General features: G+C 41.3%; 3 protein-coding genes across 10 annotated transcripts; 1 reads left to right on the top strand and 2 right to left on the bottom strand.

The window, feature by feature from the left end:
* Positions 1–26,418: 26,418 nt before the first annotated feature.
* On the top strand, positions 26,419–139,881 carry POU2F1 (POU class 2 homeobox 1). 7 transcript variants are annotated; one of them, XM_075713415.1, is made up of 17 exons: positions 26,419–26,497; positions 89,668–89,733; positions 95,868–95,962; positions 98,905–98,958; positions 100,632–100,751; positions 102,480–102,659; positions 109,162–109,288; positions 117,813–117,907; positions 120,221–120,394; positions 124,134–124,275; positions 126,441–126,586; positions 127,361–127,540; positions 130,209–130,314; positions 130,759–131,104; positions 131,999–132,087; positions 133,822–133,950; positions 139,602–139,881. In XM_075713415.1, the coding sequence occupies exons 1-16, from the start codon at positions 26,434–26,436 to the stop codon at positions 133,905–133,907; spliced, it is 2,070 nt and encodes a 689-aa protein (XP_075569530.1). In that variant the 5' UTR covers positions 26,419–26,433; the 3' UTR covers positions 133,908–133,950; positions 139,602–139,881. The 7 variants fall into 7 exon arrangements, with proteins under 7 accessions (XP_075569530.1, XP_075569526.1, XP_075569500.1 ...); XM_075713411.1 differs by lacking the exon at positions 139,602–139,881 and having other exon boundaries at positions 133,822–134,159; XM_075713385.1 differs by lacking the exon at positions 139,602–139,881 and having other exon boundaries at positions 109,171–109,288; positions 133,296–133,864.
* An 8,448-nt stretch (positions 139,882–148,329) lies between these two features.
* Positions 148,330–204,468, bottom strand: CD247 (CD247 molecule). 2 transcript variants are annotated; one of them, XM_075705846.1, is made up of 8 exons: positions 204,362–204,468; positions 158,041–158,147; positions 156,229–156,282; positions 154,699–154,782; positions 153,942–153,977; positions 152,904–152,960; positions 150,917–150,958; positions 148,330–149,469 (listed from the first exon to the last, which is right to left on the bottom strand). In XM_075705846.1, the coding sequence occupies exons 1-8, from the start codon at positions 204,417–204,419 to the stop codon at positions 149,404–149,406; spliced, it is 504 nt and encodes a 167-aa protein (XP_075561961.1). In that variant the 5' UTR covers positions 204,420–204,468; the 3' UTR covers positions 148,330–149,403. The 2 variants fall into 2 exon arrangements, with proteins under 2 accessions (XP_075561961.1, XP_075561957.1); XM_075705842.1 differs by having other exon boundaries at positions 150,917–150,955.
* Positions 204,469–217,277: 12,809 nt separating this feature from the next.
* Positions 217,278–221,312, bottom strand: CREG1 (cellular repressor of E1A stimulated genes 1). The gene is made up of 3 exons (XM_075705833.1): positions 221,037–221,312; positions 218,842–218,961; positions 217,278–217,463 (listed from the first exon to the last, which is right to left on the bottom strand). The coding sequence occupies exons 1-3, from the start codon at positions 221,310–221,312 to the stop codon at positions 217,278–217,280; spliced, it is 582 nt and encodes a 193-aa protein (XP_075561948.1).
* Between the last annotated feature and the right edge of the window lie 8,013 nt (positions 221,313–229,325).

The raw sequence follows: 229,325 nt of genomic DNA, 5'->3' as shown, positions 1-229,325 counted from the left end.
AAGCACCCAGCTCTTTGTCACCAGTCAACATCCTCCACCTCTCTCTTATAAACACCTAGGCCAGTTTCTCCTGAATTCTACTCTGGAATTATCTGTTCCCTCTTCTGTACAGACTGTATTTTGAAACAACAAAACCCTCTGGCAGAGCTGAGTATAAAACAACAACGGAGGGATGATGCAGTATTTCTCTCTCACAGGAAGTTTTGTCTGTCTTTTTCTTGTCATCTCTTCTCCCTCCCACTGCGATGCTTAGAGCTCACTATTACTATTATGCTGATACCTCTCCCTCTTTTAATTGTGTAATACAGACAGTAAGCTCCGCAGGGCGAGGGTCGGGTCTTTGTCCTTGTCTGTATGATGCCATGCACATCAGCAATGCTATCTAAATAATGGTTACTGATAAGAAAATGCAGCTGCCAATTTTCCTAAACTTAGAATCATTTCTCTCAACTATAACTCACTGATTAGACATTATCCCTGCTTCTCTGAAGATAAAGATGATTCTTTCTGACAGCCAGGACTAGGATAAATGATAGCTACTTATTGTCAGGTGAATGGAGTCTCAAAATCAGGTGATTGAACAATAACAGGGGTAGAAAAATAAGAGAAAGAACATATTTTACTTGTATGGGGTTTTTGTGGTTTTTTTTTTTTTTTTTTGAGTAAACTCAGATTAGATTTTTGAAGTATATAAGGAACATGGTCTTGTTAATGTTTCAGGTATCCAGAGATGCCATAAGGCTTATAATGCACTTCTACTACAATATGATATATAATACAATGCATCCCTTATTTCTGCATATTTCTGTGAGTTGTATTTTTTTCAAGTAGTGGAATTCCAGGCTTTGATCCACATTTTGAGATTTCATATTGAATTTCTGCGATGCGTGTTAGGATAGGCATTTTCCTCCTTTCTTCATCCCTGGTAAAGTTGCTCTGTGGAAAACAACTCTGCACATGGAGCTTGCTTTAATTTCGGTCTAGAAAAGGTCTTAAGTTTCGACGGATCAAAGTGGAAGTGTGCAATACCTTCTGGCACTGAATTTACTTAGGCTGGTTCCCTCTGAAAAGTCTCTCTCCCGCTTCCTATGGCTGGCTGCTGTTCTCAACAGAAATGTCTGTCCTCTGCAGTACTGTAGGGGGCATCTTACACTGTAAAAGATGAGCATTATATGATGTAGTAATTGGTTTCATTTTGCACTGTACAGCACAGCCTTTGTTTGGGTAGCATTTTGATTTAAACAGTAATCTAGGTCTGCCGCACAAATAAATTATTCAAGACTGAGGGGCAGAATACGGTTCTGTAACAAACGTGAGCCAAGCCATCCTGATAGCGAGTTGTGACCCTTCTGGGAAAGGGTTAAGTGGGTTCTGCTGACTCACTGAGGTAGGTGGCTTATTAGTTCACTTGTGTAAAAGGGAGATAAAAATGGTTTGCTGGGGACAGGCCATCTAAGATGCTGGCTGAGCAATCATGAGGGACAAGCCTTAGAAACAGCTGAACTTTATTTTCTTATTGCTTATATCCTTGTTAATAAAGCCAAACCCCCAAAGCAATAAGGGGGTGGGGAGCATTTTGGACTCCATTCAGTGTACGGCCTGTGCTTGAAAGCGAGATGGGAAAGGCTCCAGCTCACAGGTATAAATTACATGAAACAGTGACATAAAGACCTTGCATGGTGAAAATATTAAAGCATTCAGTCATAAGACCAATAACCAGGAGAGACAGAAATGGAGAGGTTGAAGGCAGGCTAGAAAGTCAGGTTTTAAGATGAGAATTTAGAAGGAGATAGGGAATCGGTGAAAGGGGAGAGGTCTGCACAGATTGTTTCAGGTGACCAGAGCTGCAGAGCGAATGGTTTTTCAGCAATGACACTGTTCTGACACTAGATTAAAAGAGTAGGCAAGTACCCAAATTTATCTAGGGAGGATTTTTCAGCAAAGATGCGCTAGGACTGATATTTTTGCTCAGCCTCAGTTTGCTGCAGTAGGCAGGAGGGTTCTTCTGGCATTGTATAGTGGAAGGTGAAAGTGCAAGGAGCATCCGTACAGTCAGTTAAGAATATAAACACAGGAACATCAGAAAGGCTCTATGGGGTCAGACCAAAGGTCCATCTGGCTCCATATCCTGTCTCTGACAGAGAACAACAGTGAATACCTAGGGAAGAATATAAGAGTGGTGATATAAGTGATATTTCCCCAGCATGATCTTCCAGCTTCTAATCATTTGCAGCTCAAGGAATTCCTGAGCCAGATGTGATATTTTTGTATTTAATAGCCCAGGTAGATTTTCCTTCTATGGAGGTGCCTAGTCATTTTTGAGTTCTAGCCATTACAGCCTTGTACCCACTAGCCTCCGTGATCTCTTGTGGCAAAAAGTCCCACAACTTACCCTACACTGAATGCTATGCTTTTTGTCTCTTCTGAACCTGCTGCCCACTAACCTCCTTTGATGCCAAAATAATGTCTAGTTAGTATCTGCACGCCACACAAGATTTTACCCACCTGTATTGTTATGCCCCATCCTTAGCTCTCTATTTTTCACCCCGAGTTACTCATTCCTTGTACGGGAGCTGCTCCATGTCTCTGATTATCCTGGCCGTTCTCCAAACCCTTTCCAGTTCTACTTTGTCACATTTGAGACGAGGGACCAAATCCTCACACAGTGTTCAGGGTGCAGGTGTGGCAGGGATTTATCCTGTGGCATAGCGACCTTCTTTTTTCTGTTCTCTCTTCCTTCCCTATTAACTCCTGGCAGTATGCATGCTTTTTTGGCTGTTGCTGAGCACCAAGGTGAAATTTCCATGGAACTACTTATTATATCCACAAAATTTTGTGGCTGGATGGCAATGGTCATCATTTTATATGTTAAGTTTTCTTATGTGTAATGCTCGACATTTTTTAGCCTTGAATTTCATCTGCTGTCTTAATGCTCAGTCTCTCAGTCTCATTAAGCCCTTATGCATTTTTTCACAGCCAGCCTCTCATTTCTACTACTGTTTCCTTAATGTCCTTTGAACAATGTATAGAAACGCAGGGTATGTGGGAAGCAAAGAAATTAAGGAGGGATACATGAGAGACAAAACCATTTGATGTTGGTCTGAGTGAAGTAAGAAGTAAGAAAGTGATGAAAGCTGGAGAGCTAGCAGATAAGTGTTCAAAAAGAGATCTGAAGACAATAGGCAAATTAAGAAGGCGACCTACGTTGGATGGAGACAGTAAGATACATATATAAGCCAAAGAGGATAGTGCAAAGTATTAATTTGTTTAGATGTATAAAAATCTAGGGAAAGGTTATGGGGCAACCTCTGTGGGAAGGAAGGAGATGGTGGGATTTACAGAAATTACAGGTTTGTGAGAAATGTGAAGGGGACTGTGAGAAATGGAAACGGTGAGAGACATTAGTGGGACATAGATGATAAAATGACATCTGTGCTAGACTGGGAATTCAATGTGGTAGAAGAAAGTATGGAAGGAAGCAAAAATGTGCCAGAAATAAGTTATTCCTACTATAACAGCTGCATTCTGCGTCGTAATACTGATAGGTGTGGGGCCATGGTCCATTTCCCCCCATCTAGGATTTTCAGGGCAATTTGATTTATTGCATGCAGCAGTGGTTTAGACTGGATAATTTTAAAAGGAGTTTAGCACCATTTCCTTCTTTTAGAGCTCCTTGAGAAATGCTTACACATTAGCTGTAGTGGAGAGCTAGGTGAATTATGAGACAAAAAGTTCTACTTGGGGATGGTTATGTTGCATTACCTGCCTTTCCTTAAAGGGTTTAGCTGGAATACATTCAATATAGACATTATAGCATGAAAACACAGTATCTGTGACCTTCCTAAATTTATAGACAATCCAACAGAGATGCAGAAAGCATGTGATTAATATAGTCTAGGGCTTGGAAACAGACACTGCATGCTCATGCACTCCAGCAAAATCTCTCTGAGAGCTACCTACCTATTCTCTGGAATTTCACGTGTCATTTAGAAAAATGAAAGTGGGTGAAATCTCTCTCTGTTCTAATTGTGAAGAAAACTTCCAAAATTGGAGCTATGTGTAACAAATAAACAGCTCTCTAGAGACGTGGGAGCATACCTCTAAATGGTGTGTGAATCACCCCAGTCATCTCAGCAAGGTGCTAACTTATTTGCCCAGGAGTAATAATTTAAATGCCAATACGATTTGTTACATTGTTCTTCACATAAAAAATGGAGAGAGGTTCAAAGTAGGTGTATTTAGGTTGTGTATTGCCAATACCAGCATAACATACTTAAATGAACACCCTGTCATTTTGGCTACCCCTAGGAACAGAAATTTTTTTGACATGGAAGAATCCTATCCTTTTTCTTTTTCTAGACTGCCTTTTGTTCTTTGGTACATTTCAATGTATTCAGGAGCTGATTTCATGTTGCTTCCATCTATCCCTCTGTTACAACCATTCAGTAGATTCTGAGCTTAGTGTTTTCCTGTGACTGCTGTTCCCCTGCCACAGGGTGTACACGCACATATGCACAAGCACACACATACACACATACACACACAGATGTAAAGGGAAAACATTATTTGTGACTTATAAAAGCAGGCAACAATATGAATTCAGTTCTTCCCAGGACCAACAGGTTAAAGTAAATGTTGGGATGTCTATGACAAGCTATCCAGGTATGGCGATGTGAAAACTGTCTTAGAGAGCAGGAGAAGGGACATCCCATCTGTGCTTTGAACCTTCCCCTCTAAATTGCGTTTCAAAGATTTTTATTTACATGTATCTCTAAAATAGACAAATTTAATCCTTACACAAGAGTGTAACTGCTTCCACAAATGATTCATACTTGCAGGCAGATTGGTTTACTTTTATTTAAGTTATGTATGCCCTGGAAGACATAAATGGGTATAACAGAAAACTGGCTTCCTTGTTAACTGTGGAGAGAACATAATCAATCAATCAATCAATCAACCAACCACTTTTTTTTTTCCAGTGCACCCTTCATGCCAACATGCCTGAATGCTTACGGCCATTAAATTAAATCAAAGAACACACCACAGAATGGACAAGGCCAGATCAATAAATCTTAAAACCTGATTCAAACTTACCAAGGACTCCGCACAAGTAACCACAAAAGGGAGGATGACTCTAGTCAGAAGGGCATGTGTGAGGGCAGAAAACTGAACCAAGACGTAGGTGATGCTAGTTAGAAGACAGAAACATTTAATGGAACTGATCACTTTTATAGCATCACCCAACTACCAACAGTATCTACCTGGAGCTCAATGTCTTTTGGACTCAGTCATTGGACTCCAATGACTTTTGGAGCTCAGAGTCTTTTTGGGCTTCTGAGTGATATTAGAAAATAACCATAGTGGCAAGAACTGTTTACAACTGGCCAGACAGCTGTATGCTTCAGGTCACGTCCTGCCAGGAACATACCTAATTTTAGAGATTTGCCTATTTGTGATCTCTCTATTTGATTATTACAGGGCACCATATCAAAGAAAGATGCAGCACACGCCAGCTGGTATTAAACATTGTGTGACTGGTCCGCCTTCATGGACCATGCCAGCAATTTGATCTTTGCAATGACTCCGTACTGAACTCAGATCCAGTCGAAAGCCATCCGCTAGTTTGGCAGAACATCTCTCCCTCCTTGCTTGAGAGGAGAGCTTTATGAAACCACAATAGCCTTTATGAAACTACCAATTAATGGGGAGCTTTGTACATTTTGCTCATAGAAATTTCCCGGTAGCTGTCATAACCTATGAAGGTTCATTCCCAGAGCAGATAAAATGACCACAAGGCCTAACTACATTCAGAACTAAATGCAAACCCCAGTTCTTCAACTTAAACTTCCCTCCCTTAATAATTTTCCAAGGCATGTGCTCCTTAGTCTGTGAATTGGATCAAAAGTATTGCCTAGAGGCAAAGGGTCAGAGGAGATTCCACATATAAAAAGCAGGAGGCCCTCAAAAGGGTGCAACCTCAGTTGCTGAACAGACACCACAAATAGGATGGATAAAAGCCCACATGAGACTCTGGTATGTGAGCAAGCAGAAGCTGAGAGTTGCCCCTCAGGAATATATAAAGCTTTCGGTTCTGCAGGAGATGTGATCTGAAAGTCTGCTTCCTGGGAGCAATCGCACCTGAACTGTTGCATGGTGCTGCAGTTGCATAATTTAATAGTTGTCGTGCTTCATCCCAAGGTGAGTGTTCTTGGTGGTAGTGTACATATGAAATTTGTAAGTCATTAGGGGTAAAAGGGTCTATGCAAGAAAAGGTCAGACATTATCCTCATGACTGGCAGAAGGGGTCCATATTAAAACAAAGAAGGTGTTTTTCTTTTGAACATGGGCTGATGATTCAGACCCACATGCCCTTCATATGCTGTCTCTCCCCTTCCCATCTCCTCTCTTTTGAAACAGATTTAAGTCCATCTACTTTTATATTTTCAAACAAAACCCATAAAGGGGCCATAAATATCATGACTCGCTAAAATGAAAGCTGTTTCCTTCTCCTCCCAGGAGACTCCTGCCTGAGAGAGACACAGAAAGAGTTCACCTCTTTGAAAATTCCCTCCTCTGTTGAAGTAAAGCTGGCATCTAAGAGCAGTCTTCAAGGCTTTGTTCTTATCATCTTGACCTGGCTTTGTACCGGCTTCTCTCTGTATTGCTTGTGGAAGTGTGAAGGACGGGGCTAGGGGAAGGAGTTTTGGCTATCACTGGCAGAGCAAGGGTCATGCTTGGAAAGGGATTTCATTGTGGTTTCAGAAGATGTTATAAACTCAGTGCACCTGCAAAAAGAATGGAGAAACTCATTCCCCTCCTGGATCAGACCAGTGATGACCCCTTCTGTCTCTGATGTTGGCCAGAACCAGATGCATCTCAGAAGGTATAAAGAAAGTTTAAGTGGGTAATTATGGAATAACCTGCCCTGAGTAAAATTTTCTCCCCACCTGGCCCAAAGCCCTCCTTCATCTCTCTTCCTTGGTTAGAGTTCAAGTCTATGCCCTGAAGCATGATGGCTTCTCTCCCTTCCAAACTGCTTTTCATCCTGGCCTGTCTAATGTAGCTGCCTATGACAGTGTTGTGATGGGATGTATAGGTCTTGTCCATTGAGAGTCTGTGACAGATCATAGCCTTATTGGAAAGAGAGGCAGAGAGGTGAAGAGAAGGTGAGGGAGGAGAGCATAAACTCAGACGAAATATCCATCAGGAAGATGGAAAGAAGAGTGAGTGGCTGAGAAACTAATTGCTGCCTGCTGACCTGGGCTGTGGAGATAGCTTGCAAGTGAGCATTTTTGCTTTTCAGAGATTTCAGCCTGGAGCATGCTAGGAAAGTCAGCTCTTGGTTGAAACTACTGTTCATCAATACTTTCCCTTTTTTTTTTTTTTTTAAAGCTGTAGAAGTATGAGAGTAGCCCTGAGAAAACTATTCTATTATATTCTGAGTGAGCTTTTTCTTCCACTGAAGTTCACTACTCATTTCTGAAAAGGTATTGGAGTAATCTGGAGCTACTAGACATTGAACACCGATGAAAATCAGGCTATTTTTCTACTGCCTGAAAAAGATTTAGGAACCCAAAGTCAGATATTCCTGTCTAGGTCCTCGTCCCTATCTTATAAATGGATGTGTTTATAAGATACTCCTGAATATAGCAAAGGGTGTGTCTGAAAGTGTCACAGGGGTTTCCAGCTTCTGTGGGTTTGTTTGATCATTGCATAGTGCATCAACATTTATGTGACAGAATGCCAGATGTCCCGATGCAAGGGTTAGAATTGTCCAACATACAAAGGCTCTTGACTTTTTAGATGTTGTCAACATTATCTGGTGATAGCACTTTACCACAGAAAGTATTAACAAAGTTCCAGGGAATGCTTAGTGTACTTTCTAGTTGGATACTTTCCATAGTATGCAGGTTGAATGACAGCTTTCACTTATTTGTCCAGGAGTTCAACAGTTCCTAGGGAGAGGGAAAGAAGACCTAGGTCTCGGATCATATCCAAGCCTCAGTAATGATTAATTTCACTCCCACAGTATCCACAGTTTCCCATATTCCTTTCCCTCAAAAGTGTTGCAAATTGACCCAGTGTTTTCCGAGTGATGGGTGTTGAAATCTCACCCAATCTCCTGGTTGCCACACTGAGGTGTTCAAAGCATCCTGCTGGTGTTGGTTCAGCACAGGGGATTGTTCATTAAGAAAACTGACTATATCATTTATACTGGCAACAGCTGCAGTGAGCAGTTCAGTGGCAGTCTTCAAGGAACTGTAATCTACTGTTAGTCACCACTTGCCATTAGGTTTCTTTACTGGCCATAAAGGAGAATTGTAGGGGAACTAAGATGTAACAATGATTCCCTGTTCTTCTAGCTCCTTTATCAATTCAGTAACAGGACAAATAGCATTAGAACCTAATTGCTATGGGGTAAAGGAGCAGCTGTTTGCAATAGATTAACAGTCAGGGATGCAAAGAGGGTGGTGTCCTATTCCCATTTTCCCCACAAGTCTACCCACAGCTGACCCTTCAATACATCCATACTCAATACATTATGGGAACCTAAAAGTAAGGTCAGGTGGATTGTCTGTCCATTAGACAGAATTAGTTTAGCCCTGACCAGTGGGTGGTTAGTGATTTTCCCATTAACACCTACAATAGAAACTAACTAACAGAGGTTGTCCTTTGTAAGTGTCCTTACCTACCATCAATATTTGGGCCACTGTGTCAATGAGGAAAGTTGTAAGGTAGCAGTCATTAACTGCGACCACCATCTTGGGACTGGGGTCCTCAGCAGTGGGAGTAGTGGCAGCCAGTACTGCCACTGAACCAAGCCCCGACCCTAGTTTCCCGCATATTCACAGTCTGGGTTAGTGCTGATAGATTTGGCTATATCCCCAAGCTCACATCCCTTGCATCCTCTGGCTCCTTAGTCATTATCCTTTCAAACCATACGGTGTCACCCCCATCTCCTCACACAGGTCCCGGAGGGCTACCATGAGAAGTGAATGAGGGAAACCAGGCCAGTTGCTGCAGAAGGGGAGTTGGCAGCCCATTGAGCTGACTAGGAGAGAGCCCCTTCTCTAAACACATCTTCCATCATCTCTTACGCTGAGGACGTTTCCCAATTTGCTCTTTTTGCTTTTGTCTTTTGCATGGAGACAGGCTGGCTCTTTTCTTTTACATTTACTTTAGCTAAGATTCTCCCCTGGTTTTTATCCTGTGGGCCGTACAGTGGTGAATCTGCTAGCACACATTGAAGGACCTCTTGGAAAGTAATACCGTTTAAGCCTGTCTTAATGGCTAAAGATTTCAACACCCTTCAGCTCCCTCTATTACAGGTCAGAAGTGTACAGGCTCCCAAATCACCTCCCAGGGATGCAGCTCTGTGGGAGGGGGTTGTCTGGCACCCAGGGCAACAGGTGCCGATCCTTCTAATTCACAGTTTTCAGCAGGACCATTTGCAGGCTGGCTGCCAAGGCCCAGGGCCACTCACTTTATCCCACACAGTGGGATGCATAGTACGTCCCCGGCGCAAAGTGCAAATCCATAAGGTAATGGTAATTTGGCCCCACAGTATCTAACAATATTCCTGGACCTAATGCCGATGACTGAGTTTCAGCTGGGGTAAGGTGGAGCTGGTTGGCTCTGGCTGTCTAGATGCATGCTAGCCAGTCAGTCCATGGATGTTTTCCCTGGGTTACCTTGGTATCTCTCCTACAGACCTCCTAACTCTTGGGCAGTAAACCCTGTCATGGAGGGAGGCAGGTTTTGTGCCCCCACAGGTGTGCTCTGTTGTTCAGTCTTGATTACTGGTGCCAAGAGAGCAGGGGGCAGGGAATCATCCTCACTATCACCTCGCCCTGAGGGGACGGCTTGTGGGTCTGGGGTCTGCTTGTTTCCAGACAGCCCCATCCCAATCATCATCCTACATGGCACAATAAACTTTAACCAGGTCTACCGTAGTAGCTTCCAACAGCCTCCTCCTGTGCTCTTCAGCTTCTGCAATGATCTGGGGCTGAAGTTTTGATTCAAGAAGCATATTTTGCATTTCTAACTGCTTACGCTTTATTTCCCAAGTATTCTTTCCATTTTCCTTTTCCTCTTTTTCCTTTTTCAACCATACATTTTCCCCTTTCAACTCATCAGTCCTATCTGTTGCTGCCCTATGACAGCTGCCTAGTAGCCAGCACATAGCATCTTTCCCTTTTCCCTTCTTTAACTTACAAGAAACCTGCATCTGGCAAACTCCTGCCAAATACGATCAGCACCTCTGCAGTGGCTCTCAACCCAGGACAAATCCCATTTGGGATTTCACCATTCCTCTTTCTCAAATTTTTCTGCCAGTTGTTGCCACTCAGTGTCTAGCTTTTCATGGCACAAACAGACACACAGACACACAGACAATATCCCACCAAACTGACTGCCTCAACAGGAATGACAAAGCACCTTGTGCTTGCCAACACAGTGTGTCCAAGAGAGATCCCACTTCTGACACCAATAAAATGTCACGGTCTGTTTGGATCTCTCAAATTTACAGGAAACAGCCAGACAAAAGACGATGGCTGCAAGAGACAGCAGTGTGCAGGTGATCGTGGCTGAAAAATGGACCTTTAGCTCTTCCTGGCCACCAGTCCTGCCTACCTGGTGCTCTGGCTTTGACCTAAAGGCGCTGCTCCCAGCACATATCAGGCCCTAGCATGAGCTGGGTTAGCCAAAATGTAAGCAGGAGTTGAATGAGCAGTCACAGAAAGGCCAGGGTCTCAAACAAAAAAAAAAAGAAGCAAGCAAGGGGTTATTATTATTTATCAGAAAGTGTAGTGATAGGACAAGGGGTAACCATCTTAAACTGAAAGAGTGTAGATTTAGAGTAGATATTAGGAAGAAATTCTTTACTGTGAGGGTGGTGAGGCACTGGAACAGGTTGCCCAGAGAAGTTGTGGATGCCCCATCCCTGGAAATGTTCAAGGCCAGGTTGGATGGGGCTTTGAGCAACCTGGTCTAGTGGAAAGTGTCCCTGGTCATGGCAGGGGGGTTGGAACTAAATGATCTTTAAGGTCCGTTCCAACCCAAACCATTCTGTGATTCTATGAAGATAAAGTAAACTGATACGTAATGTCTCATTTAAGCTCATTTCTCCTTCACAACAAAAAGGAATCACAATTGTGAGATAGTATCATACTGTAAAGAACAGAAAACACACGGCTGTCTGTTTGAAAGCGTCTCCTTTGCTAAATCTTGTAGATCAGCTTAGTAAACCATCCTTTTGATCTGCATGCATCTGTCTTAGCACTGGGGAGCAATACTGTTTCCCCCACAGGCTCACTGGAGTGGCTAGCTGGGACATTGCTTTCCAGCAGTAGATCTCTGGCAGAACTTTGTGTTTCTGCTTTCTCAGGTGACCAATGCCCGGGCCTTCTCAGTGCCGGCTAGCAGACTTCAACCCCCCACTGGCTACAAGAGATGCTAGAAAGCCAGGGGTTTAGTGCTGGCTAATTCTTACACCAGACTTTCTCTGGTGAGCAGATACTTGGGTGAGGCTTTTGCTCGAACAATCTAACAGGCGACCTGTAACACGGCAGAGCTGTTACCCCTTTAAGCTGCCATTTACAAGTTCAGACAACTGAGTGTTTTCTTCTAGTCCCATAACAGTGCCACTGTCTGGTATGGATGGGGTGATAAGAATATTTCACTGAACTGTTCTCATATGTGTGTCCACAGCTTGGTCTGATGACAGTCACACACTGTAAAATAATCCCTCACCTCATCGTCAAATCTCTATTCTGTCCACAATTAAGTCCCCTGTGTAATTCAATTTTTTGCCATGTTGACAACAGTATAGCTACTGTAAGTGTATAGAAATTGTAAATAACTTGCCTATTATTTTTCCTACTCACCTTTCTCCTTGTCTCTCCTTCAGTTATGAATGCCTTGGAGAAGAGATCATCCTTGCTTAGTGCCTGGAAATTCCTTAGATTTTAGGGGGAGCTACAGTAAATAAAAAAATGATGCTATATTCTATTTTCACAAAAAAAAAAAAAAAAAAAAAAGCCATGTTATGACCTGATTTGGTGTGATTATACTGTAAATAGGCCATAAACAGTCAAAGGGAAAATAAGCCACAGTACTCACACCATTGAGAGACTGTGTAGTGGTAATCATTATTCTTCCCTGCTGTTGAAAATATTCTCCAAGTGTCCCTGAAACTGCATTGGCAGCAGAATGTGGCCCAATTCAAGGGCTTTAATACTACTTCTAAGTAGAAATTATTTTTTTCCCAGAAATTTTCAGTTAAATAGTCTCTATTTTGCAAAAAAATCATAGCTGTTCACTGCAAAAGCACTAGAAAAAGGCAGAGACCATCAAAAGTATTTCTGAGAGTTAGTTCTGTGTTTTAAAAAATTTAGTCCAATTAAGGAAAAAGTACAAACGTTGAATTTCAAAAATAGGCATTTTCTATGTGAAAATACCAAAGAATTTTTTCAGTGTTGGTTGCCGAAGTTAATAGGGAACATAACCCCCACTTTATTCATGGGGAAACAGAAATTTGTTTGCCTTCAGCTCATTTTTTTCCCTTTTCCCCAAGAATTGTTACACTTTCCTTGCCACACAGAGAACCAGCATTTTAAACTGGTGGTTTAGTTTACCTTTAAGACCACAAATCTTCACAGAGAGCAGGGCCACCTCTGCCTCTTACAATGCTATGGAAGAGCTCTGCCTGAGATCCGTTTCTGACCTTGATACAGGGAGATGCTGTGCTTTTCCTGCCCTTCATGGAGAGGGTCTTTTTCATCTGATATCCATGCTCAACATTTCCAGGTATTTCCCATTTATGACCTTTTGTTTCTCAGCATCCTTTTGGGCTTAGTAACAGCTAAGGATTTAGTTACTTACGGTTGCTCCATTAGTATTCAGAGGTCTTAACTAGGACCAGGACCCCATTGCAGTATGTACTGCACGCAGCACAATTCAAGATGTTCTCCCCCTAAAAGACTTACAAATTAAATGAACGACACAGACCCAGGCTGGGAGAAAGAGATTGCATCTGCCTGTGTATTTGAGACACAGAAACTGAGCCCAGCATCGTACAAGAATACTGCAGCATAGAAGTCTGCGGAAAATTTCAAAAGATCAGGCTAAATTCGTGTTGCTAACAAAGTTATTCTCCCTGAGCAATCACTCAGCTCTATGTGGCACAATTACATGCTCTCTGGCCTCCAGAGAGCACAAGCACGACTCTCTAAACTGGTGATTAAGGCGTTCACCTGCGAGGGGCAGACCTATGTTTCAGGCCTTTTCCCAGAGAATATGCAATGTGAAAGAGTTAAGCGTTCATCAATGCAGACTTTTCCCCTCCCAAGTCACTGTTCCTGAGTGCTAATCTACAAAGCTGTGCTTCGTCTTTCTAGTCCAAAGAATACTTAAATAATCAATTCAAAAGGATATAGTCGATGTGACACTCTTCCACTACAGAATAACCAACAGCACAGGGAAAGAGCCTGCTGCTTCCTCAGATACAGATTCAGGTTCTCTCAGTGAGTTAAAGCGCTATCTCCCATCTTCCGAGATGGCCTGAACACAGCATTGAGAAAGGCCACTCTCTGCTTTTTGTCATCTGTAGCTTACGGGCTATGTCTTGTCTCTGGATAAGGGTTGGTGTAAGAACCAAAGATAAAGTTCAGCCCAGGCTAGAAAGAAGTCCTTCGTTGTAGTTTCATGTTTATGACTAATCCAGTATGACTGCAGACTGCTGCCAGAAGTGGTGGTCCCATCTCCCTCACCTTGCCTTCCCCAGCCTCCAGGCAGCACCCTGACATCACATTGCTTACGTCAGATCTAACAATGCCCTGAGTATGGGGCTTGTCAGTCAGATCAACTTGTTGATTTGACAGAAAATTAATCTTTTTTTTAGAGGTGGGGGCATGGTGTTAATGACTACCCTGTGGCCACTCAAATTGCTACCTCCATGATAAAGGCATCAGCAGGACTCTACCTCAGTGGGAATCCTCAAATATACCAGTGTAAAACTCCACCTTAAGACTGGAGCACACCCAGTCTTTGGCTTTTCTTATTTATTTTATGAAGAGATTCCCCATTCGTTGTGGTGGTGTTAGGACAGTTAAATAAGGAAGCCAGGCACCTAACAGAGAACGGCAGGATCGGTAGGCAGGCCAGTCCCTAAAAGGTAGAGATGCTGCACTGAATTTTACAGTGCCTAGATCATCTTTTGGATCTGGGTCACACTGTGATGGTGCAGGTGGTTTAAAATGTAAATGCAGGTCATCGCATGGATGGGGCATAAATTCCTGGCAAAACTGGCAGCTTTACCTATGTTTTTCTGTTTGAGAAATGATTCATAAACAACCAGATTGTTCTGGCTCTCTGTGGCAGATTGCACTTGAGCATGCGGCAGCCTTCTAGCCGACAGCTAGGCTAAATCACCCACTGAAAGTACAAGCCTTCTTTAGCATTTAACACTTCCTTAGCATTTAACAGCGAAACACAGAAAAGCGCCAGCTTTTATTTTTGCTTTGTCCTACTCACTCTCCCAAGGCTCAAAAGATTGCAAATGCCTCTGGAGCATCAAAGCTTCAAATCCAATGTAGACTGGCTATTATTCCCTTCAGCTGTGAGCATGGCTGTCACAGAGATGGGATGAATGCTCTGAATGAATCTAGGTGGGCCTAGATAATTTAAAACCAGAGTTTAGTATTAATTCTGTCACTCTTTAACCTGACTTTTAGTTTGGAAAGTAGTTGGCTGACGACACAGGGCAATGCAATCCCCTATGCCTCTGCTGGACTTGCGCATAAGAGATCATCTTGTAACCTCAGGTGCTTGCTCGAATGGGAGGGCCATCATGATCTTAGGTGAGATTAGGCAACTGGCAGAAGAACCTGGTCTGGGGGAAATGCCTTGCCAAGATTTATGCAGGCAGTGACAGGATTAGAAAGATACTGCATGTGGCACATTACGGTGGACACACACTGAGTCTCCTATTCCCTTACTAGTCTCCTATTCCCTTATTCTACCACACGGACTGAGTTACACGCTCTAAAACCCATGGTCCTTGTACGAAGGAGCAGAATAAAATACTGTTTGGCTTAAATCTATTCCTGCTTGTGAATGTAAATTAGATCTGTTCTCTTTCATATTTCTTTTGTTCTGCTGCTTTTATCTTTGTGAAAATTTTCCTTGGTGACTCCTCTGCCGTCAGTCTGGCCCTGACAGGTGAAAATCATAAACTCTTCTAATGTCACAAGCTCTAGGAACACGCCCTTGGTACCTTCCTATCTTGGCTGGGGGCAACGTGGAGTTACAGAACCCCAACTAGAGTGCACTGGTACATTGGCTTTTCCTGCCCTCCCCTGCGCAATTATTTTGGGGAAAGCTATGAATCTAGGCCAGAGAAACTGTTTTCCTAACATCCGCTATTTAAGCCTCTCACTAAGGTTCTTTCCTTGGAGCGGGAACTGACATACTGTCAAAGGTGACAGCACTATGCCAGTTTATTGCACTAGAAGACCTGGCCTTTTCCTTCGTCCCATCTCCTGAGCTCGGCTGCTCCCATTATATGAACCCTGGCTCACTCCTGTCCTTAATAAAATCTCCATGCTCCATATGCTCCCTCAGCCTCACTTTGATTAGTGCTCCCAGAGTCTTCCTCACTGCTGACGTTGGGCGCGTGCACAGCTCTGTAATTTCCCGACAGCCCTTTTCAAGCACTGGCTTTTAATCAAGTGCTCTGTTTTACCAGCACTTCCTTCTCTCACAGGGTGCCTTTGAAGCGTGGCTGCCGATAGTGGTGGGGTTCCTTCTCTGCTGCCCTTTTTTGTTGTTTCCATACAGGATTCTAGGACAGAATTTCATAGCTTTTCAGATGGTCTGATTTTTTTTTTTTCCCTGTGTCATGATCCTAATTTTCTTCAGGATTTCTTCTTCCTCTCCTGGGAAATTTGTCTCTATTTCTGGCATCTGTCCTTCCTAACCCTTCCCACTTTTTTCCCCTTCCAAAGACAGGGGAAAAGAATCCATTTAATATTTTTCTGTAGTAACGTCTATCTCATCTGTCAATAAATTACCCTTTGCCATCTCCGGGAGACCCCTTTGTCTCCCTTCACTGACCTTATTCTGTACCTTGCCTGGTTTTTTTTAAGGGAGGATGCAATATCCCTGGGCTGTCATTCCATGAAGAACAGCTGTCATTCCTCCCATAGTGTACGCGTATGTGTTTGAAGGAGGGAGGGGAAAGGGAGGGAGGAATTAGGGGAAGACAGGGAGCTGCCATTGGGAAATATGATGGTCCTATTCACAGGGGTGAATGTTTTTTCATTCATGATATTCAGCTGCAATTCTGCCTCTTCCTTGCAGTGGTTTTAGACATTCATTTTCCGATTAACAGAAATCTAGCAGTCATATATCTGAAATATAACTACAAGAATATTTATTAAAGTAAACACATTTTAAAAAGTCATTATGCATTTTATAAATTTCTAATTTCTTCACAGTCTCTGCAACTGTGAATGCTATCTCACTGTCAGAGCTGCAGTCTGATGCCACAGGAGTAGGATTCAGGAAGCATATCTGTGGCTAAAAAACACACTACTTTTCCATATATTTTCAATGTTACAAACTGAAACGCTCACTGAGAGGGTTAAAGAGCATGGTATAGTCCTGCATGCTGTGCAGACCTGCACAAGGAAGAGACAGACCCATGAATCCAGCAATTTCTGCCCTTTCCTTACTCCTCATTGCGCTGTTTGAAGCACTGCAGACTCCCAGGGAAGTCATCATGGAGCATTCCCTGTGTATCTCGTGGCCCAAGGGCTGCTTTGTGCTGGTCACACGTAGCACAGATACAAGTTCCCTTCTTCCTGCCCCCGCCCCCCCGTGCAATCTAACCATAATTTAGTACAGTTTGGAAAAGCAAATTCTGGCTGTGATCAAATTTTACCACTATCTTTTAAGAAATAAAAGAACTAAAATAAATCCATTGAAGTTGCCCTCACCTCTGTAGCATCTGGTAATTACACTTCCTAATGCATTTTTTCTCACAATATGGACATGAAATAAGGACATGCAGTTATTATCTATGATGCAAGTGTGCATTAGAGACACACCAAAGTGACCTGAAGGTACAAGACATAGCACATGCCAGGGCCCTCATTCTCCAAATATCTGAGTCAAAAACCTGGTGGAACACACCATGGCTCTTGTTTGATCCATCTTCTTTGTTTGGAAACCAGCAACAGGTGCTCTGTGTGTGTGTCACAGACCAGGTCCAGGCATGGCCAAACCCAGGGCATCCTTCTGGACCTGCGAGCTCGGAGGTGTTCCAAGGCCCCAGACTAGCCAATGCTAGAGCGAGAGACTGAAGAGCTCATACCAAATCAAAAGGGATGTCTAGGTGTGATGTACACATCAACCTCGTCACTTCCTTGTCCTGTGCTAGTAGGACATCAGCAGAACATCTTTTCTCTTAAAAGCACTACACTACTTATTTTACAACTGCTTTGTGACTGATGTCCACTCTGGCCCTGTCTCATCTGACAGGTCTGACTCACGCTCTCTGTTGGATTTAGCTGCCCTAACTGAAAAGGTAACCCATCTCCACAGCTAGAGGTAATAAATTCTTTAGCCACCACAGCAAAATACATTGATACCACCTTGAATTAAATCACTCATTTCTGCAGTTCTCAGTCCAGTATATCAGAGTAAATTGGTATCAGTTGAAATCAGATTTACATTAGTGCATCAGGCTACAAGCTGAAACAGTTGGCAGTGGACACACTATTCATGAGGCCACCTCTTCTTTGGGTTAACTACCTCCAGCACCTTAGTAATGCAGGCAGCTGAAGATGGTAATACCTCAAACTTCTCCAGGGTGAGTCACTAGGGCTTGGGAACCAGAGCCCTTACTTCCCTGGGGTGTGAGATCATGGTGCTGGAAACAGTCTCTTCAGTGCCTTCAGGGACAAAGGCTCTGTCTGCATATGGAAACAGAGTTTTCAAATGTGTCCTCCTACTGGTAACACCAACCCTGCTCCAGCACCAGGAACAATGCTGGGAGTCTACTGAAGAATGGCTCCTGGCTACTGCCATCTTCAGGACTATCCCATGTTAATTATTCAGGTCTTTTGTAAAAAGACACCTGTGGCAACTGGCAGAGTATCTGCACAAACATTACGAGCCTTGAGGCTGAGAAACTGTTAAATAACCTTAGTAATAGAATATTAAAACTTTGATGATGAGTGAGCGTGGGTGGAATAATTGTCTGCTGAGAAAGAGGCACCTTTTTCTCATTCTATTCCTGTAGTTGAATCTTTATCTCCTGGATAAATAAAAACAAACCTCCCCAGTTATTATTGTTCTTGTTCACCTTTTGACTCTTGATTAGATTTACCGCAGATACATCCCTTTGGCAATGAAAGTGGAATCAACACATCTCTGATGCACTCCAGTGGAATCCTCACCCTTGCTCCACCTCAGACTGTCAAGCTCCTCATTTTCTGAATGACTGTTAATTACCCGTCCTTCTAGCTCATGTCTGAGATACACCTTTCTGGGTGATCACTCGCTCTGATCAACAGACTGTTCTGTATCACTTTGAATCTTTATCTCGTTTTTAATCCTTGGTACTTGGAGCCGAACCTGATACCTCTCTGAAGAGAGAAACTCATGGTGATAGCTGCCTCACTCGGGCTGCTTCTCCTTTCTATGTTTTTCAGTGGTTTCCCAGATGAGGCCCCAGGATTATTGCAAACCAGTAACAGGAAGAAATGCTGCTCAATTAGGCGAAAAGAAACTCGAAGGAAAAAAGGAGTAGAGCCAGCAAATTGCTTGAGATAACAATCTCCCCCCACCCGTGTGTCTCTGTAACTAAGAGGATTAGCTGAACTTTCTGTGTCACACCAAAACTGACAATAAGCAACAGTGACTTCCCCCCGCTGGCACTTGTACCTTCACATGTTTCATTTTCTTGCCCATACTACTGCCTTGCCCCTTGCTGATTGTATGACAAACTTGGGGATGAACATGATGGCTCATTCCTTTCCTTTAAGATTTATGACTCAAAGCCAAACAAAACCCAACTCTAGTTATTACATGCTCTGTTTCCTCCTAACAACAACTCACTTTTAACAGTATAAGCTAACCAAGGAAACATGGAAATATGGTCTACTTGATCTCACCTGATCCATGTGCTGTTTGCCAGAGACGCAAACAGCAGCCTCAGGTCTGCTACCATGGGAGTAGGCATAAAGATGTCCCTTGGGAGCAGGACCAAATCTGCAGAATATATAAAGCAGAAGTCCCATCAAAATTCAGAGTGACTGAGGCTCCATGTAGATACAGCACTGCCAGCAAAGAGCTGGATATTTATTTCAGGTAGTTTTATCGTTGTGTGATAGGAGGACTATCCAGGGTACTTTTGCAGTGAAGGGAAATGAAGTTTGGTAAAGGACTCTGCTGCTGATTATGGAATCAGCCCCATGTACCTCTGAGAACGACGTACACATGGTGAAAAGAATGTGGCTTGTGGTTGAAGATGATCAAACATCAAAAAATTCCAGTTCTTACAGTAAACCAATTCCTTTTTGCTGAGCTCCGTAGAACATCACTTTAAACCAGGTAAGCAACTCCTTCCCATGAGCCTGCCACAGAACTTGTATGAAGAGAGGAAGTTTGTTCTAGAAGACAAGACAAGATGAAACAAGAGAATTCTCCCATCAACACATGCTTCCTGCCCTTCTCCATCCCGCGTTTCCACAAAAGACCACAGCAGAAGGTGGTGGAAATACGAAAGGTGAATGTCTCTGGTACCTGAAGGGCCGCACGCAGGCACACTGAGCAAGTAAGTAGCTGTGCTGCAGTAAGGAAGGAAGTGGAAAGCAAGAGGAGACAGGAGAAGCAGAAATATTTTCACATTGATGTAAAGTAGATACCAACACTTAAAAAAGGAATGCTGTGATAAAACAAATTGGGATGTGGGACTCAGGTGATTGTCACCAGGGTAGGGATTGAGGGAAAATGCTGGCAGAGCAAAGTCTGCAGGAATTATTGGGGTTGGGTCATAAAATGCATGGGATATGCCAGTTTTTGTAAAGCATTTTACTGAACTAGGCATCTGTGCTGCATACTCTCTCATTGCTACACAACTCCCTGAACCGAAATTAAATCACTATGGCATTTCTGCCATGTTAAATGGTGTGAGCAGGTACTCTCAGACCACATAAGTTCAGCAAAGTAGTGGTTTGGGGGTCCCTGTACAGCTTTATTTGCGATCAAAGGGTATGGTGTTGTGGGGGAGAAATACCTCCAGACAGATTTAGGCTTTTACTCCAGAAATCTGTTCAGACTGAGGCATTGTAAAAAATACCCAGTGTATTGCCATGGGATAAGACTGCCTTGTCACTCTATAGCAACCCCTGTCTCGCCTATATGGAGCAGCAGTTTTAGTTCAAAGGGATCTAGGTCCATTCTCTTTCCCCATTTACATGAAATGGGACTAAGGTGGAGCGTGGCAGCCTTTTAACAGTGCCCCACAGCACTGCAAAAGTTCAGTCTAGAGAGTGAAGGACACCGTGTCCAATTGAAATTACAGAGGAATTTAGGGTAGGCAGAATGTAATTACACAATTGGAATTTAAACTGTGAAATTAAAAGGAAATATTCAAGGATGAAGGGGCAGAGAGAATCCCTAATCTCAGCCAGGCTAGGATGTGTGCCAGAAAAGTCCCTTTCTGAAGAGGGAATAAGCAAAGAGCCTGTCCTGGAAGAAAGGGAGATAGAGAATAAAGACGATGTTTTCAAAAGCACCCTAACTCCAGCTGTGTGTTTGTTTCATAGGCTATGTCTATTCTACGGAAAACCTTGCGGTTGCTAAAAGGTGTCAGATGTGTCCCTCTTGGCCCCCTCTTCACTGAGGTCAAAACCAATTTGGTTCCTCATGTAAGCAGCACTAAAGCATTCCCAAGGTCTACAGCAGAAAGCGTGCTGTACGTCTGGTCGAAAAAAGGACTTCAGCCCTCTTTTTCATAGAGCTGCAAAACAGAGTTTATCCTTCTATATGTGGTCTGCCAGACTGCAGCCACTCTCACTGTAATATCTGAGCATTTCCCAAGTCTTAGTTAATAATCTTCAGAACAAAAAATACTATGTATTTTTAGGGTTCCCTTGTAGTAAGGAGAGGCAGAGAAAACCACTGAAAACAGATCTGTGGCAGTTTTGAGTGGCAACTTGAATCAGGCTATGGCAAATCCCACTCCCCAGGAGATCCGAATCAAGTTGTAGGACCCCATTGTTGTCCTTCTCAGAGTAGAGACACAGGTAAAGATGGAGCCAGGCTTGTGGATCTCCGGGAGAGGAATGACGACAACCTGAACAGGGTCTTTCAATCAAGGCACAATAGAGAGAATAGGGGGCTCCTCTTCTTGGGCTGCCCAGCCACACATGCATCTGAAGACAAGTTACTTAATTTCTCTGCCTTAGTTTACTATTGCTAAAAAAGCACAGTGATAATTTCCTGAATCTTCCAAGTTGGTGATTTGTAAGGCATATTTGATTATAATTGGAAGGCGCTCAGATGCTGCATTGATGACAACCACTGAAATGCATACAAAAATTTGAGCTAGAAATAGTGCAGCCAAAGCAGCAGAGAGTGAGAAACAGACTGAAAAACCCACCTGAAGAAGTAAGTGTCCTCTTAGTTATTACCTCTTCCTTTCCTGAGGATGTGTGAAGGTTCTGAATTACAGAGCTTTTTTAAAATACGAAAAGGAAAACCACGTTTATTTTCGTCTGCGCTCCATTTCTTATCTTCCAAAAAGTAGTTAGCTGCACCTGGAAGGGGCAGAGTATGATGAGATGGCACAACTTTCCTACTACAGTTTCATTAGCTGGGAGACTCAGAGGATAGGTGACAACTCTCACAAATAGGAGATTTGAGGTCATCCCTTCTCCAACCCAGAGACAAAAAAAGAGGGACAGAAACAGACCTAGAAAGCAATCTGGTCAAAGGCAGCCAGAGGAGTGTGCAGGGGAAAGTAACAGCCTATATATGCAATGGACAGTCTCCATTCCTCTTCTGCTGTTTGTGCTCAGCACTCACAAGGCACTGTAGGAAGGAGCTCTGAAGAGGGGGCAGAGCATAATGCTGGAAAGAGAAGGTACTGGTGAGTCCCAAACCTTGGGACTGTCTCCTCCACACTCAGGAACAGGAAGAGGGCAGGGAGCAACACAGGAGAGAAAGCTTTGTGGTTAAAGTACTGAACTGCACAGCCTCAGAGCACCTAGGCCCAGGTCTGAGCCCCGCTAATGTCTCTGCTGTGACACTGGAGGAACTATGCATGGCCTTTATATTGCTTTTCTTCACTTCTCTTCCTCAATCAAGGAGCTACCAATCCTATTTTCCCCTCGTTCTTGTCCTGCCATCTCTCTAAATTGCAAGCTTTTTGAGACATGGACTATCTTTTGCTGTTCATATCTGTAGCACGTTAAAAAAAGAGACTGTAATCTCTTAACTGTTACAGAGACTGTAACAGAGAGACTGCTGGTCTCTCTGTAAGGGTGTGCATTACACATGAAAAATGGTAAACAGAGAGAGACATAAAGGTAAGTTTAATTAAAGGTGAGACAATCAGAGGAGCCTGAAAGTGAAAGGAATGGAGAGGTTTTGGGGAGGTAGGCATGAAAGCGTAAGGGGCAAAAAAAGATTGTTTTGAGGCAGAAGCCTCCGTTGCAGTTACCTGGAGGAGAAGACAAAAGGGAAAGCTGAAGCAGACGACTCTAAAAACAGGACCTCCTTGAGGAGAGAAATCTGATGGGAAGAAAACATGATAGAGAGAAGGGACATGGTGCGAGAAAAGCAGCACCTGGGATTCACATCTGAGCGGCACAGTGGAATTGGAGCAGAGCAGATAAGTTTGCTCTTAATTTCTCTACATGCTAGAGCTGTGTGGGGAGAAGGATAATTTCCTTCCCGATGTGCTTTTTGCTTAAATACTGTGATTTGTGTTTCTTTTGCCCCTTGCCTCCCCACCTTAAAAAAATCGTCTCTGGAACACTACTGAATTAATTCTAGCAGGAGATAGAAAAATCAGAAGGTAATATAGCCATCATAGAAAATTGGGGGTTACAGGCACAAGCAGAGCAGGCGAAGAAGGTCTAGGAATTAGAAGGTATCTGGATCAAAATCAAAACAATAGACACAGATATACTGCAGAGCTTTAAAAGATCCTGAAATACCATTTCTTTCCTCTACAGGTGTGTTGATGTTGAACACTGTACTGTTTTTCACTGCCAGAAAATATTTTAAAAGCAAAATCCCTGAGAGGTGATTCTACGAGGCTGACAAGCCCAGTCAGAGAACAGAAACACAACGTCCTGCAAGGCACTTGCTGCTCTGGGCTCTGTTTCAGCAGAGGATGTAAGCGTGTTCTTAACCACCAGTGTGAGCCCAGTCTTGCTGACTGCAGCCGATCTCAGCTTCTCACTTAAGTCTTTTTGTGAAATGAATCTAGAGTGCTCAGCTTCTCATAGGACTAAGCTTTGTATCATCTTTGTGTCCAACTATCACAAATTTCCAGTATTTCCAGCAAGTTGCTCACGAGTTAAGACACCAGTCAGGCACTATGTGGCAAGTAACATCAAATAGTAAATTTGCAGAAATCACAAGCTGTTTGCAGACAACTCGCAACTGAAATAGAGGTAAAATTTATCTGATAAATTATTCATCACTAATGATTTGGCCAGCTTTCCTGGATATATAGCCACAGGGATGTATGACACCTTGGGGAAGGCATCAGATAAAGATGACTCAAACTGAACTAGAGAAGAGGATGCAGACATAGGTCCAGAGCAATCTTTAAAGAGAGAAGGAGAGCAGCTATATGTGGCCAAACAGAATGAACTTCTCTTTATAGCCGGTCAATTAGAAAACACAGAGCAGGTTAGTAACTACCAGAAAAAACCCGAGTAACTATTTGTTTTCAGACAGCTTTTCTTCAGCAGCTGTGGGTTCCAGCTAACTGTGCAGAAGCTGAGCAAGAGCAAAGGCTAAATCAGGTGTGGTAATGGGAGCAAATTCTCCCTGGCGAGAAGCTGCTACTGTCAGGGAGGAGGTTACTGGGAAGTAGCATGCAGGACTGAGAAGAGTCTACGGGTGAGATGGGAAGATACGGGAGAGAATAGTCAGCGTAGGCAGGATTAGAGCTGTGCAGAGTCTTAATCTAGGCAGCCCTTTCTCTACACCTTTATCTGTCATGGTGCAGCCACTGTGTGCTGCAGTGCTGGTATAACCTGGCCATAAAACTGGATTAACTGGCCCGTGAGGATCATGGCTGAACAGAAGAGGAGCACGACAATATGCCTTTGTTTACATGTTCACTTCTGCGAGTTAAACACAGATCTTTGCGAGACAAAGTGCTTAATTACTGGCACAGAATATTATCAAATGAACGTGCAAGAGTAGAATTAGCATTAGGGGAAGGTTTTTGCTCTTTCATAGCACAGTCCATTTCTACTAATGCTTTCTGCAGTATCAAGAGGTTATTTTATAGTATAGGGGGGAAAAAAAATCCCATTACCAGAGGAACTTATTTTTACATAAAAATGTCAAAATTACCTTTCTGATTCAGCCCTTGGAGAGAAACCCTGCCGCCTCCCTCCTTCAGCCTTTCCTTCTTGGCTCTTCCCTACCAATGAAAAAAATCTAGCGACTGCCTCTGGTACGACTCATAATTTCTTCAGCAACAGCATGCAAGTACGGATCCTTGCCAGTTTCTCTTATTCCACAAGGTTTGAGCCCCAGAAAAAAATCCGGCTTGGACTCTGACCCACTGAAGTTAATGACTCTTGGAAAACGTTAAGGCTGAGTCCTTAACGAACAGTATTCTATACCACCTTCTGTTTCATTGTTTTCTTTTTATGGATGTACATTACAAAGCTCAGGGATAATGCGTATCTGTGCAATATTAAGGTTAAGAGTATAAGCAAGTTTTATTTTCACTCCACCAAATTTGTCAAGGATCAGCAAAGTTTTGCCATTCTGCCTGTTTGTAGCCGACTGCATGTCCTGATTTGGAAGTTTTGAATCTACAGCTAATTTTATCTGTTGGTCCCTCTAGTCTCTTATTATTTACCCTACTCCCGTTCCATGAGGGAGGCATGAAGTCCTTCTCCCTCCTCCTTCCAGGTTAGTCAAATTTGACGTGGGAAGCACAAGAGGATACAGTATTTGTTCGACGAAGACACCGCGGGAGCATTGCACTGCCCAGAACGAGGGGCACGTTACAGTGGGTTTCTTATCAGAGGAAAATCACTTCCTTGCAATTGCCCTTTTCCGAAGGCGAACTGGACCGCCACTCACACGCCCCCCCTCCACACACACGCGAGTGCTGTTGTTTCATTTTCTCTGCGCGCAATCCCTTTTTATTCATAGGGGGCTAATTTTGCGTGGAGTTTGGGGAGTACCTGTCGTGCAGGCGCAGTTACGAGGTTATCTTCCCACACCCGCAGGCAGATAGAGCTCTTTTCGAAATGCCCTTTCCCCCTAACGCCTGTATGGGAAGACGTGGTCAGGCAGCTGCCTGCCTTTTACTACCACGATGGACTCGGTCGCGATGCTCCCCGTCGGTCTGGCGGCTGAACAGTTAAGGCAGGCCGTAAGGCGGCGGGGCTGCAAATGCCCCCTTGCGCCGGCAGCGGCTCCTCCCTGCCGCCTGCGCCTGCCCCGCCGCCGTTAACCCGTAGCGGCCTTCGCTCCGTGAAGAAGCTCCCGGCGCCGCAGGGGGCTCGGCCAGCGGCGGGCAGCCCCGCACCGCGGCGGGGGGGGGGGGGGGGGGGGGGGGGCGGGCGGACACACAGACGCGCAGGACGCCCCGTCCCCCCGCCCTGCGCCGCTCGCCACCCCTCGGCCCCAGCCCGGGGGGCGCAGCCCGGCCCCGGCCCCGCTCCCACTGGGCGCCCCCAATGCGCAAGCGCCCGCGCCCCCTCCCCCCTTCTCCCCCCCCGCCAGCACAGCGGCGCGCGGGCCCGCGGGGTGGGGGGGGGAGCGCAACTGAAACGCTGGTGCGCGCGGGGCGACCGTTTACACGCGAACGAGCCCTCGGCCAGAGGTGAAGGGAAGGCGGCCACGCGCCTGCGCGGTGCCGCGCGCAAGCTGCCCGGCGTGGGGGGAGGGCGCGAGCGAGTCCGCGGGCTGGGCGCACGCGCGGCGGCGCAGCGCACGCTGGCCGGACCAGCGGCCGTGGGAAGGGGGGGGGGGGGGGGGGGAGGCCGCGCATGCGCAGAGCGGGGCCGCGGCGCGGTGGTTTGGCGGCTGCGCGGTGGGGCGGCGGGGGGAGGGGGGGGTGCGCGGCGGGGGGAGGGGAGGGGGAGGGGAGGAGGGAGGGGGGCCGGGAGCGAGGGAGGGTTTATCGGGCGGCCGATTTTGGTTAAAATATTCAAAATGGCGGACGGAGGAGCAGCGAGTCAAGATGAGAGTTCGGCGGCGGCGGTGGCGGCAGCGGCAGGTAATCATTACTGCATTTTACATATTCATATTCATACTCGCACACGCGGCCCCCCCGCCGCCCGCCCGCCCCGCTTAGCATAATTTATTAGTACTCAGGATTATTATAATTAACGGCACAGGAGGGAGCGGGGGGGGGTGGGGGGGAGAAGGAAAGCAGCCTCCCCGTGCGGGGAGACACACACACACACACGCTCCCTCCCTCGCCCGCCCGCTCCCTCACACGGAGCCGCACTCGCACCCGCCCGCACGCCGGGGCACCGGCGCCGGGGCAGGCAGCGGGGCGATGGGGGGCGGCGGCGCGGGCGGCGGCAGCGGCGCAACGGCGAGGCGGTGGGGTCGGGGTGGGGAGTCGGCGGGGGGTGGGGGGGAGCCGGGAGCGGGGGGGAGGCATCCCCGCACCCAAAAGCGGTCGGAGGTGGCTAGCCGCCACCCGGCCGGGCTTCCCCCCCCCCCCCCCCGCCCCGGCCCGCACGCCCACAATAAAAGCCGCTTTACATATTCATGGCGGGGGGGGGGGGGGGGGATGCTGCTGGAGCGGTCCCGGCGGGGGCCGCGGGAGGGGGCACGGCCCGCCGGGCTGGGGGTAGGCGGGCGGCCCCCCGAGTGGGGCAGGGTCCCCCCGCCGTCGCGGCGGCGGCAGGACGGAGGGGGACGGGGGTGCCGGCCCCTCAGTGGGGCCGGGTGCGGGAGAAGGAGTCGGCTTGCCCATCACTCCGCTCATTACCCCCCCCCCCCCCCCCCCCGCATCCCTCCCAGCCAGGGTTATTTCCCCAGAGCCTGGGGCCTGCAGGCATGGGGTGTATGGGTGCGGATGGCCTCGGGGAGGGGTAGGACCAGAGCGTGGTTTGGCTTTTTATTTAAAGCTACCCCCCCCACCCCCCCACCCCGTAAAGGGTGGGTTCAATGTGGGGTGACTTGGGGGGGTGCGCGGGCAGAGTTTCTCCGTGCCCCTCTCCGACGGCAGAGGCCGCGTGTTTGCGCCCCCGAAGGCTGGGGCTGCCCCGGCGGTGTTTGCCCTCCTCCTCCTCTGCCCTCCTGCTTCCGCAGCCCCGGGGGCTCGGGGGGAGCAGGGTGCCGCGGCCCCGGGGCAGGCCCCCTGGGTGCCGGGCAGCGGCCCCCGCCCTGGGTGCCGGGCAGGGGGGATGGCGGTTCCAGCAGCCCCGGTGGGCTGGCGCTGGGGGTGCGGGTCCCGTCCTTCTCCCTCGCTCTCTCTCTCTCCCTCTCCTTCTCATTTGAATAATGTCTAATTCGGGGAGGTTTATATTATTGAAATGGCCGCCTGGCTTTCCCCGCCTCTCATGTTTAGTAATTCAGACCTTTAATAACAGCCACTCAGAGCCCAACGCCGTGTTTATATTTTACATTCGCCCCATGTGCTTTTGTGGTTCAATATGATTCTTCTTTCTCGCTCTCTCGCTTTTTTTAAATTTTCTTGGCAACCCACAGGGCCCCGAGATCAAACCCAGGCTGTGTGAGGAGAGGAGGGGGGGAGAGCTAGGCCCTGGCTCCTCTGGCAGGCGCCTAGGCCTCACTCTCTGCTGCTTGATTTATTTACTAATAACCAAAATGACCCCCCCCATCTCCACTCCACCCCTGCCAGCAAAAACAAAACCCTCCTGGGGCTTGAGCAGCATCAGATCTGCTCATGGATTCTCAAACACTCATGTCTTTTAAATAAGGAGCTTATTTTTAATTTATAGCAACTCAAGACTGTAAAGCTGTTCCTTTCATATCTGCTTTTCAGAGGCTTGGGCATTTTTGGTCCCTTTGTCCTTGATTCTTTTCCTTAAAGGAGAGTTGCTTCTAATTTACGTTTCCTGGCACTGAGAGAGCTATAGAAGACACACTCAAAATCTGAACAGCTTTCCTCCTCCCTCTGAACACAAACAGAATTGAATACATTGAAGATAATCTTATTCACCTTCTTTTTGCTTAGTGTGGATGCAGTTTAACAGTGCAGTGTTTCAGATGCTTTTGTCGCTGCTTGTATCTTTCACTGTTCTGGGTTAGGGTGGTTTTATTTTTGCTTCCCTTTCATTTAGATTTGGCTTTCAAGACAGAAGATACTATTAGGCAGTACAGGGTCTAGAAAGGAAGATAAGTTTTCTGTGATTGTGTCATAAGAACACCAAGTGAAAATTGAAATTAATCCTCCTAAATTGTCTGGAGTAATTCAGTTTTAAACCAGGTATTAGTCTACTTAGAAAGAAAACAAATGGACTACTTTATTAGAAAGAGGCAGTAATTTAAAAAAAATATTTATGCAGGGATGGGTTTCAGATAAAACTGTAGGTTTTCATTAGTGACCATTGTTTTCACCCTGTGGAGAAAAAGGACCTAACAGCAGGGTACTTCAGAGTAGCTGTGCCAGATTAGCATGTAAACATCTTTGAAACATGGCTAGGAAGAGAGTTCACATACAAATGCAGGCAGTGTATTTTGTAGTTTGGTTCTAAATTTAATTTGTCACAAAATACTACCCTGCAGCTAATGAAAGGCATTTTGATTTCAAAAATAACGACTCGGATTATTTATCCTTTTTCTTCACCCTTGGTGAAGACAGGCCTTGAATACTAGAAGAAAAAAAAAAAAAAAACTGTAGAAGCAGTAATGAGACTGTTCAGGTGACTGACTGTTTCGCAGACCAACAGCACAAGACTGGCTGGACAAAAAGCAGTAATATGATTTCAAGCCTTAAATAGCATATGTTTTTGCACTCGCTTCACAAGATGTGGTCAAGCCGATGATGTCATTGGCCAGAGGACAAGGTGCAGTTAATTTGATTTATTGACCTGGGGTGAGGTGTAGCACTGAAACCTTCTCATAGGGAAACCATTTATCTGAGGACAATTTCCGTTATAGCAGCAATTTAACCACTGCTGAGACTGTAGATATTTTATCCAGCATGATAAAAATGTACATTGCATCTTGCAAACAAAATTTCTTTGTCACTGACATTTCAGTAATTTTTTGTAGAATGGAATACTGGACAGTGGCCTTGTGCAGTCTTATGGCCGAGCTGGGGTTTATAACTCTGAATTCAGGTATTTAGATGCTGAAATACAGATGTATTTCTCTCAAACATATATTTGTGTGCCTGTGTTGTAACTTAAAATTTTACTGGAACATGATGTGGATAGAAATGTGTCTTCCCAGTGAAGCACACAGGCCACATGTTTGTAGGGAGCCCCTTTTCCCAAACCCTGGTGTCATTTTCACTTATCGAAAGGTGCCGAGACTAGTGTGTAGGTATTACTCCTCGGTCTTAAGGACTTTTATGTTGGTTTATTACTGATGGGTGTCAGATTTTAAGCTTCTTCTTGGACCTTCTCTATCCGTGGTGGGTGGGAGAATTAAAGAAACTTTTTTTCTTCCCTATGGACTACCTGGCTGTGGTGAAGGTGGAGGGTTGCTGCTACTGTTCCAGTGCTGCTTAATTCTTACCAAGGGAATATGTTCTCCTATTTTGGCTATCCTTTCAGCTTTTGTTTTATTAGGGACAGAAGGAAGAAGGCTTGTCCTCCCTATGAAATAGTTCCCCTGCCTGATTACCTCTGCTCAGTTATCAAGGTGGCTCTGCCTTTTTCCTCTTTTTTTTTTTTTTTTTCCCCCCCCCCCCCAAACTGACCAAAACTTACCAGTCTAACAGCTGGTTGGAAAATAGGCTAAGCTGTGTCAGTAGCCATGCTGCCACATGTGGAGCAGAATTGGGAAGGTGTGCGTCAGTATGGTGATTTTGCAACTAGAGGAGCTAGATCTTACTCCTCACTTCCTAGAAGGAAGGGGGAAAAAAATCTGAGCTTCCCGCCCTGTCATTTTATGAGGAAAAAGATCTCAGGTTTGCTGTCACTAACAATTTCTCAGAGATTAGCCTGCAGTAATAATTCAAGCAAGTAAGTGTTAATACTGACATCCTGATGCTGAATGCGGATAGCTTCTGAATGCTTGTCTTAACAAATAATGGTGATGATGTCTGGAGGTGCCTCACTTGACGGAATTGGTGAGGTAGCCTTCATCTCGGACTGTCCATTAAACCTAGGAAGCACCAACATATTCTGTGTTCGGAGTCTCTTACACAGTGTGAAGAAGTGGTGTTCCTACTTCTGCTTGAATGTAATAATGTGTTCCCCAGAAAAATGAGATTTTGAACACCATGGTCGCTTAAATAATCTTTGTCAAATTTCAAGTGGTAAATTCCACATTTAGAGTAGCACGTTTTTGCTGTTTTCTGTATGTTCAGATGTGTGAAGATGCAAAAAAATTTTGGGGTAAATGTTTTGTCCATGCTGTCCAGAATGTTTTTGTTTGAATGATCTTTCATCCAGCTTATTCCTGTTAAATAGTGTTCATCTCCTCTGTAGATATGTTGGTTTTCTCTCCTGGTTCTGTGGCAAATTTGCAGTAGTTCTTTGTAGCATGCAAGTTTTCATTTGCTTTCTTCAAATTTTGGCTCCTGTGGAGTTCAAGACTTCAAAACAGATTACAGCATTTTTAATGTGCAAATCTAGTCAGTTAATCTTCTTACCTTTTTTCCCAGCATTGTTTTCTATTCCCTTCAAACTGTTGTTGCCCGTAGAACGGTAATCTTGATAGTGATATTTTATACAGCTGACAATTAGGCAGGCTCTGCTACTTGCACTTACAGCTTTATTATTTTTATCTTGATAGAATCAGTGATAGTCCTGGCAAGTGACTATCTCTTATGACATACGTATTTTCAGTCTCTGTGACAAAGCTGTTGTCAAAAGGTGTTGAACAAAATTAAGTATGACTTGAATGTCCCAAATGTGATACGCTTGGTTTGGGTGCTTAAGCTAGTATGCGAGTGAGAGACCATCTCATGTTGCTGGGTAGACTTACAGTGCTGGCTGTTTACTACTGCAGAGATTTGCTTCTGTGTCGACAATTTTTCCCACTCCTTTTCCTATTGTGCTACATTGTTATACAGGGCAAGTTAAGCCTGGGATTTGTTGGACTGAGTGCGGGAGATAAATTTAAGGAACGATACTGGTCTTGGTTAGTGAGTATTAAGTAATTGCTTGTATTTCACTTGAAACTGTTTGACAATTGCTAGTCTGAGGAAAAACCATGTAGAGAGATGTATTTTCCTTTCTATAGTTCTTTGCATTAAATTTCTTGAATTGTGTGAATAGGCCCTCATGCTGCTTCATGCACACTTATTTTTCTCCGTAGAAAAGGAAATAATTACATAAGATCTCAGTATTATTCCTTTCCCTACTTTCTTATTTCACAACTAGCTAGGAAATACCCGCATTTGTTAACATAACTGTATTATAAATTATGAGCTCTGTAGCGCATTACAAAGTCTTTGCAAAAGGAGGGTTTTTTTTATAGACTGCTATTAGCTACTGGCTAATTGAGTTAGTTTAGGGTTAATAAACAACACAGTTGAGCGATGAAGTGTTGGTTTGGTAGAGAGGATTTACTGGGTTCCAATCCTGACTTTGTCACCAATTTTGCTTGCTTTGCTGTTCTAGGCTAAATCGGTGTAATGGGAATTACAGAGAACATTTTCACAGGGGTGTTGCTGCAGGAATAATTAGCTAATGTTCTGTAGTATATCTGAAGGTAAGAATACTGTGATTCTTCTGCTTTTGCATGTAATCACCCAAGCTTGTGCCCAGGTTAAAGTTTGCTTAGGATGTTTCAGTGCTGGTACTGTTCCTGTACTCTCATCAGCGATGAAGGCCTCCTGTTGTAAAGGCACAGATTACTGTCAGTTCTAACTACAACGTGATGTAGATCTGCTGTAGGGTATGCAGTTCAATGACAGTTCAAATCAGCCTGAGCCTGTCCTCATCTCCCTGTGTGTTCCTGCCCCCTTCTCTGCACTGGTGCAGATGCTTGCCTGATTCCTTTGCTGAGCTAGTTCAGGGAATTAAATTGGCAGAAAACAAGCCTTGCCAAAAATAATGAATAGTTTTTTTGTTGGTTTAGCTCTCTGAACTGGCTTACAATGAGATTAGACAAACGGCAGTACCAATCAAAGAAGGGAACAAGAAGCACACGTGTTGACCCAAGTCTTCTCATAATTTCATTCTCTCTGATGGCTTTCCTGTTGGCATAAATGGGGAGTCATGTTCTCAGCCATGTGATCCTACCACTTACTTGGCACCCGTCCTAGCACTTACTGGCTTCCAGGATGCTCTAGCTTAACCTGCTAACCTGGTGGAAAACTAGCCCCTGATAATTTTAGATCTTTGGTTTGTGAATTGAAATTGGCTCAGCGAACATCTTCAAGTGCAGGAGAGAGGGTAGAACCATGTGAGTGAAAGTGGAGGAAGGGGAAAGAAGGAAGAGAAATGAAGCTTCCTCTTTTCAAAAGCAGCAGCACGCATTCTGGTTAGCTTAGTTGTGTTGTATAGCTTTGCTTTTAGATTGACATAAACCACTGTGAAACCACAGTTGATTGAGCTGATGAACACCAGTTGATCTAAAAGGGCTGGCCCAAGGGAAGTGATGGGAATATATAGCCATGGGCACTATGCTGGACCTCCTATTCTAGCAGCAGGCTGTACATAGATCACTGAAGCCAGTGATGAAACTGCGCCTAAGTAAAAGAGTAGCTTAGAAACCAGTAGATGCTGAAAATTTGGCATGGTTTGTGCTGCCATAAGTATGATTGCATTAACGGTAGCCATGGCAGAAACTCTTAAATAAAAATTGTGGATGAGACCTTTAAGTGGCTCCCATTATTTTAGTGCTGCTTACAGTGAGACACCTCTCTAAAAAGGACTGTGGCTTAAAAGGACATATTGGCAAAAGTACTTGGGAAATTATAGACACTGTTACTTCTGCTAAATTTTGGACTGATAGCCCTGCAAAGCAACCTTTAAAAAAAAAAAAAAAAACCCATGAAAAACCCAAGTGTAACTGCTTCAGTCATTTAACATGATCACTCTGAGACAGATTTATCTTTTCTATAAATCATGATATTGTGACAAGGAACCTTTTGCTCATCATTCCTTTTATTTTTTTCTTCCCAGAAATCAGATTTGGCTGTATAGAAATGAAGTAGCATATATAGCATGTTTGACACTGTACGACAGGGCATGAAGTTTTGGAAAAAGAAGATATGAACAGCTAAGTTACTAAAATAGTAAATACAGTTGAAGACTGAAAAATAAGTGTAGAAAAACCTGTTGAATCAGGCTAGAGATGTAGCTTGCTTCTTTTTTCTCCTCCTTTAAGAGCTGTTAGGAAGCCACCATCCTTTTTGCAGTGAGCTCCTTTGCTATTTGTTCTCTTTGTCCTTTTGATGATTCAGTTTTATTTGAAAAATACCATGTGACTTAGTAATTTGTGCCTGACCCTACCAGTGTGAAGTTGTAGCTTTATACTACTTGGATATAGCTGTGGGGGAGGAGTATACAGTGAATACAGGTAGAAATGACTCAGATGTTTGATGAATCACTCATTTCTACATTATTAGTTAATACAGTCTACTGAATGAGAAATGAGATTCGAGTTTCTACCAGTTTCTACCAGGAATCCTGTTGCAAAGATGCCTTTGTAATTACTCATAATTTTGTTTCTTACCTGCTGATCTTTAGTAGGTTATCACCTTTATGTGAATTTTCAAATGTAGGTTTAAATAGATATTTGAATTTGCTTATTTCTAAGGCTGCAGAGATATGGATATGCCAAGAAATGCTAGCAGCTCCTCTGGGAGTGTTTCCCACCCCATCCTCCAAATGCATGTACACACACCTGTGTGCACACATGCTTTGGAAAAAGTACCAGAAAGCTTGGACTGGGGTCAGTTTCTTCTAGCTCTGATTGTAGCAGTAGAAGACATTACTGCTTTTGACTGTTGGAGTTTCCTGTTCCCCTGCATCTATTGGTGGGTCTGCTCATTTGGGTACTAAGCCATTTCAGTTAAAATTAGCTGGGTTAGTAAAGACTGTGATCTAAGCTGCCTGAAGTAGCCCAGATAATTCTGACTGAAATCTATGAGTGAGGGATCCTCTGAGTTGCTTTGTCATCATACCTGAGGGTACAGTTCATGTTACACTTAATCCACGTTAAGGGTGGGCTGCTGCAAAAAAGAAGTAGGAGCATCAGCAGGAAGAGTATTGGGCTGTCACTTTCTGGACTGTTGTCTGTTTTGATAAAGCCTGTGTAAAACTGTGTCCTAGCTTCTGGCAGAAATGGGTTGAGATTGTGTGGAGAAATTGGAGGTAGGAGGGCAAAGAGGGCAGTAACTTTCCACTTGTAACGTTTGTTTGTGAATGAGGGTGTCTGTTCACAGTGTTAGAAAGACATGGTACTTTTCAGGCTTTATTGAACTTTCCAGTGGTACTTTTCTGTTTTTATTGAATTTATGTTGATCTGAACTACACAATGTAAATTGTTATGAGTATTTCCAGTATCTCAAGTGAAGCATGCAATTCACAAGTCATTTCCCTTAAATGGACTTTATCATAAGGTTATCTTTACTTGCTGTTCCATTTCAGTCAGAATATAGTTACTTTAGACAGCTTATGGCAACAAAGCTAGCTGAACTTGGGAACTTAGTATCTTTCAGAACAGTTAAGAGCTTACACTTCAGTATATTTATTTAGTCCGAGGTGTCCTAGCTTCTGACTTCCAATCAGTCACGCTGTCTCACATGGCAAGTTGTTTGAATGGCATCATTGCTAACCTTTATCCAACTATTATTTTACTGCCAGCATAGCTTCTCTTTGGTTAGGATGGGTGTACCAAAGTAAGGGAGAAGCCATCAGCTCCCAGGGTGCACCACTGCCTATCAAATTTTGCCAACCACTGCCCTAGAAAAACGTGTTGAAGTAGCAGCAGTTGTGGGGAAGACTTCTAGTCAAAGCTGTCAAATGAGGACACGTCAGGGGGAAAAGAGTAAACTAGAAACCTGATTGTTTTCCGAAGTTGATTTTACTCAGTTTTGCAAAAAACACGGATCTTCTAAAGTTGCAGAAATTTTTCAGGTATCTGGTTTTAAACTAACCTTTGCTGCTTACCCTTTTTTCAGTGTGTGCAAGTTTGTACAAAGAAGGGCTAAGCAGTCTGTTGCATGTTGTTCTTCACCTCCAGCTCAGGCAAGTGCTGAGCTGCAAAATCTTGGCATTGGGAATGTAATCAAAGGAACTGTCCCTCTGCTTGCCCTGTTTTTACACTCTTTCCTAGGTGTCTGCTGGTGACTGCTGTTAGAGGAGGGTCAGGTAGATCCTTGGTCTGAGCCAGTATGATGATTTTAGTATACTCTTTCAAACAATAAGAAAAAAACACCTTCCCACTTATTTCTTAGTCCATCTTAAGTTTTGTACGTGGTTCTTTTCCTATCCTAAAGTGCTCAGGAGCACCATCAAGGAGTTCAGGAACGATGATGTTCTTTGTCTGCTCTGCACATTTCTAGCTCTGGAGAACAACCAAGGGGTTGCTCCAAGGGCTTTCCTGCTAATTTGTAGTTCCCTACCAGGGAACTAGAGAACTGGAAGCTCCTTTTTCTCTCTTATCTTCCCCTTATCCTCACAAAGTAAGAGGGTGGGTGTTAAAAATTCAGCCTCTGTTACTAGAGAGTCAGGTGTGCAAGTGGAATGGGTACCTCTAAAGATCCTAGCAGAAAATTTTCAGTTGTTGCTTCTGCTATAATATTGATAAATGAGTAACACAAGAAAAAATACTGTGTACAAAGGTGGGCCAGCACTTATATCTTCTCATTCCCCTATCTAGTGTTAACATAAGCAAAAGTTAGACTTAACAGAAAGACTGTTGGGGGAAAACGTAATTCAACAAGTTCATTTTAAAGTTACATAAAAAGCTCTCTAAAGTCTTGAGACAATCCATAATTTTCTGTGTGCGCTTGGAGAAGACACATTAGTTGCTTAACGGATCAGTTAATCAGTCAATCTTTCAAAAAGCAAAGTATTTTTTTCATTACTTATTAAGTAGTGATTTCATATTGTGTGGGTTAGAGCTAGAAATGCTGTGTTTGCTAATGAGGAAGGGAATGTCATTGCTATTTGTCCTATATTTCCATCACAAATAGGTCTGTGAATTGTATAATACAGACACTTCAAGAATTTTGTACTCAGAATTGCAGAGAAGTTGAGAACTCTGCATTTCTGATGTAACTTGCTTGAGGTTTTATCAACTTGCCTCTTTCAGTTTTCTGAGTTTGTGGCAGCTGTATTAACTGTATTTGGTGTATTAGGACGTATGCTTGTATACACAAGTTGTTATCATCAAAGGCAGCATCTGTTCCTAAGGTTTTTAAAAACATGTGGAAGATTGTTCATTTCTTTACTTCTCAGTGTCAGGGAGTAGATTGACACACTCAACAATTTCCTTAGAATGTATTGTCAACTTATAGTCCTTTCCTGACTATACTTCATATTGCAGAAGGTTAGTTAAACTGGGGATTTTCGTGGCATCATCATTCAGGTAGTGATCATCATTCTTGGTTGTGTGAAATAATATTAGGAGAACACTGAAGACAGAAACATATGGGATACAGCTGTCTACTAATAATCTGTATCTGAAAACCCTCATTTTATTCTCTACTTTGTCTAATGCTTGTTTGTTGCGACAGTCTTCATAAAGAGAGCGGGGACTGGAGGGGCAGGTTACTTCAGTACTTCTGTCCTTTGGTTTTGGTGTAATCGGTGTACTTGATAGCAGTAGAGAAAGTGCCCAACAAAGGCACCAAGCCAATACAGAAATGCGGTGCTGTTGTTTAACTGGTAACTAGGACAGTTTTGTTTTCTTAGAAGCTGAGAAAAAACCATCAATGCATCCTGAAACTGTTTAGACACATTGACTAATTACATATGGTTTGTGTGGCAGTGTTCTCTGGTCCAGCAATAATTTCTGGATTGCTCTTTAAGAACCATTGACGTAGCAAATAAGTATACTTTATACGTTACTATATAGTGTGGTCTGTTTGTTAAAATTTGTTTTGAAACAATTTCTTTGGTGCTAATCAGCTCTTAAGGTTGAACTGTGAAACATTATCTGGTATTACTGACCTACAGCTCTGACTTTTTTATTCAGCAATTTAATATGGGGAAGTTAATTTTCAGGTGTGTTTTCCTTAATGGGCCTTTGTAATACTGAGTGATTTATTTCAACAAATATTTGAGATTGCAACATCAAATATGGCATTTGTGCATTTAATACTTAACTGTTAGTCACAAACCTAATTGTGACCCGATAAATTGTCAACTGCTTAGCTGCTTTTTTTTTCTTTTTAAAAAAGATTTAATTTCTGAAGCTTTTATATTTGTGAATGGTGAGGAGCTGGGAATAGCAGATATTCCTCATGTAAAAGAGGACTGTTAGAGGAAAAGGGATGCCATTTTTATTTACAAGCAAGCTACTCTCGGGCTGTTCTCAGAGCCCTGCAGACTTAAAGCATTGCATTTAGTGAGTGCATGAAAAATGCAGGACTGGTGTTTGAAGGCCCTGCTGGGACAGTCCTTAAATAAAAGGAGTTGCGGGCTCTAAATGTGGAATATGTTCTTTATTAATTACTTCTGCTGCTGTGTGACAGTTGCAATTTGACTATCTGTCTAGCTTGTTGAAATAAGAACTGGAAAATGTATTTTTATTTGGAGTTTTTGCCCTCTGTTTCGTGTCTGAACAGAGGTTTGTTTTATATGACTGCAGTCATAGGCACAAGAGAGGAAAGCGCAAAGAGAATTACTCTGTACTGGAAAAATTGAGAAACACTGGAAGAAAAACATCATTTTTTCAATTAGACTCTTTTTGTCACATGTATACTCTATCAGACTTCTTTATGTGTGCCTAAGTGTTTAAAAAGTCTCACACCAGGTGAACAAAATAAGAGGTATTGAAAAGGCAATTTACTTACAGTAATATCTTATTTCCTGTGTTGTTGACTAGATTTGTGTTTGAATAAGAACATTTCTTTTGTGGCAGCACAGGTGCTCCTTGATTCTGCAGTGAAGGCAGTATTCTGTGCTTGATACTAGGTAGTTGCCATGGCAACAATTATGATGTCATGAATTCAGTACAGTGACTTCACTGCAGTGTATTTTATCTTTATTCTCAGTTTTCTTCAGATCTTGCTAGCAAGCCAAAAAGCATCTATGCGTGATACTGTGACTTGTTTATTATGTGATAACGATGACTAATATGATCCAGATCTCTCTCTCAAAGTAAACCTAATTGCTGCTTACCTTTTAATTCACCCCTGGAGTCTGGGAAACTGAGACCTTGCATATTTATTTATCTGGACCTGTTTCAGCTATACTAGCCCAAAAAGTTTGCTGATAGGAATGAGGAGGAAGATACTTTTTTTTTTATCATTCAGATGTGATTCTCTTCAGCCGAGAGAAATTTATGTACTTATAAAACTGAAAATGTGCAAGCAGCGGTGTCCTGTTATGTCTCTTCTCCCAGAATAATTTGTTCAATTCTAGTTTGCCTTCCTTAGTCTTGTTCTTTTCCGAAGCAGGTGAAATGTTTTCTTAGTCTCTTTTCAAGGGTTTGTTGACCCGCAAATTGTACCAGGAAACTTCCTGCCCATCAGCCTTCGGAAATGGTCAGCTGTTTTCTGCTCTCTGAGCACTTCCATTTATCACTGGAATGTGCACCTCCATTTCACAGGTAGCAGAGCTGACTGTTCAGTGCATACTCTTACCCTGTCCTCCATTGCCTTCTGTTAGTCAAAGAGAAGTATTTAGCATTTTTCCTATATTTTTAAAGTGATATGACTTCCAAATTTAGCTTCAGTAAAAATGCCAATAAAAACATTGAGTTTAACTAGCCTGTGTTTCTTTCGTTGACGTAACGGTGTGTCTGTTTAGAGCTGGCTTATTGGCTTAACTCGAAGGTTGCCTGAGACTTCTGGGCCATCTGACTTTACATTATCAGCGAATAGTGCAAAGTGGTATGCTGGGTATTTTTTGTAAGGCTTTTTTTGGCCTTGGCGAGTAAAAGGTTCTTCACCTTTGGCTTAGTTTGACAAAGGTAGTCTCTATATGTAGGTTGGGCCTGAGTATGTTGTTGTAAGTGTGCTGAAAGCCTTTCTAATAACAGGAGAAAATGTAGGAGGTGCTGATTTCTTCCTGTGGCTTACTGCTGCAGTGATGATTTGCATTAAATTGTATTGAGCAAATATCCATTTAGGTGAGGTGAGAATTAAATGACCTCCTCATGTTTTTCTTCCTCTGAAGAAAGATGGAGACTTGAAAAGCACCCACTAGCAAGTGGGACAATGTCATGGACAGTGTGTAAGGAAGATGAAAACCATAACAGGAAAATCAAAGTTGCAGTTGTCTTTCTGCAAAAAAGAAAAAATATCCATGTAGCCTGTCATTTATGATAAGTGTATCATAGAAGTTAAATTCTGGCATGCTGCAACTGGAGTTAAGAATATGTGATAGATGTTTTTCTTAATGACCTACTAACAGGGAGCAAACTGCAAAATACTGTTGCAGGTACTGTTCCCATTACCTAGGTGCAGAGGTCCTGTGCTTGAACATTTACTGGTTTATGTTGGTAACAGCAGTGCTTAGAATTAGTAGCTTTTTTCTTTAATCAGCATAAATGTGCTATTGATGGGGTAGCTTGTGTTAAATTCTCTAAATACTTTTTCAAAACTGTAAATTTTTGTCTTACTATAATGCCTGTGCACATGGAGGGTTTTACTCATTTAGAGTACTGGTATAATCTGATTGCTAAAGCTTTTGGTCTTTAGACTAGGTTTATGTGATCCTCAGGGTAGCCTTTTGTAATTTAGGTGGGGTTTTTTTGTTTCTGTTAATTTCTAAACATGAATGTTTTTCTAAACTTGTAGGTTTTCAAGATGTGATTGGACAGGGTGCTAGAAAATCTCATCTAGGCTCCCTTTCCCACAAAAGGTTGGACCAGGTGATCTTTTGAGGTCTGTTCCAGCCTGGGCTAGTCCAGGATTCTAGTATTAAGCTGTTGGAAGGAATAACAGCTTTCTTAATGGCAAACTGACATAACTGTGCACGAAAAATTGCTAACTCAAAACTCTAACTTTTTAGTCACATGGAGTTTAGATCATTCAGTTCCCAGCAGTGTTTGTATGAATGAGTGTTGCATTTAGAAATAGTATTATGGCAGTTAATACCAGACTGAATATGTATGGAATTTAAAGCTCTGGACTGCAGGTGCCTTGGCAATGCAAATTCTCCTGAAGAAGTGAAAGGGGAGTGTAGAAGTTTTTTGAAATGCTTAGGAAAAGTGATCACCTCTACAAAACTTCAGTGTGTAGAAACAAAAGGAAACTTGGAATGGAAAAAGCAAAAATAAGTTTTGCTGCATGAGTCCCTTATTCTCTTCTATGAATAGATGGGCATATGGCTTATCTGCAGTATATAGATCAGAAAGGAACCTGCTGCACTTTCTTCAAACTTAACATTTAAGAGAATGGGATGGTGGCGGGGGGGAAGCGATAACAAAAAACCACTACTGCCCACAACAGTTTTCTTTTAGAATTGTTAAATGAAACACGCTGAACTTTCAGTGCTCTCTTTTATTCCACTCCACATTCCTCTATGAGAACCGGTTATGTTCTTGCCCACTGGGACTCGGAAAATAAATAAGCTAATTGGAATTGCCTCAGTGCTGTTGCTTCTACTTAAAAATATAGCATAAAACCAAGGTAGTATATTAGTGCCTCGTTCACATTACAGGCTTCTACATGCTTTGTTTATACAGAGAGTCTAGAACCTTTTGTGGTGTATGAAAGAATGGCAATATTGGTGGAAGTATGGCAAAGTAATTAGCTTGCATTTCAGGATACAGTGGCAGATAGTGGCTTGAGTTTGTGTTTGTTCAGGGGCCAGGACTAATGGTGGTGTTTTGGTAGCTTTTTTGGCTGCAGCTTTGAAGACTCTTTCTCCAGGTCAGGAGCTTCAACAGGATTTCAGAGCAAAGAGTTAAAATGCTTGGATGGGTCACTTTGCAGTGCCTATTTCACAGCCCAGAACCAAATTTGGTTCAGAATTGGAGTCTGTGAAAGAGGAGTTAACAGAAGAAAGTGGAGGCTTGAAGGGCTGCTTGCTACTGTAGAAAGGTTAGGAGGCTGGAAATGTCAGGGAGGTGTTTCAGGGACAGTACCTGGTGAAAAGCTGAGCTTCTAAACTTGGTCCTGCTCAGGGATCCCTTCTGACCTATGAATGGGTTCATCTGTCATAATGCTGAGTATCAGGTGACCTAACCCACCAGTCCTTTGCTGCTTCCAGTCTGCTGGGGAAGGCTATGAACAGCATCACAGGTAGAAACACACCTCTTTAGATGTGTCCTGTCCTCTAATAAAAATGCTGTCTTTAGAGGACAGCGTTTTATTGGCTTAATAAATTGCTATATCTGTTGCAAAGACCTATACAGGAAATTCTATATATCACCTTTCAAAGCAGTAAGGGTTTGAAATTTAATGTTTTGAAAGCAATCAGGAGAATTTTCATCAGTACAGGGGGGCTGGCCTTAACAAGCATATATTAAAAGCATTGTAGATGAGCTTTGGAGAAAACATACTGCATTAATTGGGAGTCATGTGAGAACCTCCATGACAAATTTGTAAATGGAGATGGGTGATTTCCCCCCCCCAACACCTAGGTCCACAGTTGGGAGTGCTGTGGGATGCTGGGGTGACATGGTTATCTTGGCCTCAGCAGGCTGCCTGGCTCCCTTTTTCTGCAGCTCTGATTCAGATTACCCAGCAGTCCTTGTGCTTTGCTATGATCAAACGATAGAGCCTTCACGGAAAAATGTGCTACTCAAAGCTCTGTGTGGCTCCTGTAGCCAACTTGATCTATACAATGGGAAATAGGAAAGCCTTCTTTATCTGATTAAACAGCCGACTTTGGCATGAAATCTCCTTTTTAATATCAGCTTGCTGGAAGTGCTATGACAATAAAAATGCCTTTTTTTTTTTTCTTCCTCTTGTTGGGAAAGCAAAAAAATCGACACTTCCTTGTTTCATGTATTACTGCCAGAGTGTTCTCTGACATTCTTTGAGTTTAATCATCAGATGCGATACCCTGGTTGTACTAAAGCCCATAACTTTTCAACTCACTATTAACTGCCAGCATCTGTGCTACATGAGGGTTTTTTCATGGTGACCTCAACTATTGTTTCTTCTTGCTTGCTATATTGGCCTTAAACGAATTGATAATAAAATGAATCGATAATAAAATAAATCATGCTTCAACAGGAATCATTAAATTACAGACATCAGATCATCAGTTTGGGAAATTACTGTGCCTGCTTTAATAGTGAAACATTACCGTGCACACAGAAATCTAGAAATACAGTATATTTTCTTTTAAAAATGGGGATTATTTTTCAGCAGTTCCTTGATAAAGAACTTCCCTGTCCTTCTTTTGGCACTAGGTTGTGATTTTACTGAAACAAAAACATACTATTAGCGGTTGAAGTACTGCCTTACCATGCATATCATTTTGTCTCAAAGCACAGTAGAAGGTACTGTACTTAAGGCACAAACGTGAAGAAACAAGCTGTCTTAATATCCCACTTGAACAGAAGGAAAAGGTGAAGGTTTTGCTGTAGCCTTTTGGAATTTTCAAGGCTGTTATGTAAATGGTGTTAGGATAAATGCCTTTCTGAGTCCTGAATTTATCTTTAAAAACAAATGTAAATGTTGGGAAATAACTTTCCCATTAACATACACGAATGATATTTTATAAGTAAAATATGTACATGGTTAACAAGAAAGAGTTTGATTGATTTGTCTGTATAAAGAAAAAACATAAAAGCAGGTTAACTGTCTCTTTGCCCCCCACGAAGTGCTTTTGAAAGTATCCCTAACTAATTTGAACCTACTCAGAATTACCTACTGAGGCTCCCTCTGTAGTCAGTGTAGGTGATGACTCAGATGGTCAAGTCTGACTTTCATTCCAAATAGTAGGCGTGAAGCAGTACTCCTTGTGTATCCAGATTATCATGCATAATAAGCACATCTTAATGAACTTTCAGAGATTAGTCTATATTCTCTATTACTGTACATGAAAACCACTGGTGATAGCTTTGCATAAGATGGCCCCATCTAATGTTGTTAGGTGATCCAGTGTTTTAAAACACTGCATTTGCAGCAAAATGTGGGCTGCCTCTGTAGTAAATTGAGAAAAGGAAAAGTTAATTTCAGTAGCATAACAACAGCTTTTATGATTAAACTGATTGGTTTCTGGTTTTGCTTTCTTGGATAATTTTGGTTTTGGGGGGCTTGGGAAAGGCGGTATTTTTATGCCCTTTTCTTTTTGATGTCTCGCTTAAGATTCTCCACTTGCTTACCAGACACACACATGCTTACTTCTGTTGCAGTACTATGGTGGAGGAAAGGTTTGGGGGAAAAGGAGGGGAAGCACAAAGGCGGGGGAATAAGCCATCAAAAAGAGTTTGGAGAAATATAGCAGGAAAAGAACAGCTCTGTAGGAAAAGAATACTCCGCATATTCTTTGCTCTTTATAAATAGTGCATCATGTGGGTGAATTTCACGTCTATGGTGTAGTAGATACAGAGAGATGCTTGCCTGGTTGTAAATGCAAAGTATAGTTGGAGTAAATGCTTCCTCAGATAAGAGTCACAAACCGTGAAGAAGAAATCTTAGGATCAGTGGACTTACTCTTTTGTCATTGTTATCTATTAATGCATGCAATTAAAAAAGAGCAGTTGGGGTAAGTGCAGTGTTCAAGTAATGAAACCTCAAGATTTTTAGGCAGAGATTGGCATTTCATCTGGCTCCCCGAATTTGTGGTGTTTGCATTGGCTTCTGCTTCTCAGCATTGATTGAGTAGAAAAAAATTATGTTGTTTACAATAAACACTGTCTTTCATATGTAGACAGCAACAATTAATTACAGGGTGGGGATAATAAACATAGAAGGTTGATATCTAGTCAGACTGGAGAAAAGTATCCTTGAAATGTTCTCTTTAAAACAGTTGTCCATAGCCCTTACAGCAGAGATGAACAGCATTTATTGGGCTCGGAGAGGATCGCAAGGTTCCATATGTGATTTCTAGGGATGATTTCAGTTCTGAGAGCATGTAGAGCATTGTGTGTGTGACACATCTTTTTCAAGATAAAGGAATTCCCTTTACCATTGTGTTTTACTAAATGCACATACATTATAATAGTTTTGTTCTTGGATCCAGAATTGAAAGTAAAATCTAGAGACTATACAGCTCAACTGGTTGAGCTCAGTTGGCGGGTTTGTATTTTAATTTGTGCAGTGTCTACAACAGGGAGAAGACATACAGACTTTGTAGAAAGAACATGGATGTCTGATATTTTCTCTTCCAGAACCTTTGCTTGAGAAGCCATATTGGATTTACTTCCTTTTTCTATTTAAAAAAGATATCCTGAACACTTGACTGTTTAAATACTAGTATGATGTGCCACTGCAGAGGCGTTTTCCTTTTATATTGCTTTCATTCAATAAGATGCGCATTTTTTTCTGTATAAATGAACTCATATTCAGTAGTGCAACTGATGAATTCTCCTCCTCTTTCTTCGTGCTGTACCACTGGCAAGCAGTTCAGTTCATCCAGGTGTCAGTGCTTTTAGTTGTGTGATCAGAATTTTCTAATGAGGGGAGGAAACTGTAAGAACTGGTTTGAAATCACTTTTCAAGTTCGAAAAAGAAAAAAGAAGGCAAAGCTGTCTTAAAATTAACAGCTGGAGTATTTTATTCTTTATGGCCTTTCAGAAGGGAAAGAATAGAGATGGATTTTTTTTTTTTTTGGCTTGTATGAGCGAAACCTTACAGAGCTTTCCTCCCTTTTTTTCCTCTCATGTCTGCCCCTCCTTTTTATCACAGAAATGTAATTCCTCTTCTGATGACTTTCCTCTGAAGTTTGCCCTCTGTGACGCAGACTTAGTTTGGTTGACACAATCTCTGATTCTGTTCAGTTGTGCCCACTCCACCTTATTTTTTGTTAATTAATTTTAATGATCTTTTTAGAGAGATACTCTCCATTTTTTTCTTTTTTCTATTCCTCCTCCTCCCCCCCCCCCGCCCCCAAGTAAATTGAATGCAAAAATAAAGCCATGCCCAGTGGTTGCAGGGTGCTTAGGACAGAGTAGTGCCTGCGCAAGGACACTCCAGTCCACCCTGTGAATAAAAAGCTTGAGAGAGATACATATTGCTAGGCTTCTATTATTGTTTTCTTTTGGCAGTTGGGGGGCTGGGGTTGATCATATTTAAATAATAATTTGAATATTTTGGTGGGGGCTCCTTTTTTTCTGTGCAAATGTTTCTACCAGGAGTGTCAGTAGATTTATTTTCTTCCCCCTCTTTCTCCTTCCTCAAACCCTCAAGACAGAAATGAGGAAATCCTTAGCCATCCAGGCTTGCGGGATCATAGATGAAAAGCTTTGTATCTGAAATGACTGGCTCCTGACCTTGCTCATTGATCGTAAGAGCCATTGACTCTTTCACCTGTGATCTTGAAGAGAGTGGAACAGTGCTAGATCAGAATATCTGGATAAATTCTTTGCTTGAAATACATTGTTTTCTCTAAAAAATACTAGGAGAGCTTGTTTCAAGCTACAGGATACTTGTATCCCCTTTGGAGTGACTTGACTTCGTAGGTTTTAATGGGGTCCACTTGGACAACACTGGGATATAGCACTTCTGCTAGGCAACTCTGATTTTTATGTAGTGAGTCATTGAGTGGTTAAGGCAGATGATGGCTTCGTGTATATAGTTTCTTTTCCTAAAAATGTTATTTTTGATGACTTTGAGGGGCAGCATTGATGTGTGCTCTACTTATAACTGAGTAAAAAGAGTTTTGAAATGAGAATTGGGACAGGAAGCTGCATAATACCTGGTGTCACTTCTAGACACACAAAAGTTCTCCAGACACAGGTTGGTCCATAAGGATAGATGGTACTGTTAGAGACCCAAGCACAGGGAAAAAACCGTGCTAGCCAGACTGCTTGTAGCATTGATGCTTCTAGTGAGCAGAAACAAATATTTGCCATACAAAGTCTTATGACTGTTTGACTTGAAAAGGTAGTCCAAGTTTACAGTAATAAAAGCCTATTTTGTATTTATAGTGTTCTAGCAAGGAAGTTTTTTGCCCTTAGAAATTCTCTGTAGGAACAGAGAGTCTGTAATTGCATTACAGGTTGGGATTGTAAACTGGCAGCACAGTGCAAAGCTGCTGTTGAGTGCAAGAACTTACATTTGTAGTAGAAACAGATTTTCATATGCCTTTGCTGCAAAATGGGGCATTCTGATATTTAAAACAGTAATTTCGAAATGCTCTTCCCTGGGTTTTCAGATAATGGCAGTTAGATCACCTTTCAACTGAGTAGCAATTCAAAGGTACTCTCTACCTTCCTGAAGTCTCGAATATGAAGCTGACACTGGAAGAATGCACTCTGCTTGTTAGAGGAGTCTTACCGGTATGACGCTTTAATTCAAGGTAAAACTGAATGGACAAATATTGAGATGATACAGCACTTCCTAACTTTCTTCTTGAGAACCCAGCTCTTGGTGCCTGCTGTTCTGTCTCAAGGCTACCATAATCAATAATCCTCATGTGCAAAGGAGAAGAAATGAGTACTCTTTCTGAACTCTTCTTCCATTTGATGGAGTGTCAGCTGTTCTGTGGGAAGACTGCTTGCCCTTATACAACAAATATCTTATTTAATGTGCTGTTTAACAGCAACTGAGAGGAAATTATATCACAAGGTGAAGAATTGTCCTTTTATGAAGTAGCCATAGCTGCAATTACTTTGTTTCATTTCAGAATGGGAAACTTGTCATTATAAAACTTAAAGACAGCTTTAGCTTCCTTCAGCACTATGAAATGAACAGGTCTTAATCCAGCAACAATATTAAGTACCCAGTTGCTCTTCACCAGAAAGGAGAACATATTTTTAGCTGTAGTATCTCAAATTAATTTAATGATTCCATGGCAGTAACAGAGGGTCTAGGAATGCTATAATTCATTCATAGTTAAAAACTTATTTTTGCATGTAGCTCTTGGGGAACAGCATGTGTGTGTTCATCAGGATTCTGGTGAAACTTAAAGATCTATGTGAATGAAAGAATAAAAGCTGGTATGGGGATGAATAGGGACAGTTCAAGGTTCCTTTGTAGCACTGTACAACAGTACTGGCCATGAAAAGAGGCTGGATGTTAGCTTTTCCAAATCAGAAGTTTGGTGTGCTTGTGGAAATTTGCTGAAAGCCAAAAAATTCAGTCTTTCAAAGGGGCATAATAAACCAATGGTCTTGGCATTGTCTTTCTGTTTACCAAGTCAGAGGCTTCCAGATCTCTGAGCTTTGATCTTGGAGCCAGCAACGGAGAGGCACTGCCTATTGCAGGAGCATTGCAACTCTTGGCATCTAGCCATCATCACCAAATTTTAATTTTATTGTTGTTTAGGGATTCTTTTGTCTCAACTGTAATTCCTTGAGGGGGTTTGTTTCATAAGTATTAGCAGATTTTCCCCATTTCCCTTGAAAAAAATTCCGCCCTGAGGTGTTGCTGTTTCTTCTCTACATTAAGGTTGCATGCGTTTATTTTATGCATATTCAGCTAAAGGTATTTCATATACATAATGTACTCACTATTTAAGGTTTTGGATATTGTAAGTGAGATAGAAAATAAGAAAAACAATTCAATGGAATAAATACCACGCTGTTGACTGGGGAGCAAAGAAATAAGACACGGAATAGGTATTAAAAGAAATGGTTTGTAATATTGTTTTGGCAACAAATTTGTGTGTTAACAGAACAAAGGAAACTGAGATACGAGGTTCTATAGCAAAGCAAAATATAATGAAATAAAATCCTTAAAAAAATGTTGATTACCAAGTAAAATATTAGCATGCTGCTTTAAAATAAGTTAATATAAGTAAATTCAGGGAACTGAGGTTAGGACTTCAGAGATTTTTCACTGGTTTATACTACCTCCAAATGTTATCTTAAACAAGTTTCCTAGCTTACATGTTCCTCAGTTTCTCAAGCTGTAGGGTGTTGATTTGCTTTCACTTCTTTCAAGTAAAAAACAACAACAACAACAAAAAACCCCAACAAAACACCCCAAAACCAAAACCCCAGATAATCAGAAACTTCCTTGCCTTGTTGGGTGCTTGAGGTTTTAATGTTTGGGATGTATTTGGCAATCATTACATAAAATATACTGAATAAATGTACAGTAATAGATAATTAATTTTTCCCTTCTTCCACTAGTATTTCAATTAAGTATTGCTTAGGTAAGTAATCCCTAATATTGTTCCACTGATAAAAGATATTTCTGACTGGCTATGGCTCAATACACAAAGGTATGTTCCTTTATTTTTCCTGCCCAAGAAATAGCAAGTGTCTTGAATGGAATTTTTAGATTCGGATTTCTTTTTTCTTGAATCCCCAGTCTGCTTTATATTATTCAATATTCAATTTGTAGTTTTCACACAGTGTTATTCAAGCTACAATAACCCTTTGCAGCCGTTGGCTTTTATTGCACTGTCTGTTCAGGCTTCGGTCTTCTGATTGCTGTCACATACCTGCATTGTGCTATTCGGTTAGCTTTGGATAGTTCTCTTGGATATTTTGGAGCTCACTAATATTAAAGATCACAGATGTAGTAATCCAGCACTTATGACAGGAATCTTTTTGTTTTGAATTCTCAAAAAATAAGAATTAGTAAGAATAGAAAAGCATGGCTACCAAGAAAGCTTTGGCTCTCTTAACATCAGCTTCCTGAAAAAGAAATGCCATACAGATAGAAAAGCTATTGTAACAGAATGCTTTTCTGACTGAATTAATAGTGAATGCTCTTAAAAGCATCCTTCATTATTAACCCAAATCAGTTACTAATACATGGGGACAGCTAAGTGAGGCGTCACCACTAGTGTGTTGCAGAAGGTAAGCAATTGTCAGAAGGACTTAAGGAATGCTCTTCCTAGGTGGCATTTGTAAACTGCCTTGTATGAACTGCTGCTTTTGTGAAGCAATAATCATGTATCTGTGATACCTTAATCTGTTACTATTAAAATGAAGGTGATGTCAAATGTTTGCTATTGCCGTTTCAGTATAGTGAAATAAGATTGAATAAATTGAGAGGAAATGACTCAGTCTTTGTTTAAATACCCATTGGTGCACGATGCACAAAGCCTTGTCATGAGGGAAGTTGTTGCCTCTACTCTAGTTTCCTTTATGAGTCTCCTGGCTTCCCTAAAATAAGCATGAAGGGTGTTTTTAGTTGCCATGGAAGTTGTGTCGTGCCAAGACAAGAGGTAGACTCTACTGGTAGGGTAATTTTAAAGGAGGTGTCAGGGAGATAGTGTTCTTCCAGTACAAAAAATAGAATGTGTTTTTATCAAGATGTGGTAAAACAATATATAGTTTTTATAGCACCATTTAACTGAAGCTTTTGGATTACACTGAAGCCATGGATGTCAAGGCTACTGTTTTCATAAGCTTCATCTGACTGTTTGGGATAAGGATGTGGTTCCTTGTTTTTCTGCCTTATCAGATTTGGGAAGCTTATGTAAACTCCTCAGCAGAGTTTGAGACTACTCAGCAAGTTGTACTCTATATGGACCAAACCCTACCTTATTTGGGGTACAGAAGTGCTATATAATCCTACGCTTGTGTAAGCGGTAGTGTATCTCTGTCATTCAAACAGTAGCTTCTCTTTTTCCAACAGCAGCAGCTGCTGTGAGAGAAGGATGGGGAGGCCAAAAAAAAACCAAGGGAGGGCTTACAGCTCGCAAAGGTGGAGGTGGGTGGCAGTGTGATACAGCAACTGCCCTCTGTACTTCTACTTCCTTAGTGTCAGTAGTAAGTCCATCTGGATAAGAATACGCATATAAGAAAAGCTGAGCTGCCTAGGGAGCATTTCCTTCTTGAAGAGACATTCTTACCTTACGGAAAAAGTTGCAAAGATGGGAGTAGCCATTGACCGCTTTTTCGACAACACTGGTTTTATATGGACTTTTGAACTGACAAATCTTGGAAGAAGAAAGAACTAAACTGGCTTAATATTGCTGCAGAATCTCATGATCATTCAGGACTTGCTAATTAACAAAGTACCAGAAAATGGAAGCAGGTAGAGCAAGTGTAAGTATGCTTCTGTTGAACTGCAAAAAAGGACAGATTATATCCCCCAAATCTGCCTCCATGGAACGTACTGTTTTATAAAAGTATCGTGAGAGTGGATGGAAAAGATATGCATATATGCCATCCGTCAGGTAAACTCAGTTTAACACAGGTATGTATATAAATATCTGGGGGTACTAAAGGTAAGCAGTGATAGAATTTGTCATGTTACAGGGTCTTGTACAAACCAAGTTGAGGGTTTTGTATTTTGGAATTTGATTAAGATATTCCCCCCCCCCCCCCGGTCTTTTTTTGAGGATGGGTTTTGTCTATACTATGGCTCCTATAAGCACACTGGCTTTTAGATCCTGCAGAAATGCTATCTCTAACACGGTTTCATGTTACAGTTATCTGATATCTGGCCCCTGCTGAAGGGGATCCCCTTGCCTTTGACTGTTAGTTTTTGTACCTTTCATCCCCAAGTGTTTTGATTTGTAATTAAACAATTAAAATATAGCTGGCTTAGTTTGCTGATTGAGTGGAAATCTATCCCTCTTTTCTTCTGTATCAGCTAGGGGAAACAATTCCCCTGATGCCACATAGTAACTGTCTGACAGAGGGAAGCGGTGGAAGCATTTGCTCTTTGGGGAGATCTTGTCCCTTCACATCATCTTTGTGCAGCTAACTCGCAGCCTGGCTTATCTGTTTTGGGGAACTGTGGCACCAGTATGATGGCCTTAGTTCTGTGGTGATTTTTTTTTTTTAAACTGACACATGTGTGGGTTGCTGCTGAACAGGGACTATCTCATGTTTCCATGCCATCTAGTATTCCTTTTATTTGTGCTGCCACCCACCCACCACTAAGCTTCTGCTAGATTGATTCTTGCTGCCACTTGCTAGGCAAGTGCAGTGGTAAGGTCAAGTGTACAGACATCAGGAGAGGATGGAAAGTCAAGAACTTTGTGTAATAACCCATATTTACTTCAGTTTATAACAGTGCTGTTTCTGATCTGCTTGAGGTTCTCTCTAAAGAGCAATCTGATAGTAACGTATCTTTGGAATGAAGAAATATTTTGCCTGATTGCTTCCAGTTCTGGTTTGATTCTGTAGTTTTGCTTTTTCTACAGACACCAGTAGAAAGCCTAGAGTTCATACTCATTCATCTTTTTGGGGCTGTGGTTTGATTAGGAAAGAATATCAGAAAAGTAAAAAGAGGAGGAGAATGTGGAGGGGGGATGATGATGATTATTAGGGTTTGGGGTTTTTATTTTTTTTTTTACTTCTTACCATGGGTGTAGTACAGCCCTGAAATCTGTATCTTAAAGTAAAACAAACAAACAAAAAAATCAGAGTAATTACCTGGTTTTGGTAGTGGGGGTGCATTTCTGGAGACATTCTCTGAAGTATTCCTAGTGGACATGCACAATTAAGGGGACTAAGTAGTTCAAGATAGAATATGTAATCTACATAGTGACTTCTAGAATAGAAAGCCTCTAAGTAGACAGGTGATTGCTGTGCACATCACAGGAGAATGAAGACTGTATGAAAGCTATTTATACAATATACATATTCCCTGTCTGAATGCTAAGTGAGCGTATGCCTGGAAGCTGCACTAACAAAACAAACAGATGAGACTTCTTTTTGACTTTAAAATAATACAACTGCTGCCTCCAGTCAGTGTCATGATGAATGATTTTTGTGATCGGTATGCTGGATTAATGCAGTAAATTTTATTTGGGTTGCTTTATAAACTATTTCTCGGTGACTGGTTCAAGTGTGGTACATGACTATACTCTGCTTCTTGCCCCAAATATTAAGCAATAGCTGCACTCTAGAAGTGTCTTTTCTTCTGAAGCTGTTCTTAACATCCTGTTTTCCAGTGTGCATGTGATAAAATGATTCAGGTCCAGTCTACTGAAGGAGTGGTTTGACTCTTCTGTCAGTCAATACCATCGTGATAGGGATTGGTTGTCTAGTATTAGGGATTTTCTATCCATATACTTGAAATGTTCTGCTGCATAAAGCTAGTTTTTCATCTTTCTTTTGGCTGAGAATTGTCAGAAGTTGGTTGTTGGAACTATTAGGCTTAAGCCAAAAGAAAGGTTTTGTACAAATTGAATCTCTTATTGCAGGAAAGAATTAATTTTTAATTTCATTAAGTAGTGGTGTGTCTTTGTTTCCAGTGCCCTGATTGACTTTCTAATCTTTTGGTTGATTTTGTGCAATTTGACAGAAAGGCAGATGGAATTTTTCTGCAAGTTCCATGAAACTGAGCCAGGGGAGGAGAGGGATCCTAGGAATGCTCAGAGAAGACAGTAAGATGGTCACGTTACAGGCATTGAAGAGTTAACATAAATAAACCCATCCTTAAAAATGTCCCAAACATAAGAAAAGCTTTGGTCAACCATAATATATGAAAACTTAGCAGATAAGCCAGTGTTCACAGAATGGCATGTTTAAGATGGTCAAAACTCTTGGTTTTGGTGGAATAAAAGTAATTTTAACATGTTCGTGTGTGGGTGGGTGGTTTGTTGTGGGTTTTGGGTTTGGTTTTTTTTTCTTTTTTTAATATGTGAGAATTCTCAGAGACAGGCAGAAGTCTTTGTAGTGATGAATATATTTGCTTTGCCAGCTGCAAGAACTTAAATGCTGTCCAGCATCACCAGATACTTGTGACTGCAGTTCTCTTCAGGTACATGTGAGATTTTTGGGTGGCAAAGGTAAACTTCATCTTGCAAAGAAACAAGTGTGGTGGCAAACAAGTACCGAGAGAAGGCAGCAGAATCTTTGGATTCAACTATTCTATTACCCAAAGTTCGGTTACTAACGGTCTCAAATATTTTACATTTCTATAATTAGTACATTAGAAGTATTCCAGTGCTGTCTGTTTTATATGGCTGTAACACTGTCAGTATTCAAAGTGTTTTATAAATTTAGTACTCAAAGACACTCCTGGTGCACAAAACAGATTGAATTTTTATCTTCAATTACTTAAATTGCTCTGTAAGCTCTTTACTTCTATCTTTTTTGCTTCTACTCAGTATCCATAATCTGAAATACATTCAGTCTAGCTTGTAAAGTTGACGTGATAGGTACAGGTTCTGTAATTCTCTCTGGTGGAATTCCCCCATTTAAAAAAACCCCAAACCATAATTACTTCAGAAGTCACAGTTCTTAATCATAGAAAACAAGCTTGTGATAAAGAAACATTTCTACCAATTTTATTTCATGGTGTTTCCCAGATTACCTTACAGATAGCATAATAGGTTATAAATATGCTGCCAATGTGAGACAGAAACCGCTCTATAAAAGCACAATGACAACTAAACTCTGCTTTGTCAATGGCTGGACTGGCAATCTGCTGGAGACTTATTTGCTTGTCAGTTTATAAGCATGCATAATTTGCAGAGTCTAATTGTGCCTTTGGAGTTTCAAATAAAATTAACCTTGTGCAGGCTCGTTAAAATACATATCCTTAAAAATGGGTGTACTTCATAGTCCTGCTTGAAAAAGGAAGAAAAATGTTTTAAGTTATGGAATGAATTTAAAACTTGATTTTGGGTACCTTTTTTTTTCAGATGAAGAAACGATCTGTTGTCAAATTAGAAGTCAAGTAATGAGAAGAGCATTATCAAGTAGGAGAGTTACATTATGGATTTACTGTTACTTTCTGCACTCTGGAAATAGGGTGCTATAGGTAGATGCTTATGTTGCCACAATATGTAAATCAGGAAGGAGACGGGTTAACTGTCGATAAGGGACAACTTCAGATCCTTATGCATTAAAAATCTTTCATTGAATTAACTTAAAACAATTATTAATAATTTATTGTGATATTGACATGTAAATCTCTCTACATTTTGCAATCTCATGTTTTATTACGAATACTATTGGCAAACACTTTCAGTATATACATCATGGATAAAAATCCACAAAGGAATATATAAATTACGTGTAAGTAGTTGATGCACAATATTGAGGGGAGGAGGTGGTCTAGCAGATGAAAAAAAATGCTTGAGAGAAGTGTGGTCTGCAGTTATGAATTATTTCATATAAATATTGCCTATGGCATGGATATTTCAAGAGGGTGAAAAGCCGAATATATTACGAGAGCTAATATTAACTGCCGTTAGCGAGCAATCGGAGCATGCTCAAGCGATGCAAAGAGGAGGGCACTGAACTTGGAAGCCTGTCTCAGATACACCCTAGTGTTTTTTCTTTAGGTAACCGTGTTCAAGGCACTTGGTCTTTTGAAGAATTAATAGGCGTTGATTCTTACTGTAAGCAACGGTAAAGGTTTTCTTCGTAAAACTGGGACTTTGGAGCAGTTTGCAGAGAGCAGCCCCACATTGCGCTCGAGAGGCGCGGTCAGTGTTCACCCGTGGGCTCGCCCCCCAGATGGCGCTGGCTGTTCTCATGCTCCCGCGCCGCTGTCCGAGCAGGCGTCGCTGTGCTGGGAATCCTGATGGGGCTCTATAGAAAATGTATGCCTTTCAGGTGACTACTCGAAACCAGATGGTTTTGATAAGGTTTTGATAAATGTATTGGGATCCCTTCAGAATAAGATTTAACATGAAGATAAATAAAAAGCATCCAGGGGAGTAATTCTATTTTATTTATATTCCTTAGCTCAGACAGATTTTTTTTTTTTTTTTAATTTTGTTCTGTTCCTTTCTTCTAGCTTTCTTAATAAGAGCATTGGACAATTTATCCCCATGATGAAATTATATAAAATGTTTTCTGCCCTTTTTTTGAATCTAAAACCTTCAGCAATGCATACAGCACAACTGAATTTTCAAAGGAAAACTCTTTGAAGTCCTTTTTTCTTTTTTCTTTCTTTGTGTCTCTGTCTCCCCCTTTCTCCATCTCTCCCCCCGCCTTCTCTCTGTCTGTCAAGTTCAAGAGCAGCTCAGATGCCATGAATTAAGTGAAGCACAAAAGGGGAAAAGGAGACCCTTTTGAAGAACAAAGGCCTCCCATTAGGCTGCCGTGTTCTTTCTCTGACCAAAATTGCTCCCTACATGGTTTTTATTGCTGTCCACATGCTTGGCACATAAGGTAAATACAGTAGGACCCTCGTTACCTCACACTCTCTCTTCCTCTTCCCTCTTCAATAAATGTTTTGTCTCTTTGATGTCCCTTGTAATTCTTACACTGATTGTTCCCACCCTCATAAAAGCCCCAGGGGTAGTCATGGTGGTGGATAGCATTAGATACTGTGTAAATGCTTCCAGAAGAGAAGACAAACTGCAGCCAAAGAATTTATTTCAGGTGGAAGAGAATGGGAAGGAAATACAGATGTTTTCTTTTCTTCTCAACATGTTGCCTCTGTGCCTAAGTGTAGCACTTACGTTATCTCAGGGAAGTTGATAATTTCTTCCTGTTTGTTTCAAAAACAAACAAGGAAATAGGGCTAAATCAGAGTTATGAGGAAATGCATGCCACAGGACTTTAAAGCTATAGAAATCTTCCCTTAAGCCTTCTTGATTATTGATCTTTCTTTGTTTTGGACAGCTATCTGTTCCACAGTTCTGGTGAAAAGTACCAGCTAAGGTTCAGACCTAGATACGTTTAAAATGTGAACTTTCTAGTGCGCACCTTTTAAAAAGAAGTCCATCAGGCCCTTCTTACTGAAGAGAAGTTTAAAAATAGCAATGAAATGTATGCATGCATATACAAAAACTTTAGCCAGTGTAAAACTCTGTATCTTAAACCTAAAATGGCAACTCAACTTTTTAGTGCTTAAATGACAAAATTTTCTAATAGTTTAAAAGGCATCTTTTGGGGAGTTGATTTGTATAGCAGAGTCTTGAAAGATGAAAATAATTCATGTGGGATAGCATAATTCCTCCTTAAATTGTGAAGCATACAAGTATTTCTTGGAATTTGGAATCTATGTTCTCACAACTTCTACTGCTTTCCAAATAAATTATTTTCAAGGATACCTATTTGGTTTGGTATTTGTGCTTGCTTTCATCTTCTAGTTCTGCATTTTCACTGACATGAAGTATTTTTATTAGCTTGTGTAACACAGTTAAATATGTAATGATTAACAGAAAATGCCCCACTGTTTTTATTTTTGGCACTGCTTCTTAATGCTACCACCTCACCTCCTGGAGTGTATGCTTTTATGAGTGTATACTGTTATGAACATAGTAATTCCAGAGAAAATGTCGACTTAAAGAAATAACAATGACTCTTATCAGTCTGTTTTGTAGATTATGAGGCAAGGAAAATCCACCTTGAAATCTGACTTTTCATGGCAAGTTTGATTATTTTTTTTTCCTCTCCCCCCCCCCCCCCTTGATCATGTTGCATAAGAAATTTTACAATAAATGTTATTGATTGTAATCAGTCAAATTTTTCTTCACTCTGTATGTGAGCAAGGTTTTACAGACCCCCTTCCCTGCAAAGGAATTAAACTCACTTCCCCATCCACTTGTAGTTGGCCTACTTAGCTTCCTGCTGTGTGGGGAGGGAGGTGATGCTGACATTTAATGAACTTTCAGTATATAATTGGCTTGTTTTGATCCATATTTTATGCAAGAATGGGTTGTCTAAAATGGAATCTGTAATTTCAGGTGTTCTGGTAGAATACAGGGTAGGTAGCAGTAGTACACCTACTGTTGTGGTAGATGTGGATGCTGTGATTAATGGCAGTGGCTACAGCTGCCTGAGTGTGGAAGATGACCCTTTGTTTTGTCTTCCCCCTCCCCCTTCCCATGCACCATTTGTCATGTAGCCTCTCCTGTTGTCGTTTAACCTATGTCCTCTTACTCCATCATGGAGCTGTTCCTGTAGTCGACTTCCCCAGCCTCACAAATCTGAGCCAAACTCTGCCTCCCCGTCTACCTGCGGGGATGTTCTGCTCACTGATTGGAGAGATCTTCAGCTGACACTGGGAGCAGATCTTCACCCTGGTCCTGGGCCGCAAATGCAGGTCTCGACTGTGCCAGGATGGTCACAGCAGCTGCCGGAAGTAGAACAGTGGGCAAGGAGGTACAGCTGCCGCATCCACGGTTTTACTTGGTAATTTCTGTGTAAGGACCAGTGACGTAGTAGAAGTAAAGACTTGTCGGCTTCCACTGAAGACTTCTTGAAATAAGTAATGAAAGAACATATTAGCAACAGGCTTAGTTTTCATTACTTGAAACTGTGTTCCTTACTTACATAGGAACTGCAAATTTTCAAAATAGTACCTAGTGCCTTGAGGCGGAGTCCTGCAGTGGAAAACACTTACATTGCTACTCTTGAAACAAGCTAAATGTTTTTAAGGAGTGGTGGTGTCTTCAGAATGATTTTGCACCACCATGTTGGCACTTGAAAAAACAGATTTCAGTTGAGATCCATGCCATAGCTTCAAAAAACACTGAATGTGACATGCAGAGATATGAATCTTTAAACTAGCCGAAGTACACCTAGATCTGCTCTTGTGAAGGGTTGTGGGCATGGGACTAGTGGAACTGCGGGTTTCTAGATAAAAATTTAAATGGCTTTATGAATCTTTACACTGTACTCCCAAGACTGTGGTGCATGGGAGACCCTGTTCTTCCTGTCTTCAGCTGTGTACTTCTGCCAGCTCCATTATCATTTGCCCCTGAGATGGTATGGCTGCAGTGTATCCCACAAGAAAAGAAAAATTCTATTCGGTTAAAGCAGCAAGGTGATCTTGCCCTCCTCATGACAGCACAGTCCCTCAAGTTGATTGAGAAATGTAGAGACAGAGGAGGGAAAGGGCCAACTGTTCAAATGGCAGCCCCCATTCCTGAGCCAAGTGAGGTCACAGGGTGCCATGAGCAGGTGGCTATGCTGTCACCAAATGCCCCTGTAGCCTCCATGCCAGTTTTTTTGACCTAAACTCCTGTGACTCTCTGGAAGAGACTTTTAAAAGAGGTTTTTGGTTTTCAAGTTCCTTAATTTCAGCACAGCTCTTGTGTTTGCCACTACGTTTTCAAGATCTCAGCATTCTTGTATGTCTGTGATATCCTGAATGCTCTTTAGTATGAGTGCTAAGCCACCATATGCGACTGAGCCCTACAGATTGAATATTTGCTACTTTGATTAAAAGGATTTTCTATATCTAAAACTTTCTCCTGTAGTGTGAAAATGGAATTTCTTTCTTTTGCACTGACACTGCCAGAAGTTTCTCAGGTTTGTCTTCATTTTGAACGCTTAGTCATTCAGGAAAGGTTTGCTTATCAGAGCTCTGAAATGCTAGGTTGGTTATCCTAGTCATTGAGATTCTCACAGGGTCGGTCCAGGATAAGTGGTCCATTACATCATCTGCTCCTTCCCAAAGGGCTAGTATTTCTTACTAGGTTCTTAGTACAGCTTTCAAGCTGTATAACTACTCTCATCATCATCATTGCACAAAATGTAAATTTTACTGCATTAAAACAAATACAATTTTTTTCTTTTTTATTCTTTGGTTTGCAGACAACACCACTTTGAACTGTAGCTAGCATTCTGAGTTCTCTGCCACTGGAATGGGTTCTTTTTCACTAGTTTGCTTTAGGTTATAATATGGAGATTATTCTTGTTATGTTTAACTTCCTTGCTTCTTGTATTTAGCATCTTTTCAGGCAGCAGCATAAAACGGAAACTTTTGCAAAAAGATTGCGTTGCATGTTGGATTTTGAACACTATGTAAAACTGTCAAAGTTTATTATGATCCTGCTGCGTATTAAATCAATCTCTTATCAGTCTTGTGAAGAGGAGGTTTTGTGTACTGACACTTGATGTTTTCCTTTCTAAGGGCAAACCAAAATGTTAAATTAATTAGAAATCGATGTAGCAAAATCCGTTCAACCACACTCAGTAAAGAGTCCTCTTTGGTGGGTGAATTTTTTTCAGGCTGTAGTGGTTTAGGAAAGGACTACCTGTCTGTTTTGCCATGACAGTGTGGTCTATCCTGACTGGGCATTAGAAAAGAGAAGACAAGACTTCACATAGAAACAGATTCCCTTATGGTAACTGCTTTGAAGGGCATACAGTAGCTATCCATGTATAGGAATGGGCAACACCTTTTTGTCTGTAATCTGCTTTTATTAAGGACAAAGCTAATCTGAATTAGTTTGTACAGCTGCAAGCACACAGCTATTTAACACCAGTTATTGACACACTGTAACTTGTGGTGCTGGAGACTTGTCTTTTTTTTTTTTTCCCCACATACAATCCCCCTGGATTAGAACAAAAGAATCAGTGTGTTTTCCATGTGTTTCTGTTTCTAGAGTCATTGGGAATAGGAAGACAGGTTCATCACCTTGACTGGGCATGGGAGTGCTGGCTTCTGCCCCCACCTCTGTTGTGGGTTTTGGGGGGGATGCAGCTTGTGTTTGTTGTTCCTCCACCCTCCCATGTGACCTTGGTCAAGCTGTTTCATTCTAGGATCCCTTCCTTGTTTTCATCCCCCCCATATTTTTATTGTTTGATATAGAGACAGTGCAATCAGTTCTGGAGCTTTTGGACGTAATTGATAAAATTAGTCTTGATTTATTCTTGTCTGTTTGGGTTCTTTAGTCACTTGACTATCTGATCTCAGTGGTACCTGGCCATGTTTTTCAGGTCTGAGTGGTCTCTAAAAATTACAGCAATGAACAATCAGCCATCCCAATGCAGTCTATTGGTGTCAAATCCAGGGAGCTGTTCTGAAGATTGCATACTTTGTTTTAAAGTGAAACATATAGTTGTTTCTTCCAAAAAAACCCCACCCCAACCTAATCCACAAACTGAATTAAAAAAAACCCAGCCAAACAACAACAGAAACAAACCCCCCTGCTATACCAGAAAACTCCGCCAACTCTAGTTCATCATTTTTGATGTTTATTTTCCTTATCAATTCTCACTGGCACAGTCTAGGTTATTCTCACTCATTACAACCTCCTTGGTTTCACCACCCTTCCAAGTTTTTTTGTGCTGCCCATCTGAATGTAGAGATTTTTAAAGACTTATCTTGCATTTGGAACTGTTCTAGCTGATCTTTGTTCTGGGACTGGAATCAAGCCACATGTGTCTGGTTTAGGTCACTGTCACTGCAGCTGCAGTATCTGAGAGCCTCATGATCTTTCCTCAATATCCTGTGAGGCAGGAAGGATTTTTACAGATAATAAACTGAGGCACTAAGCACAAATCTATAAAGATATTTAGATATGGCACTTCTGCCTTGTTGTGGAATTACCTTGTTAAAGGTACTATCAGGGTCAAACTGGTGCCTAATTCTCTCTTGTGCATTTTCTCATGACTTGCCCGTATGTTAGAAATGGGGAAGTCTGAAACCAGGTCTCCTATGCCCAAAGTTAATACAGTGAGCATTATAGATTTTTTTTTTTAATTATTCTTGATAGATCAGGATTTTCATCTTCTGGGAATATTAACCCTTCCAATTAGAATTTCTTGCTAAAAGCACCAGTAGTAGCAAAGAAAGCCATGAAGCCTATATTCTGATTAGATCGCTTCCTTTTTCTGCTTCCCATGACACAATAGTCTTTCCAGATAGGATGGGACTACTGCCATATTCTAAATTTCTTTAAGTTGGAGCCTTCCTTCTGTATGAATCTCCCTGCCTATACTTCATTTTCGGAGTCTATTACGTTGATTTTTGGATGTATGCGTAGTGTTAGAATAGATGTGGAACACTTCTTAAAACGTAACCCTAAGCTGTTACCTAGAGAGATGTAAGGTGTCTGTGCTTATCTGTTCTCTGTGATTTACGTTTAGGGAACATCCCCCTCCCCAATTTTTTCTAAATTACTTAAGACATATTTGTATGAGCATATATTGTAATGTGTTGAAGTAACTATTGGTATTCTTGGTGAGGTCTAGAGATTTGCGTAGGTGACTTTTGCACTTCGGAGCTGCTGCGTGGAACTCACTGTCTAGGATTAAGCACTGTGATCCTGGATTCTGTTTCTGGGCACAGTACCCACATTGGAGGAGAGTAGTCCTGCAGTATGCAATTTTACATTAAAGCCTCATGGATATCTTCCATGTCCATACTTGGAGAGCTTAATTAACAGAACTAATTACTGTTCCAGATAGATCTACATTTCCTGATGTGCATTAACATGCGGTTTAAGAAAGTAGAAAGGAAATGAAGCTGTCGTGTTTGTGGCTGCTTATCAGCTGTTAAGTCTAAATGCTCAGCTCTTCATGGGAGTTACAGGCATGGCCCAAACAGTTCTTTTCCCCAGAAGGCGTAATTTTCTCAGCTGAGAGAACACAGGTTTCCTAAACAGAGGACATTCACTGCTGACAATCTACTTAAAAAAATTACAGTTAGTGAGCAAAAAAACCCTGTCTTTTGGCTTACCAGCACGCACTGAATGCTGGTGTGATCCTAGGCAACTGAAAGTAGCATTCATGGTTGTTCTTGCCGTTAGGAGAAACATGTACGCTTTCTTCTTGCAGCCCTTTCTGAGAGGCCAGTCTGCTTTTTCTTTTGCTTGTCTCGTAGCCAGAGTGCGGCTTGCTTTGTCTTCTTCGGAAAATTGCTGCTGCTGTTGGCTGTGTGGGTTTGTTCTGCGAACACAGGCTGGAAGTCTCGGGAGGAGAGAGAGAGGCTTGCAGTTCTAATCTCTCCTTGCCTTGCCTCTGGTCAGGCAGCCGATTGTTTTTCTGGTTTTGTTCCTCCGGGTGGCATCTGTCTTCAGGAAAAATTTCCTTACAGCAGAGTGTACACTACTGAACTGTGGCTGCCTCAGTATTGCTGTTTGACTGCTATGCTGAATTAATTATTTGAGCAGTTATGATGTAGGTGCTTGAAATGTTTGTGGCTGTTCAAAATGGAAGGGTTGCTCTTAAATGAATTTCTTTCTCTTCCTCTACAGCCTTTTTTTGTTTGTTTTGCCTTTACTCATTTCTATTTTTTCCTGAATAATGAGATTTCATAGTTCAAATGCATAAAAACTGGTTTTGTGCCACTTGGGATGCCTTTCCTATTTGTTAATGTCTTTTGTGATCTTATTGTCAATATTGGAAGTGGTTCACATGCCTACACAGCATTTCACTCCCATCTTTTAAGCTTTACTTCACCGTAACTTTCTAGTTGTATATTCTTGTTTAATACTAATCAACTGTTTCTTTGTTGTGTGACATGTTATGTTTTAACTTGGTGTAATTGACTCAGTATTACTTGAAGGTTTCTCTTAAATTCCTGTTTTGAAGGGCTGGAAAACAGTGTTCTCTAAAAGATTGGGTTAAAATTACTTGATGTGCAAAATTAAAAATATGTGAACAATGTGGCTGTACACAGCCAGGTGTTGCAAGATCAGCATGAACCTGACAAAGCCTAGAAGGGATTCTGCTCTCACTAGGTAAAGACTTGAACAAATACATGAGACTTGCAGTGTTCCCCCAAAGGCTAAAAGAAATGAATTCTCTCAAATCAGAATGTGATTTCTCTGGAAAAGTTTACTCCACTGAGAACACCTTCTCAGCATCTCCTGGGACTTGAACCATAAAGGTCTTTGGTTCAAAGCAAGCTGGAGTTTGCACAGGGCAAGGGTAGAGAAATAATTAATCTAGCGAAGACTGTAGATCCCAGTTAGCTTGTGTTTCATGGAGGAAAAAGTGCATATGTGGTTGTATTCTGTGCTAGCTGAGTTATCTTACCGTTTTCTGTTGAAATATTCTGGTATTAATAAGGGGAGACCTTTAAATGTTCACTTTTTGGTCTCATTTTTAAGAAATTAAGGTTTTCTGGGCTGGGATGGTGATTTATGCCATTCATACCTGTAAAACTGAAGTTTTTCATAATATAAAAAGCAACTCATGTAATGGCAAACAATTTTCCAAATGCAAAACGAATGTGTATTAGACAGTGTTTGTATTGCTTTGCGTTCAGTAAGCTCCTGAGATGCCTCTGCCGCTCAACAGTTTTACTAGTCAGTGGCAGAACAGAGTTAATAGGACTTGCAGGTAGTCAGAAACTATTTAGGTATTAAGCAAAAAAGTAGCATTACTTTTATACTCTCTTCTTGTTCATAGGGAAACCATGACTAAAGACACAAGTTAAAAGTATGCTGTACACAAATGGGCAAAATGCTATTAAAATAACAGAAACATTTCTTAATGTTTACCCGTGTGTAAAATATACAGTGTAATGTATTGTAGTCTGCCTTCACAGGTAACAACTGTATTTTTTCAGGTGAAAATTGAACACAACTGAACTGTTGTGCAGCAGATACTTAAAGCATTACTGGGACAGCTTTGCCTACTCCACTCCTGCTAAATTTATGTAAAGAGTACCAAAATCCACATTTTGTGGAAATACATGTGTTGAAGTTTCCAATATTGTTTCTTCAGATATGTTTTGGACTTGTCTGTCTCATGTACGTAGAAGTTCCAAGTGCCAGTGCTGCTTTAAAATTAAAATGACTTTTTTTTTTTTTGCATTTCAGCATGTGCTATTTAAAAAGGTGTGTTACTTCAAATAAAGGAAGGGAACTCTCTTATTCCATTTGAGAGAAATTCTTAAGGAAGAAGCTGTAAAAATGCTGCTTGTGTAAATTTCTTCCTCTTCATGAGCAAGGTGGAGAAGTAGGGAGGAATGGAAGTTGGAACTTGAAAATGGGTATTTCTGTATAACTAATAAAATTACTCTTCAGGTCACCAGGGCTGTGGAGTCAGCTGTTGTGTCCAGTGGATTATGATTAAATTGGAGTGCAACATTTTCTTTTCCCTTTTGTGTGAATCTGGTTCTTTGAGGCATGCCCTCCTAAAGCATGTACTGTTTCAGCCCTTATTTCAAGCATTTCCATTCTTTGTACCTGCTTTGAGCCCTAGGAATTTTTTCCTTATACCTTGACCTTGGTGTACCATGCATTTGTGAAGCTAATAAGGTAGATTTAAGAGAATGGCCTGTCCCTCAAATTGAGGGTGAGAGGCTATGAAATAAACACACAGCGTTATTATAGAATGGAAGAGAACAGAAAGAGATATTTAAGAGGAGGATAAATATGCCTTTACATAGTTTCTAGATGGCAGGGAAAAAGATGATGTACTGACAAAAGGTCATATTTTCTTTCTTTGGGAATATATTTTTGTTGTTTGTTAACCTGTTTACAATCTTTAATTCATATTTTATACTAAAAGCCTATGAGCTTTATTAAACCTCATAGGTTGGCAGGATTTTTTGGGCTGGGGGATGTTTAAGCCTGGTTTTCAATGAACACTGAGATTATTTGATAATGCCGACTGTTAATCCCACCTCTTACAATTTTTTTTCCATCCAATGTCCAGTTGGTCACATTTGTCAGAGGAATGGAAGTCTCAAGGAGACTAGGTTCTTGCGCATTCCCCAGTAGATGGTCAAGTAGAAGAAACTCTGCTACCATTCTCATGAAAGGAAAGAATTCAGTAAGAATATGAGACTCATCAGTTATTGGAGAAGAGACCTTTATAAACACACTTATTACAGAATTTCAATAAATCAGAGAAACTAATTCTTAATCTAGTGTGTGTATATATAATATGCCCTTAAGGTAGACAAATCTTTTGTATGGTGAACAGTATAGTTACTTTTCACCTCTATCAATTCTTTAATCCCATTCCTGGGAGACTGTACAAATGATCATACTGGTAGAACGGAGGGAGTAGAGCAGGGGTGGAAGCAAGTACAGGGGCATAGAATTTGATTCAGAAGACATGATTGACAAAAGAAATGCTTGCCAAAAAGACGGCTTCTCTGCCACATGGATTCTTGTTCTGAGGTGATGCAGATTTTAAGCTTTTCTGGAAATGAGGACAAGCAGAACAGCTTTTTTGTAGGTGGAGTCTCTGATATATCAAAAGGGGAAACTCTTGCTTTAATCATAATCTGGTTAAAAAAACCCCAAAATACAGTAACTGCAAGATACAAACACTTTGGAAAAGAACCTTTGCTAGTTTTGTTGCCCATTGAATTACATTGCCACTGCCTGTGTTTTAATAACATTTCTATCTTGTGTTGTTTCAAGGGAAAAAAAGTTTTGGACAACTTTTTACCAAAATGTGAAAATAGTATTTATCTACCATGTTTTCTTGGAACCTTTTGTTCTGAGAAAGTAGTGTGTAAATAGATTGAGCTTAAAGGAAAACTCTGAAGTTGAGCAGTGCTGTGCCAGCTTTTTTTTTTCTACGAACTTCCTCTATTAGAATATTACACATATCAGATTCTAGTTCAACCCCAAATAAATGTATTGATACTATGATGGGCTCTGTCGTGTTCTTCACTACCATGGTAGGTAGTAGAACCATCCCAGAAAAAAGAAAAAGTTTATGGATGTCTCTTCATTCTCTGTTGTTGGTAAGAGAGTTTGATAGAACTCGTTCTTGTTTTATTTTGCAGTCAGAGCAGTATATCAACTAATTCTTAACACGCTTGTCTATCAGCTGTTGATCAATAAAACCTAACTAGTAATTCTAAGAGATGAGCATTGCTTCAGCTGTCTTGAGTCAGTATTGACAAAATATGTCTTGATACTGTGGCAGTGTCTTCTGTGGCTTTCTCTTGATGTTGTTTCATGCATTGGATTTTGCACGTTGTCTTGCATTTGAAGCAAGCTGAAAATGTTAGAATGCAAGTGTGTTTTGCAGTGTAAGACTTTTGGGTGGTCACAGTCCAATGCTTTTTTTAAGAAGAAAGCTAATGTTACAGTGTACAATAGCTAACATAGTGGAGAAGGTAGCAATTGGCTACCAATAGCAGTGATGGTGACTTGAGTGACTCCTACATATGTATATCTGATTACAGCATTATTTTTTAGGCACTTTAACAGTATAACCATACCCTGCTCTTTCTGAAAGGGAAGTGTATGTACTTAAGTTATGGTTCCAAGCATAGCGAAGCCGACATAACAGCTCTCTGAAGCTGAGATGGGACTACCCTTACTCCTTACTTTTCAGCCTTATCTTCTCGCCTTTACTCTTCTTCCCTTGGAAAGTCTTCTGCCATTTTGGCAAGTTATATACCCTTCTGGAAGGGGCTTACTAGTGAAAAAAACAGTACAACATAGCCAGTTACGGTGGGAAATCCAAGTGGGGAGTGTGGCGTCCTTTTAACAGTGGTAAGCCATCACATTGCTGTACCCTGTCTCTTCACCCTCATGCTGAAGTTGTAACACAAACCTTTCTAAGTTTCATGCCACTGGAATGACAGACCATTTCCCCTTTCTCTCCCACTCCTTCATGATTCAGCCTCTGTCCTTGTGTCTGTCTTCAGACCTTGAGTTCCACACATAGCTGATTTAACTTGAAAGAAAAATAATCTTCTGTTAGCTTTTTATCAAGTTAATTTTCTTCTGCATTGCCAAGTCAAATTGTCTGTCCCTCTAGTTAGGTGAGCACCAGGGCCAGTGTGAGGGAAGAGGTAGAGCCATCTTGTTGTGACGGGGGGAAGGAAAGAAAATGAGGCCTTTCTATTTCAGTTGTGGACAGTCATTAGATTGATTTGGTTATAAAATACAAATGTATTGTGAGGCTGTGGTTTAAACAATTTAAACCAAACTAGATTGATTCTGTTCAGTCCCACCCTCAGTGGCGTTTGTCCCATTGCACTTGTCTGACTCTGTAGTCATCCAGGTTGGGGAGCTGAGCTGCCGAAATTGTTTTTCAGAAGGGTTAACTTTCTGCTGCCCAGTTCTCTGAGTTTGCTAATCTCGCCAGCTGTGGGGTCAGTTGAGTGCTGGTATGACCATATGGGACGTGTGGCCAGGGAAAAAGGGGGTCAGCCTACAACTTTGTCAACTTCGGTTGTTTTCACTATCACATTAATAAAATGTTTCAACTACTTCTACATCCGTATAAATTATGTAGATTAAATAATTGACATATGTAATGCTAACATGGGTTAGATAATGTTTCTTCAGCCCTGAGGAGGCTTGAGTTACAGTGAGAATAATCAGGAGTTTGCAAAAAATGTGAATCAACAAAGGACATAAAGGAGGCTCTGATGGGTAGAAGGTACTTGACTGGGGCTTCTGGGAGTCAATATGAGATGTTGTTCTTGGTGTGTTCCTGGCAATCGTGTTCCCATGGTGATAGGAAAGCACTCAGTTATCTGCCTCTTGTGCTGGACTTGTATTGGACAGATGGAAATCAAAATACAGATCTTATACTTCTTGCATAATTAACATTTGCATCTCACTGCTGCGGGATGTAACTGAGGCCAAAAGATTAACAGGATCAGGAAAGAAAAGGGATTATTCATTTACAGTACATTATGTTAGGTTAAATGAAAGCTTTGTAAAGCCTTTGTAAAGAATTGAAAAACCATTATACAACAGGGAACAAATAAAGTGCTAACCAAAGGGGATTAGGAAGAAACTTCTCTGGTAAGCAGGCTATTCCATGGGTGTCCACTGTGAGGTTTCTTGTACCTAATATGAATCATAGGCGAGTCTTAGGTTAGGTGATTCATCTCTTTGCAACAATTCTTATGACCACTTAAACAGATGCTGTCTGTTGATTTGTATAGAAACGTGTAGCTGGGAAGACTGAGGGAAGCAAAGTTTAAATTCGGTTATGCACAAGATCTCCTTCCAGGAGAGCCTCTGGAGAAAGGATAGGGTCTACCATGATCAAAGTGTAACCAGAAACCTGATAAAGAAATAGCAAGGATGATTATTTGCAGTAGGGGTGTATGGTGAAAATTGTAAGTGAGGAGGAGCATTTGGAACATCAAATCTGTGCTGGGGAGGTATTAACATTACCAATTAGAGAATTTTAACAGCTAAAATAGTAGGTGCATTATTTAGAAGTGAACATACGTCTGATTTTGAGTGTGATAATATAATAAAAATCCATTAGTAAAAATTGGTATTAAAAACAAATAAGGTGAGCTCAGCAGCATAAAAAGGGCCCTTAATACGATACGTATGTTTCTGTAATTAGGCAGGACAAAAGTATAAGAAATTAATTATTAATTTGACTGTTAATTTAATAGTCAAACTGATGATTCATTGTGCAGGTAGGCTAGATTAGCTGTAAGCTGAAGTAATGCTGTAAGATTCCCAACTTGCACAGTGAAGTAAAATTTGAGAGGATTTGCGAGGAACAGTGTTTGAAAGGGCTTCCTGTTCTTGGAGTCTACCTGTTGACTACTGCAGCCAAGTAATCTCTGAGAGAACAGATCTCAGTGAAATGCACAAATACTGATGGCTGATATTTTAAAAAAATAATATAAAAATGAAGGAAATCAAAGAATAAACTCAGTGATGATGACTCATTTAAATTGTACCTCTGCTACCTGGTATCTACTTTCCATCAACAAAAGCTGCTTGACAGACAAGTAACTGCCCATACTTGGCTATTTAAAAGGATGCTATAGATGCTATAGATTAAAAAAAAAAAAAAAAAGGAGTTTCTTGAAAAATAAATGTAGTAAATACTTTACATGGCTTCCCTCCTCCTGATGAGGCAAAGAGGAGTCCAAATGGAGGTGTGGTCTTCAGTATGTTTCTGCTGGCTTAGGAGACCAGGAGTCCCAGCTACAGCTTCATCAGTTTGCTCACTGTACTCTCCTTCTGAAATAGCAGTCTCTGTTTTCTCCCCGAGATGGTTATGTCCTAGTTAGCAAATAAGGAGGACAGGCAGTAGCATGGTTTGGGAAGCATTGTCTGATGTAGTCATGTGGAATTACAATATCTACGTTTCTCAAGCTATTGGAATACAAGTATACAAATAATTGTTTGGAACAATGCCCTAATCTATTTTTCCTGATGCTATTTAGCAAGCTGAAAAAACTCAAGGAATGCCAATAAATGCCTCCATTGCAAAATTTACATATAACACTTGTTATATTATTATGATTGTATGATGAAGGATGAATATTTCTGCAGATAGGATTTCATGAGGCAAAGCGAATCACCATAGCAGCTTGCTGTTGAAAGAAGCAGCACCTCTGCCCCTGCTCCCCAACCACCCCTGGTTTCTCTCTTAGCAACTTCTTGTGCTAGCTAAACACCTCTGTGGTCTGATAAAGCAGTACCAAAAAACCACACCAACACCCAAACAAGAGGAAACAGTGAGATTTCCCCCCCACCCTATTTGGTAGGAGTCAGCTGTTAGGCTGACTGATCAGCCCGTGGAGCTGTAGTCCACAGGCACTTCTTGAAACATGCAAGTGTGAGAGCCTGCGTTCTGACACGGATCATTAGCACGTTTGCACCCTTCTTAACCTGTGTTAAGGGATCCTCCACCACCCCCACCCCACACAAGCTTACTGAGTTGAGCTGGCATGACTGAAAACTACTTTGTTTGCTGATCAGGAAAGGGTTGTACATGTTCTTAACTCTGTAACATCAGGGTCACAAGTGAGAATGCAGTCTTTGCACTTGGTTGGATGATTACCTGCTTTTGAGTGGCCTTAAGTGTTTCCTAAAAATGGAGAGAAAATGCCATTCTCAAAGTAAATGGGAATGGGGAGGGGGAGGAATGCTTGAGATTGTATGAGCTGGATTTCTAAAATCTGCAGGATGAGGCAGCTTGCATTTAGTAATTTACAATGACTGGAAAGGAATCTCTCTAATTTGTTGATGTTATGTGTTTGTTGATGTCAGTAAATCTTAAATGGCCAAGGAAGCTGCAGAGAGGGAGTGGAAAAATGAGCGAGTCAATAATGTGAAAAAATGGGGAGGTTTATTTCAAAAGCTAGAGGCCAGTTGCACTTACTTGAGTGGCTAGATAATTTTATTTGCTGATAGACAATTCTTGGTCAATAAAAATAATCTAATGTCAACTTACACAATCTTCTGGGGTAGGAGAGAAAGTCTTTTCAGATGAATTTGCTGTAAGCTTTTTCAGTTCTTGTTAAGATTAAAGCTTGGTTTTGTAATTGTATTGATAAAATGCACTCTTTCATAAGTAGCTGATTTAGAATGGCTTACTTCATTGATTACCAAATTAAAGTGATACAAAATCAATAGTAACACATACTAAAAGGATTAAGGACAGGATAACTGAAAAATCTCAATGTAGTTGTTAATGGAAAATCAAAATCTACTAGCTGTGTCTTTTTCTTCAGCAAGTACTCTTCTGTATCTGCCAGTGATCAGGAAGAAATATGGAAACTTTGGTAAAGTTTTCAGAGGATGCAAAGATTGGTGGAGTTGCAACTATCAGATCAGTTGCTACAAAGGGATCTAAGATTCACCAGTTTTTCTGGGGAACAAACCATGTATTTTAATTTAGCCAAATACAGTGTCTGCTAAACATCTAGCAAAAGAGATGTACATTCCACTTTTGGAAGAAGAGCCTGTGCTCTGAAACACATGGAATCTAAAAATGAATTGAATTGTGATTAATTACAATCTAGAAATGGCTTTTAGAGTCAGATTGTACCTATGATGACAGTTACAATACTTGTTGAGACTGTGGTGCTACTAGGAAATTTGTAACATCAGAAGAGTTGCTAACAAAGCCAAAGATGTTTGAGAAGAGTCATGATGGATTCAGGGTGTGAAAAGCCTGTCAAACTGAATTTAAAATTCATAATCTTTGGTTAAACCAAGTTGGACAGAGTGAATAGTGACTTGCTTACAGTACATAAGGGGACTTCTGTTTAAGGAAGTGTCTTTAACCAGCAAAGGTGCATAACAAGATGCAGTTGCTGGAAACTGATCCCAGGTGATTTCAGTCTTAAAGCATGCCTTATACTTATAAAAAGGGGACTTCAAGTTAACAGCTTAAGGTAAGAAAATGGTATAGCTCCATCTCTTGGAGCGCATTAATCAGAATACAGTGTTTTTAATCTAATCTATCACCTGGAGGTTGAGGCCTAAGTTACATAGGAGAGCTTAATGGCCTCCTTTTATTACAGAAATGCTATGCTTGTCTCCTAGTCTCTTCAGAAGTCAAAACCTTCACTCCTCCCTGTTACCTTCTCCCTTCCCCTCCACCCGCCATTTAAGTTGCTTATAAGCAAGTACCATGTGTAGTGTTAGTGCTGATCTGGCCAAATGACATTCTAATTACACACAGGCAATTTCATTGCAAGTTTGTCCTTAGTGTGCATCAACTGTCATGAACAGAAACCACAGCAGAGATAAGAGCTGTAGAGGACAGAATCAGTATGTGCTTAAATCTTCTGTATTTTTCAGATGTACAAAACCTGTCTCTTTGTTGGTATAAAAGATACATATGAGTGAGAGTGAGTGTGTGTGCGTGTGCATATTTGCATTTGGAGTGTCTCCTCCTTAACACCTGACATTCAATATTTATTTGTTATACTACTATCACCTGGTACTGCACTTGACATTCTTTCAAAATGACATGTTTGCTTCCAATGTAAAATCTCTTCATTTTTCAGCTTCTCAAATTCCAGACTGCCACCTGTATGTCCATTTCATTTCTTTCTGTAAATTGTGTAAACCTATTGCTTGCAATACAGACCAAGAGCCTTTTGGTTTTTAATTATTTGGCTTTTATTAACATACGATGGACTGTTAATGTTAATATGGTGTGGTTCTTAAAGTGCAAATTATGCCAGGCCTATAGGGGAATACTAATTTTTTTTTTTTCTTCTAATGAATTGTGAATTTTTTTTCAATTGAGTGGGCTTACAGTCATCATTTTTAACACTCAATGGCATGTTTCACTTGCTCAGTGGTTGTACCCTGTTAAAGCTTTGTGTGTTTCCCTGGTCATTTTAATGCCACCAGCTCAGCTGTTTCTTTGAAGTGCTGCTGATTAGTCTGAAAAGAAATTTGGAAGGGAGTGCAGAAAGGATAGAGAAGAAAACTAAAACTAAAACTACTTAAGCAAATGAGCAGCTTTCAAGTTAGTGATGGATTAAGGCTAGTTCCCACAGGTGTGCTAATGGATAAAGCTCACAGGTGTTCAGTGTCTTATATAGGTTGATGGATGGGTAAAATTTATAGCTAACTTCCACTATGCACATTAAACTGCTCCTGTTTGCTTATATGTATCCCCTTTCATACATAAATGTATGTTCTCATATGAGGCAGCTAGCATAATGGTGGCCTCTTGCGTAGTTAAAAGCTGAATGTTCCTGGGTAAGCTTGCCTTGCCCCCCTTGAAAAACAGGGATCACTTGCAGAGAGATGGTTAAGCCAGGTGCAAGGACAGGCATTTTGTAAAGTCAGCACAAACAGAACTGACTGATACTGAGTCTATTTCTTATCAACCGTCTGCTCTTTTGGGAACAGATAAGCATCATGTTATTTTTGTGTTAGCCAGATTTCATAAGGAAAGAGAGGTTTGTGTCATTTCTGTCTGACTTTTCCTTCCACTCTCCCTCATAAACGTTGGCCAATTTCAACCACATTGAACAAATTATGATATTTCAATGATACTAAGATCCTGTAGTGTTCCTGAAACTGGTGAATAAGTCAGAGATAATATCCTGACTTCATATGCAGTAGTACAGGCACTCTTAACACTCCAGGTATGAGATCCTTCATGTTATGATTTTTTCATGGAAATATCTACTGTATTTTCATGCTCAACAAGTAGTCAAAAAGCAAATCAAATGCTAGGACTTACCAGGAAAAGAACAGAGTGCAAAGCAATATAAGAAAAAATAGCATTGTGCCACAATCCATTACTGCTTCTTTCTCCTGGGTACTGTACTGTGCAGCTCTTCTCCCCCTACATGAAAAAGATGTAGAAAAGCAGCATTAGGAATCATTGTACAGAAGCAGTTCACACTTACTATGAACAATTGTGTAGGCTAGAGATTATCATCCTAGAAAAGATAGAGCTAAGGGGGTATGTGGCAGAAGTCAGTGAAGTGTCATGGAGGGGTGAACAGAGGCTTACAGTTCATGGTCTCTTTGTGCAAGAGGTAGGGGAAATTGAAGTACTGCTACAGAAGAAGATAGATTCAAAACAAAATAAAAATGAAAGTTCTTCAATGTATACTTAAGCCGTGGGAGTCCTTGCTTCGGGCTGGCTCCTAAAAGTTTACAGGGGTTCAACGGGATGTTGACGCGGATTCATGGAAGTCAAAAATCCATTGAGGGTTACTTAGCATTTATCAACATCCTCTGCCCCAAAAAGTCTTTGAGTTGTAATTTGGGGGGGAGTGTCTTACGTACCTTTTGTGTTCCTGCACTCTTGACTAAGCATCAGCTTTTGGTTCCTGCTTCCCAGCCTAGCCATAGGATATTTGCTGGGATCCACAGGCCCTAAGCCTGCAGGGCTGCTCTTACTTGAAGCCGCAGTCTGAGTAGAGGAGAGATGTCCTGTTCATGGCCACGCTAAAGGAAATACAGAGAAAGCATAGACCTTGTCTGTATTGCTTATCTGGTCAATTGACCTACAAGTACATACCTATGGCCAGTCAGTGCACCCGTGGTTCCAAATTAGCCCCAGTGCCTTCTCCCTGTTGTTTAGCCTGCAGATACGGAAGGGGACACAGTGAGAAGCCTGGGGTGAAGTGTAAGGGAGAAGAGTTGCAGGCTTGAATGTAGGCAAAAGCAGTGAGCTACGTGCGCAGAATGCAGAAAGGTGTGTAATGAATAGAAGGTGGGATACATGTTTGTAGGTAAGGAACAAAGGGTAGGGTTTGTACGTGATGAACAATTGTTTGTCAGTCGCAGGGTAACTTTAGATTTTTTAGAATGAGACTTAGAAAGCCGATACAGAAAGAGTACAATGAAAATTGGCAGTACTACAAAGCACTTAGCAGAACGGTACTGTCTTGTGGAAGTCTTATAACTTGACTAGAAGGATTTGTATTTGGGTTTCTGACTTTTCTTTCAGCTGTATATTCTTTATTGCAATTTACAGAATGACAGGCATTTTCTAAACGGTGTAGTGTTTCTTAAACTTCAGTACCTTGCAGCAGACGAGAGAAGCCATTTCCTTTGCAGGCATCACCTCCTGTAAATAACAGATATTCACTTTACATGCTGAGCAGTTGCTGAACTAGGAGCATATCCAGAGTTTTATTTTCCTGTATTAATCAAGGAAAAATGGATGTGCTTTTTAGATGTTTCCTTTACAAGATGCTGTAATTGGTGTTTCACTCGCTGAGTGTTTAAACTCTGTAGCCAATATGAAGCAGATACAACCTCTTTCTCATGGCCAGCTGTGCAAGTTGCTATGGGAACTCGGTGGGGACTATCTGCAGATTACTGCTCTGGGGACCACACCTGGCTTATTTGCATTCAATTTAAGTTGGGGAAAATTCAAAAGAAGAAAAGAGGAGTGTAGACTAGCTGGTAGGCAGGCAAAAAGGGCTTGTCATTTTGAGACTGTCACATTGGATGGAAAAGCTGCTTGTATTCATGGTTCTTGCAGACTCATGCAGGGTTCTGAATTTTGCAGCCTTTTTTTGTGCATTTTGCCAGTGTTGTGAGCCTTGATGGAAATGTAGTGTCACAGGATTTTTGGGGTATTATTGCCTCTAACATAGTTAAGTCCCAGAGAATTTGTTAACTTTCTCTGCATTTTTAATGAGTAATCTCTCTGATGGTGAGGGATTGTGAAGGCAGTTTGGTATACAGGTCATTCTTTTAAAACGGCATGTTAGTTCAACTCAGTGCGATATTAAAATGTTAGTGCAGTATTGAGTGTTGCTGGAGAGCTTAGCTTGTTTTTTTGGTTTTTTTTTTCCCCTCCTGAATACTGAATTGTTCGTCGTTCAGTGGTGACTGTGACTTCTTAAGAAGGCTGTAGAATGATATTCATTCAAGTCAACACCGGTGGTCAACAGGCCACTCTCAGGCTGTTTGTGGCTGGTTTTTTGGGGATGATGGTGTCCAGGCACTTAAGCGCTTTACTTCTTTCTTGCTTGTTTATTCTCACTACATCAACTTGCCTTTTGACCAAGACTGGACAAAAGTGATTAAAACAGCACTGTATGCCACCTTGCTCTTTATGCTATTTCTTCCACTGGGCTGACAAACTGCCTTGGTACCTTTCTGCAGGAATGTCTGACAAGAACATGTAAACTGTTTTCAGAACAGTAGGCATAGAAGCTTTGAGAAATCTGAGATCGCCACCTCAGTACTTCTAAAAATTTTATATATATATAAAAAACATTCCATATATGTTTTTATATAAAACACATGAAGTATGTATAAATATATATAAAGTATGTATGTTTATATATAAAATGTATAAAGTTCATATATATATTTAAAAAAAATAATTCTGAGGGTTAATGGGTGGTTGTCTACCTGTAAACATTTTCAGTTCTGATCTATCATAATGTCATCAGAACCTTGGTCTCCCTTGAAGATTCAAGTTTTCAGTCTGTCATGATGCTGTAGACCAACCTAATGGGCTTTTTATATAGATGCATCAGACATTTATAAGGTGTGCTTTTTGTTTATTTGCTATAGTTTGGTCTACTATGATATTACAGTGTTATTTAGTAGTTAGTTTTAAATTCTCTGTGAACAACTTCCTTGAATTTGGAGTTTAGTGCTTTAAGTCAGGCCTATGCTAAACTACTTACTGGTATAATTGGTAGCTGTTACTCTGCTGCTGCTTCTGTTAGCTTCTTGTCAGCACTCCCCCTTTACTTTCCAAACCTTGTAGTTCTAATGTCTTCAACACATCTGATGGAAGTAAGTGATTATATAGTTAAGTCTTACAGTGTAGGAGCCACATTTCCATTATTGAGCATGGAAGTGGTGTGTGTGAGGAGACCAGAAATACCCTTAATTGGTTTAGTGTGGACTTGGTAATGTTAAGTTAATGGCTGGGCTGGATGATCTTAAAGGTCTTTTCCAACCTAAATGATTCTATGAAATCAAAACGAGTATTCTCAAGGGTGGAATTGAAGGGGTATGTGCATATGTAAGTATACTACAAGTTGTCAACATTGGGGCTGAGAGTCAGTGTCCCAAAGAGGAAATAGCTGTTGTGAGATTTTAGTTTCTTCTATTTGCCACATAAGTTGTGTGATAGAGTTCATAAGATGAATATGTAACATACGAGTGGATTTAAGCTGTAGACAGTAAAAGTTTTAAGGTAATACTGCTGCTGAAGCAGTCTTGCACAGTTGTTTGTTCCTGCCTCCTTGCTGCCTTGTGCTTCAACAGGGTAAACATTTCTCCCCTTGGATTAAGAAACAGATTTGTGTTAGTATTTTCTCCTTGCGGCTGGAGTAGTTTTAACACAGATCAGTTCTCTTGTGTAGTTCTGTATGCGGCAGCGCAAGAGAGGAGGCAGTACAGCAGTGGGGATGAGGGGGGCTGCAGCTATGGGCACGCCTGCTGGCTTTTTGCTGACTCAGTGTTCATGGTCCGTGGCTGTAGTATTGGCACTTATTTAGGGTCCTAAATTAAGTGTCCTATTCTTAATTTTTGGTTTTTCTGTGAAAACAGTGAGATACACATATATGAAACTTGTGTTTTATTGAGGAATTGGCAACTAACAATTAGTGTTCTGCGTATTGCTTTTTAAAATTTTTTTGTTAGGCCTTTTGACCTAATTTTTTCAGTTGACTTCTTTTACCCTGTAATTTGCGGCTAGATCATGAATTTCTTTTGAGAGGATTCTGTATCTGTCAACCTAATGCTTCCAATCAAAATAAGTTACAGAAAGCGGGGCAGTGTGGAAAAGTTTACCTCTGTTCCAGTTTGTTGGAGGAATAAACAAGACAGGAATGTCTTCAGTGGTGTGTGTCCATGGGCCTGCAAATAAAATGTGCATGTCTTCCCAGCAAATCCTCTGCAAACACAGCCACAGGTGGTGGTCATACTGCATGCACTTCAGCATTGCTGCTAGTAAACCCGTTCTTGTGGTTATTTCCTGGAAAAACTAATCAATGCCTTTTCTGCTTTAGCACAGCATAGCTGCTAAAACGGGCAAAACTGTGCTTATGAACATTTCCTGGAAAAGCTCACGTAGGCAATACTTCATATGTGTAGTTACGCTGTGGTTTTCACTTTTTACTGTTCCTAAATTATCATAAATTAAAGACCCAGGTGCCTAGGAACTTTGTATTTTTTTTTTTTTTTCTGGCTGATAGCAAATGCAGTCTTACGTTAACTCTGACCATCCAAAATGATAGGTACTTGGATAGGTGTGCTGATGGAGTCAGTGTCTGCAGTGTGAGTAACTCTGGTTCTTTCTTCAGATCTTGCATCTGGCAATTTTTTGTTCAATTTGTAACATACAGAGCAGCTTGTGTGGAATTTGGCCTTTTCCTCTTTGAGATCAAATAATTTAAGCTTCAGAAAGAAGCATTCCCATGACATGTCCTGTGGTTCCTACAGGTGTTAATAGTGTCTGGATCAGTGTGCTGAGGGCATTAAAGCAATATCCTCCTTCAGATTTGAGATAGTTATTAAGGAAGAGAGAGCAAAAGCAGTTTCTGCAAAGGATGGTGCTAACAGCAGTGCAACTTCAATTCATACCATGAACTGTAGAGGTTTTGCATGTTCTTCTTCCTATTAATTTGTTTGTCAAACGCTCTAATGCTAACTAGAGCTAAATACCATCTCTGCTGTTGATCTTGATGTATCCAGTTGGCTCCAGCAGAAATCATAATAAACTTAAACCTGTGACTTTGATTTATGTATTTTGAGAGTGACCTGTAGTGTATTTAATGACAAGTGGCATGGAGACTTGGGGATTTGAATTGAACTGAATGGTATGGTTAAGTCAGGTACTGAATTAGTCTGTTCTTTGTAGAGCCCCTATTCATCAGGCTAGACTAGTAATTACTACTTTGGCAAAGTGGAGAACAGAGAAACAGCGTGTTTGCATAAGGCATTATGTTTTGATTTACAGGTGAGTTTAAAAATAATGTTTTTAAGCTCTGAGGGCTTGTCCCTGTTATGTGGGTGGCAAATCTAATGCTTTTGGAATGCACATATGGTGATATTTCCAAAATGTAATAGGTCATACAACTGCTAAACCAAATATTGCCATTCAGTATTTGAGCTTGGCATAAGTAGCCTTCATATGTTGTCAGATCAACTGTGTTGTGATTTACATATTGGAGAATATTTATTTTACTCAAATACTTGGGATTTTTAGTGTGTATTGTGTATTGCAATAACAATTTGAAACTAGCAATATTTATGCCATCTCCACTGTTTGGGGTTTTGGTAGTGTGAATGGCAGTTACCTTTTCCATTCAAATGTGTGTGCAATTTCAGTAGCCACTTGTATGTGTGGAAGACATGTTCCCATAAATGTCATCCCAGCATATGACTCATTAAGAGATGACCACTTTAGGTCTGGGGGATATGTGAGCACGGGCTTATGTTCCCTGCCAGGGGAAGTTTGGGATCACCCCTCTCTTCATGGTGGCTGGCACCTGGCAGTGCTCCAGGTTCTCTAACTGCCCCAAGCTGCAGCATCCCATAAAAGCTTGCAAGCTTTCAAGGTGGTGGGGGTTTTTTTTGTTGCTTGTTTGATTGGGTTTTTTTGTTTGTTTCAGTACTGCTGTTACGTAGACCTGTGCCCTTAGATTGCTTTTCAACAAAGTTCTGTAGGATGCAAAGTAGAGAAAGGCTGAAATGAAGACTATGTGAAGTTACATGAACAAAACACAAGGGAGGGCTGAAGAACACCATCAGTAAAACTTCAAAATTTATCAGAATAAGAAAAAAAAAAGCAATGTGAGGCATGCAGATCTTGTAGAGTAATAAAATTTGTTTATATATTTTTTATATTTATTTATATTTTTTATATTTATTACAAAAATGTTTTACTAATAAAACAATATACATCTGCTCCAGGTGTTCAATACTTGTCAGTGTGAAATATTTCAGATTTGACAAACTAGTAAGTTTAAAGGAAGATGAGACCCACATATATGTGGATAAAAGCTCAAACAGGTGTTTACATTATATTACATTATATTACATTAATATTTACATTTTTAAAATTTTGTGTGTTTTTTTTAAAAAACCTTGCTTAACTTTGGATACTACTTTTCATGTGCAAGTTTACTAGGGCAATGAATATGTAATGGTATAGAACCATACCTCAAGTGTGGTGGAATCAAAGCATGATTTGCTCATTTTCTATGCTAACTTCTAGTTAAATTGAAAGGAGGTGAGTGCCCTCCTGCAAATACTAAAAAGTGCTACTGTGCAACAGCTCTATAACAGGTACAACATGCTAGTTAAATAACACAAATTTGTTTTCTAATGTGTGACACTTTGGGTTGTGTTTTTGAACTGAGTTCCTGGAGTCAGTGCTTATGATGTAGTGTTTGGTGCCTGCAAATAAATAAATAAATAAATAAAAGGTCTTGATCCATTATGAGATAGCGATGAAAAACTTGAAAACGTAATATGAGTGCACATTGAGTGCTTATATCAGGAGATGTAAAGACTGTTTACTACTCTTCAAAATATTCCACGATTTCTGAGTGAATGTTATGATGGTTTCATGGATCAAAGCTGTGGTTTTGAACAAGGGTTGACTGCACTGAATTTATATCCTTTGCTTTTGAAAAGAAAACATTGAACAGAATGAAAGAAAAACTTGTATGTAAATATAATGTGATACTTTCTTATGTGCTGTGGCTTATAGGCAGTAAGGGGAGGGCAAAACTGTTCAGATGATGCAGCAGAATGTTAGAATTAGCCATGAGTTTCAAATAAGGCTCAGTTTGCTTGTGAAAGCTATAATGCTGTAATTTTTGAATGAGGGTATTTATTTTCTTTTCTCTCCTCCCTGTCTCCTGCCACTCCCCCCCCCCCCCCCCCCCCCCCCGCCCCTTTCCCCTCCTCATATGGTGGTACTGTACTATGAGTTTGTCATGACCACAGTTTTCTTACTATAAAAAAATTACTTAAACCATGATAGTTGCTACCTTCTTTGGACAAAAATAAGTGAGAGTTAAAAAAACCAAACCCCTGTATATTAATGTGTCAGGTGCTTATGAGTATCTGCTGTCCTTCACTGATAAGGTGAATTAACATTAATGCTTAGCTGTCTGCATACTTAATTTTCTTCAAAAAAGGTACACGAAAGAATTTTGAAAGACATTTTGTGTGGTGGAAAGTTTGAAAGGATAGTTATGATTTGAGTTTGTGAGAGAGAAGTAAAATTAGATGTAGACTAAAATTCCAATTCATAGCAATTGTGTAATGACCGGTAATTCTAAAACAGGCCAATTTTATTTGACTTTTCCAGACAACTGCTCTTTGGCTTTCAGAGCAAACTTAGCAATTTTCAGATAAAATCCATTTTGTTAGCCAAAGTCAAAGGTGGTGGCTAAAATTAGAGCTTGGTTTGGAGCCCTAACTATGAACAGGTGTCTGTCTGTCTGTTCATAATTACTCTAAGAGGATTGTGCCAACTTTAATAACAGTTTATTTTATTGAAGTACAAGATTTTCATAATTTTTTTATAGCACATTGGAGTTCTGTTTGAAATTTTTATTAGGTTTCATTTAGCTTGTGGAATGGAGACTTGGAAATGTCTTGAGTTAAAAAGTAGTAGCTCTGTGTAATGTCAGTTTAGGGCTAGCTGTATCTATAGTCTTGGCTGGTGTGGCATATAGAAAGCAGCCTTACTCTGAGCATTGCCAGTGTTCATTGACATTGTGCTTAGTCATGCACTATTTCAAAGCTTTGGTGACTAGTTGTCTTCAGCGGTATTTCAAGATAAAATATACTAGACACTGATACACTGATGAAGTTAGTATGCTAATGTGTTACAACTAATGCCACATTTCCTTTACTTGTAGTATTCCAAGTACATTGTTCAAAAGGGAATAATGAGGTTTTGGGTTATTGGGTAATCTTGCCATGTTGTATTGGAAAGCATGCCCGTGAAGTTTACAAAGGTCATGCTGGTCACAGAGCTGGCTAATGGCAGAAATTTCCTAGCTGTCGTTGAGGGCATGTAGTAAATGACATTTTTACTAATATATGGAAGCACATCTATGTAAAAATTAAGATTCTTTTTCCCCCATAAAGGTGTCGAATAGAATAATGTTGATAATAACTTTGCCCTTTATCCCTTTAATTCTGCCTCATTTGTAATGGTGTTTGTTTTTTTTTTAATAAAAAGAAAAAAAGAGACTGAAGATCTGAAGATAAAGGTTTAAACATCCTTTCCCCCTAGTTTCTAACAACTCTCACTATCTATAACACTTATTTACAATATATGGCATTGGGGAATAATTTTGTGGAGTTTACAGTCAGTCAATTAGGCATAATAAATGGAAAAAAAAACAGGAGGAGAAATAAAAGAGAAGATCCAAAAGAAGGTCTAACCAAGAGTTGCATAACCTGCAGGGGAAAATGAGGTTTCCCTTCCAAAAAGTAAGGTATTAAAGTATCAAGTATAATGATTAGAACTGAATAAATCAAGTGACATATTGGTGGGACAAACAGCAAAACAAAAGCATTCGTTTGAAATGAGAAGATATGGAAGATACATAAAGAGTGAAGAGAAGAGGAGAATAGGGTAGAAAGAATCTCCTGAAGCCTTATCTGCACTCTGAAGTGTTTGATTGAAGATCTGCCTTTGTCATACCTGGCTCCATGTTAGTGGCCTAGTTCCTTTGGTTTTAAGGAAAAGTGTGAATAGGATTATGTGGGAAAAATCATCAGTTTAAGAACTGTAGAACTTGAAGAGGAGAGAAACAATTTTTGAGATGGCTGTAGTTGTGTGGGATGTGGAGGGTTTTTTGCACTGATGAGCACAAGGTGCACCACTTTCTCTTGTTAGAGGTGCCTTTGGAGGAAAAATGAAACTTCATGTGCAAAGCCCAGAGTGGTATTTTGCTTAAACGTGAGTACCAGAAGTATGACACTGGTTCAGGGTGTTAAGTAACTTCTAACGTAAGAATCCAGAAAGAAAAGAACAGCCAATGACATGGCAGAAGCTAAACAGAAAGTCCAAAAACTAGCATATTCCGCCATTGGTTCTAAAGCAGGGTGGTATGCACTGTTCCTCCCCAAACCTTTTCCTACTTGAATCTTCAGGCCTCCTTCGGGAGCCTACCAGATAAACAGTTGCAGTAGTGTGGCCTACGTGAGACAATAAGGGGTTTTTTGGCCCAAAATTAAGGACTTGCATAAAAAGAAAGATAATAAAATTGTCAAAGAATGAAGTGGTCACTGGAAGAACATTTTTGTTTGTTTGCTTTCCAATTGTTAGTTTGAAAAGTCAATGTATAAGGTGTTATTTCAGTTATCAAGTTAGTAGAAGTTACAGTTCAAATGAACATTTTTATGGGGTTTGATGTTTGTAAGGCAGATTGGTTGGCACAGTTGGGAATGGGAAGAAAACTTCTGCCTTGTCCTTGTTAGCTGTCAGTGCAATGTTGATAGTATGGACAATGAGTAGCACTGTGGTACCATCAGCACGCTTGCTAACACTGCTTCAGGTACATCCTCCCCTGGCCTTTATTTGCTGTTTGCTTGTTCTGTTGTTTGATAGAAGTCATCCATCACTACACACGTGCCTGCTTTTAACGGTCACTTCCTGCGGTCGTGCGCTTTTGATGCTGCACCTGTGTTCAACCAGCTCAACACAGATTCTCATTTGAGGAGGATCCTAAAGATAACACTGCTGTCCTCTTACTATGCTACTGCCTCAGCTCGGCCACTGCTTAAACTGGCACTTGCTTTGTGAAGTGCTTGGCTTGTTTACACCATTTGTGTCCAGACTCTTCCGATGAAGCAAATGGATTATCTCCCAGTGCACTCCAAAAAGGATGTGAAGTTTACTGAAGGTCTGTGAACCATGGAGATGTGCCTCAGAGGTCTCAATGGGATGCGTGAATGAGTAGAAAACCAAGCTGGAAACAAGATATTAGGAAAACCTATTCAGTACACACAGTTGTTTCCCTGCAGTTGGGAGCGCCTTCCCTTCTTGCAATCTTTTTCAAGTGTAGATCATTGCTGTTAAATATATAGCAGGGAACATCTTGTGTTAAGTAGAGATATGAACCTGAACAGAAGAAGAGGTCAAGCGTGGAAATAAATTCCAGTCAGTACTGGATGATTGAGAAGTCCCTTTTCTCTCGCTCCCTCTTGTTTGGAGAGGTGGTGCTTGAATTCACTTCAGAAATGAGAAGAAAAGTACAGCTAGCTTTTTCTAAAGAAAAAAGACAGAAAAAAACAACTTATTAAATTCACATTAACATCTGGAAGTGGGTAGCTCAGCCCTGTAGTCACCTGCATCATCACAGTATGTTTTCCTGACCAGAATATGGAATATTAAGTGTTGTGATGTCCACATTGCACTTGAATTTTTAATATAAATGTTCGTGCTGTTTAGGACACTAGCATTTGAGTGGTAAACAAACTATTTGAAATGGTTTAATCTAGCCTCATAGTTCATCAGTACACTTAGTTCTGTGGACCACTTTTGGAAGAGAAGATTGATTCCTCCACAGACCAAAGGCTCTTCCCAGTTCTGCAGTCCTTCAGTGTACTTTGTGGTCACAGCAGCAAGTGTGTTCTGGTTATCATTGAGCGGTTCAAAGTTGCAACCCGGGTGTAAAGTGTCCCTTTCAAAAACCGCAGCTCTGCAGTAAGCTTTGTTTAGCTATATTGTGTATGCTTGTGGAGGGGATTAGTAATAGATTTTTGTTTTTTCTTGGAAGTCATTGGAAAGCAAAAGACTAAATCTATTTTGATTTCACTTGGGATAGATTAGTGGGTGTCAAATGTTACACAATACTTGACATATCCACTGCTGTTAAGTTGGCCGTGGCAAAGGGATTACCCGATAATGAATCACCAAGCTCTTTAGCCATTTAAAGGGAATCATGCCGCTTCCTTGTCCTGGTGGTGCTCTCTTTCCTACCCGGGACCTTCTTGTGACAGTTCGTGTTCGGATGTGGAAAACTCCACGCAGATGTGTAAGCACCAGTTTGACAGCTTTGTGTTCAGCTTCTACCTTGCTAATTGTTTTCGTGGGATTATTTGGATTGTGTAGAAAGCTTTTTCCAAATCCCCTTTATTACTGAAGTTATTGTTGCCAGCAGGAATAAGATTAAAGGTGCTTAAGTCTGTAGAGTTGTTTCTAATTTGTACGTGTCATTTCAGTGGCATTTGAACAGAACTCTGTCTCTTCCCCCTCCTGCTCCCCTGTGGTACTGTGCTTGAGTTAGGGCTGAGAAGCCAAGCTATTGGAAGAAAATTCATTTTGTTCCCTAATTATTATGCTGGCACTCGGGAGATAATTTTTCCCTTCATGCACTGCCAATTAATATGCAAATGAGCTGATAAATATTTATACCATGATTTAAATTATGCAGGGAGCGCTTTCAGTGTACTCTGCAAATGAATTGTTCATGGACTTCAAAGTGCTGGCTGCTGTGCTAACGAGGGGAGATTTGCATAAGGCCCTAATCAGGCGCATACTGATTAAGCTTCATTATGGAAACTGCCAGCTGCAATCTTTGTTTCTATTTTATTACAAAAAGGGGAACTTTTCACGCTTCAGTCGCCTTGACAATGTCAGACACAGCTAGTAGGAGAGACTAAAACTCCACAGAGCAACTGAAGTTTCCCTGTTCAGTTGAAGATTGCTATGGTGTAACTGAAGTTGTATTTCTTCCCCCACCTCCCCACTCCCTTTCTTGTCCGGTCGAGAGCAGTAGTGTAGGTTTGATAGAAATTGCCATTCTCCCTTTCCTTGGACTGTCTGAACCTGTAGAGGATACCACAGCAATGCTGGACTGCAGCGACTACGTTCTAGGTGGGTACCACCTCAGCTCTTTCTTATAAGCGTTTAATATGGAAATAGAGGCTGTGAGGTTGACTATGCATAGAGGCTTAATCACATATGCAGGGGCTAGGGAAGGTATTTGTAAGGCTGAAGCTCACCAGTGAATCGGCAGCAAGTAGCTGCCTGGTAGATAGATAGATAGATCTGTACCAGGGAAATACATGGTTTGTTTTTTTCCTTCTCTCCCTCGCTCCAGCAGAACTTGTTTCCCCTGCACTGGAGAGATTTGCTGCTAGGCTTGGAGATACTAATACAGACCTTTTGCTTTTAGGATTTCAATCTGAGAAGCATTTGGCTTCTAACAAACACTGGACTTGACCTGCATATCTGTGTGTTACGAATTTTAAAGCATTAAAATGAATGAAAGTCCCAGTCTCAAAGAATTTAGTAGCTGTATTGAGCCATTCCCCAACAGAATGTATATTATGCCTGTGTATTTTTAATGTAATAGCAAGGTTCTTCATGCGTAATAGAAAATAAGGTGGAGTCCACAGTGGTTGCCATTGATACCGTTGCAGGCTGTGCCTAAGGTTACTGGGATAATATATTTCCTGTGCTGAGATTCCATCAGAACTGCAGAACAGACATGCCGTAATTTCTTCATGTCTTTTAAAGTTATTTATAATAAAGATCATCCCAATTTTACAGTAGCTTTTATTCTTTTCAAGGCTCTTGCCCTAAAGCTCAACAGATAGATTTTTCTTCTTAATTATTCTTTTGATTCCATTATATAAGTTCATGTAAGAACTTATACGTCAAAGTAAGAGAATATATTTTTGGATGGTAAATTTTAAAGCAGACATCTGAATATTTGTTTCTGAATGTGAAGTGGTTTTTTGAAAATGAGTAGTGAATTCTTGGCATGTTTTCACTCGCACTGAACTTTGTTTTTTCCGTACACATCAATGAATCATTTTTTCTGGTACTGGTGGAGTATTAGGCAGTTTCACTTTAATGGGTGAAAGGGAGTAGTTAATGATATATTCCATGGTAAGATTTTCTGGGTTTTGCTAGCTATGTACAGTCCCTAATACTCCAGGTTGGTCCAGTGTGCGCTGCTTTTTTTTTCTGAATACCTTTTGAAAATGTTACGGAGGGTGTGTGAAAGCCTGGCACAGCACTGCCTTGCGACACCCTCAGCCCTGCTCATGCAGTAGCAGTACCGAATGTATTCACTCCTGAGAGTTTGATTTCAGTCATGCACCTGCTGCTTTCGATCCTTCCTTCTGTGGAGTTTGTTTTTAGAAAATGTTGGCAGAAGTTGTAGCCCAGGGCCTTTATTTAAAACCCGAGTAAGATCTAAAGGAAAAAGAAAAGGTGAGGGCATTATGTTTTGGGTTTTTTAGCCTACTTCATTTGTTTATTCTTTTAACTTTAAAGCAGAAATTGTATGAGCATGTGTAAACCAAATAACCTTTTTATTTGATGTATAATGAATCCATAGGTTTAATGTCCTGCGGATATATGTCTGTTTTGCTGGTAGCAGGTTTGTGCTTCAGATGTATGTCATACCATTTGCAATGGAAATAGCGGCATTGTTCTTGATGCTTTACATGCAGAAGGCCCACAGATTGAACAAGAAATAGTCAGCTGGTGAAATAATGGATGCTATCCTTCACTTGAACCTGAGCAGTACCAGAAAGACGTTTCTTCATCCAACTTGCTGCTTTTTTGCAATAGCGGTGTTTGAGGTCTTTGTTAGGGATGAATCTTTACAATAAAATAGCCTTCATTTAGACATGCTTTTGGTAGTTGAGTGAACTTTATGTGTATGTCTAATACTAGGAAACACTGAAAACCTTTTTAAAAAGGATTTATTTTGCAGCATAGCCTGAAAGAAAAGCATCTCCTGGTTGCTTTATGAAAAGAGGTCTGTACAGTTATAACTTTGTCCTGAGCAAACTTGCTGGTCATGCAGGAAGGTTTGTTGTGTGAGCTTCCTCATACAGAGAGAACAGTCACTACGTTGCTTGGAATTCTGTGCACAGGACAGTTGTGTCCTCTCTCTGGGTTTAGTTTGTTTGTTCTACCATTAGTATCCTGCACGGTGGCTCTAATACTGCAGTTTCTGCAACAAACTAGCTCAGGAGGCCCTGTGTTATTTTTCTTGCAAGGGCTTTCTGAAGTGGTTCAGTGAATGGATCCCATGTTGTTGAGAGACTATCTCAACCTGTGCTCTTCCCTTCTGTGGTCAGTCCTATCATGAGCTCAGGCTATCCTTGTGTACTGGGCTTAAAAAAAAATACATCCTATGCTCAATAGCCCCATGAGTTAGCCTACTTTTCACAACCAAATGTACTGGACTTCTAAGCCCTCTTTCCTCACCCAGCAGGAAAATGAGCAATCTTCATGTTTGTGTCCAAAGAGAAGTCTCCCATTCAGTGTTCTCTGAACCTAAACTAATTCCAGTAGCCAGCTGTGTGTCAAGGAACAAACTAATGCTGTTTATCAAATGAATGTTGCCTATAATCACTTTAAATAAATGTGCTGTTGCCACAACAATAAACTCAATTTAAGGTACATGCGACTTCTAGACAGAAAGATACTTGTATTTGTTTTACACACAGATCTATCAGCAGGGAGTGGCATATCAACAACAAACATTTCTGTCCAGTCAGTGGAACCCATTTTCGGTTTCTAGAGTGTGGATTGTACTATCCAAATGTGAAAATTACAAAATAAGGAGCCGGGAAGCAATAAGTTCTGTATCTGCAACCTTCGCAGAGCTCTGTCTTTCAAGACTATGAACTTGTATGTTGAATCTGCTAAGCAGAGGTTGTGAAAAACGGGATGAAACTCGCAGCCTTCTGCTGAAGTGTGGGCCAGCAGCACTCAGCTGGAAAGTTTCTCCTCAGTCACTCCCCCTTTCAAAAAGCAGTTTAACACGTCTGCCTGTATAATAAGAATAACATTGATAGTTCAGATCTCTTTTACACGTGGCTGACATTTGAAACATTTAAGCATAGGCATAGGAACTTTCTGAGAAGAGTTGAAGCACTGGAGAGGTTGAGTTAACTTCTTGGGAGAAGATTCCTGTTTCTTACAGTCTTCCGGGTTTTCTAGGCACTGCTGGGTTCAACTGCAGTATTTGTTTACATGGAAAATTACATTAGTTTTAAAAATATTGATGTGTCTTAAATTGTGTTTCCTAACTGCTTATTGGAGTTTTTCCAAGGTTGATGACTCTTGTCTTTTCTCTCACACACGCTGCATTTCTAACTAGTTCCCTCCTCTTCCCACCCCACACTCCCAGCCGGGCTTCATCGTGACTCCTGTTTTCACTTGGGCCCTGTTCACATGCTTCGTTCCTCCTGGCTTGTGCCTGTGTTCCTTTGCTGCTGTTGCCCCTGGTTCTGATAGCCTGAGGGTGGCACTGGCCTCTCTGGGCAGTAGCAGGTGATAGTACATGGCAATAGTCTGGCTTCTCATTTCCAGCTCTCATAGGTTGCCAAGTAGTGAAGTGTCTGGGCATTCTTGGAAATATCTGGGGAAAAGATGCAGCAGTTAATGCTGTTGCTGTATTATTCTTCAACCCATTGGTATTTTGGAAATCACTGCTTTGATGAAAGTCCATGACAGAGGTAACCTTTTAAGCACCTAGCAAGAGAATATCCTGGAGTAAAGGGTTTCATTTTGAGCTCATTGAACTTGCATTTAACTGGTTATAGGAATGGAAGAATGTGCTTAAGGATTTGCTTACACTTCATTTTATGAACTGGTCTGTCTTGAGATTCTTCTTGTAATTTTGGTTTGTGATAATGTGGCACACTGAGGTTGGTAGCAAGGAATGAGGAGGTAATAAGCTGGAGAGCTGATGCTGTACACAGAACATCCGTATAGATTCCTATATAAGGAAACTATATTCTCTGTCTGCCATCTGGAGAGGCCTTCTGCATTGCACTATATTCAGCTGACAAGCTTTGAAACCAAGAGCAGACTTTTCAATAGATTCATCCAGAGGGGGAAGGAAGAGGAATTATTTTATATTTGTATGGTTTTGCATGAATATATAGGAAATATAAAATAACTTAATATCAGTGACATTCCTGTAAAATAAAAATGCAGTATTAGAAAAATGGCATCTATTTAATTACAATGACTGAATTTCCTTTCCCATATTGGGGGGAATGTAGGCCATGGTGGTCAGACTTAATGTTTTTGAGCCTTGGTGTGCCCCCCCCTCCCCCCCTTGCCTCTATGACTGTCATTGTACTGAAAATTAAGTTCCTACCTATCTCTGCCCTCTGGCATGCTGTCTTTTATTCTCTTAACACCATGTTTTCATGTATGGGAATAACAGGACATACAAAATTTTGAAACAATATTTATCAGGAAGATTCGGTGTTGTCTTCTGCTTCTGATAGTTCTTTTTGTGTTATAATCTGAATTAGGGTAAAGTACATGTCAAATTCCTGATGTTCTGTACTTCCCTGGGACAAGAAGGTATGAATAGATTTGGGGCTTTTTTGGCTGTATTAGTTTATCTTTATTTCTGTTTTAATGCAGACTCAAGAATGAACAATCCGTCAGAAAACAGTAAACCATCAATGGAGAGCGGGGATGGGAACACAGGTAAGAAATGATGACTTGGTGCACAGATATTTTCTGGTGGAATTGAATGGGTATTAAAAGCAAATTTCTTTACCAGTTTACACAAACTGAAAAAATAAACCAAACCAAAACAACATGTCCCCCATCCTGTTTTTAGAGACTTGAGAACGCTTTTGTCTTGTCATTAACCTTACTGTATGCAGGACATTGTTCACACCTACTGTATCAGAGCATTACCCACACTTTGTATATAAGACTCCCCTTCCCCACTTCCTCTGTCTGTAATGTTTCTGATACTACAGAAGCTCTGGTGGCACTAGCTCTCCATAAGTAGTCTCATTTTCCCCTGGCAGAACATACCTTTGGCACCTCTAACTTTGTCATTTGATTTTGGGTGGAAATTTTCCCTGGCAGATGCAGGCCACTGATTGATCTTGTTTCCATTTTAGATTTCATTCAAGCTCTCACAACAGTTTTCAAGAACAAGACAAAGGGAGAAAGCATCCTTTCTCAACGTTAAAAAAAACGTTAGCCAGCTTTTCTGTAATCTCTTCGTGTGTTAGAACAGAACCTTGAAATTTGGCTGGGGAAGAATAGCTGTTCTGTCAGGGCCAGTGTGACTTATGGTGCATCCTTAAGATGTGGCCAAGTTCTAAGCCATTGAAGAAGCTTGTTAAGCCACTGTAACTCAATCATGCTATCTCATGCTTTAATTCCTTTCTGGAGGTAATTTAATGTCCATTTTGCAAGCAAGAGAAATGACAGTTTCAAATAGAAAGTAAATAGTTTAACATAACTCAGAATCTTCTCTGAGCTCGGAATAGCATTTGGGAAGAGAAAACTTTAGCGAGTAGGAACCTGTTGCTTTGAGTACCTTGTATGAGGAAAATTATTTTTCCTCTTCTAGGTTCAGTAATAAGAGTTTTATTTTAAACTCTGGAGCTGTGATGAAATTAGCAATTTATTTCATTTTATGCTGCTGTCTCCTCATTCTTTGTGCAAGGCTTTAATACAGCTACTGAATGTTCCCGATACTGATCAGAGAGGCTCAGTGTTTTCTGCCAATGCATGGGGTTAGTCAAAAGGAATTCTGCTCACTTATGTGTTTTGTTACTGGCATCTCAGTTTTTATAATTTATGTTGTATGTGTAATAGGAGAGGTATAAAATTTTTTTATTTACAAAAATCATTTATTATTTATTTAATACTGGTTTAGGATGATATAAAACATTATTTCAAAAAACATATGGGCTGTAAATATTTCATAATCGTAAACAGCATCAAGAGAACAATGGTTTTAAATACCCCTATAGAATCCTTGTAGCTGGAGGGTGTGTATAAACTTCTGAGAAAATTCAGACTTCCTGTTCTGTATGACCACAGTTCCCTGGGTATACTTTCTCCAAAGAGTGCATTCCCAATACGCTTCCTTAAGTGCAGCTTTAACTAGCAGTTTCACCTAAACTGAGCTGTTTAAGAGGAGGACTTGGTTTAGTCAAAGGTAGTCCATTATCACAGAAGTATTGCCTCTGCTTCAGCAGAACGCTGGCTCTGATCTCCTAGGCAAATACTTCATCAGTGTGGAGGGGGGTGGTTATGGTGCAAATAAATTGATGGATTGTAAAACTGCATGTAGGTGCTTTCATCACAAAAGGGGATACAACATCTGCATTTTTTTTATACTCTAATACTAAGGTTAGTTATTACAGAAGTTTGACTCTTACTGGTGTTTGGAACTTTTGCAAGCGTTGCTTCTGTAATTTAAATGTTCTCAGTCATTCCTTTTAGTTTTGTTTCCTGACTTTTTAAATGATGCAAACTAAAATAATCTAGAATTTTTGAGGACCCTTTGTTCTGCAGTCACTGTTTTGTTTTTAAATATAGTTCTCATAAACTACTGGAAGTAGTGATTAATGGCATTTGTGACATTCTTTAGGGGCTCAAGCATCAGTTGCATTGGTCAACTGGCAGATGTTAAATCCTGAAAGGAATACTCACGGAATGGAATTTTAGGCTTCTGATCAGGGTACTTAGATTATGGTTCTGGGCTCCATGTGCATACTTAGTGAAAAGAAGTGAGCTTTCAGCTTGGATGCTAAGGAACTGAAAGTGTCATTGATTGTCTGGGGAACATAGGCTCTGAAGCAAAATGCCTGAAAATGATTTTTTATAAACACTTATTTCTGTAACTTTCTGTAACTGTCTATTTTTTGTAAGTGTCGTATTTGGAAGGATTCTTGTTTGCATTGCTTCATTTCCAGAGATGGATTTTCCACTTTCCATAGGAAGAGAGTCTATAGGGGAGCGGGAGAGGGACCATGAAATATTCTTTAACTGCTAAAATTCTGGGCAAATATCAATGCTAAACTTCTTACTAGTAATACGGACAAGGAACCAACAATTTCTGAGTATTGAGGATATCTCTCTGAACACATGCAGAGAGAGAGAGAGAGACGGGGAAATGTACTGCTGGTGCTGGAAGATTATCTCCCACAGCGCAGTGCAGATACCCACTCGTTAGTTCTGAAATCTTCCTTCTCCTTGTTTGCCTTCCTTTCCTGAGTCCTTTTTTGCACCTTACTCCACATCTCCCCAGACCTGTAGTTCCTCACTCTTCTTCCTTTCCTATACAGTTTGTAAACTCAGACTAAAGCCTGATGATTATGATCTTGGATTTTGGGAGTATGTTCTTCTCCTGACTGCAGGTGCATTGTTACCTTTGCCTGCTCCATTTTGTCATGCCTTTACCTTCTGCAGGTACAATTCTAAGACAACATAAACTAATCCACGTTCAGGGTGTCCTGGTACTTAGTGTTCTGTTCCTTTCTCTGGAGTGGCAGTGAGATGGTTCAAAGATTTGATTTGGCTGAAAATTAATTGCACTTAGTATTAGTCTTCATCCAAACCAACTCTGTGAAGCAGCTAACCACATGACTGAATTTATGCCAGAATTTAAATGTGCTTAAGTTGCACTGGACTTGGGCTATAAGGGTGAAATTTCATCCTACAGCTTGATTCAGTCTTAACAACTTGATGGGGGTGGGGGAGGCTCATTTCCCTATTACCATGTCTCTGACGTGCCCTGCTTTGCATTATCTGCTTCTTGCTGGGCCCTAAGGTAAGTTAATTTATCTCACATAACTGGCAGAAAACTAACTTGGCCAAAAGAAAAAGGGAACAGTTCACAAGAATAGTTTTCTACTCAGTTAGAAAGGTGAATTGGCTTACTGCTGTGTCCATGAACTACCAGAAGGGGCGGGTCAGGGACAATGTAGTTGGAACCAAGAAGAAAGGGGAGATGGGAGATGGAGAGTTCCCACTCCTGGTTTTTTTTGTGTTGGTGAGCTGTTAGATCAGCTCTAGCAGTTACAGGAGCTGGGATGGAGATGGAAAAGGTACAAATACTTGGGATTGTTAAAATCACAATACTTGTGATTGCATCTGCCATGTCTATTAATCACCATGGGTTTTTGCATTTAACTCTTATCTTGAGCAGAAGTGGCATTCTGGTCCTTTCATGTCCTTACAATGTGCTGACCTTCTGCTTCTGACAGCTCCATTTTCCAGTCTACTTACCAGATTTCTTGGATTCCACAGGAGTGGTGTCACATCCTTATTGAGCTTCTTAAGAGCAAGGCCTCTCATATGCTGGACTCAAAGTTCATTTTCCCTGCTGTTCTTCAAAAGACAGGCATCCTGTGATAAATATAAGCAACCTGGGTAGCATTCCTTCCAAAACTAAGGCTGCATCTGAAGGGGAAGGGACACTGTACTTCCAAATACCAAAGAAAGCTTAACATGCAAGTAGAGCAGTGTGAACAGGTGTGGTTTGGGTTTTTTTTGCTCCAAGTTTGGTTTTGGGAGGCGTGGGGAGAGGGAGTTGAAGTCCTTCAAGGTTGAATTTAAAGAAAATGTTGTTTTCTGTCAGTACCTGTCTAAACTGTTTTTTGGGACCCATGGAGATTTTAAGCTCAGTCTTGGAACTTGCTTTGTTCAAAACTACCAACCCTAGGAGGCTCATTTCAAATTTCCATATTAAGAGTCAGCAGAAGTGCTAACTGGAGCATTTCTGCTGCACACATGCACAGCAGTGCTCTTTTAATACGGCATTGTGATTTGAGGCTCTTTTTGGAAGATGGTTAACTAAACAGCTTCACCTATTTATTTAAGGTGAGGCTTCCAGCTAGTCCTCTCAGAAATGGATAATTTTTTTGACCCCTACAAGTTTCCAATTGGAATGAGCAATATCTGCCTTACAGTTTTCTGTATCTTTCTTTTTTTTTTCCTACTTGGTCCCTGACCACAGGTTGAGAACTGATTCAAAACATCTGCTTAAATGAGGAGGTGGTAGATTTTCCTTTGAATTACAGTAGCTGTTTGTCAGGAATTATTTTTATATATTTACCCAATCATCTTCTCTCTCCCTTTGGCCTTCTGTATTGAGAAAATTCTGCAGTTTACTGCAAAGAATGAAAATAGATGAGATCCTTCTATGGAGAAATTCAACCAAGTTGCATTCATTCAGGATCAATTCAGACCAGTTCTAGTCCTTCCATTCACTTTGGATTGGAATTTTAGACTCATTAAGCAAAATAATTTTACGCAGGTTAAAATTTGAATATTTTTAACACGTCTGTGGATCTTTGACTGCACATAAGTCTCTGAAGTCTGTAAACCCTGGTCCAAAGCATAGGATTAAAAACATGAGAGTAGACCAACTCTACCCCCACAGTACCTCCACCAAATATGCATCAAAGGGCTACCTTAGGTATACCTTACATGGGTGCTAGAAAGCTTGACTATCTACATTGTATCTGTATTTAATTGAACAGTGACTCCATCTTTGGAAATTTTATCTATGTAAGCTGTTTGTAGGTCAAGATAGCAATGTAAAATATTGGATAGTGTACTTCACTAATCAAATTTTATGCCTGCTTGCTTTTGCAGATGTTTCTAAGGAATAGCAAACCCCCATTGTTGTTAAACAACTGTGACTTTCTTTTGCTTAGTAGATAACCTAGATATTTATGGCAAGAAATGGAGATGATGGAAGGAATTTTGAAGTAGGAGTTAGTTGAACACCTGTCCATAGGTAGAGAACAAAATCTGGTTGTCACGAAGAGTAAACATGAAAGTCTAAAGCTGGTTTTACTTCATTTCAGTCACACAATTTTTAAGATTGCTTCATCTGTTCTAGAAATTCCACGCAGCCTGATACACTCAGTCTCCCTTCTTGATGTTAGCCACTGTATATAGTAATACCCAACGTACATACCAAAATACAGTTGTTGATAATCCCTAATGTTGATTTTATCATCTCCCCACAGAATGATTCTTAAAAGTTTGTAGTTACAGTTCCTCTTGGCAGAAGAGAATTCTGTGGTAGTTTCTTGTGGGGGAAAAATGTTTGGGTTGGTTTTTTTTTTCTCCCTTCTTCTTCTCCTCACAACCAGATTATTTGAGGATAGTTTGGGGGTTTTCCTGTCTTCTGAGCTGTTTAGGATGGAGACAACAAAAATGTAGGAAAATAATGAAGTTTTAGTTATATGAAAGTGGGTGACAGCAAAACAAGCCCAGGCAGTTGTCTTATGTAATGAGAGCTCTGCACAAATATTCATGGAAATGTGGAGGTATTTTTTTATCAACAGAGTAAAACCGTGGCCCATAACTGCTATGTATATACGGTACTTGTGTTTTCATCAAGTATTATTTTACCTGTCTTTAATGAAAGGTGACTTTATATGAACCTTGGTCTTGCCACTTTCTGAACTTGAAGATAGTCTTCAGCAACTGCTGGATAGAGAGTGCATGGAGAATGGAAATACAGTTTAACCTTAGCAGCATGCACCCATTTGGTTCTCAAACCATGGCAGAGAATGATGGGGTAATAGCGTACATGGAGTAGGTAAGATGATAGAAGCTAAAGGAAATATGATGTTGATTTTGTTCAGCTGACAAATGCTATATTACCTAAGTCTGGAAGTGACACTGCTTGCCCACCTCCCCTTTCAATAAAAAACTTCAATTCTTGTTAGTCTCAGGGTATTTTTCTACTACACAGTATTGAGAGACTAGCAGGAGACTTAGGAATATTAATTCTTCTTCCATTTCATAAAAGTAATACCTAATAATTCTTAATATCTCTCTTTCTCCAGGCACGCAAACAAATGGCCTGGACTTTCAAAAGCAGCCTGTGCCTGTCGGAGGAGCAATCTCTACAGCCCAGGCCTTGCTTGGGCACTTTCATCAGGTAAGAGAAGATCTATTTCAAAGTAGGGGAGACTCAGGCAGGTACGAATGCAGCTGTTCTTGTATGTTCTGTGTTCTCTCTTTCTGTGAATGATGGGTATTCATGTAAAGGAACATATGGGTAGACCACATGCTTAAATGGCTTGGATGGGAAAAAGTTCTTATGGTGGCACTCACTTCATTGCGTTAGGCTGCAGAATACATCTAGACAGGTGAGACCTATTTGGGGGAACTGGAAGGCCCCTTTCTGGGGACTTGAGAATGCCTAAATTTTTGGGGGTTTGGGGTTTTTGTTTGGTTTTTTTAAGCCTTAATGGAGATACCAAATTTTGAAAGGCAAGGTAAAATTTGATCTTTCTGGTAAAGGATTGTATTGGCTCAACAGCTGCCAAGCTTCTGAAACTGTAATTACCTAGTTAAGAAACCAGAAGTGGTGCTGAATGGTAGCTGATCAGCACTATGCATCAATCTTTCAAGCTCTTATGCATTAACTAGAAATATAAACTGATTGTACTTATTAAGCATATATGGTTTGTGAGGGGGGTTTTGTTTGTTTTGGTTTTTAAAGTTATTTCAAGGACCTGTTTGTCAGATGATATTCAGGCTTCTACTACTGTCCCTCTGTTCTTCTGCTGCTGTGTTTAGGGAATAAAAGCTGAACTTCAGATGTAGACTGAAGCAAAATGGGACATCCCTAGGTGAAGAGAAGTATAAAGGGCATTTTTTTGTAGTTTTTATCTGTTCGCACTTGATGTATGAAAACAAATGTCCTAATTTCTTTCCCTTCCTCAGCACCAAGTTTAAACTTTAAAATGCTGTACCTAATTGGCTGACCTTGAATGTTTGAGGTCTGAGGTTGCACAGTTATTGTAGTATAATTGATGTACTGAAGCCTTTATGCCTTCTTTTAAGAGCTCTGAACTGCCATTTTATTGTATGAAACATTCCACATGTCTTGCCACATAATTAAAATTTTCCTAGTAGATTGGGTTATATAGGACCTAGGGAGTGCCAGTGTTTGAATTTCCTGAACCAACAGGCTGTTGTAGGCTGCCTTTATGTGGAGAGAAGCTGACTAGTTTTCATGGGTTTGTCAGTATTTGTTTAGCATGGAGACAGATACAGCTGTTCTGCAGAATTTTGTGTGTTTGCTTTAGTCTTTGTTTTGTTATATAGATTGATCCAGGACAGTAATTGTATGTAGCACAGTGCTTTATCTTGTGTCAGAAATGTATTTATTTAAACAGTTGTCAGGATCTTTATAACTTTATGTTTGATAAAGTGTGATTCACTTCTTGAAACTCTAGTTCAAAGGAAAATCTCAGCTATTCTTTTATGCATCTGCAGGTGTGTGGGAATCTATTGTCAAACTGCCCTCTTCTAGTGTGGCTGCTGCTAGTGGGGTATTACTCTTAACACACAGTGCTTTCCTCCACACTAATACAAAATATTAGATTGTAGGCAACATTCAGGAACAACTTAATTTCTAATTAGAAAAGGTTTGTTGTGTGGTGGAAAGGGTGTCCAAATTGCATTTAAGGAGTTTTTCAGCAATACACTAGCTGTATCCGAGTGAGATACATTTGTAGTCTTTGATGTGTTTTTTTCATTACTACATAACTTTTAAAGTATTATTTCTGAATATATTTTTTGGACGGCAGGCTATTATTGGTTAGATTATTCACTGCTGTTAATTCATGTTAAAAGCTCAGAGTACATCAACTGTGTCAAACTGTATTTTGCTTGTGATGAGGAGGAGCTTTTCTGGGACTGTTTGCTTAGATGTAGAACACGCTTAGTAAGTCTAGTACCTTAAGCTAGAGCGGAAGGAAATATTTCCAAGGTGACCCTTAAGTGTTGCCTGTTCAAATATTCAGTTATTAATTGAATGTACTGTGATTTAAATTAAAACTCTTCTTCCTGTGCTTGCGGATATGTTGACTCTTTTGTGATGTATATTATGTGGGGACGTCTTTTTCTAGAGGCAAGAGTGCTACGTTTTGCTTTGCTTTATTGTATCCTTATGTGTTGCCTGGTTTTCAGATGAGCAGTGGTTTTCAAACGTGGCCAGAGATGGAATTCACTACAGGCTGTAACTCTGACCTTTGAAAGTGTTGGTAATTAATTACATAGCATTCCTTCTTTATAGTAGGAGCAGTGGTAGAAACAAAGCAAGACTGATTAAAACGGTCTTCAGTAAATGAAAATTTAGCATTTGTTGTACAGGGAAAATCCTTATTAGAGATAAAATAACACTCTTTAAAAATCGCACTTTCTGAAGCCTCAGTTTTTCTTCACTGGTAACCCACAAGAACTTGTTTGGACTGCTTAATCACAAACATTGAATTCAAGTTTTGAGTATACCTGAATCAATACAGCCTTTGTAAAGTGTCTCCAGTCTTCTGTATTGAGATCTTCTTTTCAGTGGCTGAGGACTGCAAATACTTGAATGGGTTGATTTGAGGAAGAGTGTTTATGCTGTGGGTTTTGTACTGTGCAGGTGATTGCTCCTCTGCTGTATAAGGAAGTGAGTGAATGCAGTGTACATTTTTGGGGTAAGACCCATTCTGAAATATTAGAAGGATGATGATGAGTAGAGCCCTTCCCTGAAGCCTGGATTTTTTAACAGGAATAGGAACAGTTAGCCTGTCCATGCCAAAATGCTCTGTTTCCACTCAATTTCATGATAATATCTAGATCCCTAGGCAGGAATATGTTCAGCAAGAGGTAGACAAATAACACTGTGGAAAAGTCTTACAGATTTTTTTTTTTTTTCAGCCTGGAGCACAACCCATATTTCACAGTTTCAGGTGTTAGAAGGGTATGCATTGTTCTTGGGGGAGTTTTTGTTGGGGTGCAGGTGAGGAGGTTGTTCTTTTTACATTGTTAAAGTTTTCTGTGGATTCTACATTACTTCATTTCCATTTTTGCACTGTGTTGTAGGTCCAGCTCGCTGGAACAAGTTTACAGGCTGCTGCTCAGTCCTTAAATGTACAGGTAAAGACAGTTTCTTTCTGCTACTTGTCCTTCTCTCATCCCAAACAGCATTATGGTCCCATTAGAGATAGTTTTTAACCTACGATAGGTTACTCTCTTTCTTTTCATTCTGACTGGTCTTGCAATTGATAGGTATGAAGGAGTAATAGTTTTACAACTGTAAATCAGGTTCAGGATTGTAAGCATTCAGAAACCGGAGTTGTTTAAAACATGCAGTGATCATAATTTTATACTGAATTTCAGTCAGGTGTTGTATCATGAAAACTATAAAACTCCAGGAATATTTCATGTTCTTGCATTTATTCACTTTAAACATAGCAAGTATTACTTAGCAATTTGTCCTTACTTCTGGTAGCTGAGTATAGGAGTATAACATAACATTAACTATGTAATGTGGCTAGTGTAGTTTGCTTGTGTAAATAACACACAGTGATTTCAAAATAAGTCAGAGTAATTGTTGTTTAATAGTGTACGTGAGACAACAAAGCTTTCAAACTTTTTATGATGCTGAACACTTCAGCGTATCAGTTAACGTGCCACTTCCTCTCAGTACTATATTAAGGGGAAAGGGATGCAGTTTTATTGAAAACTGGTTTCAGTATTGCTTGTTATTAAAGAATGTAGATAGTGCATTACGTGAAATGCAATAGAATGTGGACCCACTTATACATAATAACAATTTGGAAAGAAGAGGAGGTATAGTGACCTTCCTTTCTAAGAGGAAGGAGGCAGAAAATTGCCTTGGTTGCCATGGTAAACTTCCATCCCTGAGAGAGATGTTGGCAAACAGGCTGTATCTCCAGTGCAGAATGTTTACAGTCCTGCGCTGTAATTATCGCTCAATGACTGGCAGAATTAATCAGAGCCTGTATGTTAATTAGCCTGCTCTGCAGTCCCCAAAACAGGTGGTGGAAAATATGCAAATCTATGCAGAATTTTAATGTTCTGCATAACCAGTTTTAATTATCATAAAACTCTTCTCCCCCCCCTTCTTGCACTTGCATTTCCTCCCTCATGTCTTCACAATTTCTTCTGTTTAAACAAAACCCCAAAAACCAAAATGACCAAAAAAAAAAAAAAAAAATCAAAGAACCCTAAATCTTTTTAAATAAAGCTGCATTCAATTAAATGCTAAACCTTGATTATTTAAAAGCACTGTGTATATATCTGTATGTTGCTGTAGGTAGATAAACCTGTGAGGATTTCTCAAACCAGTTCTGTATAAGCTAACAGTATGATGACTTAGAGGTGCAGGATGTAGATACAGAAAATGGAAACACAATCTCCTTCCCTTGTTCCATTGTTCAGGATTTTAGGCAATGAATAATTTTTAACAACCTTTTCTTCCTTTATGGTGAAAGGTAGTGAGTGTCAGCTTCAGTTGCATTGCGTAAAATGAAATGAGACCTGAAAATAGTGTCAAAGAGTTACAAAAGACCTGAGAGTCTTTTTGTTTTGTTTAAACTGTATTACCTACAGACATGTTTGAGCAATTGTAGCTGAGATGGTGGGCACATAGAGCCATTGCTTAAACACACTCTTAAAATAAACCCAAGGGCTTTTTGTATGCAGATGAAAGATTTTTATTGTGCAGTGTTGAGATAGCAGTGTTACACATTAACATCTGTTTTACACTATAAAGAGTTGTATGGTTTTTTTTTTTTTTTGACTAGTCTAAATCTAATGAAGAATCTGGGGACTCTCAGCAGCCAAGCCAGCCTTCCCAGCAGCCTTCAGTGCAGGCGGCCATACCCCAGACCCAGCTCATGCTGGCCGGAGGACAGATCACTGGGGTAAGATTTACCCAAGTATACTGCAGTAAGCCTCCTGTCTGGCAAATGATGGCAGTCCCCACAGAACTGTCAGTGAAGGTTATTGTTGTTTCCTTTAACATAGGAAGAAACTTGAGTGAAAGAGGGGACAGAAAATACTTTCCTATAAAAAAAGCAGACTTTAATCTTTGGTTTTTGTTGCAAAGTATCTGCTTCCAAAAAAAAAAAAAAAAAGAACAACTTCTCTCTCTGTGTTCTCAGTATCCGTCTTGACTCTGCAATGAAATTAAAACCTGGTGTGTGTACAAATAAGAAAGTCACTGATGTCACAGAGGAATTTTTATTTTTTTGCAAGATTAAAATGAGGAATGGGAGCATGAGACTAAATCTTATCAGATAGCTGGGTGAAGAACAAAAATGATGGGAAGTGCTGACACTAATTCTTCCTCTTCTCAAACACATGTCTTTTTAAGTAACTATATTAGTGCTTGCTTTAAGCCTATTCAACCCTTCTGTTTTAACCTACCAGTTTTGAGTTTTTTTAATTGCAAGGCTTTGGGAGTAATTGTGGGATAACTGTTGTTTTAGGATTACTGGTGTTTCTGAATTGTTGTAAATGCTTTCAGTCATTTAAAAAAAGAGCAAGTTTTGTGAACGGGCTGATTTGGTTAAAGAGTTTGCTTCCACATAATCAGCTTTGCTGTTTTAAGTGTTTGCATGTTAATAAGGAATTTAGGGCAGTTGCTCCAACAGTGTATTTGTGATTTGAAGTATTAGGTTTGATCATCTCTACACTTGAATGAAATGATGTCTTAATTTCATGTTCAATTGTTAAATCTTCTGGTATGCTAGTATGTAAATAAACATCCTATTTAGTTTTTGGTTAATTACATTGGAAAGTTCTAAAAGTGATACTGTTTTAACATGTTATTAGAATCCAGCATACTTTATTATTTTTCTCATTCTCAAAAAACAGCGGTTTGTTTTAATCTGTGATTGCAGTAGCGAACCATTCAAAACTCCAGGCCTATGCAGATATGGATTGTAGTAAATACGGGCATCAAGATTCATTTACATGTAAAGGAGAGACTGCTGCCACCTGTTTCACAGAGATAATGTGTGTTTGGGAAAGGGAAGGGATGTAAACTTGCCAACTCTATTCTATTTTTAAAAAAAAAAGCAGATGGGGAGACTTGGAGAGAAACAAATGGAGCTCATGTTCTTTACTTATATCTTAGGGCATAATGGAAATGATGGAATATGGCAGGGATTCATGCTAATGTGAAGCAGCTGGGGTGTTATCAGTTTGTTCAGTAGCCATAGCCAGCATTCCTGCTTCTCATTCATCTGGCTAATCACTTGCTGTTCTGCTGGGTGTAAATTTCCTTTCAAATCCTGGCAATACTGATTCTTTTCTTTTGCTTGCTACTTAATTACCTTTTTCCTGAACCTCCTGGTAGAGTTGTGAAGAAAACTTAGGAGTAAAGTTAGGTTCTGTAGGTTCCAGTAAGTGCACGTTTGTGTTTGTGTGGTTTGGTTTGTCAGGTCTGTGGTAGGTTGGTTCCTACACTGTGTTGAGTAGACAGCTGTCCTTACTTAAGGCCAGAGTCACTGGCTAGCTAATGGCTGAACTGTAGTAATAGTTCTAGGAATGTCTGGTTAATATAACTAGTAATGAGCTAGCTAATGACTTTGTAGCTGAAGTGGCTCTTTCCATTATTAATGGCTGTGTTTTCTAATTATTTATAGCTCACGTTGACGCCAGCCCAGCAACAGTTATTGCTACAACAGGCGCAGGCACAGTTGCTGGCGGCTGCAGTGCAGCATTCAGCCAGTCAGCAGCACAGCGCTGCTGGTGCCACCATCTCGGCCTCTGCTGCAACACCGATGACGCAGATCCCTCTATCTCAGCCAATACAGATTGCACAGGTGAGGCTTGAGAGGGTGGAAAATAAAGAGGTTTGACTAATTGCATCATTCAAACAATATTTTTATTCTTTATTCAGTGAGTTTCTAGAGTCCTTGAGTACTGTTAGTCTTCCCTCATGCATCCTTGGCTGATGAGGTCGAAGTTGATAGTTTTAGCAAAGAGTGTGTACTGGCTGCTCATCAGTTGCACTGGGCTTCTGAGTTTGTTCTAGAATCTGACCAGATGCTTTATTTTCTGAATTTTCCTCTTTGTTGTTAGCTTGAGAAAGGAGAAAAGGAGTATAGAAAGATGCCCATAGAAATTACACTTGTCAAGACCTGTATGGATGGGAAGGGATACCTACGTATAACAGAGGATGCTTGTTAGATCTAAACAGCAAAATGATACAGCTGAAGAAAGGCAGTTTGACTTGACATGTTTGTGTGCTATTTTGGCTTGGTGCTTAACGCTCAGAGTTCAGTGACAAAGAATGGGCACTCTTGTGTGTCTAGAGAAGAACTTGCCAAAATGAGTCTGGTGTCGGAATCTGTCCAGTTTTATGGTCTGCTGCTAAAGACCCATTAATTCTTAATTCTGAAGAACTGCTTGCCAAGGAAGTTCTGCTTACTAGGAGCAGCAAAGATCCTCCTGGGTCTTCCAGGATTGGCTGAACTCAGTGTGGAGAATGCAGCGCCACTGACTCTACGCTTAACATGTATAGTGTGGAAACTCCTTAGACTTCTGGACAAGGGTAACCGAATGTACAGCATAGGCATCTTGAGTACTACTAGTAGGTGGTTGTGTTGCTGACACTGAGGTGTATCTTTCCATAGATTTAGGTTCTCAGTACATAATATTTCAGTTTGATTAGTCTAGCTGTGCAAAGTTTGTTGGATATCTAATCTCCAAAGTTGCTCCTTCTTACAGTGAGCAGGTTCTTTAAGACTGTCTGATGGTTTCTATTCAGACTGTTTTCACTTGCATTCAACTGGGATGAAGAGTCTAAAAAGTGAACATGAGGGCTGATTAAGTAAAAGAATGGAAATGCAGCGATTATCTGTGAAGTCCATTGGCAAAATGTGCTATTCCTTTATTGTGCTAGTCTACTAGCTGAACAACAGTCTGGTTGTGCTATCAGTTTTTTATTAGCTGAAGCGGCAAACTTCTGTAGTGTTGGTCTAAAAGTTCTGACCTCTCTGGCTGTCCTTACAGAGGCCAGAGTGATGCCATTCCATATTTAAAAGGCCAGTACTGATGTTGTCCACAGACCCCTCACACTGAGCCTCCTGGTGCACTGTGACGAGTCATGTGACTGGGTATTAATACTTCTTTTAGCAAAGGGTCCCACATCACTGTCATGGCTGGAGATGACTCAAGGATGCAGCATTCAAAGAACCTTGTAACTCCCAAGACCATCTCTTAATTTTATTAAGCCTTTGTCTGTAGCCAATAATACAGACAGATTTAAAGAAGAGAATGGGAAATGTCCTTGTCCAGGAAGTTGATGGTTAGCTTCTAACATCTCTCCATGCATCTGTCAGAGAGTTCCCATTTGATACTACGTGAGTCTTTTAACCTAAATGTAAGTGATCCACAGGTGTGTGCCTCTTGTCTTCCAGGTGTGCAGCTTAAGATAGCAAGGTCTGCTTTACCAAAGTGTGGAGCATTAAAATTTCACATTAATAAAATCTATACCTTGAACTTTCTGGCTTTACATTTGTCAAATATGCCACCAAATTAGTGGATACTTTTGAAGGCATTGTTGTGCGTGTGTGAGATGTTGCTAATCCTGCTCTTCCACTTCAGTGGGAAGCTATGAAAATGTGTGAAGCATTTACAGTTATTAGTTTAGTATTGCGTTTTTCTCCAGAACTTACAAAATCTTCAGAGAGGCATTTGAGAAGAGTTGAAAAGATCAGGCATGTGCCATCAAAAAGGAGTTTCTGAAGTGAGCATTGTCCAGTTTCTGCACATGGATGAGCTGAAGGCTCTATGAAAAATAGGTTGTGGTCATGTAGTTGCCACCATATAAAGTACTTGTAGCACAAGGGGAACAAATCAAAGATCCATTTGTTTTCTGGCATTTCTAATTACTTAAATGTTTGACTTGACAATTGATTTCTTTTAGGATAAGTTATTTTGATATATAAATGTAGCTTGGTTGAATCTTGTTAGCTTCTTCATATGGTGAAAGTGCAAGGCATAATTTGTGCAGGTGTTGGATATAATTTGAGATACTTTATGGAAAAGTTCTATTGTCTCGGTTTGTAGGTGGATAACACCATGCTTTCTGATCCATCTTGACAATGATTTATAAACAGTGCTCAGCTTTGTTTGCATTGCTATTGTAAACATATAGCTGATTACACAAATAGCTGAATGTTTGTTTTAATTGATGATTTTTGAATAATTGATTAACTGGCAGGTCTCTGCAGCAGGGGGATTACCGTATTTATTTTAATTAACTAATTGCACAAGCATGACTTCTTTAATGTGCACTGCAGTTAATGTAAGGTATCTGCTGCAGCAGACTGGTAAGATGTTAGTGCTGCTGCTGGGCTGATGCTAAATTGTCACTAAACAGTTGTACCAAGTTTTAGAGTTCTTTGTAAACTTGTTTTCAGCATCTATGATCAGTGTTTATATGATGGAAACCTCAAAATGGCAGAGATGCTTAAGTTTGTACTGAAGTTGTGACTGGAGATAATGGCATTGAACTTAGAACTTGAGATGATTTTTTTTTTTTTTTTTTAAAAACCAAACAACTCCCTCGTGTCAAGACATAGCACTTGGCAGATTATTCTGCTGAGGTAGGAGTAGGATTGTTTTCATCTTTCTAAATTGTTAGGCAGCACCAGAAGACATGCATGTTTCCCCAAAAGTCTTTCCGTGTCTTTCTACGTGCTTGTGGTAGTATACGGATTTTATCATTGAGGGGAAAAAAAAATCAGTATAGGAAAACAGTGTTGGGGTTGTTAGCATGGTTGCTGTTGGAAGATTTATTGTAATGCTACAATTAACTAAATAATAAAACTTTCCCAAGATAGAAATAAAGTTGGATTTCAAATGAATTTGATGGGCTGGTAGGGCTATTTAAGAGTGATTAGCCTTGGAGGTATTGTTTCCATTCTGTGTTACAGAATTATATTTCTGTATTTAAACAAGACTCAGCCAAGATACCATTTACCAAGGCAGATGCACAGAATGAGTTTGCTTATACCAGTTATCCCTGAGGCCTCAATTTAAAAACAGTTTTCTCATATTAAAGTGTAAGAGCCTGATGATAAGAGCTGTCATGTCTTAGCTGGGTACCCTGTGTTATGAATACTGTAGTCTTAAACAAAAAGCTCTCCTCCTTTGATCTTACAAATACACCACCACTGTTTCTATGTATTCTTTCTTGTATGTAACTCTATCTCCTGTGGTGGTGCTTCAAATCATCTGAGATCTACTTGGTCATCTGGGGGGGTTCATTTGTTTGCTTTTGGTGGGGGAAGGTCCTCAGCCTGTCTGTTTTTCTGTCCATACTTTTTTCTTCAAAAATTTCTTCCCAACTCTTCCTTTTGTGTTTCCACTTTTTCTCTTATCCACCTCTGTTTTCATCCTTTAGCCTCTCTTTCTTTCTTTCTTTTCCACCCAGTGTTCACAGCCTTAGTCTGCTTGCCCTGCCCTTTCTATTTCTGTTTCTTCCTCTGCATCAAGTCCTCGCATCCAGTTCAGTATGAGCCCCTCTGTGCTGGAGGGCTGCTGCTCAATCTGCAAAGGTAACCAGTAGAGCATTGAAAATCAATGAATAAAGGAGTTGTGTTGGGCTCAAGAAGTAAGAGTTTTCAGTAGCAGTTCTGACCAACGTAACTTTATGATATGAAGTCAGAAAAAACATGGAGTTCCTGGGAAAAATGGGAGCAGTTATCTCTCTCTTTTTTAGGAAGGAAATTTGCCTTGATTTCATAGGAATGATTGCAGTATTCTCATTTTCTGAAAGTAAACAATAGTATCAACTTTAAAAACACTCTGTTTTGCTAGGGGGCACTTTTTAAAATTTTACCATTCTCTTATAAAATGGAAGTTTCCATTTCTGTCATGATTTAACCCCAGACGGCAACCAAGCACCACCCAGCTGCTTGTTCACTCCCCTGCCCCGGTGGGATGGGGGAGAGAATCAGAAGAGTAAAAGTGAGAAAACTCGTGGGTTGAGATAAAGGGAGTTTAATAGGTGAAGCAAAAGCTGCGCAGGCAAGCAAATCAAAACAAGGAATTCGTTCACTGCTTCCCATCGGCAGGCAGGTGTTCAGCCACCTCAGGAAAGCAGGGCTCCATCATGCCTAACAGTTACTTGGGAAGGCAAAACGCCATCACTCCCAATGTCCCTCCCCGCCTTCCTTCTTCTTCCCCCAGCTTTATATGCTGTGCATGACGTCATATGGTATGGAATATCCCTTTGGTCAGTTGGGGTCAGCTGTCCCGGCTGTGTCCCCTCTCAGCTTCTTGTGCACCCCCAGCCTGCTCGCTGTGGGGTGGGGTGAGAAGCAGAAAAGGCCTTGACTCTGTGCAAGCGCTGCTCAGCAATAATGAAAACATCCCTGTGTTATCAACGCTGTTTCCAGCACAAATCCAAAACATAGCCCCATACGAGCTGCTATGAAGAAAATTAACTCTACCCCAGCCAAAATCAGCACAATGTCTTAAAGAGCATTCCTTGGTCAATCCATCTGGTGTCTCTCTACCATATTATTACACTGCTCGCTTTTGATTTAACATGACCAGGTTGCCTAAGTGATTGATAGCCACTGTCTTTGTAATGCAGGTTAAGTAGTCCTTTTCTTATAATGCATGTCTATGGTCTCATAAATCAATAGACTCTTTTTTTTTCCCTCCCTATTCTTCCTTTCCACCCACTGACACTCCCCACCCCTCTTCCCCAGAAGGAGATTGTTGCAACTTTTAAGTCTTAATTTAACAGTTTTAAAATAATATAAGGTCACAGTCAGATAACTATATTCTGCAAATGGTTGTATTGTGTAAATAAAAAGTTATCCTTGCTAGTCTGTCTTGACTTCCCATCACCATCTCCATTGCTGGCAGTTAATGGCCTTTCACATCTGCTGGCTGAGCAGCTTGTGTGAGTGCTCAGTAAGCTGTGTCAGTCAAAGTGTGTGGGGGCTACTTTACTGGCCCTAAGAAGCAGGTCTTTGTTAGTCTGGCTCACTTAACTCAAGTATGTTAGGAAGTATGTTAAAAGAGCAGCTTCATTCAAGCAGCCAGATTGAGCACTGTTTAGGAGCAAACTGGCTTTGTTAACATCTTCTGAGACAGTTGGACCCAGAAGAGGGTATCTGTCTGCAAACAGGTACCCCAGTATGTGAGTAACTTATCTGAAATAGAGTTTTGGGAAGTTTTTTGTTTGGTTTGTTTAATGGGAGGTTCTAAGTGTGGGAAATATTTCAGGCTTTTATCCACCAGCTTGGTGGGTATTTTGAAACAGCTTATTCTCAGAAAGATGGAAAGATTCTACATGTGTATAGATAGTTTTCATAGGTTACCTCTGTTATGTTGGCTGGCTTCACGTTGTGCTTCAATTTCAAATTTCAGTTACTCTTGTTATTGTCCTGTTTGGAGAAGATGAAAAGCAAAAGGCTAGTTTGGGGGGAATATTTTTAAGCAGTTCTCTATGTTTTTATTCTCCAGCTAAACAGCAAGTTGAAGCATTTTTCTTGATGATTCAGTTTCTCAGAGATTAGCATTTCTGTTGAGACCAGTCATTTAATTACAGAAAATTAATAGTTCTGCATGATTTAAATACATAAAAGTAGGGTTCTACAATAGTGCAGTGTTTTGGGTTATTCCTTTTAACCTTAATTATAGCCATATCTATTAAGCTTATTGTAATTTGTTTCAGAACTAATCAAATATATTTATTTACTATTTGAGTTAGCTACTTCCTGAAATTTGACCTGAACAACCAGAGTGCAAACTAGGAATCTGTAATTTTTTGCTTTCCTGTTGCTGATTAGAATGGTAATTGCAGATTGTTGTTGTTATAAACAAAAATAGCTCCCAGCTAATACTCTCTTGATTTGTCAACAGTGAATTTTGTGGCAGAGTTGCATCCTCAAAAAATAAGTCTGAGAAATCCGTGTGCTGATGAGTCTAAAGTATTTGAAAACTTCTGCATTTGCGGGGGAGGGAGATTGATTTTTACTTTTTTTTTTTTTTTTTTAAAGCAGAACAGTGCTGGAAATATTTTGCTGGGTTATTTGGTAAACAGTTTTTGTTTGGTTTTATGAAGGACAGTGAAATTCAAATTGCCAGCCTAAAGGATATTCAGTAGCAGGACTGCTGTGTTTGACATCCAATTTTATCTCTAAATGTTAGAATGTAACTGGTGGTAGGAAATCTAGTTACACTGGGAGTCATGGCTGACTTAAATGTCTAACACACAGCTCTTTCTCTTCCTTTTTCTTTTTTTTTTTCTTTTTTCTTTTTTTTTTTTTTTTTTTTCCCTTTCCCTGTTTCCTTAAGGATTTGCAGCACTTGCAGCAGCTTCAGCAGCAGAATCTCAACCTGCAACAGTTTGTGTTGGTGCATCCAACAACCAACTTGCAGCCAGCACAGTTCATCATCTCACAAACACCGCAGGGGCAGCAGGGTAAGTGCTCCTTGCCAGAAAAGAAAATCATACATAGCTTTTTAGAGGAGAAGGTGAAACTGAGGTGGTTCATACACCTTCACTAACTGTTGATATTCCCTAGCAGAAATAACAGTATTGCAATTAGGAGACTCTAACAAGTTGTCTCTTTCTGGGTGTTAGACTTCAGCCTTGTCAAAGTTTGTGTAGCTCACTTCTCAAGGAGGATCAATCCAGAGATCATGTCATGGGAACATTTGTTAACAACAAGGTTTCTTGGGAAATACTGCAGCATCTGAATTTCTGGGTCAGGCTCTCAAGAATGAAGCCAGCTGGGAAGAGAACTTGGAGAAGACAAGTCTCCAGAACTCAAAGGCAGAATCCTAGGAGGTGGAGGCCTGGAGGGTGTGTGGGCTGTCTGGATTAGGTCAGTGCTAAAAGGGCTACAAAATTGTAAGACTGGAAAAAGATTACAAAATCAAGAGTCCTTGTGGGAGACTAGAAAAGTCCTTAAGCCTGAAGAGGGCACAGTGAATTTTGTCATAAACTGAAATAATAATTACACCTTGGGAAAAGAGACAGAATGTTTGATTTTGTATAATAACTCTTGGAAGTAATATTTTGGCGATACACTGGGTATGGCTTACATGCTAAAGGCAAACCAGGGCAGTGGTAGGTGGTAGTGTGCCAGACCAGTTAAGATGTTGCATGGGAACTTTTCTCTAAGAACTAATGTGTTCAAGTTGCAAATACATCACGGTACTGATTGCACCCCATTTGTAGATGCCCACAGAAAACTGCATTTAGCCGTGGCCTCTTATGCTGATATACTCCAGTGGTCTTTTTTCCCCCCCTTTCTCTTCTACATGAACTCTACTCAGTTGTTCAGGTCTGGTAATCCAAAGATTCTTGCTCAGAAGGCAAATCCTTTTATGCTTGAAGAGTCCTCCAGAGCCTGGCTGTCCTGTAAAGCAGTTCTTTGCACCTCATTTTCTTCTGTTCCTTTCAATTTTTTCATGCATCATTCCTTCTTACATACTATGGCTTGGATAGAACTGGCTTTCCATTATGCTGAAGCTCTCTCACTGTCTGAATGCTCTCACATTTGAATAAAGGGTTAGTCAAAATTAACTTTCTTTTGATAGCACTTGATTTAGGAGAGCTTTTATACCAACACTGGTAGAAAATGTCTAAAAGACTATTAATGGAGGCATTTAGTGATGTACTAGCTTCTTAAAATGAAGCAGAACTTACAAGTTTAACATATTCTTCTAGAAGAAATCAAACTTCACCAAAACTTAGTTCAAGGATTCTTCAAAATAGGCTGCTTTTTTTTTTTTAAATAAATTCTTTTAAAGAAACAGCAAGCACAAAAGCATTGTTTTAAAAAACTCACTGGTATTAATGTCTGCCTACATTTTTCAGCTAACTTCTGCAGGTTTTCTAAAATATCTCTGAAGATGCTTCACAAAAAAGGAAGCTATCAGAAGAAAATTATATTCATCTCTCAAAATGAATTGTTTTCATTATAGAAAGGAAGGCAGGCTTTTTGTTTGTTTGTTTAAAATCTTCTGAAGTAGAGTAACTGCCAGAAGAGGTTTTCATAGTACCTTTTCCAGGGGCCATCTCTGAAAATGATTTCTTCACTGCAATTTAAGACCTGCATATTGCTGTCATCAGTGACGCAGTGTGTGTAGAAACACCATGTTTTACTGGTAGTGTGCAGTGTGGACAACTGAATAGCTCAAAAATGTAGGAAGATTTATATTCTGTATTCTGACCATAGGCCATTAGTGTGTGACAACCTTCCAAACTTAAATGCTTGAATGGATCTAATTTTCTTCATGAGCACTCAATGATAAAGCAACATGTATGTCATAATACCCCTTATCTCACTTTTTGTATGTCTTTTCGCAGTATTTCATGGTTATTGTTAGATCTCAAACAGTGTGGTGTTATTTTTGAGAAAGTGTGTATTTTTATTTTGTTACTTTCTGTTGCAGCAGACTTTTCTGTGTTGTTCTTATCCTATCACTCCATTAGTCAACTTCATAAAATAATAAATATTCTGAAGAAACTAGCATAGAGCTTTCTTTAAAACCAACGGCATTTGGATTCTTTTGTTTCCTCATTGGTACTGCATGCAGCTTTATATATATATATCTATATGTGTGTGTGTATATACACATGCACGCATTTAATAACTGAAATGAAAATTCAGATTTATTTATAGATTATCTGTTCTGGAAGAAATCTATTGCTTTACAGACTACACTACATATTTTGTACACGCCATGTAGTCATGTAAATGAGAAACATTGTTTTTAATACAAGAGAATAGTTTTGAGGGAAATAGGTGAAGAATAGTATCTCTAAGCAAGATTGTAGAAGACGTGTAAACATTTGGTAGAGAAAAGCTTCTTTAAGAGGTGATGGGATGCGGAGTAATGCAGTCATCAGCAATCATATTTAGATTCTTGGAAGGGGTTGAAGGTCATGGCTTAGATCCAACTTCTGAAAAATTTTAGAAAATTCAATACCTAAAATATTAATCAACCATCAGGATGGTATTCTGCTATCTTTCTTCAACACACATTATAGATCACAGCAGCAGATGTGAAATTCTCCCCATAAATCCACTGCCATATGTCTAATGTAGTCATCTTCCTTTCCACATGATTTCTGGTTATTCAGTGGTTTACGTGAAACAAATTGTGAAGTTACTGTTTTTCATGGCTTGTAGTAGGTAACATCATAACTGAAGGAATTGTTTCAAGCCTCAGCAGATATGCAGAAGATTGAATGAAAATAGAAATTTGGAACAATTTCTTATTCGGAGCAATTATTGTCTCCATATTATTGTTAAAGTCGCAGGAGGAATATAGCACCTTGTACACTCTTTATACCTCTGGTATCTTTCTTGTATCTAATAGATCTGTCTCTAGAATAATCAATTCAACATCCTTTACTGCAATTATAGCTGCTTCTTAAAAATATTACCCTCATCAGATGACCGTTTGCCTTTCTACTCGGAAGATATTGCCAATAAAAATCATATCAGTAAAAATCTGAATGGAGAGGGGAAATGGTGCTGCATTTCATTTAAATTAATCTCACAAACAGAAGTTGTTAAGGTCTGAGAAAAGACTCTCATTGTCAAGGAGGTTTAGAAACAGTACTTATAAAGGAAGTATCCAGAAAGGCAAATGTGGAAGACGAGGTACTAATTAGCTTTAAACATTGAAACTGGGCCTACCTGTTCTCAAGTTATTGCTGTTTATTATTAAAGACCTTGTTTATGATTTCATTTTTTTTGTATTGTAGAAATACCTGGGATGATGATAGCAGGCCAAATCCAGTCCTGTTCTCTTCTTGCATACTTGTCCTACAGACTTTGAGACTTCACATGTATCATTTTTAAAACAAACAAAAAAAACCCCCAAAACACTAGCACATTTTTAAAATGGGGTAATGAATGTTAAACATTGATACCTACCCTGCTGGCCTCTGGTACCATAATCCGAGTGTAGCTCCCTCATCTAGCGTGAGGATGGAGGAAGATGCCTGAAGTTGCCTGTGTTTGTTCTGAGATGCATCAAATCTGTAATGAACAAGTGTTCATCTCATCTGAGATTGTGCACCTGCACTGCCCTTATGGGACTCCTCCTCATTTTGATAATAATATGCTATGTGAACCAGGTAAAAGTGCTTTGGTCACCTCAATATGCAGATGAGGAGACCCAGCTCTTCACTGTCAAGAGACTCTTAATTACAGCATATTTGCTGACACAGCAGTTTAGTAAAACATAGCTGACTCAAACTCAGTCCCCAGATAAGAGGGGAGAGCTTGAAGTGGAATGAGGAACTTGGAAGAAGTGATTTAAAGGGTGACTTTTTCCCCCTGTGCTGCAAACACCCATTACCAAGATATGAATTAAATGCTTAATATTTACTGTCCTCTTTGAAATCAAGCCTTTGCTTCTAACCATCTGAACAGCATCAGTGGGTAAAAATGTTGACTTTCACCTAAGTAGTGTGAAGCACCTTTGCATGGATCACTGAATTGGTACTCTTCAAAACCACAGTTCACCAACTTCAGCACATTTGCTTCATGTTCTTGAACCTTCCTTAAAGGGTACCTGGATGCTGCAAAAGGTGCAGCAGCATGCAGCAGCTTAACATCTTAGTGGAACAGATTTGTAGGAGTGCATAGGTTACTACTTTCTCTCCTGTGTTAGATCCCAATATAATACCAACTACGAGCCCCCATTTTGGAAGATCTGGATTTGATAAAATGAGGTACACCAAAGTGCCCAGAAATTTCTTTGCAGCAACAGTGATCAACAAAGTTGATCAAATGGCACTGTATGTAATATGTGGTATGACACCCTTCCTTCTTCCCTTTTCAGTTGTTTCCAGTTAATCAAATAATGACATTGTAATGGCTTTGTCTTGCAAGCTAACTTCCAGGATATGTCTGTGAGAAGATGAACAGCTTTGGCAAAGAAAAAGCAGTCAAGTTGTTCTTAGATGAAAAAATTCACTCTTCTGGGAGATCAGCCTAGGGATGAATTATGTATCATGCTTCTGGGCCAACTTTTTAAAAATTATGCTGAAAAAATCTGCACTTGAGTGTTTGTTTTATCTTTTGTTTAATTTTAGACAGTAAGAACTGAACCCCAGATCAGTCCTTGGGGACTGTTGGCTGTCAGGAAGAGGTTTTTTGGCTTTGGCCATTACTCATGCTACTCATAGACATTACAGAAAAAGTCCTGGGTGATGGTAGATGCATTTACTTTAACTATTAAAAAAAAATTAGATCACTCTAAAGTATCATACTTTTGCATAAATCCTTATCTACCTCCATGCAGTCATTCTTTTGGAGCATCATTAGATGATTTGTATGCCATATTTAGTGCACTGGGCTCTTAGAACCCAAAGCAGAGGGTTAGAAATACTACCTCTATAAAGCTAAGTGTACAAGTACAATATTAGTTTTTGTAGATTCAAAAAAATCATGTAGGTTGGAAGGGACCTCTGGAGGTCATGTGGTATTGCTCAAAGCAGGTCCAGTTAGAGCAGAGTGCTCAGCACCTCACCCAGTTGAGTTTGAACATCTCCAAGGATGGAGATTCTGCAACCTCTTCAAGTACCTGCCCCAATAGTTGACAACTCTCATGGTATTAAAAAAATTAAAAAAGAAAAAAAAATTTTTCCTTATATCTAGTTGGAGTTTTCCATGTTCCATCTTATATCTGTTGCATCTCATTACTGTGCACCCTCAGGAAGAGTCCATTTCTGTCTTTGAAGACAGCAGTAGAATCTCACCTTAGCCTTCTCGTAAGGCTGAATAAACCAGCTCACTTACCCATTCCTCATATGGGTGTTCCAGCCTGTTAGCCACTCTGGTAGGCCTTGAATGTACAAAATCCAGGGTTTCATTGTGCCTTGTACTGGGAAACCTAAGGCTGAACACAGTACTCCAGATGTGGTCTCACAAGTGGCAAATGGAGGGGAAGAACCACAGTCCTTGACCTGCTGGCTGCACTCTTGTGAATACAGCCCAGGATGTGGTTGGCTGCCTTTATTGTAAGGGCACACTGCTGGCTCATGTTCACCTTATTGTCCTCCAGGACCCCCAGGTTGTTTTTCTGCGAAACTGCTTTTTAGCCAGCCAGTACCTCTTCTGTATTGCTGCACAGGCTTATTCCAGCCCCCATGCAGGACATTGCATTTTCCTGCATTGATCTTCAAGAGGTTCCATTTTTGCAGCCTGTCTAGACCCTGACTTCTGGCCTATTGACCACTCTCTCTGTTTTTGGTATTGTCCACAAACTTGCTGAGAATATATTTTGTCCCATCAGCCTTATTGGTAATAAAGATGTTAAACAGTACTGATGCCAGTGTAAGTCCCTAAGGAAACAGCAAAGCTTGAAACACCAGTATCTCAGCAGTTGCCTAAAAGTTGGAGTTTTGGACTTACGCTATTTAAAAGGCTGTGCTATGTTCCCTATAAGTTAAGTCACTGAAGTAATATTGGACCGAATTGGGGCCAGTAGTTTCTTCTCAGGAAAAAAAACAAAGGTGAAGCTTAGACTAGTACAAGTCATGTCTGAAAAGGGCAAAACTGCAGCTGCCCACCCATGGAACCAAGAGTGCACGGCAACTGTCTGAAAAGACCATAAGTCAGTGGAAGAGATGCGTACTTTGCCAAAATAGTTCAGATGCTTTCCCCATCCCCTGATCATTACTTCAGTCAGTTGCAGGTTGAACTCACTTTTTCTTTCTCCAGTTTCTGCCTGAGATGCCTTGTATCAGTATTTCTTAAATGGGATAAAATGATGTAAAAACTGAGTAGATTAAACACATTCAGAATATTTTATACTGTCCTTCAGTGATAATTACTTCAGAACATGTGAGTGAGAATAAAATGAGGAAGAGTGTAGTCATCTTGTGCTCTTCAGCAAAAGTGTTATTGCCAGAAAAACATCCTCTGGGATTTCTTTGAGGACAAAAAATCACAAAAGGACAGTCCTGATTACACTGATTACAGTCATAAGATGAATCAGTAACTTGTGATCAATGGTGTTACCAATGGACTAGAGGTCAAATGTGGTCACTGTCAGCTGCCTATTTTTTGTTTCATTGCTGGTCAGACATTCTATAGTGTCAGTATGATGTCTTGCCCCTTGCTATTTCAAGTTGGCAGTTAAAATTCACTGTCACTGAATGAAGGTCAAAACCTCTTTACTTAGAGGTGACTGTTCACTAATTAATAGTTAGATTTGGGCAGCGGAAATCATCTTTCAAGTGAACAAATATTTGCATTGTAAAAAGCGCTGTGTAACTGTAGTAGGTAGCTGTCTTGGAAGTTCCTTAAGCCAATCCCTTCCCTTGCTGTGGCTTTTCAAAAACACAGCTGGAACATGTTGATTATGTGGTGCAAAGCAAATTTACATAGTTGTCTATGCTGTGCTATTATGTTGCATAAGCAGCTGGCTTTATTCTGTGGGTCTTGAGCATTTTGAAAGCAATACATTCTATTTAAAATACATATTCAATGCTTTGTGAAAAAAACACCCAAAACAGTAATATCACTGTCAGAAGACAATTCTTCTGTAGCTGTGTATCCCTCATTGAGGATATATTTTCTCCTTCCTACCCATGGTAGTCCTTCTTTTCATGTTTCTCATGGCCTTAACCTCACATAAAACATCTAGTTTCTCACTCAGTATTTATCAAGTCCTAAATTCCTGTGTCCCCTACCTGTATTCTGCTAAGAGGTAGCTGGTCATGAGTGGTGTGCTCTGATTGATCGTCCAGCTGATGAGCCAGAACAGACCAGGTTGAGCTCAAATTACAGAATTTAAGTGGTACGTACTTTGGTGTTCTGTTCTCCAAGTGGCCCTAGTGTCCATCTGTTGTTGTGCCGTCATTCCCCCCTGGTTTTAGGAACTTGGTATATTGAAGATGCCTGTTAACTGTAGGTTTAATTAGTCAGGTTCTTAAATTATTATGTGGGAAATTTATAGTCGTAGCCAGGAGTTACCTAAAGAATAACAGTAATGTTTTTCACAATAAAATTGAGGGAGTTGACTAACTGTAGGTATGTTTTTGTCAAGATTCTTACTCCTTAAAAAATATATAAATTTTAGCATTAGAAATGGAAAAAAAACCCCTTAGCTTCTAGTTAAAATATGTAGATGTAAGCATATATCTCAATTTCCTGAGAGATTTAATAAACCATACAAATACTGGACTGTAAGAGAATTTATTTTTAGAATGACAGCATATTGTGCATATTGGTTGCACCAGTCCCATCTCTTCTTTAATGTTGTCAACTTTTCATAATAGCAGGGGTTTTCATATATTCAGTGTAATGTTTATTGTATTTGTACCATTTAAGCAGTGTTCAGTATCTTACCTAAGCTTTAAGTTCTGATTACTTTTCCAAAAGATTCCTTCTTTATTTCACCCAGGAGGAGGTTATCCAGGCTTGTTTTGTCTTCTGGTGTGGTCTGCATAAGTTTGCCAGAGAAAGTTGCCTTCTTGTTAGGCAGCTGGCATGGGGTGATATGGAGAGGAAGAAGGATGACCAAGGAGCCAAATTTGTGGTTTTGATTAGTATTCAGTTGTTGGATTTGATCTGATTAGTGTTCAGTTGTTTATTTTTATATGGCTCCCTAATTCTCAGTCAGGTGGTGGTTACAGGAAGAGGTTCACCCAAAATCTGCAAGCTGAAGAGGGCAATAAATGATTCTTGCACACAGAACTGGGATAACCTAGCTTACAAACTCTTTCTACAGAGGAGACTAGTACAGACTTCTCCCTTTTACCCTTCTGTCACTACATACACTTCAGTAAAATGCAAGGGGATTTTGGACTGAAAAGTCCGAAGTCTGAAGGTATCTATGCAGGGATGAAGTGAAGGCTTACATCTCAAATTTTTTGTAACTTCCATTATTTGGCAAGAGCCTTGTTTCACCTCCTTTCATGTTTCAGTCCTTTTAAATGACGAACCAAACCCACGCTTTTCTCTCTCCAGGTCTCCTGCAAGCGCAGAATCTCTTAACGCAACTACCTCAGCAAAGCCAAGCCAACCTCCTGCAGTCTCAGCCAAGCATCACCCTTGCCTCGCAGGTCAGGCTTATTTCTACAGTTCATGAGTTACTTTGAGGGGATTTAAACGATTGCAAGTGAATGGGCCCTTTGTATTAGTTACTGGAGTAGATATTGTTGCTATAATAGTGAGTTCATCTTTCTAGATAGATTCAGTATAGAGCTGAAGTATCAGTAACTTCAGTTTTGTAGTTTCCACTTCATGCATTTAACATTCTAAATTTTTATTTTTAGCTGAAAATTTCTGTGATTGATATCTTGAGTTAATGGCACTAGGGCATCATTTGATTTCTTGTAAGGCTTTCTTGGACAATCTACAAATTTGTGAAGTTCTGAGGAGCAAGGTGTGTGGGCTACCTAAAAATCTCAAAAAGAGGATTATTGACAAGTATCTTTTTTTCTGAAGATAGCAGTGGTAATCTATCTTTATTGTAGCGTAGTTGTGTTGCTCTTATTGCTAAGTCATTGCCAGTCGTATTAGTTACCTTCTGTGAAAGTGAAGAGATTGTTAGAAATGGATTAAAATATTCTGTTAGATATATGTTAAAATATTAAAGCTCTATGATTAAGCTTTCAGACTGTAAGAAAAGCAATTTTAAGGTTGCACGTGCCTGCAAATTTAATTTCGCTTCACTCTGGGTTTTATTGTGTAGTTTAGTTACATGACTGCATGCTGTTTCTCAAATACCATGTAATATCATATGGTATCTTCCTGCCAACTTGGTTACATATAAGAATTTTTTAGTCTGTAATAAGATGCCTGAGTCTATCAGAGTCTTAGAAAACTACATTTTCTATTATATCACCTATAGTATTTTTCATGCACCATGTGGAAAATGGAATTTGTCTCACCTCTAGTTCATACCTCAGTTAGCAGCATGACTCCCTACTAAAGATTATACTTGGATTAAAAAAAAGTATCTAAACTACGAAGAGAAAATAAATTATATAAAGGGGGTGAAGTCAGTAAAGACATATTGCAGTCATTACCTACTATGTTTAATGTAAATTAAAAAATACTAAAAACCTTTACAGTGTGACACGTATATCTGCAATCCTAGAAAGATCATATATGATCACATTATTTCTCAAGTAATGGAATTATAGATCCTGACCTCCCTCTACCATCTGCTGTGCACTGCAAAATACTGCACTAACCCAGGAGAAAAACAACATAAGGAGCTACATAAAGACTCAGCTATATGTAGGCCATTTCTTTTAGAACAGCCGTTTCTGGAGCTTTGCATAGTACTGTAGTGTTGCATAGACTTGAGGCTGTTCTTATTTGCCCTGAAGGAGTCCATAGTTTCAGAACTGGGCATAGGTCATAAAAGCACGAAGTCACCTTTACTTAAGAGCCTCAGCTGAGCTGAATAGAATTTTTAACTAAAGTAAATGATTTGTCTCTGCTTCTCAGTTCATCTATGGCATGTAAGAAGGTAGAGTTATGCACTCAAAACATGTATCCAATGTTCCTGTTACACGTAAAGCCTGAACTGTGCAATACCACATCTTAATATATTTTGTTCACCTGTGAATATTTTCCATGATGCTCAGGTTTTTTTAGATTCTTATTATTGCTGCATAGCAAAATGCTCTGGTATGCCAGTGTTCAGGAATAGCAAACTTTGTGTGGTCTTCCTGGAAAATTAGTCTTTTATATAGAAGAAAAGTGTAACCTAAAAGGAATTATTTTCTGCAGATTGCCTTTGCTTAATTTCTTGTATCACCAGTACATTCATTCTTACTGTTGCAAGTATCAACAGAGGGGTTAGAGGGGGATCTCTTTTTTTCTTACCAGAAGAGTTGAGTCAGTCACAAGAGATGGCATTAGTGGAAACTTGCCATGTTTGCTGCCCCTGTATGTGCTCACTGTTCCAAGATTAAATAGGAGACTTGAATCTTTTGGGCTGATGACAATCTGCCACCTTGCACAAGCAGTAAATTCAATTTTGAAATGATTAAAAGGGGATGAATGCCAAGCTGTCTATAAATGATAGAACTATATCAAGTAAGAGTGTTCAGCCTTCCTTTGAGCAGCTTCTGTAGCAAGCAAAAGTTGTTGGTTATCTGCTGCATTGAACATCTCTTACTTTTCTTTAATTGGTTCTGACAGAGCCTTTAAAAGGCTGTCATACTAATGGAGTTTTCTGGATTGTGATTGCTTGTTCTTGAGAGGAATGTAAATAAATTGGAGGAACTTTCAGATTGCTCAAATGTCAAATTCATTGATCTTTCTCACAGAAACCTCACATACCTTTTCTGAATTTAATTTTTGCTGACTGTTCTTTTAAGTGTGATTTTCATCATTTCCTTGCTCTCGTATCTTAATAGCCAGCAACCCCAACACGCACAATAGCAGCGACCCCCATTCAGCCACTTCCACAGAGCCAGTCAACACCAAAGCGAATCGACACTCCTAGCTTGGAGGAGCCCAGTGACCTTGAGGAGCTTGAGCAGTTTGCCAAGACTTTCAAACAAAGACGGATCAAACTTGGATTCACTCAGGTGAGACTGCGTACCTTAGTGCCAGCCAGTATGGAATCTGAGGTCTCATCTTTCAAGTCTGGAGGGAGACTATAATTCCACCTTTTCCTAGGAGAACCTTCTTAAATAAGGTTATGCTCTGGCCTTTATGTAGGGGATTTCTAAGAAATAACAGAAAAAGCCATACATCCATCTTACTTCCCTGTTGGTTTTAAAGCGTAGCCATTTTCCCAGCAGGTACGTGCATTTACCAGCTCCAGATGTCGTTGCATGTGCGCTATTCATTCTGTAGGATGTAAAATGAATGGGACAAAGCACTTTAAAGCTGCCTTCAGAAGTACAAAGTTCCAAAAATCATACAGCACAATTAGCTGCTCTGTGTGTTTAAAAAGTATGTCACAACTGTGGAGTTGCTTTGGATGTCAAAGGATTTTTCTCCCTCAAGCATATTTTCCTATTAAACATCAATGATTTCTGTATTTAATGCTTTTGCTAAGGTTCCTAAACAAAACCTGAAAAGACTGTCACTTTGAAGTTCCCTCCTTATAGAGGTGAGCTGGAGTTGTGGTTTGTTTTGGTTTGCTTAAAAGCTCAGAAATACCCATAGAGCAGAAGAAAAGTAATCTTGCACATAGTGAAAATGGTTGAATGAGGAGTACAATTAAAAGTACAAAGTGCATTTATATGTTCGTTACTCTGTTGAAAGGAAATGCTTCTTGGATCCAAGAGTCCTTTCCTATTAATATCAAAATGAATTTTTTTCCCCACAAAATTGAAATATCTGTCTAGGTAAACATTTAGTTTTGGCAGGAGTCTGTGGTAAGCATAGGCGTGTTTTTGCTAGAAGAAATAGCATGCAGAAATCAAAGTAGGTCTTTAAAAGTCTGAGCTCAGAGCAGTCAATCCAACATATGTGATTTGTCCCCATCCCTGCCACCCCCCCCCCCACCCCAGAATAAGTAAATCTGCTCTAGCTGAAAGTATGTGCTGAAGTCAGATTTATTTTTCTGGCAAAGTCCTAAATGTTTGAAAAATCAGGGTTCATAATGAAAGTTCCTGGCAGCATCTTAATTATAACTGAAGAACAGAATGTTCTTAGTAAAATGAAGTGCATTTTGCTGGCATGTGTGCCTCCTTCCCTCCCTTCTTTCCACTAGAGGGAGGCACAGAAATACAAGTGATGGACACACACAAAAGCTAGAATAGAGCAGAACAGAGCAGAGTAAAATACAATAGCTTCCCTATAGCCTGACTGAGGAGGTTCATGTAGATCTTTAGTTATTATGTTTAATCTGCCCTGCTGTGAGATGACTATAAAGCCTCAAATAGACTTTTTAAGTTATGGGTTAACCCTTCTTTATTGACCCTGTTGTGAATTTTCATGGTGAGGAAAAATGAACGCAACTGCTCAGGCTTATGTTTCAGTATTTGCTTTTCAGCTTAAAAAAGGGAATCTTGAGAAAGTGATAAAATTGCATTTGATCGTTCCTATCCTACTCTGAGTTTGTATGTGTATAATGAGGCAGTTCTAATAACTTCTACCTAATTGCATAATTGGATGATAATTAGATACCCCCTATTACTTTGGTTTCCTATAGTTGGATAAATAGCCTGCCTTTCAGAGGATAAACAAAATTTATTTCCAGTGATACTGTAAGCTTTTTCAGACTCATGCCACCCCCACCTTTCAAAAATAATTGAAAGATTTAGTTTGCATTGCAGACTAATCACTTACTACATTCTGTCTTGTGAGCAATATAACAGGTTTTGAACTTCAGCAGTTCTGTCTCTTCTCCCACCCTGAAAAGCGGGTGATGGATTTAAATCCTTTTGTGCAATTGTTTTCCTTAGAAATATCTCCATGTTTGACATACAGAGACACAGTAAGCATACTGCATCTTAGCATTATTGCAGGTATGTGACTAATTGGTCAGTACAGATTCAAGCTATGTGAGCGAACATTTTAGACTATGTTATTTCTATTCTGTAAAAGGTATTACCTCTGCTAATCCATCTGAGCTTCTTAACAGTCCAGTACACACAACAATGATGTACTTTAAAATTAGTTTCAGTTCAGTACCAGAGCTTCATTCAACCTACAAAGTAGATCAGATGTGTGCAGTACATTTATCCTCTGTTCCGTCCATCCCTTCAGTGGCCCATCCCAATATATAAAATTCTCATCCCAGTATGTAAATTCCTTTGCCTACAGCTGAAGTGCTGCCACCTTTTGGCATTGAAAACTATTGACCAAGAAATGGTTAACTATTCATTTTAAATCAGATGACAAATGTTAGTAAGAACAACATAAATACCAGAATTAAATTTAGTCGGGGGACTGGAGCAAATTTCATAACTCTTTCCTGCCAAGACATAAATCAACTTATCTCTAAAATGGTTTACATAGCCAAGTTTTCTTCTTCATAAACCCACTAGAGCATCCATGTTACTTCGCTTGGAATGATTTATGAGTTTTAAAATGCATAGAATCCTGGCATATGGGTAGAGGTATAGATGTGAGTTCCCACATGTTTCCTCTGATTGAAGGGCATACAAACCAATTGTTCTGGGCCTCTTCTGGGAAGGAAATTGTTTTCTTTACACAACCTGCACAATTTACTAAGCTTACCAAAGGTTGTTTTCTTCCTCGCTTGGATGTGGCCACTCTGCATGCTATTAGTATACTTGTGTCAAGCTGTGGTTGTGGATCTGACGTAAAAGGAAAGAAAGCAGGCTTTTCGCACAATCCAACTAACCCACTTGCAATTAAACTTGACTAACTATGCTCAAGCTTTTCAGTCTCTTCTTCTAGACTTTTCATTCTTTTTTGTGTTAAAAAAGTGTAAATTAAAGTACTTTAGACCAAATAGCATACTTAAAAAATAATTACATTTTTTCAAAGGGCAGGACCTTCCAGCTTTAAAGCAAAACAAGAAAACATTATGGTGTCTTTAATGGCCACAGTCAAGAATGGATTGATTTTTTTTTTTTTTTAAAGACTTTCCAAGTGTAAACTACATAGAGATGTGTATATGTAGATATTAGGATAAGCAGAATGTCTGATGGCTAGCTAAAACTGAGTTTTGAAAAGCAGTAACAGATGTAAAGAGATGATCATCTGTCTGTAAATCTTCTAGATAGCTTTTTGGCAGATGGGTAATGGTAGTGAAGACTACAGTTAATCATTATTTGAAATGGTTCAACTTCTTGTCCGCTTTGAAATGTGTATCTGTGGGGAGAAGTTTGGTTTGAACCTTAGAAGATACTAAAAGTTCAGATAAGAATATTTTTGCATCTATTTAAATGTGATATATGTTTGTAGATAACTTTTCAAGAGTGTTTTTCTACTAATTTGAGAACATGAATTCACTGCATTTTTGCTTATTTGAACTTTTCTTCTTCGGTGTGAAATATGCAGATACTTAAATATGCTCCTAAAGAGAGCTTGGCCTTTATTTTAAAGAACTAAGAAAAAAATTACAAGTTAATATTCAGTGGAATGTTCTGATCAGTGATAATGCAAAGAAGACAAAGCATCAGGCATTTCATGGAAAGAGTTACATGGTTAAACTGACTGCGGTTTGACATTTCTTTATGATTATTTGCTTTAGAATGAACCTTGGTAGTGCCGAGCAAGTTTCTGTGAAACTGAAATCCCACGCAGCAGTGGAGTCACTAAGAGAACACCAGAATGTGACCAGATTCCTTGCTTTGGAAGTGCCTATGTTAGTGAATCCCTTTTTTCTCTCTCTTTGTCCAGGGTGATGTTGGGCTCGCTATGGGCAAACTCTATGGAAATGACTTCAGCCAAACTACCATCTCTCGCTTTGAAGCCTTGAACCTCAGCTTTAAGAACATGTGCAAGTTAAAGCCACTTCTGGAAAAGTGGCTCAATGATGCAGGTGAATGAGTCTGTGTATTTCTTCACCAGCCTACCAAAATCAGTAGGATTCTGAGAAACCCTGAAAAACTGCTTCGTTTGTGCCCTTATGGTTTTATGAAGCCACCAATCTTTGTAACTGTCCATGGGACGAACAAGGGTGTAGGAATAAGTGTCGATACTTTCCTCTTCATGTGCCCATGCACATTCAAAATCATTCTAATATGAACTTTCAGAATTGTGTTCTGCAGCCAGCTGAATAATTGCATGGGGTGAGGTATAATATGAGTAATGGTTTTCCTCCTTCATGTATGTTAATGCATATAACTTCTAATCCTCTTCTAGCTTTCTTTTTCAGATGTGTAGTAGAGAGAGGGTTGCATGGTTTGTTGTTTCAGTAGGCAGAGCTTATTGCATTCATCTCCTCCCACACCCCTATGTGTGTTCTTTTCATCTCTCTCCAAGAGTCCATTTAAACACTCTCTTTCTCCCCATAGGAAGAGTTTTTTGTGGTTTTGGCTTTGTTTTTTTGTTCCAGAATTATTTTTTCCTGGGAGATAAGTTATTCATTATGCCAATGTTGGTAGTGTTCCTTTTTAGTTTTCTTTTTTTTTCCCACCAGCAAAAGGAGCTTGGATGGTGGTGCTAGGTGTTAGGATAGAAAGTGTTTAAGAGTGCTGTCAGCCAGTTTTTCTTTCAAGTGTACAACTGTACGTAGTATAAAACTGATGGATCTGCTAAACAGATGGCAGGGACGGTGTGTGCCTTCCTATTTTTACCAAAATGAAGAGAGCTTCATGCTGACGCCTACAGTATTCTCTGAAATTTTGAAAGTAATTGGATGCAGTGGTGAAAATTTGTCCTGCATTGAAACAAGGAAGTGTCATTCTGTTGTGCTGACAGGGCTTATCTTTAGGTAATGTAGATGTGTGATAGAGAAAACATAAAGATCTTCACACTGAGTGCTCTAGACCACAGGCCAGTGGTCCCCAAACCTTCCAGCAAAACTGGATCAGTCCAGTGCTGCAAGGAATGTCATAGTTTGCTTCACCCACTAGCCTGAAGAAATACTTGGATCTGTAAAACTAAGTTAAGGACTGCAAACAATGTCAGGGTCCTTCAGAGCCTGGAAGTTAGGAACCAGTCTTTGGCACTGATTCAGTTTCATGTAAATCTTTGGAAGAAAGATTCAGATGACTTTAAAGGCTACTTTTAGGTAAAAGCAGGCAGGAGAAGCATACCGATGATCCCTTCTGTTACGTTACATTGGAGTGTTGGAAAATGTATTGTTACAGAACTCAGCTTGTTCTGCGGGGTTTTCAGGATGGAGCGCATGTTTATGGGTGCCATTACTGGAAAAAAAAAAGCCAATCTAGAAAATAACGAACTGAATGGACTTGCCCATTTGAGCCGACTAGAATGGTCTTAGGCATTGTGAACTTTGACACCTCCTTATCACCCGCAAACCCCACTGCAGTGAGAGATCTCCAGTCATAATTAATCATTTTATTTAATTTCCCTGCTGGAACCTGCCTGTTGTTTATTTTGCACTTTCTGCCTCAAAGTGGGGTCAGGTGTGTTCTCTCTTTGCTCTTCTGTGGAGCAAAAAGATGGGATTAGGCATTGACAGCTAGAGACTTAGTGAGGCTAAGGAGGGGGAGCTGCTAGCTGTGTAGAACTGCATAGCACTGAGTACCTGCTAAGATCTCCAGAGAGAAGAGGTTGAACACTGTGAAGCTGGCTATGAACTTCCTCTTCCTCTCATGTATTGCAGGGTGGGTAAAAGAAATTCAGGCTGCTCGGATTTTTTCATAATTGCCTGTGACTTACAGCTGTGGCTGATGGATAGCAGTTACTGCTTTTTTTCTTTAAACTGTGACTTGCAGTGAATGAGCGTGGGGTGGAATGAGATAAAGGAGACAGAAACTTTGTATAGGTGTTATAAAAGGGATACTGTGGTAGCATACAGGAGCAGACAGCGCCCTCTGGGCTTGTAGCTTTTAAGTTTCAAGTATATGTTGTAATTTACGAGTACAATGATTAATGCGTGTGATCTTCAGAAATCTCTATATTCTGGAAGAGATACAGAGTGGGTTTTAACATACCTCGCACAGGTGAAGAACGCTTGCATTAGACTGCACTGCATTCAAATAAAATCTCCTGATTTGTGTTACTTTCTTTTTTCAGAAAACCTCTCATCTGATTCAACTCTCTCCAGCCCAAGTGCCCTGAATTCTCCAGGGCTGGGGATCGAAGGCTTGAACCGTAGGAGGAAGAAACGCACCAGCATAGAGACCAACATACGTGTGGCCTTAGAGAAGAGTTTCCTGGAGGTCGGTGATCCTATTGCTCTGTTCAGCATATAAAGAAATGGAGAAATTTTGCTTAAGAATCGTGTCTGTTAGAGTGAACCCATTACTGTGCTATTTAGGAAAATGCTTGTACTAAACAAGGTGAATACAAAGGCTGTGCCAAGAAGCACGCATCAATGTCTGCTTCACTTTAAAAAAAAATAAGAACACAAAACCCCTGCACATCAAAAGAAGAAAAAAAGATTGCCCTTTCTGAGGATGGATAAATGGGGTGACAGTGTAAACATACATAATGTAAGGTTTTTAGCTGGCCTTATGTTACTCTTGTTAGGCACTTTGTGCAGCTGTATGGGCAGATAGCCTCTGGAAGTAGCTTGTTCAATCTACCTGTCTTTCATTATAGGTCTAGACAACTTGGGGTTCATTTGGCTATTGCTATAGTCAATCTCTCATATTCCTTTTCAAGAGCTACTGAAAGAAAGATTTCCTTATCAAGGTCTAGAATTCCTTGAAGGATTAAGTCACAAGTCCAGATCCCTTCTCTCAAAAAGAAGCACATGAGCTTAGTCTTCATCACCCGTCTCTGAGGAACACAGCTTACTATTGGTAGAAATGTTCCTGTAACTAGGAAAATGGTGGGCAGAAGTATCTATTATGGGCTATCTCTACTGTACCACTGACCAGATTCTGGATATAAATGGCCCATCCAGATTTCTGCCTAGCAAAGAAGCAGCTATAATGTAAAACTTCAGAAGGTAATTTCACAGCTTTTCAAGTACCGTTTCCTTTTCTCAGAACCAAAAGCCTACCTCGGATGAGATCACCATGATAGCTGACCAGCTAAACATGGAGAAGGAGGTGATCCGCGTTTGGTTCTGTAACCGGCGCCAGAAGGAGAAAAGGATCAACCCACCCAGCAGTGGTGGAACCAGCAGCTCGCCCATCAAAGCAATTTTCCCTTGCCCAACCTCACTGGTAAGAATCAAGAAGCTGTGTTGACAAAGATCACTGGAAGAGATTATTCTACTGTGCTCACTGTGGAAGTTGCACATGCTACACCTTCTTTGTACAGCAGACTTGTTCTCACAATTTTTTTTTTTTTACTGGCATTTTAAATATTCTACTTGCATACTATATAAGAGGGAGAATGCTTACAAATCAGGCACTTAGTTGGGCCTTCAGTTTGTGTGTTTTATTTAGTCAGTTTGTGAGTAAATATTCTGACTAGCAAATTTGCAGTTGGGGTTACTGCTTTGAAATTATTCCAGATAGTAACTCCAGTTTCTATCTGGACTTTCTTGCCCAAACTTCTTTTGTAAAATAATAGTAATAAGAAAACGCTTCGCAGCTCTAACCCTCCCCTCTTATTTTGGCTGCTCTGTTAAGTAGATGAGCAGCAGTAAAATGTATCATTTGGAGACTTAAGTCACACAAATCCAATGATACTGTTGTTGTCACTTTTAGTCAGAAATTATTTATGTAAAAAAAGACATGGAACAAAGGAACAGTTTAGCTAATACTCATGTAATTAATTTCCCACACTTGTATTTGCCTCAGGTAAACACAAACTTCATGAAAATAAGAGTAACAAAACACATGCATCAAGGTTCCTTCAGCTCCTTTGCTACCAATGTCCATGGAGGTCTGTTTTCATAAATAGAAACAGTAGCTATTAGATTTCATAGTAGCTATGCTAATAGGAATGTGGTGGAATTTATGTAGCCTGTAGCTGTCCTTTTGTAGTATTTATTCCACCCTCATCACTGTAGTAGCTAATATCTTCCAGTACTTCATTAAACCATTAATTTTGGTGGTGTCATTCTTTCCCCTCATCCTTGTCTCAGGATGTGTGCATGCAACCTTTTGTTTCAGGGGAAGGGATGTGTTAAGTGTAGTTGGTCATCTTTTTTTTTATTATTATTATTATTATCATCATCATCATTATTTTTCCCAATTGGAAAGCAACGTTGCGTGCCTTGCTACCAAAGCAGAACATAGTGAGATTATGATTATGACAGTGTGTTTTAGTAACCGTGCAAGTTTTCTCAGACTGCAACTTAAGAAAGCTTTCCTACATAAATTTCCCTTTTATCACAAACTGCCATGGTATGTAAGAATTTGAGGTGTTAACCACAGTCCTCATTTTTTCAGTGATGTTTCACTAAGTATTTTCACTTATTGTAAGCTTCTCTTAAGACTGTGTATCCACTCAAATGGATGTTCCAGCCCTGCTGCCCCTAGCCATCACTATGTGCTTTGGTCATTCCTTGTGTCAGCTCTGGAGATTATGTGTCCATAGGATGAGTGGGCTTAGTTTACTAGCTTGACTGCAAATTAACAGTGTGAAGAACAATGATGACTTTTCAGTAGGGCTGGATAACCAATCTGACTTGTAGCCTGGCTGCACAAGTGCTCTGAATACTGCTCTGAAGCAGTATTGGAGGGGAATGCTCCTTTTGATGGCAGCCTGCTTTTGCATTGGATTAAGTTAGTCATTGTAACTGTGGGGTTAGCTGTATTAATTCTAGGTCATTCACTGCCCTGAAATATGGATTGTGACCTTGGCCTTAACTGTTCAGTGGACAGGTGACAGATACGATGCCTGGGCTGCATTTGTGGGAAGTGTGCTATGTATCTAGCCCTTCTTTATTTCATACGCTATTTGACATGGGCAGAAAGCTTTTAAATCTGCCCCAGTTGCCCCAATGTTGTATAAAATGCATGAAGCATTTGACTTCCTATAAGAGGATATGCAGCATGAGAGAGATTTCTCTGATAATAAACTTGAGAGGGGACAGGAAGAAGGTTTTAGCCTATATCCTTGGCTATGTTCTCTTGGGCAATTCTAAAGGATTCTTTTCTCTCATTGATGTATAACAGCCTTCAAGTATTATACTGTTGGACACCATTTCTTGTCCATAAAAAGTCCTTTCTCTCCTTACGTTTCATTTTTGCTCATAAGCTAGTTCTTCCAGCCTTAAATCTTTGGTGTTTTTTATCTGTAATGTCTTCAGTTTATTGTAGCTTTCTTGTAATAAGCTGTCCACAAGTAAAATTAGCTAATGCCATTTGAATGTTTTAAAATTCAGCAATCCTTCCTCTGGCACAAGGAAGCTTATCAAAGTAGAGCTTATAGTTAATTTGAGTAAAAGTGAAATGCTGTTCTTTTTATCCCTGTGAACGCATTACCCTAAATACCTTCGGTAATGCTGGGGCATTTAAATAATTTTATCAGAGAAAGAGATTTGGATCTGAAAAGATGTTCAAACAAGAAAAAAAATGCAGAAATACTATATTTTGTAACTCTTTCTGTAAGAGTGACTATTAAAACAAGGTGCTGTCTTTGGAGGGAGGCAGAGAGGGAGGGCTAACTTGCAGTCCTGAGACATTATGGATGCAATGGATGTATCGCCCTTCAAATACTCAATGATTAAGAATAGAAATATTGCTCGTAATTAGAGCAGGTACTATGGTTGGTTCACTGAATGATAAAGTAATGGAATTACAAAAAAGTTAGTTTATATGCGATGTTTTCCCTGATAACTTCCTCAGATGAGGATGGGAAGAAAGAAATCCAAGTCTGTAGGTAACTGTTTTTGTCATTTTAACAGTTGAGCAGTTGTATTCTCTTTTTGACCTCCAGGTGGCAACCACGCCAAGCCTTGTGACTAGCAGTGCAGCTACAACCCTGACTGTCAATCCTGTGCTCCCTCTGACCAGTCCTGCTGTAACTAGTCTGTCAGTCACAGGTAAGGGCTGATTTCCCTTGCCCCGACGTTAACCTATACCATTTTCCCCTTTTAAGCTCTTCAAAAGGTCATTCAGTATTGGTCACACTGGTATCCCAGGACATTCTTGTTATTGTCCCATTCTTGTCATTACTCCACTAGGAAGCGTCAGTCTTTATGACCATTCAGTTGACTCTTCTGGGGATAAAATCACAGGTGATCTGGAATGAAATATGTTATATTCCTTTGCTAGCTTCTAGATTCTAGAGCTCCTCAGCCTCCTCTTGGAAATGTCATTTCATTATAGTCTGAGTTTCTCATTTAGACTCTTGGTGCTTCTTGGTCCTACAGAAATGTGTGTTTGTCTCCTTTTCAGTTGGATGTGCAGTTCAGTTCAGGTGGGTAGTGGTTTCTGTTCAGTCATATCTGTGTTTTGTACCGATCTGACCAGAATCAATCTTCTAGGCACAACAGAAACCACCTCCAACAACACGGCAACAGTGATTTCAACAGCACCTCCAGCTTCTTCAGCAGTGACATCACCCTCCCTGAGTCCTTCCCCTTCTGCCTCAGCCTCCACCTCAGAGGCATCCAGTGCCAGTGAGACCAGCACAACACAGACAACCTCCACTCCCTTGTCCTCCCCTCTTGGGACCAGCCAGGTGATGGTAACGGCATCAGGGTTGCAAACAGCGGCAGCAGCCGCCTTACAAGGAGCTGCACAGTTGCCTGCAAATGCAAGTCTTGCTGCCATGGCTGCTGCAGCAGGACTAAACCCAGGCTTGATGGCATCCTCACAGTTTGCAGCTGGGTAAGGATGAATTTTTCACACCCTTTTAGATGAGGTGACAGAAGAGGGAAGGAGAATGTTTGGGTTGAATTGTATGGGCTTTTATGTATTGCTATTTTCTGGTAGCTAACTTTGTGATTCTAGTGTCATTTATCTCAAATTCTGAAGGTTTACTTATAGAGGGCAATTGGTCATTCCCATCAATGTACACAAATGTTTTCATTTTACAGATGAAAAAACTGTGTTGCAGCAATGTTCTGATAAGTCATCCATCCTGCTGCAGAGCTTGACTTAAGAGCTGCAACTTAGCAGTGAATCATAGAGTCTGTTCTACTACTTGTAGAATGGAGAGCTAGCCTAGACCCACTTCACACCACTGTATTCATTTCTCCATCGTGAGCAAGAAGCTGTAAAAGATGCGTGATGATGTATTGTTGACGTTTTAGTTTTAAAAACGTTGCTCTGAGAGATGACTCTTTGTTTCTTTGATTTCTCTTGATTTACATCTTTCTTATCTGAATTTGGGGGATGATGATAGCTCTCTAATGAGTAGCAGTTTCCCCAAAATACTTTACAAGAATATTTTAAAGCAACAATCAGTACAGGTCATGTATTTACAGTGCCTGTACTTCAGGCATGTCGCTAACCACTCAGCTGAAAGGCAACGTCTACTCAAGGCATCATGAAGGAAAATCTAAAATAAACTAAAATTAGCCCTTAATCTCTGGTGTCCTGTTGTCGTGTTGTGTGTCCCCCCCGTCCCGTGTCCCGTCGTCCCCCGTCCCCCTCCCCCCCCCCCCCCCCCCCCGCTTTTTTTTTTAAATGTGATTGTGTACTTCTGGGCAGTGACAACGTTTTTCTTAAAAGTAACACTCCTTCCCTTTGTTTCTTCTTCCATGATCTTGATTCCTGCAGAGGTGCCTTACTCAGTCTCAATCCAGGGACATTAGGTGGTGCTCTCAGCCCGGCCTTGATGAGCAACAGTACACTGGCAACTATTCAAGGTCAGTAGTATTCTTTTTAATGCATCTCTGTCATACAACTTGAGTTTATGGGCTTTATTTTTCTCTGCCAAAAAAGAACACTGGACATAAATGTTATAGGAGTAAAGGTTTTACAAAATTTAAATGCACAAAATACATTTTGTGTATCACAGAGATAAGAGCAGGTACAACTTCAGAAAGGGGATTAGAACTGTGTGTGACCTTGTAAGAGATTTACAGGAGGCATTTAAGATATTGAATGTGATCTGGAATTGATTTTGTTATCCTCCCCCCATTGGCAGGTATCTCCAGCAGGTTAGAGATTTCCTTTTTATAGCTCTTCTAGCATAAGCTTGAACAGAGTTGCACTGTCCTGAGGTCTGTTAGGAGGGCAGTTCTGAGCAATACTTGATCCTGAATTCTTGTCCTCACATGTATTTAAAACGAACCCACAACAAACCACCTACCTCCTAAAGTCCTTATGTAGATCTTTAAATCCATAAATCTTTATTCAGAGGAGTAAATATTTATTTTGGAAGTGCCATGCAGCCAGAAGTTTCCACTGACTTTAGCAAGAGTTGTTCTCAGTTCATAGTGTGTAATCTGTAAAAACTAGATCGTGCAAGTGCCTAAAGAGCTAGCTAACCTATGTATTCAAGTATCCGCTAAACTAGCTTAACAAATCTTGTTTTCAGGGTACAAGAACGAACCATTTTGTAAAATGTCACAGATAAATTTGGGAGATCATAATCTAAGGCAGACTGAACCCTGTAGACCAGTGAGAGTAAGTTGTAACAGTGGTTGTATGTCAACATTTAAAATGTTACGCTCAAGGTTACATGACCTTCTTGATCTTATGATAGCTGTCATTTCACGTGAGTGCTCATCTCAACCCTTTCCAGTACAGGTTGCCTGAATGTACAGGTTTTCTGTGGCAGGAAACATTGTTTCAGACCAGTAGTGTACTTAAAGATCTGAAGAAAGGCACGATGGAATTAGTTTCGGAGCAGACGACAGAGATGTTTTTGTATCTGCAAGGTCTTGTCCACTCTTTATTAAGAGTTGGGTTTTTTAAAAAACAACCTATGATGAGATGACTGTCGTTAGTGGTGTAGAGAGCACACGTATCAGAGAAAGGAAAATGCAGAGACCAGTTGCTTTTAGGCACACTTTTTATTTTTGCTTACTGCTAATGTTATCTCCTCCCTGCTCAATTTTCCCTTCTTTAGCTCTTGCATCTGGTGGCTCTCTTCCAATAACATCACTGGATGCAACTGGAAACTTGGTGTTTGCCAATGCTGGAGGTACTCCTAACATCGTAACTGCCCCTCTGTTCCTGAACCCTCAGAACCTTTCTCTGCTCACCAGCAACCCGGTTAGCTTGGTCTCTGCAGCTGCAGCCTCCGCAGGGGCCTCTGGACCAGTCGCCAGCCTTCATGCCACCTCCACCTCAGCCGAGTCCATCCAGAACTCTCTCCTCACGGTGGCCTCTGCGAGCGGGGCCACGTCCACCACCACTACTGCCTCCAAGGCACAGTGAGCCGGGCTGAGCTGTGCTGCCAGCAGCCTGTTTCACTGTGCGGTGGGATTGGCTGCCAGCGGGGTTTATAAACTGAAAATGTGATGGGCATCCTCTCGCCGTGTTGCTGGGGACAAGGGAGAGAAGGAAAAGTATAAAAAACAAAAGCAAAACAGGAAGGATTTAAAGCTGGGACAGACATTTGCCTAATTTTATAATAAACACTGTCTTTTCAGGATCGCTTCATGGATCGGAGAACTTTCTAACCAAAAATGTAAAAAAAACAAAAAACAAAAAAACAAAAAAAACACAAAAAAAGTGAAAGGACTACTTATCATTTCCAGCAGTCACAATGACAAGTTAAGGTGGGTTATCAACTCAAACATAGGAAGGGGATTTCCTGTTTCTTTTTGGTCTAAATATCTTTCTTTTTTAATTATCATTTTATAGGTCTGTTGTACAGGCCATTATGTCATACAAGGTGTTTATAATCGTATCAAACATGTTGGGGGTTCCTTTCTTAACTGGTACAATTTAGGCAGGCCTGTATTACTGGTGTATCTCTATTATTATGATTATTATTATTATTATTATTATTTTTATATATATAGTTTGGACGCGTTTGTCTTTTGCTCCTGGATTATTTTCAGCGAGCTCCCACACCATGGGGGGAGGGCGGGAGGGTGGAGAAGGAAGAGTGGAGCACAAATAGACTTCCTGTCCTGATCTTCTGGGAACGTTCTGAACAGTTTCCTCATCCTTGAATTTGTCTAATGGTTACTTGTAGGGGTCAGAAGAATTTATGTTCATCATTTGCGCAGGAAGCTCAGTGTAGCAGTAGAGATCATTGTGTGCAAACTTCCAGGCTGGTCTATGCTTTTTAAGCAAAGGTAGGAATTAGTTCTGAACTGCAGTTCCCCTTCTTTCAATTATTTAGACAAAATGGCCAAATTCTGCTCTTAGCTTTGTGTGCATGGTTCCTTTTTACTGCAGAGAGTGGGATTTGACCTCCTGAGTCTAGATTGTGTGACATACCGATGGCTCTTCTGTTCTGTTGATTTCATTTTGCTGTTAAGAGCACACACAAATATTTTTAAAATGTCAAGTTACCCAAACTAATTGGCAGTATGTAAAGCAGCATTTACAGTCCTAGATTTCGGCCAGGTGAATTGGTACAGGATTTCAAAAGGTCAGATTCTCCCTATTCATAGCAATATACCTTTTCCGTTAATTCTGATGCTTCCAACATTGTATTTAGAAGAACTTTCTAGTAAAAAAGTGCTTCTGACTGCAAAACACAGAAGCCAACAGTATGAGAGCAGAAGTTGCCATCGTTTATGCCAACACAATAGAGCTGACTCTTGGGGCTTTGCACATACCTGGGTGATCTCGTGTAGTCTCTGAGCTGTGATGCTGCTAGCTATGTAAAAACGGCAATAAGCATCTCTAACCAGAGCATCAGGGCTTGCCTGCCACTGTAATGATCTTTTCAAGGTTGATTCTGATCCATGTAGCAAAGGATATTTACGTGGATGAGGAAGAGTAATGAACTGTAGAGAAGTTAGATCAGTATATTCTTAAATATACGATCTAGTATCTGAACCAAAAACAATATTTTTGAAAAGAGAAGACTGGATCACTGCAATGCAGTTCACTTTGAACTTTCCGTTCCTGATGGATTTAAAGGTTTCTGCCATGTGTATAAAACTAAATTACTTTTAGCTAGCGAGGGTATTAGAAGAGTCCCTTTCCCCCCCACCCCTTTTCTTTTGTCACCGGAGTGTCCTAAAATAATGAGCTGATGCAGCTATGTTCATTTTGTTGACGATTCAGGGGGATCCTGGAGCTTCTCATCCAAGATCCAGAAGGCAGCAACTTTAAGCTCTACATATGCTTTGGTTTGTGACCTGAGCATGTGGGATTTGCGTTTGCACTCAAGTGGCAGAACCCCTTATCTCTTCCCCCACCGTCATGTTTTTGCTCTGTTCATCTCTAACTCTCCACCTTCCTGTTTTACTGAGTATTTAAACCAATTATCCCTAAACCTTCAAAACTAGTGAACTGCAAGCAGGGAAACTAACAAATGTCCGTCCACCGTTTCTAATGTGTTTTTGATTTTTTTATGTTTTATTTTTTTAAAACTAAGCTTGAACCAAAGTCAATTTCTAGCAAGCTGCTGTACTAATGGACTAGTTTGTATAAGTGCAGTTCAGATGCAGAGAGGCGATAGATGCTACTGACAATTTCTTTTTCATTTGTCTTTTGTTTTTTATTAATTTTATATAAAAGTTGCTGCTTGTTTTTAATCTTTTTTTTTTTTTTTTTTGGTTGGTAATTTGTGTTATCCTTGGGGCAGACTCTTAACTTGATTTTAATTTGTTTTCTTTTGTTTGATGTGTAAATAGAATGGCAATGTCAGGGGATTGTTGATCCAACAGGTCCCACCCTCATCCCACCAGTATGGATAAATCTACGTATTTTTGATGTGTCTCTATGACTTCAGGCAGTGCAGGAGACTTTTAGGGCTATGAATAATACTGCAGAAATGGAAATGGCCCACAGGAATAGCTTCAGAGCAGTAAAAGGTATAGCTGGGTGAGCTTCAGGGAGGTAGGGAAGAAGTGGAAGAAGAGATACTGGTACCCACTATGTTGGTCTAGAGGCCATAGCACAGACTACAATTTCTACCAAAGGAATGCAGGTCCCTGGGACTTGTGTTCAGTGAAGTAAGAGGATGGGAAAAACTGCAGCTATAACGTTCGTTCCTGACTCTGAAAGTTCCTGCTTACTTTCACGCCTGTGCAAAAATACGATTTATCAAGAAGCCTTTTTTGTTAAAGGGAGGATACTACCGGTCTTTTCTCCGATGTATCCTCTACTACCTAAGAGTTTTGTGGTGGGGTGGGGGGGCATGGTCCTTGCATATATCTAGGAAACACAAAGAAAGGTGGGCCTTAAATCAGCGTAAAATCCTCTCTCCACAGTTCAAAGAGACTGTGCCATTAGCTGTCTGAATGAGTTTTCATGTCCCATTCTTGCTGGTTTGTGGTTGGGAGAGGGTCTTGTTGAGTACATATCTGGAACACTAATGCAGCTTGGATGGTTTATTTATTATAAAAATCTGCTTTTTTTCCTGACTACCTTTGCATTGGTCACATGGCTTTGGTGTGAGCACCTTATACCCCCTTACCCTCCTCCTCTCTACCCCATCACCCTCTCTGGGGCCCAGATTCCAGGGAATTTCTTAGCAACTCTTTTTCTGAGAGAAACTGGAAACTCAGAGTAGCCTCATATCCAGAAAGGGCTTGGTTCTGCTTGCAGAAGCTGACATAATACCCGAACAGCACATATCCCATGGCATCCAACACCAGTGTGCCCTGATTCATTGTCCTAAAACATTCCAGTGACTGACAGTCGCTCCTGGAGTCTGCTTTTCATGCCTAGCGGTGTTTTGTCTCATGGATGCTGGCTACCTCCGGTGTTCAGGGGAAAGATGGAAATCAGACTGGCAGCGGGTGTACACCTGCCTAGTTAGAGTGCATATGCTCCTTCAGAGCATGAATGGAATAAGAGATCATGTACTAGAATTTAGCAGAATTTTCTTTTTTAAATCATAGTCATGCCAACAGCAGAAATTGATGCATCTGAAAAGAGACACTAACAATTGTATACAGACCTAGTAAGTACGATGGTCTGAGTTCATGAGCGTTGAAACTTGAGAATTATGGTCCCAGTCGACACTGGGACATGCATTGTCACAAACTTGCTGGCAGACCCAGGACATTTCTTTAGCAGACAAATTTGATTTTTTCCTCCAGTGACACAAAGATACATCTCTGATTCCAGTATCAGTGGGTTCCTACGTTGAACAGACATGATTTTCTGTTCTACGCTCACAGTCTTAAATCCTCACTGTGCTTTTTAGGGGAAGACTTTCTGTGCAAATTTTCATTTCTAGACAGTCTTCTAGCTGTGTGCTGGTACATTTGCTCCTGTATTGGTTTGTCAGCCAGAAGGAATTTCATAGTGTGTGAGGAAAGCATAATAGCATCTCTTTTTGAGAGCTCCATGTTTCTGTATTTAAAGATGTGTGGGTTGCTTTTCATCGTTGCAAGCATGCCAAAGGACATAATGCAGTAAAAGAGAAGGTGAAAAACTCTCTCATTATAGCCAAGGACAGTTAGCTCAAAAAGCAAGAGATTTACAGAGACACAAATACAGATATGCCCCAAAAGTCTAGAAGAACAATTTAGAAAATGGCTTCAGGATGAGGTGGTGTAGGCTGGTGATGAAATTTTTTCTGATGTTAGGAAAATGTATTCCAGTTTGGCTTTAGCACACTTGATTTCCTCAGAACACAGTCTCTGTAGTCATTGTAGAATGATTCATGAACAGCTCATAGAAACTACATACAGATATGGCTGCTTACAGGAGACACATCTGTCTATTTAAATCTCCTTAAGAGGATTTATTTTGTTTTTGAGTTAGTGTGCAGTATGTGTTAGTCTAAGTACATTTTATCATGTTGCTCTGAGATGGCGTGTATGTGCATGCACTCAAAAAAATCTTTGGGGACATACCATGCTTGTTACCTGCACAAGTACCTGATTTTTAAGAGATTCCGCTCCCCCCCACCCCCACCCAGCCCATAGGCTAGTGTTCAGTTTTTTGTTTTTCTTTGGGTAACTTGTCATGACACATCATTGTTCCGCTACTTCTTAAGATCCTCTGCTTCAATAAATAGTTGTCGAAATGCAAGTTAAATTGGATTGAAAAAGTCACTTACCATGAGTGGGAAACCTGTGCTTGGCTGAACCAGCATGGAGAACAATTTGAAAGTTAGTTGGATCTTCATGTAGGAATGTGCTGCTGCTGTTGCTCACTAATTTTTTTTGAGTCCTAGTGAGGTTATCTTGTAAGAGAAAACTAAAATGCCAGAACGTTAAGAGGAAGACACATATTCTGATTGCTTGTATTATAGACCTTTTAGGACATCAGAAGCTTCAAGTTTGAATTTTATCTTTAAATGAACAGGCTGACAACGGGATTTTCAGTGAAAACAGTATAGATGCATTTGGAATTACAGCTTGTGATTTGTTGCACCTTTTAGGTTAATCAGGGAGATGCCAACACTGAGTGAAGAAGCTATCTGCTGATCTTAACACACGAGAACAAATGTTCTCTCATAGTATGATAGCTTTTCATTTGAGCAAGAGCAGTCCACTGCCTCTACTTTTACCCCTTATTTTAATTTTACATACTTTACAGTGAGCATTAAATGTAGACAAAAATTTTGTACTTCTGATCTTTTAGTATCTTGCCAAAATCTTTTAGGATGATTAATTACTTTTTTTTAAAAAAAAAAAAAAGCATAGGAAAAAACAGTTTCACTCAGGGGGCAGGAAGAGAATGGATGTTACCAAAATATGTTAGAGAAAATTCTCTGTGTGCATCCATTGCAACGACTGCATTATAGAAAATGTCTTTTATTTTTTTTACTTCTCTTGGAACTATAACCTAATGTTTTGGTTCGTTCTGATGTTTAAATGTCACCTCTGTAAGCCTTGCGGTGTGCTTTGGCTCATCATACATTTCTGCAGCTGAGTTACTGAAGGAGACAGCAGTGTTACTGCCTTAGCTCTGTGCACATTCCTGCAGAGCAACATTCTTTAAACCAGAAATTCCCTCTTTCTTTGTTATAAATGAAGCAGAACAGCTGTTACAGCTGGAACCATACTACAGATGCTAAACCAAAGCAACATCTGTTTTACCTTAAATATCAATTGCTATTTTCTTAGATAAAAATTTACTTTGCAAAATCATCGTAGAGAGACAAGTAGCTTCTCATGGTCATTACAGTGTTTTGGGACAGATGAAATGGTGCATCTGGTCCAAACTTTCAACAATACTTGGTTTTAACCAGAAGTTTAAAATGTAGATCAATTTCTTGCCATGTTAACTTTATTAAAAGTCACTATTCCTGTTCCTAAAATGGTTAAATGATGTTTGTCCACAGGGCCTGGGTACACCTGTTGGATGTACACCTGACTGTTGCCTACGGTGGAGTGTTGCCAAAGGAGTAAGCTAACCCGCTGCCCCCCACTGGGTTTATGGTTGTCAGTCCTCACACAGCCAACTCAAATTCCTTTATATTTTTGCAACTAATACCTCTTTTTACTTCTCCCTCCCTTTCCAAAATACTATAGCAATACAGAATTCAAAATACATACCTTGCAGAGGTTCTGCTCTTTTCAGTCATTAAATCTCACTCCTGTTGCTGCCCGGGAGTCTTTCTCTTCTTTCCAGCAGGGAGATCCCTAAAATACTTGAAAGATTTTTGACAGAGGAAGCTTGGTCATAAAGTTATTGACTCATGGTTTGCAATTTCTTAAAATGTTCATATCTTTTGCTCCATGATCTGAATGGTACCTGGTTCCCTGTATGTCAGCGCAAGTAGTTTCAGTGCTTTGGGGACGATGGAAGGAGGCAATTCCTGTACTTGCATATCTTCACAAACAAACACACACAGTAACGCCTGAAAAAGAACTTGATCTTTCTTCGGCTTATCTATCTTCATTGCATCTGTCTGCCACTTCTCCCAGGACACTCTTAGTGGGTACATGCTCTGAGCTTTTACCCCCATGGGATGCTGTTAGAAGGGTGTTAGGAAGCTTGCACTGGAACTACAAATAATTTCTCTGTGGGAGAAGGGAAAAGACACCTTTTAGTTGAGTAGGCAAGTAGGTTCAGGATGTAGAACATACCAGGTACTTCTTTTCTGGCCAAATTCCTAAAACCAAAGCAACTACTGGGCTTTGTCTTGGGGCTGCTTTGGCTCCATCTGTGATACCCTGCTAAGAACCGTCCATAACTGGAATAATCTGGGCCCCCTTCCTCCCTCCTTCCTCCCCTCTCCCTCCTTGTTCCTTCCCCTGTCTTCCCTCAGCGAAAGGTAGCACCATACAGCTCTGAGAACAATACTTGTGGGTAGCAGCTGGCTTCTGGCACCTTCATAAAATACCTCAGCATAGCTTAGCATTGTCGCAGAACTGGTTTTAAACTGAAAAAATCAGAAGAGAAAAGCAAACTTTATAAATAGTGGAGATAATTCTAGCTGTAGAGTTTAGTTGAACTGATGTTTATTATGATTGATAAACATGATTATGCTGTATGTATTTGAGATCCTGTTTATAGGTTACAACTTTATAGGGTCGGGTGGGGGCGGGTGGATGTTGGGGGCAGAGAAGGGGGTTGACTGTGTTAGAAGGAAAATGTTTGCTCATGAATTTTTTTCCTTGTATCTGTCTTGCCAAAGGAAACATTTTGTCGCTCCTGGGTTTGGGATTGTTGTTTGGTTGGTTTATCTGTGGTCTGATCTGCAGCACAGCACGTGGTGGCATGCAGGTTACTGATTGGGTTGCTGTTCAGGGTCCTTTCGAGTGTGCGCACACTTCCCTCCGTCTTGGCCTCTCCTTGCCCTTTGCTGGGATCTAAAGATGAGGTAACGCGTATCCGGGAGGCTCGGGGGAAAGAAGACGGCTGTACTGGGTTAGACTCAACCTAGGCGGTGTAAATCCATTTCGGTTAGTTGAGTTGCTCCAGAGCCGAACTGGGTCCGTTGTGTTTGAACTTCAGGGAGGGAGAAGAATGGTTGTCGCATCTTAATCTATCTGGGAGAGCAAAAGTGAAACAGGTTCCTTTTATCCCCCTTGTCTTGTTACTGAATGTAGGGCTTGTAGTGCTTGATAATAGGTGGAAAACTTTTTAAACACTTCCTTTTCTAATAGCAATGCTAATCCTGTCTAGACCAAAAACTATGAAAGGAAAAACCAAACTGAGAAGTGAAAGCTAACCTACTCCTCACACCTGGCTGGTATGCCTGAAAGGGTGGAAATACTGTGAGACAGTCGTGGGAGAGGAGCTTTGAGGGGTTGTTGGCGAGGGAGTGGGTCGTTCTCCTGGCATATGTCTTGGTGTTGCGGTGGGAGTAGCAGAAGAGCGAGTGGTTACTGCCTTGGGAGGGCGTCGCAGCCCCCTCCATCGGGACCCCAAGGCTCCCTTCTCATTTCCCTTCAAGGCCGACGGAGTGGGGGAAGAGGGGGGGGCGTGCGTGGGTGTGTGTGCAAGTGCGTGTGTGCGCCTGGCTGTGTGCGGTGCTCGAGAGAGGTGGGTTTCTAAAGGAGCTCGACTCCACTGGGGTGGGAGTATTCCCAGTGGCCTCGTAGGGAACCAAAGGCACTGATAAGCTGTCAGCTCCGCTGTTCTCAGAGCGGGTAAGAGGAAAAGCTGGGTGGGGTTGTTTTGAGCTTTGGGTCAGTGTCCCTTTCTGTAAGGACCTCATCTCTTGCGGGTACTCCCACCTTTGCTGCACGGAGCCGCTTTGGCTCCGTGAAGACAAACAGGGTGTGGGGCTTGCCCAGCGCTGCAGGTCTTAGGCTTGATACAGTTGGGATACAGTCAGGGAAAACTGTTTCTTTCCTTCGAATGTGGAAGCAGTGTAGTCCAAGGTCAGAGTCTGTTCAACAGCTTTTGCGTATGGTCTTTCTCTTCAGGGAGGGGCCTCGAAGACTCCTTTCTTTGCTCCCCAAAGTAGCCTTGTACATGTTCATGTATCGTGCTATGGGGCTGAGTTGTTTTATCAGTGAACTTGGTGAGCTCTTGTGAAGAAAGGGAGGGAGGAAGGGGGAGAGGTGGGTTGTCCAGCTACTCTTCCTCCGGACACCAATCGGGTTGCAGAACTTCACTGAAAGCTTTACTAATAGAATTGTTGTTCTGACATTATGTAAAAGTGGTATTAATATTGTGTGACTTTTCAAAGAGCTAGTTAGATTTATAGATAGGTAATAGGGATATTGAAGAAATGACTTCTCAAAGAAAAGAGCACTTGGAACAAAAGACATGGAAAACAAGGTGTGCTTTAAGGAAAACAAATCTGAGGAAGGAAATGAAACAGCTTGTGGGAGGCGAGGGAAGATGATACCCTTTGGCATTCCTTAGTGCTGCTGAGGCTCAGCCCCAGAACTGGAACATACCCCCTCTGCCTTACTTCATCTCTCTACCAAACAGGACATTGTCAAGTAGCTCAGACCAAAATGCTGATCTGTCTTAAAACTGTGTCGGTCTGCTGGTGAATATTCTCCGGCAGAGCTTTACATAAAACTGTAAGATACTTAATTTATCAAGTTAGCTTCCCCTTTCCTCCCAAAATTCTCTCATCCATTGTAGGCCCCACTTCAGGATTCATACTGCCTTTGCTGAATTTCGTAGCAGCAGCTACTTAAGCCCTATTCCCTGAATGTCATAACGTTGTGTGTGGGCGAAGCTGGCATGTTGCGGCGCTCTAGAAATTGGAAATGAATAAACAGAAGGAATCCTAAGACATTGGAAACGGCGTGCCGAGGGGCGAGTCGTGGAGATCGCACAACCCCCTTGAGAAGCAATTTAGGAACCAGAGCACCCGTGACAGTGTCCTGAGAACAAGGCAGTTGAGACAAAACCTTTAGTTCTTCCCCCATTCACTCTCCATGTGTCGGCCTCTGTGACCCTGGTGCTCCCTGCACCCGAGCGAGTCCGAGGGGAAAACGCAGTGCGAAAGACTTGGAGATCAGCGCCGCTCCCCGCGAGCACCGGGGGAGCTGGACAGGGCCTCCCTGCGAGACGGGGGAGAAGGGAAGGGATCGCTGCCGAGCTGCCCGCGGGCGGTTTGACGAGGTCTGGAGCAGCGCTGGTCCCCATGGGGCGCCTCGCGTGCCCGCGGTCTGCAGGAAGGGCCCGGGCAGTAGCTTCTTCGTCCCCGCCAGTGCCGTTGTTCCATTTCCTTCCTCTCTGGTAGTATCTAAGGCTAGGTGTGAGTAGGTGTGGGGTGTTTATCCGCCACAGGTACAGGAGCTGTCGTATACCTCATTTCTAACTCGTAACTGAGTAACTTGCTTTAACTTTCTCCAAACCCTACAGAGTTGCCAAGTCTGCCCTCCCTCCTTTGATTAACACTGAACTCTGGCCTATAGCGCCCCGTGACCTGCAACCTGGGGAGTGACCCCCTAACGCCTCTGAATGTCGCTGCTTAAAAGCTACTGCAAAGTGAGGGCAAATTGCAATCTTATCTTATTTCCTTTGGTTACAAGGGGTCCTCTTGATTAGTCTGTGAATATCCACCCGCCCCCCCCTACCCCCCCCCCCCCCCCCACTCTCTGCGGAAGAGGGCCGCCCGCGCTGCCTTTCCCCACCCGGGGCAGCCGCCCCGGGGCTGCGCTGAACTCCAGGGGCCGGAGGCACCCTCAGCCCAGTGCTGCGTACACGCTACTCACTTTTGAACATGACCAAAAAAAAAAAAAAGAAAAAAAAAAGAAAGAAATCTCCAAATATTTAATTTTCTTCTTTATTATTTGACAATCCTGTATCCCTCCCCCGCTCCCCAGCCTGGCCAGAAGCTGCATCCTTAACCCGGTCCATCTTTATTTGAATGTAGTTCCCCTACCCCCATGGGAAAGAGAAGCTTTGTCAGGTCACGGTGGCTGCTATAAGTCGGGAGGGGGCGGTTTCTTTGTTTTGTTTTGTTCTTTTAAAATTTCCAGCCAAAACCAAAGATTTCCTAATGATTGTATAAACTCAAAACAAACAAACAAACCAAAGACAAAGGGCGTCTTCAGCACCAAGCCCACCTGTGAGGCCGGCCTGGCCGGGCGAGGGTCTCCGCCAGCTGCCAGCCTGGGGGGGCCAGCCCGGGCCCCGGCCCCGGGGGCTGCCCCAGGCGAGGGGGCTCTGCCCCGGGCCAGCCTCCAAAAGGCCCCAGGAGGACACTCGCCGCCCCGGGGCGACGTGCGGGGCGCAGGCGCTGGGAGGGGGCGGCCGGGGCTTTGCAGGTGGGTTGAGGAGCTGAAGACTTGGGTGCAGGATTGGCTGCTCTGCTGGGTGCTTTAACCCTCCTCTGGGGGCTGGGTGATGTTGATTAATACACGCTGAGGTGCACTTCCGAGCTTCCCCCCTCCCCCCGTCACTGCTTGGAAGAGGCTGTCCTGTTGTGAGAAATCCCTGGAAGAAGAAGAAGAAGAAGCAGCTTTTCATTTCTCCTCTAGTTCCTTTTTTCTAGATCTCTTTTATTTTTGCAGCACCACTGTGCAACTATGCATTGTATTTCTCAACCTTTTATGCTAGGTAGATGCCTGTGACTTTTTAACTTTTGGGGGGGGGATTGCAAATGGAGGAACTTTTTACATGGATCTTTTTAATCTCAGTTGATTGGGGGGTGTTTGGTTCTAGGGTCATACAAGCTCTATCCCAAAGCAAAATCCAAATGTTAATATTATTAGCCTGATGCAGATACCAAAGATAATTTCTTTCCTGCAGAACCTTAGACTTGTGTATTAAGTACGATTACCCAGCACTTGCATTAGTCTAACCTCAGTAATTCCAAAGCTTAGATGTATATTTTGGTATATTTCTGGGATATTAAAAAATTGTCGTTTAAATTCTTGTTTGTTTCAGTGTAATGCTCTTAAAGTCATAGCATGGAGATAACTGAACTTGTCCTATTCTTAGTAGTTTGAAATAATAGTATTTTTGTATGTTTTGGGTGTGTCTATGTATGTATTAACATAACAGTTTTCACTGCCTAGGTGTTCATAAATAAAAAAAAAAAGACGACTAAGGGTTTTTAAACTGTACATAATATTCCATGAGGAATTTCCACCAGACCGCCAATTTGGATCGCATTTTCACTGATGGCCGCTCCCGACTGGGATTCTTTCTTTCTTTTTAAAGAGACAGCATGTTCTTTTTTTTTCCCCATTGACCTGAGGTTCTTTCTCAGCGTAAAGGGGTTTTCACTGTTTTCAAGGGGTGGGCCAAAGAGGAAGTAGCTCAACTTTTGGTTTAAAAAGAGATTTAACACATCAGTTTGAAAGCTAACCCCGTGTACGAAGGATCGGGAGTTGAAAAACAAGCCCCTTCTTCTGAATCTGGCAATAGTTTTCAAAGAGACGATGATTTGTGAATGTCTGTAGCGTCTGGGCAGTCCCTTTTTGCTTCGTTTCTAAATAAGAGACATTTTCAGTCTTAATGGTTTCACTACTGTGTGCAACTGCCTGCTTACACTGGCTGGGAGGCTTTTTCCTCTTGCCCTTCCTCGTATGCCGCATCTGTACGCTTCAGGTCAGCAGAACACTTGAAATCGAGGGCCATATGGGAGTACCCGTACCCAAACGCAACCCAAGCTTTTCTTGAGACTGAAATGTGAGAGTCCCACACATTTCAAAACCTTGCTGATCACACTAGGGGTGAGGAGGAAGGCGAAATGCTGTCTCTTTAAAGATGTCCTTTATTATTATTATTATTATTAATTATTATTATTATTATTATTTTCCCAGTGGTTGCCTACAGATAGCTGTAGGCATTGAGAGATTGTGTAGATTACAGTAAATCAGAATGGAAAGGTAGATTTTGTGTAGATGCATTTGTCTGCTGTAATTTTTTATATATATTAAACTTACTGTAATTGTACAGTTCATTTCTGTTGTAAACATCATTAAACCATTTTCCAAGTGTTTTAACATGTATGCACTTGTTTGTAGTTTTTTAAATGTGTCAGGGGAAGGCTAGTTCCCCTTCCCCCTGCTGCATCAAACCGGGCCAGGAGCTTGTCCTTTCATGCTCTTTGTCTTGTCAAAATGGAGGTGAGCCCAGGTTTTTTTGCACTTCGCTTGAAGCTTTTGTTCTACTTCTGTATTATCAACTCCTCTCCGAAAAGAAAGAACAGCTTCAGTTGCTTCCTGAAGGCAAAGAGAAGACTCAGCTCACACCTACGGTGAGTGTCCCCGAAACAAGCGTTGGGTGCTTTTTGAAATCAAGATCCATTTATATATAAAGAGCATAAAGGTGATATTTTTTCCTAAGAATTTCTTCCCCGTTGTTCAGTGGGTGGTATTTTATGACTGCCAAAACTTTTGACTTCTACATCTTGCAAATATGGTTATCTTTTTTTTTTTTTTTTTTAAAGTATTTTCAGTACTCTTGGTTCTTGCGTCAAGAACAAGAGTGCTTTGCGGTAGCGACTTCACTGTAGTTTTCAGCTCAGCTGTTTGAGGTATCACCCAGTTCTCTCAGACTTTTCTTGTCATTGCAGAAGAACAGTAAGGGATCTAGGGAATTCTGTGCAAGAAACATTCACTGCCATGCATGGGATGTCTCAGTTTACTTTTTTTTTTTTCACTAATTTAGTATCTTTGAACTATTCTTCAAAAGCTACAAGCACCTAGTGCAGATATAGTTTTACTGCTTGAGAAGTTAGGCACAGCCTTGTAATTTACGTAGCAGCAATTTCAGCCTGGTTTGCTGCTGCTAAGCCAGTCCTTTAAGAAACAAGCACATAACCTCATCTGGGCAGTGCCCACAGAGGCACCTCTTGTTCCCACAGTCCTGCTTTAGCGCTGCTCCCTCTGTCGGGACCAGCGGAAGGAACCGGTCAGCTCCTGACACGAGTTAAAATACCCTTTATTTTGCTGGGCTGTTCTTGTCTTTGCTGAGGTGCTTACAGGCTTTGCTGCACCGTCTTGTAAGTCAGTGGCAAAACTGAGGATGCAGCAGGAGGCGAGCATCCCGTTTATACTTGGGCTTACTGCATTTTTCCAACAGCCCACCCCCCCCACCTCCCAGGATGTGTTTAGAAACTCCTGTTGGAATACCATCCTCCTCAGGTTGCCTAGGAAATTACGCTGCTGGGTGCACATTGGTGCAGCCGGCCTGACTGTGTCCGCTCATGAGCTTGTACCATTCCCACAGCTGTTGTGATGGATGCGCTCAACCCCTTGACCCAGACCGGCGGTGGTGTGGTGCAGGCTCCGGAAGAGGTAAAGGCCTGAGCCAGAGCCAGGCCATGAACTCCTCTGGTTTCAATCTGGTCTCTGAAAACCCACAAAGGAGCAGAGCGGCACCGTGAGCATCGGTGCGTACAAGCTTGGAACACTGATTGTGCGATTGACACCGCAATAGCGGGTGGCTTTTCCAAGGCTCGCTCACCAAGGAACAAAATTGTGGGTACAAGGAATCTCGTGCATACCTTTCCTATCACATGTAATTTGACTACGAGCCAACCACTTTATCCCATAAATACGAGAGCAAGAGCCTAAGTGAGCCCTTCTTTGCGCTCTCCCTGCCAGGCAGTGGGGCTCCGTGGTGGTGATCCCCCCTTGAGCTGGGACACCCCTCAAGGGTGTGCCTCGAGGCAGAGAGACCTCTTACCAACAGCAGGTCTTTGGTAAGCGACCAATACTGCGCATAATCTTCTAGGATGGTAATTTTGATTTTTGTCTTGGTAACTTCGATTGCATGCTGAATCGATGCTAATGAAACATTACATAAACTTTGCACGTACAAGCCCTTAGACGTAAACCGTTGTCCAAGTCGAAGACTAAGACTGGACCTAGCTGCACCTAAGCTCCATCGGGAGTTTGGAAAGCGAGGGGGTCTGTGCTGAACCTTGTGACTCAGCGGGAGGGTCCTACTTACCCTTTTGCCTCCCCGGTCTCCCTGCAAATCATTCTAGCATGAGAGTAACTCAATCTCCTGTTGTATGTGTCTTCCATGGAGTAACAGAGTGAACCTTGCCATTGAACTTTGTTAAGACACAAGACACACACTTTTACATCATCATATTAAAACCACTTTTGCCAATACCTTTGTCGGTGATTCCTTAAGTGTTCTAAATCGCCCATCGCGACAGCTGTTCACTGCGCACATGCACACACAGGTCTTTGACACTAACTTTATTGATTCATCAAAAATGCATTACATCATTACTGAATGAGTATCTCTTTGGAATGATACCTGCATCATCTTTTAAAGGTAACCTGGTGACAGACTGGTTTGGAAACTGCATTTACATTGGCTTTTGTACAGTTTCTGTTGCCCAGAAGCGCTAGTTTTGGTGTTTCTGACATTCGAATTACCATACCATCTCTTACAAAGGGGAGCCTGTTCTGCAGTGACAGTTGTAGATGTTGCTAATGTGAGGGGCAGAAGTTTCAGCCGAACCCTTCAGCCAAATGGGATTCTCCAGGGTGAGTTCTCCTGGCTTTTCCAGTATTACTCTCTTTATCCAGTCTCCTTATTTTCATTGTAATGTGTATCTTCCGCTTTCTGAGAAGTCTGTTCGCAGGTTACCAGCTCTTGTTTAGCTCCAGGTGCTGGATGAATGGCAATGCCATTACTTGATCTTTTGTTGGAGCTTAGCGCTCATTTTCTTCATGCTGAAAAGCTGGCATTTAGCCTCTGTCCTTCACTACAGTAACATCACATCACTTTTTACATTTAATGAAAAAAAAAAAAAGTCATCCCCCACTGAAGCAGTTTTTAAAAGGTAAATTTAAAGCAAAAAGTTTAGCTGGCCTGTGTCAAATAGTCTAAAGATAAATACTACAGGAGATAACTACAGCCCTATCTTTACAAATTCTTTAAATGCAACAAAACCATAATTGCATGTCTTGATACCCCTGGAAGGCAAGAACAAACTAGGGAAACAGTGTGTTAGTAGGTCTGGTCTGGTCCCACAACATGAGTCTTACAAAAATTGGCCTAATAACCACTATTATTGGAAACAATTTTACAGATATGTACATTTTAACAGCTAAAGCTTGCAGTTACATGATTCAAGAGGGAAGGGACTGGCCAAGTCCAGACGTATTCCCCCTGTGCACCAACCAAAGGAGGTTGTTGCACTGAGAAAATACCCAGTGCTTGTTTTGGATGAAAAAGGCTTTCCCTCCTCTCCTCCCCAAAGCAGGTGGGCATCTCTCACCCCTGCCCATCTCCTTGATGCCTCCCACTTAGCGGGGGGGCAAAGGCTGCATTTGGAGAGCATCGTAAGTGTCCTTGGTTGCTGAACTGAGGCCCTGAAAAAGAGAAAAACAGGTGAGCTACCACTGTGAGTGCTTAGTTCTCCCTAGCTGGCTGGTCAGGAACAGGATGGCAGGGGCTCAGTAGCATAATTCTAATTTTTTTTTTTTTTTTTTTTTTTCCCTACAGAGGTTTTTACTCATGAGTGTGTCCTTAGTCTTTGTATGGTTTCAATAGCTGTCACTTACCTGAAGGCAAGATGCATCCTGAATAACCGTTATGAACGTATGACTGCAGCAACCCATCCTAACTGGTTCTGCAGAGCGTCAGAGTACATTTTATTTGTGTATTTTTGACTACTAAGAGCTAACTGGCGCTAGAGTGAACTTTGCTAAGCAAATGGATAGACGTCACATCATGAGCTTTGTTCTCTGGACTTCTCCTCTGTAGTTTGGAAGGGAAGTCAGCTGCAACTCCGGGTAAGTTGGCAGCGGGGCTTCAGGTGGCTGCGAACCCCAGGAAGCATCCCCTCATGCCCCTTCCTGCGACACAGCCTGCTCTGGTGGGGGTAAGTCAGCTGTCAGGTGGGAGTTACCTGCAACTCCAAGAGCGGGGCAGCAGCACGTGTGGCAGGGTCGCAGGGCACCCCGGGGGGCTGCCAGAGCCGAGGTAACTGGGGCTTCCGAGAGTGAGGCTTTAGTAAGACACATGGTGCCTGCTTTTAAAACTTCTAGCTACCCTTCACTCTGCTGTGAATATTTCGTGGCATAATGAGTACACCGATAAGATAGTGCTGCTTATCAGCTACTCTGTGACTATCAGTAGAGCCGGTTTTGAAGACAGGTACAATTAGCTACAAATAAGCCACCTCACAGGAAAATGCTGTGGTGTGTGCTGCGGCAGCAGAACTTCTTAATGCGTATCTTATTTTTGTCATTTTGAGATGTCAGTGACAATGTACAGGCTTCTACAGAAAGTAAAATGCATGTTGGAACAATTACGCATGGCGGCCCAAATCAGGCCTTATTGATGGACCCCTTGCAACACTGAACCCCCCCGGTACACCGAGGGACTGGAGGTGCTGACCAGCTTGTGCTCTGTTCGCTGTAGCGAGATGGGCTGAACCGCGGCTGCTTTGAGTTACAACAGCTGTTCGGCAATCTGAAGGTTTCCATCTAAGCAATAAACAGTTCGGAGACAGAACTGCACGCGTCATCGGCCGCAGTCAAAAGGCGGTTCTCCAAGGTGTAGGACTGCAGAAAGGGTTCCCACCAGAGCAGCTAAACAAGTGTTCCTGCCAGTTGTATTTAGAACACGCGGCCGCTTTATTACAGTACCAGCAGGGTGGTCTTTGCCCTGAATCTGAGCAACTATCCGCAGAAAAGTGCTTTGAAAGCTCTGCTTCGTCATGCATCGCTAACAGTGTGGTGAGATGTGTAACTAGGGGCTACAATTAAGCCATGAGGACAGATGAGGGGAGCAAGCGCTGGATGTGTTGCCTACCTGGTAGACACCTTCGTTCCCTTTGCCTCGCCGCCTCTGCTGCTTTGAGAAAGAAAGAGAGGCATAGATCAATGGGTGGTTTTCCTGTTACGCAAAAGGAAAGAAACCCCTGACTTCCCCCACCCTGTACTGAGGGTCAGCAGCTGCGCTTGGCCTGGATGCCCTCTGCACAGGATTGAAGGCGCCTGCTAAGTCTGGACCGGCCCAGACACACTGCAAGGGCTGTAGCAGGAGAAAATAGCGAGGATTGGAACTAAAAAGGAAATTGTTTTGGGTTGCTGACATATTTTCCTGTCATACTGTTATAATGCTGCTATTTCTTTGACTTACTGTATGTATAGAGATTTGGCAACGTTCCCATAGACACCGATTGTTTTATGTGCTGCAGGCACACCTGGAAGAAATGGGGCTGTATTTTTTTAGGTTACTGCGTTATCAGCTGGTGCCCGGGGGACTCTGCCCTCTATTGGACAGACATGGAAGGAAATTCTCCCGCAGACGCTTGGTGAGCTGTCTAGGTGTTCAAAGGAACAGCAGACAAGGCTGTCTGAGCACCAAGTCACGCAGGATTCAGTAAAATAGGTACTGGGGCTGTCATGGTACAAGTAGAGCATACAAACAAGGTCGCTCAGACCGGTCAGGTAGAAAGAAAAACCTTCTGCCTGAATCCGCTTGCTGCTGCGTTCCCAGGGGCATGGGGAGCTGCCAGAGAAAGCAGCCGAGTTGTGCACGAGAGCGCAACATTTCCAGGTGAGACCCAGGGACAGCAGCGCTTGCAGCGCCCGGGGTGCAGGCTGGCACCTCGCACCCACGGCCGGTCATACCTGCCCCGCGGCAGCAGAGCACCGACCGTATCACAAACATTTCACAAACGTGGTAGAGAGTAGTGCCTGCCACAATTAAAATCGCAGCAGTCTGTTAAACGATCATATCGCTAGAATGAGGCAAGGGGTTTGGGGTCCCCAGTAATAGAAACAGGCATAAAACCATGGCAAGGACTTCATATACTCATAGCTTGTAAACTGAGCTTGAATGTAGCAGATGGGCGTTAGAATAATAAAAAAGGGGAGGGGATTAAATGTCGGTGTTGCTTCAGCATTTCTCAGCACTAAACTTCGTTTTGAAATGCCCACCTTCTCACTTTTCAGAGGGAAATGAAAGGTTATATTTAAGACACTTTGATATAAAAGAACCTGTGTAGGTCACAGCAATTTTTCGGTTTGCCATAAACAGTGTCCCCAGATGGTTTTGGTTTGGTTTTGGTTTGTTTTTTTTTTTTTTTTTTTCTTCCAACACAAGCTTCCTGCCCCCAGCAGTTTGTGCACAGAGCTAAAACTATGCGTTTGCTGCTAGCTTTAGACATAACTGATCTGTTCCTTCTTAAAAATTTGAGAGTGGAGGTAGGGGGAGGGAGAATGCTTCCCCCATTACTTGTCTGAAGACAGGCACAAGGAGGAGCTTGCAAATGCTTGCTTGTGCCTGTAGAGCAGACCAGCGTCAACAGCCCATAGAGGGGAACCGGTGAACCTCCAGCTTGGAATTGCTCTGGAGGAACATGTTCAACTAACGTGAGTTGCTGGGCCACAGACATCGCAGTGCTTGAAACTAGACATTTCCTTCAACTGTTCCTCACCCATCTCATGGCTGGGGCAGCCATCAGAATTTTTTCTGTCCAAAAGTTGAAATATTTCCCCTTGCCATTATTCAATCCACCCAGGGACACTGCTGGTGTATGGGCTGTGTTTCTAATACCGATGGGACAAAGCTTACGGTCTGATCTCCACTTTGGTTTAGGGCTACTGTAACGCTATAGCTACATGTCTTTCTTACCGCTGCACCAAACACACTGGTTGCTGCAGGAAATAGGTAACACGGGGACTTCCTTGTGCAAGGCAACTAGGTGCAGCCGGGGCTACTGCTCTCTAAGGGCGTGGCAATGAAGAATTTTTCATCCCAGGCTTTCACCAGGAAGGAAAGCAGGACTCACCTCTCCCTTCATTCCGATTTCACTGTATGCCTCGCCCATCTTGTCCTTCTGCAGTGACTGCAAGCAGAGAGGGGGAAAGAGTCAGCGTGTTACTAGAAAAGCCAAGCCAGCCCCTGGGTGACTGCACTCCAAGGCTGTGCTTCTGGGGCTGCCTTGCCTTCAAAGCTTCAATATATTCCAGAGAAGAAGGGATAGTGGTGGGACTTGACCAATGTGCCTTTAAGTAGATGCTATACATGATCAAATCTGCTTAGCATATCAATACCACCTCATCTCCAAACACTTAAATGAATATAACTCTACCCTCAACCAAGTCATTTATCTAGCCTGGCGCCAGATACTACAACCAAAGCTCTCCAAAGAAAAACTTGAAGCAGCATTTGTTCAGGAGACAAGCACAAACATGCAGCTCAGGCCCAGGGAAAAGGGAAGCCTAACACTGCAGGGTGAAGGTTAAGAAAGAGGAGTTCTTCCTTCCTCCATCTGGGGAAGCAGTTCCCAAATGCTTACGACAAGCTGTGGTCAGAGCATCTCATTCAATGATGAAGAACAGTCTTGGAAACAAGCTCATTTCTCAGCAAGCACTGAACACACAGAAAGACATGAGCTTTAGCATTCATCTGTCTCCCCTTTTGGCGCACAGCCCAGCAGATTTAGCCCTAAGCAGCCGCTCTTAGATGCACTGGCGCTTGGCCTCTGTCAGAGAGCAGAGAGGCTGGAGAAGCAGCACATAAAATACTGCAGCACCAGTCACATGGGACGAAGGCTGGTTAGTCACTAAAGGCTAACATAAAGGGATCAGCAGGTATCTTGATCCAAATTCTTCTCCTCATCTGCCAATGTTTTTCTCCTATCACGGAGAAGGGAGCAGAAATTTTCTAGCAAAAAAGTGGGGGTAGAAGTGAAGTCTTTGAAAGCAGCTGCTAAGTTTGAACCAAAGCTGAAATTGGGTAGGGGAAAAAAAAGTTTCCTATCAAATAGAACCTCCTATTTCCAGCCATCCCTCCCTCTCCTCTCCCTCCAGCTCTCTCTACTCACAGTGTAGACGGTGTCCTGAGGGTTCTTTCTTCTCTGCTGTAAAACAAAAGAACAAAGTTGCCCACGTGTTGCACTACCAGCATCCCCCCACCACCTCGTATGTGCCTGTGCATTTGCTCTAAGGCACAGCTACAGCTCTACAGATGTGCCATACCCGTTACTGCCCATCTTGCCTCCACCCCATAAGGCTCTGTTAAGACAACTTGTTCTCTGGAAAATTAATTTAACTTTAATAATGGATAAAACTTTGCTCTTCTCTGCTCAATCCCTACAGCTGTCACCTGCAGGCAAGCCCTACATGCTGATGCAGAAGGTTTCCCCTCCCTTTTCCTTTGAAACTGCTGGGCTCTGCAGCAGAAACAGTTGTTTTGGCTGCTGCTTTACTTTGTTGGTACTTGTTTGGCAGCATCACGTGCAGCGAGCTCTCGTGAAACACCCACTCCTGCCTTGCCTGCTCCACATCCGCCCTGAAGCTGGGTGTCACTTCCTATTCTGGGTGGCTGCAAGCTCTCAGCAAAGTGACGGGGTGGGGGGGGGATGCGAGGGGCAAAGATCAAAGGAGGGGGGAGGTTTACTCTTGTCCCTGCCACGCTGCCAGCCGCCTGACTTACTACACAGATTTTGCTCTTCCCTCTCCAGGAAGGCACTGGTGCTTTGCAAACGCGTGATGTATGCCTGCATGTCTAAACAGCGGTTAGACATGAGAAGGAAGGAACCAGATTAAAAGAAAAAAGGTGCCTGTGTGGGAGGAAGTTACCTGGTGTCTCCCGCCCAGCTCAGGGTCTGCACCTCGCCTTCCCCCAAGAACATCATATTCATCTCTTTGTCCACGAGACAGTTTCTGAAATGAGAAGGGAAGAAGCAGCGACGGACATTATGATCATAAGAAAACAGATGTTGACTTAACACAGGAAAAGAAAGGGAACCCAGTTTGGTGTCCGACTTCATGAGTATTATAACAGAGCTAGAAATTATTTTACCCCTTAATGCAACTGTCAACAAAAATTTCTATGATTTCTATGATTAAGAAAACGACAAGTGGTTTGTGCAGCGCAAAACTGCAAGCCATTGCATCAAGAACCTTTCTTAAGTAGAAATGAGATGAAAATGAGAGCATGTGAGGGGGAGGGACTCTGACTTTCATGCTTTCTCTCCCACTTGTGACTGAAGATCCAGGAGCTTGGTTTTTCTTGCAGAACAGCTCGTCTAAACGTGCATCAAGCGGCTGTAGAAATTTTATGCGCAACACATTTCTTTTCTGAGAAAGGTTACCTTGGAAGAGGGCAAAGGAGACATTTCAGGCCAGAATAACACAGCTGACAATGCTACAAAAAAGGTGACAGGCAACGCTTCTTAAACTGAAAAAAATGCATTAGTGATCATACCTTACACAGTTAAACAGTAGACCTCATTACAGGATGTGGCTATGGTCAAAAGCGTGAGAGAAAAAAAAAATTCAAATCAAAAGACAACTAAACATAGCAAAAATAGCTAGAGTTTAATGCTGCCATGAGTGAGCAATTTAGCTAGGAAGGACAGGCAGGATCTTGTCTCTGTCCTCTCTAACTGCCTGAAGAGCCATCTGATGCTGGCTACGATCAGGGCACAGTGTATGAGCTACGCCTCTGGTACAACAGGTCTCACGCTGCGGGACAACAGGAAAGCTCGGGGATGGAGACAGCTAGGCTGTGATGACTCGGGCTCCACACACTTGATGATACAAGAGCTACAGTCGCCCAAAGTCAGCAGTGCAGCATTCCTGAGCATTTGCCCTTTCTCCAGTCCACATCAAAGAACACCGGCGGCACGGGTGGGGGCATGCCTGTGAGTCGCCCAAGGAATGGTGATAGGAAAGGCAGGAGCTGCAAGCCAAGTGCAGAGGGCTGGGCATGAAGTTGGGGTGCACAGATTAGATAGAACAGTCCAGTGGCTGCATGCACACACACAGAGTTCTCACAGGCGTGTTACATGGTGCAGCACACCGAGCATCGCCTCTGAAACGGCCTGTGTTCCTGGTATACCTTCAGCTCAGTGGATCACATCAGGAACCTACAGCCCATAGATCCATCTAGCATCCAGCCAGACAAGTGACAACAGAAGCTGCCCTTGTCAGGTTTTATTTTTCCTCCTTACAGCTGCTATGCTGCACGCTTGGGTATATCGCTTTCATTAGCTGGGTCATCAAGTTGTCCCGATCCACAGGCAGTTCATTATCTTTAAGTGCCCAAAAAGGTCTGTCTGGGTAGCAGATTTGAAAAGAAACAAACAAAAACTAGTAGTTACTTACATTATACACATCATCCTGGCCTGGTTGCAGCTGTGGTTCAGAGGTCTGGGTAAGCTGGAAGAAAGATCATACCATGAGCAGAGAGACAGTAGCTCCGTTCAGTCCTTTCACTCCCTCTCTCCTAGAAGTTACTCTCATCAGAAATGGGGCAACCCATCAGCAGCCAACCTGTGGCACCGATAGGGCTACTGGCAATACAAGCCACTGCTGCTATCCACATGCTAGGTTGCTCTCAGCAACCAGGCCATTTTACTTGCACATAACACCAGTTCACTGCCACGCAAAGCATCTGTGTTTGGTTTTTTTCCCCCAACTGCTTTTGCATTCCTATTCTGTGCGTATCATAATCCTGTGCTATTGAAAGTAGCCCTATCAGGTAATAAAATCGTAATTGCAGCCTGTGTTAAGAAAAACTGGGTATCTGGGACTGCTAACAACCAAAAGCACTCCCTGGGATGCCAGTCCTCCAGCAGAAGTGCTGCCTGCAAAGTTCCTGGGTGTCCTCAGCTTCAGAGGGCACAGGGGATCCCCTGAGTGAGGGGAGGAAGAGTGGCTGGCGAGCGCAGCGCAGCGCAGCGCAGCAGCTCCCTGTGCCAGGTTCATGCGCCTCCTTGGATGCTTTCCTGAGCCCTCCTTAACTACTGTGCTCTCGCCCCACACCAGCGGAGCTGCACAGGTCCTGCCGGCGGGTACAGGGCAACGCCCTGTGTGCCCCAGCAGCTCATCCTTCTAGCAGCCTCAAAAAGACTTCCAGTACCACAGGCAGCACTTTCATCTGCAGTCAGGATTTACACTGGCAACAGAAAAGCTTTCTCCTTTGGCATTACCAACTTCTGCTCGTTTCCTTCAAACATCCCTCCCTCCCTGTGGGTTCTGCACTGGCTTTGCAGTCCTGAGAAATGATCCCACTGAAGAGCTGGTGGGGCACCAGCAGCAGCACGACACCACCCTGTCTGGGCTCCTGCCGGTGATTTCGGCCACGACCTGGCAAGAAGCAAGCCGAGATCCCAAGCGTAGCAAGCCTTTGCTTCTGGGGCGGGTGCTGAGCCAGATGGGCAGACAGCAGCCAAGACATCTTTTGGCCTGCTTAGGCTTGGCTGAAAGCACCACTGCATTGGAGTGCCCTGTGCTGGGGAGAGGCAGACAGCTCCTCTTCTATGATTAGCAGAGCTCTGAGAGCACGTACATGTCTGGAAACATATGTGCCTCCATCACATTATGTTATCTTCTTCTGCGGAAGTGCACTAAGACCACTAAGTGTCTCCCTAGATGCTGAACAGCTGCTGGATGCTAACAAGAGCCCATCAAGTTGCATCCGTTCCGTCACCAACTCCTCTCCTATGGTTGTTGGGGTTATATCATTTGCATCATCACACTCATACTATCAAAGATGTCTGACTTCTTGAGATGTTTTAATACATCCTTTGCAAGCTTGGCATTTGTACTGAATTTTCTGCATATCCCCTCCTCTCCTTCCAATGACAGAGCAGAAGAAGAAACTACATCACAGTTGATTAGGTATTTCACAGCTACAACATCCAGAATCTCTGACTCCATCCATAACTGTAGCATCAAAATACTCTCATATACTCTCTTCCCCTCCGTTCATGAGCCCTCAGAAAGACCCCCCCCCAGATTGCGCAGGCTGGCACCAGAAAAGGAGGAAAGTAAAAAAAACAGAAGATAAAATAAAAAAAAAAAAAAAAAGGTCTTATTCTAAGAGACATGCTTCCTCTCCACCCCCACTTTCCAGCTAAGCCCAACTTGTTTACACCACCAAAGCCAAATGCATCAGTGTTTGGAGAGACTGACCTTCACTTTCACAAAAAGGGCTGTCATGATGACTGCATAAATGAAGAGGAATCCATCCAGTAAGTAGCAGAGTCTTGGGTCTGTCAGTCCAAGAATCGGTACGGCATCTGTAGAGAAGCATCAGATACATCAACAAACAAGGCCATTTGTATCACTGCGTGCTTGACGGCATAAATGTGGCAGTGCTGCATGGTGCTTCATGAAAAAATAGCCAGCGTGAGGGCAAATATGTCCATTTGCAAAGGAGATGGAAATCTGAATAAGCATCATAGGATTAATTAGTTCGGAAGGGACCACTGCAGGTCCAACCCTCTCTCTAAACAGGGTCAGTTAGACCAGGCTGTCCAGGACGTCAGCCAGCTGAGTATCTCCAAGGACGGAAATGTTTGCAACCTCCCTCAACCAATACAGGACACTTTACCCAGCATTTCCCACCCACAGAGTCCAGGCTCTGCTCCCTGCAGCTCGCAGGCACAGGTCAGGGAACAAGCACAGGATCTGCGTGGAGGTAACCAAGGACGGCTAACGCCACAGTTACTGCAAGAAAGCCTCACACAGAGCATTTGTTTTCTGGGAAAACCCAGCAGCAGCTCCTGCAGGGATTCATTACTGGGCCTGGTTAGGAATTCCTTCATCAACTAAAATTCGTGTGTGTGTGTGAGAAAATACGCCCATTTGGAGAAAATTTTAGGGAAGGGCTTCTCAGGACAAAATTCTGTGTTAAATGTAAAGAAAGACTGACACCACCATAGTCGGCTGGAGATGCAGGCTGAAATCACTACTCTATTCAGAAGAGGAATTTGAAGATGCATCTCCCGTATCCCAGGTTATATATTGTAACCATAAAGCTGTGGTGTCTTCTCTGTGAGGGTTGTCTTGGGCTCCCAGTTTGGGGATGTAGGAGACCATTAATCATGAGAAGGGAACTATGGGCAGGAGAGACAGACTTTTAACCCCAGATGTCAGGACACATCCATGAGATACCCATGAAACACTGTGATGTGCCTTTGCTTTGAGAGAAGGTTTTAAACCTGAATTCCCTCCACAGGAACCTCAACCGGCTGCCTCTTGTTAGATGGATTGCCCCCAGAAGATTTTTATTTTTTATTTGTTTTTAAAAGAAGTGTTAAAACTTTTCCGAGGGAGAAAAATCTACTACTACACTAACTGAGAGCTCAATAAAATTGTTACTCAGATATTGACGTTCGTTTCCTAGTCAACATCGCATATGTTTATATCCTGACCGCATCAAGCAGGGCACAGTAATATTGTTGGTTTTCAGCAGCTAAAACTGATAAAACTGCCCCTCTATCAGTTCATAAACATATAGTAAGTTCACAAATGTAGCTAAAAAAAAAAAAAAAAAATCAAAGCAATTCAGGTTGAGAAGCCTAAGTAACTGTAGATCCAATATGCATCTCCAGGTCCATCCCCAAAAGAAAAGCTGTATTGCGGAGTTTTTCTAAAAAAAAAAAAAAAAAAACAAAACTAAAAATTAATCTGAGATGCGCTTTGTACAAAGAATTGGAGGGAGTTCAAAAGAGAAATACAAGAGTGATCAAGAGTCTGTGAAGCTGTTCAATGAAGATAAATTGAAAAGAATTGGTATGATTCATCTTCTTCCTAAGGTGAACAAAGTATGGCAATTCTTATTAACCACATGTGATGGAGGGTAGTTGAACCACTCAGTGCTGCGCTTCAAGGTGCTGAGTTACTCCAGTGCTGAGAGCGGGACCATTCTGCATGCTGGGGTTTCTCCCTGGCCCATCAGGCCACACTGATGATTTCATTAGAAGAAACTTGCAGATGACATCCAGGCAGTACGCACTCACCGCTGTGAGGAATTCTCCTTCGCAGAAATAAAGTTAATGATGATGGCCTGTTGCACTGCTCAAGTGTGCAATCTGTATAAAGCATGACTGAAAAGCTGTGCCTGGCTACTTGGTAATGTAATTGTAAATTCTCAGGGAGATGATGATACAATCACTGTTCCCACTGAGAGCCTAACACAGTTAGAAAAAAAAAAAAAATCCAAACAGTAGATTTGTTTGCTTGTCTGAACTAGGAGTTCGCATTCTTTTTTTTTTTTTTTTTAAATCATGTGTTTAGAAACAAATCCATGGAAATAAATTAAGATCCTATATGGTTTTCCTTCTTCCCCTCCTACTTATATTACTTTGAAAATAAGGTTCAAAGCAGTTAAACAACAACCTTCACCACATTTTTTTCAGGATTATAAAACCTCATATACATGGGCTAAATGGAGACAGAGAGATTAAGTTATTTGCCCGACATTGTATATTAAACCAACAAACAAGCTGAGATTAGCTTCCTAGAGTTTTTCTTCTAAACAGTCACGGGACAATATTTTACGCCAGAGTTCATTCAACACAAAACCAGCACGAATCACATTAGACTTGGTAGCTAAAATGCAGTATCAGGGAATACAGCTGTACAGCATCCAGAGGCAATTTGTTTCTAGCAGTAATTCAGCTGCTTTTGCGCAGTGCAGCAGTCTGCCCCAGCATACCCTGGCCTCGAGCTGGATGTGTCCAGAAGCAGCTCAGGGTTTTCCAGCGCTGTGCCCAGATCAGAAATACAATGTAAGGAAGGCGAGCAGCCCAGCACAGAGCCAGGCAGAGCCAGGAAGCCTGGGGGTATCTGAGATGCTGCTGAAGAAGGCTTTGGAGATCCTGGCCCTGATTCCCCTCTTCCTGTACTGAAGCAGGGCACGTTCACACTTCAAGTCCAGTATTTCTCCAGCACTAATAAACTCCCCAGACCAGGAGGAGCTCAAGCAGGAGACGTAGAGGACTATGGAGAAGAAGTCAAGAGTGCAGGGGACTTAGCTGTAGCTCCATGTCAGTCATGGTCAACCTTGGCTGACTCTGTGGAGCTGCCCAAGTGCCGGCGCGGTGCTTATCTGGGGCAGCCTGGATTAAAGCTGTTCAATGAGGGAAATCCCGCTAGACATAGTCTGACTGTGATGGTTCCTGGAAAAATACTTATTGAGACAATGATAAAGCCCGACGCTTAGAAACAAACCAAGAAAATTAATTAGTTCATGTCTTTTCTTTCTTAACATGTTTGGTTTCTGTATTCTTTAAAAAAAAAAAACGGTACAAAGCACTTTCTAAATAATAACCTTTGCAACAGCTTTCCAGATTAAAAAGCGAGAGAGAGAAAGAGACAAAAGATATGAAGCCTATTGAAACAAAGGTCAAAGAGATACGAAGCGTAATGAACAAATAGCTGTTAAAAAAGCTAGCATCCATTCATATGAAGAGGATCAGTTTACGTTTTTAAATCGCTAGAGGAGGGGTTACTGCCTCTGCAATATTTGCACAACATGCACAAACAGAAGGCCAGTCCCTTAGGCGCTGCCAGAATGTACTCTTTGCCCCTCATCAGCCCTGAGCCGTGGCTCGGGGTCTGAGGCCACGGTCGCACCGCTGCAGTGGATGGGCTGATGATGGGAGCTGGGCAGAGCCAAGCCTGCTAGGCTTGAGGGAGCAGTCACACTCAGCTGCCTTACACAAAGCAAAGCAGAAATAATAAATATTTCACTGATAATTCCCACTCTGTTAACCTTACAGATTACCCAGTGCCTACTGTAAGTTGCACAACATCTTCTCAATATTCATATACCAGTGTTTTATCAGTCCAAATTTCAGCAGTCCAGTAAAATACAGCAAGGTTTTAAAGCAAGATGTCTAAGTACAGGCACGCGGCACAGCCCATGTCAGGTCACAGGCCAGCAGGGAATACGGTTACGTTGCATTGTAAATGATGCCAAGCTTACTGCTGAAACGTGGCTCAGAAAACAGCACCTCTCTCCCCAGGCATCAAAAAGGAGTTGAGTCACAAGTCGACATCTAGGTACACAAATATGCAAGGGCTGAAGGATGAGGCCAAAGTGGTGCTCTCCCTCGGGAGGGAAGCAAGCTCTGAAGGAATAACAATTAGAAAGTTTGCACTTAACTCTTGCTCACCGCGTGCTCCTATGGAAGTAGCTGCACGGTTAGAGCTCCCGTTACACAGCAGGGATGACATTTACTTGTAGACCACCGGGATGTTAATGAAACCCAGAAACAAACTATGCAACTTACAGCATTAGGTAATTACTTTTTTTTAGGAGTTTGTACACAGGAGAAGCTATGGAAAGCTTTGTAGAAGGAGCTGACACAGGCTGAGTGAGGACTGGCAGAGCCATAGCAGCTGAGGCAGCAGGAAACGAGACGGAGTCAGTAAGGGGAGCACTGCTGCATTTCGTGACAAGTTGCCAGCCCCTTCTCAATCCCAAACCCCAGATGCCTGCCACCACTTTGGGACTCTTTCCCAAGCTGTGCTTCTGCTGCTGAGCAGTTTCTTCCCAGCACCTCCTCTTTCCAAAGCCTGGACTTTTGTTACTCTCTTCTTCTCTCCTCCCACCCAGCAATGCAGCCCTACCCTCCTCTACGCCCGGGCGCTCTTTCGTGCAGCTGCAGGTCCGTGCACACACATGCCCGGACCCCCGGCTGGCACACCTTCGTCCTGCTCCACACTCACACCTCCGGAGCAGCACTGCCAGCGCCCCTGCAACAACCCCCTGCGGCCTTTTACTTTTTAAAGTGGGAGGGGTGTGTTTAAAAAAAAAAAAAAAAAAAAGGCCAAAAAAAAAAAAGGCAAGCACACCTACTGCTAATGACAACTGAGTGAGAAAAAACTCTCCAGCAACAGACCAACAGGAACCCAGTTAGCCAAAGGAGAGGAAGCCCGTGGGCCAGCGAGGCAGGCCATGCTGCAGGCGCCCGCCTCGAGCAGGCTGCACGGCAGTCCGCCCTGCGCGGTGTGGTTTCGGGGAGCAGTTTCAACACCCCGGCTCAGGCCCAGCACCAGCTTTCCTGCACGTGGCCACTGGTTTATTGCCAGCCACCTGCACATGCTGACAGCTGCTCCCCGCTCCAGGCTCAGAGACAGCCGTGGAGTCCCAAAACCCACGCCCAGAGACATCCGTCCCACTCCAAAACATGGCACAATCGGTGGATGCTGCACCCCAAAGCTGCCCGGGGCCCGGCCCCCGCCGCTGGCTCAGTGCAGCCAGTCCCAACGGGGATCTGCTGAAGCGAATCACTGAAACACGGCCTGGACCCTTGAAACACGCCAGTGCATTTTCTTTAAATAGGGTTTTCCCCCTCCGACATTTTTAGTGTGCATCTGGATTGAGTTAGACCATGATTCCTGGTAATAGTTTAAGAAATACAGACCATAAAAGCTGAACTACTTGTAAATTCAGATCAAATCTGTCCACCATAAAATTTTCTCTCTCCCATGGCCCTCATTAAGTGATTCATTTAAGAGTTTTATTTTCAGGGATTACCAAAATTCAGTAACACAGTTATAGGGAAGATAAAACTCTTCATTTAAAACCGAGTTTCTCAGTGAAGCCCATGAAAACCAATCCCAGTACGAGATATTTATTGATGCAACGGCAGTTACATACAAAGGTGTTTAAAGGCAGAAACTAGTGCCTTCTCTCAACAACCGAGAGCTGCCACAGCTGCACGCTGGGGTGGAGCAGGTAGCATTTCTCAGACACCACCATCCTCCACCAGCAGCGATCCAAAGGACTCACGGTCGCTGCATGCAATTCACCTTGCTTCTACCCCTTACATTCCAAAACCCTCTTGCTGCAGGTTTGTGTTTCCAGACCCCCCTGGGGGACAGACTTTCACAGCTGCGAGTGCCACCGCCACCACGCCACACATAAGGCACCCACCAGATTTTCTCTAGGGAGGCCGATTGCAGGGAGAGGCCGGGTGTGATGGATCCTGCCTTGCTGCCGCTGTCTGAAAGCAAGATGCTGAACCCAAGATAGCTGCCTGGGCTCAGGGCAGAAGGGGAAGAGAGACGAGCACCCCGCATGGTGCTTCACTTCAAGCATATACAGGCTTGCATCTGAAGAGACAACCCAGACTAAATGCCTAAAAGTTAGCCACCTAAAATTATGAAAGATAATCCTGTTCATAAAGAACATATCTATCCTGGGGGTTATTTATTTATAGTTATATTTTTCAATGTTTTTACTCATAGACCATAAGTAATAAACAAACCTGGGACACTCCAAGACTGAAGAAGCAGAGGCCAAATCCTCCTTCCTTCGCAGAAGGAAGAGGCTCCTCCATGCCATTTGTTTGGGCACATCAATGGAAAAACCTGAGTGAAAACACTGAGGCAAGAAAAGGCCTGGATTGCACGAGGCATGGTGTATTAACAGATCTGATGCGCACAGTAGCCAGTTAACAGAAATGAGTGAAGTGAAAGGTGTCCCTTGCATCAAACCAAGTATGTGAAGTCATGAGGCTTCTCCCTTTATGTGGAGACTAAAGATAGTCCTGTTGATCATTAAATTATATTAAGATTACAAGGCCAAGTAACTTTCAACATAAAGCTTCCCCACTACCATATCTGCAAAACCAAGACACCCAAGGAAAGCCAACAGGCTCTTAACACAGGAAGATACAATAACCCCACCACAGCAAAATGCCATTGAGCTTGCTGCCTGAAAAAAATTTCCACATTTTTCTTTTTATACTAGCCACTTGCCTTTGCAAAAAAGTTCAAAGCTGTTTACATTACTGGTTTTTTTTTTTATCACCACCAGTTCCTTTAGCGCTGAGGAAGACTTTTGTATTTGTCATCTATACACCATCACGTATTTATGAAACACAACATGGTCAAAAGCACAGCTCGTGCCCATGAAGTTCAACATTATGGTTTGCTGTTGTCCTCAGCTTTAAAGCCAAGGAGCAAACTGCTGATATGATCGGGATTCAGGTTGCAATACCAGACATTAGGCAGCCAGAATAATTACATTTAAAAAAGGAAAGTGTTTCAAGTCATTAACTTCCATTTTTTTACGCCAAAGCGTGTTAGCCCTATGGAAACATAAGGTCAAGTTAAGGTGCTTTAGGATCCTCGTGAGCCCTTCATACTCCTTCTAGGACCCCGTTCACAGAGGCACTATCACAAAGTTCAAATAGTGCAAGTTTCCTTCTGATTTATTTGGGAAGAAATAGATTCAAAAGAAGGAAATTATTATAATGCCACAAAGGGCCAAACATTTTCTAGCACATCATGGAATAAAGACACTAATAAAAAGTCCAGGGTATGTAACAGGAGCAAGACAGGAAGATTTCCAACAGCTGTCTGATTTGTGGAAAGAGGGCCCAGTGCATGCAGAAAACAACAGTAAATGGTCTACCTTTCCTGTCTGAAGGTGAAGAAGATTAACTTTGAACATCATTAAATAAGGCAATCTTTCACCCTCCAAATCTTTCCAGAGCCTCGTCAGAAACAGAAAGGAGGGGAGTGCCTTGCTCATCTCTGGAAGGGGACTCCTCGCTTCGTCAAAACAGTCAGTCATTCTCAGAAAAAGCAACTGCTTTCACTTCTCAGTTTTGCAAGAACTTGGTGCAAAGGGCTTTCCTGAAGCAAACCTGATGTTGCCTCCTAGAGACAGCAAACCATGCATAGGGCAATTGCAGAACCTGGATCCAACAAGCTCAGGTGACAGATGCAAACCATGCAGCTCTTTCAGCTTTTGTAGGGGGTTTAGATTAGACACATGTTCTTTTACTAGACCCATCTTCATCAGGGATAGCAGAAGTTTAACCTAGTTAATGCAAAAGATGTTCCCTGCTGTAAATTTTCTATTGGCTAATCCAATCTGGTGTTTGCCAAGAGGCAAGACTTATTGTTCAAATTGTTGTTTAGGTCACTTACCCCTTCCCTTCCCCTACCAATTCTGTCTGTGCATCCTACAACAGTAACTACCCCAGACTGATTTAGTATTAGGTGGCTTTTTCATGTTTAGCTTCTACAACCCAATGCACATGATAGAGAACTACTTGAAAGGATTCAGTCTACACATCTTGGCTCACCAGGAATCCCAAAGAGACTACATGCCGCAAGGCTGAAGAGAGAGACACTAAGTCAGACACAAGATGCTGTTGATCGCAATCAGATGTGTTTCTCTGTTCAGTGAGCACCCCACAGACGTGGCAGACGTTTCCCTAGCACTTTAAATTAGCACTTTTAAGTTAGACTTTAAAAAAAGCAGTGGAAGTATGGTTATGCTAAACAGCTTGCAGCTTGCTCACTGCCGATGGCTCCAGTAATCAAATATGCTGATAACATGAAGAACAGTTCCCATGTGGAGATTTATAAGGCACCCCCGCTCACTTTCATCCTACTTTCAGACTTCCAAAAGTCATTAAGCTTATGCTGGTTATCACTGTTGGCGGGAGATGGCTTTCTACTAGCTGGGTAATAAAGTAATAGAAATATCTGTGCACAAAATATTCAGAGTCAGTCAGCAAGCAGTGTGTTTTCTTCTTGTCTCAGTGCAGGGAGTGACTACTCTGATTTCACAGCTTGTGTCAAACTAAGCGCAGAGATGCACAAGCCCAAGAAGAGACTTAGGAGGGCTGTTTTGTCTCAGACTGAGCTCAATTGCAACTGTCTTGATCAGCTGCAAGCAGAGAAGAAAAGTAAGAAACTTTTCCATCACAACGAGGCAAGCTAAGTGTTGAAGTGCTGGGTGGAGAATCGCAGCTACAAGGCTATTTACAGACGTAAGCCAGCCCATGAGCAATTCCTTGCATTGCAGCCAACAGGGACCAAAGCTGCAACAATTACAGGAGCCATCCTTGATGTACGGTCGAAGCCGTGACCGTACAGTCATCACAGCTAATCCTAATGGGAGGAAAACGGTTTTCCTTTCCTTTCTCCAGGATCAATTTCCACCTAAGCTGACTGACAGCACCAGATCTAACCTGTGCCAAAAGAGCCAGTGCCAGGAAAGGCACCAAACCCCCAATAATGAAAGCCATCCACTTTTTTAGGTGAAGCCTATAGCAACATTTTGCAAAACCCAGGTGTCTGTCATCCAAGGCTTCCAACGCATTCCTCATATAATGTTTTTCAGCAGATAAATATCATGACTGAATTATATGGAAGGTAGATGTACGCAAAGCCGCAGAAAGGTTGCAAGTTTTACTTTAGCTCATCCAGCAGGACAACTGGGAGCAGACTGTTTTAAGACTTGCAAAGTCTCAAGATGTTTTCATTGCAGCCCCCGTATAGACATCCACTTGCAAGAAGGCTTCTGAGGGTGAAGAAATTACTAGTGAAGCTTGGTGTCAAGCAGAGAAACAGTTAAATCATCTTACAGAGGCAGTGGCAGCCTCAGGTTATCAGGCAGGAAGAAGGTTATACCAGCCCCAACGGCCAAGGCTCCGTACGTTGTAGTAGCTACGTGCATCGGGGAGGGAGAAGTTTCAGAGCAGACCTTCAGTCCCCCGCTACTGACCCACTTAATGGAGAGCCGTGCGTGTCAAGCCCCACCTCTGCTAGGAGCCGCACAGACAAAAAAAACCCATGCGACAGCAGTTACGTACCAGGTAAAGAGAAAGGTTCATTAAGGATTTGGTTTAATATTAATTCCCTGCGTATTCTTTTTGCAGCATTGCTCACCAAAGCTGAGCAATAATAATAATAATACCACTGGGGAATATTCCACTCTGAACATGAAGCATTTCACAGGCCTCATAAAAAAGAGCCAACGGACGTACTACTGCAAAATGGAAATATCACAACAAACCTTGCCCTTCAGCAAAGGGTCTCGGAACAAACGCTAACTCCACGGACTCTCACAAATTCCCCTTGAAAAAAGAAGGAATTGCTTCTTCTGCCTCGGAAATGTTCCTCCTCTGATTTGGGAGTGTTCACATTTTCATGGCATGTAGCAACTATACAGCTAAAATTTTATGGCAAAGTAAAACACTGCTAAAGAGAAAGGACATTAGTCAAGGATCTGCAAGTGGGGCACAGGGGCATGGCTTTATGTCCCCATTAACACCTCACTGCTGAGGTCTGTGTTCCTCTGTCAAGTGATAGACCTGTGGCTGGTACACCTCCATCACTACATTTTATTACAAGCCACCTGAAGGACTACACCCAATTCTAGAAAACCTTATCTCGGATTGCATTACAGGATAAGAAAAAAAAAAAGGCTGTATTTTGAGACATTCCTTCTCATACATAGGTAGGAAATGGCAAATATGAAGAGCCTATATACATAGATTTTGACCGAATTAAGGACTGTTAAAAAGCAATGCATTCCTGTGGGGGAAATAGGAGGAAAGAATTTCCTTATCATTAAGGTCTTTACACAACCTTTATTTTGCCACCTGTAAGATAAGAATAAGGAAAGTAATATTTTAACTGTCAAAAATATGGAATTGCTCTCAAAATCTCAGATGCTAGGAGTTAGTACCTTCTTAATTGCTTCTCTGTGGAGAGACAGACTTGTGGAAAAAGCAAAAGAAGGAAAGAAATAGGACCCCAAGCTCTCATCACAAAGAAAATTTCCTGTGTATTTACAGTGAGTTCAAACCTTCCTAAGTCAGTGTTTGTGACCGAGATGAAAATAAATGATATGCTTTACCCATATCTACAGGGCATGCAGCTAATATTAAAATTTATCAAGTTAATTCCAGTGCTCAATATATACATTAAAATATATATCTACATCACCACTAACAAATGAGAAGTGTTAACAGAGGTATCTGTTAGCCATGAAACTACTTTTGCAAATATTAAGTAAAGTCTCCAGTCATGCCTGATATCTATTCTGGTAGTTAATTTCTATTGTTTTAACAGTATTTGTTCCAATTATTCATTGGTAGTAATAACTACTGTGCTGAAAGGGAATATGAGAGCTTCCAAGCAAAGCTATCTAAAATTAGATAAGAACACCAAATTTAAGCATATAATGGTGCAGGGTTAGGAAAAAAATAAATCACAATTTCTGTTGTTGATGTGTAACAGGGGTATTAAAATAGCATTTTTTGTAAAGCAGAAAATCATCAGCATTGTAGGATTTCTGGAAAAGCATTTTTTTTTTCAGCTTTAAATTTTTCAGTGTTCTATGTTGTTGACAGTCCAGGTAACCGCTCTGTATTTAAGCTTACATCGCAGACCTATTAATAACATAAAATCATTTTCCAAAAGAGGCTCAACTTCAGAGTTCATTTGCTAGCGATAGTTACAGACAATGTTGCACAAAGCTTTAGTGACCCATAGCAATGTTCTGGGTCAGCTTGTCTGAAAAGCACATGCCAAATTGTGCACTCCCTCTATCCAGGAAATCTCCATCGATTCCTGCAAGCATTTAATGATGAAGTCACCAGCTCATGTTCTGCATGCTGCAAAAAGGATGGGATGATGACAGGAATGCACTAAAGACCCTGCGATTTCATATAGTTCTTGAAGGTGCTGGTTTCAGAGGGGCAGAAGAAGGAAGTATTTGAACATTATTAACACAATGGGATTTTTGCAGATCTTTTTTGTAACGGGAGAAAAATTGGAAATATTCTACAGTAACGGTCAATACACCAGAGTGAGTACTAGAGTTAGACATCAGTCCACCAAAATGGACACTGCAGGATCTATTTTATGCCATCAAGCACATATGATGATAGAGATGGGATTTCAGAGGTTGGTCTGTATTTGCATTAAACCAAGAACAAGTTGAATTATAGACACAAAGTCAGCACAAACAGGGGGGAAAAAAGGCTATTAAAATCACTCATCATACTAATTTGTTTTCTTTTCTATCCCCAAATGCAAATCTCTACTTCCTCTCCTCCCTCCACTTTTATTTGTACGTTATAAAAAAAATTCCAGCGTCTCTGAACACGCCTTAAACTTTCTCCCACCCTCACGTCCCTGCAGGTCCCACAACTCTAGCCTTGCCCAGCAGTGGTATTTGCTGTGGAGGTCCATCAGCCGGCCAACAGCAGCCTAAACCAAACAGGTCCCTGCTGAGCTTGTGCCGCTGCCGTGCAGGCACTGCCTTGAGTTTCTCCCTCCATCCAGCCGTCAGTCTTCATGAAACCTGGAGAAACTTAATTGCCTATTGACACCTTAACCCCTCCGTTAAATTTGGTGGAAATGGGCCAACTGATAAAGACAGTGACTGCATAAGGTTGATCTCATCACGGAACGAGGCTGATAAGAACGCGCCTATAGCTATAAGCTAGAATGCTGATCTTATTTGTGAAGTTTAGTATGCATACATTGCACTTTGTAAAGCATGTAGAAATAGAGGGGCCCTTTTCTGAAAAGCTCTGTCTAGGACATGTAAATCAGTATAAGGAACCTGGAAAGGTGAGCTATTGGCAGCGATCTAAACTAATTTCATCTGCAACGCTGAATTTACCCTATTGTTTTTTCTTCAGGATTTTTCAGGAGAAGATTTTCCAGAAGCACTGCACACAGAAATCCCACCTTGCTGTTTATGACTGGATTTTGTTTTGTTTTGTTTTCCTGGAGGAATGTCATAGCTGTTCATAATGCATTTAGATTCCTTGTATTTATTCCTTCCATCTTAATGTAGACAAGCAGCTCTCAGCCGCTTACCAGATATAGTTTACAGAATAATTCTGTTCATACCTTCGAGTTTTAGAGCAAATACCCAAAACAGCCACTTAAGATGGGATATCATGTTCATTCTGATTTTTCACACTCCGACTAATTTTCTAAGTGTAGAAATATGCATTGCATGATCAGTACACTGATCTAATTGCTTGTCAATCTCATAAAATGTGTTTCTTTTAAGGTCTTTAATGCTGCTTCTAAAATGGATGAAAATTTTTGAATTTTATTTACTTTAAACACCCCCATTCTCCCCACAAAAAGCCTTATCAGGAAGCCTCCGAGATGTGCAGACAGATAAAAAGACTGCCTGGAAACTGTGTTTGTTTACTTTCTACGCGCAGCCCAGATGGAGTTAGAATGCAAAGGCAATACATACAAGCTCCATTTTTCATAACACTCAGAGCTAAGGTAAGCTTTATTTGAAGCACAGTATTGGAAAGTGCCGTTACAGAACTGTTGGATGGCGTGAAAGATTGACAAATGATCAGATGCCCACAGGAGATAAATTTTCTCTTAAATGCGAAAAGGATCCTTACTTTTGCTGTGTACTTTCTATGAAAATCCTTCTTCTACTTCTATCCATTAAAATTTCCTCTTGCCACAGAATGGTTTATTGTATTCTGTACTACTTAAAATACATAACCTAAAGCTGGGCTGCCCAGATAACGCATGGGCTTGTATAAAACAAAACACCGTTCTCCCTTAATACAAATGCTTTTTTGAGATTAGCTTTGATTAATCCATAATTCATTCACATCTGGACTTAGTGTGTATTCTTTAAGTGATAGAGGGGAAGAGGGAAGGTACTAGGAACAAATGTTACTCCGAGGTGCTTTGCAGTAACCTCATTTGTGCCTCTGGGAGTTTCTTGTATATGCAAGCATGGAATTAATCCCATTAAGCAAAGTGTTATCCCACCAAATGAGCCATTAGATGTACATTAATTACTTCAATCTATTCCTTGAAAACTGTTTGGAGAAGTTACTTGTTTTGCCTGTAAAAACAGGGTAAAGCTATTCAAACAGATAGCACTCAAGAGGATTATATTCAGGCGTATTGCATCCAAATTGAGGAAGGAACACAAGTGAATGTAAATAAATGGCCCAGTTCTCTTCCCACTAAAGACCAGCTTCTGTAATGGGGTGAATTCATTCTCCGAACCACTGATTTCAACAGAAGTCAGCACAAGGCGTTTAATTCAATGAGAATAGGGCTAGTCCCAAAGCAGACATGCACACACCTTCAAGGACACACAAGAAACATGTAGTGATAAGCAATAATTAAAAGATAGACACAAATGTTTTTTCTAACACAATATTCATTATACACAAAATCTTCACTTACTGTAACATATTTAAGTTTGGAGAGCTATGATGTTATAATTTTTTTTTCTGGAAAATAACTTTTCTTTACTCTTTTCTTTAGTTTTGCTGTATTCTACCCTGCTTTCAGAGTAACTTTATGATTTGTTCTTCTGCAATTCATTTTCACATGCCTACACATCAAAGGCCAGAAAAAAAATAGCGTCTCCTTCAGTTTAAGCAGCATTATTTTTATACAAATACACCCCAAAGTGAGTATTTCTATTTTATTAACAAAAATTAGCAATGGTTTGCTCAAAGTCCATTACAAGAGCTACATTAGAATGATTTACTACAAGGCAAAGAAAGCAGGAAGGATCAGATGGTTCTAAATTAAAAACATACGTACAGATCTACAGACAGCTATACCTATAGATATAAATGAGCAACATTGTTTTAAATTAAACACACACATAGCTTTTCATATGCTGGAGAAAACACTGAATAAAATTTCAACAGAGAAATAATAAGCAAAACTGTGTAGACCTAAGATGATTTTATTTGACTTTACCAAACAAGTGCTGTAAGCCCCCTAAAGCCAAATTTCCCTGCTACAAGCCTCCTCCAGTGCCCCACCATTACGTATCTCGGTCTCATGAGTTTATGATTGGAATAGTTAAAGTCCCTAAAAAAGATAAAGTCCAACCACCTGGGACAGAGATAGTGTCTATTCAGGCATTTTATTACTATGCTAACAATCAGTGATCCAAACCCTACAGTTCTAAGACATAGTTTACCAGCTTGGAAGCAATATTTCTTCTCTTTTCCGTATCACATTTGTAGCACTATTATTATATTGGGGGTATATAAGACAAAAAAATACTTAAGAAATCCTAGGCAAAATTATTATGTAATCTTCAGGACCAGTAAATGAATGACAGCTTTATGGAGAGATTTATAACCTAGGTAAAGCTAAATAAAGTATCGCACTGAATATCCTGCTTCACTTAAAATTCTCAGCTGACTACGGCTTAGAAATACGCTCTAGATTGTCTCTTCAGAGATTAGTATTTCTGCAGCTTTTAAGAGATTACATTAAATTCTGCAGCTGGTTATGCTATCCGCAGAATAACTCAATACCAGATATCGGGCACGATTAGAATTCGTGCACAACCAATTTGCAATTCAAGCAAATAACTGAATAGTTAAGAGTTTAAAAATCATATTTCAAAGTTAGTTGTACTTTCAGTTTTTTATGAAGTGTCAGTAAATTATATTTTAAAAACAAAATAAACTCTGCTATTTGAATTTATCCTAGCAGATTAGTGCAATTCTAGTGAAGGGATTACATTTGTCTGTTTGTATACAGACGTGCTTCTCATCAAGATCGTATTCCTCTTCTGCAAACACAGGGTAGATGAATGATCAGGTCTTACTAGCATATGAGCAGCTTGAATCTTACCATCCACACAGTTACCTATTGGCTATGCTGAAATTGATAATAAAAGCTCTGATCAAAGTTATTAACACATGTAGGTCAACTTGTGAACTCTTTTGTCTTCCAGAAACCCTGACCGACTCTACTGATTACCACAGAAATGTTTTGTGCTTATTCAGCTATGCTGAAATTGATAATAAAAGCTCTGATCAAAGTTATTAACACATGTAAGTCAACTTGTGAACTCTTTTGTCTTCCAGAAACCCTGACCGACTCTACTGATTACCACAGAAATGTTTTGTGCTTATTCTAGTGTGGCTGGTGACACCAGCGTTTTCATGGAAAAAATGTATAGCCAATTTGTTCAATAATTACTCATTTTGCAACTGATGAAGCAAAATTAATATATTTATTTTCAGTCAGGGACTGTATTTATTGAGCAGAAGCGTAAAAGCGAAAGAAGTCGGTTCCACATGCTGCTTGCAATATTATAGAGAATTTGGCAATACTCTCCCAGTTGTTTGTATCCAAGTTCCCCAAATTGCAAATGCACCACTCTAATTCAAAAGAGCAAGAACCCTAGCAGTTTCAGCAAAATCATGTCTGACTATATTTAAAAGTATACTTTATAACCTTATTAGGTTACACAGGAATGGAAATCCATAGAACAATTGTTGAGGAGATTATAATGTGCTGAAATCAGAACGATCCTACCCAAACAAATGATGCACAAACCTCCCGAGTACTTGTCAAAAGGCCGAGAAAGAGTGTGTTTTATGCAGACAATCTTAATGGTAGAGAAGGACAGAAAACTATTAAACTGACTTCATGGAATTATTTTCTGTAGTTACCTACAGACTATTCAGTGTTTCTCCTATTCTTTAAAATCACCCTGTACTGTAAAAAGTTAGACAAAATAGGACTTCTAAGCATGACAAAGCACTTACAGTTTAATGACATTCTTAGTGCTGATCAGCACTGTTCAGAGAGGAACAGAAAATGCAGAACCATGGCATCAACCAAGGACACCCTTTTATGCTTGCTGCATTGCACACTAGACACTCTCCAGGCTGGTTTTAATAATAGCTTTATAGCCACAGCTAAGTAGCGAATGACTACTTTATTATCCTTTTTCCAATTCCAGATTTCTTACACCTATCCATCTTGCTCACCTCCATGTTACAGCTTTCCATCCTGACCACTAATCGTCCTGTTATCAGATTTTGTTAGCAACGATATGCTTCTCTCTGTAGATACTGTATGATACTATAGATACTATATGACTTCTCTTTGCCTTTCTTTCATATTCTAGATATGCTGTGCTTTGATCAGAAAGGATCAGGTCTGTTTCAGTGCGGACCATACAAAACAGAGCTTGATGCCACACTTTCAGAAAACCAAACGTGTTTTCTTGCTCCAACACCTTGCTGCTGCATCCCGGTGCAGCCTCAGAAAATCCCTCATCGTTGACCACAGAGAGCAGCTCTCCCTGGCATGCTGCATGACATTGGTGTCAGGCCAGCCAGGCCATTTCAGAACTCCTCGGGAACTGTTTGCCCAGCAGATTGCCTGTGATTTTTCTGGTTCACTTTCACCGGCCAATAGGTCAGTGAGGGAGGGAGACTGCTCCCTGCGGCTGCTCCGCTCCAGCACTGCACAACCCGCTGCGCTGCGCTCCATTGCCACAACACAGGCTGGCCACTTCTTTTAGAAATCTCCATCCTCTTTGTGTCTTGGGATAGGTCAATATCGGTAAGGTCAAGTTTATTTTTTTCTATTCTAATTCTTCAACCTTTCTTCCTTGTTCAAGACAACTGATTTCTGGCAGCCCTTACAGTATTTCCAAAACCCAGCTACAAAGCTGATTATGAAATGGCTTGAACATCTTTTTTACACAGATTTGTTCCCATACTCTGAGAGAATCACAGGGGGCCCCGTCTGCTTGTCTGACAGCAACCGCAATATCCATGCCCACCAAGTCCCTTTCACTTATAGGCTGCAGCGACGAAACAGAGCTCAATCACACACACCCCAGCCCCTTTGAAGCCTCAAAGCGAGACATTACGCTTCCCTTAGGCAGATACAATCTACCCCCCTACACACCCGCCCCAGCAAACACACATCTGAGACTTTTGTTAGCAAAGACAGGCAATACCAGGTGCGTCTGAGAAAGCACTCGCTCAAAGTAGCTGAAAGCTGCTGTAACCGAGCTAGAAATCGTTACCTCAAAATAAAGTAAGTGTAGGAGAGGGCTTTGTAATTTCAGGGCTCTTCAGCCTCTCTTTTTACAGGAAAGAATTAAAAAAAAAAAAAAAAAGAAAAAAAAAAAAGGGCTTGACTAAAACAGGAAAACACCAACATTGTCTTTTCCTTAACTCTGGGTCACAGGCATCCTCTTCCCAAACTTGGGACTTTAAGGACTCTGGAGCAAGCAAGCGATCCTCTGAGAAACGCTGTGGACAATCAGATAGGTGACCCCACTGACGCAAGCAGCAGCAGTAACGTCTGGGATCAACGTGCCACCTCTGCTAAGCGTCAGACCCTGCAGAAAGACTGTATAGGTTTTCAACCAACCAACCATAGGCATAGCGCCAACCCCACTACACAGCGTGGTACAGTATACGCAGGGACTGGTTTTCCTTTGAAGTATCTGGCTCCAAAGAAAGCCCTTTCGACACCCTGAAGGCAATACGTATATGATGCAATCTTATACACCAACGTGTTTTTTGGGGGGTTTGGGTTGTTTTTTGTGTTTTTGTTTTTGTTTTTTTTTTAAGATGGTGGTGCCAAGGGGTTGGTTGGTTGTTTTCAAAACATGGCAGTCTTTGCAGGAGTTGTTGCATTCATCCATGAAATGGGACACACCTGGAGAGCTCAGCAGAGAGAACCAAATGCCTTGACATCTAACATCCTGGACCTCTGCTGCCTGAGCTGAAGAATTTGGCTCTCAGCACATCCCGGGAGCTCGGAGAAGAAAACCACACTAAACGATCTTGTGTTGCGCAGACTCAGGGTGCAACAGGGCAGCAGGAATGCAAATGCTGCCTGACAGGCTAAGACAGAAGGGAAGGCTACAAGATTGTTTTTTCTTCTTTTTTTATAAAAGGCAAAATACAGATCTCTTTTCAGAAGGTGGCTTTGAGTCTGGAAGTGAAAAATGAAATTGCCAGAGGGAAAAACAAATTCACATCCATGTAGAGTAGCCACTGATACACAAATTCTCTCTCTCTAAGAGGCACCCAGAACAGCAGCATGAGTTTTCTGAATATTTCTTGCCAACTCCCACTCCTTCACAATGAGCAACTGGAAGGTTTCAATCTGAATAATTGACTTTATAGATTTAGGGAAAAATAAGTCAAGTTACTATGTCAAAGGGCAAAAAAGCCCTTGTGGTGGGTTGACCCTGGCTGGATGCCAAGTGCCCACCAAAGCCGCTCTATCACTCCCCTCCTCAGCTGGACAAAGGAGAGAAAACACAATGAAAAGCTTGTGGGTGGAGATAAGGACAAGGAGATCACTCAGCAATTACTGTCACGGGCAAAGCAGACTCAACTTGGGGAAAATCAGTTTAATTTATTACTAATCAAAACTGAGTAGGGTAATGACAAATAAAACCAAATCTTAAAAACACCTTTCCCCCACCCCTCCCTTCTTCCCGCGCTCAGCTTCACTTCCAATTTTCTCTACCTCATCCCCCCAAGTGGTGCAGGGGGACGGGGAATGGGGGTTGCTCTAAGTTCATCACATGTCGTCTCTACCGCTCCTTTCTCCTCAGGGGAGGACTCCTCACACTCTTCCCCTGCTCCAGCGTGTGGTCCCTCCCACAGGAGACAGTCCTCCATGAACTGCTCCAGCGTGGGTCCCTCCCACGGGGTCACAGCCTCCTTCGGGCACATCCCCCTGCTCCGGCGTGGGGCCCTCCCCAGCTGCAGGTGGGTATCTGCTCCCCCGTGGGCCTCCATGGGTGCAGGGGCACAGCTGCCCCAGCATGGGCTGCACCAGGGGCTGCAGGGGAATCTCTGCTCCGGTGCCTGGAGCACCTCCTGCCCCTCCTTCTGCACTGGCCTTGGTGTCTGCAGAGTCGTTCCTCTCACATATTCTCACTCCTCACTCCAGCTGCAGTTTGTGTCCCATTGTCTTTTTTTTTGTTGTTTCCCCTTCTTAAATATGTTATCCCAGAGGCACTCCCACTGTCACTGATGGGCTCGGCCTTGGCCAGTGGCAGGTCCATCTTGGAGCCAGCTGGCACTGGCTCTATTGGACATGGGGGAAGCTTCTAGCAGCTTCTTACAGAAGCCACCCCTGTAGCCCCCCCTGCTACGGAAGCCTTGCCATGCAAACCCAATACAGCCCTATTTGTGCTCTCTGCAATATACTGTATTGGCTCCCATGACCAAGCAATGAAACACGGCTTCTGTCATTTAGAAGTCAGAATAGACATCCAGAAGTTCAAATTCAAGTCTTATGAGGTTAGGCTATATCTTTCTCATAAGAAATACAAATTCTGGGTAACCACAAAATACAGCACTGCTCACAGAGCTGCGGTATTTTAGAACTTCTGGTATTAGCTGCAATCAGAAAGGTAAAGGCATCGCAAAATATTTGTATTGGAAGGTTTTCTGCTTATTCAAGAAGTTAAGCCACTTCATTCCAAGCACGAGATGGAGTTAGAATAATAAAAATAAAAATCTGTACTGAACTTTTGATAAGTATCTTCAATTCAGCAACACTGGTTTTGCCTTTTCCCCATTATTTTGCATTTATGTTGCCTCAGAGCATTCTGCTCCTGAAGTAACTATTGATAAGCCGGTGACAGATATACTGAAAGAAATACAGAGATACAATAGGATTCTACTCCGATGCCATCTTCCAGAGCAGTAGGACTTGGCTAAATCAACGATACTACTCAGTTTAAATGAGCACCTCAAACTTTTTGGTTCACCCATTGCTATTTTCTCTTCACTTAGGTGCAACATGCTCGCTGTCCTTCCCTTTCATATAAACATACAGGCAATACCATATACAAAGGGTATATGTGTGTATATACACACACACATATAGATGTATATATGAAGGGTGTGTGGTGCATCCATGTATGTGCATATATTTAGGTATATCTATATACACTCACCCCAGCCATTTCTTCTCATTGCCTTGGTGCGTTACAGACCAGAGCAGGGAAGATGCTCAGCCAAACAAATCACTCGTGTAACACCAGTGACTTTCAGTCAGGCCGACTCGTGTGCAAGGCAAAAAAGGTTCAGTAATGAAGGGAGCCACCTGCCTTGCTTTGCCTGGTTGCAGGAGAGCCTCCCTGTCTCCCCCCTCACAAAGAGGAGGGTGCCAGGGACTGCAGCGCAGAGGAAGCCACACCACCTTTGAAAGGGGGCTCAGCACAGGGCTCCCGCCTCCCCAGGCATTTCCTTCTGCAGGGTCCCTTCCCCTCTGGGCTGCGCTGGAAGAGCGCGCCTGTCGCTAGCATGAAACCACCTTTGGCATCCACCCAGCCTGGCTTTACCGCTATGTCACTCTTGCCTCCTTTCACATCAGCATCCGACAGGAGAGGAGTGGAAGGAGTTTGGGGAAGGGCAATAAAAAGCTGGATAACAGCAGGAGAAAGAGTGAGAAAGCAGCTATGGAAAAGAAGAGTAAGCAGCTTTAAAATGGATTCATAAAAACAGATAATAACATATTTTCCGCTTGAGTGGAGACGGTACTGCAGATTCGTTTATAATTTGCCTCCTGTATTTAAAGGAAGAGACCTAAGCAATACAGACAAAACAGTGGAAAATTAAACTGTTTCATCTATTCAGCATTTTCTGTTCTGTTCTTGGTGGTGGTAATCACCCCTATCAGTGGGCAAGCCCTGCCTCCAGCTCAGGAAGCCATACAGCTTGTACAGCCAGGACAGCTAATGCCCAAGGCACACAGTAAGGATACCACTCATGAATAGGGACCGGGCTGTTCTCCCCAGCCAAAATCTGTAATTTTCTGGGTGAGAGTGTGATGTTTTCTTGCATACAGTCTAGGCTTTGAGAGCACTTCTGGAGTGCCAACTAGACCATATCGGGGACAATGCTAATGCTTAAAACAACATGCCCACGTTAGTGCTCACACCTGTGTGCTAGCCCTGTCTAATCCGCTGTTATGTACTTCAACAAGCTGGGACATGGATTATCAAAGGCAATCAAAAATGCTACAAACTACATTCATACCTCCTACCCCAAGATCATGACAAAGAAAGCAGCATCCTCTGTTTTCTAATCAGAATCTTTGCTATCCACACTTTCAAGTTTTTCTGTCATTAAGAAGTTAAAAAAGAGTATATGTATTTTTCTGAAGAAAAAACCCTAAAGATACAGGCAATCGCATGAACCGCAGCAGCTGAGGTTTGAAGAAAATTTATCACCTGTTTGAGACGGGTGAGAAATTAATGACAGGTCCGAAACATATTCTTCAGAGGCTAAAAAAAAATCAGGTTAATAAATGAACTCAGCATACAGTATCTTAGGCTACCGGAGAGTTTGTGTGGTACTTTACAGAGGCTGTGTTTAGTATTTTAACTGCATGGAGAAGAGAGCTATCAAATCAGCTGTTTGCTTACTTCTCTGAGAGTTTATTTATAATATTCCTAACTTCTGGGTACTTGTTAAAGCCCAGGCACTGCAGTCACAGAAGCTAAGTTAATCAATAAGCCAAAACCAAAGCATGTTGTGTGTCTCCTTCAAAATACTGCACTATGCTAGCCTAAAACTGCCTTGACGGATAGCAGAGCCTCAGACATCAAAAGTTAATTATAGTGCACCAGAAAAAAGTACATAACATACAGCCTGTTAACATTTGTAATAAAAAGGACTAACTTGTTAATGGGAGAGTAGACAAAAAGGACTTTAAAATAACAAATTTTATTTAAAAAAAAATTTACATGTTATTCCTCCACTTTCTTTTGCTCTTAGCCTTCAATTGTGAGCACATATTATGTTGTGCTTGGTATTTATACCACATTACCATGAGAACATTTTTCTTTGCAGAAATAAGAATGTGTTAAGTTCATACATGATATGTTCATTTATGCTAAAAGAGAAGTAACTGCCCAGGGCCCAGATTACATCCTCCTCAAAGCAGCAAACTGAAGCTCTAACTTAAGCTGGTAAGCCTGCTTGAACATCCTTTTCAACCTTGAGATGAACCTGATAACTCACCCAAAAAAGCTGAAAAGCTGAATTATTTTGTCCCAGTGCACTTTGAAGAATAAGGTATGTGTGCTCCAAGTCACTCTAGTGATGGAAATTCATACCTTCTGGTGCCCCAGTCTGTTAGCTGAGTTTGCATGCTAAGAAGTTAAAGCTACGTTTATCAATGTGCTATAAATAAAAATGATGTTTTCGTTGCTCGTTTCATTTCATTTATCTGCAGATTTTATTTTAAAGAAACAAGATCTTACAGCACTAAAAGAAGTGGCAAAAATACAATTTTAATACTTCATGCTGCTAACTTGTATCCATGGAGTTATTAAAAAAAAAAAAAAAAAAAGAAAGAAAAAGCTCTGTCTTTGCTTAAATGCTTATAGAGCACAACAACTCAGAGTACCTGTTCAGAGGAGATTCAAACTTACAAGCATTTTCTTTCTGAAAAATTAAAACCGAAATATTTTTGTTGTTATCATTTTTGATTGGTTTCCTGACATATCAGAAGTAGAAATAAGACCATGTACACTTTATATTTCAATTCTCATGAAGCATTTTTTTTTAAATAGCACACAATATGTGTTTTCCAAATCAAAGAATCTTCTGGCTGTTATAAGGAAACTCTTGGGGGGGGTGGGTGTCAAAAACAATAAAAGATTTCCAGTTAACTCCAGAAAAAAAGTTTTGAGTCTCATTATTTTGGGGTCTCTTGTTCCGGTATGATTCTGTAACATCTCTTTGCTATACTGGTATTAACAGATCAGCATTTATCAGTTTAATTCACTACAATCATGCATGAAACTTTGTAACATCCTGAATTTAAAATTTCGTCTATGCAGTTTCAGATGGAGAAAATTCAATGACTGAATGGCAAGGAAATAACTTTTACTTAAAAACTTCTCTGGTTTAGTCAACAAGCATCTGCTCTGGGATATATACCACCTTTATCTCTGAACCATAACACTAGCCTTTAATCAAAAATATGAGTGACAGAGGCCTATCAGACTGCAGACTTAACCCAACTGGTTCATCGAAAAGTCAAAACTAAAGTTTTCTGTGGCTTAGGACTGCCTGGCAAGCACCAGCTCAGCTGCATACTACCGTTTACGATAAAAGGCAACGGCGGACCCCACGAGAGTCAGCCTCACACACGGAAACACGAGTTCACAGAAGTCATCTTCTTTCTGATTCTACGTGGGTTTTTCTTCTGCTTGTTTTCAGTCCCCACTGCACAGCTACGTATGTTCCACTGCCCAAGCTGTGGCCCAGAGTCACAACCTGGTGATGCTGTGATACTCGGAGATGTTTACTGAACAGCTCTCGTCACCAACACTTTCTTCCACCTAAGTCTTACGGCCAACCTGTTTGCCAGTACACCCCTTCCCACTGCAGAAAAGCTTTCCAGCTCATCAGCATGTCTGCAACTTCCAGATCAAAAAACAGAGGATGCAATGAGGTCAAGAAGAGACAGTGCACGTAACCATTAATAAGCGTTCAGCAACTCCTAAAGCTACGTATGCAGTGACGACTCATGCACTTGCTACAGAAAGGTGGGAAACATTTGTAGAGGCAGGCAGGCATTAGCTACTGACAAGGTAGAAGCAAATTTCAATAGGATGTGGTGGAAACAGTAGAGCCACTGAACTGCGAACTGTACATGCTCTAAGAAAAAAAAAAAGGTCAGGATTATATAAATAAGTAGATTGCATTCAGAAGTAAAAAAAAAAACCCCAAAAGCACAGGATACTTGACAAAAATATGACATTATTGACAGTTCTGTAATAAACAGAACTGGGTCAATATTTTTTGCAGGACTGAGTTTAGTTATGCAGATAGCAAGGCAAGGATTAATGTCAATCTTAGGTACTCTGACACAAAGCCAAGCTACCATCTTTCACCTATCACTTTCCTTCCAAAGGCCACGCTTTCCTGTGAACTTATTATGCCTTCAGCACTGAAAAGAAATACAGGAAAAAAAAAAAGAGAAATCCCACATGCTTGTTTTGACTGAGGCTCTCGTCCTGCTCCCTCTGAATTTAGAACCACACTCAAGGAACAGGATCCAATGTCGTTGTACTAATGATACTTAAGTGTTTCATATTTGCTATGATTAATGAGACAGAAAGTGTTAAAAGGGAGGAAAACAAACCCTGGTGTGGACAGTTCAGATGGACAACATAGATGTTTATTCAAACCGATGTACTTACCTGCAAGGGAGGTACTGCTGTCACAGCTTCATGCTGTGTGAAATTCAACCACCACAATCTTTATGAGATGACTCCAGAGTTCTCTCTGGGATTCTGTGCTCATCCTCATCTATGTAAGCAAAACTTTAGGAAGGTCATTTCTACCTTTGCCTTAGAGGTCACAATGAAAGCAATGTTTGAATTGCATCTCATCTCTGAGCCACAGCTTGGCTTCCCAGGATCATTTCTAACATGAAGAGGATGATATGAAAGTTACTGGGCCATCATATCTACAGTTCTCCCCTTAATCTTACGCTTTGCTGCTTATCCTCTGATGCTTTCCCTTTTGTTCTTACCTTGGCTATCTCTGTAAGTAGTTTAACCTTTCACAGAATATTTGCCTCGTTCTCTCCTCCCCTTCTCTTCATCTCCCCTCCCCCCCATACATCTTACAGAAAAGTTCTCCAATTTTATAATCCAATAATAAGCTACAATCAAACTCAAAACAGTGCATCAGTAACCACAGAAGGCCTGATTCTGAGTAACCACTGATGTCTTGCTGCTCTTATTCATCTCAATGGAAGGTCTAGGTCCAATCCCCTCACAGTATCAGGCCAAAAGATTCACCTGCTGCTACCTTATAAATAATTTATTGGGTGCTCTGATGACACCTGTTGTATCTCAAAACTATCCTACCTCCCCTCACGTGGGGTAGCTTCTGCTTCCCTTTTCTGGACAACCATACTATAAATCCTTTGGAGTTACTCTGTTCTCCTTCGCTTCTTCCCTAACAGTCCTCCCAAGCTCTCTCCTGGTAAAAGAGAGGGGTTGTAATGATTTCTCTTGGTGCTCAAGTCTCCTCAGTCCCTCTGCGGGTACCCAGGACTTGTCTTCTTGGAGGACACCTGTGCAGCAGCAATATTCCAGAGCCTTGGTTTGTCCTTTTCCCCGGAGGCCCCAAAGCATTTTCACGCTGCATGGGGAGGAGGTACAGCCAACGTGCCGGAAATGTAACCACGCTGAGTTACGCACAGGTGCCTGATGGCTCATCTGAAATAAACAGCTCTAAAACCTCTCTGCCTACATCTGCCATGCCATACTAGGATCTGAACAAACCAGGTACCCGACAGAAAAATTTTAGGAAGGTCCTAAAAACTATTCCAGTCTACTTGCTGTATTTCTACATGCAGTGAGAAGCTTCTCTGATAAAAGTCCTGTCATTCAGAGTGTCAAGGGAAAGATGCATGTCAGATGACTAAATTGCTTTTCTGTATGAAAGGAAGGCCTTATTTTAATGGCCATAATCATGAAGACTTGCCCCAGAGCACAACTTCAAGATGCATGCTACATGCTCTTGGAAAGCTTCAACAATATTAGAATACACTTATTTTTAGCATGCAGCATACTGAGATATTATATATATCAATAATATATATTAAAGATAATATAAAATAGATGTATAATATGTAAAGATACTATAATATATAATTATATATATTTATTACCTTAAATGCTTCTTTTATCTACACAGGGTTGGTCAAACTAGGAGGAAATAAGAAAACACGCTGTAATAGGTTATAGTGTTTTAAAGCTTGGGTCACTGAAATTGCTTAGGATGTCTAAGTCCTTGAAAGTTATCCAGTAGCAACAAATAGGTGGCAGTATTGCCAGAATTTAGGTGGTTTAAATTATAAAAAAAATACACGTGCACTATACCTAGCACTTGAACATACTATGAAAATTCAATCAAATTTACCTGTAGTAAATTTTATTAGATCAAAAAGTCTAGAGTATTTATTCAAAACAACTCAAATACATCCATTTTATTTCCAGTGGCAGGGGGTGGGGGGTGTGGAGATCTAATTATTCTTTTCTGCCTTAGCAACTCAGGGAGTAGCTGTCTCCCAGGGGTATAGCTGGGCTTTTTACCACAGATAGCATGGTACTTAATGAAAAATAAATTAAAAAAAAAAAAAAAAATCATCTGTATTTCCACTTAGCTGTAGGGTAAGTGGAGACAAAGCAAGTCAGTATCAGACTCAAAACAAGATTCCCACTTCCAAGAGATAAGGCACTGAACTGTGTTACCCTAACACTATAGAGATAAGATGATGAAAAATAAGTTTACAATCCAGAGACTGTTAACACACTGAGACATAACATGACCAAATTAAAAATAAAACGCATTTGGAGTTGTGCTGTTACAATGTGAAACAGATCATACCATTTGGGTCTACATCATCTTTTCTTGTATATTTGTATTTTTAAACAAAAACTGGCACAAGAATTGGTCACGAGTTTTGTTGAATATTTTCCAATTAAAACAGCAAAGTCCCTTAGCAAAAAAACAAAACAAACAAAACCCACCCTAAAAAGCAGTTTCATGTGGGAGAAGGAAACAAGAGGAACATAGAAAAACACATGCAAAAAGTAGGGTATATAGGAAGTAGGAGGAGATAAGAACTGCTATAAAATTTATTTTAAACAAACTCTTAATTCTCAAAATGCATTATCCTCTGAACTGCATACCCAGTAATTCATGTCCCCATTTGTTTTTTCTTTCAGCTGAGTCCCCATCTCCTAGAATAAAGCTGTCACTTCAGCCAGCAGGTGCTTTCATTCCCGCCTCCAACCTACAACAGTTATGACAAGAGATTAAGAAAAACAGCTACCCCAGGCAGCCTGGGCTGGTGCGTAATGAACGGTTTAACCCTGGATAAATCTAATGACAAGTGTAGGTGGCTTTGATTGAAATGACAAGGCAGTTTGTCACCCGTTGGTCTGTCACAGAGATCAGCAGTGCTAACATTTTCTGCTGAGTTGAGGGGAAAGCAGCCTGAAACTTGTGTATGTCAGAGGCTTTGCGCAAAAAACATTGAAAACAAAAGGGGTCAGCCTCAGTGTTGAAATGCCTCTCTGGCCCTAAACAAGTCAGCAGTGGAAGAGATGTAGTTTCTAAGATGGTCTTGCAAGACAACACTGCTGTCTCTAGGGATGGACAGAAAATTTAAAACAAAAACTAAAACAAAACCACAAACAGAGAGAGCTCTCTTGCTTTAAATTGTCTAGACGCTTTTGACAGAGGTACTCAGCTATTCAGTTGACCTTCACATGAAACTCCCAATAGCAACCTGCTCTACTATAGGGGTTGTGTTTTGCTCATCGATGAGCATTCAGTGCCCATAAAATGATAACAGCAAGATTCAATTGCTATTGTAAATCATTAAATATTCTTTAGGACTCCAGCCCCTAATCATCGCAGTTTTGGATGAAACTGTTTGTGGCATTACAGGTGTACCTGCTTAAATACAGCAGTTGTCCCCAAAAGACTGCATGAACCTCAATCCTGCAAAGACTTGTGTTTCTTTTTAATCTTAGCTTCAATTATTGCATGAATTTCTGGACCGTATGAGGTGCTACACAATCAAAATCCAAATAAAGAAGCAATGCAGGCTTGTAAGGCGCACAGGCACAGAAAGAGACAGTGGCCATTTGAAGTTCACATGGAGATCAGCAGCAGTCCTGGATCCAAAACCAGCACAAGTGAGGGAGGTATGCGACAGCATCATATGACACCCAGCAGTAAGAGGCACCGCGGTTTTCCTGCATAAGAAGTGAATTAATATCACAACTTCAGACCCCGTGACATTATTGAACTTATTCATTGTATGAATTTGAAGACTGTGGCCTTACTGTATTTTCATTTTCTACGCCCACAGAGAGCCTCTCTGGTTCTTGCCATTAACTTAGCCTGGCAAGTCTAACAGGGAGGACATTCAAAACATTTTCAGCCTCTGTGCATCGAGAAAATTTATGGTGGCTCCTCTGCCTCCCACTCTCCCCACTCCTTTTCAACACCTTGGAAAACCCCTGCTGTTTTAAATTTACAGACCTTTTCAGTTACGGACACCAAGATTTTGAGGTAGTCAAATGTGCATCATTCTGCTGCTTTGCGAAGACCAGGAGCAGCCTTGCTGAGGATTTGCTATCCAGCACTAATCCTAGGACATCTGGGCTGCCACAGACACACCATCCAGTCTTAGAGCAATCCCCTGGGAACTCAAGACCTTATTACTGCTCTTCATACGTATTTTGCTTGAAACAAAAAGAAAGTGCACTTCTCTATTAAGATGTTGCCAGAAATAAGAAATAAATCAAAAAGGTGGATTGATACACTTTCCTTCCACTGAAGCCTTCAGTTTAATACAGCAGTTGCAGTACTGCCATTTCAAGAGAAAAACAGACTCAAAGCAAAGAGATTTCCCTTCTGGCCATAACACAACCATCTGTCATTCATGGCAGGTTTTTTGGTGGTTATTTTCATCTTGACCCCCTTCTAATGTCAGCTGTTGATGTCCAGTTCTTTCAAGGAAAAGCCAACTTTGCTGTTTCCATCTAACAGACAGTTGTTTAAGAGAAATCCTGCTGCCTTACTCTTGCGGTTTCCAGTGCATCTTTAGCATTCCCAGTAACAAGGGTGGTACCATAGAAAGATATTATCTTTTTTTAACAATCAGCCTCAAATCTTGTATCTGATATCGGGTAAGACTTCCCCTTCCCAATGCCCTTTCTATCTTAGTCTAAATGCTAACTGATTAATTGCATTCAGTCCTTATCTCCATGTTTCTTCACATTTGTCCTTTTGGACTCTTCTGTGTAGTAACCTTTCGGCACCCCCAGCATCCTGCTATGAAGCACTGAATGGATTTTAACCATGTTCTGTGTCATACTGCTATGTCTGGGCCTTTGCATACTGGATGTGGTACTTATTTTCTGTCAATCAGATTTTGCTTTGGCTGATTTTTTTTTTTTTTTAATTTAGTGGTTGTAAAGATATGTAGAATATCTTACAACTCATCTACTAAATGCAGCACTTAAGTATTTATCTTCCAGTCCTTTTCATTCTTTCTGCAGCAGCTTGTACGGAGATATTTTTCTTATCTTAACATGGGTTTCTATTTATGTCGCTGCTTTCGTTCAAACAGCAACATGAGAAAACTTCCCCTTGCTTTGCCTGAACACTCATAATCAAGGGTCCTGAAATATACTTTTGCATAAATAGTTTCTTGCCTGCTCTAGTCTGGTCTTCCATTCTATTAGTCCATGAATTCAGACATGGAAACATACTCTAGAGCTAATGGCTAATACAACTGGCAGTTTTATTGCTGGCTTTGCCAGAGACTTTTTGAAAGGCAATTAACCATTCTGTGCCTTGATTTACCCCATTAGAATAGAAATTACAGGAACATACTACTTCAGAAGAATAGTGTGAGGACCTGTTAATGCTTATGAAGCACTTCAAATTTCTAAGAAATCATTAGATTAATGAAAGTAATGTGATTAGTGGCAAGTGCCGATTCATTAAAAGATTAAAAAAAAAAAATAGTCTACACTGGGGGAGGAGAAAGTACTCATGAGGTGATAATTACTCAGCCCTGCTGGGAACACAGTTTATTCTGCAGTGTAGATGGTGTCAAGCCACATTCCCAAATCATGTTATAGCCCAACCAAAACCAAAGGCTATCACAAAATTCAGGGACAAGGTGAAGACACAATTCACAGTCCTGACTACACTGCGAGACCAAAATGTGTTAGCCACACTAATAACAACTACCAAAAAGCTGATTTTTGCAGTATAGCTTGACTGATTTTGCACAGTGGCTTCTTTCTGTCTGCTTTCACAAAAGAGTCCATCAACAGTGAGCCTTTCAGGAGTTTTCCCATTCATATTCCAACACTGATACTTGTTGAGGTGCTAATAATGGTCAGAAGTCTGGTGTAGCCAACCTAGACTAATTTCATACCCTGTGCGCAGCACTCACACAGTTAGTTTCTGATACATGATGCTGGGTATGAAGGCAACATCTCACACACTGAACAACACAGCATTCAAACATCTGTTCTTCCATGACCCCACCCAATCCACCCACCAGCAGTGGTCCACTTGGAGGACAAGGAAAGTGGCTGTGGCAGTGACCTACACCTTGGGGTAAGCAACATGAACAGGCCTCTCCGATTGAAAACGGACCTATCAAAGGTATATTTCCTTATGGCAAAGCATCACCCTACTCTTCCCTTATCAGGCAGCACAATGAACTAGACTTGTCTCCCTCTTTATAGCCCAGTATGTATCAGGCTTATACATACAGCCAAGTAGATAGATGGTGCTGGATTAATGGTTTCCTGTCTTGACTTCTGTCTCCTCTAAGAAACCAACCCATCAACACCTTCCCAGAGCTGACAGAATTGCCATGGTTGAGATCAACTGCCTAGATATCTTCTGTCATAAAATCGAACATTCTATTGAAGTAGTATCAAAGTAAGTACAGAAAAACATTACATTCTTTTTTTCATTTTGAATTCAACAGACAAGTTGTTTGTATTTAATGGTAACTGCAGAGGCAGTTATTGCTATGCTAGAGACTTCAGACTTGTTATGATTCAGAAAACTGGGGTTTGATGTAAATTTTAGAGCCTTCATGTCACAGAGCTGCATTATGTTCATACTTGAAGGCTGGCTAACAAAGGTTGTCAACAACAAAAATTCAGAAATTAAACATATTCATGTCTTTATTGTTTGATGAATCCAAGCAAGAAGGCTGCTGAAAAGCTCTTTCTTTAAATCCAGTTGCAACTGCCATTGCTCTTCCCACAGCACTGACAGTTCAGAGAGCCTGTATATGAAAGGAATACACAGGGAAAAAAATTTTGTGTCTCACAGTTCCATTAAAAAGATCTGTAGTATTCCTTTCTCCACTCTCAGTTTTAAATTCTCCTGAAGCAGCAGTAGTTTTAACCAGTTATTTTTCCCTTTATTATTTTCACAGCTAAAAATAAGTTGCTATTGAAATATAGCATTAGATTCTAGAGAGTGGGACACATGAAACCAACCATCATTAAAAAAAAAAACCTACTTCCACACCAAACAGAAGAACAATCAGGGACAGAAATATCACAGGAAGGGATAGGTGCAGCTTTAGAAGAAGCAATTAATTGCTCACATAACCACTTTCACATATTCCTCTCATCTAAAATACATACTTTATTGAATGTACTTCACTAGATTATATGAACGTCATCTGAATCAGAAAACCCAGTGATCAGGTCAAATAATTATTTTATCCTCAGTAACGATAATTTAGTTCTTCTATTCTAAATTCTTCCGCTATGAGGTTTGAGGATAGCTGTTTTGAGTCTTTTTATTTTCATTTCCCAATCTGTCCTTCAGGGATAATAAAGCAAATCTGACCATACAGAGGGACTGAGAGAATTTTGTTCTCTCTCAAAGCTTTCTTACAGCAGGTAAATTACACATTTCTCTAAAATAATAATCAAAGGTGTTACTCTTAGCAGGTTCTTGTTATTCAACAAATTCAATATTTTAAAGCCAGGAAGTTTGCTAGCCCTTAACTTCCAATAATGTCATTCTAAAAGGTGACAAGCACACACACAAAGCCTTTTTTTACATTAGAAAACTGTAATGCATCTGATCTTACTTTTCAACAATTATGTTAACATTATGCTTCACAGATCAGGGCAAACTGGACATAATCAAACAGTATTTCACATTTCATTAATACTTGTGTTACCCCAGCAAAAACTCCTGTGGTTTAGTTAAGACCTGTATATCATTCTAATACACATATACCTTAAAAGTATTCAGTTTAATTGTAGCTGTTCTTATTGAGGCTATACCTCTTGTGTGAATTCAATAAGGATATTAAAAACATAGCAAGTGAATAAAGAAGATGAATGAAAAATAAGAACACAAATAGGGTTTACAAGACTTCCTCCTAAGAAAGAGTGAATAAGGCACTTGTAAACTAGCTGACAGAATAATATTGAAATTGCAATTTCATACTGGAAAGTTGAATCGGGACAGATGAATCTTTAATACATACATAGGTTGGAAGGATACCTGGGAATGACTGACTTGCACTGGACACATGCAAGACATTACATATGTGCATGTAGGAGAACATCCAGGGATATACACACAGTATGGTCAGAGAAAGACAAATATAATGAAACTTAAAAAGGTATTTATGAATTCACATTTCTGGATTTCCTGATTTCTCTTTGGATCTTCAAACCATTGAATAGCAGCATTTCCTATTACAGAAATTATAACAAATCTCAGGTGTGTCACTGGTGGGAAGGTAAATAACTAGAAAGATATACCCACACCTCTTGCTTCTAAAAGAAAATCCAAGTAATACTTAGCAAGGGAAAGGAAGTAGGACAGAAACAGAGGAGGTCCCTGAAGCAATTGCACTCACTGCCTTTGAAATAGTAATGTCAAGCTGAAAAAAGAAATATTCCATTATTTTTGGCACCAGCTGACAAAACATTATTCCCCCCCACCTTGGGCTGCATGTATGTAACAGGAGAGTTTCACTTACAGAAAACTGCTGTTTATCTGATAAAAGATAAAAGATCATCAGTAGATTCTGTAATTCTAATATGCATGCATATAGCGGTAAACAAACACTTGCTAAAGATCATCTTTGATCCTTATTAAATCTACATTTAAAAATGGCTTCAATAATGGAAGCGAAACACATTTTCATGCTCATACACCAAATAGCACATATGAACTTAGTGGGTTTCCACAGATCTGCTTGTAACACATGCTTACAAACACATCCATGCATTTTTGTCCTGCTTTCAACACATACACTTGTGCAATGTCAATAGCATTTGTGTTTGTATCTAGCCATTAACTTATATAGCATAAATATGTCTGTAATATGCTTGATTAAATGCTGGGTATTCTTGTGTAGCTCTCAAATATGTAAATAAGAACAAAGGACTGAGGAAGGTCTCCTTGGCAAACTCTTTTGCTCCTACAGCCAGTCATCTGAAAAAGTCCATTCCATAAACTCAAAGTGTTCTCAAGTAAGAATTCAGTTTCTACCCCCTTTCCCCCAAGAATAACCTGTGCCAAAACTCTTCAGATAATGTGAGTCCTTCTTCTGATCCCCCTAAAGTAATTCAGCATCCAGTTTATAGCTCTAATGCGCACTGTCATTTTTATTTCCTCCTCCATCCTCCCAGTGTATTTTAGACAGCAATCATCACCTGTCTCAAATCCTCTGCATGAATACGCAAGTGGGTGTTCTTTTACATGCTACATACAGATGCTGAAGAGGCAACATTTTGACGAGTTACACGTACACTCCATTCAAAGTGCCACTTGCCTTTAGGGCTCTATTGTCAAATATTTCACACTTTCCCCTGTCCCTTCTCAGCTCAAGACCCCAAGACTGAAAGGCTTTGGAAAAAAAATCCGAAGCGGCATTCAGGCAAGCTCACACCCCTCTGGTTCTCACATACGACACAGATGATAGATAAGTGCCACACACCGAGCATTTTCCAAGCCACATTACAGATATTACCCTGTATAAGCCAAAACACCCTGAACAAAAGCTCTGCTGAAGTATCGCTCCCCTTAGGCAACTTCACTTCTCAGAAGCCAAAGACCAGGGAGTTCAAGACTGAGGTGCTCTATTCGGTGCCCGAGGCAAAAGAGGCTACATACACGGAGCAAATAAACTGCAGTCAATCCCCAAAGGATGTCCTTGCCTTGATGCCTCATTAATAGTTAATGCACAGGGCAAGTCCTCAGTAGCCAGGAGCTACCTGTGAGAAAAGCAGCATGCAGTTATAACGAAGACAGACAGCTGAGATCTGAACTTCAACATCCACTGAAATAGCAAGAACTATTTCCATTAAAAATAATGTATGTTTTAATTACATGAGATATTTAGACATGCCAATCATCAGGTCCTAGCATAGGTGTTCTCGTGGGAGTAAAAGGTGGCTAGAATAATTGTTCAAATACATTTGCAATCCCAATACTTCAGTCTCTAAACAACAACACTCAGACACCAACCAGCTTAAACACCATCATGTTAAGAGCTGTACCGGCATGACCAGTGTCAGTATGCGTGTGTTGTGTGGAGCACAAGAAATGTTTTTCATCTCTAGAGCACATTTTCTAAAGAGCTCAAGATGCTTTGTAAGCGTGAAATAACACACAGTCTGTACAGGACATTATTTTTTCCTCCCTCCTGCTTCAGGAAGAGTAACAGCATGTCCATAACTGAGCTTTCACTTTTTTGTTTCTCTCATCAGTTCAATTGAATCTAGAAGAATAAAGTTTTTTTAAAGAGAGGGAAATAAAAAGGTTGGCCATTTTCCCAATGCAAGCAAAGGCTGTCCTGTAAGCAGTAAGGGTCACTGTGAATGTAGCAGCAAGTTAGACACAGCCGCTATTTTAATTTCCTATATATAAAATACATTACACTGGAGGATCTAAAGGATACTTGATGGATCTCACTTTTCAGAACACCACCATGAAATAGGCAAATAAACCTCTTTTTTGATTAATCAAATACTAACATACCATACAGTCTTCAGGACCACGTGTGTTAACACTTTCTAAGTGTTATTCGTGTATCAACAACAGGATAAGCAATTAAAAGCTAACAAAACCAGCTAACAGAGTGGCCCATCTTGATTAAGCTTGGACACTGGTTTATTGGAAAGCCTGCACACATTCCAGTGGCTTTCTAAACGTTACACAGTAGATCAACCACAATTAAAAGTATAAAACCCGTGACCCCATTTTTCCCTTTTCTTGCTTTATATAAAAAATAGCACTGTTTCACTAAGGGAAGAAAGACTTTGTAGAGCAGTGAGGGTGATGGGAATTGTCAGAATTGTCTACCAATCCTTCAGACAAGATCCCGAAGTTCAAACGTCCCAATTTAAAAAGTTTACATTCCATTCATATTGATTTTTCTTAGTATTGTAATAGCAACCTTCCTAATCAGATAAGATTAAAAAGCACCAGAAGATACTTTAAAAATATTCAGAACTTCAACAAAAAAAGATAATGAGGAGTTAAACAGAAAAACACTGAAAATGAAAACCTCAAAACAAAACTGCCTTAGGAATTAAACATTATTTAACTGCAGACTTCAACAAAACCACTTTGTAAAATAATTTATACACGCAAATTGACAAATAAAAGCTAGATAGTATAGCTACTTAGAGGCACTCTTTTCCTTGGGTATAAGATGTCTTCTAACTATGCATGAAGCTGAACACTACTATGGTTTTATTAAAGTATGATCCTGAAGCTTCAAAGAAGGTGAAGACCCCACTGAAGCTGAAGGCACAGAACAAGAAACTTTCTCCTTTCCAAAACGATTGTATATACTGCAGTCATTAGAGAGGTGGCAGCGGCTCACAAAAAAAAACATTGCTAAATTGGTTTTCAACTAGCTGGTAACAGTGCATTTCCTTCAGCGTAGATCTTTGTGCGAGCTGCAAAAATCTGTCTGAGCAGTTTGGTAAATGCCCAAGCAGTTTGCCTGAAGTAAAACTCCTGCTGACGCCACTGGGGAGCTGCCTAAACAAGACAGCTAATTTTAAGCTAGTTTAGGTATGTTTAAATATGTGGCATTTACTAAAACACTGATGTGACCGAATTAGAAGGGGAAGGTTTGACAGGAACTAAATACTGTCCCCACATTACAGTTACAGCATGTAAGACAGCACATTTAGAGGTGAAGCTACTTGCCGAATCTTTTTAAATACCTAAAAAGCCCTCCTTTCTGGCTCCAGATAATCCTTCTCTTCAAGAAAGGTCAGTGCACGTGCTGGGCTTTCTCAGATTGCCTCTTCTGATCATACTTCATGTTGCTGACTCGGTCAGATCCCTGCATACCCTTAAGCTTTAGTAGCCTAGGACTTTCTTCTAAATTTTCCAGTCCTTTATAATTACATGTGGTTTCAGAAGTGGCAGAATCATCATCATATAAGCATATATTATCAGTACTCATATTGACGTTATTCTTACATACCCATGCATAAGAGAACAGCACCACCTCTATGCCTCATTTTGCAGATAGTCTCACACACAAGACGCTGCTTAGGGATTCTGGTTGTGCTGAACTACAACTGCTAATAAAGAGCGCACAACAATTTTTGCAAGGATGGATGGGGAAGCTCTTAGATACACACTCCACTCTGTAGCGTTGACCTTTACTATAAAGCTCTGCAAAACAGGCAAGAACATCATCAAGTCTTCTGCAGAACAAAAATACAGGTACTCCATTAATTGACTGCAAAGGATTCAACTGACTCTAAAATATTACAACTGAAGTTGAGATTTATTTTCTTTTTTGTTGTATAGGTTTATCGAGATAACACTTGTTCATCAGAAACACTTCCCAGTACACATTCTGATGGCATATTAATTAGGGAACGTTTCTAGACTCCCATTAGAATTTCTCATCAAAGCCAGCGAGCGTCTCTCGAATGGCTTAGCACGTGGGAGTCCCATGCAAGCTCCTGCTCTGAGTCAGACAGAATAACAACTTGAATCTGGGTTTCCCTCTTCCCAAACACAGAACAGTAATTGCTCACAGACTTTGGCATCTCACAAAAATACTTTGGAAGGGCTTGGTTTACCCCAGTGGAAAACAGGGGCGAGGGGGAGGAAATCTTGCAAAGTTTTGCAGAAAGTTGCTTCCCTTTGAGCTCTATTTTAAACCTAATATTCATTCTACTAAAGTCATCATGTCTAACAAATAGACATTTGGCCCAAGGTGTAAAAAGAAGAGCAGGAGAGAAAGGGGGCAAACCTGTTAGCTACTTCTTTGCAGCTGAAAAGATGAAATCAGATAAAAAACCCTTGGAAAAGATGTTACAATAAGATAGGGCTCAAGGTTCATATCGGCAAGTTCTTTAAGAGAGTTATAAAAGAAAGAAAAAAAAATTGTCTCAAGCCTGAAAATCTGCTGCTGCTTTTCCGTCAGAAGAGACATAGCTAACAGCAGCAACAAATGGATTATAGCACTGCTGGGTTTTGAGGCAAGTAGTAAAATAATATCTGAGTTGTTAGAAGACAAGACATTAATTTAGCTGCATGAACAGACAGAAGAGGGAAAATTCCAGTTCTGTCTAGTTCATATTAATACTAGAGACATCCGAAATTTAAGAGAGAATTCAAAACAAGGTAAATTAAAGCTGCTTCTTCTAGAAAGAAGTAATTTTGTGAGAATCGCCTGGGTTTTTAACATTTGAGTCAAGGAGAAACACTCAGAGACGTGATCAAAAAGGTACCCTTAGAAAAAAAGTCAAGTAACGAACCCAGTATGCATAACTTTTCACATTTTGTCATATCTTAGGCAAGGCTCTTGCAAAAACCAAAACTCTTGAATATCTGTAGTTATTTTCAAACTTTTGGGGATCGACCATAATTTTGAAGTTACAAGCAGTTTTCATCAGAACTTTAGATCACAACTAAGACGGCATTGCTAATCATCTGGGAGGTAGTTGCCTTAAAACAATTTACTCTGAGTTCTCTCACAAACTTTCTGTATAAAGAAAATGGACAATGTTGTGCTATTTTCAATAAAATTATTCTTAATTTGCAAGGGAAAAAAAAGTCCATATTCTCAGCAAACTGTATTGAGCTTGATGCAGAAAGTAGAGGCCATTACCAAAATTTGGTATAAAAAAAGCAATCACTCCACGCAGTGGTTTGGGCTTTTTACGGCTTGCCAGCAGTCCACGGCCACCCATCTGTGCCTTGACCCACATGGACATGGTTGTGGCACTGTGCTGCATGTGCTAGCATCCACTGCGTAATTCTGTTCGTATACGGCATGGTGTGCATGTGTAGGCAAAGCTCCCAAAACTCCCATCACCTCCCTACTCAAATAGAAGTGTGACTGGGTCCTACTGGAAGCATGATTAAAACTAATTTTGCTGAAAGAGATTTAGAGATTCCCCCCCGCCATTTTAGATACTTATTCTGAGAAGCTAAATTCTAGAAAGCCTTTATGGCATATATTAGATGCTCCTTTTTTAAAGTAACTGCAATGGTATTCGACCTTCTGCTTGAAATCCAGATAGGTTAACCTTGCTTATCTTCTCTGGTCCACTGGGTATAGTCACGCTTATAATACACAAATGCTCAGTTTTACATTAAAAGATCAGTAGTTTCAAGAAGTTAAAAACTAGGCAACTTGTAATGGGGTATTACTCCCCTTCCTTCTCAGGAAAAGGGAGATCAGAGGATGGTTGTTGAAAATGGTGGGTTTATCTCATTTACTTTCACCAATTCTCTTTAAGCTTACCACCTCCAAAGATTTAATTCTTATACTTAATTCATCAGAGTAACCCCCCAGCAAAACTTAAGCAGAGAATTTACATGTCCAGAGAGAGACTGAAAGAACCAGAAGCCCATTACTAATGAAGGGCATGTTACAGGTAAACAAGGAGAAAAAATTGCAGGTAACAAACAAGCATGAGGTCAAATCTGTCGCTGGTATAAGCCTCCAAAATCAGTTAATTATCACATGGATTACTTCGTTTGTGTTGCATTTGTAACTCTTCAAATTCCAACAGACTATTAAGTGCTGAAGCAATATTAATAGCAAGATTTTTTTTTTATTTCGTGAGAAATATGAAAATAAAAAGTTATAATAAAAAAAATCAAACAGAAAAAGGCATACTTACATTACTTCATACAGCACTACTCCCATACACCTCTCCTGAAAATCTTTTATTACAAATTCCCTTAACAGGTTCTAGTCTATAATGACTAAGACTTTAAGAATGAGTTCACCTGTGCACACTAAGTCAGATATCATACCTTTAGATAATAAACCATAAAATAACATAAAATAGCAAATGAATCCTGAAAATTAGCAGCAAGTTGTTAGGAAAAAATCTGGAGAATAGAAATAACATTCTTTAAAAAAATTATTAAAAGAAACTAATTTGTTACAAGACATTCTACGAACAGAGCAACTATACTCGGAGACAGACTTGATTGCTTGCTTCCTAGAAACTGTCTTTAGTTTAGGTAGAGTTTTTTTAGAAGATACTCAATTATAAAATATTTCTCTCTCTCTGTATCCTGCCTTCCTTCCTTCAGAATATGATTCTTAACGTGACTTGCAAGATTTTATTCTACTTTTCAATCTTCAGAAATGCACCTGCATGCTTGCACACAGTGCTGCTGAAATTACCTTAGATAAAAGCCCAAAGTGATGATATCGTGCAAATTCGCATCGTGGAGTGAAAAACAGAGGGAGAAAGAGAGGGAGATGACTCCACATAATTCTGGTAAAACTTCTTTCTTGCAATTGGTTTTACATGGCTGGACAGGAAACAATGTAAATCCCAACAACACATAGCAGATAGACACAGAAATGTCTTCTCCTACCAAAGATTTGATGTTGGGTTCTCTGATTGAAGCTTGCTGATACGTGACCGAAAAGACGATCTACTTTTACAGTAATTATACAGCTATAATGTATAATATGACACAAGTCACAATTTTTCTTTGCAAAAATTCTGCTGTATTAACTGTGAGCTGTAAGGTCCCAGCCCAGGAATCCAATTTATGTACACTTTTTAAAGACAACATTCAAACCATTCAGCTAATTCTGAAGGACAAAACAAATATTTGATAACTAGGGATGTGCAGTATCCAATGTTAGGAAGTTGATCTCTTTCACTGAAATGATGTTTGCTGAGAGTATTTAAAAAGTGACATTGTCACACCACACCAAACTCTTGCTTTGAATTGATCTGATAAGTAATAAGTTACCATATGTTTTTGTTGAGTTTGAGCTGAACTTCTACATTAACTAATTCAAAATAAATATTTTGCAGACAAAGTATCCAATTAGCCCTGCTCCTATATGCAGATGCCTGCACAAAGAACCTCGATCCACTTGCAGGATCTGTGCAAGTACAAGGGTTTGTTCTCACCCATCTAATAGTTTCCAACTGGACATTTTTCTGTTTTGCCCCTCACGAGCCTCAGTTTGCTTTGTGAGGATATACACACCATGGGGAAGTGGGATGAATTTACAATACATACTTATGCATTAAATATTTGGGAAGCATTTTTATAAATATCTGGCTCTGTTTATTTCAGGTTTGGCTGTCATGCAGATGACAGCAACATTCTAAGTGAAATGAATGCAAAACACCCATGCTCCTGGTTGGAACAAACCAAGTATAAAATTTGGATGAACAATCAGAAAAAGGGTTTTTTTTAGTCACATAGCTCTTGCCTTTATTCAATGGCCAATGTACACTTACTTGAAATAAAACGCCACCCAAATTAGTATTCCCTCATTAGTTTCCTGAATTTCCCATCTTATCCCATTATAAAAGCATTTCAATCCATTACTCTGACTTTTTTTTAAATAATAATAAATCAAATAAATTTTTAAATTAGTTTTGATGATTCAAATTTTGGGGCTCTTAGGAAAGCTTCTGTAAGTGTTCTCTGGTTCTAAATGTTTGATGTGCTTTTCTTTTTGGCCAGAAAACTATTTGCAGTGCTTGCAAACCGCAAGCATTGTGTCATCCTGGGCAGGCTGGCCTATCTCCCCCAAAAAACAGCAATTGCCTTAAAAAAAAAAAAATTATAAGTGACAGGTTATATAGCTGGTTTGCTCTTTTTCTGTTTCTAGAGCCATGCAGGCTTGCATTTTCAAGGTTTCCTTTACAAACTAGAAAACCTGACAAGGAAACGAGAAAAGTTTATTTGAGGTGAAAATCTTAACTTTCACTAAAGACAACAGCTTGAATTTTAAGTAAATCATATACGGTAAGATTTCTTAAAAAAACACCCCACAAGTCTTAACAGCTAGCCATCCTCTAGACTTACTCAGTGTGTTCTACTACAGTTTATGCTATCATTTATTGAAAGTTTTCCAACCCTTTTCCCTTGTCAGCTTCCATCAAATTCTAATTTGGTATGTATTTCACCACTGTATTATCTGAGCTTTCAGAGAGCTGTGTTATTATTATGGCTTCTCCTTCAGTTAAAAACACAACAAATTAAAAAATGTTCTGCTACTCAGGAAAAGTCAGGATATAGATGAAGTTTTCAACACAATTACATCCCATGAAAGAAATAGGCCAAATAGTATGAGCATTTCATCAGGCTTCGCAACCTGCTTGCCAGAAGCACAGTGTTTAACATGCTCTCACATACCAAAAGTACGCGATGATGGAAAACTCCAAACTTGCTGTTGTTCTTCTCATAAGACTTGACAGACATGTAACAAAGTACTGAGAACAAAATACATAAAGGGCTTCCAAAGTTTGATGGTTTATTCCTAGAAAACTTGTAGAGATTCAAATATTTCCAACCTGTACGGTTCAAAAACTGAGATGGCTTCTATCCCTTAAACAGAACTTGCATAGACACCAGTGCTTCTCTGAGGCTTAGGAGCTAAATGTTTTCACTTCTATTTTTAATAGCTAAATTGTCAAAGGACTGACAAAACTACTCATCAGTAAGTCTAACTTTCACAAAGATGGATATATCCATTGTATGTGGCTAAATACATGCATTTGCACTGTCTCCGGAGATCCGTGCATTTCAGTGAGTAGACTGAAGAACTGCAAACTAAGCTTTTCATTTGCCTGCACATTTTTTCTGTTATATATGAAATTATAAATCAGTTGCTTAGGACAAAGTGGAGTTAAATGCCTTCATTGCTTTCCTGAAAAAAAATCTGATTTGGACTGTCATATTTTAAAAGCTAAAAATACTACGTATTTTTTAAAGGAGCAGAAGTGAATTTAATTAAGAAAACAGTGTTCAAAACTAGTCTCAAAATATTACATTACACAACAGTGCAAATCAGAAAAATCTGCAAGATTTCAGCTTCTCAAAGACTCTAGAATAGCATAAATTGTTTTCTTAATGCTAAAGAGAAACCCAATGAACCTTTAATTTAGCTGTTGACCGGTCATATCAGTAGAACACTGAAAATCAACAATGTGCATATGAGTACACACGCACACAGACAAAGTAAAAATATTTATCCTGTTAAAGGTATTAAGTATTTTTAAGAAGTTGTGTCTTCCATTCATGCCACCCTAAAAACATACTCTATTTTCTTGCCAGAATAGCTGATGCATCTTACTGTTCTACATACAACATAGACATTCAAATATATGATGAATTGGAGGAGGGGAGGGGTATTCAATGGTTATCTGTAATTGTGCAAGCAAGTATTTTTTTTCTTTCTTTTTTAAAGGGAGTTTGGTTACAGTTTGGAGCTAGTTAGGAAACTTTTTTTTTTCCCCCCTCTCTTTGCTTATGGGTTTACTGATGGTGCTAATCACAGTTCAAGTTTGTGTGAATAACAGAAAATGGCTGTCAAAAGTGTTCCTCACATGATTATTCATTCATAAATCAAGTTCTTGTCCCCTTTAAGCTGCTAGCGAACATCCTATTTTCCCCCCACTTCGGCTTTTTATCCACATAGTCTTACTTAAGAACACACTTACACAGGAGAAATATAAATATACTTTCAGATAGCTTTCTCTGTTTTATATATACTTCCCATCTAGCATACACGACAAACCAAAATGAATGCGATCATTAACTTGTTACTTCACTCATTAGGAATTTTGCTTGGAAGGGTTCAGATAGAAAGTACATACTCTATATCAAGCATTAGAAAATTGAATATAGCACTGCAAGAGCTCAACAAATGTCCCTTTACTAAGAAAAGCTACATTTGCCTATATTTTGTTCCATTTTCTAATGTGCCAGTTCATAGTTTTTTACATGAATTATTAATAAATAATTCTGAACAGGCAGGAGGAAAAGGAAATAAAACATGTAAAATTAAGCCTTTAGATTCCCCCCCCCCCCCCCCCCCCAGGCATAACAAGAATTCAGCTAGGAGAACTTAAGACAGCACATAAGGACATGAGGATGATAGCCAAAATAGTCTGCATTTACTTGTTTGGGTTTCCCAGACAGGCTTGTAAAAAACTTTTAGTTTACAAATCTTGTAGTTTGCAGACCTGCTAAGTCATCTGATGAAAAGGAAGGAACCCATGAAGCCTAAGACCCATTACCTGTCCATTTTATCTTCTTGTCCACGAACCGATTAAAAAAAAGGCTCCCAGCATCATGGCGCCCAATGGGCAGAAGACGCAGTTATGCAGAGCAGCAAAATATGGTGAAAATAAGCTGTGCAAGTAATATGTGCCAAAGGCTGACATGTTTTAGTTTCCAAAGAGTTAGCAAAAACCAGGACACTATCCAATTCTGTTTAGCAGACAATTCTTAGAAAAGCAATTGTGTAAAGAAGCAAAAAAAAGGGAAGGGCTGTCCTTGAAAATTCTTGCATGTCTATTTATATACACATGTGCATTGTGTATTTGTACAAATCAAAGTGTCATCCCATCAGCCTTAAAAAAAAAAAAAAAAAAAAAGGAGCAATTTTACAACATTGCCCTAAGTCCTGTCTTATTGCCATTGAAGCCTGCCATATTTCAGACTAAAAGCTCTGTAAGCTGTACGAAGATTTTTGCCATTTTAATTGTGATATTTGGGTAGAAGTCTTTTAATATTCTTCTTATGTCTCAATGAACAACATGATCAAAACTCATCTGCTCAGAAATTCAAATTATTTATTTTTACGCACTTTTTAACAGAGGGGTTATAGGAGGACCTCAGCTAAACTTCCAGATGTGCACTTTTGTACTTTTGAAGAGGGAAACACAGAAAACTAAATGTTTATATGATACGGCTTCCCTCTGTAATTGCTTGGATGCCAAGTTTGAGTATTCTGAAATTTGTGGTCAGGTGTCAATAATTCAAAATCTGCATCAGAATTTGTGGCCCATCTCTAGATTACTTATTTTAAAACAATTTTTTCTCAGGCCTGACATATTTACTTCAGTACTCAAAAGATCAAAAGGAAAGGATTTGCAAGTTCATCAGTCCCAATCTTGGTAGCATCTCTCAATTGACCGTTTGAAGAATAAAGCACAAAACACATTATAGTGAAATGGAATGAACTCACTGTAAGGTGATATGCAGCTTACTGAATCTCTGTCCACTCTGAGCTTGTTTTATGAAAAAATAAAATTTCACTTCACTCCAAGAAGGCTTCATTCTGTTCATAGCTCTGAGATGAAAAACCCATCTGTTTGGTCTCATCTTTGAACTAAATTCATGGTCATCTTACATTTTTGTTACTGTGTATTTTGCATCAATAACGTAGCAACAATTCCACAAGTTCTGTGCTACATTTCTTTTATTCTACCTATACTCTTAGGCTAAATACTACTATTTTTCGAAGTATTAGTACTATCAAAAATACTTCCCCTCAAATCCACAGGCAACCATCTCCAAATCAACAGTAGCCTGTTCAAAATTTGATCCCATGTATTCTTTGTGAGTGTGAATACCTCTAAGAGCTTTGCACCAGAAACCCCTATAGTGCTAGGTTTACCCATCTGCAGACTGTATTACATATTTTTCAATAAAAGTTTTCTACTAGAAGTGTACAAATAAGAGCCTGAACTACTGATATCTTGTGACAGATAAAAAGGGGAAAATGCAAAAAGATTTTTTGCAGATGCATTTTGACCTAAAGTAATTTCTATACCTTTATAGCCCTAGATACATCTAATGATACAGAGCAATGTACAAAATATAAGTACCAGAAGTATCATACTTCAGTACAGTATCATACTTAAGTATCGGAAGAGAGAGGCCCCAGAGGTTGAATGGAGGACAAACAGAAAGCATGCCTACCACAGAGCATACGACTCTTCTTAAAATCCTCCTGAAACACAGCCTCCACAAATTACCAGAACTGGTCCCACAGCATTAGCAAGTGGTTGTGAAACCCTTCTCTAATCTCCAGAAACCTTTCAAATAAAAGGCCTGTGGCAGTAACCAAGGCTCTTCAGCGTAAGAAAGGGTGGTATGTTAAGTACATTCAGGGCGTATGTTGTGGGGGAAACTCTTCCAGTGAATTTTGCTTTAATGCATGCTCGAACATGGCCTGCTGATATTGGCTGACTTCTCCAAACTCAGGCCAAGGCTGAGGCCTTCTCTGGATGTAAATTCAGTTTTCTTGCTCTTTTGACCTACAAACCTACTAAGAAGTACGTTCCTCTCTCCCAAAATTAACGTGACTTTTGAAGATCTGTGCGTGCCAAAGCTGCTTCACTTTCTGCCCAAGTGGGGCCAGCATATACATCACCACGAGTAAAGATGTAAAGGTAAAAATGGCTTCATTTTACGCTGTGTCTAGCGGAGACAAACATGAAAGCAGAGACATGAAAGGAAGGACCCTGTCTTTTTTCTCATCACCTACGTCCCCCTATTTCCAGCCTGCCTGGCATGCTGTTTACTGCAAACCAACCACCCAACACGCCATTATGAGTAACACGGCTCTAATTTTACCTAACTAAATTAAAAGCCTCTCTCGTGCAGATTACTGAAAGCGACTAGATTTTCATTATTGTATCAAACTTCCCCTTTTAAATCACAAGGAAAGCCACCCAGGTGAGGGCCGAGAGCCTTAGTTATGGGTCGTTGTTCGGCTGCGGCAGTCACTCCGGCCGGAGAAGAGGAGGCCGCCCCGACAGTGGCGGCTGCCCTCGCCTCCTCCTCCTCCCAGCCCTCCGGAGGGTCCCTTTGTAGCAGGGCAGTTCCACACCACCAGTCCTTGCCGCCCCGTTCACAGGCGGCCATGATTCCAGCCACGATTAGGGGGACAGACGCGGCTGAGGTCCTCATGCAGATACCCTCCTGCTACCAAAATGGTGGGGAATCCACCACAGAAACAAAGTGCTCTTTCCTCAAAAAAAAAAAAGTTTTAAAATAGCTCCTCGTAAAATAAAAGCCTGCCTTACCTGTAACAGGGAGCTGTGCCTGCAGGATGGCAAAGATCGCGATCCTCCTCCACTTCATCTTGCTCGCCCGGGTGGTGCTGGGGAGCAGGAGGCCGCGGGTGCGGGGCAAGGAGGAAGAGGAGGAGGAGGAGGAGGAAGAGAGGCACCTCCACAGGCTTTGCTCGTCTGCCAGCCCCCGCAGGAAGCTCACCTCCTATGAGGGCTTTTGGAGTCCACCTGCCGGCAGCGGCACCGAAGCATGCGCCTTCCTCTGCCTCGCAGCCAGGCAGCCTCTGAGGTCTGGGGTTTACGTTCTTGGTATTGATGTTTGAGGTTTCCTTTTGTATTTTTTTTTTTTACTTTCTTTTTCTCTTTGCAAGATGGTTTTTGGTGGGGTTTTTTTTCCAGTTTGTCTGATGGTTCCTAGGATATCCCAGTCAGCAGCTGCTGATCTCTATAAGGGGCTTCGAAAGGATATATAGTATCAAATTTGGCCTTCAAAAGGGATACTATATACCTATGTCCAGTGTGCAGTATGGCACAAATAGAAGTTTAAGATTGTAAGTTATAGTCACTCTTGAACAAGTAGCTGGCTAAACTGGTAAAGATGTGAAGTTCATTTCTAAATCCAGTTGAAATATGGCCTTACCACGAGGAACTGAAAGTGACTGCGCTCTCTGGGCTACGGGGTGGCCGGCGTCAGGGAGAGCTAGGCTCTGCCCGTCCTTGCAGACAGCGTCCACAGGACATAAAACACCAGCACAACTGGTGCTGCCTGGCTCATTTCGGTTGTGCCCGTCTATGAAATGGAGGTGCCTTTTGATGCGAACACACCGCATCTTTGTATTTCAAAAGAGTGTCAGCGCGTGCAGAGCTCTGGAGCCATTTTGTCCTCTGGAGCCATTTTGTCCTCTGGAGCCACCGCAGCCCGTAAGGGAGGAGAGCCTGTGTCATCTCTGTGGGAGAGCACAGCGCGCATGTCCTCCTCGCTTGGCTTGAAACGAAAAGCTTGGCAGCCTCTGGCTACACGTGCCCGAGTGGGCCGCGAGATTCAACCTTCTTGCTGCTTGAAGCTGTCCTCGAGCGACAGACGCCGAGGCAGAGCAGCGTGCCCCAGGAGTGGCGTGAGCGGTTTGAAGGTGACTGCATTCTGGGAGCTAACAGGGCTTTTCAGACCCACGTTGTGGGCTGCTCTGTTAACACGGTCCTTGGAGTGACACAAAACCAAGGAGGCCTGCCTGGCAGCCGCGCTAGCGCAGCTTGGTTTCCCACAGGCCCACGTTCTCCACCCAGCACGATGGCTGCAGTGCCTCCCACACTGCCCGAAGCCCCTGCTCCGGGCTCTCCCGCTCTCTCCTCTGCGGGGCCAGGCGGCTGGGCACGCAGCCCCGGGTAGCGCACGTACGTGTGTGCTGTCTGACTAACCCAGCAGCCCGGTGTGAAAGTGAAAATGCCCTGTTTTTTCTGCTGCTCTGAAGGGACTAATAAGATCGCTGCAGCTACACAAAATCACGAGTAGAACAGGTTACATTTGAGTCTCCTTTGTTTAGCTGGATTGATGTTGACCCCCCGGGTCAAAAGTGGTTGGGGTGGTGGTGGTGAGCCAGGAGAATCACAATGCTTGTTTCCTTGCGAAGCCAAGCTAGTGATCAAATCAGGTGGCATTAAAGCAGCACTCCGTAGGCAGCGGTGGATAACCGCGCAGGCAACAGAATAAGCACGCTTTAGCAGTAACCCAGCAAATATCACTCTGGAGAATGCTCTGCACTATGAGCTGGAAAAACACAAACTGATTTGTGTTAACAATATTAAATCATTTCATTATGCTTCTACCTGAGGACCTTGCCGTGCTTTTCAAATTAGCCTTACTAAAGACAGGGCAGTTAAGCTTTTACAGATAAAGAAATTAAGTCTTAAGGGAGACAGGGAAAACAAGGCACTAGAACTCAAAGAGAACCAGGAATCAGGGACACATGGGAGTTGTTTCATTTTGTGTTTTTTTTTTGTGTGTGTGTGTGTTGGTTTTCTTTACAACAAGAACAAAAAAAACCCAAGCCAAAAAAGCCCAAAAAACCAAGCCAACAGCCACAGAATTTTTAAATGCATGAGAAAAAAAGCCAGGGGAGAGCCAAATTGTGGTTAGGGGTACTTCCTCCTCAACATTTCTCATTGCATTATTATTATTAAGAAGCAGCAGTAGCAGCTAATAAAAGGATTCATTTAGGGAAACAGAGGGGAGAAGAAACCCAGCATAATGAGATGAAATTAAGAAAGGTGAAATCTGGAGTTTCAGAAAAATCCTCCTGAGAAGGAGGTATTAGACAGAAGTAATTTCTCCAGCAAAGTGTTAGGGCATTTATATGAAAATCATACCACCTGACAGAGTGATACCAACTCCCACTTTGTAAGAAAGCTCACATTATTGTGCTCTTTTCAAATGTGAACAAATAAAAATTTTCACTTTTATTAACAGAAATAAAAAGCACATTTTAGACAACTGTGAATTAGAAAAGCTTGAAAACATGACTTAGATGCACCTTACAGTCTAAAACTCAGCCTCCCCCCCCATCAAAACACAACTGGCTCAACAGAAGGTTGCTGAGTGTTTACAATAGTAAACTATTAATACATTTCAGGATCAGGGCTTAGGCTGGGAGGAAGCACAAGTATCTCAATGAATAATTACTCCCCCCCCCCCCCCTTTCTCTTTCTTTTCTAAGAATTAGAAAGAGGAAAGTGCATCCCCAGCAGGTACAGGAACAGGACTGGTGACAACTATTTCCCAATAGTATGAAGAAGACTGGCAGGGTGAGAGTTACTGTGCATATAAGATGTAAGGATTTATAGTCTTTTGAAAGCAAAGTAAATTAAAGTTCTTGGAAGAAGACGACCAAGAAATTCGTCACCTTGCTGTCTGGAGTAATGAAGGCTAATACACTGATATAACAGTATTATGCTTTTAGTTAATTATTATACATTGTACCAGCCAATACCAAAATTATTAGTATTACTAATACCAAAACCTAGCGCTGCATGCCATTCTGTGATACCTAGACAGTACTGCTGAGCCTCTCCTCTCCCCCAACCTTGGGCAGGGTTTCCTTTGTGGCTCTTCTACCACAACAGCTGCAAGGGAAGGCTGGAGATGGGCTCTGACTCACTGCCAGGCAGAAGGCAAAGCACTGTCCATGAGAGCCACCACGCATTCAAGCTGAAAGAGGTGTCATTTGTCCCAGAAATGGCTGTGCTCCGGTATTCCAACATGCCAACATGAACCAGATAAAGCCCTTTCTGTCCGCTTCCCCATGGAACAGAAGATTGGCTGAAATAAGGAATTAGTGAGAAGAAAAAGACCCCTGCTCCCACTGCAGGCTGCCTACATCTCACTGATGCCTTATCCAAAAGCTAAAATAATATCATACTAGTTATTGATATTTTTGGGTAACAGTATTTTCAGAGGAGCAAATGGCACTGCTCATCACTATTCTGCTGACCCCCCGTCTCCTCCGGTTATTGATCATAGCTTCTCCCTCCGGCAGAAAGCCAGCAAATTATCACTTTGAATAAAGTGTTGAGGCCAAAGGTAAGGAAAATGAATGAAGAGCTGTATAAGAAAGGGAGATTAATGGCAACAGTAGGCACACTGGGAGAACAGCACTTGGGCCAGTGTGTTTTGATGTCTAGATAGGGAAAGGTCAGAGAAATAGAGTATATGGACTTCATTTAGAAGTGTGGGTAGAGTCAGAAAAAGGCTTTGCATGACAGTGCCCCTAGAAATTCTCTCCTCCCCATCCCTCAGCTTTTGAAATAAGGCAACCTTATCATTATAATCTAAATACAATGAAAGTATACAAAGGAGCAATCATGCTTGTATTATGAGTTATTCTCGCAACAAGCACAGCATGGGAGATGCAGATCACATGCAGTTGAGGAGTACAGAAAAGGATAAAGGGGAAGTGGTCTCTTCTCTAGGAAAAAGCTTTTCTGTGTTCATACAGCTTGCAATTACACAGCGAGGAATGATTTTCTTAGAGTGTCGCCTTCTTTTCAGCCTATTTGGTCTTTGCATCTCTAGGAACTACACAGCACAGTAAAAACTTCAGCACCTCCTGCCCACGTTGTGCATTACGCAATCTCATACGTGCATTTTTACCAATAGTTTAAACCATACTGACGTTTCAGTTTGCTCACTTCAGTCAGATCGTAAGAACTTTGTTAACACTGGACTAGAAACGAATGCCAACACTAGTTCATCTGAACCAGCAGCTATTTTTCTCAATACAGACAAGGCCACAGTGGAGACATAAAACCCTCCCTGCTGGGTTAAGAAAAGCTCTCAGCTAAACTTGACTCTAAACATACCAGTGGAGGAAAGTGATTTCAAGAATTACCTGCACTGGGAAGACTGCAAGATTTGATCTATGGTTCCTGAAACAGAATGGGTTGGGGAATTGAAGTGGTCCCCAAGTACAACTCTGTTGTGTTTAACGCTGGTTAAGGTGCAGCTCATTATCTGTAAGGATAACATCTTTCATAAAATAGACAAGGTACGCATTCAAGTGGTTCTGTGCATCAATACGCCATTCTTCCTCTGGACACAAGAAATCCTGGAACAGCTCTAATGCAAGGGGCTGATTCATCCCCAGAAGCATCCCCTTTTCATGCTTACTGGTTATGCTTTGACTGTACCATAAAAAAAAAAAAAAAAAAAGCAGCAGGGTTTGCAGTCTTAACAGGAAATAAATGAAAACTAAAAAACAAACCTACACCACAGTCAAGCTGAGGATTAAAAAAATAACTACACACTGCCCTCTGGCTCATGTATTGCTACCACAGAGAGCTTGCCTGTCATCATCACCGCAGACTGCTGGGACTGAGAACAGGTCAGTTATCAAAAGTCCTCCTAAGCCCATTTGATACAGTTAGTACTTGCAGGCAAAATTAATACCTACATCACCTGATGGAGGACCTGGCCAACTTTAGAGGTGGGAGAATCCAGACAGACTGCAGAGTCTTGCCCCTGATCCAGCAGGGATTGACAGTGTAGTGCCAGAACTAACTCAACAGGTATCAAAATAATTTTTGGACGAGTTCACACAAAGATAATGGGTGTTAAATAAGCAACAATTTTCTCTGGTGAGCAAGCTGTAGCCCCCAGCAAGGCATGCCATTCATGCAATAAACTTAATACACTGAAAAGAAAAAGTCTGCTGTTTACAGCACGTAAGCCCACAACTTTTACTGATAAAATGCTGCAGACTGACAGTCCTACACTGGTTCACTGCATTTCAGTGCACTGTAGTGCCTTACAGTGAAGCTTCGCTTTGCTATAATTGGGTTCAACTGTGTTAATCCCCTTGGACTGCAGCAATTAATACTTATTTAGTGATAATTGCTGCATTCCAAGCGGATTAGTCCCTGCCCTGCACTTTTGCCAGCATTGCAAATGGAAAGCTGGAAAGATGACAGTGTCTAACTACAGGTCTTGCCTTACAGCTCCCAACAGGGAGACAAGACAAGTTGGTCTCGCTACAGCTGCTCCCCTCTGTGTGTGAAAATACTGCTTTTCCAAGGACAACCCACTTGACCGTCACTACTCCTTGCAGCTGCATTGTGCAAATAGAACCCTGCCACATCCAATGAGGAAAAAAAAAAAAAAAAAAAGAAAACAGACACCTGTGCAGTACTGTAAAGACAAACACAGCCATTACTGTATGTTTCCTATGGGAGATGATAAACAGGCCCTGATGCAGAGTAAGAACGAATTCCTATTCATTATTTTGATTTTTTTGTGACTAGCAGCCCCCTGTTCCTGCTATGGTCTTAAAATTTTAAAGTGCAACATGTGTTTTGGAAACCTGTAAAGGAGATGTTAGTAGAAACTTAAAATGCACCCTCTCTGAACACTCAGTTTTGAGACTACTGAATGTGTAATGTCCAATTCTTTCCTCCCCAGTGAAGCCTTTATGATCTGCTCTGGATTTTTTTTTTTTTTTTTTAAAATGCACTGGAGAGACCGCTGCTTACATCATATCTTAAGAAGGAAGCGCAGTGCTTCTTTTCCTTTAGGCTAGTCAAGCTACTCTCTCACATCATGAGCATTTTCACCTGTTAATTGCAGGTGAATTTCCCTGATTGCATTACAGCAAGAGTAGAAAAATTCTAGGACTTTACCACTAAACACACATTCTGCAAATGCTATTTTTAATTATAGGGCACCTTCAGTATTTTCTTGCGTGGCTGTACAGACTATAATTTATCAGTAAGATTATGTCTTTCAAGAATATAAAGTACTGTGAAGCCAGATTTTTAAGACCTGTGACAAGTGTCTTCATTTCCTTTATTTTCTTCCCCTCTTCACCTCTAACACATACTTCTTCTGCATTTTTCAAATGCTAACCTGGGGGAAAACTTAATTAAATGAACTGAAATTCATTTAAGCATTTAAAGCAAATTAAAAAATCCAATTCATGCTTGGTTAGGCAATTGTTTTTGGCTAAATAGCAACAGGAAAGAACTATGTGAGGTTCTTATAATCATATACTGCAGGTTTTGTACAATTATTTCTCTATGTCTTATCCCTCAACAATTGCTTCATTTCAATCTAGAAGCAGTTACTTTTTAATACTGGGTGATGTTTAATAGGTTCCATTGGCATAAAACATTATAGAAATACAACGTATCTTCAATATTTTCACATAAATATACATGCTTACATATGCAATTACATACATGCTACCTAGTATTTCTTGAAAGTCTGTCACACACATACACATACCCTCTGTACGGCTTTGTCAAGTTACTCAGTGTTTGTAGCAACCAGAAGTCATCTTGCCTTTAAAAAAAAGCATTCCTCCCATGTAAAGGTACTGAGATGATTTACAAGTATTTTATGTGAATTCTGCAAACTGGTATCTATTTACATTTTTATAGATTGGGGGGGGGGGGGGGGGGGTGTGCAAAATGACTAAGGTTACAACCTGAGTCGGCAGTAGCAAAAATAACGTGAAGTAGTTCTAGACCTGTATGGGTACACTGACATTATTGCGGTTGAGGGAGAGACTCCCCTCTCTCAACAAGGCCGGCAGCAGTTGTTGGATCTGCCACTGTAAGTGCGCCATCTCTTTTGTTTAAACTGGAGAAATTACATGCAAAAGTAAGCCTAACAGCTGCAGGAATCGGAAGCAAAGACTAATGGTGAATTGTTAACGCTTTTCTATCTAGGATATGAACAGCTAGAGAAAAAAGTAATTCAGAACAATCACTACAGCTATCAGGTTCTTTGATTAAAAAGAAAACATCCACTAAATAATAGAAAATTTCATCACTTTATATACCAACTATATACCCAGTCTCAGTCAACCAGAAGACTCCAGGTAGCTCTGCAACCAGCACAATTAACAAAGCTCAAATTGTTAAAAAGTGCAACTTTTGTACCCTTATTATACATGAACTGGGTTTTGTTTCCTCTCTTGAGCTCATAGTTGTCATGACATATATAGGGGCTTTGTGGCTTCAAGGTCACACTACCTGTTTCAAATCTAAATCAAATTGAGTAAAAAAAGTCTGACAAAAGCAAGTGTCCAGATAACACGGTTACATACATCTTGCTTCCACAGAAAACTGGGCTATGAAGAACATTAACTACTACAGCCAGAATGAATGAGTCTTACACTCTAATCTTATCACACTACAACAGTCAACACAGAAACTCTGAGAAAGTCTCTAGACACAGAAGTTCTTAAGTCCAAAAGCCCTGAGAGCAACTCCAAGAGTTTTGCATCAGAAGCTCATGGACTGAGCTTCCCAGCAGGGAAAAGAGCGTTGTCAGGAGCACCGAGGGCCCGCTGCCCCTCCAGAGCAGGGGAGCTGGCAGGGCTGGCAGGGCAGTGGCCTCCCCCCCAAGACAGGTAGTCCCACAGTACCTGGACAAGAAGAGCAGGTTGGGTGACAGCAACCAGGGTCAACCAGGGCTGAGGCAGGTTTGCAGGTCAAGTCAGCGGGACTAGGCAAGCGGCAAGGGCCTGAGCTCCAAGCGCAGCCCCCAGGCAAATAGGAGAAGCTTCAAAGCAGGCTTTTCCCAGCTCTGCCTCACCACCCAAACACCTGCACGCAGTCAGGGCCGGCCTCCAGCACAGGTAACCCAAACTGCTGGAGAAGGGCTAGAGGGGGACTCAAACAATCCAAGTGCAACAAGATTAATTAGCTGTTGGAAATTACAAATCAGAATCAGGTGGTTTAGTTCAGCTAACAATAAGCCTAAGCCAAAGCATCGTCAAGCTAATGAATACCCTCCCTTTGGACTCCTACAGTTAGTAAGCACTGAGAGAAACAAACACTACTGAGTCTGGAAGTGGCTGCTCCCAGTCGATGTTCCAAGGCGTTCTATACCTGTCTCCATTTCCTTTACTAGAGTTTCTTAATTTAAAAACCTTTAAATCATTTTCATGGATATTACTTCTGAGCACTCCATAGCACAAAATGATTACAAAACACAAAAAAATGATGAATGCTTCTTTTTTAGCAGCTAGCAGGCTGCTGTGTTTATGGAGGAAAGCATTCATAATGTAAAGCACTGTAGAAAAAGAATTTGTTCATATCATGCCCCCTGTCGTATGCTTTTCCAACATTTTTGAGTTATGATGAATTCAATAACCAATTTTAAGTGTTAAACATTTAACAACTGACCCGAATGTAAGTCCATGGCACCCTCTTGTGTTCAACAACAATATAACAGTTTATTTGCTTTTAAATCTTTCTAGATTCAGTGTGTTGTTATTCAGGAAAAACCTGTTGAAAATAAATTAGTCCATTAAGTTATGATTAATACCTTTTGTATTAATCTAATACTCTGATTGAGCTACCTCTATTTCATTGTGAAGATCACAGATACAACATTAAATAGCTAAGAAATTAATTCCACATAGAACTGAACAAAGGATTAAACTAATACCTCATATACATAAGCTCTATTCTTATGTTGCAAGAATCTACTGGACATAAGTCTTACATTAAAACACAAGAAAAGAAATTGAAAATCAAGTGGAAACACAAACATGTCAATGAGCAAGATTAGTAGACAAAGGAAAAATGTGACTATATCATTAGAGAGCCAGGCTGAGATTATCCTAATTAGATTCCCAGCTAACAAACATCCTGTGACTTGGTGAGGTGCCTAAGGTTATCCCATGTCTCAGATTCTCATCTGTGAATGGAGATACTTAACTTCCTGAGTATGGAGAGTGACTTCATTACTATTTAGAACATGCTCAGATACATCAAGCATGCCATGGTAGAGGATACGCACAGTCAGAAGTCAAAACACTGATTCATTGTTTACAGCTGTAGTAGTTTCTTATACTTGTCCTCTTCTATTTGAAGCCACAATATTACTTCTGGATATTAGGAAAAAAGGAAACACGCTGAGGAGAAAATTCCTGAATGAGCCTAATGCAACAAAGGTAAGCACAGGGAGAAGAAAAGGTGAGGAAAATTAGGACAAAAGCTGATGACTTTCTTGAGCTAGTGATACTAACATTTACACACCTATTACTAAGGGAGAAAAAACGATTTTTAGTATGATTGATACCCTAGTCTGCTTTACATTCCACTTCTACATTCAAAAATCTCTTTATCCGTGTTCAATGAGATGCATATATACAACAACTCCAGATAGTTCTTCTCTGATTAACCCTCAAATCCATCTCTGTAATGTAGCTTAACATTCTGTTGTTCACCACTTTCCAAAAGAAACATCTGGATGTGGTCCTCAAATTTCAAATGTAGAGAGATTCAGATGATCTAAAATTGTTCCAATAAAACACAGTAGTATTACAAAACTGTTTTAAGATTCGTTGTTCCCAAAAAAGCCCTCCCTCTCCCAATCAGACAGGAGTCGGTACTAATGGGAACATTAAATCCAACAAGACAACCAGAAACAAAACAGGATTATTCTGTACCAAATCCTCAAATGAAAGTGATTCTTTCAACGGTAGTGTACAGCTTTTGGCTGGGATAGAGTTAATTTTTTTCATAGTAGCTTGTTTGGGGCTAGGTTTTGAATTTGTGCTGAAAACAGTGTTGATAACACACCAATGTTTTAGGTATTGTTTACACAAGGTCAAGAGCTTTTCTGCCTCTCACCCCACCCCACCAGCGAGCTGGCTGGGGGTGCACAAGAAGCTGGGAGGGGACACAGCTGGGACAGCTGAACCAAACCAACTGAAGAGATATCCCACACCATATGATGTCATGCACAGCATCTAAAGCTGGGGGAAGAAGGAAGGGGGGGAACAGTGGGAGTGATGGCATTTGTCTTCCCAAGGAACCGTTAATGCGTGAGAGAGCCCTGCTTTCCTGGAGATGGCTGAACACCTGCCTGCTGATGATATAGTCATTTAGAAATGCAGAAGCCCTAGCCAGAAGAAATAATCAAATAAGGCCTCCTTGTATTCATTTCCACAAACTCCACTGTTGTTTTTTTATGTTCTATTTCACAGTATTAGATGCAGAAAAGAAAATGAAACATGAAGATGCTTATTTCATCCAAGGAGGGAAAGCCAGGTGCAATAGAGGTGTTTCACCATTTATTCTAGCAAGCATGAAAGACTCCAGAGTGACAATAAAACAAGAACTCTGAAGAGAGGGTGCTTGTGTGAAAGAGAGTGTGAGGGAAAGAAGTATTCTTGAACGTGAAATAAATAACACTCAACACCACTTGTGCAAAAATATTTTAATTGTAACAAAAGCCCAGCATCATCAGTCTCACACATCAGAAGTTATGGAGTGACATGTAATGCATTCAGGTATCCCCATGGAAAGGATCGAATCCATACCAGAGGATCAATTAAGTTTCCACAATTGTTATGCCTTATATAAAAATATTTTCCAATTTCATATTTAATGTCAGTGTTATCTGTTCAACATAAATTGTTTCCTTATTGTAAGTTTTTTTGATCCTAAACTAATTTTCAAATAGCAGAACAGAATGTGTTTGATACAGTAACAAGTACCCTTTTTGCCCTTGCAGAGAAGGAAGACTTAATAAGTTATGTCAAAAATACTTTCAAAAATCATTCCCATATTTGAGAAAAGTAGTCACGTAATAACAATATTAAGACGTAGAGATGATTTGATATGACAAATTCCACTGTTCTATATATGGAACTGCCTCTAAGGAGTCTAAATTCTCACATTCTTTACCCTGTCAACTAGGTAATATTTGCTCATTGTAAAATCAACTTAATTGTTCATAATCCCTTTTGGATATTTGTGAACTTAGCACATGGAAGATGAGAGAGGATGTAAAAAGGTGTTAATTTATTTTCTGTGGTTGTGTGTGGCTTATTTTAACAGAGAATTAATTATGCACACCTTTCATTAATCTTCATTCTCTACAACTCATGAATCATCTGTGTCATACTGTATTGCTTCTTTCTCATTTCTGGGTTACTAAGCCAAAATTGCTGTGTAAGGCTTCCAAAACCAAATATCTGCTCAGTTTTACTGTTGAGGGTAATAAAAGCTTTTACATTGCCATTTCATCAGACTAACAAAGCTGAAGATTTCAGAATCCTAATCAGAAAACATTTACCCTTTACAACATTCTTATTGAATTTACAAGCCACTACTCTTCTTATACTAAAGTCAGATACTTCAGGTATTACCACCCTGCTTCTTTAAAAGAGTCAGGGCATTTAACCACTTCCAGCTGAAGAGTTACCAAGAACTTATCATGAGGTATAGATACAGTTTGCACAACCACAATGATAATCTATATAGGTAGCACAATAGAAAAATGGCTCAAATGAGTGAAGGTATTAGTGTGCAAAGAAAATTCTTAACAGAATTTGGGGACTCAGCATATCATCTGCCACTGTAATACAAGCAATGCTTTCCATTCCACAGTCAGCTGAGCCATCCTGTAGTACTTTGCCATAAAGATCTAAACTAAACTTGTATTAAAAATAAAACAGTATTGGAGAGTGCTCACAAACAGATATTGTTTAACTAAGGCATTGAAAGGTTTAGAACTGGACTAATCCTTTTGCTTCCAGTAAACACAGCCTTTCTGAATGCAGACTGTCAACAGACGGACATCTTTCCAGAACCACATCCAATGAATGAAATTTAGTTATGGCTTATGCACAAAGGTTTTTGAGTATGACATGATTCAAGCTGTGCTAGTTAGTGAGAATTTACATTTGCTTCAGAAGGGTTATACAAGCTCATTAACAATGCAAGGTGTTTGATTTTTTGCATTATTAATTCAGCTCTACAACACACAGGAAAAAAAAAAAAATCTTTCATGTAACAGCCAAAGTAATTCATTTGTATATCAGCATCACCAAGGATCATCTTCTACCTACAAGGAGTAAGAACAAGAGTGAAATTGAATGTGTTGACTGTGCTAAAAGGTATTTTAAAGTTTTGAAGACTTAGTTTTATGTAGACAATAGAACACAGTTTCTCTATACTTCAATATCGTAATGATAGATTCAAAAGCAATTTTGTTCTGAAAATATTAAGCAATACTGCTGCTATCCCATTAATACAGCTTTATAAATGCTCAATAGTCTCACTACCTTTAACTATTAGACCAAAACATTGTCAGTCTTGAAATTAATTCAAACAGAGGACAGTGACTGTGCCCACTCTACAGGAGTCCTTCCTCCCAAGAAACTGTATTTAAGCTGAGGTACAAGTGCTGTTAACCACAGATAGTTCTACAGATACTATACTTGACATTGTTAAGTAGGCAGATCCCCTATTCAAACATGTCTTATGATTTCAGACACTGCATCCAGTAGACTACATAGGGAAAAGACATAAATGTGTATAAAAACCAGAGGCAGTTAATATACACTGTTACTAATAAGGAGAAGTTTTACAGGTTCCAAGTATAATGAGAGTTAAGCATGCCAAGCTTAAGGACTTACTAAGGCTTGACGCTGTAGTATTCTTCTGGTGTCACAATTTTCAATCCACCGAAGTAGTCCAGGACCCAAATATTGGTGATGTTGAATTTGGCAAAGAACCAATTATGATCCTTAGGCCAACTTTCCATTTCAGGGTGGCGACTGAATAATGCTTTTTTTGCTAAGCCTGCTTCTGAATCATTCACCTAAACAATAACCAGCAAAATATTGCAGTAAGATAGTCATGTGAAGACAAATTTTAACTAAAAAAACCCCTCTGCTGACTGCAGTGTGCTCTTTTCAGTTTAGCCACGTCTTGTCCCAAAGGACTCATTACAGTGGCAGAGTCCACTCATCTTCAGTGTGGTGTACAACTGTACATGAGACAGACAAAAACTCCAATGCTGTTCCTTTTAATATTAAATCAAAAGGGTGCTTTTAAAGTAAGCATGAGCAAGAAAGTACTTCTTCAACATAAGTCTTTCAACAAATCACAAAACAGAGAAGTATGGATTCTTGTTGAATTGTTACAATGCAATGTTTTAGGTGTAATTTTACCTCCTCTGCACCTGCTCACTCAGACACAAACAGATCCAACTGTGTTCAGATACATGCAAAACCACACATATGCAAATAGTATGATATAACAGAATCTACAAGAGAAGGGAAGCTGAAATGTGTGACAGCACTTAATATACAGTATGCAAATGTTTAAAGGGTTAAATCAACAAGTCAGAGCTCTGGGTATGGTACAAGAGGAACTAATTAAAATAAACAATTCCACTATTGGTGAGAAACCCATGACAGCAATTAAAGGATTGCTGGAGTGTACCGTACAAATATCCGAGGTATGAAAACACCGAATAAGAACTTCAGTTATCATATAAGAGAGACCAATTACGATTAGTCCTCATCCTCAATCATTATCCTCAATAATGGGATTAAGATCTTCAATGATTAACACGTGCAGTTCTAAATTCCTTCTGTGGAACACCAAAGTACTGGTGCATGAAAGAATACTGCCCTGGCAGCAACATCACCAGATAATACAATGCACTTTTTCTGTCTCTAATACCTGTAACTTAGAATCATAGAATCGTTTAGGTTGGAAAAGACCTTTAAGATCATCCAGTCCAACCATTAACCTACACTACCAAGTCCACACTAAACCAATCAAGGGCAGGTTAATATTTACTTCAATAAAGTTTCAGAAGTGCGTATGTCACACCGCAAAGAATTTAACCAAGCAAAAGAGATGGAAAAAACCTTCACACTTCATTCACAAGAGAATTGTCTTAGAATTCTTAGTTTCAAAACAGGTATAGAGGAATGAGGGAGATTTCCTTCATTACAATATTGTCCTCCCAAGTTCCTTGCTCAAGACACGCCAACATAGCTCCTGCAAATATCAAGTGGTAACACCATTTTCCTCACACAAACTATGAGCCAGCCTTCTGGTATCGTGGCACATAACATCTCTTTGTATACTTTTGCACAGAAATTTTAATCTTTCTCTTCTCCATCCACTAAACAATACCATTTAACACACGCCATCTTGTCCAGTGTCAACTTTCAGCTGCTTACCTTTACAACACTCCCACAGAAGATTATGTGGGCACAGAGGGGATTCTGGGGATCATATCTGTGCTTCTTGCAGTAAGGAGTCTGTGCCAAAGACACAGTTAAGGAGGCATTTGAATTGATCTGAAACACAAGTAGTAAGACAAGAGGTTTACATGCTTTTGCAAGAAAAATGCCATACCCACCACATTTTCAGCTTTTGGTACTTTATTCAGCTCAGTATTACTGGTAAAAAGAACAAAGCTGTCATCACCTTTTCTCAACTGTATCTGAAAGCCTACTTAGATGAGCTCTGAATCTGAAAGAAAGGCCAGTTTAGAAGTGCGCTGAAGTTTGTTAGCGTAAAACGCAAACCTCACAAAACAGCACTCTTTCAAATTCTGAATTCAATATACAGTCTAGCTATTTCACATTCAAGTGATGATATATTCCAATTTATATACACACAAGACAGTACAGAAGACAAGGACATACAGTGAACTTCATTAAGTCAATTCTGGTGGAAGGACAAAGGGTAACCAACTGAGTTTCACAACTGTTGATGAGATTAGTTAAAACCAAACACTACCACCACCCTGCATCAAAACAAGCCTCCTGGCTGCCCCCAAACTGGTCAGCTCTTTGGAAGTTTAAAGTGTATTTCAAAAGTTAGGCTTAAAAAATCTTAAGAATTTAAGTAAGACACCTAACTCAAAGAATTAAAAGAATCTGTACCCGATTGTTTTTCTAAAACTAATTTGGTGAACACAGCTTGAAAAGTATTGGTGCAAAACCAGGATTGCCTACTGCAGAATGTCACATGCTAAAATTCATTGTCTCCCAGCAAAGAAAGTTCACGTGCTTTAGGAAATTTCATTAAAAGAGCTCATCTCAAAAAGAAACTCCCAAAAGTCACTTAAAGCACTATGCAGTGCAATGCCACTGAACTGGTGAAACAGGAGCCACCACCTGACTCACAGCACTGGTAGGAAGTTGATTAACTCCAGAAAAAGCCTACTCATGATTATTCAACACTACCTCCTACCAGACCTCTGCCTTACACGTGACTGTCACAGTCAAATGTTTCTGCCCTGTAACAGCAGAATAAGGATCTGTTGGGGAGCTTTCTGAAGGAAAACATTCACTAACAGTTCATACCATGATTTTTATGTTATTCTCAAAACAAAAGGGCATAGGTGAGCTGGAGAATGAGATACTACACAAGCTAAATTAGGCTTTCTACAGCACTTAGATACATAATTAAGCTGTTTTACTGTAGCAAACTGAAACCCGACAGGGAAAAAACAAGAAAGGTTTACAGTAAAAGAATCTGAAAAAATTGTATTACTTGTTTTGTGTTTGTTTTACTAATACTGTCCTAGTTACTAGGAAAAAAAATGGTTCCTTTTTATTAAAGGATATATACGATCACTATTTCCTAACTTTTTAGCCAACTCTCTCTTCACCACAGCCACGCAAAAAGGCTGCGACAAGGCCAAGTACACACACTCAGAGCCTCAGCATGCCAGTCTGCTGCCTTCCTTCGTCCACCTGCCTTTACGGTAAGCTCCAGAGATTTAACTACTATTCCTTCAGTAGGCTGCGTAGGAGCCCTCTTTGCTCAAGGCCCACACCACCCGTTTCCAGTCCTTTTGATACTTTTTGTGACGTTTGCCCTGTTTAAATATTCTGTGGCCCCTCATTTCTCTACTCAGGGGCTTCTGGAAGCTTCAGCCACTTCCTCTACCAGAGTGCTACTTCGTAATTTTTCAGACCATGATCAGCAGGAACTTCTCAGGGGGACTGCCGAGCATCCACACAGACAGCACCGCTGTTGAGATGTTCCAGGGCTACGAATTGTCCCCAGGGCTCACAAAGGAGGTGACATCCATGGCACTGGCAGCGAGCACCATTACGCTGCCTTCAGAAAATGCTGGTGTAAACCCCGACTCCTACAAAAGAGACTCCAACCGCCGCTTGCTACTGAGACGAAAAAGCACAGGCGACCAAGAAATATACGCCAGCGCATTAGTCACCTGCACGCTTGCAAGTTTTAAGCCTCCTTTACCGGGGTCACCGCTTCCATTCGCGGGTGGCACACGCCAGCGCCAGAGCTGATTTTGCAGGGGACCCCCCCCCTTCCCCCGTCCACCGCCCGAGGGGGCAAAACCCCGCCTCGCCGTTGCCCGAGACCCCGCGGCCCGGCTGCTCCCGCTCACCTCCAGGTCCTGCACGGAGATCTCCATGTCGGTCAGGTAAAGGTAGGGGACGCCGCTGCCGCCGGACGGCCCGGGGAGGCCGTCGCTGAGGGAGAAGATGTTGGCGAAGGGCTGGCCGCGCAGCCCTTCCTGCGCGGAGAGGGTGGCCAGCGCCCCCCAGTCGCAGTTGTGCAGCACGAAGCGCGCCATGCGTGCCGCCTCCTCCGGCGGCGGGATGGCCCCGCCGGCCGCCAGCAGCAGCAGCGCCGCGGCGCAGAGGAGCGGCAGCCCCGCCATCACGCACCGGCTACCGGTCGCCACACGCACCGCCGGCCGCCGCACGCACCGCCCGCCCTGCCCCGCGCGGGGAGGGCCGGGCCCCTCAGCTCTCCGCCAATCGGAGCATCCCTGCCCCGCCCTCCTTCACCAATGAGGGCGCGCCGGGGACAACCTTGCGAGGGGGAAAATCAGCCTGCCCGCCGTCAGCCAATGGGCTCGCGATGTTCTCCTCTTCAGCCAATGAGGGCTTGCAGAAGGCGGGGACAATCCCCACAGCTTTCGTCCGGTGTAAACAACTCTGACAGCGCTGCCTCGCCGTCGGGAGGGGAGGGGGAAAGGGGCGGAGTCACTGGTAGTCCAGCAGCCAATGAAAGACCTGTTCGGAACTCTCTGCCAATCACGTTTTGCGGCCGGCCGGCAGGCGCGGCTCGCCCCCGCCCGCGACGGGGGGGGTGGTGGTGGTGTGTGAAACGTGGAGGCGCGCGCAGGTCCAGTAACGGCCGCGGGGCTGACGGGGCCTCTGACGGGACGTGGCCGGAGCTGGCGGCCGCGTTTTGCGGGCGGTCCGAGGCGGCCCGCGGGCAGCTGAAGTGGAGGCAGCCCCGCAGAACGGCTCTGCCCGCCTTCCGGTACCTACTGCCTCGGCGCCGATCTGTTTTGCCAGGTCTGAGGGAGCCGGCGTGGGTGATGGCGTCGGCACGGTGCCCAGCAGCCGTCCTCTGGCGTTGCCCCTGGTTTGTCTGGCCGGGGAAGGCCGGCAGATCCACGGGGTGGTTGTGGCACTGCTTTAGCCCCGCTATCCCTGGCTACTGCTAAATCAACCTCAAAGGCAGGTTCCGTGTCACGACACGTGTTTGTGTCCCACCTTCCTTGAGGAAAACCTTGCCATTTAACTACAACAACAGGGTCTATCTGACACGGGTTTGGGCTGTAAAGCTCATAGGATCATTTGCCACTAGGCACAGCTCAAGCCTTGCCTCTTGCAAACTGCAGGACGTATGTCAAACCCACCTCTTCTACAAGACTTGGTTTTGCTAGTTGAAGAACCTCCTGGCGTTCAGTGCATTACTTGCAGAAATAAATACTGAGGTACGCCTCATTTTGTCCGTCACCTTGTGCTCAGTCAGTCACCTTAAAGATTTGTATAACGAAATGTTTTTAACTGGGGTCATACTGAGACTTGATTCAACTTTGCCTAAAAGATGGGAGATTTCCATTTTTCCACTTCAATCTTACCAAGGATGTCTACACTATGTATACAGCAACGTAGCACAGAGAAACCCAAATTAACTTTGTGTGACTACCGCTTCCCCCCAGGTGCCCCATAGCACCCATAGCTTAGAGCGGGCCAGATGAATCATTTTGTTGGGCTTAATTCGGGAAGGAAAACACACCACACATCCATTCTCTACCATTTATGTACTGTCCTGTTGTGTACAGGCAGAACAAACCAATTTTTCCTCCAGGATTCCCCTCGCCTGCAGCCAGCCTGCCTTTCTCTCAAGGGGCACGGACACACGGAACCTTCCGCTGCTGCCCTCTCCTGGCGATGCTCAGGAGAAACCTGTGTGTTGTGTCTAACTAAAGAGCAAAAAACCAAAAGGCTGCTCTGAAGCCCCGATGTACGGCCACTCAGCTCGGGCAGGCAGCTCAGCTTGTGTGTAGCAACTGCTCCAGCAACTGAGGCAAAACCAGCAGCCTTGTTTGTGATACAGGACAAGTGATGTTTCAGGGCAGAGTGCTAAGGAGAAAAGTGGCGAGAAAAGGAGCGAGGCGTGAGAGAAAAGCCTGTGCGAAAGGTTGTCTTTATGTATGTAGGATTATACAATATATTTAGATGAGGGGCAGGAGTGGAAGGTGTTGAAGGGAAAAAGACAGCAGCCGTTCTGCAGGAGTGAAAAGAGTATGGAGGAAAGGGACGAAAATGGCCTAGAGGAAACAGCTTAGGAGAGAGAAGGGGATGAGGAAGACAAACTGCCACAAACTCTTCTCATTAGAGATTTTTTAGCTAAAACAGGCAGAGTCATTATAGCTTCCTCTTTTCTCTCCCCACCAACATGTGCGTGCATACACAGAAAGCTTGTTTCTCTCCGTTTTCAAGCAGTCCTGCCCTCTGAGAGCCTGGGGGTTCAGTATTTACTTGATGCAGTCAAAGGGATGAGTGGTAGAGGGAGGTGGGGGGGGATGAGTGTGTGAATGATTTTGCTGGCAAGCAGGAGAGTGTGACAGGGAGCAGACAGGAGGTGGTTGGTGGGGTCAGCACAGGGAAGAAAGGATGCCATGGAAAGTACGTGGAAGTAACAACACGTGCCACAGGGCAAAAAAAAGGGATAGAAAGGAAAGAAGATAAAGGGGATGTGGGAAGCAGAGCTGGCAATTCTTTTTTCTTTTGTTTCAGAAAAAGAAAATGCAGAAAGGCAGAAAGCTTTTATGTTCTGCAGTTTAGATGTATGCATTTGCTGAACGTGGCTGTCCCTCCTTCGCTGGGAAGGGTGTGCGTTACTGGAGCTGCACAGCCGCTGCAGCAGGAGAGTCAAAGTGAACCTTGTAGGGAGCATGGAAGATCATCCTGCACTCCCCCTGTCACCACTGGGACCATACAGTGGGATTTCAGGGGCCAAAAGAAAACAATCTGTGCAAAAAAAGTCTGCCAAGTTTTCCTCGCCTCCCTCTGCCCCTCCAGCCTTGCAGCACGTCCACAGCCACCCCGGACCACAGCTGCCAAGGGGTGCTTCTGCCCAACCCCAGCCTGCCTGCAGGACTTGGGCTGATGAGTCTGGTGGGAATTCTGCGCTCAGCAGGATTTATGGAAGCAAATAGCATTGGCTCTCTGCTACAGAGAACAGGATTTATTAGGCTGAGTACTCTCTGCAGTAGGCAGTGCACACCAGCGTAGGGGCTTGTTTTGGTCCTCTCCTTCTTGGATAGGTAGTGTGGGGTGAACCTGTAGGGTGAGGGATAAGGTCTTTAACTCTTTCAGCTTGCTCTGAAAGGATGTGTTATCTGGAGTAAATCTCCAGGCTTTCTCACTTCCTCAGCTAGATCTCAGAGAAAGGAGAAGGATTCTCTCTGTTGTGGTGCAATATGTCTAGGGGCTCCCAGCACCCTTGCGTAACAAGGTCAAGAAAGTATTGCTAGTCACTAGTTCCCCTTTTCAACTCATGTTCTTACTCACATCACAAAAACGGTAAATAGATGGTAATATCTCACCATAGATTGAGCCAGTTTACTCGGTCCAGGGGTTGGCCAGTTCATGGAACAATCTTAATTTCAGTGGGGTTTATGTGCAGTGGGCTGCAGGCTGAATCTGAGGGCTGTGTCTCTGGAGAAGGTGTATTTTAGCCAGAAAGTGGGTAAGCTCTCCATCCTGGCTAGTGCATCATCATGCTCTGTCTGCCCACTTCATAGCTGGTTTTGCCCTGAGCCAGCTCTCTCTTTAGATAGCATGGGTTGTTGGACGAGCTAGGCAAGGTTTCTCTTCAGACACACAGTCTAGCTACGCGCTGGGCCAGGCTTCCTGTCTAGATCATGTAGTCTGTCCATGAACAGAAACCTTTCTTTGTCCAGATAACACTTGCAGGCTGTGCAGCCTCGCTGTGTGTAGCGCTTGATTTCTGAGCCAGGCCAGCTCTCCAAATGACAGCCAGAGTGCCAGAGTGATTAAAGTCACTTGCCGCTGCATTTGACAGAAGCAACTGACCTGTGAGTCAGCTCTGGCAAAAGCTGAAGTACTCAGTGCTTTGAAGTGCCAACGCTCGGTGCCACGTGAGACCCACCATGCAAATTGTTTCTAAAAATGTTGGTTAGATATCCTCCTGAGGAGATACCAGTCCTGCTGAACAATGCAGTGCTACTACTATTATGATGGCACACATTTGCTGAACACAAAAAGGTGTTGCGTGCTTGTGCATAATGCATTTATTTGTTCTTGTCCTCAAAGTTCCCAAATTAACTTCCTTGGGAATTTAGCTTCTGCCCCTTTCATCTGTGTATTTTTTAAAAGATAGGTAAAATGAATATAGCACTGGCCTGGCACTCAGCTAAAAGTCTTTTTACCTTTTTAACAGCCACCACACAGGCAGTGGCAGTGCAAGCTTCCTCTGTGCAAAACCTGTTAGGGACGAGGAATGTTGTTCAGTTTTCAGTCAGGAAACCTTGCTGTTCAGTCGGAGCTTGGGCTGCATGCGGAGGAAGCTGTTGCGAGGGCCAGCTGTGACACCACTTTCTAGGATGTTGAGAGACGAGCAGTAGGACTGGCCTGAGAACAACGTAATCAAAACCATGGTTGTATCGAGTATGGATACCAGGGATTGTGTCAGCACCGTGCTCTGATTGTAACTTTTTGTTTGTTTATATTATGCCTTGTTGTGTATTAAAACTAGTAACTGGTAGAGGAATTGTTCGATCTAGAAATAGGCTGGCAATGGCTGACGCTGGTAATATTTGTCCCATCACTGTATTAAAATAATGGGATGCAGCCATGCCTCTTAGTATCCCAGCTCAGTTTGTTCTCTGAAGTCAGGTGGATCAGCAGAGCTCTCCAGAGAAATTCAAGTGCTGCAAGAAATGACACTAGCTACCTGTACAGCACCCACCAGCTCCAGGTTGCCTGGTATGAATGAGGGTGGTCTACCTCAGTGTGATCTTGTTACTAAGAGCAGAGCCATTCAGCATCGCAGGTGAAATGGTCCCTATACTGTACAGCATTTTTGTGACTTTACTCTGCTTAGGGACACGCTTTTGTCCAGAGCCTGGAAGTTAAGAAGCCTGGTTAGTCTGAACCATAATGTTAGCACTCAGGCTCAGGCTGACAGTCGGGAACACGTGAAACGATTCAACCTATCAGTTAGTCCCTATATTTTTTATTTGGCCCCTGCGCAACACACAAAGTCTCGCACGCCCTGTCCAACACAGCTTAGTGAGAATAATTTATAACTGTGGCCTTTCATTTAATTCCAGCATCTTTGGTGATGGGGCTTTCCCATTGACATCAGTTCCCAGGGGTGCATAGTGACTGGCACGCCAGTCCGCGTGTACGCGTGGGTGCTGGCATGTGAGCACGTGTGTGCGTGTGTGTGTGTGCTCTCAGACGTGCTTCACTGCAGCTGCAGAATTAGAGCAAAAAATGTTGATGGTACGAAGTGTTCCAGCTGACTTCATTTCCTGCTGATAACTCCCTGAAGAGGAGGGTGAGGCTTAGTGTCCACAGTGTTAGTTTAATGCTGAGGGGCGAGGGCAGGGTTGGTGGGAGCAGATACTTCAGAACACAGCAGAGTGGTGGGTTCAAAAAGCGAGTTTCCCATAGAAAATGCTGTTCACGTTTGCTTCCTGTCAGTCTGCCATTGTCAGTCCGGAGGAGCTGCTGTGTAAACCCAACCCAAAACAGGATGTTGGCTTTTAGAGTTGATTGATCTTTGAAATGCAAGTGGTTTTTTCTGTGGTTACCTTATCCCCCGTTTTTTCAGTTGAGAACAGAATTGCCTGAGTGGGAACAGGAAGGGTTGAGACCCCATTTTCAGGGGGTCAAAAGCCCAACATGGTAACAGCTGCTGGTTAATAGTATGACTTCTGGAAAATGATGTGGATAGCGGCAGTCAAATCCAGACAGATGGGTGGACAGAACAATCTCAGATACTGGCACTGACAGGTGAGCTCTGCTAAACCCTCAACAAATGCTTTAACAAAGTGGAGAGATTCAATCTGTCTTGCAGGGACCCACAGCTCCCTCCACCCTTTGCCCATCCACCACTCATCTGCAAATATACCTTCCCAGATTCAGCACCCACACAGACACACCCAAATGAGATAGCACTGCGGACACAAATATCTGAGTCAAAGTTTGAGATGCCCCCAAAAGCTTTCTTTCCTGAGTGGTCTCTGAACAAAGAATTGCCCTGTCCCTGCATCTCCTTTCTGTTGACCTAGCACCCTATAAAGGCCCCATTGTCCATGCTTCATAGCCAAAATGCAAGAGGCCAGCAAATGGTACACATGGTGTTTCTGAGCATGGCAGAACTACTTATGCTACCTCTTTTACAGACATGCCAGGGTGAAGGATTTCCTTGCACCTCTCCCCGACACGCTGCCCGTAGCAGGAGCACCAGTCATTTGGCCAGAGGCGAACTTGCTGTTTTGGCCTCACATGTCTTGAAAAGAATCAGCTGGGAAGCTGCAAAATCCAGGGGTCCACAACTGCAACATTTTCTCACTCAAATGAAATTTCCCCCTAGAGTCTGTTTTAATGGCACTTGTGATGATTGCATTTTTTTCCTCCTGAGCAGAACAGATGTAGAAACTTTTTTTTGCATATACAAACAAGTTAGTCTCATAGACACTGCTATGTCCCAGAACGTCTGTAAACAGAGATACACAGAGATGGAGACAGTCATACTCTAAAATATCTCACATTCATACTTGCATGTACACATCATGTAAAACACCTGGTTCCTCAGTATAACCTCCCTTAATAATGTTTGTTACACGGTTCTTGCAGATAAAGCATGTGGGTTGTTTGTTTCGGATTTTCTAGTGTTTTTCAGTCCGGAAGCAAGAAAGTCTAGAGCAAATCCACACCTCATGTCTTCCTGTCTGGAGAAAAACATACACTGTATTTCTGTGTGTTCTCTCCTTGCTCCTTCAGGAAGCAAGATGTAGCATTGATAAATGGACTACTGGGTACCATGCTCAGAGCAATGGCATTTGGGAATCCTGGTGGCAGAAAAGATTTGCCTTGTGGCAAGATACTTGGGAGCAGAAATAAATGGAGTGAAGAATTGTGGTGGGGCAATTGCAACTACCTTTGCTTTATTAGTACGGGTAAAGTGATACTATCTCAAGCTGTTTCCTTTTCTGTAGACTTAAGCAGTTTCCTCCACAGAGTACAACCCCTGAAAGCAGAAAGAAAATACTGAAATAGACCCTGAGCGGCATGAAGCAACCATTGGAGGTATGTGATTTTGATGGTCTGTTACATGGCAGACATCTTGAAAATGCCACTTGTGACCAATGCCCACAGTGAAATCCCCAAGCATGAAATCCTCCTTCTGTCCTGACAGCAGGCAAAGCGTGGGCAGCCGAAGCATCCTGCCCTCCCTGCCTCACCCTGCTTCTCATCAGTTCAGTTCCTATTCCCTCTCCCAATGTACCATTGTCAGGACTTTAAGAAATGAATACAATTTCCAATCAAGAAGGAATTTCTTTTAGATTCTTAACCTATTTTCTTATCTTTATTGTTGCAGCATCTTCTGGTTGCTTACAGTAGAGGGGTTTCAACTAATCCAGTGTTTCAGCAACAGAAGATTAATTAGTCCTCTTGCCCAATCTCCAGACTGCAGAAACTCAGCGTATCATTCTTTTGGCTAAGGACTGAGTAGCCATGGTATATTGAACTTGGCAGATAATGAGATAATGATTTAAATCTGCTAATTCCTATATTTTCTAAAGAACCACAGGAGCCCTACAGCATGCTGTACAGCAACAGTTAACTATACTGTATGAACAACTATGTCTGGATATCGTGATGGTCACATTTTAAATCCATTCTGGAGTATTCTCCTTGATAGCCAGCAGGGACTTGTGACACAACACTGCAAAGGAAAAGTATGCATCCCTTTCAGAAAAGATGCTTTAACCCTCTTCTGCCCCCGAGGTATCATCCCCAAATGACGACATGACATTGTGTCACTTTGCAGCTGCATGCAAGGCAGGGGAGCCAGCAGAAGACAAAGGGAGTGTTTCCAAATTCCTCTGCACCACCCTGCTCTCAAGAGGTGGGGACTGAAATTCTTGAGAAGGCGCATATGCAAACAGTTGCTAAAACAGGAACGAGATGTCTAGTTTACAATGCTGCAATCTGAATGGAAAGGGAAACTGTAGCAAAACATTCCTGAGGCTTATTTTTTCCCATCTGACTTTTTCTACCACCATGGAAGCTTCTCACTTCCAGTGCACAAGCCTGTCCTTCCCTGTTAAGGGAGAGAAGAACATCCTGCACCTTCTGACCTGGTAGCGTGAGACGTGAGTTCAGGGTGG

The sequence above is a fragment of the Pelecanus crispus genome, chromosome 1 (assembly GCF_030463565.1).
Source record: "Pelecanus crispus isolate bPelCri1 chromosome 1, bPelCri1.pri, whole genome shotgun sequence".
In the NCBI taxonomy this organism is placed as follows: domain Eukaryota; kingdom Metazoa; phylum Chordata; class Aves; order Pelecaniformes; family Pelecanidae; genus Pelecanus; species Pelecanus crispus.
The sequence above is the reverse complement of the archived record's forward strand: the minus strand, read 5'-3'. Positions and strand labels throughout refer to the sequence as shown.

Excerpts from the sequence above, each read along its gene's own strand:
- POU2F1 (XM_075713376.1), top strand. The coding sequence starts at position 26,434 with ATGGCGGACGGAGGAGCAGCGAGTCAAGATGAGAGTTCGGCGGCGGCG. Across the intron at positions 124,276-126,440 it reads AAAGTGGCTCAATGATGCAG|AAAACCTCTCATCTGATTCA; the intron begins GTGAATGAGTCT and ends TTCTTTTTTCAG. Across the intron at positions 127,541-130,208 it reads TCCCTTGCCCAACCTCACTG|GTGGCAACCACGCCAAGCCT; the intron begins GTAAGAATCAAG and ends TTTGACCTCCAG.
- CD247 (XM_075705846.1), bottom strand. The coding sequence starts at position 204,419 with ATGAAGTGGAGGAGGATCGCGATCTTTGCCATCCTGCAGGCACAGCTC. Across the intron at positions 156,283-158,040 it reads CCCTTTTTGTGAAAGTGAAG|CTTACCCAGACCTCTGAACC; the intron begins GTCAGTCTCTCC and ends TCTTTCTTCCAG. Across the intron at positions 150,959-152,903 it reads AAATCGGAATGAAGGGAGAG|CAGCAGAGGCGGCGAGGCAA; the intron begins GTGAGTCCTGCT and ends TCTTTCTCAAAG.
- CREG1 (XM_075705833.1), bottom strand. The coding sequence starts at position 221,312 with ATGGCGGGGCTGCCGCTCCTCTGCGCCGCGGCGCTGCTGCTGCTGGCG. Across the intron at positions 218,962-221,036 it reads TCTCCGTGCAGGACCTGGAG|ATCAATTCAAATGCCTCCTT; the intron begins GTGAGCGGGAGC and ends CTTGTGTTTCAG. Across the intron at positions 217,464-218,841 it reads TCTGTGGGAGTGTTGTAAAG|GTGAATGATTCAGAAGCAGG; the intron begins GTAAGCAGCTGA and ends GTTATTGTTTAG.